The sequence below is a fragment of the Leishmania martiniquensis genome, chromosome 8 (assembly GCF_017916325.1).
Source record: "Leishmania martiniquensis isolate LSCM1 chromosome 8, whole genome shotgun sequence".
Taxonomy (NCBI): Eukaryota; Euglenozoa; class Kinetoplastea; order Trypanosomatida; family Trypanosomatidae; genus Leishmania; species Leishmania martiniquensis.
In genome coordinates, this window is record NC_090143.1 from 3,335 (window position 1) to 249,362 (window position 246,028).

General features: G+C 61.9%; 56 protein-coding genes across 56 annotated transcripts; all 56 read left to right on the forward strand.

Moving 5' to 3' along the window:
• Positions 1-5,017: 5,017 nt before the first annotated feature.
• Positions 5,018-8,614, forward strand: LSCM1_07141 (uncharacterized protein; the record flags this gene model as incomplete). Its single annotated transcript, XM_067324526.1, has 1 exon — positions 5,018-8,614. The coding sequence occupies one exon, from the start codon at positions 5,018-5,020 to the stop codon at positions 8,612-8,614; it is 3,597 nt and encodes a 1,198-aa protein (XP_067180883.1).
• A 1,069-nt stretch (positions 8,615-9,683) lies between these two features.
• Positions 9,684-10,442, forward strand: LSCM1_07142 (uncharacterized protein; the record flags this gene model as incomplete). The annotated part of the gene is made up of 1 exon (XM_067324527.1): positions 9,684-10,442. The coding sequence occupies one exon, from the start codon at positions 9,684-9,686 to the stop codon at positions 10,440-10,442; it is 759 nt and encodes a 252-aa protein (XP_067180884.1).
• A 1,027-nt stretch (positions 10,443-11,469) lies between these two features.
• On the forward strand, positions 11,470-12,117 carry LSCM1_07143 (uncharacterized protein; the record flags this gene model as incomplete). The annotated part of the gene is made up of 1 exon (XM_067324528.1): positions 11,470-12,117. One exon carries the CDS (start codon positions 11,470-11,472, stop codon positions 12,115-12,117), a length of 648 nt encoding a protein of 215 aa, XP_067180885.1.
• Positions 12,118-13,880: 1,763 nt separating this feature from the next.
• On the forward strand, positions 13,881-14,570 carry LSCM1_07144 (uncharacterized protein; the record flags this gene model as incomplete). The annotated part of the gene is made up of 1 exon (XM_067324529.1): positions 13,881-14,570. The coding sequence occupies one exon, from the start codon at positions 13,881-13,883 to the stop codon at positions 14,568-14,570; it is 690 nt and encodes a 229-aa protein (XP_067180886.1).
• Positions 14,571-15,548: 978 nt separating this feature from the next.
• LSCM1_07145 (uncharacterized protein) lies at positions 15,549-15,752 on the forward strand (the record flags this gene model as incomplete). Its single annotated transcript, XM_067324530.1, has 1 exon — positions 15,549-15,752. The coding sequence occupies one exon, from the start codon at positions 15,549-15,551 to the stop codon at positions 15,750-15,752; it is 204 nt and encodes a 67-aa protein (XP_067180887.1).
• A 1,552-nt stretch (positions 15,753-17,304) lies between these two features.
• LSCM1_07146 (uncharacterized protein) lies at positions 17,305-17,862 on the forward strand (the record flags this gene model as incomplete). The annotated part of the gene is made up of 1 exon (XM_067324531.1): positions 17,305-17,862. The coding sequence occupies one exon, from the start codon at positions 17,305-17,307 to the stop codon at positions 17,860-17,862; it is 558 nt and encodes a 185-aa protein (XP_067180888.1).
• Positions 17,863-18,342: 480 nt separating this feature from the next.
• LSCM1_07147 (uncharacterized protein) lies at positions 18,343-20,232 on the forward strand (the record flags this gene model as incomplete). The annotated part of the gene is made up of 1 exon (XM_067324532.1): positions 18,343-20,232. The coding sequence occupies one exon, from the start codon at positions 18,343-18,345 to the stop codon at positions 20,230-20,232; it is 1,890 nt and encodes a 629-aa protein (XP_067180889.1).
• An 860-nt stretch (positions 20,233-21,092) lies between these two features.
• LSCM1_07148 (uncharacterized protein) lies at positions 21,093-23,702 on the forward strand (the record flags this gene model as incomplete). Its single annotated transcript, XM_067324533.1, has 1 exon — positions 21,093-23,702. The coding sequence occupies one exon, from the start codon at positions 21,093-21,095 to the stop codon at positions 23,700-23,702; it is 2,610 nt and encodes an 869-aa protein (XP_067180890.1).
• A 1,301-nt stretch (positions 23,703-25,003) lies between these two features.
• On the forward strand, positions 25,004-28,408 carry LSCM1_07149 (uncharacterized protein; the record flags this gene model as incomplete). The annotated part of the gene is made up of 1 exon (XM_067324534.1): positions 25,004-28,408. The coding sequence occupies one exon, from the start codon at positions 25,004-25,006 to the stop codon at positions 28,406-28,408; it is 3,405 nt and encodes a 1,134-aa protein (XP_067180891.1).
• Positions 28,409-30,070: 1,662 nt separating this feature from the next.
• On the forward strand, positions 30,071-31,729 carry LSCM1_07150 (uncharacterized protein; the record flags this gene model as incomplete). Its single annotated transcript, XM_067324535.1, has 1 exon — positions 30,071-31,729. One exon carries the CDS (start codon positions 30,071-30,073, stop codon positions 31,727-31,729), a length of 1,659 nt encoding a protein of 552 aa, XP_067180892.1.
• Positions 31,730-32,681: 952 nt separating this feature from the next.
• On the forward strand, positions 32,682-34,937 carry LSCM1_07151 (uncharacterized protein; the record flags this gene model as incomplete). The annotated part of the gene is made up of 1 exon (XM_067324536.1): positions 32,682-34,937. One exon carries the CDS (start codon positions 32,682-32,684, stop codon positions 34,935-34,937), a length of 2,256 nt encoding a protein of 751 aa, XP_067180893.1.
• A 1,802-nt stretch (positions 34,938-36,739) lies between these two features.
• On the forward strand, positions 36,740-37,549 carry LSCM1_07152 (uncharacterized protein; the record flags this gene model as incomplete). The annotated part of the gene is made up of 1 exon (XM_067324537.1): positions 36,740-37,549. One exon carries the CDS (start codon positions 36,740-36,742, stop codon positions 37,547-37,549), a length of 810 nt encoding a protein of 269 aa, XP_067180894.1.
• Positions 37,550-38,921: 1,372 nt separating this feature from the next.
• Positions 38,922-42,266, forward strand: LSCM1_07153 (uncharacterized protein; the record flags this gene model as incomplete). Its single annotated transcript, XM_067324538.1, has 1 exon — positions 38,922-42,266. One exon carries the CDS (start codon positions 38,922-38,924, stop codon positions 42,264-42,266), a length of 3,345 nt encoding a protein of 1,114 aa, XP_067180895.1.
• Positions 42,267-46,311: 4,045 nt separating this feature from the next.
• Positions 46,312-50,052, forward strand: LSCM1_07154 (uncharacterized protein; the record flags this gene model as incomplete). The annotated part of the gene is made up of 1 exon (XM_067324539.1): positions 46,312-50,052. One exon carries the CDS (start codon positions 46,312-46,314, stop codon positions 50,050-50,052), a length of 3,741 nt encoding a protein of 1,246 aa, XP_067180896.1.
• A 1,060-nt stretch (positions 50,053-51,112) lies between these two features.
• Positions 51,113-52,669, forward strand: LSCM1_07155 (uncharacterized protein; the record flags this gene model as incomplete). Its single annotated transcript, XM_067324540.1, has 1 exon — positions 51,113-52,669. The coding sequence occupies one exon, from the start codon at positions 51,113-51,115 to the stop codon at positions 52,667-52,669; it is 1,557 nt and encodes a 518-aa protein (XP_067180897.1).
• Positions 52,670-53,749: 1,080 nt separating this feature from the next.
• LSCM1_07156 (uncharacterized protein) lies at positions 53,750-54,448 on the forward strand (the record flags this gene model as incomplete). The annotated part of the gene is made up of 1 exon (XM_067324541.1): positions 53,750-54,448. One exon carries the CDS (start codon positions 53,750-53,752, stop codon positions 54,446-54,448), a length of 699 nt encoding a protein of 232 aa, XP_067180898.1.
• Positions 54,449-58,171: 3,723 nt separating this feature from the next.
• LSCM1_07157 (uncharacterized protein) lies at positions 58,172-60,121 on the forward strand (the record flags this gene model as incomplete). The annotated part of the gene is made up of 1 exon (XM_067324542.1): positions 58,172-60,121. One exon carries the CDS (start codon positions 58,172-58,174, stop codon positions 60,119-60,121), a length of 1,950 nt encoding a protein of 649 aa, XP_067180899.1.
• A 6,568-nt stretch (positions 60,122-66,689) lies between these two features.
• Positions 66,690-67,574, forward strand: LSCM1_07158 (uncharacterized protein; the record flags this gene model as incomplete). The annotated part of the gene is made up of 1 exon (XM_067324543.1): positions 66,690-67,574. The coding sequence occupies one exon, from the start codon at positions 66,690-66,692 to the stop codon at positions 67,572-67,574; it is 885 nt and encodes a 294-aa protein (XP_067180900.1).
• A 1,011-nt stretch (positions 67,575-68,585) lies between these two features.
• On the forward strand, positions 68,586-71,342 carry LSCM1_07159 (uncharacterized protein; the record flags this gene model as incomplete). Its single annotated transcript, XM_067324544.1, has 1 exon — positions 68,586-71,342. The coding sequence occupies one exon, from the start codon at positions 68,586-68,588 to the stop codon at positions 71,340-71,342; it is 2,757 nt and encodes a 918-aa protein (XP_067180901.1).
• A 1,466-nt stretch (positions 71,343-72,808) lies between these two features.
• Positions 72,809-74,779, forward strand: LSCM1_07160 (uncharacterized protein; the record flags this gene model as incomplete). Its single annotated transcript, XM_067324545.1, has 1 exon — positions 72,809-74,779. One exon carries the CDS (start codon positions 72,809-72,811, stop codon positions 74,777-74,779), a length of 1,971 nt encoding a protein of 656 aa, XP_067180902.1.
• A 2,792-nt stretch (positions 74,780-77,571) lies between these two features.
• On the forward strand, positions 77,572-79,053 carry LSCM1_07161 (uncharacterized protein; the record flags this gene model as incomplete). Its single annotated transcript, XM_067324546.1, has 1 exon — positions 77,572-79,053. The coding sequence occupies one exon, from the start codon at positions 77,572-77,574 to the stop codon at positions 79,051-79,053; it is 1,482 nt and encodes a 493-aa protein (XP_067180903.1).
• Positions 79,054-79,607: 554 nt separating this feature from the next.
• On the forward strand, positions 79,608-82,847 carry LSCM1_07162 (uncharacterized protein; the record flags this gene model as incomplete). The annotated part of the gene is made up of 1 exon (XM_067324547.1): positions 79,608-82,847. The coding sequence occupies one exon, from the start codon at positions 79,608-79,610 to the stop codon at positions 82,845-82,847; it is 3,240 nt and encodes a 1,079-aa protein (XP_067180904.1).
• Positions 82,848-83,793: 946 nt separating this feature from the next.
• LSCM1_07163 (uncharacterized protein) lies at positions 83,794-85,362 on the forward strand (the record flags this gene model as incomplete). The annotated part of the gene is made up of 1 exon (XM_067324548.1): positions 83,794-85,362. One exon carries the CDS (start codon positions 83,794-83,796, stop codon positions 85,360-85,362), a length of 1,569 nt encoding a protein of 522 aa, XP_067180905.1.
• A 1,406-nt stretch (positions 85,363-86,768) lies between these two features.
• On the forward strand, positions 86,769-87,557 carry LSCM1_07164 (uncharacterized protein; the record flags this gene model as incomplete). Its single annotated transcript, XM_067324549.1, has 1 exon — positions 86,769-87,557. The coding sequence occupies one exon, from the start codon at positions 86,769-86,771 to the stop codon at positions 87,555-87,557; it is 789 nt and encodes a 262-aa protein (XP_067180906.1).
• Positions 87,558-88,651: 1,094 nt separating this feature from the next.
• On the forward strand, positions 88,652-88,993 carry LSCM1_07165 (uncharacterized protein; the record flags this gene model as incomplete). Its single annotated transcript, XM_067324550.1, has 1 exon — positions 88,652-88,993. One exon carries the CDS (start codon positions 88,652-88,654, stop codon positions 88,991-88,993), a length of 342 nt encoding a protein of 113 aa, XP_067180907.1.
• Positions 88,994-90,036: 1,043 nt separating this feature from the next.
• On the forward strand, positions 90,037-91,980 carry LSCM1_07166 (uncharacterized protein; the record flags this gene model as incomplete). Its single annotated transcript, XM_067324551.1, has 1 exon — positions 90,037-91,980. One exon carries the CDS (start codon positions 90,037-90,039, stop codon positions 91,978-91,980), a length of 1,944 nt encoding a protein of 647 aa, XP_067180908.1.
• A 1,458-nt stretch (positions 91,981-93,438) lies between these two features.
• On the forward strand, positions 93,439-96,117 carry LSCM1_07167 (uncharacterized protein; the record flags this gene model as incomplete). Its single annotated transcript, XM_067324552.1, has 1 exon — positions 93,439-96,117. The coding sequence occupies one exon, from the start codon at positions 93,439-93,441 to the stop codon at positions 96,115-96,117; it is 2,679 nt and encodes an 892-aa protein (XP_067180909.1).
• Positions 96,118-99,436: 3,319 nt separating this feature from the next.
• LSCM1_07168 (uncharacterized protein) lies at positions 99,437-100,717 on the forward strand (the record flags this gene model as incomplete). The annotated part of the gene is made up of 1 exon (XM_067324553.1): positions 99,437-100,717. The coding sequence occupies one exon, from the start codon at positions 99,437-99,439 to the stop codon at positions 100,715-100,717; it is 1,281 nt and encodes a 426-aa protein (XP_067180910.1).
• A 686-nt stretch (positions 100,718-101,403) lies between these two features.
• LSCM1_07169 (uncharacterized protein) lies at positions 101,404-102,093 on the forward strand (the record flags this gene model as incomplete). The annotated part of the gene is made up of 1 exon (XM_067324554.1): positions 101,404-102,093. The coding sequence occupies one exon, from the start codon at positions 101,404-101,406 to the stop codon at positions 102,091-102,093; it is 690 nt and encodes a 229-aa protein (XP_067180911.1).
• A 2,007-nt stretch (positions 102,094-104,100) lies between these two features.
• On the forward strand, positions 104,101-104,841 carry LSCM1_07170 (uncharacterized protein; the record flags this gene model as incomplete). The annotated part of the gene is made up of 1 exon (XM_067324555.1): positions 104,101-104,841. The coding sequence occupies one exon, from the start codon at positions 104,101-104,103 to the stop codon at positions 104,839-104,841; it is 741 nt and encodes a 246-aa protein (XP_067180912.1).
• Positions 104,842-105,791: 950 nt separating this feature from the next.
• LSCM1_07171 (uncharacterized protein) lies at positions 105,792-106,886 on the forward strand (the record flags this gene model as incomplete). The annotated part of the gene is made up of 1 exon (XM_067324556.1): positions 105,792-106,886. One exon carries the CDS (start codon positions 105,792-105,794, stop codon positions 106,884-106,886), a length of 1,095 nt encoding a protein of 364 aa, XP_067180913.1.
• Positions 106,887-107,645: 759 nt separating this feature from the next.
• LSCM1_07172 (uncharacterized protein) lies at positions 107,646-108,344 on the forward strand (the record flags this gene model as incomplete). The annotated part of the gene is made up of 1 exon (XM_067324557.1): positions 107,646-108,344. One exon carries the CDS (start codon positions 107,646-107,648, stop codon positions 108,342-108,344), a length of 699 nt encoding a protein of 232 aa, XP_067180914.1.
• A 791-nt stretch (positions 108,345-109,135) lies between these two features.
• On the forward strand, positions 109,136-109,423 carry LSCM1_07173 (uncharacterized protein; the record flags this gene model as incomplete). Its single annotated transcript, XM_067324558.1, has 1 exon — positions 109,136-109,423. The coding sequence occupies one exon, from the start codon at positions 109,136-109,138 to the stop codon at positions 109,421-109,423; it is 288 nt and encodes a 95-aa protein (XP_067180915.1).
• A 1,826-nt stretch (positions 109,424-111,249) lies between these two features.
• On the forward strand, positions 111,250-125,142 carry LSCM1_07174 (uncharacterized protein; the record flags this gene model as incomplete). Its single annotated transcript, XM_067324559.1, has 1 exon — positions 111,250-125,142. One exon carries the CDS (start codon positions 111,250-111,252, stop codon positions 125,140-125,142), a length of 13,893 nt encoding a protein of 4,630 aa, XP_067180916.1.
• A 9,338-nt stretch (positions 125,143-134,480) lies between these two features.
• LSCM1_07176 (uncharacterized protein) lies at positions 134,481-136,178 on the forward strand (the record flags this gene model as incomplete). Its single annotated transcript, XM_067324560.1, has 1 exon — positions 134,481-136,178. The coding sequence occupies one exon, from the start codon at positions 134,481-134,483 to the stop codon at positions 136,176-136,178; it is 1,698 nt and encodes a 565-aa protein (XP_067180917.1).
• A 1,680-nt stretch (positions 136,179-137,858) lies between these two features.
• On the forward strand, positions 137,859-138,518 carry LSCM1_07177 (uncharacterized protein; the record flags this gene model as incomplete). Its single annotated transcript, XM_067324561.1, has 1 exon — positions 137,859-138,518. One exon carries the CDS (start codon positions 137,859-137,861, stop codon positions 138,516-138,518), a length of 660 nt encoding a protein of 219 aa, XP_067180918.1.
• A 1,152-nt stretch (positions 138,519-139,670) lies between these two features.
• Positions 139,671-145,286, forward strand: LSCM1_07178 (uncharacterized protein; the record flags this gene model as incomplete). Its single annotated transcript, XM_067324562.1, has 1 exon — positions 139,671-145,286. The coding sequence occupies one exon, from the start codon at positions 139,671-139,673 to the stop codon at positions 145,284-145,286; it is 5,616 nt and encodes a 1,871-aa protein (XP_067180919.1).
• A 1,318-nt stretch (positions 145,287-146,604) lies between these two features.
• On the forward strand, positions 146,605-152,904 carry LSCM1_07179 (uncharacterized protein; the record flags this gene model as incomplete). The annotated part of the gene is made up of 1 exon (XM_067324563.1): positions 146,605-152,904. One exon carries the CDS (start codon positions 146,605-146,607, stop codon positions 152,902-152,904), a length of 6,300 nt encoding a protein of 2,099 aa, XP_067180920.1.
• Positions 152,905-153,689: 785 nt separating this feature from the next.
• On the forward strand, positions 153,690-157,586 carry LSCM1_07180 (uncharacterized protein; the record flags this gene model as incomplete). Its single annotated transcript, XM_067324564.1, has 1 exon — positions 153,690-157,586. One exon carries the CDS (start codon positions 153,690-153,692, stop codon positions 157,584-157,586), a length of 3,897 nt encoding a protein of 1,298 aa, XP_067180921.1.
• A 1,012-nt stretch (positions 157,587-158,598) lies between these two features.
• LSCM1_07181 (uncharacterized protein) lies at positions 158,599-162,822 on the forward strand (the record flags this gene model as incomplete). The annotated part of the gene is made up of 1 exon (XM_067324565.1): positions 158,599-162,822. One exon carries the CDS (start codon positions 158,599-158,601, stop codon positions 162,820-162,822), a length of 4,224 nt encoding a protein of 1,407 aa, XP_067180922.1.
• A 2,411-nt stretch (positions 162,823-165,233) lies between these two features.
• Positions 165,234-171,155, forward strand: LSCM1_07182 (uncharacterized protein; the record flags this gene model as incomplete). The annotated part of the gene is made up of 1 exon (XM_067324566.1): positions 165,234-171,155. The coding sequence occupies one exon, from the start codon at positions 165,234-165,236 to the stop codon at positions 171,153-171,155; it is 5,922 nt and encodes a 1,973-aa protein (XP_067180923.1).
• A 1,608-nt stretch (positions 171,156-172,763) lies between these two features.
• Positions 172,764-175,529, forward strand: LSCM1_07183 (uncharacterized protein; the record flags this gene model as incomplete). The annotated part of the gene is made up of 1 exon (XM_067324567.1): positions 172,764-175,529. One exon carries the CDS (start codon positions 172,764-172,766, stop codon positions 175,527-175,529), a length of 2,766 nt encoding a protein of 921 aa, XP_067180924.1.
• Positions 175,530-176,951: 1,422 nt separating this feature from the next.
• Positions 176,952-184,235, forward strand: LSCM1_07184 (uncharacterized protein; the record flags this gene model as incomplete). Its single annotated transcript, XM_067324568.1, has 1 exon — positions 176,952-184,235. One exon carries the CDS (start codon positions 176,952-176,954, stop codon positions 184,233-184,235), a length of 7,284 nt encoding a protein of 2,427 aa, XP_067180925.1.
• Positions 184,236-184,926: 691 nt separating this feature from the next.
• Positions 184,927-185,469, forward strand: LSCM1_07185 (uncharacterized protein; the record flags this gene model as incomplete). The annotated part of the gene is made up of 1 exon (XM_067324569.1): positions 184,927-185,469. One exon carries the CDS (start codon positions 184,927-184,929, stop codon positions 185,467-185,469), a length of 543 nt encoding a protein of 180 aa, XP_067180926.1.
• A 1,132-nt stretch (positions 185,470-186,601) lies between these two features.
• Positions 186,602-187,483, forward strand: LSCM1_07186 (uncharacterized protein; the record flags this gene model as incomplete). Its single annotated transcript, XM_067324570.1, has 1 exon — positions 186,602-187,483. One exon carries the CDS (start codon positions 186,602-186,604, stop codon positions 187,481-187,483), a length of 882 nt encoding a protein of 293 aa, XP_067180927.1.
• A 3,016-nt stretch (positions 187,484-190,499) lies between these two features.
• LSCM1_07187 (uncharacterized protein) lies at positions 190,500-190,853 on the forward strand (the record flags this gene model as incomplete). Its single annotated transcript, XM_067324571.1, has 1 exon — positions 190,500-190,853. The coding sequence occupies one exon, from the start codon at positions 190,500-190,502 to the stop codon at positions 190,851-190,853; it is 354 nt and encodes a 117-aa protein (XP_067180928.1).
• Positions 190,854-193,278: 2,425 nt separating this feature from the next.
• LSCM1_07188 (uncharacterized protein) lies at positions 193,279-194,085 on the forward strand (the record flags this gene model as incomplete). The annotated part of the gene is made up of 1 exon (XM_067324572.1): positions 193,279-194,085. The coding sequence occupies one exon, from the start codon at positions 193,279-193,281 to the stop codon at positions 194,083-194,085; it is 807 nt and encodes a 268-aa protein (XP_067180929.1).
• Positions 194,086-194,909: 824 nt separating this feature from the next.
• On the forward strand, positions 194,910-196,403 carry LSCM1_07189 (uncharacterized protein; the record flags this gene model as incomplete). Its single annotated transcript, XM_067324573.1, has 1 exon — positions 194,910-196,403. One exon carries the CDS (start codon positions 194,910-194,912, stop codon positions 196,401-196,403), a length of 1,494 nt encoding a protein of 497 aa, XP_067180930.1.
• A 624-nt stretch (positions 196,404-197,027) lies between these two features.
• Positions 197,028-198,095, forward strand: LSCM1_07190 (uncharacterized protein; the record flags this gene model as incomplete). Its single annotated transcript, XM_067324574.1, has 1 exon — positions 197,028-198,095. The coding sequence occupies one exon, from the start codon at positions 197,028-197,030 to the stop codon at positions 198,093-198,095; it is 1,068 nt and encodes a 355-aa protein (XP_067180931.1).
• A 739-nt stretch (positions 198,096-198,834) lies between these two features.
• Positions 198,835-201,306, forward strand: LSCM1_07191 (uncharacterized protein; the record flags this gene model as incomplete). The annotated part of the gene is made up of 1 exon (XM_067324575.1): positions 198,835-201,306. The coding sequence occupies one exon, from the start codon at positions 198,835-198,837 to the stop codon at positions 201,304-201,306; it is 2,472 nt and encodes an 823-aa protein (XP_067180932.1).
• A 3,009-nt stretch (positions 201,307-204,315) lies between these two features.
• Positions 204,316-210,933, forward strand: LSCM1_07192 (uncharacterized protein; the record flags this gene model as incomplete). The annotated part of the gene is made up of 1 exon (XM_067324576.1): positions 204,316-210,933. One exon carries the CDS (start codon positions 204,316-204,318, stop codon positions 210,931-210,933), a length of 6,618 nt encoding a protein of 2,205 aa, XP_067180933.1.
• Positions 210,934-211,626: 693 nt separating this feature from the next.
• Positions 211,627-218,070, forward strand: LSCM1_07193 (uncharacterized protein; the record flags this gene model as incomplete). Its single annotated transcript, XM_067324577.1, has 1 exon — positions 211,627-218,070. The coding sequence occupies one exon, from the start codon at positions 211,627-211,629 to the stop codon at positions 218,068-218,070; it is 6,444 nt and encodes a 2,147-aa protein (XP_067180934.1).
• A 765-nt stretch (positions 218,071-218,835) lies between these two features.
• Positions 218,836-219,894, forward strand: LSCM1_07194 (uncharacterized protein; the record flags this gene model as incomplete). The annotated part of the gene is made up of 1 exon (XM_067324578.1): positions 218,836-219,894. The coding sequence occupies one exon, from the start codon at positions 218,836-218,838 to the stop codon at positions 219,892-219,894; it is 1,059 nt and encodes a 352-aa protein (XP_067180935.1).
• A 1,178-nt stretch (positions 219,895-221,072) lies between these two features.
• On the forward strand, positions 221,073-222,116 carry LSCM1_07195 (uncharacterized protein; the record flags this gene model as incomplete). Its single annotated transcript, XM_067324579.1, has 1 exon — positions 221,073-222,116. One exon carries the CDS (start codon positions 221,073-221,075, stop codon positions 222,114-222,116), a length of 1,044 nt encoding a protein of 347 aa, XP_067180936.1.
• A 1,266-nt stretch (positions 222,117-223,382) lies between these two features.
• LSCM1_07196 (uncharacterized protein) lies at positions 223,383-224,213 on the forward strand (the record flags this gene model as incomplete). Its single annotated transcript, XM_067324580.1, has 1 exon — positions 223,383-224,213. The coding sequence occupies one exon, from the start codon at positions 223,383-223,385 to the stop codon at positions 224,211-224,213; it is 831 nt and encodes a 276-aa protein (XP_067180937.1).
• Positions 224,214-225,047: 834 nt separating this feature from the next.
• Positions 225,048-225,686, forward strand: LSCM1_07197 (uncharacterized protein; the record flags this gene model as incomplete). The annotated part of the gene is made up of 1 exon (XM_067324581.1): positions 225,048-225,686. The coding sequence occupies one exon, from the start codon at positions 225,048-225,050 to the stop codon at positions 225,684-225,686; it is 639 nt and encodes a 212-aa protein (XP_067180938.1).
• Between the last annotated feature and the right edge of the window lie 20,342 nt (positions 225,687-246,028).

The following is a 246,028-nucleotide window of genomic DNA, read 5'->3' on the forward strand; positions in this document are numbered from 1 at the left end:
GCCCATGCGCACCAGGGCGTTCGCCACGTCGGCGGGTTTGCCGGCATCGAATCCGTACGCTCTGGCGCGCCTGCACATCGCCTCCACGGCGAAGGACCAGTGTGCGCCGTCCGCGAAGTTCGCGAGCGCCGATGCCGTGAGCATGTAGCGCAGTTTGCGCCGCGCGGCGGCTGTGGCGGCCGCGTCGTGCGCCTCTATCAGCTCCTCGACACTCCACGCGTGGCCGCCCTCCAGCTCTGGCTCCTCCTGTCGGGGCGCCGTGGTGGATGGGGGGGCGGGTGATGGCCGCTGCTCCAGCTCCTTCCGCATGGCCGCCGTAAAGGTCTCGGCGGACATCCTCTCCTGCGTAGCGCGGGTGAGGAAGCGGCGCAGTCGGCCCGGCAGGGTGGAGGCATCGCCGATGGGGCAGGCGTAGTGGTGGGAGAAGAACGACGCCACCATGTACAGCCCACAGTCCTCACTGCCGCGAGCCTGTCTCGCGCAGTATCCGTTGTGGATAGCAAGGCGTGGCCACATCGCCTGCAGACCCCGACGCAAGTCGCGTTGTACAGGGTCCGACGGGGCGGAATCAAAGACCGTCAGCGCGTAGGTGCGCTTACCCTCGGCCCGTGTCAGCACCCCCGCAATCCAGTGGTGCCGGATAAAAAGGGGAAAGTAAAGGACCCCGTGCTTCCGCACCAAGTCCTGAATGCGCGCGATGTGCTGCTGAGTTAGGTTAGGCAACGTGTCGCACGGTAGTGCTTTCCCTGGTGGGAGGTAGCGCTGAAGAATCGCGTCCAGTTCCCTGTTGGACGTCTTCCCCGCGCGCAAGTCCCCACCCCACAGTTCCTCTGTGGAGGGCCGGCCCTTCTTCAGGACGCTGTCTTCGTCCCGGCAAGGCCTTCTCAGTTTTTTGTACTTGGGTCGGCCTTGTCCCGTACCGCGCTGGCCGGCTCGCTGGGTCCCGCCCCACCGCCATGCCACATGATCTGCGGTGGCGGCTGGCGCGCCCCTCGGCTGCGATACCCCCCGCTCTTCCGTGCGGGCTGCTGTGGCGGTTCACGTGGCTAGCTCTGCCGCTGCGAGTGCTTGGCGTACGCCTCCATCTGCTTCTGGGGCTGGTCCATCTGTTGCTCCAGCGCTGTGTAGTCGGCTGCCGCCATCCGCTGTCCGTCCGGACCGTAAATGGGTGCGTAGCCGCCTCCACCGATGCTTAACGCTCTCTCCGCTCTGAAGAACTTCGCCTCCTCGCATGCCGTGTCCCCGGTCGCGTTCGTCGCTGGCGCCTGGAGCAGCTGGTAATTGAGCGCGTCCAGTTCCCTTGTCGGGAACAGCGGGTATTGCAACTGCATGACGGCTGCGCCATAGAGGTCGGCCCTATCGCTGTACAGGCGCTTCGCCAGAGTCCAGTTGTGGCAGATCATGAGCGCCGGCCCTGGGATATGCAGCAACAGGTGGATGAATGTCATGGCGTCACTGAGAGGGTCCTCCGAAAAGATGGTGTAGGCCGCCAGCATCGTTTTGTTTGGGGTAAGTCATTGGGTTCTCGGCCTGTGAACAAAGCCGTGTCAAGACGTTTTTTGTCTCGTTTTTCTCTTCTGCAGTGGAGATTCGTGGCCGCGACCGTTTTACGTATCGCATCAGGAGTACTGAGGGGTAAAGTTCTTTCTCGCAGTCACACAAGGCGGCGTACGAGAGACGCTCTGCGGCTTGATGGATGCAAGACGTTTGTTTGTGTCTTTCGGGGAGAGAACTTTTCTTGCATTTGGATGCATCGATAAAACTGTATCTCGGGGTCGCCGTCACCATGCTAACACACCTCGTCGATATTATACAGGCCACGATGCCATGCTTTGGTTTTCGTAATATGTGGTGTGGCGGAATGAAAGAAAGCGATTGTAAGGGGCGCGAGTTAGCGTTTGTTTCCTGACTTTGCGATCGTAAGGGCGACTGGGTGGTGGTGAGCATAGAGGGCGTGTAACTTCTATGTTCACTTAGTTTTAGATAGAGTCTTTCGAGTGCATTGTGAGCTGAAGGAAGGAACTCAAAGAGGTTTTTATTTTATTTCATGAATGCTTGCGCTGTCGTGTTTCTTTGACTACGGGGCATCATGGTCTTCGTTGAGATGAAGAAAAGTAGTAGTGTGAGATCCAGAATCATTTTAGGTGCATGACAATGTATGGCTATGGCGCAGCCTTAACGGCTTTCTAAGCACTGTAGCTGTAAGAGGAAAGGAATTAAGGAACAGATATGGTTGCACTGGATGAGAACCACTTCTTTGCTGTCGCACGGTCGACCGCTTTTGTACGTTTGTGGCCTTTATTCGCCGACTGGGGGCTGGGGAAGGTAGGCTTTAATGGCGTACTGCAGAAGTGTCTGCATTTCTAATTCCGGTCATGTCGGCCTAGCCTTTCTGGTTGCTTCTAGCGGATGGAGCGGCAGACCTCAAGGGTGTGCTATTGCTTCACCCTGGCGCCTGTTACATTTTCCCCCTCCGCACAACAGCGGCTTCCACCATCTAAATGGACTACTATATCGGACAGTGTCAACATCTTTGGGGCTATACGCATCAAAATCTCAGGGCTGGGCTCAATGTTTGAAAAGAAAAGGAATGGTGGTGTTGCGCAATTTTTGTGGCTGAGAGCAGCGACAGAAGCCCGCTGCTAGCGTTGAGGCCCTTTGCAACTCGAGCGTGTGATTGGGGAGCAGAAAAATTTGCACCTAAGATTCGATGACAGGTGACGCTGGGCCGACTGCGCGAACTCAGCCCCCCCCCACATTCCCACCACTTCGTAGCGAAGGCAAAGGGAGTCCGCCGCGTGCACCGTCAGGAGAGCGCAGGTCGTGCGTAAGGGTGCAGAGATGTAAAATCGTTAGTGCTTAGTAACTGTATGATGATGTTTTCGTGTCGAAAGGATCAAAGTGTGAATATTATGATTTCGTAATCGAGATGTGGTCATGAGGGCTCACTTGCAGGATCCATAAAACAGCATTTCTTCATCGGTGAGGGAGGAGGGATGCCGGCTCAGCTCCTCAGAATCTGCGTAGCGTGACACGTGTGGGAGACATGTTACGGGTATGCTGTTACGGGCAGACGTGTATCGAAAAGTGCGTTCTGGTGGTTTCAACGGCAACGCGGGATCGGATAACTTTTGTTTTTCTTATCAGTTGGATGGCCGAAGTGTGTTCGGAAAACCTCTTTGGATTGAGATTTTCAGACCACCACCGCTACGAGGAGAGGGATAAAGGGCTAAAGCTCCGATCTTACGAGCGTAGAGAAGAATGGATTGATGCACGCCGCTTTACTAGCATGGGGACCGTATGGCAGTGCGCTTTTCTTGCGCGCGTGCTCTCTTTGTGTAGCGAGAGTAGGTCATGCTTGATGAGCTGCCATGCTGACCGGCAGATAGGCAACCATTTATGCCTCTGGTGCTCCTAATCTCTGTGGCAGGGATGCTCGCTCACATTATTATTCTTCAAAGCTGGTTTTGTGTTTTCTTTCCAGAGAAGGGTAGTTGTGTGTGCCAGAGATCGTTGTGCAGGCTTGGAGGGCACATCAGATGTTAAGCTCTAGGGCGGCAGGGGTGCTAAAACATTTCACGTTACAGTGTTGTGCTCCCCGCGTGCGGCGATGGAGGGACTCATTGCATATGAACTTTCTGCTGATTTTTAACATAGCAGGAACTCGTGAAAAGACTGCTGCCATTTGGCCTGCTGCGCATGTTATCAAGGTCAAACTCAACATAGGATTTGGTCAGTGGATATATTGCGTCTCTGCCCCCTTTAGTGGTGTACAGCAGTTGAGGGCAGTTCACTTCTCGGGTGACAACAATGTTGCTGGGACACCCTCAGAGGTCGCTGGCACTGGGCGAAGAAGTATATGTCGTGTGGATCTTTTGGAACGGAACGTGTGAGGCAAGTATAGTGGAACTTCGACAACCTTTTTTTTCCGGGTATCAATGCTTCAGTTTAGCTCTTGCGGCTGGTGTATCGGAAAAGAAATATTTCTTTTTCATGTCCATTGAAGGGTGGTACTAGGGTAGCTTGTAAGACGGAAGTAAAGTTGCACTGTCGAACGGCCAGTCACGGTGCAACTAGTGACTGAGGTGTTTGGTAAAAATTCCAAGGGAGGTAACGAGCCAGTAAAGTGTCGGTCGTAAAATTCAAATGGCATGCTGCTGCGAAACTTGTGGTCATTGGAAGCGATGAGAAGTAGAGAATATGCAGAAGAATGACAAGGGGAGCACACACGAGCCTTATGCCGTGATGGGATAGCTCGCTCTAAAGAAGTTTTCAGTGGTGTTTACAGAATGCGCAGCAGAAAGTAGAGGTGAAAACCCTCAGTACTCCCCGGTTAAGTTGGTGTCTTGCCCATAGAGGAAACTGTACCATTCACCGATCTCTCTTATTGTGGTTTCAAGTGATTGGCTCTCAGATTATGCTGAAGTCTACCGTACTTCGTGTAGTCGTGCAGCACAGTGTACGTGAGCTGTACTTTTCTGCCTTTTAGTTTTCAGAGATACTGCATTGTGAGACTGTGTTGTAGGTTTTGTTTTTTGCGCGGGAACTCCTGCAACTTTTTTTTCTCGAGGGGGGCGAAAGGAAGGGCCAGTGATTGAGGCTGCAGTTTTTTTTTTGCGTTGGTCGAGACGCGGAAAATGCTTGACGGGAGAAGAGATCTCCATAGGCGAAGCTAGTTACGTAGCATATTCCCACATAGTTTATTTATGGGTCCGCTGTTTTGTTCATTAGCTGCTGGCGCACTCATGACAAGCGGCGCCGGGCGGCAAAAAAGCATACGCCTGCAGTGATTCATAGCGGAATTATCTAGATGTCAATGGCTTGAACACTCTCTTGTTTGTGAAGCTCCCAAAAAACGTGCACTGTTTTTACTCTTTTTTTTTGAACTCCTTGGGGAGGGATAACATAGGGAATCTCTCAGGGGGATGAAAGAAACAGAATAGTAGACACACAAAAAAAAAGATACCACGAGAGGATCATTCATCAGAGAAGATAAGGAAAAGCCTCGATCCACAGTATGTTTATCAAAAACATTATCATATCTGGATTCCGCTCGTACCGCGAGCAATCATTCCCTGACGGGCTGTCCCCCAAAACAAATGTCATTGTGGGCAAGAACGGCTCTGGGAAGTCCAACTTTTTCGCGGCCATTCAGTTTGTTCTGAATGAGAAATTCGCCAACCTGCGCGCGTCGGAGCGAAAGGAGCTTTTTCACGTAGGCAGTGGAAGGCCGGCGCTGTCGATCTTTGTCGAAATTGTGTTTGATAACTCAGATGGTCGACTTGTTATTCCGGGCCGTGGCGACGAGCTTGAGGTACGGATTCGCCGCACAATCGGCCTGAAGCAGGATGAGTACCGCGTCAATGATCGCAAATTTTCGGCGTCTGATGTGCATCAACTCTTGGAGAGTGCTGGGTTTTCCTCGAGCAACCCTTACTATGTTGTGGAGCAGGGGAAAATTGTGAGTTTGGTGAAGATGAGCGAGGAGGAGCGCTTCCAGCTCATCAAGGATGTTGCGGGCACCAAGGTCTACGAGGCGCGCCGTGCGGAGAGTGAACGCATTCTAGCCGAAACGAAAGGGAAGCAGTCCCAGATTATCGAGTCCATTGGCGACCTGGAGAAGCGACTAAAGGAGCTGGAGGGTGAGACGGCGGAGCTGAAGCGATTTCAGGAGATGGATCGCGAGAAAAAGTGCATCGAGTACTGTATCTTCAACTCTGAGCTGTCCTCGGCGACAGAGGCGCTGGTGAAGCTAGAGGAGGAGTGGAAGAAGCAAACCGCATCCTTCAATAGGTCGCAAGATTCTGAGGAAGCCTCGGAGCTTAAGATCTTGCAATTTTCTCAGACGATCGCGGGCATTTCAACGGAGATAGCTCGTCTTGAGGTAGAGCGGAAGGCCGTTGAGAAGGACATGGCTGCGTTGACGAGCAAGCAGGCAGTGATCGAGCTGGACGCGAGTGAGGCTGCTGGGAGGTTTATTCGCAACAACCGGGAGCGCGAGGCACTTTTGAGGGAGGATCGAGAACTCGAAGCGACTCTCGTGAGGGTGGCAGCGGACATCGAGAAAAAGAAGGCGCTTCACCGCTCGAGCGAGGAGGCAGCCAGAAAAAAGGCGGCTGAAGTGGAAGCGGAGCGGAAGGTGCTCGAACGGTTGCAAGAGCGCCGGAACCGTACGAAGCTCTTCAAGACCAAGATGGAACGCGACAAGTGGCTGAGCGGGGAAGTGATGAAAAATGAAGATTTGATGAAAAAAGCACAGCAGGAGGTGGAGTCCGTCACTCAGGAAATGGAGCGCGTGGAGGAGGAAGTGAGTGCGCTATCAAAGCAGATGTCCGCGCCGAATATGTCCACTGTTGATGTGGATCGGAATCTTCGAAACCACGAGGTACAAATTAAGGCTGCGCTTGTCAGGCGAGATGAGCTGAACCATCAGCGGCGACAATTATGGCAGACGGTGCATGAGCAAGAGAGCGTTGTTCAGCGACTCACGGAGGCGGCGCGCAGCGCGAGGCAGCAGTGGGAGCGCTCTGTTCGGCAAGATGTGAGGCAAGGTTTGCAGTCTCTATCGGAGGTGCTTGATGACTTGAGAAATCCTGCGCTTTCTGCCGCTGTGCACGGGCCACTGGTCGACCTCATTGAGGTGGCGGAGGGATACAAGACGGCGGTGGAGATCACGGCGGGAAACGCACTGTTTAACGTAGTCGTGGACTCCTTCGATATAGGCACGACTCTACTCGCTGAGATGAACAAGCGGCGGAAGCCTGGTCGCGTCTCTTTTTTTCCGCTGGATACGTGCAAGGGGAAGGCATTGGAGATTGTGCCGACACCCAACTGCTCGCCGCTGCTATCGAAAGTGAAGTATGACAGGCGGTTCGAGTGCGTCGTGGCGGAAGTCTTTGGCCGGACGGCTGTCGTTCCCACCTTGGAAGCAGCGGCTAGCATGGTGCGCGAGCTCCAATGTGACGTTATAACCGTAGATGGCGACCAGCTGGGGCGCAAAGGCGGGATCACTGGTGGATTCATAGACAAACGGAACATGAAGCTTGCTCTCCGTGAGCGCGAAAGGGAGCTGGTCGTAAACCTTCGTGGAGCACGCTCAAAGCTGGATGGCCTCTGCCAAGAGGTGGCTACGGTGGAGCAAAGCATCACGGAGGTGCTAAATGAACTCGAGGTGTTGCGCAACCAGAACATCTCAACGGAGCAGGAGGCAGATGTACGGCTGCGTGAGTCGCGTCTGATGGAAGATCGTCGATCTCAGTTGGAGACCCTGAAGTTGAACTTGGCAGCAACGAAAAAGGCTGTGGAGAGTTCCATATCTGCGGCTGCGGAGGTAGTGCGGGAACTGAAGAGAGAACTCTCTGACGAATTCAAGAGCGCATGGACGCCGGAGGAAGAGAGGAGGCTGGAGCAGCTCACAGAAACAGTGGCTGGCGCCCGGGTCTCGTCGTCTGAGCTGCAGGCCAACGCTCTACAGCTGGCTACTGAGGTTCAGCTCCTGGAAGACACTGTGCGACACGTCGAGCGGCGAAAGGCGTTTGTCGCGGATCGCATCCGGGAGCTGGGGTGGTCGAAGCACGCCGGCAGCATTGCGGATGGAGAGCAGGCTGCGGTGAAGGCAGAGGTGGATCTGCTATCACAGCGGCTGCAGAGCATAGACCGAAACTTGGAGCAAGACATGCGTGAGCGTGAGAGGCTGCAGTCTCAACTGGATGCGCTAACGTCGAAGCGGCTAGGCGCGGCGCGGAGCTTGGAGGAGCGCAAAGAGGTGGCGGACAAGACGCAGATGCAGCGGAGCCTGCTGGTGCAGCGCCGCGAGGAGGCGCTGCAAAAGATTCGGCAGCTGGGAGTGCTGCCGCAAGGAGTTGCCAAGTTTGAGTCGGCGTCCCTAGGAAAGCTCATGTACCACCTGAAAGCAGTCAACGAGCAGCTGAAGGGCCTGTCGCACGTGAACCGTAAGGCTCTTGACCAGCACGCGACCCTTCAAGAGGCTATGAAGGACCTTAAGTCGCAGCAAGGGACACTTGCGAAAGAACTGGATAGCATTCACGAGCTAATGGAGCACTTGGACGCCAAGAAGGAGGAGGCCATCGAGCGCACGTACAAGCAGGTCCAGTACCAGTTCGAAGAAGTGTTTAAGCAGCTTGTTGGTGTCGAGAGCTGTTCGGCAGAGCTGCAGCTGGTCGCGTCTGCCGCTGCAAACAAGAAAGAGGACCCCTTCACTGGCGCGCGTATCAGAGTATCGTTCGGTCTCGGCAATCCTGTCAGCCGATTGGATCAGCTCAGCGGTGGGCAAAAGTCTCTGGTAGCTTTGGCGCTCATCTTTGCGATCCAGCGCTGCGACCCTGCTCCGTTCTACCTGTTTGACGAAATCGACGCTGCGCTGGATGCGGAGTACCGCACTTCCGTCGCGAAGATGATGGCGAGGCAGTCGGATGAGTGCCAGTTCCTCGTTGCAACCTTCAAGACAGAGCTCCTGGACGTGGCGGACAAGGTTCTCGGAATTTTCTTCCATAACAAGATGAGCCGCATCCAGACCATCTCGAAGGAAGAGGGTGTGCGGCTTCTTAAGCAGGCGGCACTAGAGGACCGCAAGCGGACTCGCGACGGCGAATAAGTGCCTGCCACCGCGGTGAGTGGTGACAGTTCTTTGCGATAGAAGAAAGTCAGATGGACGTGCGGGTCGACGACTACGAAAGGATACTGGTTTGATCGCTGCATGTGTGTTTTCACACGTGTGGTACCGTGCAGTTATGCAGGAAACCCCCTTTTTTCTACCTGCTGATGCTCTTCAAATGAGTTCTTATGACGCGCAGGTGGTCTGTTACTTCTGAAGTGTGGCAGTAGCGCGTGCACGGACCGTTTCCTGAGAGGGTAGCAAACCTTATCTTTTTTTACTATGCGTTTGCCAGTCTCTGCGCATCCGAATGTGTGTATCCATAGAGGAAAGAGGTGAATCCAGACGCCATAGATCATTTCTTTTTTTTTTCTCGTGTGCGTGTGTGTCGGTGCCTTTTTGGCTGCCAACGACTTCCCTAGTCCCTCTGTTTTTTCTGTTCCTACGACACCGCATGCGGGGCGTGCTGGAAGGGCCTCCTTTTCTGGCTGTGTGGCTAGCCGTCCCCAACGATGACGCCGGCTGTAGGACAGTTACTTTTCACCTATATCGCACGAAGCAGCTCATGGGCTTTTTTGTGCACTCTAAAGTGCCTGATGACGAGAAGACAAAGTCCCAAGGCGGTCGCAAACCACGGAAGTACCGGGGGCCTGTGCTTTCTTACGTTACTCTTTGCGTAGCAGAGCGCAGTGCCACGCGCTGCGGTCTCTTTAATGATATTAGTGATGCTGCCATCGCCAGCGAGATGGACAGCGGCTACAGTGGCCCTCCTTTCATCTTCTGCTTTGATTCTCATGTGAGCGAGTCCCAGAAATCAATCGCCTCTTGTCTTCTTTCCACGGTGCATGAGTCGTTTGCCGCAGCACTGCAATTTTTTTGTTCATTTTCGCCTGCATAGAGTGGTGACTACTGCGCCTTGATGGGTGGGGAGACACACACAGTTTCAGGATCTCTGCCTCCTGACTGGGGATCGCATCACTGCGTCTGGGATAGAAATGGTGCCTTTGAGCGTACTGAGTTTTTCTGCGATGCGGAGGATGCAGACGGCCCGTTGCACTGCCATCTCGTCATGGCGCCGCGAAAAAGGTGCCGTGAGGAGAATCAAGCAATGGAGGCACACCCCCGGCGCATGCCCCCGCACATGCGCGTTCAGGTAGCGTGGGGAAACGTCACCTCGTTTGTTTCGCTTTGCGGGCACGTGCTAGACGCGGAGGGCCGCTTCAACGCGACCGAATTTCCTGCTCTGGCGTTCTTCTACAGCCCCATGGTCGCTTGCGCCGACTCTGGAACTGTCACACTGCAATTCGACAAGAGCGGCTCAGTCACAGAGCGGATCCTGCAGGAAAGGCGACAACTGCCTTGCCCTGTTCACGGACCATTTCGCTGCCCTTGCCACCTCATGCACGAGTTAGCAGACATTGTGGCCAAGTTGCTTTGCGAGATCTGCTGTCAGCACGCATCATTTGACGTTTCGATCGATTGCGACCGACCCTATCCGCACATTCTCATTAACAGTCAAGCGGAGACATGGTCCCTATCGCTAGTGGGATTGCCCACCCCTCCGAAAGTATTTGGACCGTTTCCACTTGGCACCAGCACTTCGCCGCACTCTATCAAAAAATACTGGCTCCAGTACATCGAAAAGAGCAAGGTGGTCGACGACGCCTGCATAATGTGCGGGGTGATGTCGGAAACTCGGTGTGTCATGTGCCTCTGTCTTTTGTGCGCGCGCTGCGGGGAGCTGTGCGGTGCGTGCGGAGGCTATTCCTGCCGCGGGTGCTCAACTGCTGAACGCGGGATGACTATCTGCTATAATTGCTATCGCTAATCGTTATCATGACAAGGGGATGGCGTGAGGATCTTGAGGGAAGCGCTGCCTCCCTCTTTGCGCTTGGTGGGATAGACTGAGCACTCACTGGATGCCGTTGCCTAGACCTAGTGCGTAATACCCTGGTCGACAACGGAAGGACGCAGCCTAGAGAGCGTGTCCGTCGTTGTTACTCGCCTAACGAAGTAGGCCCAGTGCGCGTCCACCATATCGGTCATAAATGAGTCGTTTTTTATGGCGCCCGTTCACTGATTGAGGATTTCAGGGAGCGAGTAGCGAACCGCTTTGCAAGCATGCTGCCATAAAGGGTGCTAGGGCGTAGGTAGCGCTCCTAGACAAGCTCACCTCAGGCACACGTGGAGGAGATCTGGTCGGAGACCCTGACTTGATTTCTTCTATATCTACTTGGTTCATGGTGTCACTTGTTGGTGTGGAAAGTGCCTTGAATGGATGGGTTGCCGTGGCTGCGCATGCGGTCTCCTCTGTACTGCCATCGAGGCCATCTAAGCAATACATCGTACCTCCCTGTGTCTTCATCGTTGGTACGCTGTCGTCGCCGCCTCCCATGGCGAGAGGTTAGTCGAGGCAGTGTGACAGGGTGAATGCGACGGCTGGCTCCCTGCCGACTAGCAATCGGTATTATCGCACCTCTCTACATTGCCCAGTCAGGTGCTCTTTCTTGCACCCTTCAACTAGCTCCTTATCTTTGGCTGTCTTTTTTGCTATCGTCTCTCTTTTTGTTGTCGCATTTGGTAGTACTTACGTGTCCTTCCCGCTGGCTTTTTCACCCGCCACTGACGCTGTCTAGCACCACAACGCTCTCGCAGCCTCCTATACTTCTGGTTATCTGAGTACACAGCTGCCCTCTTTCTCTCTCGCTCCACGCCGCTTTTTCATCCCTTTCTCTCGTTTTTCTTCGGTTGCGTGCGAGCTTCGGTGACACAACACTACACAAGCTACTAGATCACGGCCTCCCTTCCCTACCGTTTTTGGGTGTGCCACCGGCGCACGGGTGACGCCAAGAAAGATGCCCATCATGTACAGCTGTGTGAATGATGAGACGAAGCTGCTGGCGGAGCACCCCGCCGGCGAGCAGCCGAAGCTGGCCGAGACGATGCAGAAGGTCATCGCCACTGTCCCGCTCACCGAGTACCGCCACAAAACGATCGAGGACAAGGATGGCGGCGTCAACTACAGCTATATCAGCAACGGTGAGGGGCGCATCGTGGCGTGTGTCACGACAAGCGATATGCGCATGCGCACCGTCTTCGCGTTTCTAGAGGCCGTCGAGCCACTGGTTCGTGGCAGTGTCGGTGTGCAGGGCTCTGAGCTACGCAACGGCAAGAAGCTACTCCAGCAGAAGATGGAGTTCTATAACAACCCTCAGAACGACAAGATCACCGCGCTAAACGATGACATCAACCAGGTAGTTGATGTTATGATAGATAACATGGACAAGGTACTAGCGCGTGGTGATCGTATAGACACGCTGCACGAGAAGTCTTCCACTCTGGCAGATCAGGCGCAGCAGTTCCAGCAGCGCTCCACGGAGTTAAAGCGGAACCTGTGCATGAAGAACCTGAAGCTTACCCTCATGATTGCGGGCGCTGTTATTGTGATCCTTATCATTATTCTTCTGATCGCCTGCAAGCCCAACTTCTCGCGCTGCCGGTAATCGTGGTGCATCAGCATCTCACGATGGAAAGCGACGTGCGTGTCTCCGCAGAAACGCATAGGAACTCCCGACTTCGGCTACATGAGTACAGCTTCCCGGGCGCCATTGCGAGGTAGAAGGTGGTCTTTGAGTTACGCCGAAGGAAGCCCTGGTGTGTAGTGCCTCTTGAGGCTACCTCTTTCGCGTGCCTGGTGCCTTGTGTGATGCAACGCAAGGGGGGTAGAGGTGGCGAGCATACTGAGGCGGGCGATGGTGAAATCCGTTGAGGGGGCCTAAGGAAGACGCAAAAGAAAACGGACAGTCGTCTAGGAGAGGTAAGGCACGGGGAGGCAACACACATGGAGGCGACATTTATTGTATATTCAGCGTAATACTGTTGCTGCCTTTGGTTTTGTTCTTTTCGGTGAGGGTTTGGGCAAACGAAACGCGAAACAATGGAGGGTCGATTTCAGGTGGCGCCTTATATATTAGGTAGTTCCGGCGCCTTCTCGTACCTTTGTGCTTCTCTTGCTGTTTATGTTGTGCTTTTCTTTCCTCTCCTGCGTAAGCTCTTCTTTCGTTCTTTCTGTTTCGGTCTTAATTTCAACTCGATTGTGTCGTCTGTGCTCATTCTTTTTTTCTTTGGACGTGTTGCTCTTCTTTCTCTTCCTATGGTTGCGTTGCTCTGCTTGTGTTGCCGTGTGTGACATCTCTTAACTGTTTTACGAAAGTGCTCATACCCTGTAGCCCAGGCACGCTCTGATGTGCGTGGTGCTCAGCTGAATGAAGATTGTGAGGCTCGGAAGGAAGTTCTCATGATCTTTCTCGGTTGTGTTGCTCGTTATGCGAACTCACGAGAGGAATATGCTACGGGGGGATTTCACTGTAAGAAGAAGGCCCTTGTTTTTCTTTTACAACATAGTTCGCTTCTCGGGTGCCGGCTTGTCTTACCCTTTGGGCGTTCGACGTTTGAGCAGGCGATTATGGTTTGTATCGGATGTTTCAGAGGTGGATATGAATAGTTTGTGTCTCTTGGTGTGCTGACTGTGGCCATCGAGGCTTTTCTTGGGAGTTGGTGTAGCGGAGAAGTGTACTAGTTGTGCCCGAAATGAATTATACATTTTTTCCCTTGAGTTGCAGATATAAAGACACTGCTTCATGCGGCCTGCGTGACTACGACGGCCTGCAGGCACCTCGATCTCGCTGGGAGGTTGCCTTTGGTGGGCCCCAAACACAATGCTGCGTTCAGCTGTGGCATTTTCCTCTTTTTTTTTTTTACTTTTCCTGTCGTGAAGTGCAGTAAGCGAGTACGTACATAACAAATCGATTTGAGGAGGGAGAGGGTCGGCAGAGGAACGCGATCAAAAGTGTCACGTATCTGTCCGCTTGCACAGCTTGCCACAATAAGTTACATCCTGGCTGCAACTACAAACGATGTCTTTGGGCAGAAAAATGTACCCTCTCTCTTTGGATGACTGGACTGGCCCTTTTATCGTTTGCCTTCTTCCTTTGCACGCATAAAGCGACTATTGGAGTAAGATCCATCCCGTGCCTGCATACACTCCTATATATACTGCTGCTACTACAGCGTATCCTTGCGCATCATACTGGAGAGGCAAGGACTCGTGTGCCAACGAGGACAGGTTGTGTGCGCTTCTTCATGAGTGCTGACGGAAAAGGTCGTCAGAGGATGGGGGACCGAGAAGGCCATACATTTAGCATCTCTCTCAAACTCAGCTGGCGACGCTTTCTCCTCAAATCATTCATCGCTGCCTGCGGCGAAAATGGACTTGACAGACAGGTCGATGTGGACACTAGTCGAGGAGGCTGTCATTGATGACAGGGGCGAGGATGAGGAAGAGGTTTTGGCTCAAATGGTCCGCTCGTATCTTGCGCGGAGAGGCCTGGCAGACACTCTTGCTGCCTTCGACGAGGAGCGTATGTCTTGTGGGAGCTTACTGAAGTTTCCCTGCCGTGGTGATTCCGATGCACCCAGGTCGCCAGGGAGTGCGGGGGCTCTTGACTCGAAGTTGACTGCAGTTGGCGCTAGTACTAAAGATGCCCCTCCAGGCGACAAAGCCAGCGCCGGGATGGAGAAGCGAAAGGCGGCGCAGATCCTCTGCTTGCAGAGGAAGTACGAGGCGGCCGCGGCGTTGATGGACCCGTCGTCACTTGCACGCATTCGTCTTTTGTGCATTCAGTCGCAGAGCCTAGAGGATAGGGCTACTGCCGTCTGCTACCTGTCGACCCACGTTGCACCGCTCGTCCCGTTCTGCAGCAATCCAACGATGGGCCACAAAGTGTACACCGCTTCGCTGAATGAGGTGCTGAGCCCGTACCGTGAGAAGCTGATTGTCGACACAGAGGTTCTAGCCAGGGAGGTGAACGACGAGCTGTGCGGCCGTGACGAGCGCAGTAGCCTTCATGTACTGTTTAATTGGGCGTACTGGCAGGAAACGGCGCACATCCTTTGAGAGGCTAAGGTGTGTGCATGTGAGGAAGCGGCGAAAGGCGGTGCGCTGGAAAGGGCCGGCGCCGCCTACTTTGAAGCAACTGCTTTCCGGGAGCGCTAGCCACACATGCCTCATATACCCACTTTTTGGCTGGCCGATGTAGCCGTGGGGGGGATATCTGCTGCACGGGTGGCTCGTTCTCGTCGCTAATGCGCTTCCTTCCTTTCTTTCCTTCGATACGCCATGTCCAGACGCGGCAGTAGAAGCATGCATGGGTGGTCAGGAAGGAGGTTCTACTCTACATGGCAGCTAGCAACGCTCGCAATTCTCCTCTTGTTCTATAGCTCTTTTTGCATGAAGAGCGTGACGCAGGTACCCCCCACACACACACACACCAGTGCACACAGAAAAGTCAAAGAACGTAGGAAATCCCATATCCATTCTGCAGGCAATTGTGTATCTTCGCATCTTGTAGCTTGCTGAATGGGCCGAAACTGGAGCGATATCGCGACTCGTGCATGCATGCCGCAGATGACGCAATTTTGTCATCGTGAAGCGGAGTAAACAGGGCCTGCTGAGGGGGCCATAGATGACACCATTAGGACGGATCGAAACGACTTTAATCGCCTCGATTACCGCAGGCCTCCGTTGATGCCAACGTTCGTGTTGCATCACTTGCGTATTCTGTGGCGCTCATATAGGCGCTAGCTTGCTCTTCTCAATCGTTCGATGCCGATGCCTCGTCTTTCTTCTTTTCTTCGACCCTGTTACGTTGAGCTCGTGGCGCTTGTGTCAATGTGCCGCTTTGCGCTCTTCTCGTTTTTAAGGTCATGGCTTTTCGAACTGTATCGAATCATCGATTTTCTGCAATTGGTGCTTGTCGATTAAGAATTTTTCCATCGGTGTCTGAGACCAGCTTATCACTTGGAGGTATTCACTTTGTTCGACGAAATTCTTGTTCGCTTAGGCTTTGGTGCGTAGCGGGGCTTCCGAGTCTTCATGACTTCCATAAAAGATCTTGACGACCGCCTGACGAAGCAGCCATACGTGTCTGGCTACATACCAAGCGCCGATGACGAAATTCTCTTCCGCGAGATATTTGGAGACAATGTGAAAGTGATGCAGTGGGCTGCGCGCATGGCAACATACTACCCCAGCGAGCGCGCAAAGATGCGATGTGCTTCGGATGAAGCAGAGGACTAGCTCGCAATGAAGCAGGGCAATCCATGTAGGTTTTGCGCAGCTGTTGAGCAGGACGAAGGTCTGATGGCGTCCACTAGCCGCAGCCGCGGAATCATGTGGTACGACGCAGTTGCACTCCCTGCAAGGGCGGGTGCTGTGTAAAATGAGTGGCCCCAAAGAGTACCCTTGATGGATATGTATCCAGCCAGTCGTCGGCTTCTGAGCCTGGTCGTCAAGGTGTAGTTATGGCCGCGGCAGACGCGCGCACGTATATCTGTCGGTGGAGCGCATGCGAAATTGTCGTAGTGCCCTCTGCTTTCTTATGTTGTGCTCATTTTTGTTTTTAGCTCATGATGTGCTGCTCTCACCCTGTGAGAAAGCTTTTGTGTGTGCGACTGGCTCCCTGTCTCCCACCACCTCTCGTTTGCGCTTCTCGTGCAAGTCGTGCTCGACGCTCTGTAGACAGGCTTGCTATTCTGAAGGGAATCGTCACGAGTTGGTTGTCGGCTTTCCTGATTACAGGCGGCTGTGGGTACTGAGCGGCAGACAGGGTGGCTGCTTCATTCCCTTCACGAGCCTCTGCTTTCCCTCCTCGTCCTGAAGAACGTAGTTACTGGGCTACGAGATGCTTCTCTGGCATGGTTCTGGAAGGCATTGCTGAAGGGGTGTACGCTACGGTACAATGGAAGCATTTCCTTTGCCCGAATATGCACGAAGGGACTGGTTGCAGCACTATCACCCATTGCTGCCTTCCAACACAATCCGTCCCCCTTTTCTCATATATTTCACTTCCGAACCCCTTTCATGGCTTCCTCTTAACGCTCGTGCTCTCCATTTTTTTTGCTCAATCCCTGTCACGAAGCGGCGGATCACAAAATGCTTCTCACACATCCAAAACACTGAGCATGCACACATATTACCGCCGGTGCTGCGCGTATTCTTCGGCGAGAAGCTGCGGCTTGATGGAAAATGCAGGCGTGCGCATCTGATATGCTTCTCGTTGCTGTGTCGCGCTTATGACTGATGGGCAGCTTTCGCCGAATGCATGCTCACCACTCATGGCTGCCTTCGTATAGAACTGCCCTAGATGTGTGTATGCGTGCGCAATGAAGTGTTGGTAGCTGTCTAGTGGTTTGCGCGGTCTCCAGCGCAGGCAAAGAGAATCCGCTATTTAGGCCCTGCTGCAGTGGGTTAAGGCAAAAAATGATTATGTACAGTCATCTTCTTTTCCGGTGCCCGAGAGAATGTGCTCGGCTGCCTCATCATACTGTCATCATAGAAGGGTGTGTGCGAGTGTGCTCGCCAACTTGCTTCAAGCTTTTTGTCGGGTCAGCGCAGTGGTGTTCCTAAGGTGGCAGGTGTCTTGCTGTATGTCCACGGTTCGTGCTTTTCGTCTCACACTTCACTGCTTACATGTTCCCCTTCGCTGTCTCGGGTGCGTTCCGTCTTGGCAAACTGCCAACCGTTACCTATGCGTGACTCCCTCTATCAAACATATGTGTGCACGTGTGTGTGCTTACTCTGTTTTGTCGTTTCTACACGCAGCTACGCCATAGAGGGTCGTTCGACCATTATGGCTCACATTCACATATGCCGGCACGGCCAAGATTTGGACAACGCTCATGGCATCCTAAATGGACACCGAAACGAGCCGCTTTCTGAGCTCGGCCGCAGTCAGGCTGCAGAGGTTGCCGATAAAATCAAAGCGAGCGGCACCAGCTACGCTGCCATCTATTCCTCCCCGCTGCAGCGCGCCTTCGAGACGGCGTCAGTGATCAGCGCCGCGGTGAGTGTGCCAGTGCAGGTGCGTACCGATCTAATCGAGCGCGACTTTGGCGTCTTGTCGGGGAAACCGTACGCTGACATACCGAAGTACGCCGGGGATAGGCTGCTGCAAGGCGACAAAGTCCTGTACTTTCTGGATGTTGAGGGCTGTGAAACCTTTGACAAATGCTACGAACGGGCGCAGGGCGTGCTGGCGGACGTGAACGCGAGGCACGCTGGTGAGCACGTCCTGCTCGTGTGTCACGGTGACATTGGGAAGATGTTGCAAGCTGCGCACGCCCAAGTGGAGTGGCAGGAAGGGCTTCGACTCCCCTATTTTTCCAATACGGAGGTGATTAGGCTGTAGGGCCATCGCACGTTATTTTTTTTTTGTTTGCATCCGCACATGTGCGTGTGCGTTGGAGCTGAATCGCCTCGAAAAAGGGAACACGCACACAAAACGGTGATGGTGAATGCAATGTGCTTCCGCTTGCTTTCATATGGCCTCCCCTTCTCGTGGTGCCCGCCTCTGCAGTCGTTTCGGATATGACTACCGAGTCGGTATTCAGGCTCCGATGATGATGTAGACGCATCCTAGACGTTGTGTCATAAGTGTCATCGCTTTCTTCTTCGCGCTCCGCTTCTTTGCTACCGGCTGAACATTTCGCGTAATGCTCCGATCAGTTTACTGGGAAACAGGGGCTAACACGGCCTTCGCTGTGCTTCACAGAAACCGCAAAAAGGGCGAAGCTGAGGCTCTGGGTTCTTGTCGGCCACGCCTCTTCGGTGTATTCAGCACACTTAGCTTTCGCTACTGCTTCTTGCCGCGCTCGCGACCCTACACAGGATGCCGGCGAAGCGTTGGGCAAGGCCGGTCGAGAAGGGCGCTAGTGGCGAGAACGCGTACTCGGTGGGAGAGCTGCTACAATTTATATGCGATGAGATCCGCAGTAACAACTGCCTTGGACTTTCGGAGGAGGAGCTCACAGGCATGGCGAGGGAGCTGTTGCACGTCAATACCCGCGCGGAGGTGCGGGAGTGGGCCAAGACGCTCATGCTGTCGGACGCTTTTGCTGTGGAGGTGACCAAGCGGAGAGAGCAGTCGGACCCAGCCTTCAAGAGTGAGGGGGTTTCCGACGCATCACCCAGCTCAAGTGCGCCGACCGCGAGAGGTGCGGGTGGCACGCTAGATGCAACCAGACGCGGGCCCGCAGCTTCGAAGCGGGGAAAGCGCGGCACCAAGCTTGATCAGCTCCCCAAAACAGGTCTCGCAAGCGAGACACTGAAGCCGGGTCGTTTTGAGTGCGGCTGCTTCTCAACGGTCCATAACTTGCGTGGAAGCTGTGCCAACTGCGGTCGGATCATCTGCGAGCAGGAGGCGGACGACTTGTGCTACGGCTGTGGAATGGACCCATCTCGATGCATTGCGTACGAGATCTCTGTGCAGGAGGGGAAGCTTTGCGAGGCTGCGCAGAGGCGCAATCAGGACGACTACACAGCAGCGGTGCAGCGGCGCGATCGTTTGCTGGAGTATGCGCAGAACCGCGCGAAGCGAACGGCCGTCATCGACGATCAGACGGCCACGCTGTTCTCGCCGCAGAGTGCGTGGATGTCACCGGGGGAGCGCCGAGCGGCCGAGAGGTCTGCGGCTGAAGTGGAGCGGCAGCGCAACATACAGCTCATGCACCGCCAGCGCGGCGCATACCAGGTGCACAAGGAGTTTGTGTCACAGAGCTTGATGCTGGGGGCGCGGAAGGAAAACTACGGCGAGGCGGAGGTGAGGGAGAGTACCACAGTGGCCAGCGCGGAAGACGAGGAGGCGGACGAGGCGGACGAAGTAGCGGTGCCCAGTGGCGCAGAGCCGCTGCCGTCGCTTCTACAGAAAATCTGGTACAGCCCTGACGGTTCCCGAGTCGAGTCCGTGCCCAGCGGCAAGAAAGAGAGGAACGGGGGCGATCATGGCAGCAACGCTGTAGACGTAAATACGTCCCTGCAGCAGGGGTCCTCGATGTCTCTAACATCTCGGCCAGGGCAGCGTCGCTTCGATGATGTCTCGCGGCGAGTGCAGCAGAGCTACTTTGAAGATGACGTGGAGGTGTTCGTAGAGGAAGCCGAAGCGGTGAAAAAGGAAAAGTCGAAAATTGTTGCGGCGCTTCATCCCCTGTCTGTGGAGGAGCAGGACGCGGCGATCGAGGACGGCACAGAGGCGTCCGCTGCGTCTTCCAGCCAGCCGCTCATGAAGCTATCTAGTGAGACGGTGCCCTCTCGCTTCGCGGTGACAACCTTGATGCGCAACACAGACGATGGTATTTGCTTGTCTATGCATCAGCCATGGGCTAGCCTGCTTGTGGCAGGTATAAAGCGGCACGAAGGCCGCGTATGGGGGACCACGTATCGTGGTCGTGTATGGATTCATGCTGCTGCCTCGCAGCCGGTGAATGTAGAGGAAGTGGAGGCGCATTACTCGAAGTTCGCGGCCCCGGGTCAGGCGTTCCCTCGGCACTACCCTACCAAAGTACTGCTTGGGTATGTCTACATAACAGAGTGCCTCGATCGAGAAGCGTACGAGACCGCTTTCAAGCCGGAGGAGCGCCAAGAGGACTCGCCCTATTCGTTTATCTGTGTGGAGCCAAAGGCGCTGTTTTTTCCGCTGCCCATGAATGGAAAGCACAAGCTGTTCGTTCTCGAGCACCGCGTACACGTCGCTGCACGAAAGCAGCTGAGTGAGGTGGATTAAGGGTGCGCATGGAGCGGAAGTGTTCTCTGAACGGGCGAGTTGTGCGTGACGGTGCGCACCTGCTGCCTGGACTATCAAGTCGTACCGGTTTATGCTCTTCACTCAGTGCCCTCTTTTGTGTGCGTGCGTGTTAATTTCGGACGCGCCACAATGCGTGCGAGCGGCGCTTCTCCACTCCGTACAATGGCCAACTCAGCTAAATGACCAGCCGGAACGTAGCGACCGCACTGCGCGCCGTTGTTGCCCTCTATGACTGAAAACGGTGCGTGATGACAGTGCATTCACAGGTGGGGAGGAGCTGCTCAGGACCTTTTAAATGAACTCTTCTGGCCATTCGACGAGTCACTGGAGTGCCGAAGCGAGGGGCAATGCCTATTCGCTCCTTTCACCCCTTACTCCCTGCCGGCACGTCGGGATCGCTGAGGGTGGAATTTGGTTTGGATGGGGAGCTATCTCGTCTGCTTGTCGCCATTGCAGCCGGTGCTCAGAAGAGGGAGAAGAGTGGGGTGTGCCGCAACCACCTCTCTGGTTGCTCATTTCCTTCCTCCTTTCGCATCCCCGTTCCCGTCTACCTTGATCCTCCACAACTGCCTCTGCTGCCCCTCGATGCCACGTCAACGGACTTCGCTCGTTGTTCTCTTCTCACGCCTTTGCCGCCACACATCTGCTTCTCATTGGATTAATTGGGGCTGTGCAGTGGTCGCACCTGACACTTGCCAAGGGGGCCCACAGCGCATCATAACACGGCCGATCTGCAGTGCATTGAAGGCTGCGACAGCATTTCCGCCTCTCCCTTTTTTCAGTTTGGGCTCAGCTTGGCTGAGGCGCTCTTGCCCGCTCCCACGCTCGCCTTCTTGCCGATGGCCAAGCGTGTGCGTGATGATGAGAGCGACCTTGGGCCATCTCTCTCGGCACTAGGAGAGACGGACTCGGCCATCAATAGCGTCGCTGGCGCTAGCACCTCGACGGAGAGGATTCGTGGGCCTCTCGATGATGAGTCGTCCTTTTCCAGCAGCGCTTCTTCGTCTTCTTCGTCAGAGGCTGTTGACTCAGAAGACGATGATGCATCAAAACGTCTTTTGTTGTACGCTAAAGTGACGGCACGCGCAAAGGCGCAAGCGGAGAATTCGTCCCCTGCGACCGCTGCGGCAGCGCGGAGCGACCCTGCCACGTTTTTGCGAGGCGCGATTAGCAACTCGAGCTCACCGTCCGCTACTGCTGCCACGGCGGCGCTGAAGCGCCTGAAGGCGGAGTTGCTGAAGCCGGTCGAGGTGTCGACGGCCTTGACCGTGGTGAACGCAGAGGACGAATCCGCCGATGTTCTTGCCGGGATAGTCTTGCGAAAGATGCCGCTGCCGCCTGCAGGTGACGCAAAGAAGCTGCGCCAGCTGGCCTACGTGGACCATAGCAAGATGCACTATGCCCCAATTCGGACAGACTTCTATGTGGTGCCGCCGGACATAACGAACCTAACGGCAGAAGAGATGCGGCGGCTGTTGCGTGAGCTGGATGGGGCCAAAGTTCAAGGAAAGAATGTGCCGCGACCAATGCGCTTCTGGCATGGCACCGGACTGCCGGATCGCGTGTTGGAGGTGCTGGAGGAGTACGGGTACAAGTGCCCTTTTGCGGTGCAGTCGCTCGGCGCACCGGTGCTGATGAACGGACGAGACTTACTTGTCACAGCCAAGACGGGGTCTGGCAAGACGCTCTGCTACGCGCTGCCGCTTGTCCGGCACTGCGCGGACCAGCCGCGGTGTGAGAAGGGCGAGGGCCCTATCGGCCTTGTACTTGTCCCCACACAGGAGCTTGCCGTACAGGTGTTCAAGCTTCTTGACGCGTTGGGGGAAGCCGCCGGGTTGCGCTGCGTCGCCTCGTACGGGAGCACGTCGCTCTCGGAAAACATTCGCCACGTTAAGGCCGGGTGCGAAATAATGGTGGCGACACCGGGCCGGCTGCTCGACCTCCTCACAGTGAATGGTGGCAAAGGCATGAGCCTAGCGCGTGTCTCCTTCGTGATCGTGGACGAGGCGGACCGCCTTTTTGACAGCGGATTCATGGAGCATGTGGAGGCCTTTCTGAAGAATATACGCCCAGACCGGGTAACAGGGATGATCAGCGCGACGATGCCAAAGGAGCTGCGCGGGGCGGTAGCGCAACATCTGCGGAACCCCGTTGTCATCTCTGTTGGCGGGAAGCCAACACCTGCCTCAAACGTGGAGCAGCAGTTCTTCTTCTTCGACGAGGAGGTGTACGACGCGAACAACATCAAGGCTGACATGAGCCCACGTCTCGTAAAGCTGCTGGCATTGCTGGGGGAAGAGAGTGGGGACGGCCAGAACCTAATCCTTATTTTTACTCAGCGGAAGGAAGAGGTTGACGAGCTACTAGGACGGCTCACGACCCTGGGCTACGCTAACCGCGTGGCGACTCTGTACAGCGGCATGGACCCGATCGACCGCGAGTTTGCGCTAGAGCACTTTGTTCCTGGCAAGCAATTCATTCTTGTAGCCACCGCTGTCGCAGAGCGCGGATTGGATATCCCTTACCTGGGCCTCGTTATAAACTACCGCCTGCCCAACCACTATGAAGCGTACGTGCATCGTATCGGTCGCACCGGCCGCGCCGGTCGCAGTGGGCGTGCTGTAAGTTTTTTCACTCGCGGTAGGGACGATGACATCGCCCCGGAGCTGGTGGAGGGGCTGGAGCGCGCGGAGCAGCAGGTTCCAGAGGAGCTGTACGAGGTGGCGGAGAAGGTGCGCGCGCTACGCAAGTCTGGTGATGCACGGTACAACAGTGGCTTTTTTCGTGGCTTTCGCGACGCGAAGGCGCAGCGCTTCACGGATCGCAATACGAAGGAAAAGGTGCGCGAGGCTGCTCGTGCAGCTGGGCTAGAGCAATTTCTCAGCTCCTCCTCCAATTCTGACTCGGATGCCTCGAGCGACGAAGATGGAAACATTACTGCGGTGCCGCTTCAATCGAGAGCCCGCGCGGGGTCGGCGGAGGAGGCATCGGCCAACGCGTTGGCCTTGACGCTACATCGTGGCGCGCGAAGCGGTGCATTGACGTTGTCTTCAGCTCAGGAGGATCGCATCTCAAAGGCCCTGGCGTTCGCGCAGAAAACAACCACGGCTGCTACCACGGCGGCGGACGAAACGACGGTGGTGCGTTTCCAAAGCGAGTACCCAATCAACGACCTGCCCGATGCCGTGCGTGGTAAGCTGCAGAGCGGCACTTTTATGCGCTCCGTCGCTGAGGAGACAGAGACTTCATTGATTCGCAAGGGGGTCTACTTCGATCCGCGCTACAAACACTCCCGACGAATGAAGGAGGGGGAGAAGCCACTGTACTTCCTGGTTGTCGGAAAGACCATGGAGGCAGTGCGTGCAGCTCGCAACAAGCTCGACGAGGTGAAAGCAGAGCTGCTGAGCAAACAGAAGAGGGTGGGGTCTGTGACGGGTGCCACGCTGTAGCGGACGAGAGCCGTCCGTTCCTTTTCTTTCCTGATGTCCGCGTATCTATGTGCTGTTAGATGGCGCACGTGCACACCACACACATCCTTCTCTCCTCGCTCTGTCGTGGTGCTGATGGTGCAGCGTGTGGCGATCGGATGCGATCGCGCATGCAATGTGTAGGCATCCGCCTACGCGTGCGCGTGTATGCGAGTCTCTCGGTGCCTACTCTCTATACGACGAGGACGGCTGATTTGGAAGGGCGATGTGGAGGCAAATGTTGACGAGTGGTTCGGCTCTTGCGCCTGCACAAGCAGATGATACGCTACTCTGGGCTGTCCCACTGACACGGATGCAGGCGCTTTTTTTGCTGCTGTGCAAACTAACCGGAAAAGGGGGAAGGATGGGAAGAAGCAGCAACCGCAGTCCGAAACTCCCACACGCACAAACAGTCACTCTCACTCTCTCTCTCGATCGCTCTGTGGCACACACACACACACACACAGAATGACAAAAAAAGGAGCTGCTTGGCGGCTACAGACAGGGATAGGAGAGCTGCTACAGCGCTTCTTATTATCTTTCGGTATGAGTAATCGAGTTGAGTGGGTGTAGGGTGGTCAATTTTTCGATGGTACGCACGCAGATGCAGGCTCGCTCTGTTCAAGGCAGCCTGTCATTACGTTTAGGCCACCCTCGCCCACCCCTGTCGCGTGTAGCGCGCATCGGTGGAGCACGCTTCAATGCTGCGAAGGCCCGAGATCGCTGCATTTTTACTCACCCTTTTCCGCTCTGTCCTCCATTTTTGAGCCGGCGCCAACGAATCTGTCCGCGCACAACGAAGGCGCCGCCCCCTCATCTCTCCTCACATTCGAAAATGTATGGCACCCTCTCTCTCCCTTCATGCTGCTTCCCCTCTCCCTCTTCCACTGTGGCCGTCAAACGTGCACGCTTATCTATCGCCTTCCCCCCGTCATGTGATGCGGCATCTCTGTTCAAAGGAGTAGAGGGGCCACAAACAAACGACAGCAGAGCTAAGGATCTTTGAGCACTGAGGTTGCTGGCCGCAGGCGTGTCCATTGCGGGTGCTAGTCGGCGCTGCTCGGAAACGGTATTATCAGTTTCCCTTGCTCGTGACTGTGGCATCTGGGGACTCAAGTGTTCGTGAGAGCAGCCTCGGTCCGCGCTGAAGCGGGGTGAGGGAGAAGAAATACCGTCTGCGAGCGCGATTCGTGGCGTAGCGGCGCTGTGGTGGTGCTCGCCCGCGTTTTTCCCCTTTTCTCACATCTTTTCTTCCGTGCCGCACTTGTCTCGGCCTGCCCCGCATGTCTCTCGCTGCGTTTTCACAGTATTCTCTCGCAGCAGTGGTGCGCAACCTGCGCAGCGCCCCGAGTGGAACAGAAGAGGAGGCGGTGGATAAATTCATAGCGGACACAAAGAATGAAGTGAACGTTGCAGATGCGCGCGTGAAGATGGTGGCAATTCAGAAGGCGACATATTTTCACATGCTTGGGTACAGTTCACTGTACGCAAACTTCCGCATTGTCGAGATGATGGCAAGCCCCATCTTTCTGCAGAAGCGCGTGGCCTACCTGGCCGCCTGCCTGACCTTCACAGAGGACACTGACGTCATCCCTCTCATGACGGCTTCTCTGAAGCGGGACTTGAGCAGCAGTAATCAGTTTGAGGTTGGCCTCGCCTTGTACTGTATTGCATCGATCTGTACCCCTGATATGGCGCAAGATGTCGTCGCGGATGTTGTCAACCTGCTGGGCCACCCTCGTGCGTACGTCCGCAAGAAGGCGACGCTGAGCCTCTACCGAGTTTTTTTAAGCTATCCCGAGTCTCTGCGCGTGACATACAGTCGACTGAAGGAGAAGCTCGAAGATAGCAACGAAAAGGCCGATACAGACTCTTCGGTGCGTGGCGCTGTGGTATGTGTTCTGTGTGAGTTGGCGCGGCGCAACCCAGCGAACTTCATTGGCCTGGCTGTCCCATTCTACTCCCTCCTGTCTTCCGTGCACAGCAACTGGACACTAATCAAAATTGTGAAGGTGTTCGGCTACTTTGCGCCACTGGAGCCGCGGCTTGGGAAGAAGCTTGTGGAGCCCATCACAAACCTCATCAACACAACAGGTGCCAAGTCGGTCCAGTACGAGTGCCTCCTGGCCGTAGCCAACGGCATGAGCCAAGTGTCGTCACTGAAAAAGCTGGCCATAGAGAAGATTCGTGGCTTTGTCGAGGATGCCGACCCCAACTTGAAGTTCCTCGGACTTGAGGCACTGTCTCTGTTGGTTACGACATCTGAAAACCGGAAGCTGCTCGCGGACCAGAGGGAGGTGGTGCTGAGGTGCCTGGACGATCCGGACAGCACCATCCGACTCAAGGCCCTGCATTTGTTGCGAGACCTGACGACACGCAAGACAGTGGTCTCACATATCAATCACATGCTGGACCGCTGTGTGCGCACGCCGCCGGACGAGGAGTGGTCTAATGCTGTCATCCGCACAATTATCGAAACGGCACAGACGAACGATTACGAGTGGGTTCTGGACTTCGAGTGGTACCTCAGTGTGCTACTCGACCTGTGCGTGGTGGAGCTGACAGTCTACACATACGGCGCCTTCATGGAGCAGGAGCTTGTGTGTATTTTGTCTCGCGTGAACGGCGTGCGACGCGCAGGCGTGGAGGAGATGGTGCCGCTTCTGTCACACGTGCGCTTGCTCGGCTGTAACCAGCAGCGTTCCACACAGTGGCGCATCCTCTGCGCCGCGGCCTTCATCTGCGGCGAGTATCCACATTGGCTCCCAGACATCGCCGAGGCATGCCGGGCTCTTCTCGCCGAGCCCATCACGTTGTTGCCCGCAGAGGTGCAACTGGCGTGTGTCGTGGCGGTGGGAAAGATCGCCGCATACGTGTACCAGCCGTGCACGCGTCATGTCGAGCTGTGTAACGGCGAAGAGGATTGCCGATCCGCTGATGAGGCAGAGGCACGTGCCGTCCCGTCGTTGGCGGACCTCATACAGACAGTGTTGCTGCCGGAGGCGGATGCCACGTGTGAGGCACAGGAGGGCGTTGCCGCTGGCAACGCTAGAGGTGAGGCGGCACGAGCCCATCGCGGTCTTCGACGCTTTTGTCATAGCGCGTTCCCAAGCGTGTTGGAGCGCGCGCACCTCGTCCAGTATCAAGTGCTGGAGCATCCAGAGGTGGGACCGAAGCTATACGAAGCAGACCTCCCCCCCGTCGCCGCCGGGGCTCAGGAGGCGATCGAGATGCCAGGGGAAGTAGACCTTGATGCCCCGTTCTGCCAGAACGTGGCGGCGCTCTTGTCGCTTAGCGCGAGCGATGAGGACGAGGACGGCAGCGACGACGGTGCGCCCAGCCTTTTCGGTGACCTTGGCGATGGTGATGGGGGTGATATGGGCGCGAACTTTAGTTTGGAGTACCGCATCGAGCAGCACCGCCGCTCAGAGCAGGCGCGGCGGAAGGAGATGGCCGCCTACTACCTGCGTGACTCGGCAGATGCAAGCAAGGCCGCCTCAGAGGACTTCGGCACTTCCCCGTCGCTGCTCCATGGGGCGCATCAGACTGGCTGCGATGGCAGACTTGGCGCCTATGCCAGTGCGACTCCTCGGCACTGGCGACACGCGCGTTCTCGTCGCTCACAGAAGGTCTTCAGCATCAACCGCCAGCTTTCAAAGCCGGCCGACTACGAAGATAAGAAAGGGACGCAGCTGCGCCGGTCAAACTCGCCCGAGGAAGATGAGGCAACGCGCAAGCTGCGCGGGATAGACGTCACTCGGGCACTCCGCGCCGACGAACGCCTGCCGGAGACACTGTCCTATACCCAGCTCCTTCAGCGGCAGCAGCACAAGGACATGGGCGGCGCTCATTTACGCGACGATGCGATGACGGCGCTTCAGGCCTCTGAGCCAGCCCCAGTAACTCTCTACGACCAGCGTCCACTGCAACTGTACATGACGGTGCAAGGCTGCAAGGTGCGCAAGGACGGCTTCCACCTCTGTTGTGCCGTAGAGTGCGTTAACACCACAAGCGCCAGCGTTGTTCGCCACGTGCGTCTGGTGGCCGTGCCGACGGCCGCATTGGGCGCAGGGAATGTTGCTCTGCGGCTCAAGACAGTGGACTCCGAGGTCACAGAGGACGCGAATGGTGGTACTTCCGTGACAGTGGCTGAGAAGTTGAAGGGGTCGACGACGGTGCGGGTGCCGATAGCTTTGCGACTGAGTCAGCTGCCCCCGTCTTTTGCAGGCGCGCCCTTGTCACTAAACCTTACGTGGACGGCGGAGCACAAACATCACCAGGCGGCATTGACGCTCAAGTTGGAGTACGTGTACTTCACAAAGCCCGTGCTGCCGAGCTCCGTGCTCACTTCTCACGAGTACCTTGAGGACATTGTTGGCAAAGCCCTCGCGTCAGCCCCTATCGCCGCTGCGTTTTTGCCCTGCAGCAAGATGGCAATCATGAGTGGGGTTATGGCCGCCATTCCGCAACTGCGCCTATCCCCAATCGACGTGTTCAAGGACGCGCTCTCCATGTATGGCCTCTTGCACGGCCGCAAGTCGCAGCTGGCACACACGCATGTGGCGGTTCTGCTGCAGGAGCAGGAGGTGGACGGCTCGAAAGGGCTTCTTGTGACAGTGCGGTGTCACTACCCTGTCCTGAGCGAGGCTCTCATTGGCAAGCTGGCTGAGCTGGTGTGTGTGCGCTAATAATCGCCGCTGCTGAATGTCGAAACGTCAGAGAATGGGGCTTGGGGAATGCTTGCGCATGAGATTTCTGTTGTCGCTGTATGTGCGTTGAACGGCGCTTCTGGCCTGTCTGTCGAGGGTGCGACCATTATGAAGGAGCGCGCGCGCTGTCCCTCTCTTTCTGCGTGTGTGTGTGTGTGTGTGCGTGCGTATCTGTGCAAAATTACGTGCGTCGCATTCCTTTTCTGCTCACTGGCCATTGCTTTCAAGTCCGTCACTCTTGCATACGTGTCGACTCCTTGCGGTGCTAGAGCCTTCCTCAACGGTACATGCCCCTCCTCCCCTCCACACACACACACACACGAACGGAATCAGCCCTACCCACCGGCCGCTGCTGCTGCGTCCGAAAAAAATGGATGATGTGACAATAGGGTGCTTCGAACAGTGTGCGCTTGCGCGATCTATCCGGCGCTTCTCTTAAAAGACAAGGGACCGGAGCTACCCATGGTGGTTGTGCTAGCCAAGTTGCGAGTGGTGACTCGATTCACTGCACCCTGTGTTGTGCCTTCAGTATCCCCCTGTACAGAGAAACAGACATATATACCGGCTGCAGCGGTAGGGTGTCTGCCCCCTTTTTCCTGCGCCGAGAAAAGAATGCGCGTCTATGTCTCTCTGGGCATATTTTCATAGGCTCACTCGCACCATTCAATACGTCACGTCCTCCACGCCCCCGCCTCCCTCACCTTTCCCTTCGCTTCGTTGTTTCTTCGCCATTTCGTACGGCGCTTCTTTGGCCTCCCTCGCCATTTACATCCCTCCGCGCCGTCTCTCCCATCCACCCTGCTTTGCCACTGCATATTCTGCGGGGTAGCTGTGCCTCTATGGCGAGTGCTTCATATCCTCTGCCTCTCTTTCCCTACGCCCCCCTCCCCGAGCGTGGCGACCGTCTTGCCACCGCCCACGGATGTGTCCGGCATGCTGTGCAAACATTTGCTTTCATCATCACTTCTCCCTCCCCTCCGTCTCGGTCCGCCTTACACGTCGCACGTTGCTGGCGGCAGTCGTGGAGCAGCGCATTCGAAGACAGGCGTCTCCGTGACGGCGCGCACGCCGGCACAACAAGGTGGCCACTGTGAACTGCCCTCCTCCCTCTCCTTGGCTGCTGGTAGAGTGGCAGATCTGCAGGAACCTGCGTGAGGAGACGCACCGCGTCTTTCTTTGCTTTTGCTTTTCCTTTGTGGGCTTTTCGAGCACTTCTGTCGACGGTGTCACTCACCAGTAGCCCTGCGCAGGCTGTCGCGTTGCTCAGCTTTTCCTGCGGAGATTTCGTGTGGCCGTCAGAGACGCTTCCTCGCCGACGCCCCCCTCCTCTTTTCCCTTCTCCACTGATAATCGCCTCTTGTATTTTCTGGCTCGTGTGCCTGTCTGCGAGTTCAGATCGTCCGCAGCCCCGCCGCTTTCTCTCTCTCCCTCTCTCTTTCATCTCAACATCTCTTCTGCTTCGAGTCTCTTTCCCCTCCGTCCCTCACCCCTCCTCCTCCTCCCCTTCTCCTCTCACAACGCTCTCTCCGCTGCTTTCGCACGCGTATATGTGAGCGTATAGTCTTGCGGAGCGATTTGACTGTGCGTTCTTCAAGTGGCCTTCTTTGCCTGGCTGATATTTGCAGAAGACACACGTCTTGGATGCGAAGCTCTGGTGGCGGCGGCGGTGCTGCCGGTGTGAGTGTGTGCGAGACAACCTCGCCGCGCTCAACGCCACAGCGGACACCAAACTCGTTGCATGGGAGGCTGAGCCTCGGTGAGTTGCCTGCCCACACTACCAGTGATGGCGACGGTGCTGGCGCAAATCGAAGCCTCAGCGCCTCCCTCTCACCATCGCCTGCCGTGCGCCTCTCCAGTTATGCGGATGAGGGCGCTCCTAGGCCCATGGGGCAGACAAAGAAGAAAAAGAGGCCTCAAAATGCCCTTTTTATGCTTGCGAGCGCCATGGGTGGCGGAGCGTCCACAGGGGTTGCCAGCTCGCAAGTGGTGGACCTGCGAGCATTGGACCCATCACCGTGCCCTTCGCGTGCTTCTCGCTCACCTCTGCGGTCTTGCCCTGGGCAGCAGCGATGCTCGCTGTACGAGGACGTGCCGGCGACACAGATTCTCAACTTCTTGTACCTTGGAAGCGTGAAGGATGCGCAGGATGCTGCCTTCTTGGCGAAGCATCAAATTCGATATATCATCAACGTCTCGCAAGAGGAGTACTGGTCTGTCGATAAGAAGGTGCAGATCTTTACCTTCAAGGTCGACGACTCGGCCACGGCCGACATCGCGGCTCTCTTTCAACCCACGCGCGATCTCATCAACAGCGTTCGCGCTCGGTACTACCGCTACGCACGAGGCGAAGGCTCTACCCGGCCGGCGGTGCTGGTACACTGCCAAAAAGGTCGCAGCCGCTCTGTGACGATTGTGTTGGCGTACCTTATCTACACGAACGGCTGGTCTGTTGCTGAGGCGATGAGGTATGTCGGTACGCGTCGGCCTTGCGCGGAGCCCAATATAGGCTTCATGGAGGAGCTGCGGAAGCTTCAGGAAAGTCTCTCTTCCGAAGAGCGAACGAGGCGATACAGCGAGCTGTGCTGGTTCATGCGCAACCTGAACGCGGAAACGGCGCAGTCGCATGTATTGGAGCTTTTTGAGAAGCGTATCGGTATGGTGCGACATGTCGTTACGTACGTCGTGGCTGGTGGTGGAACCGGTAGCGTAAGCAGCAGAGGCGCCACCGACCACGGCGATGATGGCCGCCGACTCACCGCACAAAATGACGCGCGACCCTACGCGTCCTTATCAGCGGCTCCGTCCACGGCCGACATCGACGCCGCAAAGACTGAGGTGCCGTCGGATCCCGGGGTAGCACTGGGAAATCGAAACGACGGTGATGACGAGCAGCGTACCGCCACACACAGCAGCACTCCCGCGTACCTGGACGTCGGCGCCGCCGCGAACCAGCTCTGTCATCCCAGCACAGAAAAGACGATGCTGTGTTTCGTCTTCTTCACCTGCCGCGAGGATGTACTTCACGGTATCAAGTCTGGGCAGTTTACGCAGCTGCTTCGTCAGCTTCACCCGGCGGCAGGCAAACAGATAAAGTACGCCACTGGGCCGAAGCTGAAGAAGATTATGATGGAGCATCAAAGTATATCGAGCAGCTTTGCGCACGACATGGCCGGGTTCAGCAACCGCGTCACTTCTTCAACGGATGTTGAGCCGGCAGCGACGAGCGTCAGCGGTGCGCTGGAAAAACAGGGGGCTGAAGCCGCTATGAGCAAGGTGGTGGAGGAGACACTGCATGTGTGAGCGTCTCCTACTCACTCATTGTAAAGGCCAACACCGTATACCTTAGGTTTTTATTTCTCGCCTCGCTTCTTCCTGTGACTAATACAAAAGGCGAACTCACCAATACGAGCGCACACAGACTCCCTCGCCCCAGGCTGCCACCCGCGACAGCGGCTCTCTCGCTCGCAAAATGCGCGCGTACGCTTTTTTTTTCCGTGGTCTCTCTCCCTGTCTCTGCGGGTGTGGGTCGGCAGGTGTGTGTGTGTGTGTGTGCGCGCACGTGTGCGTGAATAGGTGTATACCGGCATCTCTGCATGTGCGCGTCTTTCACAAAGGCGGCGAGTTCTTTGCTTGCCACTAAACAACAAGACGGGCGACAGCTGAGGAGGCGCTGGTGCAGTCACTCCGATGGCGCCTCGGATTGCGACGGCTCTCGCTCTTCTCATTTTCGTTCTAGCAGCGATGATCGCACCAGCGAAGCGCGAGGTGGACGCGAGGGGGTGAAATAGAGGCCATGGCAGAAGGATGCGATATGGAAGCGTTGGGTCACCCTTTCCTCACGCTCTGCAGCCTCGCACGCTGCCAAGCGCATGCGTCTTGCGACGGTACTCCGTCCACTGAGTTCCGGGGTCGCCGTGCTCGGGGGAGGGGGGCGCTCTGCTTGTCTGACTCTTCCCACTGTACTCGCTGCCCTTCTCCATGCGATGCCGTTTCCTCCGCTGCTGTGCTTTTCATCTCGTTTTCTTTATTCACTGCTTCCGCTACTGGAGCCTTCATGCGAGTGAGCAACTGAACCCCTCCTGCGATGTGATCAATGAATTCGTCTTCTTCATTATGCTCCGAACGAAGTGCTAGCCTTCCATCTTTCTCTTGCTCGACCCAGGCGAAGGTGCTTGTGACCTGAGCAGATGCTCGCACACGCGACTCCAGACGCAAGCACCACAACATACTCTCTGCAGCCACATCAGTGGAGATGGCATCACCGCAGTACTCCACTCCGTATTCAGCGCTGAGCTTTCCTACCTTCACTCCGCTCTCTGTAGCCCCGCTCAAACACGATGAATCGCCGATGGGTGCGGAACTCTCTTCACTCTGCGCTGTTGTGAGGGCAGACGTGGCTCATCAGCGTGCAGTCCACAGGTCCGTGCCCGAGCTGCCACACATGCCATCTGCGGCGTCCAATAAGCGGGCTGCGTGCCCCAAGGCAAGCGTAGGTACCACCGCACGAGTGCAGCCCAGTGAGTTGTTCTTTGCTGCACCCCATCTCACTCGTGCCAACGCCCCGCTCTACGCCCCACCTGGAGCAGTGAAGGTGGCGTCAGTGATCCAGCGCGATGTGGCGCTGCCTTTGCCCACCGCGCCACCGCACTACAGCGACATTGCTGGCGTCCGCGATCTCTCAGCGCCCCTGACACGCCAGTCCATCTCTCACCCGAACGACCGGGAGGTGTGGGTGGATGGAACTGCGGTAGACGTCCAGTCGGACGTGGTGTCGGTGAGGCAGGCGGCACCGAACCTGTGTGCGTTTCAGCAGGAATGCCACTCCCTCCTGGCGCTGCTGAACGCATCCTCTCTTCCGCGGCGGGCGGCACCGTCGCCAGGCAACCCCGCCGTCCCTTCGAATACACCGCTTTTACCAGCCGCAGGCGCTGAGGCAACGAGCACCGTGGAGGCTGCCGCTCGACCGGAAAGTCAGCTGATCACCATACCATCAACTCACACACCAGCGTTGACCTTATCTTTCGCTGGAGCGTCAACTTCATCGCCGTCTTTGGCCTCAGAGATGGCGGGAGTGAATGCCGATACGGTGGGCACTACACACTCAACAACTTATACACAGCTGGTTAAGGAAATGGATGACCTTTCCAACTTCTTGAAGGAAGAGGAAGAGCTTCGGGGGCGACAGCGTGCGGCGCCTCGGCAACCTAGCGAGACGGGACTCACGCCAGCGCAAGGGAGTGGCGTAGGCGCTACTGCAACAGCGACAGCGGTTTCTTCTGCGAGGGCGACGAGCTCACCTATGAATACCCCCGAGAAGCAACGCCGACCGAGGGCTGACACGCACCTACGCGGCCCCTCGCGGCAGCCTTCACGGTCCCCTCTTGCGTCGAGTACGGCTAGGGTGGCGCACGCTCCCACTGGCCCGTTCTGGGCGGCTCAGCTACTGAAGTGGATTATCTTCCTTGTAGAGCAGCGGCAGAGTGCGCTGCAGCGCATTCAGGCGTTTGAGGACACACGCGCGCCCGGCCGGCGCGGGGCCTGCCGCGGCGCTGCCACAGACGAGTCGGCCGCCAACCTACCACCCTCGGCGATCCGAGTGGCCGATGGGCTACTACGACTACTGCACGCACTTGACCCGGCGACCAGTGACGTGGACACGTGGACTCGTACTCAACAACGTCACATGTGCACGCGGGTGGCAAACCTGCTGGCCGAAATGACAGCAGCAGAGGAATCAGTGATGGCAGATCTGCTGAACGATGCAGCGGCGGGAGCTACATTGGAGCGCGAAGGCACCGTCAGAGAGCCGCCAGCCACTGCGACAGCAGCATCTCCGCCGGAGAAGGCCGTTTCAGAGGCGTGCCGGCAGGATATGATCAACACCATTGCGCTACTCGAGCACATGTCGCAAGAGAACAAAGCATTGAAGCTGCGTGTAGAGCAAACGGAGCAGCAAGCTGCCAAGCTCAGCGATGGCATGGAGCGCGAAAGGGCCGAGAAGAAGGAGCTGGGGCAGTATTTTGATAGACTCGCCGCTGAGAACAGCAGACTGACGGTAGAGCTGAGTGAGATGGAAGCGAAGTGGCAGCAAGCCGAGACACTGGCCAAACGGATGTCGCAGGAGGAAGTATTGCGAAATCAATTAGAGCGCCAAACTCTTCACTTGCGCGATGTGCGCGCCGAACTAGACGATGTGAAGGATGAGAGCGACACGCTTCGGAGCACTGTTCTCCTGCTGCGAGAGGCGCTGGTGCGGCACCGTGCCGTCATTGACCTACTCACGCGCCGCCGACGTGAACGAGAGCGCGCGGCCGCGGCGACAGCAAGGCGATCCGTTAGTTGCCGTTCTCTCAGTTCAAGACAAGGTAGCCCTCCTTTGCAGCTTATCGATGAAATCCTCTCCGGTGTCTGCGACCCGCCGCCGTCCTCCTCATCAGCGTCATTGGAGGGAAAGCACTTATGCAATGATGACGCCCGTGTGGACTCCGTTAGTCGTTCTCCTCAGTGAAGTGAGCGCTGGGCATCGTCGGGCCGCTCTTCGTCGCAGTTTTCTTGTATGTGTGCAGAATGTCTGCCGATGTGACTCTTTTTGTTTTTCGGCGATCGGTGCGTGCTGAGGCCAGATGTGCGTGAGGGGTGGTGACAAGTGGGATGCTCCAGGCATGCGTGTGGAGTCTTCTCACATGCACACAGCATATACGCCGCACGCTTGCTCCTCCTCGTACCCCCTCCCCTCCCACCATCGTCGCAGACTCGAACATATATGCCTTTCTTCGACAAGGTCATCACGCCAGCTGGCGGCCGTCGAGTGTTAGGAGGCGGCGGCGCGCGAGCAAAAGCACCCACACACACACACACCAACTGTGCGCCCGTGGACACTTCCTTCCCTTGCACTCACCATCGTATCATTCGGTGCCGCCGATCATAGACGACACTGGACAGGGCATCGCATCCCATGAGGCGTGTATACACTCTTCTCTCTGTCTCTTTGTCGCGGTACCGCACAGTTCCTATTCTTGCTCATGCTGAACCACCTCCGATGGCGACACAGGCTGAAGCAACGACGACCGGGGGAAGGCACAGCGATGCGCCAGTGCTCGTGTCGGCGGTCAGGTCGTGCATTGGTGTTGTGGCGCCGCGGCCCGCGACAGTGGACGCGCTGGCGCCATCGGCAGGATGAGCCACACTTCGGTATGATGCAGACTTATCTCCGCTAGCACTCAATCTGCACACATCGGTGGTGGGGAGCTCGGCGCGACGCCCCCGAGGTGAATGCACCACGTGGCAGCCGGCATGGTATGGGATTACTGTGTGTGAGGCGGCCTGTGGGGCGGTGCGGCGTGTGGAGTTGGAGAGAAGGGCCATACCCAGATGACCGAGTCGGCAGCAATTTTGTAAAGCATGCTTCTACTGCTGCGTCGCACCTGTCGAAGTGTGTGTGGCAGGCCGGGGTAGCGTGGGACTCGACACAGCGTTGATGGCAGAGAGGGCATGTGGAAGAACGACTTTATTTCTGACCCTCTTCACGCCAATATCTATTGCGAGCGACTCATAATGCCCCTTCCCTACCCGCACACGCACTGTCCCTCCCATCCTCATCGTTCACGTCTCATTGTATGGCGGTGCCTGTGTGCGTGTGCACTGGAGAGATTGGCTGTGGGCGGCGACCCTCTCACCCCTCTTTACATCAATCTGCTCTGCCCTTCGCAGTCATGTGGGCCTCCCGATCTGTTTTTGCATCTTCCGTGACGTGAAGGAAAATGTGTACGAAATGGTCAACGAAGAGATAGCGGAGAACGTGATGGCACCGATTTTGTAAGCTGCAGCCATGAAACCGTCCTGTCTCGCCGCAGCCTGTGCTACCGACTCAGCGCGTCGCTTCAGCTTGTCCACGAAGAGCAGAATGGATTACCTGCACTGGGAGGTGATACGTTTTGGTGTCCAGCGGCCGGGGGGAACGCTCTTCCTCTATTCAACACCTCAGCGTCTTGTGTGGCACTGGCTCGTCTCCTGCTCTTTCCGTCCCCCTCACGGCTGTCCACGGGTGCGTTAGCCTACCGCACCCATTTCCCATCTTCTTCCTGACGCCCCCGCGGTCCCTCTCCCTCTCTTTCTTCGGGGGCCTTCCCCCTCTCTGGTATCCCCTGAACCGCCACACTTCAGCGGAGCGTTCCTGTCTTCTGCTCTATCAGGTACGGCGCAGAAAGGCGTTGAAGAGCGTGCGCGTGGGCAAACCTATTGTGTGCGCTCCTGTTGGTTCATCGAGTAGGGCGGCTCTCATTGTCGTTCTCTCACACAACCTCCGCGGTGATGATGCGCGGCACCCAGCGCGCCTTGGCGCGCAGCTTCCGAGCGAATCTCAAGTACCCCTCCCTCGTGTCGTACAATAAGCTCCCATGGGAGGTGGTGAATCATGACAGCACGAAGTTGCACATGCACGTAGCCTCAAACTACGAGCAACTGCTGATGCTCGCGACGGTGACGAATGTGCCACACTTGGTGCTGGCAGCGCACCTCAATGTTCCAGAGGCGGAGCGGCTGCGCGTGATGCCCGGCGTCGTGTACCTTTTAGGCGGCTGCGCCGCTCACGAGAACCCATCGAGCTTCACTGCATATCGGATTGCCGATCCCACATCGCTGCAGTATTATGGCCGCATCCACCATTGCCTGGCGCCAATTCAGCGGGTGGACATGTGCACATCACCGGACTTGCGACTTCTCTGTCTGGCTATCCACTTCGAGGGGGTGCTCGCGAACACGTCTGCCGGCTCCACTCTCGAGCGCGTCACTACCGGGTCGCCGGACGGGCACTTTTCGCTCTTTTACTTTTTCCGCCCGAATCGGCCGGCAAATGAGCTCACGCAGCCGTTTGAGAAGTTTTATCAGCACCGCCCATCCCTTGCCAGTTTGGCCGCCCTGGACGAGGGCTCGCCTCGAAACGCGCAATCATGGACACCGGTGCTGCAGCTACCGCGGCGGACGCCAGAGAAGGCGAGACTCACACCTGCAGAACCGTATCGGCCGCCGCAGAACTATCTCATGGGACTGGCAGAGCGTCTCGGCGTCCTCCCTGGGAGCTCCTTTGGCCGTCGATCGCTGATGTGGGGCACATGGTTCTAGTCGGAGTCGGCTGGCGCCCCATCTCCTCCACGGGCAGTGCATGTAGTCCCCCTCATCGCTGTCGCTCATGCCACAGGGGAAGCTGGGCAGGGCAGCGCATCTCCGTTGACGCTTATTCCTTTGACTGTTGTTGTGGGATCTGTTGGGTTGGTGTGAGCTTCAGTGTGCAGTTCCCGTTCCGCTGCTGCGGCGGTGGGGGCGCCGGTGTAGCGCACACAGTTTGGCGAAATCGACGTTGACCGCTCTTTACGCCCCCTCGCTCTTTCGGTAACCTCCGCGAAAACAAGTTTGCCTCGGCAAGCGATGCTCTGGTGAATGTTTCCTCGCCATGGATGGCCTTCTGGCGTCGCCGAGGGAAACGCCCATCTTGATGCGGCCGCGATCACTTTGGAGTGCCGTCGCACTGACTGCTCTCTGCGATGCCAGGAGGCGCGTCGCTGGTGCACCGCGCATATGTGGAAAAAGGCGCTGATGAGTAGTCCAGGCTCCTTCAGCCATGGATCGGTGCGCCGTGCGGGCAGCTTTTCCTGTTCCCTCCCTCACCTTTGCTTCTTCGTCCTTCACTCTTCTCTGAGCGTCTTCTTTCCGCCCCTTTGTGGCCTCTCTCGACATGTCGGTGTCTCCGCTTCATCGTTCGCTCCTCCCCCCTTTCCTCTCTCGTGCGTGAGGGTGCTGACCATTACGTCCTCGCCCAACGGGGTGCCACAGTTTAGACTCATAAGGGGAGCGACTTACCGCTCGATACAACAGCAGTGTACGGAAAAGACGCTGTGCGGATCACCTCAACTCGCCTCTCCTCTTCTGCTCCCTTTTCACCCCCTTCACAACACGTCGCCTCTCTGTTTTTCCCCCTTTCGCAAGCTGAAAGGCGGTGGAGCCAAGGCGAAAGCGTCCTGAAAGCGGTCGGGCGCCCCATCAAAGACTCTGCCTCCTGCCGCTTCTCCCGCCTCGAAAGCGGTTACTGCCCGCACCACCTCTTTAGTGTTTGGTTTTCCTTTGAGCTGACTGTGCATACTGATTAGGTGGCGTTGTGGTGGTGGTGGTGTCCGTCTTAGATCATCGTCTCCCTCCGTTTTACTCTGCCAATCTCTCGTGCTGCGCGCTGTGCTCGCACAGGAACGGCGTTCGCTCTGCCCTTCTCCTGTCTCGCCCCGCGGGCTGCCTGAGCCTCTTTCACCGTTGGTGCTCTTCTCGTTCGTCGTTCGCGTGGCGTATCAGCAGCGTTTCCCCACAGGCTCTCGGCGGGTAAGTGCGCAGATACATACATCAAAGCGCACGTGTACCCGCGTATCTGAAGCGTGCGCGCTGGAGGCGCCATCTGACCTCATCTCTCGCTCCCTCAAGCAGCCGCTTGCTTCCCCCCCCCCCAGCAATGCTCTCCATGTTCAAAGGCAAGAAGGGTTTCTCGGTGCTCTTCAGTGAGGGAGAAGCAACGAGGCAGCGTGCAGCGGCGACAGAAGCCTCGCAGCATCGCCGCCCCTCAACCCAGCTCTCTGAGTCCGCAGCTCGGCTGAGTGGGCGAGGAGTCACGCAGTATCAGTGCCAGCGGTGCTCAAAGCGTTTCTCGGCGCTGGAATCTGACGACGAAAGGGAGGACTCGCACCAGTGCCACCGCTGCGGCTATCCTACATGTCCGCAGTGCCGAGAGCCGGCCACTGGTAGCCCGCCATGGGTGTGCTGCGTGTGCACTGGCTTCAAGTCGATCATGTGGCTTCTGGAGAGGACGCGAGCAGGGCCCATGCTGGTGACAAGGATTGTGGAATACTGCGATCCACGGGGGCAGCGGCTGATGCGGTCGATGTTCCGATTCACATTGCAGCAGTACCAGCCACTGACCCCACGCCCTTCTATCAAGCTCGCGGGGCGTGCCAGCGACGGTCCTCCCGGCAGTGGTGCGCCATCCTGCTCGCGACCTTCCTCTCAAACGCCGCCCACCTGTGCAATGTCTAGGGCACGCACAAGCTCTCGCCTGTCTGCCGAACGCAACGTGGCCCGCCTCAGTCAGGTGCCGGCGAGCGTGAGTAACACACGCCGACTGTCGCCGTACATACACCCCAAGCATGGGTCATTGCTGCGTTGCGCGCGCCGCTCGGGCTCCGGTGCGACATTCGCCTTCGATGCCGGCGTCGCCGCTGAGGCAGAGGGCGCTGCGAAGGAGAACTCCACCGTGGTCGAGCGCCTCGCACGCGGCTCCGAGGCGCTGCGCCGTATCGAGGCGGCCGCCGGCGTCGTGGAGTACTCGCCCGAGTCGAGGTGGCGGACGTCCGGCGGCGCGAGTGGAGGGGCGGAGGGGAGCGACAATTCGTCGCCGTCTGTCTCCGAAAAAGCTCTGCGCTTCGCTCATTCCGGGGATGGCTGTACCGCCGTCGCGGACATTTACGGCGCCAGAGCACTCAATACGCCGTTGGGTGGGGCGACTACGCGGGAAGCAGTATGGGACGCGGAAGCGCCGCCGCCTCACGAGCGTGGGATTGGCCGAGCTACATTTCAACGCGAATCGCCTCAGCGGCACCTGGGGCGCGCCAACGGCGGTGCAACATCAATAGCGAGCGACAGTGCCGTTGTGCAGGTGACCGTGCCTCTCGCACCGGAAACGTCGTCGATGCGAATCACTCCTATGAGCCAACCCTGCCGTCTCGGCCGCAGTGTGAGCCCCGCCTCGAGCGGCTCAGGCCGCAGCGTCAGTCCGGCACCACGCTTTCCCACCTTCGGGCAGTTCTTGGAGGACCACGCCGGCGCCACTGACGGGCCGACGCACTTGCCACGGGAGTCAGACGTGTTGGTAACCGTCTCACCTGAAACCGAGAACGACGACAATGACAGCATCGATGTGATCGAGCTTGGCGGTGGGCGTCGCGGCAACCGGCCCGTGGCTTCGACCGGCTACGGCAAAGATGAGCTGAATACCACACGCGGCCCGCACCCGCGCCCCCCCCCGTCGGCTGGCGGCAGCGGCTCATCGTGGCCTCGTAGCGGACGCCGCACGAGCGGACTGGGCGACTTCACTCCCACTCGAGTACTAGACTTGTCGAGCGCGCGCGGCACGCTTCACCACCGCAGCTCTAGTCGCCGCCGTGCCACGCGAGGAAGCCTCCAAGAGATCCACGCTCCGCACCTCTACGGTAACAGCACCGCAAGCAGGAAGGCGGCAGGAAACGCGCGCCGCAGCGGGCAGATGAACGACTCCCCTTACATGTGCGGCCTGCCAAGCAACTTCAGCTCTCATTTGAAGCCAACGGACGCGGCGTGTGGGCAGGTGCGGCGCCAGCATGCGCCGCTCGCCACGCGCACTGCAGGTCGTGCGCTCGGGATCGATGGCCGCCATCGACTGGTGCGGCAACACAGTCGCACCGTAACCCCGCTGCAGCGCACCGTCTCGCGCAAAGGCGAACTGCAGAGGATACTCTCATGCAACGGAGCGCTTGCTCGAACGAACTCATCCTTCACGCCGCTGACGCGCACTGCTTCCTCGCATGGCTGCGGCTCTCAGTTTGCGCGGACGAACAGCGGTGTGGCGCACACATGGGCTAGCACAGCCTCCCAACGTTCCCCTGTCACCGGTGCTGCCTCTGGTCGCAGACGGCTGCAGCGGACGGAGTCGGTGAAACTCTTGAGCGCCGGTACGGGCTATGCAGCGGCAGTAAGTGGCGCTCCGAAAGGCACTGCCGCGTTGGAGCGCACGCCCTCGTGCTACGGAGCACCTGCGGCTGGTGGTGCTGTGCCCACTTACACCTCTTCTGTCACGCGAACGCTCTCGTCTTGGTCGCCTCTGAAGCGTACCGCCTCACAGGTGTGCCTTACCGGCCGCGGCGTGGCGTCGTTTGGCCGCACGCAATCCCAATGCTGCTTCACGCGTTCCGCGACGACCAATACCGGATTGGTTGTGGGCAGCTCTATCACAAAGCCCGGAGGTGGCGTGCCGCCTCGCCGCGCTCCTGGCGGTCTCTCGCGTACTGCCACCGGTACGAACCTGTGGAGCCACACTCGCGGCCGCATTTATGACGGGGCTCGTCGCTCGCCAGTGCCGTCTTCACTGCAGTCCCCTTCGACGTTGTGCGGCAGCGCACGTGGAACCCCGAGCAGCTACTACCGTCTTCTGGACACCTCTCCTGTGCAGCGCACTCTCACTGCCACGCGCATCGAGACACCAAAGATGAGTCGACGACGCTTTCCCACGCCAACGGCCCTCTCTCACACCGGCGCGGAGGTACGAAACTTTGGCGGCCAGCGAAACAATGCTGCACGCGAGCCTCTGTGGCGATCGGGGGGAACAGCGCGGCAGACAGTCGACCCGCCGCCGACTTTAGTCGGTGTGACGCAACAGAGGAGTGTGGGGGGCACGCTACGCCGCACTCTATCTGCTACCATAGCCGTCAGCTCCGTCACTTCGACGCCGCGCACGCCCCGTCCGTACATCACGAGTGTCACGACGGCGGGAGCGGCAGCCATCGTAAGCGGCGGCGGACGGCATAACGGGTCTCGTCCGGTGCTATCATCTAGCGCAAGCAGCACAAAGACGCGCAGCAGCCGTGGTTCCCTGAAGAATGTGGACACTTCGGGCAATCTCGGCAATGCAACCAACACATCAGCGGAAGAAAAGGTGGCTCTCAACGAGTACGGGGCGGGGCAGCCGAGGACGCATCACCGTCACCTCGTTGGGGTCACCACTACGAAAGAAAAGATTCCGGCGCGCGATGTGAGGCTGAGGCAGCGGTGAGAAAACTGTGATTCCCAGTGCTTTCCCTGAGGACTGGTACACCAACTTTAGTGCGTGCCTTCACTAGGCAACACAGGCTCGTCCCTTTTGCAACCGTTGCACGCGGAGGTCAGGGCCCGTGTGTATTTTTTAATATGCCTCGGCGCTCTTTGTGACTCTATGCACCAACCCAGGCGCCTCTGCACTCTCTCAATGGCGCGTGTGGGTGTGTTGATGCGTGAACACGCGATCTTGGCGCCTGCTCGCGAGTGCCACAGCCCCGACAGGCACGTGTGCGCTTGTTTTCGATGACTTCTTTTCGTTGTTTACCCACGCACATGTATACGTACACGCATATACATATACATATGTATATATATGTTTGTGTGCGTGTGTGTTTGTGTGTTTCCACGTGCGAAAGAAGTCTGCTGAACGCGACGTAATGGTGCGTTGGCACCTTTTCGGACACGCAGGTGTCGGCGCGGAGCGTTTCTTTTTCTTATCGCTGCTGGACGCTTTGCATTCGTTTTATCTTAGATGAGCCCTCCCCCTCCCCCCGTGGGGTGCGGGGGGGCGGAAAGGGCAGACGGGCCCTCTTGAGCGGATCGGTCTTCGCATTTATTCTACCGTTTTCATCTTTTTTTTGTACATTGGCGGACTTCGCCCCGCTCTGCCCCCCCTCCCCCCACCCACTCATACTTCAGTGTGCGGTGGTTTTTTCTTCTCTTTCTGTTCATTAACACACGTCGCCGCCCAGCAGTCTCCCTCTTACCTCCACTCTTGCCAAGCACACACACACACACACTTTTTCTACAAACTCGGCGCCCTTCCTCTCACGGCGGCTACCGCACAGGTCGGCGCCACAAAAGAGGAGAGGCGATTTGTCTGTGTGTCCTCTCCTGATCGGTGCAGTCGAATGCGGGGCACCTTTACTGTGGAAGGAACTCGGTCTGCTCCTCTCTTCCCCCCTCCCCCCCCCCATACCGCAAGCTGCCAGACGGCCAGGCTGCGCATTGGAGAGAGCGCAAAGGAAGAGGACGGGTGAATGGAGATGGGGCAGTGACAGTGCGGCGACCGCTCTTCGAAGTGGCAGGCACACACGTATGCTCATTGGTGAAGTTACGTCTGCGGGATGTATGCGCGCAGTCTCTCATCAGTACGCACTGAGGGAAAGGTGAAGAAGGCGATATGGACCACCCAAGCATAGCTCTCTGTGAATTCATGCGTACCTCCTTTTTTTTTTCGTGTCACGCACTTACTTCTCACGTGCTTGCAGAGATTTTGTCGGCACGCCTTTCTGTTGAGCTTTTCTTCGTTTCGACTTGTTTCTCTGTACGATTTGTGTAGCACTTTAGATCAAGTACCCTTCATGAAGCCGCGTAGGAGGGCCGTACCTTTTCCCCACCCCCGCCCAACCCCGCCAGCTATCAAAGATGACCGATGGGCCGCAAATCCCTTCTCTTTGCTGCAGACCCCCAGTGCACAGACGTCTATGGGCGTCAGCAGACCTGTGCAGGGGTGATGCCTAAATTTCCACGGCCACAGTGAGGGCCAACGCACGGAACGCGGAACCGGGCGCTCTACTTCGCTACTCATTACAGTTTGATCTCCCCCTTCATGTTCGTGGCGCTTTTCATGCAACTGCAACGTACGTTAAGCCGCGGAAGGGGGGAGGGTGCGCTGCATGCGAACGTGTGCGTCTGTCGCTTGCACGCATCTATGCAGCATGTTGCTTGTGCGTTCCTTGATCACCTGAGGCTTACTCCTCACCTCCTGCAGCTCATTTCTCTTTATGGCTTCTTGGCTCTTACCCCTCTTTTTTCATGCCGTACCTCGTCCGAAGCAGTGCACTTTCCTCCCTCTCCTTCCCAACTCACTTGCGCCGGGGGAGAAAGAGATGCATTCACACCCATGGACTCTCGATCGATGAGGCCGGCGTGCGACAGGCGGAGCGCTAACGCGAGCGTCACGCTGGCTAGTGCTGTGAGACGTCGACGCCAGGGCTTGTGGGCGAGTTGTGAGCGGCTTCCTCCACGGCGATGAGGCTGTGGACGCAGTGGCTGTGAAGATGCTATAAGGCGACGCTGCCAGGGTCATGATGGTGGTGCACATGACGGATAAATATCCAGTTGTGTGTGCATTAGCGAACGCTAAGGGTCGTCGAGTGGCACACTCCAGCAGAACGAGGGCCCCAAAGCTAAGCGAGCGGCGCCACTCCTGCGCTCTTGCTCCTACGGGTGCCACTCAGTAAACCCCTGTGCTGGGGCGCGCGGGTTGTGCTGCTGGGGCCTTGTGCTGTGTGGGGCTGCATTGCCTGCCCCTGGGGTGCAGGCGTCAAGCGCGACGCGACCCCCCCTCCACACACGCGGGCACACACGGGTCCCAGGCGCATATTTGGGGGGAGGGGTGGCAAAGGTCAATCAGCGCTGTGTCGTGCACAACCTGCTACTGCATCCGGAGCCGCCGGATCTCCAACGGGTACGCTGTGCGCGACACATCTCCTACCTGCAGGACAGGCCTGTTGTTGGCGTCGTTGCTCTGCTGTGCCTCCACCGCATTCACCACGAGTGCCGCAGCCACCGTGCGCTGTAGACGACGAGGTGGCTGCGCGATGAGGAGGTCGCGTGGCGGTGATGGGGCGAACTCTGCTCACGAAGTCTCAGCACCACTTTCATGCCGCCATGAGCAGCTGCAGTGAGGGTATGTCGACACGCCTCGCCACCACCGGTTGGAAAGACGAAGGCGGCGCGTGCCGGTCGTGGGTGCGCTGCGCGCTGCGGCTCATTTTCGGACGCTCAGCCGGTGTTCGCCTGAAAAGAAAGACACGCCCACTGTACGTCTCCCCCCTGGCGGAAGCGCTGCCGCGTTCCTTGCAGCGGCCCCAGACGTGCCCGCTGAGCCGACGCGCAGCTGCCAGCATCGTTTCGTCTTCACGCACGGTTGCTGCCACGGAGAGGCCGCGAGAGGTGCCGGGCAATCTGAAAAAGCCACATCCTCATCCTCCCCCCTTTGCCAATTCACCGGGATCACCGCTGGCCTCTTCTGCCGCGAAGGCGTACTTGACGTGAGCATTGTAGTGGCAGCCCACGTCGATGCCGTTGGCCATGCCGGTGGTGCGGTTGTCATCAAAAGGGATTTTGATGCTCTTCACAATGACGTGCACGTGCCCGACACTGTGGATGAGGCTCACAGATAGTGCCAACGACGACGACGGGGATACCATGTGACGCGCGAGGTCGTCAGAGGGCTATGAACGGTGCGGAGCCATGGGTCTTTCTCCCACGCTGTCGCCCCTCGTTCACTCCCCCTCGCGGGCTCGTGCGGGCCATGCTGTTCTCATACAGGTGCGCGGTCGTACCACTATTTCTCCTCTCTTGTCGCTCCTGTCTGTGGGTAGCATAGCTTCTTCGCTGCGGGCTGTTCACACCTGCGCGCAGACACACATGAGTGCGTGGCGCTGTGGCCGGAAGGAAACGCGTCGTTATCCTGCCAGCCGCGTTGAGGGGGACAAAAATGGTTCTCGATGATGTCTGTAGGAGGGGAGTGGAGCGCGAGGAGGTGTCTCTGCGTGTGCGCATGCGCGCTGTAGGCAACATGGTCAACCTGTTTCGCCGTAGGGGGAGGGGGGAGGGGCTCACTGGTGGTTGGGAAGGGCAGAGGGTAGGGGGCAGGTCGGGGGCAGTGGCGTGAGGCGCGCGTCCATGCTCGAGCTGCCCTCGCGCCCTTTTCGCCAAGTTGAGGCGCACACACAATGCCCTCTCAACGTTTCGTGCAATGCAATGATACCCTAACGGCACCGGGCGGCGCATACAGAGTGGTGCCGCTGCTGCTGCTGCTGCACCTCCCCCACTTCCTCCTCCTCCCCCTCTTCCTCTCCTTATCGTATGCCGGCCTCTCCTATGCGTCTTATCCACGGGGCTCATGGCACGTGGGGGTGCGTGTTCTGCGTCCCGTCCCAATGCGTTGCCCTCCGAGCACCTGACGTGAGAAGTGCTCATCGCCGTACTCGAGCTGCGTCACACTTCTTTTTGAGGGAAGCGCAGCTGAGTGATGAGTGTGGGGGAGGATGTCGTCCCCCGCACCTACCGAAAGGTTTCGAACGTGCTCGGAGTTCATCGGCGCGGTTTGCGCGCGGGAGATGCCCAACAGCCCGTGTGTACAGATGTGCATTCTCACTATCGGCTTCGATGTCGAGGGCGTCATTGCACAGCTGCTGCACCAAAGCATGACGCTGAACAAGGGCCACCAACGCGTCTACTGCGTGATCGTCCCTGAGCGTCTTCCGCCGGGTGCAATAACACGCTTCGCCAGCGCCATTGAGCGGCATCTGTTTCGAAAGGACGCAAAGCGAGCGGTAACCGGCCAGGCCCATGCATGTGCCGCAGCGACCTCTCGTCCCACGTCTCATACGCCGGTGATTGCTATTGAAGAGGGAACAACCACGAAAGAGCGCTGCGCCGCTTTTCAGCGCGGGGCAGTCGTGGTTCTCACCAGCCACTCTCTGTGCGCTGATCTACTGCACCGGCGGCTTGCGGTTGAGTTGGTTGGAATGACTGTGCTGGCGTTGCCCCACTCGCTGCTAGGCAGAGGGCGACTGCAAGATGCGCTGGCGCCACAGACAGCCTTCTGCGCTGAGCTGCTGCTGCGTAGTGGCGGCAGTGCGGCTTGCGCGCAGAGCCCCCCGCCCATCGTCCTCGTCTCAGATGCACCGATGCTGATGCAAAGTTTGGTGCAGCGGCATCACCTGGGGGCGGAGCGCTTCGCTCAGCAGCTGCACGTTGGCGATGTCCAACTGTTCCCAAGGTTCCGCCTGGATTTTGTGCGACACTTCGAAGAGCTCAGTCGTACGCAGCGACGCCCACTTGTCGTGGACCGTGTCGTGGCGCCCGTGGCACCAAGTGTCTTGGCCCTGGATGGCCTTCTTGCGAACATTGTGTTGGAGACGCTGCAGGAGCTGCAGCGGCTGGAGGAGCACCTTCAAAGGCGGCAAAGGGGCAGCGGTGACGACCCCCCTGCCGGGCCCTCAGCGGGGCGGGACTCGCGCACGAACACCGGATCTTTTGCCACCCGGCGTACGGCTGCTGCTGAGGAGGCGGATGAGGATGCCGCCGCGCTCCGCTTCCTGCCACGCACGAGGCTCACGGCGAATTCGGTACACGGCCGTCTCGGCTGCCGCAGCAACCGGCACAGTGACACGGCTGATGACACTAGTGCTACGTCGTACATCCGCCGCGGTTGGCGTGAAACGACGGAGCGCGATAGCAAGGGCATCCTCTTTAGGGGCATCAGCCAGGCGGCAGCTCTTTCAGTGGACTTCTCCGACCTTGACAGCGATTTGCGCGCTGCCGTTCGCCGTCACGAGTCCCAGTGGCCGTACCGCCTCCTTGTGGAGAGCCTGATCGACGTTCGGAGGCTGCGTCGTGCGGCGCGCGGCACGGCGTACACATTTCTTCTCGAGTTGGAGTCCGTGCTGGAACGTCGACGGCCGTGGCGAAGCGTCTACGGGACCGGCACCACGCCACCTGCTGCGCTGTGGACACTTTCCTCTTACTTTCACGATGTTGTCACGGTCGCAACGCAACGCATCGGGACAGTAGTGTACAAGCCCAGCGCTTCTTCCACCGCTCGCAGTGCTTCTACGGACGGTGCCGAGTCGCGTCCTGCCAGCACAGCTGAGACCGTGGCTGTGGTGGTGGGCAGCAGCAGTGACAGTGAGGAGAGGGAGGGAGGGGTGGAGATTGTTGCTGCGACAGGTGCTACTGCTCCTTCGCCTGGCCAGATGACGACCTCGCCGGGCGGGGCGCGGGTACCTCAGCTCATACCCAACACGGCGGAACGTGAAACCGATATGGAGGTGGTGGTGCGACTGGTGGTGAGCTGGTGTCGCACGGTGCTGCGCCGTCTCGCGCGTGAAAGCAGCGCCTCGACGAGCGCGTCAGCCTCTCACCCCGCGCTGCTTCTTCTTACCTTTGGCGCCAACGCCGTTGTGCGCTGCACGGAGCGCCTCACCAACTCGTTGGCGGCTTACCAGCAGTTGCAGCTTCGGCGATTCATGCGAGTGTACCAGGCCAAGTACGGCGTGGCTTTGACGGAGTTCGCCGAGGCCCAGCCGGCAGGTGAGGCGACGCCACAGCTCCCCACAGCGCTCTTCACGGGGGGAGAGGACGCCGCTATTGCTTTCAGCGACGGGGAGGGTGACGTGACAACGGACGAGGATAGCGGTGCGGACGGCCGCAGAGGTCAGGGTGCCACCGCTTTCACCCCGACACAGCGTGATGCACGTGCGTTGTACGCTGACGGGGCAGGTAACACCCACTTCGCGATGGCGGACACAGGCGCTTGCGCGTTTCACCAAGCCTTGCTTTCCCAACTGCCACCACTGCACGTCTGCAGCGGCGAGGGGGCAGACATGAAGTGTGGCGGTGAGTCTCAGCATACGGCACCGGCCACTCTCGCAGCGCCGCTCTTCCTGCTTGAAAGTGTGAGGGAGGGTGTCGTGATGCTGAGCCCCGATTGCCCTGACACCGATGAGGGATGTGGGGCCAACGCATCCGCCACACTGAAGCGCCTACCACGTGTGCTGGTGTACGATGCATCTGGAATGTCAGCAACAGAGCTGACCATGCTGCTGGACGGGTCGCACACTGCGCTGCAACTTACTGCCCCGTCGGCGGCAGCGCCGCAGATACTCGCAACGACCATCGATGATGCCAAGGGGACTGAGAGTAGCAGAGTCGTCTTGCGTGTCGATCGCGTTGTGTTAGCGCGCCAGGAGCTTGGCCTGCTGCGTCAGCTTGAGATGGCGCAGGACGAGCTGCCGACGGAGCGGCTCGCGCATATTAAAGTGCAGCTTATTACGACCAGCTTAGCAGCGCTAGACTTCAAGAAGACGGTGCAGGCGGAGCGGCAGGCCTTCGAGAGCCTCGCGCACACGAAAGCCACACTGACCGGAACGCTGCTCGTAGAGCGGGCGTCGTTGCGGCAGACGGAGGAGGCGCTGGAGAGCGGAACGCAGGTGGGACGCCGGCGCCCTGGTCTGCAGGGGAGCGGGACAGTGAGGCGGCCGACTGGGAGCTTCTTGCACATGCCCGCCCATCCGCCCCCGGAGGTGCCGTGCATCGTGTTCGATGAGCGCGAATTCCGTTCCTCATTGCCGTACCAGCTTTACTGTCGCGGTATGGAGCTCGTCCCGCTGACGCTGACGACGGCCGACTACGTCCTCTCCGCGGAGTACGCGGTGGAGCGTAAAAGTGTGCCGGACTACTTCCAGTCTCTCTTGTCTGGTCGCCTTCAGCATCAGCTTGCGGCGCTCTCCCGCAAGTATGCGCACCCTCTGTGCCTCATAGAGTTCCAACGCAGCATTCCATTTCAGCTGTCGCAAGGCCGCATCTACACCAAGACAGCAGGAGTTATGGCTGCCTTTCCTCGCGTCAGCTTTGTGTGGGCGCGCAGCCCTGCGCATGCAGCGGGTATGCTGGTGCTTCTGAAGAGGTCTGTAGCGGTCGCCAACGTGGACCCGGCGGATCCATCGCTCACAGGCACCTCTTTAGACCCTGCTAGCGCTGCGGACGCGGGCGGGGTAGCGATCGCCGCTGCGGAGCGGGAGACGGCACAGTATGCGGCGCGCGTCTTGTCAAAGCTACCGGGCATCACTCAGCGCAACGCGCCCCGTGTGATGGAGCTCTGCGGCTCGCTTATCGGCCTTGCCACGATCTCGAAGGACTCGCTGGTGGCCGTCATGGGTGAGGAGGAAGCAACGCGTCTTTACAGCTTTCTCCATGCCCCTTTCCATGAGCGGGTGGACTAAAGGGCTTCCCCTCGTCCCTTCTGTGCTTGGGATGGAAGGCGGACAGAATGGATGTGCGTGGTGGGGACTTACGCATCTTTCACGCGTATACCTCTGTGCTGCTGTGCACACAAACACCCGCAGGCAAGCATGCGCTTGCGCAGCCAGTGGCCATTCGCAAGTGTGCTGCTAAAGAATAGAAAGCGATACGGGGCGAGGGCAGGAGGGGCCGCGGCGGAGGAGGCGGCAGCGGCCCGGTGGTGGAGTGTAGAGGATCCTCCTGCCGCTGCCTGCTCGACTTGTCTCTCTTGGAGAGCGTGTCGTTACTTCTGCGCCTCTGTGTGGCTTCGTGCACCGCTGACCACGCCCACGTCAGCCGACGCGTCTGCTGGACGATGCGGAGCGTATGCCGCGAACGTGCAGCGATACGATGCGAGGCGACACACACACACGCACACCGTCATAATACCTGTGATCCTCAGGAGTGCGTGCGCTATGCTCGTGACAGTGACGGCGAGGGGCAGCCTTTCAGTCGGGCATGGACAGGTGGGCCCTTCCTCAAACGCGGCAGTATACGACCGCGCCATTCCAAAGCTCTGTTCATTATGCGTGGAGCCCTGAGGCTCTCTGGCCGACGCTTCCGCCTCTGGCTGATTACACTCTGCTCTTCCTCTTCGCGCCCGTCTTCTTTGCCTTTAGCTTCTACAGGGCGGAGTCGCCTACACTTCCTCGCGGTGTTGTGAAAGTGCACGCGAGCGTGCTTTAGCTGCGGGCTTCTTTCTTTTTTTTATGTGTATGTGTGTGACACTTTCCCAGCATTGTATTAAACCAAAGCGTAGCCGCCTTTCTTTCTATACCCTTCTTGCCTCCGCCCGCGCTCTCCCCTCTTTCTCGGGAGAGGGCTCGGCTGCCCATCCTGATTGGCAAGAAAGCTGCGTTCAGTGAGACAGACGCGCGTGCTGTCGTCCATATTGACCGCCTCGCTGCTCATCTCCATTACTGCCACTGAACCACACGTACGCATGACAAATAGCAGCACCAAGCCATCTGCATTCTCGTCGCCCTCGACTACCTGAACAAGATGCAGCCACGACGCTCAAAGGTGGCCCCGGACCCGCTCCTCTACCCGGAGCAGATGCCCACGATGGCGGCCGCAAGTCGCTTGCTGCCGTCGCCGAACGCGTCCGTGTATTGTGCTTCTACAGTGAAGCCCTTCTCGTTGCCAGGGCCGCTGATGTCAAAGGAACGTCGGGAGCACCCCCGAAATGGAGCGCAGTATCCGCCGCGGTACGCCGGCGTCGTATCACCGGTGATGTCGCCGGGTACCGCCGCCCGTGGCGGTGTGGCGGAGGTCTTCTCGCCGAGCCTCAACGTATACCGTGCTGGAAGCAGCAGAATGACCTTCAGCATCGCTCCTAGGACCACCGTAGTCGTGAGCAATCACGTCACGAATACCGGCGCTGTGGTAAGGCTGGAGCAAGTGGACTACAGCAAGGCGATGCGCGCGTACCGCGTATGTCGGCAGGAGGGAGGCATTGTAGCTGAGGAGCAACCGCAAGGCTGGCGCGGTGGATCCACCCAGCCATCCACACCGCTGCCGCCGTCGCTGGCCGCCTCTTATGGAAGTGCCTCGAGCTACGTAGCGAGCCCAACTACGGCCTCGGGGAGCGCGAGCCCCAACGGCCACGTCAGTGACAGTGCCCGTAATGGCGAGGAGGCGCTCGGTCATAGCTCGGCTCCGTGGCGCCTAGTGCTCTTGCGGTTGTTCGGCGCTGCGGATATGGTGCTGCTCGCCGTCGCCGTGGCGTGCTTCCTGGTCTTAGTGTCGCGACTACGTGTCGCGGCATACGACCAGGGGGACAGTCAGAACACAGCGCCGTCGTCGTCCCTGGCGTGGCTGACGATGGCGCTGGCAGCGCTCACCTCTGGACGTGCCGTGGTGGACGAGGGCGCGGAAGCATGTGGCGTACGGCATGCTTCTGGTGAGGCGGTATTGGAAGGAGCCGCGCAGAGCCCTCGGGTGGCCTCATCGTTGTCAAAGACGGCCGCGACTTGTGTCACTGCCCCCAAGAGGGCGCTCTCAGCCTCCTATGCCCAGGCCACGGGCGCCCCGGCCTTGGATACGAGCCTCACTCTCACCCTGCTGGTGCTCTCCACCTTCCTATTGACGAAGCGGCTTGGTGGTGCACTGAGGCGGGTATACGTGGAGGAGATCCTCGTGATGCGTGGCGTTGGCCTGCAGCTCTCCGCGTACGACATTTTCAACACGCTGCGGTACCGCCGCTTCGTCGATCTTCTCATGCTTCGCTCATTAGTCATCCACGACGCGTTCTTACGTTATCAGCCGATCTTCTTCCTCTCCTCGTCCGTGGAGAACAAAGCGGAGCGGATTGTGTACTTCCCTGAGACGCTGCCGCGCCTGGCGGTACTGCGGCCCGTCTTGAACGGCATTCGCGGGGTGCTCTACGGGGAGCCAGAGGACGGGCCGAGTTTAGCAGAGATGGAGGAGAGGTGGAGGAAGTCAGTGAGCGACCTCACCGAGGGCGACTTCTTCACGGAGGACAGCTTTGCCGAGGACACGACGACCACGCCAGACGATGCGTGCTTGTCTGACGTGACAGATCGTGAAGAGGATTGAGAAGGGCATTTGTGTAAAGGGGGACGGCGAACTTGCTGGCCCCTACCCTGCATTCTTCCTGCTATCACCCTTCCCTTCCTTTGGCCGCTGCTGTCTTCGCTGTCCACCACGTTTTTTTTCACGCACAGCGCCTCTCTCTCTGGGCTCGCCGGAGCGCCCGTTGCGTGGAGAGGGGAGAGCGGAAGGGGGGAGGGCGTTGGTCTGACGCGCTTTGCGGCTTTGGTGCCTTTGAAGCGCCGCCGGTGATTTGCCCCCGACTCACTTCGCGCTCTCCTTTGCCCTGTGCGTGTGCGCGTGTCGATGTGCCGTGGGTGTGACTACTCATGCGTCTCTCCGTGAAGGTGAGTAGGGTGGCTCTGCTCCCTCTGCGCGTGGCAGGCGCGGAGGGAAATGTTTCAGGTATATGGACGTGCAGGTCGCAGCGGCGTGTGGGAGGGCCAGGGAGGCGCAGACGTACACGAACGGGTCCTCCTCTTTCCCCCTTTCCCTGAGGGAATGGTCGAGGAGGTGGTGTCGTGATGGCCCTCACCGCGCGTCTCCAGCCTCTGTCACATGAGATTGCTCTGCTCCCGAACGGCGAGCACTTCGCCTCTCACGGGGGTCTCTGGTGCTAAACGAATCTCATTGCCTTCCCCCCGCGCCCCTCCTCACCGTCTCGCCTTCCCCCCCCCCCCCCCCCCCCAAGGGCCGTCGCGTCGCGCTTTTGTTGGCTTTCGCGCTCTCCGCCTCCGCCCTTTATGCGTTGTGCCGTTCCCATTTTTTTTTGTTCTGCTTGCGTTGCCCAGAAATCGCCAGCGTAGACAAACGCACTTGCGGTTCTCAATTCTACCGCAGCGATCGGTCGATCCCACCGACCACACGAATCCAAAGGGCAGCCGGCTCTCCCGATACCCGATACAGTTTCCGGCTCCTCCGTCCAGCTTCTCGGGGCAGGCACCGCGTGCGTACCTCTCATTGCGTTTATGGAGAGGTGCTTCCTCAACCGCACCTGAACACACCGCTGCATCGGGCGCACAATAGATAAAGGAGGCCGTTTCGTGTAGCTGCACCGGCGGCGGTGTAACAGTGGAGAGGGGGCTAATGCTTCGGTATCTCCGCCTACGCTGCTTTGCTTGCTCACAACCGATACCCCTGTGGTGGAATGCGTGGGCAGCGCGTAGGGCAATATCCACTCGCCAGGCGGAGCGCCTTCGACGCTCGTCCAGCACACCAACGGCGGGAGGCGTCGCCACCTCCCGTGCACCACCTAGCGGCGAAATTCGATCCCGCCGCGTCGCGAGCGGATCAGCACAGCGGTCAGCGACGACGTCATTGTCGAATGGTGCCTCTGACACGTTCGCCAGTGCGCCGTCGGCGGCATCTGCCGGGCGCGCAAAGCATCTGCCGGGCCGGTTCAACCGTCTCACCGTGGAGCTGGGCTTTCTGGTTGCATTGTACCACTATGTGCTGGCGGAGGCTATTCACATCTACCTCACGTACCTCCTTCACTCGCACCGCTTAGGTATCGGCGACATGGGCAGCTGGCTGGGCACCGCGGGCGTGCCGGCGGATGGGTTTCTGAATGTTGGCCCAGTCGTGTACGGGCTGCAGCTGTCGCCACGGCTGTTTCTGAATCATCTCGTAGCGAATGCCTGCATGTACCCATCGATACCGCTCCAGCTGCGTTTTTGCATTGCGACGGCGCCGATTGTGCGCGCCCCATTTCAGGTGATCGGGCGGCTGCTGGGGGTGCCGAAGAGAGCCAGTGTGCCGAAGGCGCCACGCTCATCACCTGGTTAATAGAGAGGTAGTTGGCTGGAGCAAGAGGCCAACGAGAGGGAGCCCCTCAGTCAGGAGACGTGACGCATGCGTTAGGGTGTGTGTTTCGTAGCTTGCACTGAATTGCTCTCGCTCAAGTGTGCTGCCTGCGCACACGTGCGAGCTGCTGTTCTTCAGGCTCGCACACGACGCCTCGAACACTCGGCGCCAGTGCTCCCTCCGCTGTCTTCGCCGTCCACGCCCCGCTGTTGCTGATATCATCGCCACCTCTCGGATGAAGAGGGGCGGCGCGGGTATCCGCAGACATCTCCAGGTCATCACCGGATTCCTCCTCCACGTCGCTGCCTCTCTCTGAATCGTAGTTGCACTGACTCTGTACTGTGCGCCACCCTTCCGCTTCCCTCCCTCCACACATACACCCTCCCCCTTGCGGCGAGAGCCCAAAACGGGGTACCTCGTGCCATGCCGCTTTCTTCGCCCCTCCTCCCTCTCTTTGCGTCCTGCTCCATCCTCCCTCTCCCCCTTCGACCCTTATCACTGACCTCAACACACCACGCCTACGCGAAATAATCTCCCATCGATGGCACTCTCATGCACGCAAGCGCCCAGAGGTAAAACAGGCGAAAAAATCAAAGCGCCTTCCACGGCGCTCTTCTCCCTTGCCTGCAACCTTCACCTCCCTCCCTTCGCTGCCGCACCGAGAAGCGCGCGATCCGAGTCCGCACTCCGTTGCCCGACATCGTTCCCTCTTCCCGCCCCTTCCCTGTCCGTCACACGCACACAGCGGGCGGTGATCCGCGCCCGGCGGAGCGCACACCGAAAGACGCACGTGATTCCACAAACCTGTAAACATTCATTCGTTTGCGCTAATCTGCTGAGGGCATCTGACCACCAACTGCGTGACTGCTCTTGGCTCTCTGACGTGTAGCTGCGTTCCCGTTGCGGCGGCTTGGTGTGTGCTGTGTGCTGTAACCTCCCCTCCCCTCCTCCCTTCCTCTCCTTTTTTCTCGTTGTTTTCGCGACGTTCGGTTATCGCCCTCTCGAGTGTTTTTCCCTTTCCGTTTGCGCAGTCGATTTGCTGTTGTGTGTGAGATAAGTGTATCGACTCAAATGATTGTTTCACACACACACACACACACACTCACTCACTCCCTCACTCACGCTCGCGTTCCCTCGTTCAGATCTCCGACCTCTGTCTGTCTGTCTGTCTCTCTCTCTTTCGTTGTGTGTCTGCACGTCTGCGGTGTGTGACCTTTGCCATACTTCCGTTTTCGCTTCCTGCACTCTTCTTCTTTTTTTTTTGCAAGCTTCGTTTCTTCGCGCTCCCTTTCGCCCATTTCACCCTCCCCCCGTTCAACACTCTCCCTGCCCTCCCTGGACATGCCGTGGCAGCTGCGCCTCCTTACATTCCTATAGTCTCCTTTGCTTTTTTCTTCGTATTTGGACATACGCCTCCTCCTCAACCGTGCCTTGGGCACCGCAGCAAACATCCTTGTCCTCATCTGCTTGCCTTCCTCCCTCTCCCTCTTGCGACCTTATACTGCACTTCCCCTCCCTCTGACCCGCTTTCCGCACCCCCCCCCCACTCACCTCTCCCCTCATCGCTCGGAGCTTCTTGCGCGCTGGCCGGCTCTTTCATAACGGACAAGGGAGCGCTCCTCGTTCTTATCCTGAGTATTCCTGCCAAAGGCGCAAGAGCTTGGAGAGAGGGAGAGAGACGCAGTCGCACATAGACCGAGGCACAGTTACGTCTGCGTGGGTCAGAGGCATCGCTGGTGACCCGTGTCGGTCTCCCTCTTTTTGTACCGGCTTCTGTTTTCTCTACCTCCTCCCACGAGGAGGACTCTTGTGTCGAGGGGGGGTGAGGGGGACTGAGACGTACCCTCAAGTTGCGCACACGCCTATTCTTCTCTCCTCCATACGCTTCTGCGTCTGCCTGTCACACGGAGCTTTTAGAAGGGCGGCGCGCAACACTCGCAGCACACACCTGCCCACGCTCACACACAGAGGGAGACAGACGAGGGATAGACGGCGGAGGCGGCGGCGGCGGTGACTTTTGAGCCGACAAACGGGGAGGAGAGCCGTTCTGCTCATCTTTTCTGTGTGTGTGTGTGTGTGTTTGCGTGTCTGACATCGTTTCGCGTGGCTTCTATTCTACCGGAGTGCTCGTTGCCTCACCTTCTCCCCCCCCGCCTCCTCTTTTATTCGATCTCCTCCAGCATCCCGCGCGGGGGAGGAGGTGCCGCCGGGGATTCCCCCCTCTCTTTGCGTTCCTTTTTGTTTCCGTCGCTCTGCTTGCCGCTGCCGCCGCCGCCTTCTCCTTCTCGTCGTTACCCCTCCGTCTCATCCCCTCCTCCCCCTCCCCGCTTTACCTCTTCCTGTCTCTCCCTCTCTCTGCCATCTTGCGTGTAGCGGAGAGTGGTGGATTGCCAGCCCGAGCGTCCCTATCTATCTCTCCTTTGACCGCTGCGGCGCGTACCCTTTGGCCTTCGTTGCCGCCTCGCCCTCGCTGAAGGCGCGTCTGCCGGTGTCTGTCTGCGGGTGTAAATTTCCCCGTTGTATTTTCCTGCTGCCGCTTGTAACAGTGCTCCGCTTGCGCTATCACTTGTGCCTCTCTGTTTAGCCTCTTGAGCTCCCTTTGTTGGCTGTATTTTTCGGCTGCCACACTCTAACCGCTTTCATCGCTCCTCGGCTTTGTGAAAGATTCTCTTCGACTCGTGTCATCGCTCCCTCTCTCTCTGTGCGTGTGTATTCGCGTGTGAATTTTTTTTTACGTTCACGTGCATGAGTTTTCATTGCAGGCGCGCCCCTTTGTTTGTGTAGCTGCTCCCTTGCCTTGGGCTTTGTGTGCTGCGAGTCCTCGTTCGAGGAACCGTCTCCCTCCCACAACTTTGCAGGGCGGCTCATACACAGATACAGTTACCTTCGACGGGGCCCTTCTTCCCGCTTCTCACTTTCGCTCTCTGGGGTAACAGAAGCAGCAGCGGGTCGCCAGTATCCCAGGGTCCATTGTAGAACGAGGAGAGCCCCCCCTCCCTGCCCACAGCAGCATACAGTGAAAGATTTGTGCAGGGCACACGCACACACACACACACAGAGGCATACGTGGCGGTTGAAAACGCACAGACGCGCTCAACAGTGGAGCCGTTTGGGCGAGGTGTTGCGGCGCGAACGTGATTTTCTCTCTCCTCTGTGTACTGTTTCGCGCATGGGTGTGTCTCGACGCCAGCCCTGAGCGTCTCTCGGCAAAAGCGTTAGCCCTCACTCGTGCTTCTGCTCAAAATCTTTGATTTCTTCGACTTGTGGTGCTTTGCACCTCCGCTTTTTTCCTCATCTCGATCAGCTGAGCCTCTCCCCTTCTCCCCTCCCCTCCCCTCTCCGTCTCTGTCGTGCTACGGTTGTACCATAGGCGTATCTTTACTGGGGTGTGTTTGCTTGCCTACAACCCTTTCCCTACTCTCCTCCACCCCCCCTCCCCTCCCATCTTCTTCACCTCAGTGTGCCGCTGCGCTCGCACCCTTGTCTCTTCCAGTCGAACTATCGAGCGCACGTGCCCTTTAACTTTGCCTCGAGTAGTCGTGGTCTCTATTTCTGCGCGTTGTCCCTCCCCCCTCCTCTTCTCCCTTCTCCCCCCTCTCTCACATCTTCCGCCGTCTCCCCCCTCCTCTTCGTTTCTCTTCTATCACTTTTCAGCTTGAGCGTGGTGGTTCGTAGCGCCTCTGCGCTGCACGTAATTGGCCGTCCATGCAGACCTCACACACTCTTGCACTTATTTCGGGCTTCTTGCCGCAACCGCCTTGCGCGATGATTGCAGCTGGTCCAGTTGTGCGGTGCGCCACGGAGCGGCGTGATTGCCTCGCCGCGAGTGCAACTCACAGCTTCACGGTGGAGCGGATTACGGCTCGCCATGCGCGTGAGAAGGGTGTGTGTCTCGCCCTCGCAGACAAGGTACAAGAGGTGATGGTGATAACGTGTCGCCCCGCTGGTCGTAAGGATGGCGCGCAGGCTGCACTAGAGGTAGCCATGTGGTGGGTCGACCGCTGCCTCAGGGTGGCTGCGGAGGAGGCCGCTGAAGAAGCGGCACCGCTGTTTTGTTGCATGAGGATCGTGGACGTCGCGGTGGAGAGGCTGATGCTCTACTCGAGCGAGGACTCACCAGTCTCTGGAGTACCGCCCTGCTTGCGTATGCGTATGCCCCGGTGCTTCCTCGCTCTGCAGCTGTTCCGTCTCTCAAAGCTGCGCCACGTGCAGCTGTCCCCATCTGTTCGCCGTCGGATCGTTGAGCTCGATGTTTGGTCATGCCTGCGCTGGCCGCAGTCGGACGTGAACTCGCTCCTCACCAGCTTGCAGTCACCGCTTCGTGCGGTTCGTGTAGCGACGTGCTCCGTATCTCCTGTGAAGCTGCTCAACAAATTTCACGCGTCCTTGCGGGTGGTTTACCTGTTCCGTCGAACGTCCGCTCTCCGCGACCCGACCGACACGCGCGTGCCCGTCAACATCGAAGACGAGGAGTACGAGGAGGAAGAGAGCAACCAAAGCCCGTCTCTCATGCCCGGCGGGTGTGCACCTGCTGCCGCCCAGAAATCCAGTTTGCTCCCTGAGGCGGCACAGACTATCTCGCCGCTACCACCCACCGCCGCGCCATTGACGGCGCTGCACACAACGCCCACCACGACCAGTGTCTCCGGTACGCGAGGCCGGCGGACCAAGCGCGTACGCCTCTCCGCGGCCGCTGCGGTAGCCCCGGTGCTCGAGGAGCTCTACGTAGAAAGCTCGTCCCGGCGATCAATGCCACGCTGGGTGGAGACGTGCACGCGCCTGAGGCACGTGACGCTGCGCAACTGCGCCTATAGTCGAGTGGACTCACTGCGCTTCGCCCGCGCGCTCACAAGCGTCGTGCTCGAGGGGTGTGGCAACTTCGTCGGGTTCGACATCTTTCGCAGCTTTCCTCAACTGCAGTCAGTCACCGTGAAGAGCTGCGCTCTACTGCGCGACCTCTACTGGCTGCCTCGACTGACGGGTGCGCTGCGCTCCTTGTGTATTCACCATACGTCGTCCGCGTCGCTCACCGCTTTTGCGTCCGCGGCGTTTCTTGGGGCGGGGCTCAGCGGGCTGGAGCAGCTGAACCTCTCTATCCCGAGCCTGCACGCACTACGGCCCTTCATGTCGCCAGCCGCGGCTTCACTGCGTGAACTGACTCTCTTCGCCTGCTTAAATTTGAACGGCTTCGCAGACCTTCCTCCGCTGCCTGTCTTGGAGAAGGTGGTGATCACTGGCAACCGCCACATGCAGAACTTTCTCTGGCTGGCGAAGTCACCCCGCGTCGTCGAGGTGCGTGCAACGCAGTGCACACAGCTGACATCCATGGCTGGACTGGACGCGCTGCACCTGCTGCGCGTACTTGACATCAATGGATGCCAGCAAGTTCGTGGAATCGCCCCACTCGCCGAGTGCCGCTCCCTAACGTACCTCGACGTGTCGCATTGCGGACTGCTGACCAGAGTATCTGCGCTCAAAAAGCTCCCGCGCCTCCAATACGTGCTAATGCACAACTGCACGTCGCTGGCCAAGGACTTTGGGTGGATCGAGGGCTGCCCGAAGCTGGTGGAGCTGATGGTGCCTGGACCGGCCTGGATCGAGCCGGCAGCGAATGTGCTGCATCACCTCGGCCGCTGCGATGTAACCCTTCGCTGATACAAACTGAGGACCATGGAAAACGCAAGTGAGGCGGTATCAAGAGACGAAGCGCCACCGTGACAGCTCCTCACCTCCCTCCCTCCCTCCTTCCTAACTTACCTCTCCGTCTCTGCTGCTTCCTGAGGCGGCGGCGGAGGCCGCCGCCGCACCAGCCGCGAGCGAGTCAGTAAGAGGCAGCGTTTCTAGGGTATGCGGATCTCTCCCTCAGTGCCATTACTGCTTCTGTCGGCTCCTCCACCGGCGCTTCACGGCTACACCCCATCTCCCTGTCATCCACCACGATGGTGTCTGCGGCGAGATTTTTCAACTTCTCATCTCCCCCTCAGCTTCAGGCAATCGGGGGAGAAGATGTGAGCAGCAACACACTACTCCCCCCCCTCCCCTTCCGCTGGCACACCGGTTGTGTCCGCTCACGTCCCCGTTTCCACTCTGTCGCGGTTGGTGTCGCTGGCGCCGGCGCTTTCACGTGCGGTGGCTTGCTGCCACCTCCTCAAACCTTCACTGCTCTGCTTCTTTTACGCTCTCCAATTCCCTTGGGATGCAGCTCAGCATCCACCTCGATTTTGCTATCTGAGCACCGTTTTGGCGGCCTCCTTTCAGGCTCCTCCTCCGTCCCCGCATGCCCATCTGCGTGTCGCCGTTAACGCGCGTGTGCGTGCAGTTGCGTGTATGTCCCTCCATCCTCTTGGTGGCTCTCTGTCTCCGTCTCTGCAGCTATCGCTTACCCCTTCTCACCTTCGCTTGCCCCTGTCTCCGTGACAACGCTCTCCCCTGTGATGGGCGCCCGCCTCCGCTCCTGTCGCCTCTCTGCGTCGGCCTGAGGTTGCTGTACTAAGGCTCTCCCTCCTCTCCTCTCTTGTTGCGCTCCCTCTCGCACGCGCTGCACTCCTCTTCTCCCTCTCCTTCATCTCTCTGCATCAGTGCGTTGCTGGTGGTGGAGAGCCCCAAGAGGGTGCGTCACTGCTGTGTTCGGGGGCATGCCATTCCTCCTCTCTTATCCCCTTCTCCGTAGTATTACCCCCCCCCACCACCCACTCCACCCCCGCCGCTGCTGCACTGAATGTGCGGTTTGCGCCTCGCGTTTTTCCTGTGCGTGCGTGCGCCTCTCTCTCTGTTTCGCTCTCGTATTTATGGCCGCTCTCCCCCGTTTTGTGCTCGTCTGTTTAAAAGACCCGTCCCTCTGAGTCCACTAGCGAGATGGGACTGCAGCTCTCTCTCTCTGAATCTGCCTGTTAAGCTCTCTTCCACTCCTTCCCCCTCCCTCCCCCCCCACACACACACTTTCTTCCCCCTCGCGCGTCTTCTGTTCATGCCCCGGTGCTCGGCGGAGGCGTGCAAGCCGCTCCCACCCCGCACCCTCTTTCTGCCCCTGTCACCCTCATCCCACTCGCACAAGTCAATCGAGAAATTTATGCGCTCCTCCTCCCCCCTTCCCTTTCCTTGACAAAGCGTGGGTCGCGTCTTTCCCCTGTCGCTGCTGTTGCTCCTCCAGCCATGTGCAGCGCCCCTTCACTGCCCCCCTCCCCCCTTCTTCATGTAGCGAGGCGCTGTGTATGCACCTGCGTCAGGAACACATACACAACGTGGGCCGTTTCGAATGCTTTCTGTGCATCTCCCGCTATTATCTGCATGGCCCTCTCTCACATCTTTTACCTTTCCCCAGCTGGCGGCCCTCCCCTCCCTCCCTCCCTCCACGAACCCTTCGCCTGCACCTCTTTGACTGAAGAAGCTGGGGGTGCCGGTGTTCGCTTGCGGAGAAGAGCGAGATACGGCGGGTGGGGGTGGGGCGGGATAGGCGCCGATCGCCACCTCGTAAACGGCTCACTCTTGTGTGCGTGCGCAGGTTCGACCTTTAGGTAGCAGCGCGAGATGGCCGCGGCGGCTGAGTAGCCACACAGAGAGAGAGAGAAAGAAAGCAGACACCCCGGTTGAGGGCGGGTGTGGCGGCAGTGAGCGTGCGCGTGGACGCTTGTTTATGATGTAGCGTCGATATTTGTTAGTGAGCAACTGAAGGACGACAGCACACAGCAGTGGAGGGAGAAAACGTGAAGGCGATGTGACGCTCGTCGTGGCACCCCCTTTTTTCACCCACTTGTCTTTTCGTTCCTCGCCTGACGTCTTGAGGGGGCGCGGCCGCACATCGCAGCCGGCATCCGGCGACCTCTACCAACACTTCACTCTTTTTTGCCTCCTACGCACATGTGAGCGCACACGCAAAGGCACAGCTCCTTTCCCCGCTTTTTTTTTTGCGACGAGAGCTCCTCCTCTCCTCTCTCGCTCCCGAGGCGATTCGGCTGTAGTCCACTGTTGCTGTTCTCCGGCGGCTGTGGCACACGTGACGGATGGGGATGGGTGGACGCTGCAGCTCTTGCACCTGGGTGGTGTATTGCTCAGTGTTGCACTGCATCTGTTCACGAATCTCTCTCTTGCTAAGTATCGGCGTTTTTCTTTTTGCTCTGGGAGGGGCTCGCCCTCCGGTGCCGCTCACCCCCCTTCCCCTCGCCCACGCACTCCCCCCCCAAGCTTTGATATTGTCTTCCGTTGCCTCCTTTATTCCTTTCCAGTCCCCGCCCTTTTGTGTGTGTGTGTGTGTGTGTGAGGGCGTCGATGGTGGCGCGCGACCCGCGAGAGCTTTTTCTTCCATCGGCTTTTCTCTGACTCGGACTGCCGCCTCTCTCCTCCTTGTCACCCTTCCCCCCATCTGGTGCGCGTGCGGACTTCGCTCATATGTAGCTAGCCGCACTTTAATCTTTTTTTGTATTCCCGTCCTCAAACTTGCGCCTTCTTTTCGTCCCCCTTCCCCCCTCACGTTACTTGGCCCCCGCCCTGTGTGTTGCCGCAAGGGGGTGCAGCACCCTCCTCTGCATCCCCTCTCTCTCTGGAGGTCTGTCAATGGAGGCCGAGGACTCGCACACGCCCCTCTCCCTCTCTCGGGGAACCGCTGCAGACTCTTTGGTGCCGGCGTACGTGTGTAGGCTGGCGCCATGCTGAAGAGGTATGCGGTCACGATCACGCTCGCGCACGTGCTCGCTGCGAATACTGCGGACGAGGTACCCAAAATCTCCCTTCACATCCCACCCGGTGAGCAGATGGGGTACATGCGTCATGGACAGGGCGAGAACTTGTTACGTCACGCCGCATCGATTCCTTCAGGCATCACTGTAAAGAGTTCGCGAGCCGTTTAACAGAATTCCGTGAATCGATGTTGGAAAGAGGTACGGCATGCATGCAGGGCGTGGGGTGTGCGAGAGCCATAACCTAAGGCTGGCCACCCCCCTGCCTCAGCTAATGCGGCACGCACCTCCTATTACCTCCACGACTGGGGCCACCTTCACACGCGAGCAGGGCCTTCTGTGCGGCCCCTTCTGGACCAAGGCGCGAGGTGCACCAAAGTCCCGTCTGGCGCCGATTGCTCTGCATGTATCCCACGAAGGGGTGCTAAAGGACGAGAGGAACCCGCTAACTACATGGTCCCAGTCGACGGCATGTGAGGGCCTGCATCACAGGCCTGTGCTTTCACTGTAGGGTCGAAGAGACGGGAAAGATATGGCTGCGTGCGTCTGTTCACTAACTTGCTCGGATTGGACGCGCTGACTTGTCTATATTCACACCATTCATCGTCGCTCGGTGACCTGGTGGCACCGTTATACCCAGACGCATGCTCACGCCTATGCTGTGAGCGCCATGAATGGAGGACGCCATCGCCAGCGCCCCCTGCACCCTCCCCACTTCTATTCGCCGTTGATCACCTCCGGCGCCTTTGCAGCTCACTGTGCGTGTCCACCGGTGCAGTGAGGGGCGCGAATCTATCAGTTACTCTTTCCACTTGGCTCTCCTGCCGTATTGGAGAGAAAAAATTTTCTTTTTCGTATGCCGGTCTTGTAAGCTCTGTTGGCCGATCTCGGCATCGGCGTGTCTTCAAAGCACTGTGGTGTGTTGTCCCCCCTCCCCCTCCCCTCTACCCCCTCCAGAGTGTGCTTCCCTGTCTGCGTATGCGCGCGCTTTTCCCTTTCTTATGCCTCTTACTCTCACAACGAGCTGTCAAGCACACTGCCGTGTGCAAGCAAACACACGCACGCGTATGTGCGCCCTAGTATACACCCCCATCGCCTCGCGTAACTTCACCGCTTACGGGCTTCGATCTTCTGATGCTGTTGTTGTTCTGTGATGTGTCCGCATTGTGTTTTCTTTGTTCACGTACTTGCCGATGCCTTCGACGGCCCCCTTTTTGCCCTTTTTTTTGCGGCGTGTCTGCTCGTGAATATTCTTACTCGCTAAAAATCTGTGTTGACTACCCCCACACACACACACACACATCTCTCCCTCCAACGCCCCCTCCTCTTTCCTCTCCTATCACCCTCCCCTCACCACTATTCCATCTGGACTGACGCCCCCCACCATCCCCAGCGTCTCCCGCCCTTCCCGCCCTGCAGCCACATTTCCCCTCTGTCGCTTGCCCAACGCGCCAGCAGTTGAGGGGTGGCTGACAGGCAAGAGGTGCAGCATCACCGACACTCCTTCGGATACCCTTCCAGGGCGGCTGCGCGCCAACATAGCGTCAACCTTAGCCGCAGGTGGCGGTGAAAGAAAGCAGGAGCGTAGGTGTAGGCGCACGTGCGCTTCCGTCCCTACGCATACGTCCAGCAGGACCTCATATAGTAATGCGGCCGTTGTTGTTGTTGTCCCATCCCATCCCCCCCTCCCCCGATTCACGAGCGTCTACGGCCTTATTCACAGACTGGTGCTGCCCCCTCCCCCCGCCCACACACACACAGAGGGACATATGGGGCCGCCTTCACAAAGAGTCGCTTTTGTTCTCTTCTCAGTGTTGATGCGTGCGGGCACAGGTGTGGCTGTGTGTGTGTGTTCGCCCATGCATGGATACGTCTCCGCGTCTGCCGTGACGTGTGCGATGCGACCTTTCTCCGCCGCGCAACCTCCGCCTATCGCCCTGCAGCGCCGTTTTTCCCCCCTTTTTTTATGCACTCCCTTTTCCGTTTGTGTACGATTTTTGTCTCCGCTTCTCCTTCGTTGCGCGATGCTTCCGTCGGAGTGGTCTGAGAAAGGGGTGTCTGTGCAGGTCTCTCCTGTGCACACTTGCGACTCTGCTGCGTCCTCTCCCGCTCGCTCTCACCCACCCCCACCATGAGTATCACGGCAGCCCATTCACCCCTTACAAAGGCTGTCGCACGCGCGCACGCATGCCTTTGCCCCACACGCGTATGTAGCTTTCTTCCATTCACAGTACCGCGACGCGCAATACGCGCAGGCGATGCATGTGGAGGAGCCTCTTTCCTTTCGGGCTCCATCCATGCCGTTCCGTCAGGGCGTGCTGTGCGCGCCTCCCACGGCCGCTACGTCGCGTCGTTGGTGCGGCAGACAAAAGGGAATCGTTAGAGGACTGAAACAAAGATTCGTGCGACGGTCCCTCGATGGCACTTCGGCACACACCAACGCAAAAAAAAAGCACCGCAACACGCGAGGAGGCGAGAAAGGTGCGCAGTGCCACAACTGCGATCCAGTGAGCGTGCGAGTGGGTGTCGATAGTCGCCTGCCTCATGGGCGCCGGCATCTTATCCCACCTGCGGCGACTCCTGTGTATGATCCTCATCACTCTCTGACCCCCCCTCCCTCCCTCCCACCCCAATGCCACCCGAAGAACCGACGGGGGGAGAGGGACATTGCGCATGAGCTTTCCCTGGCCATCTCTCTCTCTGCTGACGTTAATGTTCGCCTCGTTTCCTCGCACTCACACGCACACGCGTCCCTCTCCTTCCGTCTAGTGAGGCAGCCTCCCTCTCCCATTGCCGCGTAACCGCTCCCACCTTCTTCGTCCCCCTATCGCCCCGCCCTCGTCTCCCGTTACACGGCAGGGGCTCTTTTTTTTTTACAATCTTCTTCCCGCTTCGGCGTCTCTCACACGTCCACCCCGATCCCCCTCCGCTCTCTTTGCCTCACCGGTGTGCCACCTCTGCTTCCCTTGTTTTGCCTCCGCTTTTCTTTAGCTGCTCTGATCCTCCGGCTCTCGCGCCGGCGTCTTCTCCGACGGTGGCCGTGCCGCGTTTAGCAAAGGAGGACGGATCGTGCAGGGCTGTGTGGGCGCTCGCGTGCATGCGGCGCATTTGTTCGGCTACCTGCGGGTGCTATACAATTTCAACGCCCCCTCCGCGAGGGGCGGGACGCATCTGTCGGCGCCAAGCATTGTGAACCACGTTAAACCAGCGAGTAGACACAACCCACACCTTCGCTTGTCATCCCTTCTTCCCTGCAGCTCGTCAGCCGCTCGTCGTGGTGTGCAAGCGCGAGGAGCAGCAGCAGAAGCAGGAGAAAAGGCTCAGGCTTATGCGCTGCGGCTCGCGTGAAGGAGTAACTGACAACGCTGACGTTTTACCCTCTGGGAGCGCCTTTTCCAACGGCCCAACACCATCTTCCCTCCCCGGCATGTGAGTGTGTGAGAGCGTCTTGGTGCGTCTCGCTTTTTCCTGCCCCCCCCCACTCCCCCACACACTCACACTCACACCATATATATACACGCATACACCCCAATAGTGCTGGTACAGCCAACATGTCCAGAAACGCAACGACTGTGCCGGGATTCTTCCCATACTTGGGATACATGCTGAAGGATGCTGGCAGCCGCTTGTCCCTCATCTCACACTACATGCGGACAAAGCGTCACCCCTACCCCATGATGCGGCACCAGAACACGCGCGCCTACCGCGGCATGCTGCCCTGGACACAAGGCGCCGGTTTCATTGCACCGAGCGCGTACGTCGTGGGCAATGTGGTACTCGGCCACAACGCAGTGATCTTTTACCATTCGGTGCTGCGCAACTACCACACGAAAAGCCCCACCATTGTCGGAGATCACACAGTTGTGATGGACCGTGCGACGCTAATGGGACAGATTCGCGTGGGGAACAACACCTACATCGGTGTCGGTGCCACGCTAGACTGCTGCGAGGTGCACGACCACGTGTACATCGGTCATGGCGCCTCCATCGCGCTAGGTGCTGTCGTCGAGAACAATGCAATTGTTGCAGCTGGCTCGGCGGTGCCGAAAGACGCTCGAGTGTACGCGGGGGAGCTGTGGGCGGGCAATCCTGCGCAGAAGATCGCAGATGTCAGCCCAGTCCAGTCAAGCGAAGTGGAGCACCTGATTCACGACCAGGTGCAGATAGGCAAGTCACACGCCAAGGCGATCCGAGACCACGTCGAACAAACGAGAGAGCTCGGCGTGGATTGGCTGAAAGAGGCGGTCGCGATGATGGAGGCGCAGCAGCAGCAGATGTCCGTCAAGCTGCCGATGGATATTCCGCTGGAGGCGCGTCGGTTCCTGCAGCCGCGTGTGCACATGCGCCGCCCGGAGATGCACATGCGCATGTCTTATCCGGTCAACCGCACCGCGCCGTGGATGCCAAAGTCAGGCGATCAGACCGCCAACGTGTGAGCGACAGCAGAGCGGCCGGTTGCTGACTGAGTGCATGTACCAATCCTATCGTCCTCTCAATGCCTAAGGGCCTCCTTAGTCAGTACTATACACTGCGTCTGTGCAGGCGCGTCTCTGCGTCGAGTGTGAGCGGTGTACTTCTCTCATCTCATCTCTGTTTCCTCGTCTCAAACGTTTTTTTATTTCAGATCTGTTTGCCGGAACACCATCCGGGTGGCGGCGGACGACGAGTGAGCGGTGCCGAGTCGGACTTCCCCTTTTCCCTCCCCCCTTGCCGCCGCGGACGGAACAGCGGAGTGCTGTGGCGACTGCGGGTTACGGCACAGAAGTGCAACAGAGTCAAAGAAAAGGGAGGCGAATAAAATGGAAGTCGTGGCACCACACGCGTCCCGCCTCGTTGCGCGCCGCCTCTCATTGGTGGCGTACGAGGCGTGGAAGGGCGGCGCAAAAGAGTGCGAGGCGGCCGAGTAGACTGCAGTTGGTGTCGGGCGTGCAGCGGATCTGTAGATATGGTGCGCAGAGTCACTGCTCCCCCTTATCGGTTGGTGCCGCATGGAGACGGCCAGCTCTACGGCGCTGGCCGTTGACAACGGACGTGCGCCTGCCTTGGACCTCATTTGTAGTGAGATCCCTTTGGAACGCGCCCCTTCCCCGCTCCCCCCCCCCGACCTCAGGAGCCGGATGACCGCCCTTCGACTCTCCCTCCCGTCTCCTGTCTTCCCTATCCACACATCTCCTTCACTTTAAGGGCACCGGGCTCGTGCTCTCATGTATTCTGCCGTTGCCTCCGCGTCTCCCTTTGTTGATGGCTTGGCCTGTCCAGTCCTTACGCGCATCTTTTTCTCTTCACTCCCCATCTCCCCTTGCCCATGTCATCACTGTCATCCGGCGTGACGAACACTTCATCCTTTCCTGCTCTCACCCCCTTTGTTCCTCGGCCTTGCGTGCGTCGTCGTCAGCGCCCATGCGCGCCTTCTCTTTGAAGCGGCAGCGCTGCTGCTTTGTTGTATCATGCTGTTCAGCCTGACGGAGGGCCCTAACACCACCACCTCCACGGTGTTCCTGGACAGCCTTCCCGCGTGGCTTCAGAGCATGCTGGGCAGGCAGCATATGTGCTGCAAGACGCTGCTTCAGGATTGGACTGCTCAAGACGCCTTGCCTGAGGAGTTGCTCTCGCTCTTCTGGATGCGTCGTGCCGTGACCCAGCCGTACAGCAGCTGGTACCTGCACAACTCGGAGACCTACAGGGGCGTGCCAATGTCGATGCGCCTGCCAAAGGTTGTCGTCGCTGAAGGGCAACTCCTGTACCCGTTCCATGTGCTTTACCTGTATGCGTGTGGGGTGTGGCTGCGTTGGGTGCGGCCCGACCTCGCCGTGAAGCTCTTCACGCCACATGAGCAGCCACGGCTGAAGCACGCCGAAGCGGTGCAGCTGAGGAGCACGCTTGCATGGCCCTGCGTGGGCTGCGTGGTGCTGGTCGGCGGACCAGCAGTCTGGTGCTTCGTCGGCACCCTTTCGCGCATGCTGCGCCACGCGGTTCGCGAGCGGGAGCGCGCATCGCGCATCTATTGGCCAGCTGACGTCTGCGCTGCTGTGGCGGCGTCTGGAGGTGGAGCGCCGGTTTCCGAGAATGCGGCAGCGGCATCGACCAAGGCGTGCAAGGAGAAGGCCTTCGGCATAGCAACAGAGCTTGCCGGCGTAACGACGCTCGAGACGAGTGACGCAGCCATCTTTCTCGGCTCCCTCAGTATCCTTTTCACGGGCATCGTGCCACTCTTCGTCATGGAGATGTGTACGATGCAGCCGTGGTGCCTGTGCGGGTCGCTGCTCGTGTGGGCAGTCTTTTGTGTTCTCAAGGATGAGCTGCAGCTCCACGCCGCTGAGGAGCACATGACAGACGCCGCCTTCGACTTGAGCACACCGGTGGTCGTTGAGCGCGGCTTAGAGTTCTTTGCGCTGAAGCGGCAGCCGAGTCTCTGCCCACTCATCGCGCTCTCTGTGATAGTCACCGTGATGTCGCTCACCATGCCGTCATGCCTCTTTGCGAGACTGCTCTTCTTCCTCTGGAGCCTCTCGGCCTGCTGGCAACGCAGCCACCGGCGCGTTCTCGTGAAGCTGCAGCTTCCAAAAAGAACGGCCGATACGTCGGCGATCAGCAACAAATCGGTGCGCATCGGCTACTCATGCTACAGCGACACGCTGTGGATGGCCAGATGCCTGTGCTGTTCCACAATTTTTGCCGCCTGCCTTGTGCTGGCCGTCACGACGCCATGGTGGCTCCATCAGCAGCCCCTGGTGGCATTCATGAACCTTTTCGCTCGCCCGCCAAAGCCGCTGCCCAATGCGTCCCTCAAAGGTGGCAGCGTTGGACGTGCCACCGAGCCGGCGAGTACGTCCTTCACGGGTGGATACGAGATGCATCCCCGCTGCCTCGCTGGCTACTACTCGTACGGCAGCTGCGCGCGGCCAACGTCGAATATGTGGCGACTGACCGTGTGGTTCGGGTTACCCTGGACTACCGTGGCCAAGACCCTTACTTCCATTTTTACCGCGGACCGCGGCTACATCGACCAGGAGAGTCCGCTGTGGCTGAACTACATCATGCTTCTCCTCGCCCTCGGGAACTCGGGCAGTATTCTCGTGCTCAGTTTCTACCGCGTCCGTAAGCCGCCGCTCTCCTTCGAGACGCCGGTATGGTACGCAACGCAGCGGGTGGCACAGCTGGCAGGGTGCCGCGGTGGTGCACAATCACCAGTGCCGCCTGCGTCCGAGTCCGTCTCGGGAGCGCCGGTCAGCGCGGGCAAAAGGCACCAGCGAGCCAAGGTGGTGACGTGCCTGTCTCGGGAAGAGTACATTGTGAAGCAAGTCGTACTGCTGTGCTGGATGCTCTCCGTCATCACCGCCTCTGGGACGATGCTGTTCCTTCACAGCGCGCCCGACAGCTGCGTCTTGATGTTTCCCTGCGGTTCGCTGCTGGCGGCGGTGTACGTGGTCATCCGTATCCTGCGCTGCGAGCGGCCGCTCGCCTTTCACCCGATGCCACCGCAACCCGTCAAAGCAGTCTGTGCCGCGCCGATGCGACCGAAGAGTGCGGCGCCCGCTTCTGCGGACGATCCGACACCGCATGACTTCGGCAGCGCCGCGATTCCGGCGGCGCCGCAGGGCACACAAAGTCACGCTTCCCCAGCGCACAACCAGCAGGACCGCGACGATGAGCGACCGCCTGCTGCCTCGCGGTGGTGCTCAACAGCTGTGGCGCCGAGCCTGGCGCACGCTGCTGATGTGTCGTGGCTCTGTCTTGTCTTGACGGCATCCGTGCTCGGCACAGGGGCGCTGACGTGGATGACGGTGCCGACGCTGCTGCGCCACGCAATTCTCTTCCTGCTGGGCGGGTGCGTGACTCTGTCGCTGGCGCAGCTACGGACATTGTCCCAGGTGGACACCACGAGCTACATCTTCATGAGACTCGGTGCGCTGGGCAGTGTGGTACTGGGGCTTCTACTGGCCGCGCAGGCTGTGCCGCCGTCGTCCGCGTCGACGTTGGCGCGCTGGCTCGTGTGGGTTACGGACAGGGTGGGCGACATCTACACGCGCACCGCCGAAAATGTCCTACGCAGCCTTATTTACCAATCTGCGGCCGCCTGTCTTCTGTTCGCTTGTTGTGTTGTACACGCAACACTGCGCCTGGCGCGGCTGGCACTGGAACCGGAGGGCGTGTCCTTGGTGCCCATCGAGGAGGAACGCCTGCCTCCTCACGAGCGACAGTGAGACGCCTCTCGCCACCAAAGGTCAACCGAAGAGGCGGCTGTAATTTGTGGTTGCGTCTCTGGTAGGCATGTTGACGGCGCGTCACAGCAGCGCCGTACCCTCTGCGCCCACTCTCCCCCCTCTCGACGCGAATATGTCGCGCTGCACTGCTGCGCACAATCGCAGTGATACTGACATGCAGTGCGTGGAGGGGTGTCGAAGGAGAGAGCAGTGCAGGAGGTGCGAAGGTGCGCCATGCAGCGGCGTCCTCTCTTCTTCCCTGTGCCTCCCGCGTATCTCCCTCAGGGGACGCGGCGTTGCATGTGCGCGCCTCCACGCGCAGCCGCGCACGCTAGCAGGCACTCACGCACCGGCTTTCTGTCTTTCCTTTTGTTTGCCAACAGTCCCGCCATCCGTCCATGTGGTGCTCCTCTACCTCACCCCCTACTCCCGTCTGACTCTGCGGGTGTGTGCCTTCGCTTTGCTGTTCTCTCATTCACTCTCTCCATGTCTTCGTATTCGCTCGTAGATGCTGGTGCAGGCAGGCGTGTTACGTGCGCTGAGGTGTCTCTATTCGTGTAGATGGGCAGCCACGCCAGTCGTCACCACACCGGCAGGCACTTGCGAAGGGGAGTCACAGTCACTGCATAGCTCATTCTGACCTTCGTTTTTCTTTGGGCGTGTACGGTGCCTCTCTCAGCGCCTGAGGCACGAGCGCGCGAGTCTGCGCACATGCCTCCCCCCCGCACACACACTGCCTTACCCTCTCCTGAGGGGGTTGCGAGTGTGGCTTCAGCACAAGACCGCTTAGGGCAGAAGGCGCGGTGGTCGTCACCGGCGCATGCGGGAGAGGCGCACACCAGCATCCACCGCATATGGTTGCCGGTCCACTCACGGAACGGCTTGCACCCCCCCCGGCCTCACGTTCGCACACTTGGAGCCCCTCGCTCTCTCTCACCTTTCCTCTGATGTCCCCTCCGAGAGCAGCGAACTTCGCCTTACGCCTTTCTGTTCTCGCTGGCCCTTTCGGTTGTTTCTCACGGCACTTTCACTCCCAAACTGCACTCGCAGTGCTTCCGTACCGTCATTTACTCTCCCGCCTGTGGAGGGCCTCCTCACCGTCTCCCTCCCTCCTTCCGCAGTGCACTTATACACCCCTGCTTCCGCACACGCGTACGCGCCCACGCCCTATCACTGCCATCGCCACTGACTAACCCTCCCATCGCTCTCGGAAAGAGTTCTGCTCTGCTGCTTCTCTGCCCTTACCTTACCTGTCCACCCCCACCCCCGTCGTCGTCTGCGCACCTGCGCTCTCTCTAGAGATCACCCTCTGAGCGTGTCTGCCTGTCTCTGACAAGCTCCCTCATCGCTGCTGCACTGAAAGAAGGGGGCGATTTTTCACCACCACCACCGCGACCGACTCATACGCAGACACACACACACACACCTCCCCCTTCCTCCTCTCACCCCCCTTTCGTCCGGCCAACATGTCTCACGTCTCAAATACAGCCGCGGGCGAGCTACCCATCCGCGTGCTTACCTTCAACCTCTGGGGCATCTTCAATTCAAAGATGCGTGTGGCCCGCATGAAGGCGTTTGCGGCAAAGGTCGAGCACTACGATGTCATTTTACTGCAAGAGCAGTTCTCCGCGGAGGACTTCGACCTCATCTTCCGGCACGCCTCGCCGCTTGTGCAGCAGTCCTATTACTTTCGTCGCTTCCCCAGCGCTTTCTACGGCTCCGGCTGTGCCGTCATCTCGCGTTACCCTATCCACCAAGCCTTCTTTCACATCTTCCCCCTCCAGGGCTATCCGGAGATGGTCCTACACGGTGACTTCTTTGCCAATAAGGGGGCCGCTATGGTGCGGGTGATGGTGCCAGTGGCGACAGAGCAGAGCGGCGCCGTCAAGACGCAGGAGGTGACCCTGTACATTACGCACCTTGTCGCCATATATCAGAAAGTCAGCCAACTACCGTCATGGAAGTGCGAGCGCTACCTCCCTTTCCGCATCTCCCAGGCGGTGTCGCTCGCGAACTTCATCATAAGCACCTCGCATCCTGCTGACCGCATCATCATCGGCGGCGACTTCAATTGCTCTCAGCGCTCGCTCGAGGTACAGACGATGCTCATGCTACTCAAGCGAAACGGGTACGACATCCTCTCCGTCTTGCCCTCACCGAAGGCGCTGCCGGATGCAGCGGCGGAGCGGGAGGGCGACGGCGGGCAGCAGCTCTTCACCTTTTCGGAGCGCAACGCCTTCAACGCGATGAGCACGTCTTACTTTAAGCTGCTCAACCTCCAGTCGGATATCCCGGCGCAGATCGATCATATCTTTTTCTCCCGCCAGACCTTTGCGCTGCGCGACTTCGCTGACTGCCCTGACGTCGCCGTTACCGACGACTGCCCGCGCAGCCTGCAAGACACGCCGAGCGGGGTCATTGTCTTCACCAAAGACGAGGTGTATGTCCCTCCGACGGCGACCTGGTGCGCATTCCTGTGGCATCTGCTCACCGGCAGGGCTGCGTCACGCGGCACCGGCCAGATCGGGCAGGCCACGCAGTCATCGGGCAAGACGGCGGAGGAAGCGGAAGGGCAGTGTGCCGGCGAAGCAGCTCATTACTACCCGCTGTCGGACCACTTTGGGGTGGCAGCGTTACTTGGCATGCGCGTGGAAGAGGAGAGCTCAGCGGCCTCGAAGGCCGAGTGCGATACGAAGATGCGCGACGCGGCAGCGCCATCGCTCACTCCAGAGGAGGCGCGCGTGTTGCAGACGGTGGTGGATTTCCTGGAGGATTACGTGTGCAGGCTCCGCTCACAAGCGAAGGTGTCGCGCTACATCGCGATATCGTCACTGCTGCTGGTGGCGACGAACATTTGGGCCCTCCGACGATTAAGCGCGGCAGAGGAGGAACGCGCGGCAACAGTGCTGGAGCAGATGTATGTTATGGCAGCTGCAACCAACCGCAGCACAGCGAAGGCGGTGCAGCAGGACAAAGGGCTCGAGTCCGTAAAGCACGTCTTTAACGTGGTGAAGAAGTGGGTGAGTAGCCAGTGGAACTCAACGCTGCAGATGGCAAGTGCAGCGACGGACGCAGCGTCAGCACCCGGCAACAGCAGCAGCGCCGACACAGCAGAAGTGCTCACAAAGTCTGCTGCACCGGTAACCGACTCGTCGGCACCGTTGCCGAAGAAAGTTCACACGCCCACCGACATCACTAACGCGAACAGCGCGCCAACCACACCCGAGGATGGTGCTGCAACTGCTAAGCGTCCAGACTTCTGTGCCATTGCGAGGGCGCTCGTGTGGCGCCCATTATGGGCCTCCGTATGGGTTTCCTCCGCGCTGAACATCTCCGCCGCCGTCGTGGGCACCTTGTCCTTCGCGATCGGCACGTTCCAGCGCGCGGGTAACGCCAACATCCTTGAGGAACAAGTCGGCCAGCTGAAGCTGTTGTAAGGGTGCTATGCACGTGTGCCCCTTTCTTGCGCGTGCGCGGGCCTCATGGCACCGTCAAGGGCCGTGCACCTGACCCTTGCGCGTCGCCTCTCTTCTTCCATGGGGCAGCAACCCAAACAAAAAAAGCACACTGGGCTGCCCCTTTCCCCCCTCAACCCCCCCCATCCACATCCTCTCTCTCTTTTTTTCGTCTTCCTCTCACAGCCGCACGTGCGCGTGTGCCGCCGTACGGATTGCTGCTGCTGCTTCCCCCCCCCCCCACCCCTTCCACCTCTGTGAAGATGAACACCACATGCCGATCGTCAAAGTCGCGGCTGCGGCGTTGGCTAGCAGACGAGGAGGGAGGGGAGGGGGGAGAGGCGATGGCCGTTGAGGCTATCATGTGCCGCAAAGTGTATCGATGCCGAGTTGTGCTTTGCCAAACGGGGCGCGGGTGCCGTCTTCGCCTTGTCCTTTTCAGTTTTTCGTATGATTCCATTTTTTTTTCTTTTCGCCGGCTCAATGCTTTGCTCTCACTCCTTCACTCGCGGTGTGTCTGTGTCCGTCCCTCTCTCCCTCCCTCTCTCTCTGTGTGTGTGGCTCTTTGCCAATGGGACGATCGGTGCTTGCTTGCAGACCTCGGCTGCCGTATACCTCTCTCTTCTCCCCCTTTCGCTTCGCCTCCGCGCGCATTTTTTTTCTGCGCCGGCCGTGCTGCTCCCCTCCGCCACCCGCCACCCCTGCCTTTCCCTGGGTTCACATGAGCCGTTAACTATCCACGCGCCATCATCAGAGGAGGCCCTATTGCGGCCTGCGCACGCCAGGGAAGCGAAGCGATACGTGTGTGTGTGTATGTTGATGCTACAGGTGGCTGGCGATCATCGAGCGGCCAGCGCCGACTCTTCGTGCGGTTCGCCTGTCAGCACCGCTTTGCTTTTTTTTTCTGCCTGCCTTCTGAGAACATTTGTTTTCACCGCTCCTCCTCCTCTCCCCCTCCCTCCCAACCACAGCCTTCTATGAGGACATGGAGGAAGCGACATCTCAGTGCGTCGTGTCTTGGGGTAGTCTACACTGCACTCTCTGTACGAGGGGAAGGCAAGCAGCCCTTCCGTTTCGCCCTTCCCTTCCTGTCACCTGCAAATTGACCCTGCAGCGATGTCAGCCTCCAGAACCCACACCATAGGGAAGCCACAGCGATGCGCCGGTGCTGGTGTCGGCGGTCAGGTCCTGCATGGTGTTGCGTCGCCGCGGCCTGCGACAGTGGGCGCGTTTGCGCGGCGCTTCAGCGTGACTCGAGCGTGTATTTCACACGGGCCTCACGCTGCCCACACCGGTGGCGGCGAGCCGGCGCGACGCCCCCGACGTGGATGCACCACGTGGCGGCCGGCATGGTATGCGGTTACTGTGTGTGAGGCGGCCTGCGGGGCGGTGCGGCGTGTGGAGTTGGAGGCAGGGGCCTGCGAGAGGGCCGTGGAGAGGGGGGAGGGTGGCGGTGTGGAGTGTAGCCCGCGCTGCTTAGGGGAGAGCGGACACACGGCAGGGGAGGGCGAAGAGAAACAGTCTTTGCGGTGAGCTCCGTTGCCTGCAGCTCACATCTCTGCCCATCAATGCCGGGAGCGAGGTGTCGTCCTCTTCCTCCCCGATCCCCTCTCTGGCGCTGCCGTGTTCAGGACAGTGACCCCATTCTCTTTCCTCCGCTGCTCGCTTGTGTGTGTGCTTGTTCCTCGTAGCGCTCACCCCGCCGGCGCCGCACTCTGCGGCTACCCGCTGTACAATGTCGCCTCGCTGGGTGCGACGGGGTACATCATCTCTCGTGGCGAGCGAACTCGGCGATGCAGCAGTTCAGCGATCGCAGTGAGGAGGCGAGAGAGAGATGATGATGAAGTGCGCGTACGACTGTCGTGGCACTTAGAAGCACTGGAGAGCGTTTGGGGGGAGGGGGTGACGCGGGATAGAGGACTGCAAGCGAGGAGCGAATGCGCGACAGTAGCAGGATGACTCGAGGCTTGCACGCGCAGACACACGCACACCACATGCCGAATATTTATCTATTCAACGGAAGGAAAGGGTCGACAAGCTCGAGTGAACGCCCGACGCGTCGCAGGGATGCACGCGAAAGGTGAAAGAAAGGGGGAGGGTGCACATGTGTCCTGTGGCAGAGTGTCGCCGACGGCGTGTCGTTAAGCACCTCACTTTCTACAAGGGGTGGGCAAATACAGGCGACGCGACGCGAAAGAGAAGCCCGCGTAAATTCAGCAGAGAGTCTCTTTCGTCTGTTGTCTTCCCCAGTGTGGGCTTGTGGCACCGCGCACCCGCGCCTCATGGCCGTGGACGCCATCGCTGTGACGACCCTACCCTTCTCTGCGCAGCATGCTTCGCCTTCCTGCCGTGCTAGACAGTCATCCGCCACCTTCGCTACTCCCTCATAAGACCCCCGTGCACATCTCGCTCGCACAATCGCGCAGAGGCCATGCAGCGCACCCCACCCCCAATCCTTTCGTAGTCGGCAAGCAGCAGTGCCTCTTTCTCAGACAGACACGGCAGATTTGTTCAGCCTCCCCCCTCTTCCTCCCTCACTTCTGTGCAGACTGGCGTTCGGCACACGCACGTCATGCGTAGGGAGGCAGCGGTGTGTCCCACTCTCGTCTGCGTTGCCCCCAAGGAGAAAGACTAGAAATTCAGTGAACACCAGACGCGCGCGTGGACACGCACACACAAACAGTCACTCGCTCGTTGCACGCACCTTCGGGGCCTGTCCTTACTCACCTGCACGGGTGCCGCTCGCCTTCAACTGTTCTCGTCCCGAGTCGCCGATGCTTCCCCAACGCCTGCAGCTGCACGCATGCAATGGACTTGCGCTCCCGCGCGGCATCGAGCAGCAGCCGCGGCCTTTGAGAAGACGCACCATCAACCGACTGCTGGAAGCGCCCCATGGGAGCTGCGCTCCAGCGAGCGGGGACTGCCCCGCGACTGCACTCGAGGCAGAGGAGCCGTTCCACGCGAATGAAAATGATTCTGGCGGCCGAAAGGGACGCGGCAGCGAGGAAGGCGACGCGGACGCGGTGGCGGAGGAGGAGGAGGTGATCGTGATGGCCCCACCGCCGACCGTACCCGATGGCGCAGGCGCTGCTGCTCGAGCTCCACGAGACGTCGGGCCGGTGCACACGTCCACGCGGTATGTGCGCCCGTACGAGGAGGAGGACTGCTTCGCTATGGTAGCAACGGCTGCTGCAGCTGTGGCTGACACTGCCGCGTCAGCCGCGCTTGCACAAGCGGAGCTGGACAGCGATGCCGGGCTTCCTCCGAGAGACAACCGAAAAAGTGCTGCGGAGTTTTACGCCAGCGTACGGCGTTGGAGCACTGAGGGCGGAGAGCCGTGGCCCCACTCCAGTGCGGGCGATGGCCAAACGTCGTCGGCAGAGAGCCAAAGAGGCGGCCACGCCTCCGAGTGCCTCCGTGGCAGTCGTACGTGCCATAATTCCCCTTTCCAGAAAGAAAGGGCGCAGGAGGTGATACGCGCATCCGCATGTCAGGCCGCCTCTCCCGCAAAGAGGCGCGTTTCTGTAGGAGGGCGAAGCAGTGCGCCAGCCTCAACGGTGAGGGAGGAGGCGTCGCCCTCGTTTCTGCCTCTGTTGCCGTTCTATTCCGCCTCCGCGAGGCAAGTTGAGGCAAGCCCGGCGACGTCGTCGAACTGTGCGCCAGATCGCTACAGCAGACGCGACAGCGACACCGATGACGGTGCTTCGTTTGTGTGCAGCACCTCGACCACTTCCACCTTCGCGCCTCATGACGACGGCTACCGAGGAGACGGCGGTGGCTGTCAGGCACAAGTAGCCTCGGCGGAGTGTCAGCCGCACTTGACGGTGCCAGCAAGTGCTCTGCAGCGGGCGATACGAAAGCGTGTTTCGGTTCAGCAAGGTGAAGGCGGTGTTCGCAATGGCGAGATACGGCGAAACCGTCCGCTCACACACGGTAAGGGCGGCCAGCTCGCCATCCACGGGAGCTTCAGCTTAGCGCCCCGCTACCGTCGGCACGCGCGGTACATGGCGCTGCGTGATTTGCGGCCAGCGGCGTCGCCGACGACGTCGATGAACTCAAGCACCTCCGCCAGCGCGTTTCTTCAGCTGTTCCCATCATCTCCACTGTCCTCCTCTGTGGGCTACGAGGTGAACGGCGAGGCCTCGTTGCGGGCGCCCGACATTGAGACGGATGCGATGTCAAAGGCCTGGACTGTCATTATGAAGTACTGCGCGGCCCATCACGGGCCACACGCTCCTCGACGCACGCTTCTCTGATCGTCCACTGCCTTTCCCTTCACTCTGTCGTGGTGAAGGAGCGGAGGACGTCCGCTAAAGTGCCGCTAGGCGGCTGTGCTGGAGGGCACACCCTTCGCCGTCGGACTTGCTGCTCATCTCTACCCTCCCTCCCTTCCTCTGTGTGTGTGTGTGTGCTCAGTGTCTGCTGCCGCTGCCCTTATCCAACACCAAACGCCTCTCTCTGAGTTCGAGAGGGGTGACGCGATTTGCCGACAGGGGCGGCAACACCGGTCAGGTTGGTGCAGGTGTGCGCGCGTGTGCGCTTCTCCCCTTTCTATTTTTTGCCACCCGCGCGCCCCTTAGAGAGAGAGACCGATGCCGCTCCTACGATGGGGTCGTACATCAGAAGCGCCTGCATGACAACGCGTGCGCGGGATGATGACGCCCCGAGGCTGCCCCCTCCTCATTCCCTCCCGCCCCGACTCCTTCACCCCCTCCTGACCTGCTTGCCGTCAGGGATCCAAGTCTCGCACGCGGGTGCAGACACACACACAAAAAAAAACATACGCACATACACACACATCCATTGCGAGATGATGAGCGGTGACGATGGCGCCCCTGCTATGGACGTGCGCATCGGGCACGTCCTTATTCCTCGTGCGAGTGAATCCGCGGTGCTCTCATCACCCGAGCCGGCAAACAAGAAAGCGCGCACGGAAGCTTTGGCGGCACCGAGCAGCTCCTCGATAGCGGCGGATGTGGTGACCGTTGCTGCGTGGTCGGAGGACTGCATCGCGCAGGCTCTTCGACAGTACGCTGCCGCTGTGCTCGCAGCGGCTTCTTTTGAGGTGGTGGAGGGCAGAGACTTGGCCCCTTCCGCAGCTGCCTCTGCGACTGTTTTGAAGGCTGTGAAAAGTGCAGCCAGCAAGTGGGTAAGGGCGTGGCCAGCGGTGCGCCTCACCCCGGCACGTGCAGACACGGCTGACAGCCTTAGCGAGGAGACGAAGTCGTCCGCGGCTGGCTGGTCGGCGGTCAGTTTCTCCTTTGTGCCCGGACTTCTCGAGTCGTTAGTCTCTACAAGTCCTGGAGGTGGCGGCGCCGGCGCCAGCGGGGCTGCCGCGCTGGACGCTGCGTCCATCGTCGACGCCACGACGCTCCGTGTGTTGGCTGCGATCCCTCTCCCTCGTAGCCTCTGCGTCCCCTTCCCAAGCACCTCGACGGAAGCCATGGCCGACAGCTGCGCCGGGTGCGTGTCTGCCGTTCTCGTCGAGTGCCTCCGGCTCTGTGCGGCCGCGGCGACACCTCCTCGTGTGTTGTCCTCTGAGCAGCACTCACAGAGGCCGGTGCCGGCGCTGTTCCCTTACAGGGATGGCGTGCTGCCGGCGGAGCTTCGGGCGAAGCCTCTCTTTCTCGTTGGCGCCGGCGGCATCGGCTGCGAGGTGCTTAAAGTTCTGGTGCTGAGTGGCTTCGCAGAGATTCACATCATCGACCTCGACACGATCGACGCGACGAATCTCAATCGACAGTTTCTCTTCCAGGCAGCGGATGTGGGGCGCTCAAAGGCGGACACGGCGCGCCGCGTCGTGCTTGAGTGGTTTTCAGCCCCCGACAATCCGGCACCTGATCGCGCCAGCGCTCTCTGCAGCCGTCGGACGCCACCGCGTATTGTGGCGTACCACGACAACGTCAAGGCGGATCACTACGACGATGCCTTCTACCGGCAGTTCGCCGTGGTGCTGAGCGCGCTGGACAACGTATCGGCACGGCAGCATGTGAACCGCATGTGCATGCGAAACGACATCCCCCTCATCGAGAGCGGCACGATGGGGTACAATGGGCAGGTGCAGCCCATCCTCAAGGACGTGTTTGAATGCTACGACTGCCGGCCAAAGCCGCCGGATACGAAGACGTTCGCCGTGTGCACCATCCACGCGCGTCCCACGACGATGGTGCACTGCGTGCACTACGCGAAGGAGCTGTACGAGACTCTTTTCGGCGGCGACGCGTTGGGTTCGGATGTGGAGGTAGCGAATACTCTCAATGTTGCTGGCGCCATTGCCAAGGCGGGCACCGCCTCTGCCGAGTCGTCGCACGAAGAGAAGCAGCCGGAGCGCGCCACAGCGGGACCGGGTGAGAGTGGCGAGCTGTCGTACCTGCGCAGTATGATCTCTGAGTGGCGCCGCCAGCACTCCACCCCGTCGCCAAGGTGCGCAGGCGCGGCTACTTGTGCCTCCGTGGAGGCGTCATCTACGCTGCGGCGCAATGAAGTTGGCGGCAGTGAAGGCAGCCGCACCTCCGCCGCCGCCGCCGCCCTCGCTGCCGCGCTGTTGCGTCTGCTCTTTGTGACTAAAGTGGAGGAACTCGTGTCGATGAGGGCGTCCTGGTCAACGAAGCCGCCGGAGCCGCTGAGCCGATATGATATCGATCGTGTTGCGGCAGCGCACGTGCCCGTGAGCATCACCGGGGTATCGCCGGCGCCACTTCCAGGGGATCGTCTGCTATCGGTTCAGGAGTGCATGGACATGTTCCTCTGCGCCGTGACGGAGTGCCTCGCCCGCCCCAGCGGGGTGCCCTTTAGGAAGGAGGACGATGTGTCGGTGCGCTTCGTCAGCGCCACGGCGAACATGCGCGCTCATGTCTTCCACATCGCGGAGCAGTCGCTCGAGGAGGTGCGGAGCATTGCCGGCTCTATCGTCCCAGCCATTGCCACAACGAACGCGACTATCGCCGGGGCCGTGGTGCACGAGTTGATGTCGCTGCTGCGCAGCAGCGCCTTCCCGCCTGGGAGCACGACTGCTGCTCAGCCGGCGCTCTTGGTGAAGGCAGAGTTGAGGGATGGGGCAGCACCCGCGTCCGGGCGGACATCGCCACGCGCGTGTGTTGTGTACGCCCGAAAGGCTCCACAGCTGCGCCGCCGTCGAGTTCTGCTGCCAGCGGGTCAGCGGCATTTTGCCCCGGCCCTCTTTATGGAGTACGCTCATGACGGCGCAGCCTCGCCGAATGAGGGTGCCTCGACGGCGGCGACGCGCTACGCGCCGATGCGGGCGGCCCTGGCGTTGGTGGGGGCGGAGCATGGCACTGCCGATCCTCCTCGCAACTACGGCACAGCAGAGGGAGGCGGCAAGGCAGGGCGCAGTGTGACCGTGGTGGACCACCTCCTTGTGCACAGCACCGTGCCGAACCCACCGAATCGCCCCCATTGCGTCGTTTGTCAGGATGTGCATCCGGAGGTGTGCGTCTCACTGAACCTGCGCACCACGACGCTTGGCCAGCTTGTCCACCTCGTCCTCGAGGACGCTTTAGGGCTAGAGTCACCGTCCGTCAGCCATGGGCCCACCTTGTTGTACGAGGGCGAGGACTATGAGGCGCTGGCCGAACACATGCTCGCGGACGTGCTACAGCTTCCGCCCACCGATGGCGCGGGGATCGCTCGCCCACGTCCGAGTTACACTCTCACCGCCGACGCACTCACCAAGGACGTGTCATGGAACGTAGTGCTGATGCATGCAAACGTGGAGGCAGCCATACCGGCCCCGCCACCGTCAAACGCGCTGTTCGATATCTCTGGGCTTGAGCAGGCACAGAAGGCGGAGCAGCGCGCCTTGGCTCGTCTCGCGGCGCAGCACGAGCGGGGTGAGGAAGAGGATGACGACGGAAGTCACAGAGCTCCGCTAGGAACGGCAGCCCTCGCTTCTTCAGCAGAAGCCACAGCTGCACAAGTAACGGTGGTCGTCATCGTCTCAGATGACGAGGAGCAGCCACGGGCCGTGGTGCCTGCCGCGAATCGCGTATCGAGCCGTGCTGCAAAGGATGACATCGTTGTGCTGGACTAGCAGCCCGCGATTGCGTGTGCATGTGTTGCGGGCGGACTGCCGTGATGATTCGCCACGTATGGCAGTCACTAAAGCACCGGGGCACACAGGAGCCGCACCCGCCCTTTCTGCCTTGATGGGTACGGAAGAGCAGATTTCCCGATACCGCGTGCGATCATCGCGGCGCCTCTTCGCCGCCATAACCCTTTCCCCTCTTGACGACACACCGACGGTGCTCAAATTGGCGGACTCGCGCCTTGCCGTGTGTATGTGTGCGCGAGGGACGTAACGGCGCGATAAGATCGTGGGCGCACTCTGCCGCTGGCTTCTTGTCTGTGCGCCGTGCACGCGATATCTGTAGTCGAGCTGTCCGTGGTACGACCAGCGCTCATTTTGCTTGGGAAGGAGTCCACGAGTGCGATGTGATAACGCTGCCCCCCCACACGCACACACTCACTCTGTTGTCTTCCCTCCTGTCGGCGTCTTCAGCGTAAGCAAAGCCCTTTCTGGACCTCCCTCCGCATCCCCGATCTGATGGGAGTTGGGGGGGAAGAGGGGAAAGGGCACCGCACTCTCATGCATGCTTTATCACAACGCGCCAAGACGCGTACCTCTGCCTTTTAGCGCAAGCGCGTGCGCGCCCTCTCTTCCTGCCGGTATGGTACCGGTGTGCAGCTCTTCCCCCCCCCCGCCTCTCTCCCTGCCAACTCGCTGGCGCCGGGGAAGGGTTAGACGTACTCACGCGTGAGTCCTCTGGGGGGAGGGAGAGTGGCTGGCGCGCTTCGTAGAGCCTCAGAAACCGTCGCGTCTACGAGTCTGTCAGGCACATGCCACACCTCTCCGTGAGGGATGTATCTCCTTGAACTTTCTCGTCCTCCTCTCCTGTGCGGCCAAGGGCCAAAGATAGACACACACCCAAGGAGGGGGCGGCTAACGGGAGTCCCTGCGGCCGCAGCGCCTCACCTCAATGCCCTTGCACTTTGCCCGCGCCGCGCGCTATGGTGCCGCGGCGGTGGGACTCGTGGGAGTCGGCACGGCCGCCATTGCCATGCCGCCGAAGGAGACGATCCCGCCGGCGCTGCTACCCTCGCGTGTTCTGCTCGAGGGCATCGGCCGTGTCGGGCGGTGCGTGTACACAGGTGGGCAGATTTACTGCGATTACGCCTTCCATGTGACCCAGCAGGACCGGCAGGAGCTGTGGGACGAGGTACACAGTCGGTGCGCGCAGCGGCTGGTTGCCCTGGCAGAGCAGAACGGCGGACTGTACGTGAAAGCGGGGCAGATCTTTGCGAACATGAGCCATATCCTCCCGCATCAGTACTGCCGCGTGATGGCAGTGCTGCAGGATGCCGTCGTGAAGCGGCCCTACGCGGAAGTGGTGGCGGTCCTGGAGAAGGAGTTGGGACAGCCTCTCAGCGAGAGCTTCTCCTATATTGATCCGACCCCACTCGCAGCTGCGTCGCTGGCGCAGGTGCACCGTGGCCGTTTGCGCGACGGGAAGACGGAGGTGGCGATCAAGGTGCAGTACATTGACATTGCGCAGCGATTCAATGGTGACATGCGCACCATCGCTCTCATGTTCGCCGCGGCGAGTCGCTTCTTTCCCGGCTACGACTTTGGGCAGATCATGACGAAGCTGAACGACACCGTCGCCGCCGAGTTGGACTTCCGGCTCGAGGGCCGCAATAGCGACCGCGCCGCGGCAGATCTGCGGGCCTGCGGTTGGGGCGAGCGCGTCGTGTGCCCGCACATCTTCTGGGAGTACACCAGAAAGCGCGTGCTCGTGTCACAGTTCATCCCGGGTGCGGTGAAGATTTCTGACCGCGCCGGGATCGAGGCGATAGGGCTGAACGTGAAAGAGGTGGCATCGACGTTCTTCGACGCCATTGCCTTCCAAATCTTTCGCACCGGCTTCTTTCACGGCGACCCGCACGCCGGCAACGTCCTCGTACACAAGCTGCCGAACGGGAAGCCACAGGTGGTGCTGCTTGACTTTGGCCTGTGCGCGGAACTCAGCACGGCACAGCGCCGCGAGATCAGCGACATTTGGACCGCTTCCATGACCCGCGACACCCCCAAGATCACCGAGATTGCGCACCGCTACCATTGTGGCGACTGCGAGCTGTTTGCCTCCTGCTTTCTCCAGCACCCGTACGAGTACTCTGCGAACAGCGCCAGTGGCCGACTGAATAGCTCGCGCATGCTGGAGAGCATGCGGGACACCGTGAAGCATCGCATGACGGAACTCAACGATATTGTAGCAGCGTTGCCGAAGGAGTACGCCCTCGTGCTGCGCAGCATTATGGCAACCAAGGCCATCAACCGCGAGCTCAGCGAGGCGGCGAACCGGCCGATGTGCATGCTGCGCTACTCCCTGAAGACCTCTCACGAGGACCTGCCCAAGATCAAGTTCATGGCGTTGATGGCCAAGGCTTGGCTGTCAGAGTGGTGCTCGTCGCTCATTTTGCGGTTCACACTATGGCGGCACCCGGAGCTATCTGAGGTGCTGGAGGGCTCGCTACAGCTCAGCGGCTAAACATATTCGAAGAGGGCGGATAGGAGGAGACATCGCAGTATCTGATCAACCCAACATCTCAGGACCATCGTGTAATGGACATCTCAGCATATGCCTTTGAGTGCGCGCTCAGGCCTCCGCGTGCTGCCTGTCAAAGCGTGAACGCTCTCTGAACGGAGCTGCTCAGGGAGGAGGGAGGAGGGGGAGGGCGCGGACGAGGAGCGCTCTCGCTGTGGTTCGCTGTGCTCCTTCGTCGTCTATCAGGCGTCGACCGGTGACCCCCATCCTGTGTGTGTGTGCGCGCTGCCTGCATTGTGTGCGTGTGCGGGTGTGCAGAGGGGAATCCGTGCTGCCGCCGCCTTCGTCGCGCCTCGCAGACATTTTTTTTCGAGTTGGTTTTCTTTCCCTTAGCATCCACCGGCAGAGGGGACTGAGTGCGGAAGAGGAGAGAGTGGGGAAGAGGTGCAGGGAGGTGTATGCGGAGCGTGACTGGACGCCTGCGCTGGCGAGTGCTGGCGATGCGATGGTCGAGGCGGCGGTGAGGGGAGCGGAACGTCTGTGTGCTGGAGAGAGGGGGGGTGAAAAGCGGGCCGACGGCACACAATGCAGTCGTTCAGCATTTTTTCTTCTTCCCCCCCTCAGCGTCACCCGCCCATTGCTCTCCCTCTCGGTGCTCGTCTAGCGTTCCGCCGCTCCTTGGCGCATGCGCGACGCCACGCGCTGACCGACAGTAGCCTGAGATGGGACTCCATTGCTCGGTCCTCCATCTCGTGGCCTTCTCCACATCTCTGTGACGACTCCAAGTACGTTCTCGCTCTCACTGGGAGATAGGCAGCGCGCCGCGCCTACGCTCTCGTAAAAAGAGATGGAAGATCGGGAGCCTTTGAAGGGACGGACATGCATCCGCACATGATGTGTGCGGTCCTCGTCGCGCTCAAACATCGGCCGCGCGCATGCGAGTATTCTTGGATATACATCTTTGTGTGCCTCTCGGCTCAGTGCTCTCTCGTGTTTCCTTCACGGCCGCGTGCCGGGCACGCAGCTGTATGCTTCCCCGTCACCCCGCACACCAGACCTGCCGGCCCTCACGTGCGCGTCACTTTCTGCTCGCCTCTTCTCCACATCATCCTCACGGTGCGACCCACCGCGCGTGTAACCCACATGCGTGCGCGATAACGTCTCTGCCCCCACAATCGCTTCACGCTCTACCGCCGTCGTGCTCAGCAAGTTACCACGGCCCGCCGGTGTGTGCCTCGGGAGCGACGCACCGGCGCCATCCCTCCGTCAAGACCGCCCTACACTGTGCAGGGGCGCACGCGCACACTCACAAAGCACCCCAGAAGCCGTTCAAAGCGCGTCCCTCCGCCTTCTTTCTCTTTCTCTCGGCACCTCTTTCATCGCTCTCTCCCGCCCACCGCCCGACCCTCATGCGGCGCACCGCCTGCGTCTGGGTCGCACCATGGGTACCACCCCCACGTCACGATGTCAAGGTTACGATGCCGCCGCCTCCTGGGGGCGAGGTGGGCGGCTCCTACGGCGTGTCCACGGGGTATAGTGACCGCCTCGCACGGACGCCGTACTGGAAGCGCATGGCATTGTCTACGTACGCACTGCGCATGAAGGAAAGGGAAACTCGCTACCCCATGAGCCCGTACCGCGAGGGCGAGTACGACCTGCGCTACACCGTCACCCCCTACCCCGACCATATGAAGCACCGCCCTCTGCTCGAGGTCGGCGAGGCCCATCAGATTCCGGCCATACAGATACCGGTCATATTTTTAGTGAATCTCTGGGACGAAGAGCGGCAAACATGGTTCGGACGCCAGTACGAGACCGTTTACGTGAGGCGCACCTTTGCGCGAGAGGAGCTGCTGCCGCAGCGGTATGCTATATACGCCACGGAGGAGGCGTACAAGCTGCTGGGGCTACCGGTAGTGAACCACAGCATCCATGAGGAGATCCCCAAGACCCCTCACGCCTACAAGAAGCTACTGGAGAAGCAGAGCTACACGGAGGAGCGGTGGAAGTACACGATCGAGTACCTCTTTCGCAAGTACGAGGCCGGTCCTCCAGAGCTGCAGGACAAGTCCGAGGATGACTGGGATGGCGTGGAGGAGTTGGCGGCGTCGGTTACGGCAGGTGGTGCCGCCGACGGCTCGGCGAAGCGTAAGGGGCCCGTCAGGCAGCGCAAGGCTCGCAAGGTCAAACTCTTCTGAGTAAGCGGTCGAGTGAGAGCACGAGATCTGCTATGCAGCGTCTGGGGGTGGGCGGTGGGCGGCGCCTGCCGGCGTCTCCGAAGTCGTCCATGCCAGCGGAGAGGACAGGGGACTGGCACGGTGCTCACTACTCTGTGTTTCTGTGCGTGTGTGTGCACGGTCGTATCTGCGCCTCTACGCAAACGCAGACGACATGGCAACGATCTCTGCGTCATCCGATGTGGCGATGCCTTCTCTGCACCTACCTGTACCCCCTCTTCCTGGTTGCGCGCTGGGCCACGCCATGCAGGCTCGTACATGTACGTATGCGGTGCCTCTCTCTCTCGGGTGTCTGCACCTCCGTGCGCAGGTCCTGTTGGTGCCCGTCAAGTCCGGTGGTGGTGTGGATGGTGATGAGGGCATCTGCGGCATTTCTCCATCGGTGTTCTTAGTGTCTTCACCCGCGAGGGCACCGCTTTCGAGTGGGAGCGCGCGCGCTCTGCCCTTCGTCCACCTAATCAGCTCCAAAACAACACACGCGTTCGCCCTCCTCGACGCCCTCCATCGCCGCATGCCAACCACATTTTTTTTCCATGTTTGCCTCGACCCAATGAAGACACCTCGATCGCTCTTGCCAGCGTACAAGGAGCTCGCCAGCCCGCGAGGACGAGCATGGTGAGAGGTAGCCCTCCATTACCGGGAGGGGCGTGGGGGAGGGAGTCACGGCCATCGCCTCTGCCTATCCCATGACGCTTGTGGATCACACGGTACGCTTCTGATGCACCGAAGCTGTGGCGAGTGCCTGCGCAAGCGGCTTTCGTTATGTGCGCGCGCGACTTCTTTCATTCCTCTTTCCTTGCGCTCTTCCCTCGGTGCCACACTGGTGCACTTTCTCCTCGAACCCTTTGCCTCCCCCTCTGCTCGCTCGCGCACATGCCTTGGCGGTGGTGAATGTGTGGGCGGGCATGCCCTATCCTCCTGGGCGCAATGCCTCCATTCCTGCAGAGTGGGTCGGCCATAAGAACGTGGCATACGCTGCTGCCCTTATCGTGGTGCGACGCAACCCCCCCCCTCCCCTCACTATTTCTCCTCCTCCATCCCCTCCTCGCGGCCCCATGAGCAGTCTTATGATGGAGACGATCGTGAAGCCGCTGAAGCGGTACCCCACCCTTGGCGCCACCGTCGGCACCGGCGTGCTGTGCGCCTTCACCTACTGGTGGTACGCCACGTCCATCCGCGGTACTCTCCTCGCCACGCAGCGCAGCTGTCAGCAGATGTCAGACAGGGCCTTTCAGGAGTGCCGCGAGATGCTGAAGGCCGGCGAGCGCAGCTGGGGCGGCGACATCCGCTCCCGTGATGCGCAGGTGCGACGACTCGAGCTGCAAAATGTTGAGCAAACGCGCAGTGTGGCGCGGCTCGAGTCAGCCATGAAAATGTGCCTCCTTCAGAACGCATAAGGCTGAGGGGGAGGACAGGGACGGCACTTCTCCGACTCCCACGTGCACGCGCGCGCCGCGTGCGCTTCCGCTTCTGCGCGTGCGTCTTTGAGCCAGTCTTTAGCGTCGCGCACGCGCGTGGCGGTGCCTGTACGGTGGCGACGGCTCCTCAACGTGTGTGCGTCTACGTGCACCCACCCCCTCCCCCTCTTCTATCAAAGCGCACGCATCGGTGCGCTGGTGTTGTTGCGGGATGTCCAATGGAACGTCCACAAGCAGTTCAGGCTGCAAACCTCATCACAAGGCCATCTGTGCATCTCTCGCGCTCGACCCGCTCGCTTGGTCGATCCGTATCCCTGCGTCTCTGCGTGCCCCCGTAAGAATTTCGCGAAGAAATCGACGATTAAACACACCGTGTGACTTTGTGAAGGTGAAAGGCAGGTGGGGATGGTCACGGAGAGGGGCTCCTAACCTCAGCATCCCTCGACAGGGGCTGTTGCTGAGCCAAAGCGAAGAAGCTGACGGCCGGCTTCATGCGAGACAGTGGTCCCACCGAGCATGCACCTCTCTGCACTGTCCACCCCATCAAGCATGCGATCGACGAGCATCCCTCGTGGCATGGCCCCTCCCCTTTCCCTCCCACACTCGCAGACACGCAGAAGCATATGCGCTTCAATGCTGTGCAAGAAGTACTCAACACTTTTACTGCCGCCCGCTCCCCGCTCCCCGCTCCCTTCCTCTGCTTCAATGACGGTGGCGATGCCTGTCGTCGCGTTAGGCTATCACGCCTAGATATGTCATGCGTGCCGCCTCTCTAGCCCGTGCTTTCTCTGCATCGCTGTATTGCTCTGCACGATTGACTCGATGAGCGGCTCTCATCTACCTCTTCGCGCACGACATCCGCTGTTTCTTCTGTGTTGCCTTCGTGTGGCTACCAAGCGGGTAAACGTGGCGGCTCTGCACCGCACTCCACCATAGCGCCACGTCGGAGAGGCCTGTACGTCTGCGTTCATTGCCGGCGTCTCTCCTCCTCTGCAACTCTACGCACACGCACACATTCCTTCATGCGGCAGCTTAGGCAGAAGAAACGCGACTTGGATGTTTGGGCGCCACCGCTGCCACTACCGGCAGCGGCCGGCGCCAGCGAGCCGGCGTCGGCATTTCAGGAGCGCTTTGCTAACCGGACAGAGGTGGTTGGCAAGGGCGGAGTCGATGCACACCTCGGTGTTGCTGCCGCGCCAGCGAGTAAGGATGCAGTTTTACTCGTAGCGAAGCCCAAACGCGGTACGCTAGCGCCACTCCCCGCCTCAAAGCAGGCGCCCTGTAACGAATTGGCGGGTGCTCCGCCACCGGTATCTGCGCTGCGAAGGCAGAAGGCTCAGCGGCCGGTGCGGATTCGCATCACGGCACCGAGTGAGAAGGCCCACCCTTCCTCGTCTCCGCTGCCGAGAGGGAGCTTACCCGTCTGCGCTGCGACTCCTGCGATGTGCCGCGGCTCTGTTCCGTCTCTTCCCTCTTCCACCTCAGCGGCGCGTGCGGAGGGGAGAGTGCCGGTGCCGTGCCTTCTTTCCCCCTCCGCCGCTGCCGCGGTTGCGGCGACCTCTGGTGCTGCGGCGGCAAGCAACAAAGCCCTCAAGTTCGACTCTCCACTGACGCCCCTACACTGCGATGCAGGCCTTCGACGGTGCCCCTCCACCGCGGCATCGTCTACGGGGACGCCAATCGCGTCGTCGCACATGCAGGGCATCATTGAGGCGGCTGCGGCCTCGTCGACGTCGGCACCGCTCTCAAGGACGCCGCACGGAGGGGACCTCCTCTCCGTGCCATGGCCGAGTCGTCTCGCGAAGTCGCCGAGGAATGCCGAGCGGCCCGCGTCAACGACGACAACGACGACGGCTGCTGTTGCGCCTTCACGTGTCTCACGTCACACCGAGCAGGTAAAAGTCACGTCGCTGACGGCAACGAGGCTCAATCAGGACCGACACGAGTGGTCCCCCTCGGCCTCCACCGCTGCCGTTGCGAAACAGAAGAAGTTGCCGTCTTTCAGGCCCTATTCGCTCAGCTCCTACAAGGCGCTCATGGCAGGTATTTCAGCACAGAAGCCCGGCGGATTGGGGCCCAGTGACACGGATGCGCAGCGGGCTGCGCGTGAGAAACGCGACAAGGCCAGGGCGTACGCGAAGCGCGCGATGGAGGTGGCGCGTGCCTCGCTGGCGGGTGCGGGCTCGCGCGCGGACGAGGCCGACCCTTGCACCACCACCGTCTCCCCTGTCTCTGCATCGGCGCGGTCTTATTCGTCAGAAGCAGCCGCAGCGACAACGACTACCACGGCCACTGCCTCTCTGACGTCGCGTTCGACCTCCGGAGAGTCTTCCGTGCATTGCGGGCGGAGACAGAGAGGCACCCATCACGCAGCCGCGACTCCGCGATCGATTCCTCCGCGGCACGCGGATTCGAGACCGTCACGAGCGGCTACACCACAGCCGCACCTGTCCGCTGCAGCAGTCGAAGGTGCTGGCACCACGCCGTCCTGCTCACGGGCGGAGAACCCAAACGCCCAGAGCTTGCAAGCAGTGCGACCTTCATCGTCGGCACCTCCACAGAGAACACCAGCAGTCGCCGCTTTCTCGGTGGCGGCTGCGCCCCGATGGCAGATCGCGCAAGCTAGGCGACGACGTGAGCGCGCGTTGAGGTACGCGCGGGAAGTCTCGCAGAAATGCCTTCGACTGACCCCCGCGGAGTGCAAGGGTGGCGATGCAGTATGCGCAGAGCGTCGAGGAGCGGCTTCGCGACCTCGGCAAGTGGCGAAGAGCGGCGCCGCTGACGATGCGGACGAGGAAGAGACGTGGTTGGACGGTTCTGTCTTCACCCCTCCCGGTGCTGCTACAACGGCCGATGCGCCCGGTTTAGGCCGAATTCAGCAGCTGCAGCGTCTGCTTGAGCTGGAGGCTCTGCACGCGAAGAGGAAAGAGGCGGTGGAGGCGATTCGGCGACAGCTGCGTGCGTGAGAGGCGGCAGACGCAGATGATGTGGCGCTTGCAGTGACATGTTCGGAGGGAGGTGTCTTTGCACTCCTCACGTGCTCCGCCTCGGTCGAGCGCGCAGCCCCTCTGCTCTGCTTCTCTCTTAGTAGCAGCAGCGAACGTTTTTCAGGCGTACGCCTTTGATTTGGCCGCACCGGTGTTGCTGGTGGAAGGGACGCCCAAGAGGCCTTCTGGGGTCAGGTGTCGTATTCAATGGTGGTGGTGGTGGTGGTCGAGGAGGGGGCCATTCGATGGATGCGCCGCGGGCGCAACGACTCGGGCGGCTGACGAAGTGCGGGAGAAGAGAAAACAGACGGCGCACCGTCTCCAACGTTCATGTACAGCGACCCAGAGGGCGCTGGTGTCTGCCTCGTTTCTTGTTGCTACAGCCCCCTTCCCCACATCAACGCTGCGGCCAGCCGTGGGGGCACGGTGCTTCAGCGATGATGGCAAAGAGGGAAAGCGCATCGGCGGAGGAGAGTGTGCGCAGAAAGCTGCACTCGCTCCTCGCCCTCTTCTCGCTCTCTTCTCGCTCCCTCAGCCCCCCCCTCTATCGTCGTCGTCCACAGCACCGACGCCTTTGAAGACCGTCGCGTCTTGGCGCCGAGCACGCGTGCACACAACGACGTACCAGCGTACACCATGGCGTATACGCCGCATATGCCTCGTGCTGCCTCTGCTCTCCTTTCTGCACCCATGCACCATTCAATGTCATCTCTGGACCGTGACCTCTTTTCCTTGTCGTCGCCTTACCTTTTCCACAACATGCGGGGGTGTGGCGTGTCGCGCCACGCCGCGTGATATCCGCCACCTTTGCGTGCACCCGTATACCCCCGTCCGGCAGCGTCACTGTAACTGCACAGAAGCGAGCGGAGGGCAAACGCCGCCACGCCTTAGAGACGTGCGCATACGAAATTGGTTGCTTAACTCTGTAGGGGGCAACAAGGAGGAGGGGGAGAGAGAGGGAGGCGATGCGAAGAGTGGAGGCGATTGGATCTGTTGAACGAGCCACTCACGCTTTCCCTCTCTGTCTTCGCTTGCCTTCGCGTGTGTGGTCGGTTGAGGGCAACCTCGACGGCACCCCTGCACGTGTGGTGGTGCGTCTGTGCGCGTTTCGGTCGTCTCTCTCTATGCGTTCGGCCGTCCGCACATCGGCAGCGCGCGCTGGTTGGCGACGACTTCTCTTTTCGAAAAAAAAAACACATTTTTCTGCCAAGGCAAAGGGGCGACGGCGGAGGGCTCCCACAGACGTCTCGCCGTCGTGCGGGTCGCTTCCTCCCCCCTTCTGCTCCTCCTCTCGGCTCTGCGCGCAGGCACACACACACAAGCACACAGTCTGCCTCGCTCTCCGCCCCGCCCCTTTGCCCGCCTCGCTGGTGAGCCTTTTTCTTTGTGGCGCCGCCCTCTTTTTTTCGGACCCTTCGTCGCCACATCGGCTTGGCCATGTGGGCGCCTTTCCCGATTCCAGGCGAGCAGCGCCGCAGCAGTAGTGCGTCACTAACTGCCGTTCGCGATGCACTCTGCCACCGAATTCGCATCCTTGGGACCTCCATCCTCGAGATCACGCAGTCGGCTGTTAAGGAGGTGGAACGCCTTGACGACGAGTACGCGGAGCAGCAGTGCCGCCTCGCCATGAGCCAGCCTCCACGCGGATCAAGCTCGTGCGCTGGTAAAGCTGGGGCGAAGGCGTTGCGACCGTCCAAGGCCGGATCTACGCCACCGACTCGCGTCGCACTGCAGCCTCAAAGGCGTGCGCGGCACACCTACAGTGCTGACCCCGGAAGCGGAGCTCCGACGCCGGGGCACACTGCATCGCCGAGGTCCTCGACGCCCGCAGCGGGGGGCAGCCCGTGGTGCCCGCAGAGCGGCGGCAGCGCTAAAAAGAGGCAGCAGCGAGGGAAGCAGTCACAGGCGCCGGCGCGGGCGGGGGAAGGCGGCGCTCCGACGGATACGGCAGCTGCCAACACCTCCAGGAATGTGTCAGAGCTCGTGGGAGGCAGCGCTGATGAGAACGGCGCCAAGCGCGCTCGCGGGCATGCGCTGCAGGCAGATGCTACCCTCATGGCACTCTGTGCCGCAGCGGAGGCGAACTTTCAGCGCGTCTTTGCTCAGCGGGTCACGCAGGACCAGCAGTCTCCACGGCCCGCTGCTACTCGCGCAACTGGGAGCGACGCGTCTGCTGCCTTCGGCGACGACAACTGCGAGAAAGGCGGCGCGCCATGCATGCCGAACGACTGGTGCCGTGGAGCCCCTCTGTACGACCTTAGCAATGCCTCCATCACCCCACAGTACGCTAGCTGCATAAGCGGGAGCGAAGTTTTCGTAGACGGGGGGGACGATGGCGTTCCACTCTGCAGCACCTCCTCTGGCCTCAGAGTGCCAGAGGACGATAGCCTTGCGTCGCGGGTGATTACGGCCGGTGGGACAGCGCCACTATGGGCACGAGCGCTCGTGGCTGCATCAGAGCTATCGCGCGAAGCTGAGCAGCAGGCGCTGCACGCACTCAAGATTCCGTTGCACATGGAGGCAAACGGGCGCGCTCCCCAGCAGCGTGAGGAGTCGTCTGTGTCCCCCCTGGGCACGGCCTGCAGCTACTACAGAGTTGTCTACATACACAAGTTGAGGTGTATGCGTGAGAAGCCTTCCAGTGAAGGCGGTGCTGGCAACGCGAACCTGGGGCCGGCATGGTTGGAGAACAGCGACCGCGCTTGTACGCTTCCGCGCCGACAACCCCCCAGCCTCTTTAGCCTCGGTAGCACGATGTACAGCACGGCCTCCGAGGAGGTGGGCGAGGCGCCGCTCACAATCACCTCTTACGTGCACGCCGTGTACGCCGTGGACAGGGACCACACGGAGCCGAGCGAGGCGCCTCCTGAGCGAGAGTCCGCAGCGGCGTCTCTTCCGGCCGCTGCTTCGGTACCGGTGGAGGGCGACACGGAGTTGGTGCAGCTCGAGCTGCACATTCCTCCGCAGTGCTGGCGCAGAAGCGAAAGCCCCACACGGAAGGCGGCGTCGCCGATGGCGACAGGCACCAAGCCGACGGATGCGACGTACTCCTCTTCCGGCACCGCTTGCCGCCCGCCCGATACCGCCACAGGCCCGGCAGCGTCCTCGTCTGTGTCCGAGACTGCGCAGAATCGAGGTGGCTCAAAGGCTCAGCTGCGCAGGGTCACCAAGGTGGCCGCTCTCGGGGTCGCGGCAGATGTGCAGGTGGCAGCGCGCATCGAATGCATCGAGGAATGGCAACAGCATCGCCATTCCGACGTCGAGGACCGCATTCGCCGCCAGCGGCGATCCTCTATAGTGTCTGCTGGATGGAAGGGCGGATACTACTGCTACACGACGGGCGCCAGAGGTGCCGCGGCGTCAGGGGATGGGGCCAGCGCGCCAACCACTTTTCCGGCACCCCTGCCGCCGCACGCGCCCTCCGAGGCGGCCGCGATGGACCCCAGCGGAAGGGGTGATTGTTCGACGACGGTCGACACCATCGATGGGCCGCGCGGCATCGTTCATCAGCCGCCGACGGTACAGCACCAGGACCCCCAGGCCCTGCAGCCATCCTCCATCTTGCCTAGCTCCTCGCTAAAGCGCAAGGCGACCACGTACGCGGTGTTACTGCCGGCGCCTGGGCAGCCACCGCCTCAGTCGTCAATGAGCGTGGCGGCGTCAAAGGCAGCTCCTTTGAAGGACTCCGAGTGCGGTCGTGCGCAGGCGCGCAAAGCAGCTGAGCTGTCGCAGAACGGTCTTGCTCGAAGCGCATTGGCGGAGCCGATGGCCTCGGTGGCGGTCGCCGGAGGCGAAAGAGGAGGGGCCGCTACTGCAGCGGCGTCAGCTGCCTTTCCCAAGTGTCGGCTGCACCCTTGTCTGGAGGTGGTTGTGGCGAGCTCCTACAGCTCGATCGAGTGGGCATTCGGCGGGGCGGCCCGGCGCGCGTCCGCCGCGGCGCCCGACTCGGCACCAAGCGAATCGCTGTTCTTCTCGGCATCGCCGTTGTGGGCAGCTCATGAAAAGCTCGAGCAGGAATGGGAGGAGAAGCGCCGCTTGAACGCCCGCACGCGGCAACCGCACGGCTTGGATATTCAAGCGCCGCTCTCAATTCGAGTCGCAGCACGGGTATGGTGAGGCTGGCATGAGGAGGTAGGGGGAAGGGGGATGAAGATGCACTTGCCGAGGCTGCACAGGGCCTCCTCTATCGCTTGCTCGTCCGCTGCTCCCCCCTCCTCGCCTCCGCCGCTGTCCCCCTCCGCTCTCCTCAGTGTCGATGGGGTCTCTTGCTTTATTCCTCTGTATAGTTCGCCTTGAATGTGTGAGGCAGACAGGCAAACTTGTGTCTGACGTCTCGTCCGCACCTGGCCTGGGCCGCTCATGGCGCTCCGCCTTCTCTTCTTTTATTTGTACTCGAGCATAGCTGCGCGTGTCCCCCTCCCCCCACCTTCACCCCTCACCTCTCACCTCCCCCTCCACGGCCACTGGTGTCTTGGCTTGTCTATGGGAAGACGGCAATCATGGAGTCGGCGGTGCCCGCACTTATCAGGCTGCGGGTGTATTCGGAGGCACATGTTCTACACATGCGCGCATGCTGTCCCAGACAGCTGCATCCTTCCCTCACTTCTCGTGCTCTTTTCCTCTTAAGCGGACCCGAGCCCTCCCCCCTTCCCCCATTTATGCGCAGGTGTATATGTCTATACATCCCGATAAGACCCGGAAGGGCGAGTGGGCGGGTGCAGCGGACTTGGGGCGGGAGAGGAGAGGAGCTCCATCACGTACTGTTCACTTCAGGGTGGAGAAAGAGCTCGTCAAAAAAAACGCAAACATATCCACGCATGCGCACGGTGCGTTCGCGTATCTTTCAGTGGGCCGGTGTGTGCGTGTGTGTCTCTTTCTTGCGTGTGTGCTTGTCTGTATGTCTGCGTGCCGGCGCGCTGCTCTGTCTCCCTCTTCGTCCTCTTCGTACCACCCCTTCCCTCCCCTCCCCTCCTTCGTTATCACTGTCGTATATGCCCTCTGCCACCATTTTCTTCCTCTTTTTTTTTATTAAGACAATCTCTCTTACCTGTGCTGCTTCCCATCATCGTCCTCTTCCCTGTCATCCCTGCGTCGCTGCTCGCACCGCATACACAAACGCACGCACACAACGCTGTCTTCTCTTTTTCCGCGGGTGCGCTTCTTTCGAGACCGTGCCCTTGTACGTGCATGTCTTTGCTGCTTATGCTGAGCATTGTATCTGTCTCTGTGTGGTGGTGGTGGTAAGGTTGTATGCGTGTGGGGGGAGGGAGGGGAAGGGGGCTTCCCAAGCTCTCCCGCACTTCCCTTGACTCTTCCTGGCTCGTGCCGATGGTGGTGTGCATCTGTTTTTTTTTCTTTTCCCTTCCGTTTCGCTTCGGCAATGATCTTCCTTTGGGGCTCACGCACACGCAGACACACTTGGCGTGTGCGTGGCTTTGTCTGTCTGTGCGCGTGTGTCCTCCCCTCCCCTCTCTCTTTATATATATATATGTCTGCTTGTCTGTGTCTGTGTGTGTGTGTGTGTGCACTCATCACGGAGGCTCTGAGCTGACGCCGCGATTTGTTCATTTATCTCTCATGACAATTCGCTGTTCCTCCAGCTCTCTTGGCATGGCGCTGCCGGCCTTTCGTATGGTGCGTGCCTTTCCTCTCTTCTCTACCCCCCCTTCTCCTCCTCCTCTCTCTACCTCTCTCCGTGTGTATGCACATAGGCGCGTGCTCGAATGACATTCGGTGTACCGACGCTGTCATGTGCGCCTTTACAGCCGATGATTGGGATGGATGCACGCACACGGCGGCGTGCCAGAAAAGTGACTGCGGGGGTGGGGGCGATGCACCGTGTCGGCGTGCTTTGCGTGCGCCCCGCCAGCTGAAACGGGTCTGCACAAGGCCGCTCACTCCCCTCTCTATCCCTGTCCCCCTGCCCTCATCACATCCACGCACACGCGCATGCGCGCCTCTCCCGTGTGACGCGCACCTTTCACCGCTCCCATCACCGCCATTGGGGGGCGCACACGCATAGATACACATGTCCATTCGAACGCTTGCTTGTCTCACTGTTTTTCCTGTCTTTCCGCCCGGCGACTGCCACGTCCACCCCATTTGGCGCCCTCCCTCTCGCTCTCTCTTCCCCCACACAGCGGTTGCGGTGGTGCGGTGCGGGGAGGGCGGGGGAGGGGGCTGTCTGAGGCGGCCAATTCGTAGCAAAAGATGGTGCGCCTGCCCGCATTGAATGTCATCGTGAGCGGAGCCTTGCCAAGCGGCCATCGCACTTTTCTTTCACTTCTGCGTTGTGCTTTTATTCACGTCTGCCCCGAATAGCGGGGCTGCTGGTGTGCACGGAGTTGACAAGAGAGCATGCGAGGAGGGGGGAGGAGGGACAGTGGTGGCCGTGCCGGCCAACCTTTCACGCTCCCATTCCCTCCTCCTCTCCTCGACTCCCCCTCTTTCTCATTGGGTGGGGTGTGACAGCGCTCCCCTGCTCTGTGCATTGCACAAGGAGCCCATGAAGATATCGCCAACAACATCGGAGCCGACTATACACCGGCATATATGTAAAAGAGAGGCATCGTACGGGTAGCCGCACACCCAAAGGGATGCTGTAGCGGCAGGCCTGCCAGGCACCGGGCCGGAGCTCATAGCCACCCGCATGCCAATGTCGTACGCTGCCAGCGCTTTTAGAGAAGAGGTGCTATGGATGTGCAAGGGACTGAGCCGCTCTTCTCCTGGTATCCCTTCCTCCGCACTTCTTGCTGCACGCGGAGCGAACGCTCTACCCGATGGTCCTGTGCGGACTCGGTCGTGCACGGTCAAGCCGATCATGGGTGGCCTTCAGCTAGGCTGTGTCGGCACAGGCACACAGGCATGCGCTCGCTCACTTGATGCCATGCTGTCCTCTCTCTCTCTGTTCTTCACACTCGCTCTCTGCACCATTGCCCTACCTCACCTGCGCACCCCACACTCCCACTCGCTGCCTCTCCCGTGCCGATCACCTTCCCCATCGCGAAACGCCCGCACCGCCCTCATCTCCCCAAAAGCCTTTACCTCGCAGTGGAGGGTGAGAGCGCGCGAGAGATAAAAGAGGGGGGCGACTCTGTGCGTACGCCTTCTGTTCCCAACGTCTCACTTTTGCTCGTTGCTGGCGGCTGTTCTTTCACGTAATGCACTGATTCGCTGGTGCTCACAGCCCCCCTTCATACACTTCTCTCTCTTGGACACACGCACGCCCACACACATACACACACACAAACGTCCCCTTTACGCGTTAGCGCGTGTTCTTTGTTTTCGCTGAAGGATCTGCGTGACCCCCCCCTCCCCTCCCTTGTCTCTCAGCCCTCACCGGACTTGTGTGGGCCTCCAAATTGCTCGCCACCTCAACGCTGCACAGGTCTGTTGGTCCGGAGGGCGTGTCAGTGGTGCTGCATCTGTCTGTTTCATGCTCCGTCGACAACTTCACTTCGCCGCCATGGGCGGCGCGTCAGCCGCGTCGGCGGTGATGCTCATGGGCGTGGGGCCGTCCTACGCCGCAGCTGCCGCTGGCGCGTCGGCGTCTTGTTCACCTCTTGTCCTGGTTGTGGCCAGCGCCAGCCCGCTTGTTATGCCCCGCCGTTGCGTGAAGCTTGTCAACCCCATTGGCAAGCAGGGCAGTCAGCACTACGGCCTTGAGCCAAAGCTGGAGGCGGGCAAGGATACCCAGCTGAAGCACACAGAAATGTACGACGGATACACAGACGACTTCGGTGTCTTCAAGGAGGGCCCTCCGGTGACGCTGCGGCTGGAATACGTGCGGTCACCCGATCACGGCTATTCGCAGCAAATTCTGCAGAAAGACATTTGGTCGCCCTTTCAGGTCGGCTCGAACATGATGTCCTACACGCCGCTCTACTACGACTGGAAGGGGTTCTCGAGTCGCGATTACTTCGGCCACCGTAGCGGCACCAACCCAGGCAGCAAAGTTCTCCTCGGCCACTATCGCCGCGACGAGGAGCGCTCATGGGGCTACCGAATCATGGTGAACCACAAGCCGCAGAAGCGCATCCCGAAGTGGCTTGCGTGCGTCGTGCACATACCGCGTAAGAAGACGTTCCTGGGCTTCTTCCTGTATGCGAACGGCGCATATGTGGCGGAGCTGCTCACGTACAAGCAGCTGCCGCGCATCATCTACAACAAGGCGTTTCAGGGCTGCCTGCCGACCCTCGGTCAGACGGTATCGCTGACCGAGGTGACCTATGGCAAGGAGATCCATTCCGTCGAGATGTACCCGGGGCACGGCGGTGTCATCTGCCGGGCGAGCGGAACAGCAGCTGTGGTGCTGCGGGGGTCAGAGCCGAACCTGGTCCCGCTTTTACTGCCGTCAAAGGAGGTGCGCCTCTTCGATAGTACGTGTCACGCCGTCTTCGGCCGTCGTGCGGGCGTCATGTACAACAGGCAGCGCAATTTCAGTCAGCGCAGTGTCGAGGAAAATATGCCACACCGGCCCAAGGTGCACTCCAAGACGAAGCGCGTGTCGAGTCACCCCGCCGGCGGCGGCAACGGCGGCTCGCCGAACCTGCTCACACCGCTGGACTGGCGCATTCACCCGCGCAACTGTGTCAAGACAAAGTATTGGCTTTCCGGGTACATCCTGCGCGGGCGACAGTACAACCGCAACCAGACGGTCGCCGATCTCAAGTCGAAGACGTACAGCTGGGCGAATCGAGACCCCGTGTACCGATAGGTTGCGTGTGTGCGTCTGTGGAAGATAAGGGGGGAGGGGCGTACTTCTCCAGCAGTGTGCTGTCCTGTGTTGTCGTTGTCTGTATCGCCGACACCCAGTCGGAACGCGCGCGGCCTGCGCGATGCAGAGAGGGAGTCGAGCCGTTGCTCGTCCTTCGTGCGGGCAGTGACAGAAGTCAGACGGGCGCGCGTCTGTGCGGGAAAGGTGAAGGCGTGCCCCTTGTCCGTTTGTGCCTTGCTTGACGATGATGAGCTGCACACACGAAAGCGTTGCACAGAGAAAAAAAAAGGTCATCGCCACGTCGGAGGGATGGCGAAGAGCGGTACACCTCCCCTCTGTTCACCTCAACAAAGCTGAACGCTTCGCCTTGACGTTGCTCTCTCAGCCTCGCTCATGGTGTGCGTACGTGGCCCGCAGGCGCGTACATGTACCGTCGCACACACATACACACACATACACGCTCGTTCGCACACCGTCTCATGAGCTCCCTTTCATCTCTCTCGCCCCCTTCGCACCACATCTGCTCCCTCTCTCGCGTACCCGCCGTGCCTGTCGAGGCTGGCCCACTCAGCACCGCTTCTTCACCGGCACACACCACTCCCCATTCGTTACTCCAATTGATTTTTTTATATTTGATTCGCTCGAGACTTCACCCCCCTCCACCACCACCACCACCCGCAGCGGTTATGTTCCGCCGTGTCTCGAGGAAGGCCGCCACCGCCGCCGGCGCCGGCGCTTCGCTCCTGCGCTACCATACTCTTCCCGGTCTGACGTACCCCGCCCAGCTGCCGACGCTCCTCTACAACCACAAGGAGGGCATCACGCCTGTCTTGAGTTCCCGTCAGATGGAGCTGCACTACGGGAAGCACCACCAGGCGTACGTTGATAAGCTGAACACACTCGGCAAGGGCTTCGAGGGGAAATGCATTGAGGACATCGTTCAGGCGGCCAGCAACGACGCAGAGAAAAAGGCTCTGTTCAACCAGGCTGCCCAGCACTTCAACCACTCGTTCTTCTGGAACTGCCTGACGCCGGGTGGAAAAGGGATGCCGAAGATGCTTGAAACTGCCATCAAGAAGAACTTCTCAAGTGTGGACGACTTCAAGACCGCCTTTCAGCAGGCAGGGATGAACAACTTCGGCTCTGGCTGGACGTGGCTCTGCGTCAACCCCGTGACGAAGGGGCTTGAGATACATAACACAAGCAACGCAGACTGCCCGCTGACTGCGGGCCTGCGCCCCATCTTCACCGCCGACGTATGGGAGCACGCCTACTACAAAGACTTCGAGAACCGCCGCGCCGATTACCTGAAGGAGCTTTGGCAAGTTGTCAACTGGGTGTACGTCACTCAGGTGTACGAGAAGGCCATGCAGTAGAGGAGGCGCCTTGCGCAGCGACTCAGGGAAATGTGGGCCTGGTAGACGCTACCGTGGCCGTTACCGGCGCAGACGGAGATGTAAAAGGCATGGCCAATGGCGGGGATGGCAACAGATGGCCCGCACGCGCAGCCGGTGGGAGAGAGGGGGGAGGCGAGGCGGAGGTTTGGAGCATCACTGGCGGTGACTGAGGCGTGCATGCTCGGAGAGCTCAGGCAAGATCCACATGACGGCTGCCACGCTCCTTAACGCCCGCGAATAAAGGCGGGCTGCTACCCGTGCAAGTCCTCTCTCTCTCCCCGTCCCATCCTCCCCCTGCTGCGCCCACGCCCGCACGCGCATCTATGCCAGCTCTTCGGCATCTCTAACGCCACACAGTCTGGAAACAGACGCTACATATCCATGCTGCCCATTCACATCGTACCGTCCATCACCAACTCCCGCCCTCTCCTAACCTTTCGGAGCTTTGCGCGTCGTCTTACCTCCCTCCCTCCCCCCTCTGACCCAGTCAGAGGCGCGTGCAGGAGCCGCCCCTCCACGGGAGCGGGTGAAACAGGGAAACGGTCTCTGTGCGTTCGTCTGCGTGAGGCAATGCCGGTCGGTTGGCCCGCGCCCCTGTTCCCAATTACGCGGCTCTCTTTGGTCCGAACGCCGGCCCGCACCCGCACCCCCGTGCGGGCGGGTGCGGGTGGGAATATATATATATATATACGTGTGTGTATATATGTGTGTATGCTGTATCGCCTTGCGTATCGCACGGTGTGCGTTGTCCCTCGCCTCGTCGCCTCGATCATCGATGCCCTGGCACCGTATATTGCCTGTTCCGTACCACCTTCCTTGCCCACGTCTCTTCGGTGCTACTGTGCTCCCTCGCTGCTGTTGCCCGTGCTCGAGACGCTTGCGTCACCGGCAAGACACATCAAGAGCCATGCCGCGCGCTCTCTCACTCGCCTTCCTCCCTTCGTCCTCTGCTCATTTCGCTGCGTTCCTTCACTACAACGACGACGACCACCACCACTCGATGCCATCGAAGGCGGTCGACGCGGCGGCGCGGCGTGTGGGGTTGGAGGCAGGGGCCTGCGAGAGGGCCGCGGAGAGGGGGAGGGTGGCGGTGTGAAATGCAGCCCGCGCTGCATAGGGGAGAGCGGACACGCACGGCAGGGGGGAGAGGTATGTGAGCCTCTGCATGCCGTGCGAGCGAGTTGTACGCGGCCGGCGTGCCATTCTGTAACGCCTGCGTTGGCTGCAGTGCGCACGGCGGGCGGGTGGCTCCTAGAAACGTTTTTTTTGTGTGTGGTAGTGATGGTGATTACCCTTCGACGAGTAAAGAGCACTGCGGCGCACTACCTTCCTTTTCACACCCTCACACACACACACACGCACGCAAGTGCAAGGGCTCGACGGCAGAGGAGGTGGAAGAGTGCACTCGTTTCTTTGCCCTCCGTGGTTTCACTGTGCGCGCTTGTCTTCCCGTCAGTGTGCAGGCCAAACAGCTGTGGCACACAGGGAGCAGAGGGGGAGGGAGGTACGATGTCGGGCAAAACGGAAACAGGATTCACCATCGCGCGGCTGCCTGCTTGCAGAGGTGGCTGGCCTGAGCAGGTGCGTTCATGCCCGCTTCAAGGCGCCAATGCACCTTTGGGCACGCTTCCTGATAAGGCAGCCGGGCAAGTCAGTGGGCAAGACGAATGGAGCGAGCAAGTCGATCTCTTCCTCGCTCTCCCCTGTCTCGCTGCCGCCGCTCCACGCCCCGCCACTGCATGTCGCCCACGGAGCAATGCAACTGCTGTCCCTCCTCTCCATCTCTCGCCCCCTCCCCCCTCCCTCGCTGTGTATCGCCCTGCTCTGCTGATCTCACAGTCCGTCCTTGAACGGCCGTGGAGCAGCTCTCCCGTACATCGTCGTGCATCTACTGGTGAGTGGCCTTAGCCCCGGCTGCTTCTGAGCGGCAGTCGGCCAACACGTACTGAAGCCCATTGCTTACTGGCTCATTGCAGCTCTGCATCGATGCCCGAGGCAGGGGGCGTCAGCGCGGTGACGACCATGAGACCAAATACAGACGTGACGGTGCCACCGCGGAGGCCGCATGCGGCGCAGCTGCCACGCAAGTTCACGGAGTGTCGCACCCTATTCATGTGCTGCGACATGCAAGAGAAGCTGGCGGACAAGATCCCTGGTTTCTACCGCACCATCGACACGACAAACAGCATCGCGCTATTTTGCGAGATGCTGGGGCCGACGTGGTGCAGCGTGATAGCCACAGTGCAGTACCCCGCAGGCGTAGGGCCACTGTACCACGAGATCCGTCTGCCGCCCAGCACCCCTGTATTCCCAAAGATGGAGCCGTCGATGCTGTTGCCCGAAGTTCTGCCGTACCTCTACGGTGACGCTGAGCGCGGCATCTTGCCAGTGCAGCAGGTGGTGCTTTGGGGGCACGAGACGCACGTGTGCATTATGCAGACTGCTGACGAGCTTCTGCGTCGTGGCTTTCGCGTGGCAGTCGTGACGGATGGCTGCGCGGCGCAACGGCGCATTGATCACGATGTCGCCATCATGGAGATGTCGAAGTGGGAGGGACTACTGCTGACAAATTCTATTGGCGTGTACAACATGATTGTGCGCGCGGACGATCGCTTCTCGAAGCTGGTCATGAAGCTCGTGCAAGATGGCGAGCAAGTGTTCGAGAGACCGTTCCAACGGTCCGAGGAGGACATGTTGCCGCCGCACGAGCGCGAGCGTCACATGTGACGTGGCGGTGATGGACTCGGCAGACGAAAAGACGTGAGGAAGCAAGGAAAGCAGAGGTGGGGACTTGGGTAGGTCCAGAGTCACCGCCACCTCACTGTTGGTCCAGGTGCCCTGAACTGGCTTCGGCGCGCAGAATCGGACGCCGGCCCTCCCCTCCCCTCTTCTCCCGTCTGTTTCCATGAGTCCGCCCGCCTCTCTCTCTCTCTCGATTGCTTTGCTCTCCCGCACAGGCGCTCACGGCACTGCGGTTTCCGCTGTTGAAGGGGTCTGCTGAGCGTGCTCTTCACCTCTTACCACCGTCCTCGTCAGTCTCCTCTCATGGCGCATGCGAGGCGGGTAGCATACGAGGGTGCTTTTCACGTGACTCATGTGCTCGACTTGCTCCCTGTTGAGAGGGAGCCGTTCTTTGGGGCCGCTGCTCATCGTATCACCACCACCACCACCCTCCCCGCCTTTCCTCGCCAGGCCGCCTCCCCAGTCCCGCCGACTCGCCCACTCACTGTCGCACCGCCCTGCCTCTCCCCTCCCCTTCCCCCTTGCCCATTTTTTTCTTTGGGATCCGAGCACCCTGGCGTTGTTGTCGCCGTTGGACCCGCGTAGAGGCAGTGCGGGTGTGGGAGACACCTGAGCCGCTCCTGCCGGCGTGCGCGTGCGCGTCCACACATGAAAGGCTGAGGGACAGGAGGCCGAGAGGAGGCGCAAAAGGCCCGCCGAATCTCAGTACATCAGCGCAGATGACGTGACGCGCGGCTCGGCGTCCAAGGGGAAGGCGCTCAACAGACGGTTGCCTGACCACCAACTCCCGTTGGCGAGCGTGTGGAAGAGGTGTCGGCGCCTCCTGAGGTTGTGAGGCCGCCGGTTGGCCGCGGCATTTCGCTGTAGAGGATAGATGTTAACGGCCGGGATGTGCTTGCATGGCGAGGGAGGTGAGTAAGCCATGCCTGTGCATCATGTCATGCCCACGACAGCCGTTGGTGCCAGTGGAAGGGGAGGGGGCGCTGATTTTTCAGCTCAAAAGAAGTGAATGCCCCCCTTGGCGCCAGCGCGGGCTTGCGACGCTGCAAGTATGTGTACGTGTGTGCACGTGTGTGTGTGTGTGTGTGCACGCGCACCTAATAGGCACATCTTCCACTCTCCCTTCGCTCTCTTTCCCCGCAGACGCGTTTACCTCTCGCAGCAGCGATTTGCTGTGTGTGCGCGCGACACGTACACTTCTGCAGCCTCACCTTCGCACAGGTCCCCCACCCTCTGCTGCTCTCCCTCTCTCTCTCATGGCAATGCTGTCGGAGCACTCGCGGCTGATTCAAAAGTTTGACACCTGCCGAACTGCCTTCATGCTGTGCTATGCACCGGGCAAAGTGGAATCCCTCACCCAGAACTTCGGTGAAATAGCGCATGTGACGAACACCATGGCGGCCGTGCATCAGCTGCTTGGCCCGGAGAGGTCAGTGTTCGTTGCGACGGAGCTGCCCCCGCAAGGCGTTGGGCGCCACTGCCAGGGCATCCAGTTGCCCGATGGCACCATAATTGCGGAGAAGGTGCAGGTGTCGATGCTCGTACCAGAGGTGCGGCTCTGTATTTTCGGCAGCGACGAGCGTGGCGTTCCACCTGTGCAGCAGGTCATTATCTGGGGTGTCGAGACGCACGGCTGCATTCTTCAGACCGTTGACGAGCTTCTTACGCATGGCATTCGTGTGGCCATCCTCGTTGACGGGTGCGCCTCGAATGCGAAGGAGCTGCATGACACGGCGGTGCTGCAGATGTCTCACTGGGATGGCTTGATGGTCACGACCGCGCCGTCTGCAGTGATGCAGCTGACGCGATCCGACGCCCGCTTTGTCAAGGCCGTCGTCCAAATCCTGAAGAAGTTTGGTGCTGACTGGGCTGCCACGCAGCAACAGCCGAAGGTAGCCGCCCAGAGCGCGGAGGGTGACCGAGATCGGGCCCCCGATGCCGATGGCACTAAAGGCGCCTCGCCTGCGCCTACCAACACCCCCACCGCCACCGCAGCAGCTGCTGATGCACCGGGTATAAAGTCTGCTTGATCGGGAAGAAGAACCACAAGGCGCCTGCGCACCTTGATGTTTAAGGTGGGGGGAGGGTGACGCTGAGGGACTGGCGCCATCTGCGTGAGCGTCAGCGCGGCACGGGTGCATCCAACCGCAGATGCCGCCAGTGCGTGCCGCGCTCGCTTTTGTTTCGCGTGACAGCAGAACCGCCTGCACCGCTAACGGGGAGGGCCGCAGCACCGACACGCTTCAGCCACACCCCGGGGCCACTCCCTCCGAGCGGGGTTCATGTGCCACCCGCCCCGCACCCTCCCTCCCTCCCCCCCTGCAACCCCCCCTCACGTTACTCCTGGCCGCTTATGGCCCTCATGAACGCAGCCTCCGTAGTCCAATCTGCTGCCACCGCCCTCCCCACTACCCTTTCCGCGGCCTCCATTGCACTCGCCCACTTTGGCAGTGCGCCGCTTCGCTTCGCGGTGGGGGTGGGGTGGGGTAGGGGCTCTCAGGGCAGGTCGTACCACACTGACATGCACGTGGTGCATCGCCATTGTCATTCATGCCATCAGCCGCTTCGGCTCGCTCGCACCCTCAGTGCCTCTTCCTCCGCATCATCATCTTCTTTTGGACAGCGCGCGCTCATGTCGCCGCATGCACACATGAGAAGTCATCCACGCCCAAGCATGCGTATATACATCGGTGTTCGTCCGTAGAGGTACCCCTGCTTCCCCCCTCCTTCTCTCGCCCCTAAACGCCCAACGTGCACAGTCAACCGGGGAGGCGTTTACATACGTTGCGATGCAGCGGTCCGCCCGTCCGCTTTCGCGGTCGAACCTGCTGCAGAAGTTCGACTGCTGCCGCACCATCTTCATGTGTTGCGACATCCAGGAGAAGCTGCGCCACCGCATCCCTAACTTTCAGGCGGCTGTGGAGGTTTCTAACGCCATGGCCTCCATTCACACCATCATGACGCCCACGCATTCCACCTTTGTGGCAACGGAGCAGTACCCGGTGGGGGTGGGGCGTCTCGTGCAGGATATCAAACTTCCGGCAGGGGCCCCGGTCATCGAGAAGGTACAGCCGTCAATGCTTGTGCCTGAGATGATGCCCTACATCAACGGCGACGCTGAGCGTGGCATATTGCCGGTGGGGCAGGCTGTGCTGTGGGGTCACGAGACGCATGTGTGCGTGCTGCAGACGGCCGATGATCTCCTGAGCCGCGGCATCCGCGTCGCCGTGCTGGTGGACGGCTGTGCCTCTCAGCAGTCGCTCGACCACGATGTGGCCGTCAGAGAGATGGCAACATGGAACCACCTCATGCTTACCACTGCGGCATCCGCCCTTATGCAGCTGTCGCGTGGCGACCCCGCCGTGATGAAGAAGGCCATGAAAATGCTCAGAGCATCCTCAGTAAACCTGTCATGCCTTGTAAACCTCCCCGCCCGCGGCGGTGAAGCCGAAGCAGAGAAAAGTGCGGGCAAGAACTTCCAGAAGTAGAGAGGGGCGAGGAACTGAGGAAGCGCGTGCTTCTCATGATGCCCGTGCATTGCGACTGTGGGTGTGAGGCAGACACTGTTGAGGGGTGATGAGGATGGTGATGGGGGAGCGTTTTGGCATCTCTTTACACGCTCGTCGTTGAAGCTTTTCTTCACCTCTCCTCTCTCCCCCACCACACACTTACATACATACATACACACACGTGCTCTTAATCGTGCGAGTCCGTCGCACCGCTTCGTGATCGAAAGCGACTTGAAAGAGCGCTTCCTCCCCCTTCTCCATGGGGGGCGTGTGCTCGCCCCTCCTTGCCCGCCCTCCTGGGCACCTCTGCTTCGGCAATGCCGCGCCTGCGTGGGTAGCACCGTCACCTCGCGCATTTCACGGCTCTTGATCGCCGCAAACATCGTCGCCGGTGCGCGCCGATGAGCTCTTCTGATGCAGATCTGTTTCGCCATGCCCCTTCTTACCTGTTTCGCGACCATCTGATCACCGCTGCGGCCCGATAGAGCTGCGTATGTACCCGCTCTCAAGAGGAAGCGGTGGGGGGCCGTGGGGCTACTTGGAACTGCTTCCCCTCTTTCTCTCTCTCCCTCCTCATCTTTCACAGACTTCTACCCGGGCGAAGGTCGTCTCACACGCGTCGGCGCAACACAGGCGGCTCACCGTGCCTCCCATCCAGTCTCCCCCTCTCTGCTGCACCGCATCGACGCGACGGGACTTTGCGCACCCGCTCTCTTGGGTTTCCGCATCGTCTCCTCAGTCGAACGCCCGCCGGGTTGGCGCCGCTCAACATGCAGGCGCAGATGATGCTGGGGCAGACCCTCGAGCACTACGCGCTGATGGACTTTGCGAACCTCGTGCTCGAGCAGTGCTGGGACATCTGCTACGACAACCAACTCACCCGCCCCGAACTCGCCAGCGGCGAGGTGCCTGATATCCAGGTGCAGAAGATGGACGCCTGCGCACGCAAGTGTGTCGCGCGCCACTTCGAAGTGCTGACACTCCTCTCGGCAACACGCGAGCTGCGGGAAAAAGAGAGGATGCAGGGCCTCCCGCCCGGTACGCTGACGAACACATAAATTTGCCGAGGTGCCGGCGGTGTTTGTGTGTGTGTAAGTGTATGCCGCCCGGCTCCGTTTCGCTGAGACAGCTGAAGATGATTGCAGTTCTAACCGAAAAAAAAACCTGTATGCCGTAGCTATCCACGTCGTTTACAGTATCTGGACAGAACGCGCATCAACAGTGGCGGCTTCAAGAGCGCCCTACTGCTAAAGAAGCAGCACCGTCGATGCGTGCCGATTGGTCTGCGAGGCTGTCTAGAGAATCCGTGTGTGTGTGAAATTGGTGGAGGTGCGGGGGGAGGCCAGTGCATCGCCGTTGCCCCCAAGCCTGTTACTTCGCTGCGCGCTCGACGTCACACGTCTTCCACCCCATCTCGACTCTCCTGCGCCGGAGCACTCGCCGGCCTGCCAGCCCCGTGGAGCCTTCAATGGCAGCGCCGGCAGACCTCTGGCACGCCTCACCGGACCCGCCAGTTCCACTTCTCTCCTCCTCTTACTTCATTCCTCTCCCCCACCTCCTTGCCACTTCACGGATGGGCATGCACACTACTCAACACGAGCTCCCCTCCCCTCCCCTCTACTCCTCTCCCTTCCGGAGTTGCTTTATCGCACCTTCTCAGTCTGTTGCGCATGCGAGTACACGTGCACGTGCATGTCCACCCTTTCGCATTCGTGCTCCGAAGACAGGAAGCGCCAACAAGCAGCCGAGGGCATTCCGTGCTCTGCACATACACACACACACGGAGAGAGAGACAGACAGACACCTCCCCCAACTCTGACAGCTGTCGCTCATTACCTCCGCTGCCTCTCTCGGGCGCATCTCTTTGCGCGCGTGCGTCTGTGAGTCCCTCCTCTGCCTTAGCCCGCGCAACGCGCGACCCCCGCTGTTTTATTTGTTCTGTTCCTCCTCTCACTCCTCTCACGACTGCGTGCGATGCCGAATGACAGGACACCTTAACCGCCAATTGAAGCAACGCGTTCAACGCGTCGGGTGGAGTCGCCGCCTCCACCTCTTTCGGCGTGCTGTCAGCGGCAACGGCAGCGCGTTACGGACTGCCGCGGTTGCGCCACTCGTGCTGAGCGAGGGGCGGCTGCTCTCGAAACGCGCCCCGAAGCCACGCGCCGACCACCGAACACGGTGGGAAACGGCGGCGCTGCCGCTGTGCCGTGAGGCGCGGCGTACCGCCTTCGTCGCCGCCGCTACTCCTCCACAATCGCCTCAGGGCTCTGCAGCTGCAGGAGTCGAGCCATCCTCTCCGGCTGATGCGTTTGCGGTCAGCCCGTCTGCGCGTGCTCGGGAGGATCGAGCAACGCGTTTCTCAGAGCGATGTGCAGCGCGCAACGGCATCGACGATGGGCGCGGGTCAGACGCGCCGCTGTTCTTTTCGCCTGCTGTGGTAGCGCGCGGAGTGCACACCGCCGGCGCGCACCCGCATGACTCGGCAGCAACTGTCATGAAGGATATGCGCATACTAGCTCATGGGCGCCAGGGCACCCTGCACCAGCCCCTCCTCAAATCAGCACGTCAGCGAGCAGCGGCGGTGAGGCGGCATCGGAGAGGAAGTATTCGCGGCGTGTGGGCCGGCATGCGCTGCGTGTCTTCGGTGCCCGCGCTCAACACTCAGGGCAGCGGCCCCCTCATGCGCCCATTGTCGCACCACGCGGCGAGGAGGCTTCGAAGGAGCAGCGCTCCCGCCGCCGCATTGCGATCTCTTTTTTCTTGTCCAGTTGCCGAGGACAGGCGGAGAGTCGCACGGGGATGGGAGGCGTCGTCGTCCGCTGCCCTCGTGTCATCCTCAAGGGCGCCTCGTGTGAGGCTTCGACTTAATGCGGCGTGGCACCGTATGTGTAAGGAAGCACTCGCGGGGCATTTGCGCGACAGTAGCGCCCGTCGCTGGTGGGGCCTCTCGGCGGAAGCGGAGCTGCGGGTGCACTTTCAGCGCGCCTTGCGCTGGAGGTCGAACGCTTGTGCGCACGCTGCCGGTGGCCGTGAGCAGTTGGCGGGGGCGGTGATGCGGCCGATGGCGGCTTTCGTTGTGGAGACGTACGCGTCTCTGTGCGGAAGGCTGGTGGGCGCTCGCAGCGGAGACGCCGCCCTCTCGGCAGGTGCGCGTCACCCATCGGTTTCATCGGAGCTGCAGTGGCAGCTGCTCGCGCTTCTCGTGCTCGCGGATGAGGTGTGTGCCGCGCTTGGTAGCAGCAATGTTGGCTCCGCACCCGCGTCGCGCCGGCTCGGTGACGATACAGATTCTTCTGTTGTCAGCGAGTGCATCGTCGCCGTGACGGCTGCGCAGTTGTGTGCGCTGAGGCATGTCGGCTCCCACGTAGGTGTGGCTGACGCCACTACCACTGGCACAGGGCGCAGCGAAGCAAACGCGCGAGAAGCGACTGCGGAAGCGCGATACCGTCTTCATGCCGCGCGCGCCACTCGTCGTCTTGTGGAAAGTCTGTTGATCTTGTGCCACATGGAGCCGCATCAAGGTGCTGCTTTACTGCCCCCAGAGCGAAGCGCCGCCTGCGCCATGTGCTCGCTGGACTGTTGGCTGGGGCAGCAACTCTGCTGCCTCGCTGGGGCTTCTTGTGGCCCATCGCACGCTGTGAGTGGGCACAGCGATGAAGGCGAGGCGTTCTCGGCACCTCTCCTGCTGCTTCTTCGTCTTCTGGTGCAGAGCACCTCGTGGCTGGACCGCGTTTCGTCTGCTGAGGCGGAGAGCGCACCATACATACGTCGGGTGTGCGCCGCCGTGCTTCTGATTGAAGGCGTCGTCGCGCGTGCCACGGAGGGTGCGCAAACGCGCTGCGCAGACACACTCCGCGGAGCCCTACAGCTGTCACGGCCTCTCGTTCGCGAAGATGGCGGCGTGGAGAGTGTGGTGCCATCTTGCACGGTGAGGTCACCGCAACGCACGCAACTTCGCTCTCAGTTGTTTCATGAAAGCACCGACGCGGAAGGTTTGGCCGCACCATTACCGGCCGTCACCGGCTGCTTTGTGTGCACCGTGCTTGACAGCTGCGCGCCGTCGACTTTACGCCTGTTGCTGTTCTCAGGGACCCCATCCCAACGCCTTCAATCGGAGACCAGCGGCCCCGAGGAGCCGGCAGATTGGGAGCTGGCTGCGGAGGTGATGATGCTGCTTGCCCCAGGGATGGCTCTCAGTATGGCGTGGCGGCATCGTCACACTCGCGCCGTGCAGTCGATGCTCTGCACATCCGCCGTGCCGATCGCGATGGCAGCCAAGTGCGCCGGTGCTGTTGAAGGCGCTGGCACCACCGCATCGGTTCCAGGTCACTTGGATGCCGCAGCACACTCTGTACTCCTGCAACGATGCGACGCGCTGAAGCAGGTGTGCCACCGATTGAGCGCCTCGGCAGGGTCGGACACATTCCCCGCCCTTGAGCCGGCCGCCTTGCTGCTCCCGTGGTCGCAACAGTGGTCAAGTCCATTCCTGTGCTTCGTTTTTTCTCAACTGCACCCGCCAGCGGTCGCGAGGATGGCTGAGGCGGTGCTGGAGAGGCTCGTACCAATGCCTTCACTCTTCTCGGCAGTCCCTCACGAAGCGCACTCGGGCGCGCGCCGAGCTGCGGCGCCGGCGACGAGGCCAAACAGAAAAGAGGAAGAGTGCAGGGGGGCTGGAGAGGTCGTGGGGACGACCCGGCATCAATTAGCGGTGCTGGCGCTTCACAGCACTCTCGCGTCCGCTTCATCTGAGGATGTTCGGGCAGAGGTGGCGCAGGTTTTACTCTCTCGCCTCTGCGCGGTACTCACAAGGAACGCATGCACGATGAAGAGGAGTGACGCTGATCTTACGAGGATGCGAGTGCACGTTGCTTGCCTCTGCCTTGCCGTCTTGCTGGCATGCACCTCGACGTCGCCACGTGACCAGGCCGCCGCTATGCATCAGCTTCTTACAGCGCTCACATCCCTGGCCGATGATGGAGAACACCCGCCGCACAGCAGGCGAGAAGGGGATGACGTGTATGCAGTGCTGCACAGTTGGTGTCGGGGGGCTTTGGGCGACATGATCCTAGCGCGGCACGCACAGCTCTCTCGGTGGTGCTCTCTGTGCGTAAGGGGCGCTCCAGCGGAGCTCCGCAGCAATGAGGCCCCGTATGGCGGCCCGCTTAGGCCTCCATCACCAGCGGACCATTTAGCGGCGTGGTGGGAGGACCAGCCACGTCTACGCAAAGACTGCAACTGGACAGGGGCACGGCTGATGCGGCTATGCAACACCGCCGCGCACCTCGCCGCCACGCCAACGGCAACCCCCATTGTACCCTCTCCGAGACAGCTGCCGGGCCTGCCGGCTTTCTCCGTGGCGGACGCAGAGGCTGCGAAGGTGGCCTGCACGGCCGCCTACGACACACTGAGTCTGGAGCAGCTTTGCCACCTCGCGCTTGCCTCTGCAGCCCCCCCGCTTCTCGAAGCGAGCCAGACAGCCCCCACTGCAGGAACGGAATCGTCTACCACGTCTGCGCGGCCTCCAACTCCTTTAGTAAATCGTTCATGTGTTTGCGCGCTTGTCACCACCGAGGGGGGCGCCCTGCTGCTTGGCAGTGATCTCAGCTCTGAGGTTGGGGTCAGGAGCATCTTCAGGCACACGGCGACTCAGGCGCAGGCGCGTGAGGATGGCGCGCTGAACGTCTTGCAGCACCACCAGGGGCGGCTCCTCACTGATCGGCAGCGACAGAGCCTCGTGAAGGCGCTGCGTGACTTTTCGCAGCGGCGCTCCGTGAAGGAGGCGGTTGCGCTCTTCTACGCGCTTGAGCGCCAACACCGGCGTCTGCAGCTGGCAGAGGCGGAGCTGTTTGCGGAGACAGCACGGCGGGCACCGCTGGTGTTCCTCGTACGCTTGTTACTCTACGTACCGCCACCGTGCAAGAGCGCGGTGCTGGCTAGGGCCATTATCGCCGGCGCGTGGAAGGCATACCAGCGTGCGCTGCAGCGGCACAGCCGGCAGGTGGCAGAAGCAGCAGTGGAGGAGACGTGGCCCGGCGGCCAGCGCGAAAAGCTGCCCATCCCGTCACGTCTTCGCCGCCTGTCACGCCGCCGCATCGAACAGGCGTGGTACGAAAGTCTGGCGGTGGCACTCCGCGCGTTGGCGCTTATCCCCAGTACCAGCGCTGCAGACGGGCCTCATGAGGAGCAGCACCGGGCTCTCTCCCTGCTCCAGCGACTTGTATACGCGCGTCCGCGCTCGATGCAGCCCCTCTCGCTGCCACGGCCGGCATCCTCGTCTTCTGCGGGTGCTGCCGTGCCTGCTGATGAATGGGACAGCGGCACGGTGCAGGGCGCCCAGTTGCTCACTGCGCTACTGCGGTCGTCGCCATGGTCAGGTGCGCCGCACACGCCTCATGAGCCGCAAAAGGCGGCGTTGAGCCACTCAGTGAAGACGCTATGCCAAATCGTTCAGCTCTGCGACGCCAACGGGGACTCGGTCACCGCCATGCGCGCATACTTGCGCGTTGCCAACTCGCATGCGCTGCCACCACCGGCGCACTCGCATCCTCCGTCATCGGCGGCGCCGGTGGTGGCAGCCCACGATTCAGCGAAGCAGATCCGCTTGACGGCCCACGCGCATCACGCACAGGTCATACCGCTGCCGCTGCTGCTGCCATTGGAAACGTGCATTTCTCTTGTCCACTTGGCCAGCATGCACGTGGCAGCCGCGTGCGATGAAGGGGCCGTTGCCCACGCCATTCGAGCGACGGCGGCGTCTGGTGAGCATCATCAGGAGTCGTCGGAGGCGTTCGCCCCGGGAGCGCCATCAGACCCCGATGCGCTACGGAGCGGTACTGCGCTGGTGGAGGACTCTTTCGATAGGAGAGTAGGCCGCGGCGATGCGGAAACGAAGGCGCGGCCGTATTTGCGCGCCGCCTTGGAGGCCGGTGCTGTCGCGCCATCGGACGCCGTCACCGAGTCCGCTGCCGAGATCGCCCGTTTGGCGAGTACGCCTGCCCGAGGTGGGACGCGGGGAGGCAACGTCGACCGCGCCAACGACAAGGCTACACCGGTCACCGTTGCCACTGTAGCGACCGCTGATGACAGTCACGTGATGGAGTACGCGGCGAATTGCATAGCGGCAGTGCAGCGACTCTCGCCGACGCTACCGGACCGACTCAGGCGCGTCCTGGACGCCGACAGCGCCCTCATTCCGTTGACGGCAGCGCTGCATGACGCACTGCAGTGGTGCCGACTGCGGCCGCGATCGATGCCGGCTCGCGAGGGTGCTACCATAATAGCGGACGGACTCGATACCGCCTCGCTGCACTTGCTGGCCGACCATGCAGACAGCGACAACCCCGCTGCTGTCGACGTGGTGACGCCGCTGTTAGCAGCGCTGTTTCAGCTGGAGGGTGCAGAGATGAGCGATGTGGTCAACGTTGCACCCCTCCACCCCGTTACGCCGTTCGCCGCGAACGCAGCGGCGATTGGGACTGTAAGCGACGCCGGCGCTGCCATGGAGGAGGTGGAGGGGCGGGAGACATCTTGCATGGTGGTGGTGGTGACGCGTCGCACCTTTTTGTGTCGCGCTGCGCGTGCGAACCTCGATGTCTGGCGCCTCGTAAGGCACGCCGACGTCTTGCTGAGCTACACTTGGGACTACGTGTGGGAGCTCTACCGAATGGAGTCGACAGTGCTGTGGGTGTCTCCGGCACAGCAGCAGCGCGCCTACCTGGCCGTTGCCGAGTGCGCTCAGGTGATTGTGGCTGCCTTGCAAGCGCTAGATGTATGGGCTGTGGAGATGCTCGCGCACGAGGCGCGTCAGCGAGGCTACGACGACAACCAAGGCGACGAGCTGCCCTCTCTCAGAACTACCGGAAACAGTGTGCCTACTGCACCCTCGAGCGAGTGGGGGCTGCAGAGATCTGTGGATGAGTGGCGTGGCCGGTTGCGAAGTGAGATGCTGGAGCGGGTCCTTGTGCGGCTGCTCAACGACAGCGACCTACCCGATGCCGCCGTGGCCTGCCGCGGCGAAAAGGCGCTGGCAACACTCCCGTGTTGTCTTCCGTCATGGGGGAGAGCAGATACAACATCCGCCGCGATCGCGCACCTGTTGGCGCTGATCCAGCACAGCAGAACCGCTCTCGAGAACTGCTCTCCTTCGAAGGCACTGATGCAGCTGGCGGGCGACTCCCTACGCGGCGGTGTGGCGACGACGCAGCAGTTCTGCGACGCACTCAGCCCACTCATGCATACCTCGCTTGCAGGCGTCGACGGTGCAAGGGCCATGTTGCCCGTGCACCTCAGTCATCTCGCACTGGACAGCCTCTCTTACGTCCTCCATTGTGTGACGGTGGCGGCCATGTCGCCGCGCCCACCGCAAACCATCGCCGCGCTGGCGGAGCTCGAAATCGGTGGTATCGCGGCGCTGCTCGCGCGGGTGGCGGCAGCGGAAGGTGTGCTGCAGCATACAGCGTCGCTCGTCGAGCACGCGCTATTGCGCATCGAGCTGACTGACTTCGCGCCGCACACCGCCGATGCGCAGCTCCTCCGCACACTTTGGTGTCTGTCGGCCACCTTGAAGTACACTGCGGTGCTACTGGACGAGTGCATGGCTTGGTGGACGCTTCTTGACCTCGAGGCAGCGACGGCCACTGCGCCGCCAAGCGAGCTCCTGCAGGCCATTGACACATCGGGCAGGAACTGTGGTGGCACCTTCACCTCTGCACGCATGCCACCGGTCAGCGACGGCGTGCTGGCGGACCTCCGGGCGCAGCTAAGGCGGCTGGCAGCCGCGTTTGCGGATCTTTACGCCCTTGGCTGGTGCGGTGGCGTTCATGCGCATCTTCCAGAGGACTTTCGCGCGCGACTGTGGAGCCGAGACGAGTCGCGTGCACAACATCTGCATGTTTGCTTGGCGCTGCATCACCTCACAGGCGCCTCTGGTGATGCCGCGGTCTCTTCGCGGCTGACAGGGGTGGCGGAAGCGCTCGAGCAGGCTCTTGCGCTTCACCCCTCCGCCTCGGCCGTCTCAGGGTCGAGGAGAGGCAGCGCGATACCGAAGCAGTCAGGCTCCATCGACATGGATGCATTCATAAGGGACAGGGACGAAGGCGTCACAGAGGCGGCGCGGCGCACGGCGCTGGTGGCCACGCGAACGATAGAGCGCATGTTGCTTGCCTATTTGGCGCTAAGGAAGGGCGGCGCCGGGGTGGCAGGACGCACACCCGGCCCAGTGACGCTGGTGTCGATCACCGCCGTCGAAGCTTCCCTCCAGCGAGCTCTAATGCATCACCTGCCGCTGTCGCAGCGGGCGCTGCTCTGGCGTCTGTTTCCGGTGCTCATCGATGATGGCTGTCACGCTCCTAGCGTTTACGAGGCAACGCCAGATGGGGCGAGCGGTGATGCGCCGCAGTCAATGTCGTGCGAGACTGCTGTTGCCGAAGAGAGGCCATGGGGTGCAATGTGTGCCGTGCCGACAGCGGTGTGGCGGCAGTTGGTGCGCTTGGGCGAGGGAAGGGAATCTATGGGAAGCGATGGAGCGCTTCGATCGGGCACTGCTTCTGAGGATGCATCTGTGATGCACAGCGAGCGCCTTGTCGTGTACGCAGCCCTCCTCTCCCGAAGACCCCTGGTGTTGGCGGGTGTCGTATGTCATCCTCTCGTGCGACACCATCAACTGGCCGAGACGCTGCGAGAGCAGCGGCAGCAGGTGCAGGTTGGCGCCAGCAGCGCAAGTGCCGCAGGCGTTTCGAAGGGCATGTCGTGCGAGTGGCTCAAGAGGCTGCTGCTGTACGGCGCAGAAGATGACACGATAGAGGAAGCGAAACTGGCGGCAAGCGGCGAGGCCGGCGAGCCCGCCCTGCCCATTGTAGGGGCAACAGTGGGCAGCCCCCTCAACGAGGACGGCGGTGGCGGGTCGCTGTGCACGTCCTTACGAGGCCCCCTCCCGTTCTTGCTCTCACATTCTATGCGAGAGCAATTCGTGTCCGTGCTCACTCTTGCAGTGCTGCGCGATGCATCGCTCATCTGCGTGGATCATGTTGGTGTCCCCTTGGCTGCCGCCGCCAACGCAGCGGGCGGGGCTGCAGCTTGCCCGCCGTCGCTGTCGCAGCCCTCGTCCTTCATGTCCCCCTTAGCGGTGGAGGCATTGGTGGCCCAGAAGCGAGAGCGTATGTTGATGGAGCTAGTGCAGCATCTTGGCTACGTCGCCCCACATGCGCTGCGCACGGCGTTTCAGTGGATTACGGGGACGCCGTATCCGCCCAAAGCGCGCGAGCCGTTGTCCTCCGTCTTGTCCGCAGAAGAGGTGCCGCAGGCTGAGTTGGAGGGCATCACGCTGAGCTGCGTGGACGCCACCTCACTGCGCCGAGTGCAGGTTGCACTGCTGTCATGTGGCCCATGGCCGACTGGCGTGGCTCGAGCGCTTCTCGAGTACGCGGCTCGTGTACACGTCGCAGCCCCGGCAGGGCCTGTGACCCAGGCGCACAGCAGCGGCGATCACACGACAAAGGCGCCGTTCTCAGAGACACGTGAGCTCTATCGTGAGCTGAAGTGGCAGCCCGACAAGGAGCAGTACGGTGTCGATGCTACATCACGCGCGCTAGCAGCAGCCGCGCAACTCCGACTCGACGCCACTGGAGGTGTGCGGATGCCGAGCGTGCGACGCTCTCTGCAGCACCACAGCGCCGACGTGGGCGGAAGCCCACTGCGCGAGCGGCACGAAAACAGCAGCGACGCCTCCGCGTCCTGTTTTCCAGCCGGCGCTGCTGCACTGCCCTCGTCGGCTGAAACTTCTGGGTCGAAACTGTCGGCGCACTATCGAGCGAACCACTTTCGCGTGGGGTCGTCACCGCGACTGCTTCCCGAAGCCGCTGAGGAGAGTTCCTGCGTCGACAGCACCAGGCAGGCGGATTACCCTTCTGCCGATGTGCCGCTCTCTGCGATTCAGTTGGCGTGCGAAAAAGGCGCGTACTTGGTGAGGGGTGTCCGCGCAGCTGATGCACCACATGCGGAGGGGGCAGCAGCGCGCATGGCGCTGCGCATGCGAGAGCTCGCCATGGCGCCATCCTACACCGCCTGCGCTCACCTCCTCGTTGACGACGCGTTTTCGGCAGACGTGACGGCGCTGCCGACGACGCATGTGACGGCTACCTTGATGTGCGCTTGGCACACGCTGCTGTTGCGCGCTGCCGAGTTGGACTGCTGTGAAGAGACTTCGGTCAGTGCTGGCGGTCACAATAGGGCCGTGACGGCCGAGGTGCAAAGCTCGACACGAAAGCTGCAGCGTTCCGAAGGCAGTTCCAGAGACCCTCGCAGCATGGCACTACTGGAGGTGTACGCGATGTTCTTCCTCTTGGCATCGCGTATGCATGGCCGACTTACCGCCACCATGTCACCCTGCCAACAGCCAGAGGTGCACCAGCTGCTGTTGAGTGAACAGCGCCGGCTGCGCTCGTTGAAGCAGGAAGTAGCAGCGTATTGGGCGGCAGTGTGGGCAGACGAGGTGATGGTGTCGGAGCCTGTGCTCCGCTGCAGCACCGCGAGCGAAGCAGAAGCGATTGGTGCTCGCATCGACAAGTACTGCCGCAGCGGTGCGGACGGAGGTGGCATGCCCTCCCTCACGTTCGGTCCCCTGAACCTGCGGGAGCACCTGCGTCGCGCGCAAGCACGTATGCAGACGACGTCGAATGAGCGTTCAGCGTCGTGCTCGTCCTTAAAGACCTCGCGTTCTTCAGAGGCGGAGGACTGCGGTGCTGCAGCGGAGCTCGTGGATGTGCACAAGGAGATCTCTGCACAGCTGCGTGACGCGTGCGCGAGAATGACACTGCGTCCGCGCGTCCTTACCGCAGAGGGGTCGGCGAGGCCGCAAGACGCTGATGCCCACATCAATCCGGAGCAGGCGTGGTCCTTGTGGCCGCCGGCCGCCTCAGAGGCATACCGGCTGCGGGCATCCATGCGCGAGAGCCTGAGGGCCGATGCCCTTGTCACTGTTACGCTCCGCCACCCGGTCTCGGTAGTTGCCTACCTGCGCGCGTGGCAGCGAGAGCACGAGCCCGTGCTTGAGAGCCGTCTCTCAAGCACAAGTGCAGCGCGGCCAGTTGGGAGCGTAAGGACCTCCGCTCTGAGCGCATACAACGTGGAGGGTGCGGCGTGCGTGGTGCTACCGGCGGTGTGCGTGCAGTCCTCTCCTGCGGTCCCGAGAAACGATGCACAGCGGATATCGCTGATGGATGTGTGGCGTGCGGTCGATGCGTTCGAGGGGCGTGGATGCCTCGTACTTGCATGCATGCCACGCGGAAGTCACGGGCACGCATCCGAATGCGGCGTTACGTGTGGCCGTGGTGAAGGCGCCATCTCAGCAGGCCCTTTTCAGGGCGGCTTGGAAAGCGCAGCAGGCGGGGGTGACCCCGCCGGCGCAGGTTTGGTGATGCAAGCATTCTTTGATGTGGTGTCGCGCGAGGACGCGCGCCTTCAGAAGGGGCAGCAGCAGCTAAGGCGGCAGCGCGCAGGGCGCCCTTCCGAAAAGGCCCCCAGCGCTGACGCGCTCGTGCTGCTGTCCGTCCTGCGTCAACTGCGTCAGCGGCTGCTTCCGCCGCCTGCGGGCAAAGCTACTGTCACGGTGCCCGGTGCATGTGGCAGGGAGATGTCTTCTGCAGCTCCGTTGGCGGGGTGCGAGGGCGACATGGCACGCTCTGTGTCCCAATGGGCCGCCTTCGTTCCTCTTTCCCATACACGCACACGAAGCACTCCGCCCACTCGCCGCAGCGGTGGATCTGGCGACGCTGACACGGACCCATGGCCTTCGGGGCCTTTGCGTGATGACACCGCCTGGAGCACCTACCTCCACATACTTCACCTATGCGGCGATGGTCTACGGAGCCGGGCTGCGCGGCGTCGCGGGCGTCGTGCCGCGCCGTCTGCGGCCACTGTGACACACGTCGCACACCAGCTGCAACGATTGATGACGCTCGCCCGTCTTGAGGAGCAGACAGCCCACCCTTCAGTGCCGTCTGCACGCCGGTCTCGCCTGCTGAGTGATGAAGATTCGGAGCGCATCATCTGCTTTCAGATACGCGGTCTGCAGCGCATCCGAGACCACGTACGCATTCTGGGATGGACCGTCGAGCAGCACATGGAGCTGCTGCTAGCGCAGGAGAGTGTGTTAGCAACGGTGACTGCGGTATGCGCGCTTCAGGGCCGCCCTCACCGTGATGGAGAGTGCTCGCTCGGAGAGGGGTCGAGCGGCACCGTTTCATCAGGGTGCGCCGGACTCTCCAGAAGACCACCAAGGCGAGTTGCTCCAGGAGCGTATGAAAGGCCTGTCAACCGAGTCGAACAGGCGACAGCAGCGTGCTTCTACCCTGCACTGGCACACCTACTGCGACAGCGCTTTGTAGCAACCCCGTCTAGCCGCACCACGAGCACATCCGCGCCTGAGGCATCCACGTCACGACTGGTGTTTCCTCTCGTGGATCGTACGCCGCGTGCTCCGCATGCGACAACAGCGGTGGTGACCGAGTTTGGGGGTGCTGCTGCTGCTTCGGCGCCTCGCCAACATGGCCCCGCCCCCTCCCTAGCACCGCAGACGACAGCAACAACAGCGACAGCAGAGAGCGACAGAGTGGCTTCGACTCTGTTGACCAGCATACATGCTGCCCTCTCTGAAGCGAGAGAGCAAGGGGGCCATCCAGCTCACCGACACCCCATCTGCGAGGCGGCGCACCCCTGTCCTACCCCGACCCCTGGCAGAACCTGCAACGACCTGCATGCGCTTCTCTCTGCTGTCGTCGCCGCTGTGCAACGGCGCTCGCGCGACGCCGATCCGCGACTGCTTTTTGCCTTCCTCAGCGGCAGGGAGCGGGACGCACTGTGGCCGCTCTGGGCCTCTGCAGAGGCGTCTTATCTGGAGCTAATGATGGAGTCTGTGGGGCTTGCCGGATCCACGTGCTCGACGACACAGCATGGGCACCGCGTCCTAGAAGCTGGTTTGACGCTGTACGCTCTTGTGCGCCCGTGGCTGCCTCTCTCCTCGGCTGCTAAGGAGGCGTGTGCCATGGAGGCGGCGCTGTGTCTCGTCACGCTCGCACTACAGCGGCACAAGCCCCTGAACGACGCGAGAGGCGCCGCAATAGACGTGGACACAGCTGCGACGTCCCTCCCGTATCTCCTCCAGGCTGTGCTCGTCGATATTTTGCATGGTCAGCAGTCGGTGCGACTGTCCGCGCGCAGTATTGTTCTCCTCGGTGCGATCTACAGTCAGCTGCAGCGCTGGGAGGATGAGGGGGCCACGACGCCGCAAGTGGAAGCAGGGGTCCTACTGTGGCGGATCCTGAGGTCCTTGGGCGCATTGTCTGAGAAGGATGCCGCTGAGGTGCGGGACGCGTGGTCAGCAGAGAGTGAAGCCAGCATCGCTGCCTGGAGGCCGGGAGCTGCCGATTATATGCCCTCACGGGTGTCTGACAACGCTGCGCCTCCATCCGTTTCGGACACGATAAGGCCTTGCACAGAGCTTGACTGCACGCGCACCGATGTGGGTAGTGGCCCTCGTATCATCCACGCAATCTACCACGGTTCGTTGCAGGTTCTTTGTGAGAGCGGGAGCAGTGATGGGACTGCCGAAGCGGAGTGTGGGCGATGGAGGTCCCCTCTGCTGCTGGCGGTGACGCGATTAAGGACCTGGTTGGCCTGCGAAGAGATCGCCTTTGCGCCCCGCCCTCTATCACGTGCGCGGAGTAGTGAGTCAGCAGCAGAGGCAGCGCTGCACGCCTCCACAGCCACCAGGCTCGCCCTGCCGCAGCTGGGTGTCTTGGAGGACGTGCTCTGTCTTATGCTAAACAATTTAGCCGGAGACGCCAGTGGTGCGCGCCGCGCCCACAGGGGTGACAGCGAACGAGAGCAGTCGGCAACGCGCCATTACAGACGCGCGTTTCTCAGCATGTATGGACTCTATGCAGAAATTAAGCGCGCGTTATCGCTGCCGCCGTGGAGAGGGCAATCGCGGCGCCGCCAACCGAAGCGCGCGCGCGACGGCGACGGTTCGCAGCACTGCGATGGTGGTGGACGGCTCCGTGACGGATGCGGCGCTGACGTCGGCGACGTTGCATCGCTTCTTCTGGAGGTTGCGGTGGTGGCGGCGCTCTCGGCAACTGAGGCTGCGCGACCCTGGAAGAGCGCGAGCGCCATCTCCGGCGCTTGGCAACTCACTCTTCTTACCGCCTTTGTGAGCTGCTGCAACGCGCTCGGCACTCCGCTGCCGAGTTCTTCATACCGGCATCGGCGACAGCGCTCGAGGCCGGAGCAGTCATTGGCAACACCTGTGGCGACGCACGTTACCCCGCCTGAAGAAGGTGTGCTGGCATGTGTGGGTGTTGATATGCACGCCGCTGTGCGCCACCTCGCAGCGCGACTTCTTCCTCGCCTGTCAGAAGGCATGCCGTTCTCAGCGTTCTCTGCCTCTGGCGCCCTTCAGGACTGGCGCGGCGTGCTGACGGCGCTGCGAGCGGTGCAGCGCGTGACGTTAGCTTTTTCGGTACCAGAGACGGGTGTGCGCGACGGAGGGGAGGGTGGCGATGCTGGGGCGGCACAGGGGGGCGTGTTGGTGCTGAGCACCTCCACAGCAGGGCTGCTGTGGGCGCCCCAGTCTCATGAAGACTTCTGTGTTCGAAAGTCGGAGATCTGCCTCGAAGCGCCAAGCCACGGCGCTGATCATGCCAGCCGCGGTACTGCTGCTCTTGAGGGTCATCAAGCGGTGCACAGCCAGGGCCGCCATCGACACATGGAGCAAGCTCTCCACAGTATGTACTACGCCACGCTGCGTCTTCTGTGTCGCACACAGCACCTTCTCGCGCTCCCTCTGCCAGTCCTGCTGAAGGAGCTGCTGCATCCATTAGCGGAGCTCGAGCGCGCCGCCGCGAAGGCGTCGACCCTTTCCCCCAACGCCGCCGACGCGACGCCGTCTGCGGTCAGGTCGACTGCGCCGGGCTGCGACGACAGTGCCGCTGGCAGAAACTGGAAGGTGGCCGATCGACTCGCCGAGCTCGTGGAGGTGGCGCAGCAGGTTTCAACTCACCCGGCTCTGCGGGAGTCAGCGTCATCCGCTGGTCCACACAGCGGATTTAGCAGCCTCGGGGCTTGCTGGACGACAGCGTGGCTCGTGTTCATGGCCCTCGCGCAGGTGGAAGAGGGCCTCTTTGCTCAGTGCGAACCGCCTCGAAGCAGCACCGGTGGCGGCGGCCTTGCGACGCGCGCGACAGCCGCTTTCGCCTCACCGTCACGCTTGTTTGCATCCCGGTACGTCGACCTCCTCGCCCAGCGAGGAACCTATGCTGCCGACTACCTTGCCTTTCTGCTCGTCGTGTCGCACCACTGTTACAAGCTGCTTCCCATGCATGACAATGGCCTTTCTGTGGCGTCACAGGCCGAAGAGGAGCGTCGAGTGCAGCTTCGACGCACGCAGCTGCGTCACGTCGTCGCGGTGGCAGCGGCGCCGTCCGCTGTCGGCGCAGTGATGAGACTGTTTCAGCTGGAGCCCTCGCCGCATCCCCTTCGTGCCGCTACAGTCAAGGCGCGCCCATTCTTGGGGGCCGCCTTTACATCGACGGCTGCACCGGATACCGACGCGAAGAAGGGACTGCCGTGTGCACATGAGGAGGAGAGGGCCTCCAGTGAAGCGAGACTCCCTCTGTCAGCGCTGACACCCGACGAGGAGGCCCTGCTGCACCGCCTCAATCACCTCTTGCAGACGGCGCGTGGCCAGTCGGCACTGCCGTGTAAGGGTCGCGGTGGTGCGTGAAGGAAAGCAGCAAGAAGGCTGTGCTGAATGTGGGCGGCGAACGCTGCCGTGCAGAAGCGATTCCTGCAGCGAAGGCCTCTGAGAAAGTGAACGAGGAAGGGTGTCATGTGTCGTCTGCGGGGTGGTGTTAGGCACTGTGTACATGTGCCTCTTCGCCTCACACATGTTGCCCCTACACTTGTCACGACTGCATCGCAAAGGCGCCTCCGTTTCGCGCTTCCCTTCCTGTCACCTGCAAATTGACCCTGCAGCGATGTCAGCCTCCAGAACCCACACCATAGGGAAGCCACAGCGATGCGCCGGTGCTGGTGTCGGCGGTCAGGTCCTGCATGGTGTTGCGTCGCCGCGGCCTGCGACAGTGGGCGCGTTTGCGCGGCGCTTCAGCGTGACTCGAGCGTGTATTTCACACGGGCCTCACGCTGCCCACACCGGTGGCGGCGAGCCGGCGCGACGCCCCCGACGTGGATGCACCACGTGGCGGCCGGCATGGTATGCGGTTACTGTGTGTGAGGCGGCCTGCGGGGCGGTGCGGCGTGTGGAGTTGGAGGCAGGGGCCTGCGAGAGGGCCGTGGAGAGGGGGGAGGGTGGCGGTGTGGAGTGTAGCCCGCGCTGCTTAGGGGAGAGCGGACACACGGCAGGGGAGGGCGAAGAGAAACAGTCTTTGCGGTGAGCTCCGTTGCACACATTTGGGTGACTGGTGGTGGTACGTTTATTTTGGGTTGCGATGCCCTTACGGCACCGCCCCTCTCCCCTCCCCACCCACACACACACACATTCTCACAGATGGACTGGCACGGGTGTAAGGGCGCACACGCCTCTCTCCCCCCATCCGACACCTTCCGAGCGCAGAAGCGGTGAAGGTTTGGTGAGTTAGTTAGTTTGTTGAGCCACGCTAAGGACGGCCAATGGAGCCAAAGGTTAAAGAGAAAGGGTAATCGAACAGCTGTGCGCGAGACCCGAACGGGTGAGATTTCTGTTGCGGCGGTTGGTGCCTCCCCTCCCGTTCCATGAGACGACTTTTTGCGTTGAAAGGTCCTTCAAGCTTTGCTGTCGTCGGAATCCTCTCGCGTGCGTTGTCGGCTCCCACGCATGCGCGTTCTCGGTCGTCGCCGTAATGGCATCCTCCTTGGCTCTTCCACTGCCCCCTTCCAACCCCTGGCCTCTGTCTTACCACGCACGCACCCACAGTGCCGCCCTGTGCAGGTAAATCTTAAACCTCTCGCCTCCCGCCCTCCCCCTTATCCCCACAGTCCTGGTCGCGAGTGCGGGGCCTCCTCCCCTCCCCCCCGACACACACATACACGCACATCACCGGCGCCTCACATTACGACCCTCCCACCAAGCCGCACCTCTCTTTGCCATTGCTATTCCCCACCTTCACAGTCGCAGTGAGAGATAGAGAGAGAGCGCGGCATAAGGACGTGTATGAGTCCTCTCCGCGGCGAAGGAGGGGGAAGACGGGCGGGCGGGGTGGGGTGAGGGGAAGGAATAGGCGCTGCAATGGTGACGCCGTCATACAAGCACGTCCATTTGTGCTCTCCCGCTTTCTCTCCCCATCGCGCGCCTTCATCGAATCCGTCGCGCGAACGGGCGCGCCGGCCAACACCACCATAGCGTACAGCTCCTCCACGAGCTCTCCTCCTCCCCTTCTTATTACTCTTCTGCTTCCTCTTTGGCCCCCTCCCCCTTCCTTTCTCGTCCCTCACTGCCCCTCTGACGGTGCCAGGCGGTAAGTGCTGCCAGGGTGGCCCCCTCGATTATTATTTTTTCAACAAATTCGTGTCTCTTCCCATCCTACGCACTCGGTGAGTTTTCCCGTCGCACACACGCGCACGCACACACACACACACACGGTGAGGCGGAGAAGAAACAAGAGGGAGAAAGGGCCCTTCTTGGTGCGCGCCGTCATGTCCAAAGAAGCGGCCTCAGCCTCGGCCTCAGGATCGAGCGCCACATCCTACCCTTCAACAGCCCCGCTATCGTGGCTGAGTCTTTCCCGCAACGAAGTCCTCGCCGATCACTGTAGAATGCGGCACCCTCACCTACATGGGCGGGCCGCCAAGGTCGGTGGAGGCGCAACATCGCGGCAGCTGCGCTCTATAAGCTTCACCAGCACCCTCTCTGGCTCTCTGACGTCGTCACGATCTCGTCCGCTGTCGACGCGCGCGACGCAGACTGTCTCGCCAAGTTGGCGCCCACGTCGACTGGTCAAGGGGGCAAAGCTCCCCGCATCTGCTTCTGGTGCAGGGTGGACGAACACATCACACATGTCTCTCTGGTCGGCCCTCTCAGTGCCTCCCGCCACGGCACTGGCGACGAGCATCACAGCCGCTGCTGAGATGGGGTCCCCGAGTACCGACCGATCCCTGTGCAGTGCCCTTGGCGGACACCGTTCTTCTCCCAAGCTCATCGAGCTCGCCGGCACTGAGTCCGCGTCGGAAGACAAGGATGCGCCGTGCTTCAGCACTTCAAAGCCGCTACCTCCAGGAGGCAGCTGTCCCACGCCCTCGCTGCCACATGCCAGGCCTCATGAGCTGGCTACTAAGACTCCGCTCAAGGGCGTCACGCACACATGCGCAGCAGGGCCGCCATCGACAGCGACGTCAGGGAACCATCGACGCCCTTCGCCGTCGGCCACGACACTGATGTCCGCCGTTGAAGCGCTCATGGTGGACCCCGACGCACCGCGGCCTGGCCGACGGCACGTATGCTACAAAAGTACGCCAACATCGTGTGAAGGTTCGCGTACTGCCTTCGCCACCGGCTTCCGAGCACCGCTCTCCGGTATTGCGTGCAGCACCACACCCGTCATCTCCCCCTGCGCCCGAAGTGGTGTACCGTCCAAGACCTCGTCGCCGGCAGTCACATACATAGCGGCAGTGCCGTCGTCCATCGTGTCGCCCGCACCCCCGGGCGGCTTCCTGTGGCACCTCTCAACTCCAAAAACGTCACTGGATCGCGTAGAGCGTGCGGAGACCCCCGCGCATCCCCGCAGCGATGGCGCCACCGTCAAAGGAAAGTCATGCTCCAGTGCTGCTGCGGCGGCCACGGGCTCCTCACCCCCAACACTGGGCGCACCTGCACCCCGGTCGCCACTCACCCCATCCAATGCCTACAGCTGCGGCGAACAGCGCATGGAGCTGCCCCTGTGCACTCAAGGCGGCACTGGGTACAGCCGCAATCCACTCGAGCTGAACGTCTCTCACAGCAGCCGGGGACGCTCTTCTTGGGAGCTGACCCCGCCAACGACGACGTCGCTCTGGGGGAAAACACGGCGGACAGAAAGTGTCGCCAGCGTGCAGTCGGCCAGCGACCGCACCGACGCCCCGTACCACTTCGAGAACTTCCTCGACGGCGCTGTGGTGTCCTCCGTAGGCGAAGACGATGACTTGCTTCGCGACACGCTATGCAGCTGTGATGTAAGCGGTGACACTTTCGAAGACGGCGTGAGGTACGAGGCAACGTACGGCCGCAACGATGAGAGAGACAGCAGTACCCGCGGTACTGCTCAGAAACGGGGGAGGAACCTGACTTCGATGGGTGCTATGCTGCCGCAGTGCCAGTATCTCACAAGCCGGCAACGGCACTGCGACATGCACGCCTGCACCGCAGCACCTTTCAACACCGACGCACCAACGATGGACGGCCCCATACTAGCACATACGTCATCATCGCGGGCCACATGGCACCTGCGCACATCGCTCATGAACGCCACTGATAGGTCCGACTCGGTGTCAAGCCATGAAAGCAGGCGTGGCGGTTCGACTGGCCGCAGAGCTTGTGACACATCCTCGATGGGGGGGCAGTCGCAGCACTACTCGCTGCGAGGCGCGCCACCGTGTCCGCTGCCGGCACAGTCGCATGATAGCGTCAGCAGCAGTGGCTACCCCCTTGCGGAGAGCCGCAGTGGCGCTGCAGATAGCTCGACCAGCTCACCGGAGCTGCCCGTCTTCATAACCACACTGTGCTCACCCTCTTTGATGGCGGCAGCTTCTTTTGGCAACGGCGCAGGCGGCAGGCGCCTCCATGCGGAGGTGGGCGAGGGCGCGACGCGCGTGCGGGGAAGGAATGGCTGCACCACTGTAGACCTTGTCAAGAGATCCGCCCCGCTGCCCCGCGGCCCCCGCAGGCACCGATGCAGCGACGGCGGTAGCAGTAGCCTTCACAGGTCCTTCAGCAACCCTCTTGACCTACCTCTCAGAGCACATGATCGTGCTTCACACCCCGATAACAGCTCGGACACTGAGGGGTGTGCGCGCAACGCCATGAGCGGCCATGGTGACAACGACAGTGGCGGGCGAAACGGGACGCGCACCGGCAGCGGGACGGCGAGCTGCAATCCAAGCTCAGCTCCGTGGGTGCGGCGCGTCTCTCGCCCGTCTCCACTTCACCTCCGTAGCCCCAACAACAGGCAGCGGAGGGTGGAGGTGGCATCGGTGGCAACTGCAGATCAAGGCCATGGCACTGGCGACGATGCTGCGGCGTGCTTGCCAGAATGCGTGCCGGCCGCACCGGCATCCTACCCCGGGGAGAACCATGCGTGCTCGCTGCACACGAGGCACGCCCCAGCGGCTGCCACTGCATTGCCATCAAGCGGAGCGACCATGCGCACGCAGGAGCAGTCGGTCGTGTCAGTCGGTTCGGCACACGGCTGCGTGGCGCTGAGCCCCTCGGGGCGATACCAATACCACCACCAAGGGCTCCAGCGGCGCTGGGGCTTCGGGCTGCCATGGGTCATGCTTCCCTCTGGCATCGTAGTGATCCTGCTGCTCCTGGCCACTTGGGCTGCCACCCCCGTCATGTCGTCGTGTATTGTGTCGCGTTCCACCTCAGAGTGCCACATGCGTAGCTGCGCTAAGGTGGTTGCTTTTATGGAGGACGTGACGCTACTGCCCGCCACGCCACGTAAGATCTTTACCGGCTCGCATGCCATGAATACAGCGCGGTCGAGCCGCCGCCGCCTGCACACGTCACCACCAAAAAGGATGCCGCGGTCGCCTTGCGCGACCATCGGGTCTACGGACCTCACCAAGGCGATGGCCACCCATACATCCGTCTCTCTCAGCTCCCTGGAGCCGTGGGACGACGCATTGCATAGTCCGCCCCGATTCAGCGACACGCCAGGCAATCTCAGCGCCGCTGCCGAGATCACGGGGCGGGTGATGTTGATGACGGACGAACACCAGGAAGGCGAGCACGTGACCCTCAGCATGAAGGCTGCTCAATCCAGGTACAACCGCCGCCGGACTGACCTTGAAGGCGGTAGGAAGGCGGCATGAGTTGCCCGAGCTCAGCCAAGCGCTGCCGACGGTCTCCTGTCGATCTTTCGCAGGGGCACGCACGGCTTTGTGGCCAAGGGCAGCGACAGGAGGAGAGCCCTGTACGTGCTGCCTACGTGGCCGCCGAGGCGCTCGTCGCGGACGCGGAGGTGCGCCCCGGGTGCACCCCTCCTGCGGCGTCGCCGACACAGGAGAGCCCTTGTTTTCGACGGAGGCGAGCGCCGAGGGCGCCAGTGAGGGGGCGGGCCGAAGCGCATACGTGTGCGTATATGTGCCATGCAACCCCCCCCCCACGTACTCCGCCCGCCCCATCCGCTCTTTCGACTCGTCAAGAAGCCTTCCGCGATGGAGGGCTGTTGGGGGGGGAAGGGCGGTGCCGCGCGCATCTCATACGCGCTGCCTATTGTTTACAAGCTGATAGATGGCTGTCGCAAGCTCGGACGGTCCGGGCCGGTTCGTCTCGCCTTGGCGGATCTCGTTGGGGGAGCCAATACATGCCGGATTCGTGGGGCTGCGCTCCCTCCGCAAACGTGGCCACGCAGAGCCATTATTCCCCTCTCCTCTTGCTGAGGCGCAGGGTAGCGCACAAATCTGTATGAGCAGCCACACGATGTGGTGCTCGTGCCGCGTCATCCTTGCAAAATCCTCTAGAACCGCGGCCAGCCCACCTCATCGGTGAAGTAGCGGTGGTGGTCCGCAAGAGCCGATGTCTGCGGACACGCTCGCTCGGAGCAGGGCGATCGACTCTCGGTGGACCGGCGCGCCGGTACGGGTACACGCCCCTCCCCTCCCCCCTAAAGGCCAGCCTCGAGAAAAGGGCGCATCCCCGGCTTCACCACTGCTGGAGGCGCTCTGAGAGGGGGGGCGAATGTGGAGGTTATCGAGAGGCCGTAGCTCTGCGCTGTTGGCGCGCCACGTCAGTGTACACGGCCTCATAAACGTCGGCGACGCCGGTGCGGCTCCGCAGCAGATGGCGAACCGTCACCCCAACTGTTGATCACCCCCTCCCCCTCTTGGAGGGTCTAGAAATGTCTGAACGTGTCGCGGCTGCGCATTGTAGCGTCGAACGGGGACGGCTGTAGACATCTTCACGTACATCAGGCGTGGCCACAGCGGCTGGGACGCCACATCGAACCGCTGCAGCGCTTTAAGGCGGCCTCGACAGTGGCCGTCATCGCCGCTGCCGTCACGTCCCACGTGTGGGCCGGCGCGCGCTTGCGGCTCATTGCTGTTTTTTTCTTTTCCGCTCTCCCATTGAGTGACAGCGGAGGAGGGGGGAGAGGGACAGGCAGAGCGGCACCAGCCATCGAGGCGAAGCTGGTAGCTTGCAGGCGAGTTTTTCCCGTCTTGCACATCGCCCAAGCCTTGGCAGTAGAGGAGCACCCACCCATCTACTCCTCCATACAAGCACAGCCGGTCTTCTCCCAGCGTTGACGAGCACGGGGTGACAGCGTACGGCACGAGTGCTGGAGCGCGCTGTCGTCAACGTCCAGAGACCGCGACGGGAAGAGGTGCCGCCTTTGCTACACGATCGACGGTACTCTCCCCCAGCCGCGCCGTGGGCGCTGAGCGCGGGAGGGGGTCCTCGCTACCGAGGCAGGGCGTGAAGTTGCTTCCCAGCAGGGACGCGGCAACCACCGCCAGGACGCGAACTGTGGACCGGAGCGCGTTCTGAGAGATCCAACCCACAGCAGCCGCAGCATGCAACCAGCAAGCTTCCCAGGCTCTCTGCAGGTAACGCTGCCCCCTCCCTCCGCAATTTTCACGCACATACGTCATTCGTGGAAACGGCACCGCTACGCTGCTGTAGTCAAGAACAGCGGCGCTCGCCATAACGAACTGGACGACAACGGCGCCCGGCATCGCTTTCTGGTCAACCTGCGGCCTCGCCAGAGCACCCACAGCCACAGGACCGCGACAAAACTGCGCGGTCGCTGCCACGACAGGCTGAGAAAGAGGGCTTCTCTGACACGCCCTTGATAGCCTGACGGAGCTCACGCAGCGCACACGCCAGCAATGCCACTGGAACCACCACCTACACCTTGTGGTCTCGGCCGTGTGGCCGCCGCCGTGCCGCACCGCTTTCGGCCACGGACATGCGGTCCAGTCCCAGTTAGATAACTCGCACCGCGGCGCACCCCAACGCAGGCTCCGAGTCCTTTTGCTGCCCCCCGCTCCCTCGAGTCTCTGCACGTGAATTGTCAGGTCGTGCACGGTCGAACGCCGCTGGGCAGCGTCATCGTCGGCAGCGTAGACAGCTGCAAACCTGTTGGGATGCGGCACATCTGTGTGATCGGGCTCGTCCAGATCGTGCCATGGGTGCTTGGCTGGCAGAAGCAGTAGGACATAGCGCCTCGCAGGCGCTGTCGGCGACGAGTGGGCTCTAGCTGCAGCTCGGCATGAATGGCGCCGACGCCTTCGCTAAGCCTCTCAGCGTGGGCGTATTGGAGCCGCTCCCATGCAGACGGCATGGCAACCCGTGCAACAAGCTGGTCTTGTTCCAGCGGCGTCATCAACGGCTGACCTTTGCCTCGACTTGTGACGTCTGCAAGCCGCCGCGCGACCACTCCGCCGCCGACGGCGCCGAGGAAGCGCTGATGGTTACTCGGGTACGCGAGAGCTGTTGGGCTCGCACGGCCCTCACCCTCCCTGCGAAGAAAAGGCTCATCGCGGCCCGCGTGAGAGGCTGACGGCGATGGAGTCCGGCACGCGCGTCTGCATTTGGACGGGGGAGGAGGTGGGAGGGGCGTCTGCAGGTGTGCCCATGCGCATATCTGTTCGCCTCACAGCTCGCAGAGCTGATGGCGAGGTGCCCATTGATTACCCCTCTTCCTCCCACCTGCGCCCCACCTCTGCCCCCCTTCCGTGTGTGTCTGCGTGGCTGCCCGCCCGCCGCCGATCAAGAGCGGAAGCCGGCGCACGTGCACGAGGTCCACGAACGGCTCCTCACCTGACTGCAGCCTCTTCTGCCTCTTAATCCTCTCCGTTCATGCACAGTTGCCATTCATGCGCTCCTGTGGTGCGCGTACGCATTTTATTTGGCTTTATCCCCCTCTTCTGTCACCGTCCCTCACTCCCCCCCACCCTCCCCACACACGCACACACATACATACACATATGCCTCCGTGGATCGCCGCTTTGCCTCTCCCTCGCTCGCCCTCTCCTCCTCACCACCCCCTCCTCCGTCTCTGCTTGCGTTGACGCCGGCACGCCATCCAAAGCACTCGTCCACGTCTTCTCATGGATGTCTGTGTACGGCTCTTGGCAGCACCTCTGCATCACACTCCCGCACTCGCTACCGTAGCGAGGCACGCAGAATGACTGCGAAGAATGAGGATGGTCAATCGAACTGTGACAGAAAAGCAACAGAGACCTGCCGCCGCAGCAGCCGGAGAGCGAAGCTGAGGCAATCGAAGAAGAGTCCGCTGACGAGGTAGTGTGCCACCTCCTCACCCTTCGCATCACCTTAGGCCAACCTCGCCTAATCGCCTAGGGCGCGCTTCTGCCTCTCCTTCGCTCCAGCCCCTCTGCCCAGACACACCTCAGTATCCCTCATAGCGCACACGATGGGGGTTCGTGCGAGCACGCCACTGTGCTAATGAGTGGCATGTGCCCGCGCATATCGGATGGACACTCACGCTACTCTGCCCCCACTGCCACGGCCCCTCCTTCGCTCCGCACCTCCTCAGGGCCCCCTCACCAGTTTTCCTGTCGGCATACTTTTCGCTCCGCCTCTGTCCTCGCATCACCACCCCTCGCTGTCTCACGGGGGATCCCTCGTGCCCTCGCCACCCTCCTCGGAGCCGTGCGTGTGCGGCTCTCTCTTTCTCTGCCTCTCTCTCTCTATCACCGATAACACACCCACACACGTCAAGAGGCGCTCGTCTAGCGAGGCGCGCTCATCGTTATCTTCGTACTCCTGCCGCATCATTTTTTCCCCTCCCCCTCCCCCCGCTGCCGCCCCTCCGCCCCCGGCTGCATCGTCGTGGGCGATACCATTCGCCTCACCTCTCCCGCCCCCGCCCCTCTGTGTCCCTCTCTCATCAGAGCACGACGATCATGGCGACGACAGCGACGACGCCCTACACCCGATCCGCGATTCTCACGTGGGCGAACGACATACTGGAAGCGTCCTACACGAACTTTCAGAGCATTCCCAGCCACGAGGTGGGCCTGCTGCTCTACGGCGTCTTCCACGACTCCCCTTGCAAGGGCAGTGCTGAAGCGAGTCGTCTCGGCGACGCCGCTGCCGCTGCGGCGGGCAATGCTGGTGTGCCACGGCTCTCCGAAGCGGAGCTGCACGTGCACCACAAGCGACACCAGGCGACGTGCATGCGCTACCTTCAGCTGCTGCAGTTCCCTTCGACGCCCTCCTCGACAGCAGCGGCGACGGAAGCCGCGGCTCCGAAGCTGGACTGCACATATGCGTCATCCTCGTCACCGTGCCTAGATGGACACAACGGAGCCACGTCGGCGGTGGCGCAGCAGTGCAACGCCGAGCACGTTCTCGCGATGATCCGTGCGCTCAGCGCAGAGGAGGCGGAGCTGTTGCGCGCCGAGGCGAATGACACCCCAGCGAGTGACGCCGGCAGTACCTCAAACATCGTGTTGCTACTGGGGCCGTCAATGACGCCGGCGGCGTGGCTGAGCGGCGGCGCCTTCGTCGAGGAGCTGAAGTTATGGCGATGGGTGCGACTCATGGCGGAGCGGCACCGCTGTTCGGTCCGCGCCATTCGCCGCACGATCCGCGCCTATCTGCAGCAGGAGGTAGGCACAACCCCTGCGTTTTCGGTGGCCGCAAAGGAGGCGCGGACGAGTGCGGTGGACTGTGCCCAGTCGCGAGGCGCTTCGCCGGCACCGCGCTCACCTGTTGTCGTACGGGAGGCGCCAGAAATGACCGAGCCCGAGCGAGGCGAGGCGCGTGTCGCTCACATCGTTGGCCAGACCGCGCGAGCGCATGCTGAAGATGAACCAAATGATAGAGCGTCGCCAGAGATGAAGCGCATGAGACCGGAACTGCTGCCGTCAGCCTCGCGAGTGCCTGTCCATGCAGCTGCAGTCGCGGGCGCCGCCGCAACCATCGAAGCACCAGCAATGTTAAGTGTGACGCCGCTCGTCGGGTCTCTGTCGCCCGGGCACGGGTTCTCCTCTGCCATCACGGAAGTAGCCGCAGCACCCGGCGCGCGCGCAGACGATAGCAGTGCGAGTGGGCGTAGCTGGGTCACTTCAAGCAGTAGTGCGCTCACCGCCTCTGAAGCAACCATGACGCCGTACGTTGCACAAGTAGGAGAGCTGCAAACGAAGCTGCGCAGTGCCCAACAAGCTCTCCAGAATGCGCTAGCACTCGAGAGAGCACAGCAGCCACAACCCCTTTCTATGCTGTCGGCGTCGACAACCGAAAGTGCGTCGGTGCGTTCCTCCGACGGCGGCACGCCCGATGGTGTCGGTGCCATGCACAAGGCGGCGCCGCTGCTCGTGCCAGCGACCAACCCGTGCGATGCCCAAGAGTGTTTGTTGCGCCAGCGGATGGTGAGCACCGTCTTCGCTAAGACACCCGGTTGCCAAGGCGATTCCTCATTGTCTTCACCCGTGCCAGACCCACGCACGTGCGATGTGTGTCCGGCCATCTTGGGACACGCGATCCAGGGCAATCTCGCCGCCATCGACAGCTTGGAAGAAGTCCGCGCTCGTGCGATCGCGGCGTGCCTCAAGAGGGATGCAGTGGCGTTGCTCGCCGCCCTTCAGAGTATTGTGTAAATACGAGTGTGCGTGGGATTGGGGGAGCGGAGGGGACATCGCAGAAGACACCACACGCACACAGAGAGAGGGGGGGCGAAGTCTGAGGTGATTGGCTGCGAAGTGCGCTCGAGACTCGGCGAAAAGCGAACGGAAAGGGTGTGCATATGCGGCCTCATCCAGAGTCCTTTCCACCTCCATCCCCCCCTCAGGAGGGGCCGTCTTGTGCGGGCTCACGCCGCAGTCTTTCCCCTCCCTTCTTCCTTCATACAGCCAAAGACGAATGCCCGCTCATTCAGTGCACACGGGCGGAACTATGTGTCGAGGGAGACGACGACACATGCTCTCTCTCTGCTCGCAAACACAGTTGGCTCTTCATTACTCGGCTCTGTTGTGTCGATAGATTTCTGTTGGCTCGCCTTCTCCGCCCCTCCGCCCAGCTATCCCTTGTTGTATGCGTCTCTTTCCCTCTCCCTCTCTCTGGCGCCTCAGTCCATCTCCTCCTCTTCTCTGCCGCCCGCGGTATCGCACGTCGCCCGCGCGCCTCTGTCTCGCTCCCTTTGGTTCTCTGTCTCCCTCTCTGGTCACGCGCGCGCTGCTCAGTGTGTGTGTGTGAGGGGGAAGGGGTCGCCGACTCTCAGAATGGCGCTCGCGCATTTTCCCTAACGGCCTCCTGAAGAGGGGAGGCGGACAGCCCGGGAGGAGCGTACGACGCATGACACAAAGGCGCACGCACATCGCTGCGATGCCCACCTGCCGCTGCTTTGGCGGCTGCGCTAATGGACGTGGGGCATTTCACGTCCATGGCTGTGCTCGAGGGCTCGTGGAGGAAAAAGGTGAGGTACGATGGCGGTGCGAACTGCCGACAGCTCTGCCACTTCCACTCCGCCCCCCCTCCCCTCTCCGCGGCACATCAGCGTGGGAGTGGTCTTCTTCGCCTAAAATATGTGCTCACTGGGCTCTCTGTCTCCGTGCCTCCGTCCTACCCTATGCTCTCCCTCTCTGCCCTCCCCCCTTCCGCTTCCCCCACACCCCCTACGGCGCAGTACGAGGCTCCGTGCACCGCCTCCACTGTGTTACTTCAGCGAGAATCTATTTGCTCAGCCCTCGTTGCATCGACTGCTGTGTGCATACCTTAGCCCGCACACCCGGGAGCTTGCTTCTTGGCCATCTACTGTACCACCACGAATCCCCTCCCTCCCCCCACCCCTCCTGCTGCACAGGGTCTACTATTTTGTGCAAGCGACGGGGGAGACACGCAACATTTCGCCTTCTCTACCAGCACCACGGTAGCTGTAGCTATCCCCACCCCCCATCCCCCCACACACACACCTTCCCTTCCTCCTTCTCCCCTCTCTCTGCTTTCTGCGCCTTCCCTTATCCTTGTCCCTCCCCCCTAGCGCCTCGCGACGCGACCTGTGTCGAAGTTCGTGGCCGAGTGCGCGTCAACGCAGTGCGCTCACGACGTTTTGTGAGCACCTTTCGATTTCTGTTCTCCCTCTCTCCCTCTCACTCGCTTTCGCTTTCGCTTTCCACCCCTCGTTCTGGCGTCCACACAGCACCACCCGCTATTCGCAAGCGGGCCGTTGTGGCAGCCCGACGACCTCGTTGGATCGTCGTGTTCGAGCTTCCGCCACTTCACGCACCCGCCGTCCGCTCCGCTCCGCCCCCTACCCTCTCACCTCTTCCGAGTGGAGCGCAATGGTGTTGCGTCGTAACTGTGGTGCCTCCGTGTCTGCGGCGGCGCCAGCGGTGGAGGTCCACTTGACGTGGAGTGCTCGCTGCATCGCAAGCGAGTTTAGGGACATCCGCGTGCGCAGCGGCGGGGCCGCCCCGCCGCCGTCGATCCCACACGAGCCCGTTCTGCCCATCGACTTCAACCCGCACATCGAGTGGTTTGAGTTTCCCAAAGAGATCTTCGACCCAAAGTTTCCGTACACACGCGAGGAGAGCATCCGCATGACGGAGGAGTCGTGGGAGAGCACAATGGACGAGATGGCGAGCCGGTATGGCATGCGGCTGAATATGTCCTCCAAGCCAACGTTCTGGATGGCGTGGAGCATCATGTTCTTCTACAGCTGGTACACCCTCTGGGGCTGCTACCGCGCCATGGGCACCGAGCCAGGCTGGTCGCACTTCAAGAATGTTGTGCTGAACCAGCCCACAGTGCCGGTGCTCGAGGAGGACGACATCTACCTCGATCAGTGGATGCGGCCCGAGATGCGCGAGAAGTTCAGCCGCTACGACCGCTTCTGGAACTGGAAGCCTCTCGTGAAGCGTGACGGCGCACAGACAACGTGGCAGATTCCTATGCAGTACAGCGACGAGTCTGAGTGGCGCCATATGACAAGCCGCTACTAGATCGCAGGCACGCGCGCGAGCGCAAGCTGGTCGGTGCGCCGAATGGCGCCTTCCAGTGAAGGGAGGGGGTGGAGGGAGAGGGCTACAGCGATGGAGCGCCGTGAGGATGCGACGCGCACAGACGCACCCTTGCCCATATAATGCATGTACGTCTGTGCACAGGTACATACGCCCCTGCGTGTGCCACTGCGAGTGAGCATGACTGTCGTCGTCCCTTACCATCTCACTCCCCGTTTCTCGCGCGCGGGCGTGTGCGTGCGTCGATCAGCTCCGCACTCGTTGCGTGGGCTCGCGTTGCCGCATCATCCACCTCTCCTATTCCCCTTCCAGCCGCCCAAGCCTTCCGTCTTGTCGCGGCCCTCTTTGCGCGTAGCAGGACAGGTGCCGAGGAGAAGGCAGAGAAGTTTGAGGGGCACCGCGTGCAATAATGGCTGCGCTCTGGCACCGCCTCCTCCACGGCCTCACCTCCCTTTTGAGAGAACGCAGTGCGCGTGTCCGTGTCTTCGAGGCATCGGGAAGCGCTCACAGGCACGCCTCGGTGCATGCATGGCAAAATGTGGACGTCTGTCGTTGTTGTGGGAAGTCCTATGCTGAGGGGACGGGCGAAAAGAGTCGCTGCGCTGCGGGCCCTGTCATCCTCTGCTTCTCTCTCTGACACACACACACACACTGCTGCGTCCCGGGTGTGCGTCGCATCCCCAAGAACCCCTCCCCCGAGTAAGAATGTCTTACCGTTTGGGGTGCTCCGTGCACATCGATGCGTTTCATGCCCCTCTCCCCCTCCCGTGCGCTGTCGCCCGCACCCCTCCACTCCCTCTGCCGTTCTCCCTTCTTCCCCACCCCCCATCCTTCTCATCACGCCGCAGCACTCCCAGTGCTTCTGTGTCGGCCACTGCTGCTGGGGGCGTCTCGTGCTCGTGTCCCTCCCTCTCTCTATCTCCGGTCCCGGGCGATACGCGCAATAGCGGCAGTGCCCGGGGTGGTTTCCCGATCAGACGCGTCCAGCGGGGAAGGGCCGTAGGTGTGCGCGTACTCTGGAGAGAGGGGGGGTGCTGGCAACCTCTCGGCGGCGCTCGCTCCGCCATCTCCTCCCTGCATCACCCGCCACGCCGCTGGCTAGCGCGCGCGCACACATACACACGTTTCGTCAGCATGGCCTTCACAGCACCCTCCACGAGTCTCGCTGCCCGACGCACTTTGTCTGCGGCCCCGGGTAGGGCTCTCGACAATGCCAGTAGTGACGCCAGCCCACAAGACGCCTTCGCGCTCGCATCCCTGTCCTCTGCATCGCCGCCGCCGTGCTCGAGGTTGACCCGGTGCGCCCCGAGATCTAGGACCTGTGTGCCGTCATCCCGGTCGCGCAACGCCAACTCACGAGGCCTCGACGGCGGCGGTGCCCGCCTACGATACGGAACTGACCCGATCCCCCTTCGGCGTTTTGTGGAACCAACCTACGCTGCCCCTGCCGAAATGGACGCGCCGTCGGTCGCCGGCGTGGCTGCGTGGCGCCACGCCGGCGGTGCCGACGGCCGCGGGCAAGACTGCGTTCCGGACGGAGACCGGGCAGATGTGTCACCGTACGGCGCCATGGCCCTTCCGTCAGAACTGCACCGTCCTTATTCGCCTGCAGGAGCAGCAGCGCCGAATCGGAAAGGGACGCCGTCCAGGCCGGTGCTGCTGCGCTACTCGAACGGCGCCAAAACACGTCTGCTGCTCGCCGACGGTCACATCGAAACAGTCGCCGTGCGGAGCGCAACGGAGTCCCCAGATGAGCGTTTACCTCTATCAAGTGTGAGTCGTCGTCGTCGACGACGCAGGTGCGTCGGCGACAGCGGCGGCTGCACCCCAACCCTGCAGCTGGGTGCGGCCACGAGAGAGGCGGCGAGTGCACGCATGCCCACTTCGGCGAACAAAGAGTGCCTGCGCCAGTCCTTCTGTGTGACCCGGACGCAGCAGCAAGCGCTGCCTCTGCTTGACTCTCTGACGCCGCAGTGGGCCGGCATCCCTTCGTCAGCAGGCTTCTCTTTGCACGCAGCGGGCAGCGGAGTGGCGTGTCCGCCGGTGGAGGCGCCACGGTGGCAGGCGCCGATCTTCTCGGCGATCTTCGAGCAGCCGGAGCCGAAGCAGTCATCGGCGATAGGTCTTAACTTCTCACTCCGCTCACAAGAGCGGCAGCCGCCGCCGCCAGCGGCAACAGCCGCCTCGTTGGGCCCTCACGATACCGACGAGAAGACGCTGGCTACCGTGGCGTCAGCAGCGGTCGTCAGGCTCCCTGACTGCGCGCGCAACGCGGATGTAACCCCCGGCAGCGAGGCGGCTGATGTCACGAGGGCCGTAGTAGCGGCTATGCAGCGCGGGGTTCGCGCCGATCTTGCGGCCGAGCAGCATGCCAGTGAGCGAATCTTTGCGGAGCGCCACGCCCGAGACGTCTCCGCCTCGCCGTCGATTTTCTCACTCCGGCTCCCCTTCCGCCCTTTATCAGAGCTGTACGCCTTTGCGGACCGCTCCGACAGCGAGGGGATGGCCGCCGCCGGGTCGTGGTGCGCGCGGAATGGAGAGCAGCGCAGTGCATCGTCGTCGTGGCACCAAGGGATGGCTGGTCGGGTAGGCGGAGTCGAGCATGCCACTGACAACCCTGCTACACGCACACCAGCGCCGCAGCAGACACCAGAGGTGCTGTTGCCACACGCGCAGCTCACGACCCCCTCCGGCTTCACTGTGCCAGAGTTGCTGCAGGAGCGTCTACTGCCTCGTGAGACAAAAGCGCTCCAGCACAAGCTGAGCGAACTGCTCGCCGTCCGAGGCCTCATCGACACGCGCGACTCCGCAGCGTGTCGGTTCACTGTATCACACATGTGGTTCATCCTGTTGCGGTGCCGCAAAGCGCACCGTGAGCAATCGCTCGTGGACGACTTCCGCCGACTGTCGCGCGCCCTCTCCTACGCCTTCCCGCACGTGACGCTAGACGATGTGCTGCCGCCGTTGGATGTGCTGGAGCAACTGCTAGTGGAGCTGTTGACCTGCTCGCGCTACTCAAAGGCCTTGCAGAGCGCGACGGATACCGGGACGAGCGCTGCCGGCTCAGCGAACGTCGCCAGTGCCGCCAGGTCGTCAGTGCAGGCAGACGAGGTGCATACGGCCACTGCTCGCTCCCTTCTCCACAGGATGGCCGTCGGTGCGGGGAGCGAGACGGGCCAGGGAGGGGGAGGTGTGAGCCAAACGCCGCAGCCTTCTACAGAGGCAGAGCAAGAGGCAGCCCGCAGCCCAGCAGAAGTGAACGCCACCGCAGCACCGCCGGGGATGTCACTGCGCCTTCGGCTGCACGAGCACAGCGCCTTCTTTCCGCTACTCTTGAGCCCGGCATGGTCGAAACTGATCAGCACGGATGCCGCAGACCCCGGAAGTAGTGGCAGCTACGAGGACGCAGCGCTGAGGTACACAGAGCAGCAGCGCCAACAGCAGCTGCTGCCGCATCACCGGTGCCGGCAAGAGGGGCAGGGGGTGCTCCCCTCTGTGGATGCCCTCGACACGCTATGCAAGGTGTATCAGGACCTCAGGCTGCACTACAGCGAGTATGTGGAGCTGTGCCTGTACGAGGAGCTTCTCTACAAGCAACTCGCCCTGCAATTCGGTACCTTCACCATGCACCTGCACCAGGGCGCCATCAGCGCTGAGGCATCGACGCCGGCGGTGGCGGTGATCGCCACCACCGCTGCCCTCTCGGACTGCGTCTCCAAAGCCTGCCAGCCTTCGGTGTCCTGGTGCTCGTCTGCTGTTGCTGACACCTCCAGCCACTCAGGTGGTGAGGGCGTGAGTGACCACCGCGCCAGCCGATGCGGCTTGCGGACCTCCGCGAGTGATCTGCTGGCGTCCACAAACACAACTACTCCGACCGTTATGGCAACGGCGGCGGCCGCCGCCGTTACGCCTGTGGTCATGGACAGCCTCCTCGACAACCTGCTGCTGCTCGTGGCGCACGCGACGTACTACAACTGCGTCTTCTGCTTTCCAAACGATGTGTACGCTGGCGTGTTCGACGAGGATTTCCGCGCGGATGTGATGCGATGGCTTTTTTTCTGCTGCCACGGGGTTGTCCTGACACACGTGCAGGCGCGGCGCTGGCCGATACCAGCCAAGGCGGACTACATCGCTGCGCAGCAGAAACGCAAGGCTGCCATGGAGCTTCAACTCTCAGCTCTGGGTCTATTGTCGACGCATGCGCAGCAGCCGATAGCCGCGCCCCACGCCGCGATCTCCGCCAGTGCGCGAGGACAGCTGCCGCGTACTGCCAGCGCAGACAGCAGGCAGTGCACCTCGTTCGCCACGATCGCCGAGGACGGCGCCTTCGATGCTGCCGACGTCGCGGCGAACAGCGAGGCCCGGTTGGCTTACCAATTCGACCGATACGGCCGCTCTGCTGCGCTGCACATAGCCGAACTCGAGCGGCGCATGGCGCGCCTTCAGCGGCGCTACTTAGCGAGCGGTCCGTACGGTAGCCACAGCATGCTACACCGCGTGTACGGCGGTAGCGGCCATGGTCGCACGCCCGGTGGCAGTCGGCGCAGCTCCATGAGTAGTCTGAGGGGAGCACCATCGCCATGCCACATGCACTCCAACCTTAGCGAGATGGCGGAGGCGGGGTTCAGCTCCCTGCAGTGGAAACGCCCCAGCGTTTCTTCGCGCGCAAAGTTGACGGTGGCAGAGAAGGGGACGTTGTCGCGGACATCGACCGGAGAAGATACCCTAGCTGAAACGGAGGCGTCGGCGCCACTTCCTGCCGTCGGTGTGCGCAGGGACGACACTCGGGGCGCGCCGAAGCAGGTTGCTTTTATGCACGGCAGCGCTCGGCGGCGGGTGCCGCAGTCACAGCGCACGCCGTCTCTTGCCGCAGCGGCCACGTTTCTCCGTGATCGAGAGGAAAGGGCCCGTGCGCAGTACCGCACCAGCATCACCACGGCGGTGGGCAAGAACCTGGTGGCCCTGGCTGCAGAGCTCAGAGGCGCTGGCCGGAAGGGCGCTGTTGGAAAAGCACCGTGGAGGACAAATTCGGCGTCAGCAGCTCCCGTCGAGAGCGGCCGCCGAGCGAGCGCCTCGCCATGCGCTGCGAAGGGCGCCAGTGTGGGTTTCAGTGACTGCGCCGCTGCCAGGGACGGCTCGATGGGTGAGGACGAGCCGCCCAACGACAACGGTGAACGTCCGGAGATCGGAAGACAGGGGCACCGGCGTGAGCCTTCTGCCGGCTCTCTAATCTCTTCCTACCCCCTCTGTGTCTGCCCAGCACCCGTGCGTGATTACTGGCTGGCCACGCTCCTGCGTACGCCGTTATGGTGGACTACGCGAACGGCGCCTGCCGCAATGCAGCAACAGAGCACGCAGCTCGTGCTGTGGCCGTCCGTGCCGATCGACACGGACGGTGAAGTGATATCGCAGAAGAATCTGTGTCGCCTACAGCTTGAGCCGTGGCGGGCGCTGTTCGCTGCCGTGGTGGTGCCGCCAATTAGCAAGGATGCACAGCAGGCGGTGCACCAGGTTCGTGCCTATGGTGTGACCCTGCCGCAGCAGCAGGCGCGCCTCTACAAGATAATGGAGCTACAAAGGTCGCACCATCATCATGATGGGCAGTGGTGCTTGCAGGAGCGCAGCCGGGACCTACCTGTTCTGGCGCTCGCCCCTCCGACATCGGCAGTCAGCGTAGGAGAGATGCCGGCGCTGCCGCTGGAGCACGCGTCGTCAGCCGGCGGCACGGCGGGGCTGGGTGAGTGTGGCGCCAGCCTGGAGCCTTTTGCAGACTTCGTGCGCGTAAGCTCTGCAATGCTGCCGCTTGGGCCGCTCAGCACTCCAGCGAACGCGGCAAGTCTGGCAGCATCGACGACGACATCCATGCTAGGAGTTGCCAGCGCGCCGACCGACTTGCGCATCCGACGCAGCGGCATGGGAGAGACCTACGAGGGCTGCACGTCACCCTTCTTTAAGCTGTGCTCCTCCTACTTTATCCCCGCACCATCGCGCCTGTCGCTCAGGCCCGCGCACAGCAGGAACAGCGGCCACGCCCGACGGCAGACCCAACAGTCACAGATGCGCGGCAGCGTTGTGGGTCGCAGCAACAGTTACCCTGACTCGGAGGCGACGGGTCCGAGCATGGCGGCCATGCCCTCCGTTTCGATCATGCGGGGAGCGGCGCCGGAGTCCGCCTTGGCTCTGCCAGCCTTGGAAAGCCTACGCCGCTGCGCACCAGCCGATCAAGACGCCGCCTCTCCTAGCACAGCCGCGGCCACCACGCAGCTGGCCAATACCACGACGCTACAAGGACAGCCGAGCGCAGCAGACGCGAGCAGCGGCATCCCCAGCGGCGAAGGTGACCCTGGCCCACACGGCAGCGGCGCTGGCCACAGCAGCGTCGGCACCACTCACATGAGGATCAAAGGGAGGAAGCGAGGCAACACCTTTGCGATCACCGTCATCCCACGCGAGGAGGCAAAGCTGCGGCCGCGTTCGCTGGGCCCGCTCAAGAGGGAAGCGCTTCGTCGGCGCGCGCAGCTTTTGGCGGACATGGATACGATCGGCAAGCGAGACCGGGTGGCTCGACAGCACTACATCGTCCAGCATCTGAAGCTGTGCAACGCAATGGCCTACACGCAGTCAGAGGCCATGATGCGGCGGTATCGCGCACACAGCCGCCAAGCGTTGGAGCGACTGAACTATGGGGACGTTGGTGACGCGGCAGCGGCCCGTGCGATGGCGGAGGGTACGAGGGACTTCAACCTCTAATTCTGCGGGGACGTCTGCTCGCCTCTGTACAAGAGCTCAGCAGCGCGCTGAGCATCGCTAGCGGCGCCTCTTCTGCATGTATGCCGGCCCTTTCAGGATGCGGAGCGGATCATGCGCACCATTCCGTTCCTTTAGCAGCTTTTTTATTTTTATTTTTTGCGGTACCTCTTCTGTACGTCTGTGTGTGGGGGGGGGGGTGTCCGCTCTCCACCCCTTCCTCGCCCCTTCACTCCCTCGTACCTCCACTCTTCTGCGTCAAGGTGGAGCAGCGATGCACAGACATGTGCGTGCGCACAGTTCGGGTCGCACCCGTTCGCGACCCCCTCCCCTCTCACTCGTCTTGCTTGGCACCGCTGCCGCTGCGGCGGCCTCGGCCTCCTTTGTATCTCTTGCAGATGTACACCAATTTTTGCTTGCCTTGTGAGCAGAGCGGGAGATGAGGGCCCCGCGGCTGCAACCGCCCGCCCTCACCTCCGCGCATAGGGCCCTCTCCTCCCCTTATCCCCCTCTTCCCCTCTCTTTCCCACGCTCCCACCAGCCCACCCTCTATCCGCAGTCGTGGGACGGTGACGGCGGAGAAATGGGGAGGACGAGTTGATGGGGGGGGGAGGGCGTGCGCACATGCCTGTCGTAAGTGTAGAGAGGGCCTCTTCATTTTGGCTCACGCATGTGAATTAATCGCCCATGGCCAGCCTCTCACCCGTCCCCCTTCCCCTCGACCTGTGCACGGTGCCCATGCATGCGGCGCCTCTCACCGCATCCAGCAGAGGCACATCCCCAGTGAGCTACCCCATCCGCCCACCCCTGTAAGCAGTAGGGGTACCGTCGCCGCACCGCGCGGGTAAACGCCCACGTGTCCTCTTTTTTGTCCTGCGGACTCGTCTGCGTCGCTGTATGGGTATACCTCCGTGTATCGCTTTCTCTATCTAAATGTATATATATATGTGTGTATGTGCGCGTGCCTCTGTATCTCCTCTGCACCCTCACCACCACCAGCACCCCCTCTGTCTCTCACGCTGCTTCCCTTTTTTTTTCTCCACGGACGGTAAAGGGGATTACCACACGCATAGGTGGAGAAGGGAGTGTATGTGTCGTCTGAGTGGGTGACCACACGCACATACACACGCAACCACACACCGATACCCTTGTCGTCATACACAGAAAGGCGGGGACGTGCACGCTTACCGTTGCACGTCGTCCTCCTTCCTCCCTCCCTCCTCCCCCTTCGTCCGCCTCAGCGCAGCATTACCCCCTTTTCCCCTCCCTCAAGCCCTCTCTGCGAAGATAGTACGCTGCATCTGTCGGCAGCGCCGCCATCATGCCCGCTCATGCCTTTTCTTCGCCTCAGGACGGTGGACGCGCCGTTTCGGCATCGCCGTCGGGCCGTAACGCTGCCGTGGTCGACGCAGCACCGCGCCCCGTGTCGTCTGCTTCACCAACGGCAACGACATCCGCAGGAACACCAACGGTGGAAACGGGCGGTGCTGACACGGTTGACTATTCTCGTTGGGAGGCGACCGACATTCTTGAAGCGCTGCTGCGCATGAGCAGCTGTGAAAAGAGCGGCCGTCGTTCGGAGGGGCAAGCCACAGAGGCTGCTGATCTGACCACCGGCCGCCGCTCCACACCCCTCGAGTCGAACGTTTCTCCGCCGAAGGCGTTGCGTCAGCCAGGGAGGGCGCCACACGCTGCAATCCTGCGTCCAAAGCACGATGAGGAACTCGCCGGCGCACGGGCACTACCAGCGAATGCGCCGGACCCGCTACCGCCAGCAGCCAGTGCAGCCCAGGGGGGGGGAAGCCCCTCCTCCATCGCTTCCTCCTCCCCTCCCCCCGCGCCCCCCTTTCGAGAAACCGCAACGATAGCTCCGCAGAATCAGACGCCGACTCAGCGCCGCGTTACCGCCGCCCACAACGACAATGCGCAGAGGCGCGACAACCATGATGTTCAAAGGCGCGCCTGCACTTTCACAGGTTCGACCGCAGGCGTGGACTCGACTGGGCTGGTCTTTTCCAATCTCAACTCGCGAAGCGCGACGACAGCTGCCTCGTGCTTATCACCGCAGGAGGACGGCTTCCTTGCGGAGACGTCACTGCGACGAACACTGTACGCCTCACTGAACGAGACGGCACCTACTGGTGCTAAGGGTGCATCAGAGGCTGCTGCCGCGCCTCAAAGCTCAACCGTGCACACGGAGGTGGATGGTGCGCTGTGGCAACAGGCGTTCGCGACGCACGCGCAGCGGCTGCTTCGGGAGACGCAGCAGCAGGTAGAGGAATTGCGCCGATGCCAGCGAAAGACCGCGCAAGAGGCACAGCGGGCCAATGCATTAGCGGCCGCTTATCGTGCACTGGAAGTTCAGCTCGCTGAGGCGGACGCGCGGCGCGCCGAGGAGCGTGCGGCACACGAGGATGCTGTTACCACGCTCTCTCAACAGGTGCTACGTCTCGAGGAGGGTGTAGGGAGGCTGCGGCGCACAAAGGTGGAGTTACAGCGGCAGCTCGAGGGCTCTCGGGCAGCGGCAGCACAGCAGCAGCAAGCACATGAGCGGGAGCTTCGAGAACTGCGAAGCGCACTGGAGAAGGAAGTGAGACGAGCGCGTTCCGAGCAACCCCAACAAACAAGTCAGTGGCGCGGAGAACATCAGTTCCTCGAGGAGAAACAGGCCGAGTGGGCGTCGCTTAGAGTAGCGGGAGCCGCGCTGCAGATGCAGCTGGAGGCGGGCGGTGCTCCGCCAGAGTGTTCCCACAAACACAGCAAGGCTGTATCGTTACATGCGGTGTCGTTGCCCTCAGGTGAGACCGGAGGGGAAGGCAGCGCAGCGGTCATTCGTGTGGATGTGGCCACCAATACGGACGATGTACACCTCCCCGCCACTGTGGCGCCACCACAAGAGGACCCTGCTTCGCCGTACACGCGAGTGCATCCAGACGTGCTGGCGCAGCAGCAGCTGCGGGAGCAGACGATACTCTCTCAGCTATCCATTGCCGACGCCCGCCTCCAGCATGAGTCGCGGCAGCGGCGACTTGCTGAGGGGCGTGTGGCAGAGCTGCTGGATCAGGTGGAGCAACTTCGGGGGGCATTGGCGAGTGCCGAAACAGCCGCTCAGAACGCGGAGCGCATGTGCGAGACAGCAAGGCAAGCGCCAGTGGTGGGGCCGGGGCTAGAAACGGCGGCGACCAACAAGGACAGCGCCAACAGGGGTACGCCTCAGCAGCGGGGCGCGATTTCTGAGACAGGAGATGAACGGCAACCGGAGCCGCAGCTGCTGCGGGAGATTCAGCACGAGTACCGCGAGCTGCGTCGAGAAAGCGCCGCCCTGTTGGCGCGGCACAACGCGCAGCAGCGTCGGGAGGCGGAGAGGTGGATTGCCGTGCGCTCCGCTGTCAGTGCTCTCCTTCACCTGGTGGGCCTACCCAACGCGCAGGGCCCGCTGGAGGCTGCGGTCGCGACGGATTCGTTGGATCTCGACGGACTTGGCGGCCCCCTCAGAGAGGCTTGTGAAGCTTCGCTGCATGCCGTTTTGACGGCGCTGGAGACTGTGGCCGCCACCCTACGCTCGCAGCAAGAGGCGGCAGCAGAAGCAACGCTGCAGGAACAGCGAAAGCTGTCCACACTGGAGAAGGCGGTGCGCGAGGCGGAGGCGCAGAAGCGGGCGCACATGGCCACCCTCAAGGCAGCCGAGGCGCAGCTGTTGGAGTCTCGACGCGAGCTTGCGGCGTGTCAGAAGCGCGAACGGAGACGAGAGGATCGTCAGGCCGCACACTCTGCGATGTGGCGATCGGCAGAGATGCAGCTGAAGCAGGTCGTGAACGTTGTGCGGCGTGCCTTGCGGGAGTACGCGCGTCCCCTGTCTGCGTCGTGGGTGAGGCCGACGGCTACTGGAAATGCTGTGGGTGACGGCCCCGAAAGCGCAGGTGGCCGCGTCTCGAGGAGGGGCACCTGCACTCCGAAGTCGCCGTCGCGTCGCTCACCCACGCCGGCCGAGTCGCGCAACGATGCCGAAGAAAACGAAGGCGACGCTTCCATGGCGCACCCGACAGCAGACGCGGCGCTTGTGTGGGCCTCCGATCGAGACGCGATCACAGCCGCGTTGGAGGTGATGCTTCATCCCCATGGCTTCGTGCCACAGCGCGTGGCCTTTGAGGCGGACGAGGAAGAGGAAGCGGAGGCCGTCGCTGCCAGTACAGACCCATCACCGTCGAGGCCGCCCTCCAGCCCGGCTGCGCATTCTGCTAGACTGCCCATGTCCGCTCCCGTCGCGACTGAGTTGACGGGTGCGGGTGGTGACTCGGCAGAGAGTGATGTGTGCCGCGATGTGGCCGTAATCGCGCGGGGTCTTCTGAAGCTGCTCGCACGATGGCGCAAGCGTCAGCACACCCTTGTGGAGTCGCTCAAGGGGCTACAGCGCCTCGTTGCAGATATGATGGCAAAGAGCATAGCGCTGGAGGACAGTCAGCGAGAGACGGAAGCGCACTATCAGCAGCAACTGCGTCTTTCTCGCACTGCGGAGCAGCGCCGCGCACACCAGCTGGAGCAGATGCAGCATGAACTAGACGACGCGAAGCGGCAGCGCGAGATTGACAGCGCGCAAGTACGCCACCAAGCGGGCGAGTGGGAGAGCGAGCGCGACGTGCTACGTCGCCGTATATGCGTAGCGGAAGAGAAGCTGAGCCGCACGGAGCAAGCGCTGGTGGAGACGGATGTGAATCGCAGCGTGCAACATGCCTCTCACGAAGCTCTGCAGCACGCACTGAGTGACGTCACCGCAGCCCGTGATCGGCTGGAGCGCCGCCAGGCAGACCTTTGCGTACACATCGAAGATTTGGAAGCGCGGCTGTTGGTCGCCAATCAGACTCAGACGGGCCTGCACGCGCTGATTACGATCGCTGTGGCGTTTATTGTGCGACTCCTGGCGGACTACCAACAGCTGCAGGGACACTACCAAATTCTGCGTGCGCTGGCCTGGACAGATGCGCAGACGATGAGCGTCGTCGCACGTGTGCTGGAGAGGAACTGCCCGAGAGGCAGTGATCCAGCGACGGCAGTGACTGGTGAGCAAGGGCCGCGGTGGCCAACGGAAGCTGCTGGTGGGGCATCTCCGTGGCTTGCGGATGCGTGGCCCCCGTCCGCTGCTCCTGCTACGCGTCTCCGAGCAGCCGTCTATGCTGTGCGGGCTGTGATGCGCATTTCGAGGCTCCTGGCCGCGCGCCAGCGCCTGCGGGGCAACGCCGGAGCACGTCACCGTGATGGAGCCCCACTCACCTCTGCCGCCGCAGCGGTGCAGCCTGCGGCATGGCAGCCGCTCCTACTGGCGCTCACCTCTGCCATTACGTGGGGTGCCGCCACTCCGGGGCTCACCAGTGTGGTGGCCTTGCCTCATCACAGCCTGCTTCAGCGCTACACGACACGCTCCGACGCGTGCATCCTCCCCGTTGTGCGTCTCCCACCACCGCTGGAACTTGCCGCCGTCGCACACGATGAGGGCGAGGTCGGGGGGCGTGGTAGAGGGCACCGGGGGTGCTTCGACTGCAGTGGTGGCGCGAACGAGAACGGCACGGCGGGCATCGGCGCTGACCACCCGCAGCGACAGCTTATGCAGCTGCTGATGATTTCACAGATCGACGTGCAGGATCCCGTGACGCGGCACCTTTGGGCAGGGGTGGTGGCGGCTGCGTCGGCGAGTGGACGTGCGACGGCGGAGCTCCTGCGATTTGCCCAAGCGCGCCACGCGTTGAGTGAGAAACTGCTCATGCTGCCAGGCCACAGTACCACGACGATTCCGCCAACGCACCCATCGCTGCTGGCGCTACATCTTCGCCCCCTCCTACCCGATCGGCTTGCCGCGCACCTTCATCTACACCTGCAGCGGAGCGCCGCGCAGACGCGTCACGCGGAGGAGTCGAGCCAACTCTTGCAGCGGCTGGCGCAGGAAAATGAGACGTTGATGGCAGCGCTGAAGCAGCGAACGCACGAGTACGACGCCGCCTCCACGGAGCTGCAGTCGCTGACGTCGCAGCTGCATCGACAGCAGGCGGAGCGAGCGGAGCGCATGGCCGTGCAAGAGAAGCTAGTCGAGACGCGCGCATCGCTGCTGCAGGAGCGCAAGCGGCGCCGCGAGGCGGAGGAGCGAGTGGCGGCGTTGCAGCAGGCGCGACTTCAGTGGCTGGGCGACCAGGAGCAGTACAAGCGTGAGGTGTACGTCTTGAACATGGAGTTGGCCAACATCTCTGTGGGAGGGGCGCCTCCCTCCGGTGGGAGAACAGGTGCGCTCTCTCTTCCACCACGCGTTGGCGCCGGGCCGGCACTCACCAAGTCGGAGTGGTCGATCCACGTGGACGACACAACCATGACGGACGTGGTATGCAGCTCTTCCTCACCGCCTACCCACTTCGATCCACCTTCGAGCAGCTCGAGAAACGGGAGTGCACTGCACAGACACCAGTGCGCGGGCGACAGTCATCCTCTTCCGGTATCCTGCACCGCTCCCTTGGCGGCAGAAGTGGAGTGGCGTCCCAGCCCCGAGCTCGCCTACCACTACGAGCAGCTCCAAAGTGGCCACCCGTGCAGCCGCCACTCTCACACGAGGCATCCTCACGATGGCAGCAGTGACATGGAGACGAAAGCGCGCAAGGCGAGTGACGGGCATGGCGAGACGTCACCGTTCCCAGCGCAGCAGTGTCGCTCTCGCACGAAGCTGCCCACGCCGGAGCAGCTCACCCAGAGTGCGTTGCCAGGCGGGGCCTGCTCTGCTGCTGGGAGCAGCGGCCGCGAAGGAGTTGCTCAGACTGTCAGCGATACCGGTGCCTCATTGTGGAACGCGCACCTGCAATGCCAGGCTGCATCAGGCACAGCAACCCCTTCGATGACAGTGGCCAGCATGGCCACACGTGTGACGGCAGCGGGTGCGGAGCCACCGCCTCTGCCGCAGCCGCTTGCGTTGTACATCCCAAGTGTGACTCGCCAGCGGGAGCTGGCCGGCAGCGACACTGCTGAGCGTCTCGCGGATCACGGGCCGGGTATTGCCGCCATCACCACTGCGAAGACTAACAGCGCAAAGAGGGTGACGTCTCTCAACAAAGACGGGCTCAACATCGTAGGCCGCAGGGCGAAGACAGCAGCGTCACCTTCGTCATTCCCCGCCGACGCGCCAGTCTCAGATATGGATGTGTGCGCCGCAACGCCTCCGCCTCTGGCCGCGCTGCCGCCTCGACTCTCGCACGCTACCCTGTCGTTGCCGCCGCCGCTCACACTCGGTGCCGTGGCGGCGGGGGAAGGGCCTCAGCAGCTGCGGCTATCTCCATCGTACTCCGCAGAGCCACCGCGCGCGCCCACCGCCACGCCCGCATCCCCTTCCTCCGCGTTCACTCGCTTACCAGCGCCGAGACCGCCACCACCGCGGCCCTCATCGCATCACGCGAGCTCCTCGGAGGCGCATGAAACACACGCTCTGGAGCCCGCTTTATCGAGAGAAGAAGCTGCCTCTCTTCTCCGACCAACCGCATCTGCTTCAAGGCCAAGCCGTGATGGCGGCTTCGAGGCCGCACGTGAGGTAGTCGTGGAAGCTTCACGCGCCACTTATCACGTCAGCGGCTCGCTCTACTACACAGCCCGGTGAGCGCCACAGCAGCGCCGGCCGCCTGTATCCCCCTTCGTTCCACGAGCGGCTGCCGTCTTCACCCGCCCCGCTCCTCCTCCTTCCTTTTCACTGCTCGCATGCCGTCTACCGGACAGAGTTGTCGTCCCACCCCTCCGCGCGCATGTGTGTGTGTGTGTGTTGAAGGGGGAGAGGCACCCCCCTCTGTGGACGGCGCCGAACTCGGAAAAAAAATGCACAGAAAAAAGAGTCCGTCCGCCGACAAGGACTCTCCCTGACTGCACTGCTGCTGCAAGTGGCGCGTCGCGCGCACCATCTGTGAATCTAGCGGGGCGTCCCTATCGATACTTCACCCCACCCCGCCCCCCTTTGCTGCCCATCCGCATGCTGAGCTTCCTGCAGCAACCGTCTTTGAAAGACCTTCTATCCTCCGCTCTCCCTCTCCTTGTGCCCCTTTCGCAGCTCCGCGTTGCAATCAGCGTTCCCCGCCTTTCATCACTGCCCACTCCCCGCGTAAAAAAAAAGGGACAGGTTCGCGCTAGCGTGCAGGCTGGCTGCGCTCCTCTATCGGCCTTTTTTCCACTTAAGCGAACGCGCCTTCATCACCCTCAGGTTTCTTTCGTGGACTGCGTGCAGCACCACTGCGCTTCCTTTGGACAGGAGGGAGGGGGGAGGGACGACACGCGCGTTGGCGTGAGCTTACCACCATACTTCACCTCGTGCTCTCCTCCAGCGGTGCACCGCTCGATGGTGTCGCTGTCATTCACCAGCGCTCGCGACTTCCTGCGCTCTCTGATTCGGTGATGATGGGGAAAGCCGCTTCCGATGGGCCAAGCAGCACCTCCCCTGGCGTCGCCCATGCTTCAGACTCACGTGTCGCCGCCCCGCCTAGTGCTGCTGTAGCTCCACGACTGTATGCAGTCAACCCCCCTCCCGCGCCCGGCACGCAGGGTGTCATGCCCAGCATGGCAAGAAGCGGCGGCGATGTGGTCTCATCTGCTAGTGCCCTTCGATTCACGTGCTGTCGCTGCCGCCGGCCGTTGGTCGTCCGCCCTGCAATGCAGCGGAGCGCTGTACCGGTTCTGCGTTCACCGCACGAGCCAGCGTCCGTGTCGGTTGGACCGGCGGTGGCTGTCGAAGGGCCGCCATTGCACCCCCTCCGTTTGCCATCACCGCTATCCGCGGTGCAGGGCGCCGTACGCGACTCGCATGCAACCCGCGGTACTGGGCGCCTCTTCCGTCCCCTTGAGCCACCAGTGACGGCTGTCGGTGAAGGGGATCACACAGTCCGATGTGAGGACACCTGTGAGGATGCTGCTGATATACCGCCAGCTGTCGTATCGACAGGCATCTTCGAGGAATGCGACAGGGCAAGCTACACCAGCAGCACGCAGCTCACCGACGAAGCGCTCCTCAATGAGCTACCACCCCACTTCTTTTCGTCAGCGGAGCTGCTGACCTCGTCGCAGCTGGCGGACCTGCTCTCGCGCGCACAAGAGAGCTGCGCTGCAGCCGCGACAACAAGCATGTGTGTAGGGATGACCTCGGCAACTGACGGCCCACTGACGGCGTCGCCTGCGCCACAGGCCGTCAGCACTGCCGCGTCACCCTTGGTGACCCCCGTCCCAACAGAAGCGACCGTGCTGAGCGTGTGGGAGCTCGCCTCCCTCGGTGTGCCGGTGCACAGTTCAACGATTAGACAGGTCGGTGATGATGATGAGAACGGTCATGCCGCCGCTCGCTCAGGGACGTCACTGGACGAATCGGTCTCCTCAACGCAGGAGGCAAGCAGCTCCAACGTAGCAGACGGGCACAGCGACCTCAGCTCGGCACCCGCTGATGAGCGTGGCAGCGCACGCACAGGCGCGAGCCCACATATATCCCCACAAGCGTCCAGCAGCTGCACCTTACCACCGCTTGTGTACGATAAAAAGAGGGCGTGCGGAGCGCTTCCTCCACTCGGCAGCGCCACCCCCCCTGCTGCGCGCATGCAACCGGCACGGACGCTTTCGGTGGACAAGACGTTTGCAGGCCTTCCGCCGTCGACCCTTTCGTTCTCTCCCGGGCCACCGGAGCCAGCGACGACGTCTCATCTTGACCTCGGCATTAGTATAGCAACACCGGCAGGTGACCCTCTCGGCACGGTGCCCTTTGATGAGCTCTGCCGCCGCTGGATGCGCCTTCTGGCCCACACCGCCGTGCCGCATGAGCAGCCGCTGTGCATGGACTGCTGGAGGGATGCATGCCTTGCCCCGCTGCAGCAGCGCACGCGCCGTTCGCTGGAAGGCACGAAAGCCCTTGCAGCGATGATGTCGAGCACGCTTGCGGAGAAGCTTCGCCTCTTCACAATGTGCCACACAGCGCCGCCAATGGCGCCGTCGCGGGAGGCCGGCATTACGTCTGCGGAGTTGCGACGCAACAGTGATGAACAGGAGGCGAGGCAGGCATTTCTCTCGAGCGCAACTGTGGAGGCGTCCAACAGGGGTCTGCCGCTCATGTCACTTGACGCGGTCGCAGCGAACCTGTTCGGCAGTGAGGAGGAAAGGCTACTACGTTCGCTAGAGGCTCTCTCTGCCCCCCACGGCGAGTCTCTCCCCATCACAAAAGGGGCTGCCACCGCACGAAACACTTTGCTGTGCGCCACAGGGGCGCCTCTCGAGCCATGTGATGCACCTCAGCCGGATAATGGCGAAGGTGCTTCAACACGGGCGTCCTTCCGTCGCGATGCAGAGAAAATGACGGCCGAGCTAGAGAGGCTGGCGGCCGAGCAAGTGAGCCTGGAGCGTCAGGTGGCGGAGCTTCGAGATGAGTTGCACGCCCTAGAGTCCGCCGCAGATCTGGGGAGCCGTGGCGACGGGCACGCAGCGGAGACGCTCACGGCGCCACCGTCGGATGTGGCGCCGCAGGGGTGGCACGGGCTGGCAGTGGCACACAATATACACGAGGTGCAGCGCGCTTTCACCATCGGTGATGAGGCGGCCGAGCGGCAGCGCGCGATCGACGACCTCGTCGAGCGCTTTGCCTATGTGTCCACCACCCCAGTCGACGACCTCTGTTTTCCCATCGACGTCTCTGGCCCCGTGGGGCTCATTGCAGGGCTGCGGCTTGGGCTTGTCCTACCGTACTCCGGGTCCCACGGCGGCCGCGCCGGTGCAGGTAGCGGAAACGTACGCAGCGACGGCGCCACCGTCGCATCCACCACCTCTACGGTGCCACCTCTCATTCCTGCGCCCCTGCCTGTGTCCGAGGAGTGCATGCACCTCCACGGCTTTGTAAGCCGCCAGGTGGGCTACACGCAGCTGCTGCTCAGCGGCCACACGAGCACGGATTGCAGCGACGGAGACAGCACAGCAGCAAAGGGATGCCGCGACAGCGGCGGTGGCGCGCACCGGGGTCTGTCGAGTGGCGAGGCGGCGGCAATATCAGCGACTCTCTCTCCTCCGGCTGATGCCGCCGCCACGGTGGCCTCCGCCACCCCGGCATCGACCGCGGTCGCAAAGGTGAAGAACACCCGTGTGTCGCCGCTCGAAGTGAATGCCGCGTGCGGCTATCTGCTGCTGCTGCTCAGCTACTTGGCGCAAGTGAATGGATTCGCGTTCCGCACGGCTGTGCTGCGGCCTGCGGGGGATCGGAGTACGCTAGCGCTGCTGAAGCGGGTGCCGGCTTCCGCCAGCGCTGCGCACAGCGGCGGCGGTGCTACGCAGTCCATCGCCGCATCGCCATTTCCTCTCAACATCTTCAGTCTTTTCACCAGAAGAGGCGTCACAGGTGCGCCGCCCAAAGGCAGCGGGAAGTTACCGCAGGCGATGGGAACAGCACCTTCTGTCGCTTATGTGGTGGACCACGAAGTAGACTTCTATCTGACGGACCGCCTCCTCGCGTGGCGGACATTTGGCGCCGCCTGTGTGGCGGTGGCTGCGTGCGTGACAGAGCTGTCCGACGCGCTGCACGAGAGCCTGCGTTGTTGGCGGATGCGAGAGAGCATGTTTTCTCAGCCTGCCTCATGCGCCTCCCCGACCCAATCCTCTCATGAGGCGGCGGCGGCGGTTTCTAGGAATGGGGAGAGCGTGAGCGCCGCCTCCTACCCCGCGGCACGGCCCGCATCGGCAGACGTTTCGGGCAGCCTCGAAAGCTCGAACGACGCCGTGGTGTGTGCGGCCTGCAGCCAGCAACCTACACCTGTACCGCTGCCTCAGCTCGTGCAGGAGTTGTGCAGCCGTGCTGGCCATCGGAACAGCTCAGGGAAGCACGACAGTTGTGCGGCGCTGCCAAAGAGCACCGGAGCTCTCGGCACGTTTGGGAGGTCGGGTGCACTGCCGGCGGAAGGCAACAGTGGTTCGCGCGAGTCTGCCAGTGCGTCGTCCCCTCAGCCGTCATTACAGGAAGGAATACCGAAGCAGTGCTGTGGCTCGTCTGCTGCAGCCGGTGGCACGTTCCCGCTTCAGCCTCCCTTTCGAGCCCATGGAGACACCGTGGACGGCTTCTCGGTGCGCCATGGCAGCGTTTCTGAAGCGACCTGGACCCTCGGCATGAAGAAGCTTCTAGCGAACGTGCGTTGGTGCATGGAGGCAACTGTGGAGCTGGAACGGCTGTACGCTGTCATTGGAGAGGCGGACGGTGATGGCGCTGGCGCTGAGTTGGATGAGGATGGCAGAGATGTCTCTGGGAAGGTGCGCACGATCGCTGGCAGGACAAGAGAGTAGCTGATGCGCTGCGCGTGTGCATCTCTGCCGAGTGCAGGTGCGTGGACAGCGTCGAGAGACGTGGCGGGGGCGACCGCGGCTTCATCTGCCCGCCGACAATGTCCCAGAGACATTTCTCAGCACATATGCGTCTTGATCTGTCCCCGGCCCCCCCTCGATCTGGTGGGTGTCGTCACCTCCTCTTCCCGCGACGTTTCGCACGCATCTCGTCATCACAAGGCGCCCTGGCCACTGTCTCTGATCGCTCACACCCCCTCTCCCTCACTCCTCCTGCGGCGACACATCACCACCCATTCCCCAAACGGTGCGCGCCATCGCACACGAACGAGTCAGCGTGAAGTGGGCAAAGGGGGGTGGGAGAGGCCGGCGTTGACGCGGCGAGCTGAAGCATTACGCCCGACAGCCGCACTCCGCGAGGAGGAGCGTCGTACGGTACTCTGCTGGCGCTCAGCGGAGGCGGGAATGGGTGATCGCGCCCCCGTCTCCGCTGCCGTGCGGCCTCACGTTTCCTTCGAGAAGTAACACACACACACACTTACACACGAAGAAGTGTTCTTTGGCCCACAGGCATCCCTCCCCCTCCCACTTCTCTCTGGCTCTCTGGCTCAGTGCATAGACCGCCGCACCCGCGCAAGAAGGTTCAGGCCTCCTTCCACCACCACCACCCCTCCTTGCCTTTACTGCCCGCCCCATCCCTAAACGCCTATCGCCCTCTCGCTCGCTTTCTCTGTAGCGCAACACCCCAAGGCCTCTCTCTCTCAGGGGCTCATCCGTGCGCGCTTCAGCGCGTCAGCACTGACCCACCAGGCAGATACATGTATATATGCATATCCTCAGTAGATAAGGTGCCGGGGAGTGTCCCCCCTCCCCCTCCCTCGCGCACACGTGTAACTCATCTCCGCTCCTCCCTCTCTCTCACACACACGCACACGCAAGGTTACGCACAGATACGCACACCACCACAATTGGCTCCCTCTTTGCCTTCAGGCGTAGGGAACTCCTCTAGGACGACATGGCGCTCTCCCCCATTGCCTACATCTCCCCCGGCTGCAGCGCACAGTGCCGGCAGTGCGTCGCTGCCAAGCCCGACTCGTTCGCCTTCGCTTCCACTCAGGCCATATCCCTCTACCGAGTGAGTACCGCCAACGTGACCGTTCCATCGAGTGCGCGCAGCGACGCAGCGCAGGTTTCACTGCCGCATCAGCAACAGCAGACGCTCGAAACGATCGCCGTCACGGAATACCCGCTGAGAACACTCTTCGGCCATGGCGCCAGCGCCTCCATATCGGCCTTCGCGTACAACGATGACTACATGGCGTGCCTGACTCCGCACAACAAGCAGGTTCTTCTGTGGAGCCTGAAGGATGCTGAGACGCTCACTGCGAAGAAAATTGGCGGCACCACGCTCTCAGATGTCTTCAAGCGCGAAGGCAACCCATCCACCATGTGCTTGGCTGGCAGACACCATATCCTCTGCGGCACCAACACAGGGCGGCTCATTTCGCTCAACACGAGCCTCGACCGCCCTGAGCCGCACAGCGTCGCCATTCCGCCATCACAGCAACGCGGGAGCGAGCAGCATCCCCGCTCTCCAGTGGCACCAAGCAATTCTCACAGCGCCGTCCCTGGAGTTGGCGCGCTCAGCCCCGTCAGCCTCAGCGGCACGGGCAACGTGTCGGCGGCCGCGGTAGAGTCGGTGGAGTGCGTTGTGGCGGCAGCAGCGCGGCCAGACGAAGTCGCTTGCGGCACCTCAGATGGTACGCTGTGCCTCTTGACGCTGAATGCGAGCACAGGTCTACGTGTAATAGCCTCCCTGTGCCCGTTCCCAGCGAAGGAGAAGAGCGGCACAGTCCTCGACGTCAGCCCGCTGCCTGTGACCTCCCTTGCCTTCGAGCCGACCTCTGCGCAATACCTCGTTGTCGGCTCGCAAGACGGAGCGCTGGCGCTCTGTGACGTGAGCAAGAGCTCCATCGTCCATTCGTTCGACGTCAGCAAGCTGCCTGAGAAACAAATCAGCTCCATTTCCTGGATCCCCGGCGAGGCGGGCGCCTTCTACACGGCGAGCACCGACAGCCCAGTGCTGCGTAAGTGGACCGTCTCGAGCAAGTCGGCTGTCGGCAGTGTCAGCATACTGGTGGTGCGCCAGCCACCACAGCCCCGGCGCGCAGATGCCTACGATGCAGCAGACGCTAGTGACACCGTTGACGCCGAGGACGGCAGCAACTGCAGTAACAGAATGGGCATTCGCAGCATCGCCTGCATTGACCAGTCGCGCGTCGTTGTGGCGCTAACAAACGGCTCTGTGAAGGTCTACGACGTGGCACAGCAGCGGCTGGAGTGCGACATCGTGACCGGCCACACGGACGTGACGCTCAGCTGCAAGCTGTCCAAGCACGACCGCGATCAGGCAGCGACGGGCGGCGCAGATGGGATGATCCGTCTTTGGAATCTACGCACAGTCAGCCTCTCGCACAGCATCCCCGTAGGGCCCGTGATGGTGCACTCGGTGGACTGGTCTCCCAATGGCAAGCACCTCATCGCCGCTCTTGGCAGTGGCGAGGTGGTCATGTACTCCACGTCGACGTACCGCGAGTCGTGGCGCACCCCAGTCTTCACGGAGCTCGTCTATCGCGCCTGCTGGGCGGCTGGCGACTCTAACCTCATCGCCGCCACCTCCCGTAGCGGCGTCGCCGTGCTGTCCTCGAAGGATGGGAAAGTCGTTCGGCGCTACCCCGCGACGCGTGGCGCCTTCTACGGGGTCGACATCGAGCCCTTCAAGAGCAAGATGTTGGCCGTCGGCGCGCACGATCACCGCATCTACGTGTATAACCTTTCCAGCAGCAGCGATCGCCCCGTGCACGTCCTGTCAGGGCACACAGATGCCGTCTGCGACGTTGCCTACAACCCCACAGCGCTAAACTATCTTCTCTCCGGTGGCTACGATGGCACAGTGCGCGTGTGGGACCTCTCATCTGACGACACGCACACCATCTCCGTGTCGTCGCGCGCGCTCAAGGGCCACACTGAGTGCGTGCGCAGCGTGGCCTGGTGCAGTCTAGCGCCCTATTTGGCCATCAGCGGCTCCGCGGATGCGACAATCCGCCTGTGGGACGTTCGAAACGGCATCGCTGTCACCACTGTGCGCGGCCACAACGCGGACGTCGTCGCCATCTCAAGTCACAACGAGCGCCCTCTCCTGTTCTTGTCCGCCGCCCGTGATAGCACGCTGGTCGCGTGGAACGTGGCCCTGCTGCGGCAGGTGTACCTCGACGCCGCCCTCGGCGCTCTCGACAGCTGCATTGTGGCCGACCCATCCTCGGTCATGGGCGTGGCCACGACCAACGTAACCGTCTCGCAGGTGGCCGGCGCAGCAGTGCAGCAACTCGCCAAAGAGCTCGCCGAGAAGGCCAGTAGACCCGCGGAGCGGCTCAAGAGGCTGGTCGGCTTCTTCGAGGGCCCGAACGGGGCCGCAGAGGTGGCGGAGATGGCGCTCTACGCGGTGGACCCGGCCGCATACAAGATGGCGGTCACAGAGGGGAAGCCGGGTGCGGCGGGGCTCGTTGTACCGGCGCCGCACCTGGCAGAGGCGGCGCGGGCTCGCGCTACGCACGCCAACGAGCGCGCCCACGGCAAGTCGGTCAACGCCGCCGGGCCATCTTATAAGAAGCAGCGCCTGCTGGAGGCGGCTGACGAGCTCTTACGTGTGGGCCAGCTGGAGGCGTACTGCGATGTGCTGATGGAGGCGGAGGAGTGGGACCGCGCCATTGCGGCAAGCCCGGCCATCTCTCGTGCCTATTGGCGTAGTGTGTGCCAGAAGGCGGCAGAGGCGATGGAGGCGGCCGGTGACGCGCGAGCCGTTACCTATTACATCATCGGTGAGCAAGCCCACAAGGCGGCGCAGCTGCTGACACGTCTCTCACAGCGTCACTACGATGCTGCAACAGTGGTGTGTCAGACGTGTCCGCAGGTCGCTAACGACCTGCAGCCGCAGCAGCAAGCAGGCGAGCCACCGCATCACACCACGGTGGACGCAAACGGTGTCACGGCTGCGACGCAGCAGCTGCAGCTCCAGCGGGCGGCGGCGCTGAAGCGCTACGCGAATCCGCAGCTCTTCGCTGCTGTCCTGCTCGCCTACGGTCACCATGACGAGGCTGTGAAGGTCCTGCAGCACAGCGGCGATGTTGTGCTTAGTCATAATCTGGTCCACGCCGTGCCGCTGCGCGAACAGGCAAGCATTGACACCGCCTTTCGACTCTCAATGCTGCAGAGCGCGCGCCAGCACAAGTGGGAAACGGCGCTCCTCTGCGCGACTCGTCAGTCGAATCCGTACGACGCCCTCGCGACAGTGCTGACGCTCTTCCAAACGGCGCAGTGCAAGCAACTGGCGGGCAAGATGGTGGCGCAGTCGCTCACCTCTGGCAACCTGTCCACGGTTCACAGCGTCAGCGAGCGACTCAGGGCCTTTTACGAGCAGGTGCGGGGCGAATGCGGGAAGCTGCAGCTTCCGCTCGACACCGCGGCGATCCAGCAACGGCACGCGCACGACGGCCTCGCCTCGCAGAACCAGCTCGCCGCCATGGTGCTGGCGGCAGATCCTTCCACGGGCCCGCTGACGGACAGCACCATTCTGCAGAGTATGAACGGTTTCATGGAGAGTCTCCTGAGTGTCGCACTTCAGGACATCGATGGCGCCAACACACCCTTCTACCTGCGCCAGGCATACAATGTCTCTGCGTACGTGTCACTGCCGCTCGAGACGCCGAGCAACGCCGCAAGTAACACCAACGGTACCCTGTCCACGCCCGCCGCCGCGTCCACCATGACGCCAGAGCACAAACGCTTCTTGGCGCTCGTCTTCCTGGTTGCAGCGCTCATGGCTGTGAAAGTGTACCGCTTCCCGAAGCTGCTGAATCACGCCTTCACCAAGGCACGCGATTTTGCAGCCGCCTCCGGCAGCGCGACCCTGAGCACGATCCTCGCGAACGCGCAGGGCGCACTCGGTACCTACTCCCCCCACTCGAAGGAGGTCGACTGCACCTCCGTGGGGTGCGTGCTGCCGGCGCTGTCGGGCGAGGGCCGACAGATTGTCTCTGCCCTCACTGGCGACCCTGTATGCGGCGCCGTGCACGTCATGGAGGACGGCTCCTCTTTCGTTTCCAAATCTGAGGCGCTCGCGTGGATGCTGTGCTCGCACTTTTCCCCACTTGCGAGCGGGGCGCGGATGATAGCGCTTTAGTCAGACACGCGCACACACGCACATATATATATATGTGTGTGTAGAGCTCTGCATTGGACGCGACTCCTGTGTGGTCTCTGCGCTTTTTTGTTGTTGGTTGCTCGTCGCTCTCCTGAAGTCACGTTAGGGTGGGGGCGGGCAGTCGCTCTTTTGGGCGCACCCGTTCCCCCCGCCCCGTCGCCGCCGTCGTCGGCTCCTCCTCCTGTATCACTCCCCTTTGACAGCCGGCTCAGCAAGGGCAATGCTGGCTGGTCATCCGGTTGCCTCACCGCCCTATCGCCCTCTAAGATAAGCTCAAGCGGTGTGCGATGTGGAAAAGGGAGCTCGGAAGAATGTATAGACGATAGAACAAGGAGGTGTACAGGCGCTGTCACTCGCGCTTGTGCGGGTGCAAGGCTACAGTGGGCAGGGCGGGAGTGTGGTCGCGGTGCTGGATGAACGACGGGTGGCGAAGTGCTCGTGGGGTAACGAAATGAGGCAGCGGATAGAGAGAGAGGTGGGGGATAGCGAAGGCATCGCGACTCGACCTCCTCTCTCTCTATCCGCTGCCTCATTTCGTTACCCCACGAGCCTCTCACATCTTTCCCTCACATATGTGCAGCTCCCCTACCCCCTCCCCCCGTTCGATCCGATGCGTCCGATGCAGCGGCTCCGTCGACGCCTTCCTCCTCCCCCCTTTCCTCCTTCCCTCTCCTCCCTGACTACCTGTGTACTCAGCGGCGGTTCTCGATGCATATACACATACGTAAAGAGATGCGGACGGAGGTATAGATGTATCTACGCCGGCATCTGTACAGACAAATATGTGTGTGTGTATGTGCGTGTCATATCTTCGTGTATCATCCCCATGCTGACTTCCCGTCTCTGTGATCGCCATGTGTATGTGTGTGTGTGTGTGTCATGTTTGGCCACCGAACCGCTTCCCCTTCCCTCAGCTCCCCCTGGTAAGGTGCTTCATGCCTCTGTGTATCAGCGTCGATCACTGCGTCGCTGTGTGTTCGACGGGGGCCGTGGATATGTTGACCTGCGTGGGCGGCGCTTCTCTTTCTTTGCGTCTGCCCCTCCTTTGTGTGTATTTTTTTTCTTCGCTTCAAGTCATGTCTCCTCGCCTTCCACGTAGAACCCCGCAATCTTCACCCTCTCCGCCTTGTCCACACCGCAGTGAGATGAGTTTCGCTCGCCCTTCTCCGGTGCGAAGAGCACACCTGAGGGCGATGCTGTCAACCCAGCTACAGCCTCAGCGGTCGAACGAAAACAAAAAAAACAACGGCCAACAGAGGAGATGTGGACAGGGCAATGAGACATTCAAGAGGTGTCACCTGAGGACGATGGGGTGCGACAGTGGAGAGGGCGCGCGCAGCAGCAGCAACAACAAACGCAGGAGGAGGACCCAGGCAAGATCTTCATGCCTCGCCGCGTATTGCTGTGGGGCTTGCCGATTCGGCGTGTTAGAATGGGTGCAAAGTCTGAGCGCGTCGGGGAAGCGGAGTACGACGCACAGAGGACTTCGCGCCCGAGAGACTCTGCTCGTTTTTCCATGAGTGTCCTGCCGTGCTCACCCACCTCTTCGCGCTGCTCTGCTGTCTCTCCCTCCCACCCACCCACCCCCCTACACACACGCACACGTACACACAGAGAAGAACTATTCTCTCGGTGCGAATGAACGCGCGCGAAGAGGAGCGGGCTTCTGTGTGGATGCGGGCGCCGCGGAGGGAGGCATACACACGTTATACAAGCAGACACGCCGAGGAGGGGCGGGTAAGGCATGATGCACGAGAGCGCGCGCATGGGCGCCCCTGGGGGGAGAGGAGGGCCTTTTCCTTACACTCGCAAGCGCCCACACTTCATCTCTCACTCCCACCCTCACCGTCTTTGCTCTGTCTCCATCTGGACTGCTTCTTTGTGAATGAAATGCACACACGTACACACATATCTGCCATGATGAACTGCCGCACACTCACCCTCGGAGGTTTGCGAATTTCTGTCGGTGCCCGCCCCTCTACCGCGCCCACGGCAATTCGCACGTGTGCCTGGATTACAGTGCAGCAGCAGCAGCAGTAGTAGTAAGGGAAGGTGTATCGGCATCGCCCGGCTCAGCAGCGCGGACACGGTGGCTCGAACCCCTCATCCCTACATACGCCGTGACCGATACACTTGTATACGACGGCAGCGGCATCGAGAAGGGTGGGGCGTGCGTTGGCTGTGCGCACAGGCCCGCGTGTGCTCGCCATTTTTCTCGCTAGCGTGGGTGTGAGCACTTTCAAATTTTTTTTGGTTGCTGCACCCTCTGCGTCCTGCGCGTGAGGATTTCTATCGACGACTGCGGGTAATCAGGCTGGCACCGATCCCCTCCCCCTCGCCTGCACGGCGGTTCTTCTCTCGCTTTGACTTCGAATCCGCTGCTGAAAGGCATGTATAACTTTCATAAGCGCGCAGACACCTCCGTAAGGGTTGGCGGCGACGCCGGCAGTGGCGGCGCGGACAGATATGGTGCGAACAGCGGCCGTCAGTACGAACGGCCCTCGGCGGGGCCGCAGGCACTGCATGAAGATGGCGACTCTGCTGCGCAGCAGCAGCAGCAGTATTGCGCAGAGCAGCAAGGGCACGCGCATGCGCACGGTGCCGAGTCCGGTGTCGGCCCTTACGCAGAAGGGCATAGTGCCCCTGTGGCGGGCAGCGCGGAAGCGCACGGCGGCGCCGGGCAAAATGATTCAAGCGCGTATTACATGGGCGCATACTCTGGCCAGGGGGGCGACGCGCAGCAACAGCAGCAGCAAGCGTACGGCCAGGGCGTCGAGGCTCACGGAGAAGAGGAAGAGGATGTGCGTATGTTCGCCGACTACCGTGGCCCCGTCGATGGGGAGAGGGCGGAACGCTACCACCGTCGGCTTCAGCAGCAGAAGCAGTACGACGACATCCCCATGCCGCCAGACGATGCGGACCCGAAAGAGGTCTTCGCCTACTACCGCAAGCTCATTGGGCTTGTGCATTTCGTGCCACCGCGGCACTGGCGCGAAATCCGGTTCGACCTGCCGGCGAACGTCGCGGAGCTGCGCCTCTATCCGCAGCGCCGCGAGCGTGTTCAGGATCGTGAGCCGATCCGCCCCTCCTCGTGCATCGCCATCTCCCTGAAAGGCATGCTGCCGGAGAACACGACGCCGTCCGAGTACGCGGCGCAGATGGTGCAGTACATGTTCGAGCTACTGGACTACCACAAGGCCTCGACCGCCATCACGGAGCTGCGCTTTGTAAAGAAGGGGACGGAGCTCGTGCAGATGGTGGTGACACTTGGGAAGGACACGCGGCTGGCTGGGCGGGTGCTGACCGAGCTGCAGGCGGCGGGACTGCGCGCGTACTACGGCAAGCCGGTCTATGAGTTTCCACCGAACGCAACCTTCCAGGTAGTCGACTACCGCCGCACCCTGCACGATGGCAAGGGCATCTTGGCCGAAGACCTTACCTTTCTGTTGGAGCCGATTCGGCAGTACAACACCGTCGACATCAACGTCATCGAGGGCTACGAACCCGGCGTCTTCTACGCCCCGGTGAAGCGGCCCGAGACGGTTTACTCCTTCCTGTGGAACTATTTCTGCTCATACAAGTTCCAGGCGGACCTGTTTCGCCGCTACGGCGTGTTGGTGACGATGGCGCAGTGCCCCCACGAGTTCCTGCAAAAGGGGATTCCGTATCACATCCAGAAGCAGCAGCTCGAGGAGAAGATCCGCGCAGAGCTGCAGCGCAAGGGCATGGCGAGGCGCGAGGGCGATGGCATCAACGGTGGCGTCGGCGCCGGCGAAGACGACGACGACTCCGACGATGGCGTGAACGGCAGCGCCGACGAAGCGACCGGCGAAGGCCCGCCGCCCGCCTGGGCCGCGAATGCTGCCGACGAGATCGACATCTTCAGCCCGACTCCCCGTGCCGGCCGTGCCCCGCACCAGCAGCAGCCCATCTCATCAACGCCGCTCGGCCCGGTCGGGTACGGCTCGGGCGGCGGCAGAGCCGCAGCGACGCCGAACACCGTGGCCACCGCCATAACCTTCGTTGACGAAGAGGGTCTCGAGGACGTCGACGCGCTCCTCCGGCAGTACAATGCGCTCACAGAGTCGGCACCGCCCGCAGCCAAGCAGCGAGATGCAGCAGCGAAGGGGCGCAAAGCAAAAGTGGAAACGGCGGCGGAATCCGCGGCTCATGTGGGTGGGGATGGCGTTGGAGAGGCAGAGAGCGGGGCACCGACAGACACCAACCCACAAGGCGAGGCATACATTCTGCCTCCACCACCACCGCCGCCACCGCTGGTGGTGGAGGGACCGGGTTGGGGCGGTGTGGAGGGCGGCTATGGCAGTGAACCGTTCGCCGCACCGCCTGGGTATGCGCCAGAGCCGGGCCCGCACGGGTACCCGTCGCCGCCGCAGTACTACCCGCCCGCGATCCCCTACGGTGGTTGCCAGCGTGGCGTCCCCACGCCACGGGCCGACCCGTACCCGAGTGTTGCGCAGCGGTCTTCTTCGTCGTACGCCGCGCCGCCATACGCACCTAGAGACTCGAACGTCTATGGTAGTGCCACAGGTGCGTTGACCACGACCGCCACAAGTCCTGGCGGTGCTTCTTCGGCGTATCCGCTCCTCGTGGACGAGGCTGATGATGAGGGTGTGACCCCTCAGACGCTGGTGCCGTCGTCACGAGAGCAGCAGGCGTCAGATTTAACTGCAGGCGATGGCGGCGGTGGCCAGGCGGACTTCGACAGACTCCAGCAGCAGCAGCAACTGCAACTGCCGCCGCACTCTCAGGAGACAGCGCCAGCCCTGCATGAAAAGGATATGCTGCTCTCATGGTCCATGGACGAGGGCCTGGCGAGCAGCGCAGGTCCTGGCTGCGCGGCAATCATGGGGTTCTCCGTTCCCCCGCCCCACGGCTATCAGCACAGTCGTGGTAACGTAGTGAGGCAGGACGACGACGCAGAGGGCAGCGCTATGCTGGGCTACGGCCTCAACTGGTGCGTCTTCGGTGACTCTCAGCAGCAGCAGCAGCAACTGAACATCTACGAGACGGGCGCTATAGCTGGTGGTGTTCTGGGGGACTGCATTCCAACTCAACCCTCGTACTACCCAGGCAGCGATCTTGGCAGCTACCCGCAGCCGTCCCTGCACCCATCGGCCCCGTGGGGGTATGCCGATAGCAGTAGCGGAGCACCGATGATGTACAGCGAGCCGATGCCTATGCCGCCACACGTGCGTGAGGCGGCAGAGATCGTGGCGGATTTAGAGGAGCGCATTCAGGCTGCCTTTCCGGCCACGTGGGCCGCGGCCTCTGACCCCTCGGCGCAGCCGTTCCTGTTGGACGATGAGCTACTGGCGGAGCAGGAACTGCCAAGCATCTCGGAGGACTCGAGCTGCGTGCTGGAGCACATCCCTCACGCTGCAGCCGCTGCTGCGGCGAATTTGGTCGCCCCAACGACAGAGATCGAGGAGCTGCTTAGCTTCCTGCATCGGAACGTCAGCCTCGTTGGTCGACTGCTTCATAAGACCACCACCACGACGGTCGAGCAAGCGGCTGAGGTCGCAGTATTCCGCGCCCGTGCCGCACGCGCGTTGCTCATCGGCACGACGATGACCGTTGGCGCGCCGGAGTCACCGGCAGCCCCAGAGGCGGTCCGCGCTGCGTGGGAAGAGCGTACCGCTGAAGACAGGGCGATTCCGGCCGCACCTGCGGCTGCGAACCACGGCGAAACGGAAGCGTCGGCGGACGCAGAGGAAGCCTCCGCCGAGACGCAGCTGCCCGCCTTGCTTCCCTATCTCCTTCGTACCGCTTCGGGTGTCGACCTCGCTCTGCTGCTCGCCTTCCACTACCCCCGTGCCTTCTCTCGCCGCTTCTTGCCCTACGCCCCAGCGTACCTCTTGGACGAAAATGTCGCGCGCGTTATCTTCGCGACAGTGCTGCGGCGAGACACGCAGGCAGCCAACGTTGTTGTCACACATTTGCTGGCGCACTGGTCTCCGCTGGCGCAGTGGCTGCTGCGCGCAGCGGAGCTCAAAGCAGCGGCAAAGCTCGAAGGCGGAGAGGCGAGCGCGGAAGGCTCAGCCACGGAAGAGAAGAAGAGCACAACGGCGGCCATGAAGCACGTAGTCTCGGCTATAGGGAGCGCGATAGACACTGTTCTCGCCGTCCTCTCCCCGGCGCAACGACAAGCTTGCCGTGCCATCAGCGATGCATGCGACTACGTGGACGCCTTCGCTGAGTCCGTGTGCACCGCTACCGCTCACGAGGATGCCGGGGACGATCCTGCGCTCCCTCGTCTCTGGGGCCCTGACGGCGCGCTTTACCGATCCCTCTTGCGGCTCTACGTAAATACTGACGTGTGCGACGGCGCAAGGGTGGCGTCACGTATACTTCTCGGTGGCCGCTCCTCGTCATCGTCGCCGACGTGGACGTCTCTCGCTGCTGCAAAGGTCTGCCTGACACGGGACCATTACTATTACGGCGTCGTGCTGCTATCCCGGTCGCAAACGGCCCCCGTGCTAAGTCGTGAGACGGCTGCCTTCTGTGGTGTATTTCTGAAGCTGCTGGAGCTGCAGCACACGCGGTGGCAACAGCAACAGCAGCAGAGCGAGGCAACCGGGAGCGGTGGCAGCACTGCAACGGCGCCCTCCGTCAGCGAGAAAGAGGCAGAGCAGCTCCTAGACACAGCCTTCAAAGTCATGCGAACAGTCGACGTTTATACGGCCTTGCGTGAAGCGTACTTGGATGTGGAGGTCCCCATCACCCGCTTCGAGGCTGTGCTTGCCCGCCTCAGTCCCGCTGAGCCATCCGCGGTACCACAGGCACAAGTGCTGACACTGGACGAGTGGTATGAGAATAGTGGAAACAGCGGCGTAAGGCGCAACAACAGCAGCGCTGGGAACCCGCTGCGCAAACGTGGCACAGATGCAGTCGCCATCCCCAGTATTTTCTATTACCGGCCTCCGTCGCGTCGCAACGCGCGGGGGAATCCACCGCCGCCGCAGCAGCAGCAGGCGTCGAAAGCGACACTGAACGCGCCCAGTGCCTCGGGCGGGCATGGCCAGGCGAGCATTGCGTCCAGCTGGCGGCAAGAGTGGACGGAGGCCATGCGCACCTACCCGCCGTCTGGGACACCCTTCAGTGCGCTGCCAGAGGGGTGGACAAGCCAGCTCAGTCGTGAGAATGGTCATTACTGCTTTAAGCCCCCGCTGCCAGGGTCGTCGACAGATGAAGCAACGGCTGCCGGGACCGCAGCCTCTGCCTCCGCACTGACCTACAAGCATCCCCTCGACGGCAAGGAGCACCTGGTGACGCCGCAAGCCTTTCTGCTGGAGAGGGGAGCCGTGGATGCCAGCAGCTCGAGCGTTACCCTCGATCAGGTGCGCACCCGCGCGAACGCCATGCACGCTGCAGAGGCCACAGCGATCGGGCTGCCACCGCCGGCGGAGCTGACTGCCGCGGATGCGGAGGCCTGGGCGTCGGATCAGCGGCGCCGCAATGTGTTCCTCGACATCGCTGTGATGGAGCTGCTGGGCATTACATACCGGGCAGCAGGGCGTGCCGGCACCGCCGCCCCTGACACTGCCGCGACGAGTGGCGTGAAGCGCGGCCGTGACACGGGTGCGACGGGACTCACACCGGAGGAGCTGCAACAGCTGCTCATCAAGGCGATTCCGAACTCGTACCCTGCGGTGGGGGCGCCCTATCCGGCAGTCGGCCGCGGCTGGTCTGTATACCTCAACTCCGCACGCGGCCAGTACGCCTTCAAAGGAGGGGCCGCAAGCCGCCCGAGCCAACCGCCGCTTTTCGTGCATCCCAAGACGGGGAAGCATTACTTTGTGTCACCGCAGGCGTTTGTGCAGCAGCGGCAGGTCAACCTCGAGGTCGTGGCACGTGTTTCCGGGGTCGACAAAAAAGGTGTGGCGTCGTGGATGAGCGATCAGCGCAACCGGCACACTGCGATCGACGCAGCAGCGGTGAAGCTCATCCCCATCACCTACAGCGACGTGGACAAGGCAATGGAGGAGAACATGGCCGCAGCGAAAGTCACCGGGGAGACCAACGCGGAGACACCACTCTCGCCCTCGCGCGATCGCGATCGCCAGCAGCAGCCTTTACCCTCATCGCGGCACCGCTCTGAGCGCGAGGGCCTCGGCAGCAACGGTGGTCGAAGACGCCGACGGCACGAGGATAGCGACAGCGATGCCTCGCACACTGAGGGCAACAATCACGGCGGCGGCGGTGGCGGCCGCGGGAGCCATCGCCGCCGCCGTGAACGATCACCACGGCGACGCAGCGGAAACGGTGGGGGTGGTGATCGTCGCCGTCGCTAGGGCCACGCTAAAGAAGACCGGATGCTCATCTGCTTGCAGCGCGACAAGACGCGTCCTGCAGCGAGTCGCTCAGGGAGACAGAGCCGTGAAACGGTGAGCGCCCGTGAGAGAGGGGCATACAAGAGGCCATGTGAAACGCAGCGTCTGGTGCTTCAGGAGGACGGATGGAGGAGGAGGGGGGGAAGGGAAGGGGAAGGAGGAGCCTTTGCGCGGATCATTGGCAAAAGGGCGAGCGAGCGCAGCGACACGCGCCCTTCTTTCTCCTGTTGTATGCCAGTCCCCTCTGCTTTCTGGCGTCGAGGGGCGCCAACGCGGGCGCGCCTTATTTGGACGTTTGGGCTGGTCATCTGTAACCGCCTGTGATGGAGGACGGCTGAGATGTTTGTGTTGATGGCCTCTTGAAAGTTGTAAAGAAGCGGGCATCAAAGGAAGCTGGGAGAGGGGAAGGGGGGGCAGCGCGGCGGCGTCCGTGTGACCAGGAGAGTGAAAGGGATCGTGTCTGCCACCTCGTCGACACCCTTCCCCTCTCCTTGGAAGGATATTGCGACATAGCGGCGGCTCAGCACCGTCATGCCGGCAACGGGCTGGCGGCATGCGTGGCCGTGAGGAGTTTACGCAAAGGGTTTTCGGATAAAGGGGAAGAGAGGGGATAGACACGGGCACACCACACCGGGAAGGAAGAGGAGGAGGAGGGGGGCGATTAAGGCGCCCACCACCACCACCACCAGTCGCGACGAGCGGGCCGCGCGCGAACCCCGCGCAGCCCTGCTGCATAGAATTTGCCGCCCGTCTCTCTCTTCCCCTCTGTGTATGTGTGTGTGTGTGTTTTGGTGCTGACAGCAATGCTTCGGAGGTGTTGCCGCGGTGGTGTGTGCACGACAGCATGGAGTAATTCGGAGGATGACCTCTGCTGTCACCTCTCCCCCTCCTCCACACACACACACACGCGCGTACATACACATCAACCGTCACGGGGACGATATAACCAGTAAGAGTGCTGCAGCCACACCAACAAACGCGCATGACTACTTGAGACATATTGAGAAGCTCACTTGAGTAGGCGCCAGCCGATCTCGTGTGGCCTCGCTCGTCCGCAAACCACGCCTCCAGCAGTTTGCTTTGATGTCCCTGCCGCTCTCGCGCGCGCGTGCGCTCTCTCTCTCCCTTTCACCGCTCCCTCCCCCCTCCCCTTCTGTCAGTGGCGTCTGCGCAAGCGCACCACCGACATTTTCAGCAGCCCTGTGTGTCTCCTCTTTGGCGCCTCTCTCCGGCCTTTGTTGACGTTTCCTTTTTGCTTCTTTTCTACGGCACACACACACACACGGGCGCGCACTTTGCGTGGTGTCGGGAGCCGTGTGGCAGTCGTGGTAGCGGCTGTTGCTCTGCCTCCGGTAGCAGAGGCAAAGGCACACACGCGCCTTCTCCCTCTCACCTCCCTCGCCCGCTCTGTCACTCTCCTCCACAACCGCCAAGCAGCAGCGGATGGCAGGTGCGCTTGTCTGATGTTCGACCCTCTTTTCCGGCATCCTTATTCTCCGACTCCCTTTGCGCCGCTGCGCAGTATTTCATTCACCATCACCACCACCAGGCAGCCGTCCCTCCGCCACCATGTCCGGCCCATCGAAGCTGAGATGGGCGCTCTATGAAGGCGTCTATCAGCCCGCGCTGCACATTCCAGCGGAGGAGATCACCGAAGCTGATCTGCCGGCTGGCTACTCAGCTGTGTACCTGCTCGGCCTCGACAGCACTGTCGTCGTTCTCGATTCGGACCTCAGTCCCTACAACCCTCAAGATACGGCGAAGGCATCGCATCCGGCGGCCGCGCTCGGTGTGGCGACGGCGCAGCAGATTCTCGACGGCTTTCAAGCCAGCGAGGATGACGGCGCCGCCGGCACTCGGCAAGCGCAGCAGTGGCAGCAAGACAACGAGGCGGAGGGGCCCTCGAGCACCTTCCTGCTCGAGGATGAAGATAATGCTGACGATCGTCCTCTCGATCGCAGGAGTAGCAGCCGTCGCCGCCATGAAGAGAAGCAGCGAAAGAAAGAGGCCAAGGCGATGATCAAGCGTGAGCGCGACGAAATCACGTTCGTTTCGACGGTGTTCGGCCATGACGACGACGATAGCGACAGCGACGACGCGGAGGGCGACCATCATAACAGCGACAGCGACGACGGTGACGATGATGTTCGCCGGGCAGCGTCCATTGAGAAGAGGCACAGGCCGGAGCGCGGCCGCGGCTCGACCACCGGGGGTAATGCCGGCTCAGTGAGCGGGAAGAAGTTGAAGAAGGTGCGCGACGGCGGCGCGTGGACGGCGCTGGAGGCGGAGCTCTTCTCCGACGAGGAGGCCGAAGACGAGGATGGCGAAGGCGATTTAGCTGGCGGCGGAGCCGCCAGCGGTACTCGGGGCCACCAGCGCGGTCTCCGCAGTGGAGGCCGAATGGGTCAGGCGCTGTCAGCACTGAATGCCAGCCGAACGGCGCCGGACATTCCAGGGCTCTCAGCATCGTGCCCGTACGCATATCCGTTCCTCATGGAGATCGATTACGAGTACCGGCAGCTGGCGCAGGAGGCAGCGAACGGGGGGCTGCTGCTCACGAAGGAAGAGGGAGACGTCGTGCGGGGCATCGACGCGGAGTTGCGCTCCAAGGCAGCAGAGCGGGTGTACCTGCGGTCGGTGCTGGAGCAGCGGCTTCAGCAGCAGGAGCAGCAGGGGGAAGGGGAGGCGGCGAAGGCGGCGAGGAGTGAGGTGGATGCGCTGGCCGAGGCGATCGAGAAGCTGGACGCGCCGCTGAGCGTGGCCAGTGCGGTGCGTAGGCTTGTGTCCAAGCAAGTGGCCCCATTGACCGCTGCATTTGACCGCTATGCCGCAGTGCGAGCGCGGCGCGCGGTGCAGCGGCGCACCCGCACCTTCCAGGATACGTCGGTTCTTCTACTGCTGGAGCAGCTGCGCGCTGCAGCGGCGACACCGCGCGAGGACGGTACGGAGGTGATGCGCGCATACGTTCAGCAGCGTCGCCGTCACGAAGAGATGAGGCTAAACATGCGCGGCCTCAGCAAGACCGGCTTCTACGCCGTGCCAAAGCCGATGGAGAAGTGGAAACGCGGGCGGGACATGATGCTACTCCTGAACGCCGGTGCCGAGGCGCAGAAGGTGCGGCCGACCTCCTATATCTCGCAGGCCTACTCGACCATGCGGGAGCGCATGCGGGACCACGCAGAGAAATGCTTTGAGCGTATTCCTGTAGCTGCTCGCGACGGCGCTTCTTTCCTCGACCCGAACAGTTTCGCAGGCACCAGCACGGCATTCCTGTCGGCGTCCTCCTCCACACCCTTTGCGCTGCCTGTGATGGAACACCAGCAGCAGACTCGCCTGAACGCCTCGAACGCAGTGCAACGGCGCGAGGCCTTCTTTCAGTTTCACTGCCTCCGCTGTGACACGGAGGCACCTGTGACGCTGGAAACGGTGCCGCTGAATGCCAGCTTTGCCGCGGGCAGCACGCTAGCGCCAGAAGTGCTGGAGTCTGTCGGCGAAGCTGCTGGCCCGGGCAGCCGCGCGGCCTCTGTCGGCCGCGGGGGCGACGAGCCTTCCCTTCTGACAGAAGACGGGGCCTCTCTCTCATACTCCGCACACAGCGTGGCACCCAGCTCCTACCCGTATCTATTCGACCACGAGCCGCGCGCGCGCCGTGCGCAACATCGTCGAGGCAGTCGCGGAAGCGTGAGTGGGCTCTCGTCGGATGTGGAGGGGATATCCGCGAACACGTCACGGGCGACGTCGTTGGCCTCCGCCTACAGCGAAGAGGGCGAGGGCAACAAAGCCAGTGAGCACCGCCGCCGCGGTCGCTTCTCTGGGAAGCGCGGCGCGACGGCGGCAGCGATGCCGAATGGCGCCGCAGCCACCACAACCGCGGACTGGCGCTCGCACGCGAAGCGCAGCATCATGGAGCAGCTGACCCTCTACCGCCGCGGTAAGCACGGTAAGCCGGCGGTGCTGAACGACGAGCAATGCCGCGAGATGGGCCGGCTGCTCCTGGATCGCGCCATGCGTGCGGAGGCGGAGCGGCAGGGGCTGTCGCTGGCGGTTCAGTCGAACAACAGTGCGGTCCGCTTCACGAAGGTAACGGAGCAACGGCTCAAGAAAAGCGTCGACCACTACTTGGAGAGGCAGATGCAGCAAGGCACTTTATTCTCTACTGCGGGACGCAAAGCAGCGAGTGTACGCGGCGCGTCCGCGGTAGGCGTCCTCGGCGACGGCGCTGTGCGGCAGCCCGGCGTCTTGGACATAGACGACAGCGGCGTGGTACAGCCACACGACACAGCCGCCGAGGCGCGCCAGCGTGCTGTGGCTGACACGCCCATCTACGAGGATTAGTATCGAACCACCTGAAGGTGCCCCTGCGACCTTCTCTAAGAGTCATAGGCCGTATGAAGTCATGCCTGGCCAGGGATGCCGTGCGCACTTGTCCTTGGGGCGAGCGAGCCCGGTCTGCGATGGTGGTCGCTGTTGTCGGTGCTGTTGTGGCTGCGGGTACGTGTGGGTGCTGACACCCATAGCGTCTTCCTCCTTCCACCTGTCTCTCCCGCTTTGTATATACACACACGTATACATACATATATATATGTATGTATACGTGTGTGTGCATGTGTCTGTGTGTGTCTGTGTGTCTCGTAACATAAGCAAAGGGGGGCAAGGCAACACTCTCCAACAGAGATGGCGTTCGTCGCTCCACCTCAGCCTCCCTTCCTTTCGCTCAGCTGCCGGCCGAGCATTCGGGGGGCACCGTGAACGGGAGGGGTTGAGCGGAACCCTCAGTGCGCGCGCGGGGGGGGCATCATGGCGGCGAAGGGCTTCGGGAAGAGCAAGTGGAGGAGGGCCACTCTTTGGCAGGCCGCCCCTTCACCACCGCACTTCTCAGAGCGTCGGGCAGAGAAAGGGGCGGAGGGGAGGCAAAGCAAGAGGACTGCCGCGTTGGCGGTGTGGCCAAAAAGGCTGCATGCGCCCCACCTGACTCGGCGCCGCGGGTCGCTGGCGCATCTTTTATGCATCATCTCTTGGGACTTGGCGCACCACATCCCTGCTCTTCCAGGCGTGCTTACTCACCTGCACGCATAGCTCCACACTGGCAGGCAATCGCGCGCGCGCACACACGCACACCGACACATCCACATGCCCACCCTTCTACTGTGCATCACTCCTCCTCGTCCTCCTTCTTTCCCTCCCTGTGTACCTGTCTCGCGCCCTCCCGCCATCGGGCGCGTGTTGAGCTGCAGCTGTGCCATACAGCCGGCGGCTTGTTTGTATCGCTGCTGCTAACTGTGTGTGTGTGTTTGCCTCTGTGTGGGTTAAGGAGTGTGTACGAGCGGCGTCGCAAGTGGTGCCGCACTTCCGCCCTTTTTGTTTGTTGTTGTTGTTTCCGTTCGCTGCTGTGGCTTAAATCGCATAATCTTTGCACACTTACACACACACGCACACACGGGCGGTTCTCCGAGAAGAACGCGCGCTTTTGAAGGGGTTCATGTTGGCGTGGGTGTGCACCTCCCTCTTTCTCTCCCCCTCAACCCCCCCCCTCTTCCCTCTGTCTGTCTGTCTCTGCGTGTCTGTGTGTGTGCGTGTGTTGTAGCCGTCGCTTCTTAAGTAAACAGGCCATCTTCCCCCCTCTCCCCACCCCCCATCACACACCCTTCATCACTGCCTCATCTTCCTTTTTCGTTCACTGAAGCCACCACCACCACCACCCTCTCTCCGCTCACGTCCTCCTTCGCTGCTCAGCCGTCGGCGTGCATACTGACCACGATGATCTCCTGTGCGGCCATTCAGCGCCTCGAGCGGTATGGGTCTCTCGGGCTGAAGCGGCACAGCACAGAGGATTTTGTGAGTACATCACTCAAGGACGCGCGACGTGCAAACATCTATGCCCTAACGCTACTCAGCTCGTGGAAGGAGGCGGTGCACGCCGTCCGCGGTGGCGGCGCCGATGCTGTCGCCGATGCATCGAAGGAGCCGGCTCGCTACACAGAATCACTCATCTACGCCGCCAGCTTCGCGGTGGCCCTGACGATGCAACACCTCTTTGAAGTCGACACCTCGGCGGCGGCGGCGGCGGAGGTCAGCGCGAGCAACAAAATGGCGGGTAGATCGTCTGACCCGGAAAAAATGGCTAAGAGGGCCGCCAGGGAGAGTGCGGGTGCCAGCGGGGGCAGTGGCAGTGTGAACGACGCGACAGCCGTCTCTTTCATCTTCCAGGACAACTACGCGCAGGCACTCGATCTCTTGACAGTTCTCAAAGAGATGACAGTAGCGATCAGCGGTGGCCGTGCTCTGCGGAGCAACGCCTCATCTGAGGGCTTCACGAAGGCCGCTGCACATCTGCTTACGAGCAGCACGGACCTCGCTCTCCTCCTACTCAGCGGCGCATCGACGGGCTCGAGCACTGCTTCGCTGGAAACGGATGCGTCGCTGCTAGAAAGCACCCGCAGTGAAAAGCAGCAACAGCAGCAGTGGGAGGCAATCCTTGCGCAGGTGCTCGTGTTGGTGGCTGCGGCAGCGCAGATGCTGCGCCGCGTGCAGGCAAGCTTTCCTATCGAAGATCTTTACCATACCCGGCCTTGTTCAGCGCTTCTGAGGAACGTCGCGAATAAGCACAGGCAACTCGAGCAGCGACTCAAGAACGTCAGCGGCAGCAGCGACGCAGCCGCCGAGCAGGGCCGGTGTGCAGCCCGCTACACACGTTTCAGGGCTGCCGATGGTGAGGCGGTGCATCAGGAGGCTACGACGCGTGCTCCAGCGCTGCTGAGTCTGCTGCGCGGGTACGTCCACCGGTGCGCACGTCGCGCCACCTCAGGAAGTCAGCAGCCGTTGGCCGCCAGCCTCTTCGCTCTCTTCTCTCTCTTTCAGCGCCTTGCCTTGTTGCACGGCGCCCTGAGCACCGTCATGACGCTCCTGAAGGGGCCTGCCGCGCAGCTCTGCAGCGCCTGCGAGGATGTGCAGCGTTGGCTGACTCAGCTTCTCTCCAGCACCGCCTGCAACCGTGCGACCCGCTACGTCGTGTACTTTCGAGAGGATGAGCTGCGGCTCATGCAGCACAATGTTCGCCAGGCCTCCGAGTACGCGCTGCTTACCTTTGCCACCACGCCGCCTGTCGACCCAGGGCTTGTGGGGCCGCTGCTGCAAGGGGAAACCGAGGCCGGCAGCAATGACGAGGTCACGCATGCCCGCGCAGCCCTCGTGCTCGCGCAGTGGTGCGTAAGTGCTCCATTTTTTTTCGAGAGCTTCTGTCGAGACGAATCATGGACCTCCTTCGCGCAGGAGCAGCGGCGGATTGTGCTGCTGCAGCAGTCCCGTGCACGTCGAGGGCTCGACAGGATGTCGCGCCGGCAGCAGCGGAAGGAGAGGGCGAAGCAGAAGGGGCTACGTTTGGATGAAGAACGCGGCAGCCGATCCTCCTCGGTATCCGGCGACTCTAGTGATGCTGCTTCTGTGCACAGCAGCGCCTCCGACACCGCGTCCTTGGCAGGCAGCCGTCAGCGACGGCAGCGCCACGAAGGCAGCGATGGGGACGAAGCGTTGTGTCTCTCCCCGCACCAAACACCAGATCACCACCGTCATCACGCTGGCGGCAGCGTTGGTGGCAGTGTGACGTCGCTTTCCAGTCGCGTGTCGCTGCTCTCGACGTTCTCCAAGCACTCAGCTGCCTCTTACCTCTCCTTTCTCTCTGTGCTGCGGCCATCGACTGTGGCCGGCCTTGCAGGGGGCGGCGCTGGCGCCGGTGGTAGTGCGGACGGCGATGGCGAGGCGACCGCTGCTGACGCGGATCGGCAGATGCACGAGTCCGAGGATGGCAACACAAACCTGCCTCTCATCCTGCTCGAGCAGCTCACGTTAGGCCTCCATCGCTTCATGGAGGCCTATCCGGCAGAGCTGCTAGACCGCTACGGACTGCGCAGTCTGTCGTGGAGCAGCATCGCACGCCTGTTCGCCTTTGTGGAAGGGTCTCTGGCGAACAGGACGAAGGCGGTAGGCGAGGCAGCAGCAGCAGCAGTAGCACGACGTCAACGTAGTTTCTCCCACAATGGCCAGGAGCCGCCGCAACAACTCCTCGACTTCGCGCAAGATCTGCGCTACAACAAAGGGATGGGCTACGAGTGTCTCGGGCTGCTATTCGCCAAAGTGGTAGCGCCGCTTCTGGACCCCGCCCCATCGCGGGCGATCGCGCCGACGTCGCAGCAGTGGCAGTCGTACCACTCCCCTCTGGAGACTAGGAAGTTCGACGGTGATGAGAGAAGCGGTGATGGGGACAGCAGCTTCGGTGCCGACATGGACGGTAACCGCGCCGATGACGGACTCTTTGCCAACGCCGCCGCGGCGGCAGCCCCCGTGGGACGGGCGGTATTGGCCATCAGCGACGACCCCGCAACCCGCGCCTCGGTGGAGGCGGCCTTGTCGACGTGCCTGACCGCGTACGAGACCGTCGCACCGCAGGTGGTCGATATGAATCTCCCGACGATCCTCCGCCTTGCCGCGCGCACCGCGGCCACCTCAGCGGGGCTGGCGACGTCACCCGGCTCCTCCACGTCACCCGCGTCCCTCTCGAGTGTGTTGATCGACTTTATGTGCCACATTACGGCTCGGTTGGGCCGCAGCAACGACCTGCCGCACCTCGTCGATGCCCTGCTGGGGCGACACGACGTGGCGGCTATCGGTGGCAGCGATACCGCGCCTGCTATTCACTCGCTGCGTGCGGTGGTGTCGCTGGCCCCGGTGCGGCAGGCACTGATGGAGGCTGCCGGGGCGTCATTGGACCCCGAGAGCCTTCTGCTGCGACTCAGTGGCGTCGCAGCGGAGCTTGGGAAGGGCATTCATCGAAGCAGCATCAGCAGTCCTCGAGATGGAGAGTGGGGTGAGCAGTCGCCCACTGCAAGGCCCTGCCGGCGGCAGGGTAGCGCTGAGGTTCAGCGCACGCTTCTCGCGCTGGAACTCATGGAAGCGATTCTCGCGGGGGTGGCACCGACGTCGGTCTCGGCGAATGCGGTGCTGGAGCAGACTACCCAACTGGAGCTGTTACTCAGTGCGTCATTCATGGCAGCTGTGGAGGAGCAGAGGAGTGTCAAGAGCGCAGCAGTAGCACTCGACGGCAATGGAACGGAGACTGAGACGGCTGGTGAGGTCGCCGTGCACGATACGCGCCTGCTACTCATTCAGCACATGTACACGATCCGCCAATGCCGTGCCATCACCGTCCTTTGCCTGCAGGACCTCGGCACCCAGCACGTCCACGACTACCTTCGTATGCTCGAGGATGCCCTGTGGCAGCTGAAAAGTCACGTGGGCACTCTTCTTGGCTCGCTGACGTTAGCGGAGTTGCAGCCGTTGTTGCAGTCGCAATCAGAGCGGGACGGCGCCAACGACGTCGTCGCTTCCACGTCGCTGGCACCGGCCCAGCTGCAGGCCCCACTCCTCCTGCTGTCGCTCGTCCTCCAGCGTCTGTCGCTAGCGCGCACCGTGAGCGCTGCCCTTGGGATTCACGCAGGGCCCGCTGAGGAGCTGCGCAACATGGTGGCGCACCTGTGGCACTGCCTCGGCAACGACGGGCTCGGCGCAGATTCGACAACACAGAAGCAGCAGCAACTGCAGTCAACCGGGGCGTCACTGTGGCTGGCGAATGGAATGTCTGCCGAGGAGTGGGCCACCCTCGTGGCGCTTGGCAAGGAGAAGGATGCGCGCGCCGCGATGGTGGCGCTGCTTCTGCGCTCCGCCGCCTTCGCTTCCACCGAGACGACCGAGACGCCGGCGTGGCTGTCGCGGTGTCTACAGTGCGTCCCAGGAACGGTGCTGCGCGCCCTCGTTGAAGCATTTTTGTCCCTTTCCGTAGAGGATTTCGGCGAGCTAGGGCAGCGGCAGTGGATGGCCCTTACGACGTCGCTCATGACAGTGTACGCGGTGATTGGCCACAACCCCTACTGGCCCTCGGTCCTCGCACACACGGTGCGCTCGGTGATGCACGTGGCACGGGCGTGGCGGAAGCATGCGAGGGAGATGCGCGGCCGCCTCGAGGTGACCGCAGCGCAGGTCCGTGGCGACGCCGCCGCGTCGACTACGTTCACGCTGCGAACGCGGCAGCTCATATCTCTGTTGCTGTGCACCGTGCGCACTGAAGCGCGCGCCGCGGAGGTGCTCCGCCGCGTTCTGTTGACCTTGGCGAAGGAGTCGGCGGCCGTATCGTTATCGGCAGCAGCCCCGGTCCTGTCACGCAGCGGCATGTCCGTGGCTTACGTAAAAGCACTGAGGGTGCCGGCGACCTCGCTCAGTGACCTGAGTGCACCACTTACGCAGACGGCGCCTACCCTCACCGCAGGGTTAAGCGGTGCAGGCGAGGAAGAGGTGGTTGCTGCTTTGAGGGACTTGACGTTCGAGGATGAACTGCGCGATGTCTGTGTCGAACTCTTCGCCTCTGCCTTTGTGAGGCGTCTCTTTACTCTGGCAGGACTCTGCGATGACCATACGGCGGCGGCCACGTCGTCACCCTTCTCTACGGCCACGGTCACCATACGTGCATGCATGAGCACGCTCGCGCTGCTATACCAGATCTGTGTGGCAGCCGCGCAGGCGTCGTGGCGGGCCAAGGCAACGAACGGCGACGTTAAGGCGCTGGTGCACACGCCAGCGGTAGTGTTCATGCACACCGTTGCCGCGGCGTTTCATGCACGCGGCGCTGCCCTGGCGTCCAGCAACAGTGCCTCCGACAGGGCCGCAGCCGATGCGGCGCTGTCGGCGTTTCTTGAGAACTTTCACAGTCATGGTGAGGCGCACGCAGAGCGGCACTTGTTCGTCCACATCGCACCCGCCGCCACAGCCGGCGAGAAGGGACAAAGAACTCGCGACACGGCAGAGAGCGATACTGGCGGTATGGCCAACGCTGCGAGCGCTTCCTCTCCGACGACGTCGATCGCTGCTTCGCCAAGTGCTCTGGACGCGGTGGAGGAGCTGTGGTGTGGGCAGCTGCGACTCGCTGCGTGCGCTGTGATGCATCTCAGCCACACAGTCGAAGACGAGAGCTCCTCCTCTGCTGACGCGCTACAGCAGGCGTGTATCGCGTTTTGTCAGCTCTTCGCGTGCATGTGGGCCAGCGCTAACTGCAAGCAGCACCAGATGTCTAAGAGTGGTTTTGGTGGTCGTCGTCGCACCGTTTGTGACGAAGCTAACCTAAATCTTGGTCACAGCCCAATGGCCAGCAAGCCGACAGCGCGCCAGAGCAGTCTCGCGGGAGGTGTCGACGCATTCCTAGCCTCAGTGCTCTGTCGAGCGCACACGACTAGGGATGGCAGCAGCGACGACGTCAGTGGTGCGACAAGTGAGGATCTGCGCTGTCAGCTGACGCGCTTTTTCGGGCCCCAGGCGACAGCGACGGAGGGAGCAGCGCGCAGTGACGAACACTCGCAGGGCGGCGAGCATGAGCGCGTGTGGACGCAGCTGTTGCGTATTGGCGATGAGGCTGGCGCAAGTGCCTTCTGGCTCTTGTGGAAGCTCCAGTGCGTTTCTGTCGCCCTTACCGACAGCGCTGCGGCTGACAACGGCTTCCAGACGGAGTCGCAGGCGCGTGTGAAGAAGTTCCTGGAGGCCTACTATGACCTGAACGCCAGCGTCGGAGGCTATGCGGAGACGGCGATGACCGCGAGCCCTGACGCCCGCCTGGTGACGGCACTACGGGCTGCGAGGACGGTTCTTCGCCTTGCACCCGCTGAGGCAGCGCCACCACTCTTCAACGCATTTGTGGGCGACCTGCTGACGCGCATTATTCCCGCAGCGTCGCCACGTTCGAGGGCGGCGGCGAGTCTGTCTGGCGGGGCGGCGCCGGCGGCGGCGGCGGAGCTGCTGCTGCATCTGTTTTCCATTCGCCCACGTTTACCAGCTGATCAGATGCTGCCACGTGCGCAGCACCTGCTCCTGTGGCTCTCGCACGCGCACTCTTCTGCCGCTTCACTGGAACCGTCGAGGGTGCACCGACGTGCCGGTCCTTCATGGCCTTCTCTGTGCATCCGCGTCTGCGCCGCTGTCGCTGCGCATCCCGCTGTAGGAAGTGCAGCAGACGCGCCTGCGCTGCTGGACGCGAGGCACGGCGGAAGGCAACGCAGCAACGGCGACTGTGCCGCACAGGAACTCATCGACAATGTGTGGCTACTGCTGCTTTCGCTGTTGGGGGACTCGAAAGCGCCACGCAGCGCAGCCGGGTCGCCAGCACCGCCACTGCTCCGAGAAGGTGAAGTGATTCAGCTGATCCTGCTGCTCACCAAGGCTTGGCTGGGGCACCCCGTGCGCCAGCAGGTGCTGTGGTCCCGCCCAGCAATGCTGCCACCGCTGATGTGCGCCCTGTTCACGTGTGTGATGCGCGGAATGGAGTTGGAGCAGTACTCGCCACGCCTCCTTAATGTGCTGGCAGGTGGGCTGGCGGCGATGGCAGCCCATGTGGACGCTGCAACGGCGAACGAGGGCGATGACGACGTTGACAGTCTCGATGGCGATGGCGATGGTGATAAGGACAGTGGTGAAGGGGAGGCCGAGGGGTCGGCAAGCGGCGTACCACGCGCAAAGGGCGACGGTCATCACGGAAACAAACGGCGCCGGCTCGAGGCCGCTACAGAAGCGCGGGCGAAGTCTCCCGCCATCCCCGCGCATGTCAAGCGAGCCGCCCTCGCCGCTGCTACAGCGGCGCTCGTCGAGGTGGCACACCATCACATGCACGTCTTCACCACCTTCAGCAGTGACACAGACTTTCTCTTCACGGATTTCCTAAAAGTGCTCAGTCAGCACTTCCTACCCACCGTGACGCGGCCGCCTATCGCCCACCGCGTCGGCGTGCGCATCGCCGGCACGGTGCGGTCGGAGATGACGTTTGCAGATCTTGTGTACACGTGCGTGGGCAACGTCGAAAGTAAGTCGCTTCTGAAGCAGGCGGCGTTGCGCATGGAGGAGGAGGAGGAAGGGGTGGCGGATGGTGGTGGCAGCGCTGCTGCCGTGGCCAAGAACGCTGAACGTGGACGAAAGCTGACAGACGGTAGCAGGAGCATCTTTCAGGTCACGTAGCACAGGCGCCCTTCTCTCCCTCCCTCTGTGTGTCTCTGTGTGTCTGTCGTATGGCTCTACTGTGCCCGTTACCCATTCAGCGACGAGCGTGTCATGGGTGCAGCTCATCTCTCTCTCTCGAAGGTTCTCGTTTTCTGTCTTGCCGATGCGCTTCGCTACATGTCGCCGAACGGAACAACGGAAAAAAGGGGGGAGGAGGAAGAGAGAGCAGCAAAAGAGGCAGGAGAGGATGTGGTGTGACGGTAATTGGCTAAACAGGCGCCACTCTCAGAGCGCCCCCCCCCACACACACACGCACACAAACGTTCGCTTGCGCGCACCATTCCTTTAACGAAGCAGAGGGAGAGAAAGAGAGGAACATCGAAGGGGGAATGCGCGCGTCGGCAGACGCTCATCCTCACATGCCGCACTGACGCATACGTTGAGCCATGTGGCGGTGCGCACGTTTCGGCGGACGAGAAGACATGCACCGCCACGTGCCTCCTTCCCCTCTGCCCCGCCCGGCCTCTCCTTCGCTCTTTGCGGTCGCACACCCCATTCTCTCTCTCTCCCTCCCTCCCTCTCCCTTGCGCTTGTGGTCTCCAATGCCCGCGGATGCGTCACACGCGTGTACACGCCTGTGTAAGGTGATCGCGTGCCTACCTGTAGGTTTCTTGGCATCTCTTCTCCCCTGTCTCGCGTCCGCCGGATCATGCGTGAATGCATCGACACTCTGCTGTCGCTACGGCCCCGCGATGTTATTCAGCAAGCTGTTTATGTCGGCCTCCTGCTGAGCATAGTCCTCGTTGGCTGGCGCGGCGTGGTGTTGGCCACAAACTGCGAGTCCAGCATCGTCGTCGTGCTGAGCGGGAGCATGGAGCCTGGTTACCAGCGGGGCGACGTACTCCTGCTGCACCATCTCCCGGCGCATCCGGTGACGGTGGGTGACGTCATTGTCTACTCACTGCCGGAGCATGAAATACCGATTGTCCACCGCGTCCTCCGCATCCATGAGCGGGCTGAGGATCACAAGAAGCTTTACCTCACCAAGGGCGACAACAACGTGAACGACGATCGCTTTCTCTTCCAGCATGGGCGAGAGTGGGTGGAGGAGGACATGATTGTTGGCAAGACGTACGCCTATTTGCCGCGCGTCGGGTACGCGACGATTATGTTCAACGAGTCGAAGCTCATCAAGTACCTCGCGTTGGCTCTCATAGGCTTCTTTCTCATGACGTCCACAGATGACATTTAGTTAGTGGTAACGCCTGCCGCTGCCTCCCTGCACCCGAGCACTCAACACAGGTGCGTCACTGTCTGCAAGTGCGGGCCGAAAAGAGTTGGCACTGGAGAGAGGAGGGGAACGGCAGCGGCACCGTCGCTCACTACCATGGATGGCGCCTATGTGTGGTCGAAGCGCGTTCGGTTCTCGATGTGCTCGAGCATAACTTTCCTTCACCGCTCTCACGGGCCGGCTCCCTTGTACTGAGCTCTGGATCCCGGGTGGGCGATGCGGCCGCGGTGCGTGAGCGCACAATGTGTCGTCGCCCTTTTTTTCTTTTTTCTTCTCAGAGGGGAGGGGGGCGGGGCGGGCTCTGTATAGTTCTCTGCCGGTACGTGCGCGTATCTTTGCTGCCAAGCGCTTTTCTGGCGAAGAGGCGTGGAGACAGAGAGCAAAGGCGTCTGCGCCTTCCACTGTGCGCCCGCGTGGTTCACCTCCCCATTCCTCCGTCCCCCCTCCCCTCAGCTCTCGTGCGTGTCATGTGCTGGTGTACGGCCACCGTAAGCAAACTGACAAGGGAAAGGAAAAAAAAGAAGCGCGTGCCTGACGGACAGGTACAAAGAGGGTGCGAATGTGTGTGGGTGTGTGTGGGTGGGTGGGGAGAAAGAGGGAAGCGGGATGGTGGTGGTGACGTTGAAGCATACCCCCCCTCTCTCCCACCACCACCACCACTGGCACCGTCGCGAGCCTCCGTCTCCACCTGCGGACCTCTTCACCATCCCCGTCTCGCCTCCGCGCTCACCCCTGAGCGCACCAAAGTGGCAGCGTGTTTTTTTTGCGAATCACCTCAATGCACGCACAGAGAGTATGTGTGGTGTACGATGGAGCGGAAGGCGCGTCTTTCCCGGACGTTTTTGATGCTCGGAGGTATGATGGCAGTAATGGACACACACACACCTCACCGCCTGTTCACCAGTCTCATGGGTGGCGCTTCTCTTCCTCCTCCTGAGCAGTACGCTACACGCGTACGCTGACGCTTACACGCACACACACACTTACAAACACACACACAGAGGGAGAGAGAAGCATCGACGCTTGAAACTTTCCTTCCACATCTTTCATCAACGGACATTAGCGCATCTTTCGAGGGGGCTGCACGAAAGCGATGCACGCGGCGAGGCGATTGCCCCTCCTTGTTGCCGCCTTTGTGGTGGCGGCCACGCTCTCCCTCACAGGTGACACCGACTTCTGGGGGGCTGGTGTGACACTAGAGCGCACGGATGGCCCCATCACGAAAGAGCAGTGCCTCATTCTCAACCCGCGGCCGACCATTACGACGTGCAGCGCGTACCTGCCGCCCATCATCGATGTGTACGGCTTGCTGCCCTACGACACGGTGCAAGCCTACAGAACATGCGTCCAGGAGCGGTGTCTTTGCACCGGCGCCGCCACGAGCATGAACATCACGACGAGCGGCATCTTCTGCAACAGCTCTGGCTGGATGGAGAGCGGCTACACGACGTGCAACGTACTCGACGACTGCTTTGCTAGCTTCTGGCGCTGCGTGAATAGCGCGCTCTTCGAGCGCTTCGTCAAACAGCGCCAGGCTCTCACAACATCAGAGGTGAACCTGATGGCCGACATCTTTGCCCACGGCAACCGCCCAGGTGAGCCGTTCGACATCACCGATGCGTACCGCTCGTGTCGTCTTATCATGTGCGCTGCCGCAAGCTCCCGCAAAAACTGCGGCCTCGTCACATGCCTGCCAAACTATACCCAGTGCGACGAGTTCATCCACCCTCCACCGCTGCCGTACACGCATCAGCTCTGCACACAGGGGTGCCGTGCCACCTTGCTCATGATGGCGATGACGATCGCCCTAGTGGCCTTCTCTGTGTGCTGCTTTGGCTGCTGTCCGGCTCAGGTACGCATCCGCGAGCCCGTCATCATGGAGGAGTCGCCAGAGAAGAAAGCAGAGCTGAACTCTGCGTGGAGGAGGTCAGATGTCCAGGGGGGTCAGCAGCGGGTTGGTGGGCAGTTCTCATAGTGGACGATGCGAGAGGGAGTGAGGGCGGGCGTGGACAAGAGCGGATGCCAAAGGCAGGAGGGTCGGAGAGGGGGCGAAACGGAGCGCGAGGGTGGTGGGGGAGGTGAGGGCGCTGACTGGGGCTCTGAAGACGCGACCGAGCTTCCGTGGCGGATATCTGCACACCCCGCACCCCCCCTTTGCAAGCGCCTTCCTCCCATTACCTCTTAGGTTCCGCCGGCGGCTGTCCTCCGTACGCTGACGCCCGGATGCAGCAGCAGCCCGGTCACGCATACGTCATCGTCATCTTCGGGTGCCCCGCCCTCCTCCCCATCCTCCCAACCACGAGTACACATCGTTAGGAAAGCTGTTTGGATTGCTGTGGCGTGCTTACTTCTCCCGTCGACCCCCTCCCCCTACCCATCTCCTTCTTCCAGCACGTATTGATCTAGGCAGCATGCTGTCCTCCTCATCCCCCACGCACACACGCGTACACGCACCTGCACCACACGACAGGCCGAGAGAGAGAAAGAGAAGCACGGCGAAGGGGAGGAGAGGCAATAGTCCCGACAGAAGCCGAAGCGGCGATCAGACACCTCTGTCAAGCGCGCACGCCGTCTGCCCGCCCGCCCTCCCCCTCCCCTCCTTTGAAACACCATCGTAGCTGTTGTTCTACCCATGTACGCTCTCGCGCGCGTCTGCGTCAGTCTATGTGTGTCTCTCCTTTCAGTTTTTTTTTCATCGTTGTCATTCGCTGCGCGTACGTGTTCAGTGGCTCCCTCCCCTCCCCTCCCCTCCCCGCCCCCCCTTCTGCCGTCTCTCATCCGTCTTCCCCCCGCCTCGCCCTTCTGCCGTCTCGCGTTGTGTGTCGTACTCGCTGAGGCCTTTCCCTTTTTTGCTGTTGTTTTCTTCACCTTCATTGACGAGGCTGGCGGTGGTCACGTGGCACCCGTCCATGCTTGTTTTCGTGCGTCAAGACGACGGCCTTACTGCGTGCTGCGGCTCGTTGTCCTTCTCTCGGGTTGTCCTTCGTGGTGTTGCATCGATGCGTTTCCAAGTGTGTATGTGGTGGAAGGGGTGGGGGGTGGTATGATGCAGGTAATGTGCTTCACCCTCTCTCTTACGGGCCGTTGCTTCTCCAGCGGCATTGCCCTGTATGGATGGCGGTGTGCATCATCTGACGGCAAGGGGCCGTGATCGTGCTGCCCCCCTCCCTCTTCACCACCACCATCCCTCCTCCACGACTGCACTCTGTTGAAATGCCTCGGCTATCTTCCCCCCCCCAAAGACACACACACACACTACCCTCTCTCTCTCTGTGCGTGTATGTGTCGAGCCCAAGCGTCCACAAACTTGCTCCGCTCTCGATCCTCCGTTGCTTTCGGGCTGCTTCGCTGTCTTGGTCTTGACAGTTTCACCCGACCCCACCGAAGGCCCTCCGCCCATCCTGCCCCACCCTGGATGCCTTCCTGTCACCGCCCGCTCCCACCCTCTTCCCTTACTCCCCTTCGAGACGTCTCCTCGCGTGCGTCTTGCCGAGGGGGAGGGGACCGACGGGGTAAAAGGGGGGGAGTCAATAATAACTGGTGGCGTGCCACAGCCCTCCGAGCGTGCAGGAGGCGAAGAAGCGAGTGGAAAAAGAGCTGTCGAAGAGGAGCGCGGTAGAGACGCAGTGGTAACGCAGCGCTGAACATAACGCGAGCCGCGGAAGAGGAGGAGGTGGCCGCTGCCACAGCACACGGCAAAGGAGCAGGGCGCCTATCCGGTCTCGCCGCCACTGTATGGGGCACCAGGGTGGTCTTGGTGGGAGGGAGGGAGGCTGCGACTAAGCAACGCGGATCGCTGGCTCACGTAGCACATGTGCCAAAGCAACGTGTGTCCGCCCCCCCGTTCCTTTTTTTGTCGTCACGGTGTGAAGCCGCGCCGGATGTGCACAGTTGCGCCCTTCAGATGCAAACCAAGTCACCGCGCGGGACGGAAGCGCCTACTCGCAGACGCGTACTTGCCCCCCTCCTCCTCGCTGCACACACACACACACGCACGGTAGATAAAGCGAGCCTCAACTCGATGGTGCGCCCTTGCTCGTCGACCAATTCCACTCTCCGATGCGTACCCGCAGCCTCTCGTAATCATTACCGCACCTCCTCAGACGACAGGCGGAGACCGCAGCGCGGAATCAGTATCGAAGGGCCTTAGAAAGCAGCGACTTGACACCGATTTCAGCGCTGCATTTGCCGTCATGTGGGCCCTGGACGGCGTTGTGTCGGGGCCCGGCCCGCGGCGCGAGGCGTGACTGCGCCATCGCCATGACCAGGAACGTGCTCGCACGACTCTTAGGCACTAGATGCAGCCCTCACGCTGGCCAATTGGTAGGGGGGTGGCGGCGGCCTGCGCCACGCCTAGGGATGGGCAACGTGGCAACCCGCTTGGTTGGAAGCGGCCGCGATGAGACCACCGCGAGGAGGTGGTGGCCACCGTTTGAGGCAGGGGGTTGTGCTGGCCAGATGAATGCGTCTGCGCATTGCTCCCATGCGCGTCAACGCGGGTGCTTCGCACCACGTGGTGTGGGCCTGCGTGCCGGGGTCGTTGGAGGAGGGTGGGGGGGGCAAAGTGGTGCGCAGCTCCCGTGGAATGGCCGACGGAGGCGGACACGTGGAGGGGAAGAAAAAAGTGGAAGTCGATGAAGAAGGCGCTCCCCCCTGCTCCCCCTCCCCCTTCTTCTACAAACGATCGCGCTATCGCCCTTGGTTATCACGGCACCTCTCGCACGCGCTCCCCCTCCCCATCCCTCCCCACTGTCCATCTCTGCGTCTCTTTTCGGCTCCCTCACAGAACGTTTTCTCTCGTACACACCAGTCCTCGCTTCCTTCAAGCGCCGCACACACACACACACAGAGACACAGACAGACACAGGCATTTACGCCCTACGAGCAAGTAGGCAAGTCGACCGTCATCATCCGTGCCCACGAACTCGTTAGGATCTCTGGAGCCCCCACCTCGCACGCAGAGAACAAGCTGGCGAGCAACAGCAACAGGAATGGAGAACCAAGACCACAGCAACCCGCACCCGGAGGGGAGCACTGCTAACGCGGCGCCGGCGCCAGTAAAGGCGGAGGCCGCCGCTTCCCTATCGGCGCAACAAATCTCGCTGAAGGTCGTCAACGCCGACGGCGCAGAAATGTTCTTCAAGATCAAGCGAGGAACACAGCTGAAGAAGCTGATTGACGCATACTGTAAGAAGCAGGGCATCTCACGTGGCAGCGTTCGCTTCCTGTTCGACGGTGCGCCGATTGATGATAGCAAGACGCCGGAGGACTTGGGAATGGAGGACGACGACGTTATCGATGCCATGGTAGAGCAGACGGGCGGCTCCGTGATGAGGCATCTGTGAACATCTACTTATCGATCCACGTGCGTGTGTGTCTCCTCCTCCTTTCGCTTCAGCAGCCTATGACCGTGCACACACACACACGGCCGACATATAAACACGTGGCGGGAAGGGTACGCTGCCAGCCAGTCATCCAGCCATCCAGAGCGGACGGGCGCTTGACTGTGGGAGAGGAGAGGAGTGCTGTGGCCGATCTGAGAGTCGTAAAGCGGTGGACGGGTATCGTTCAGTGCCTGTCTGTTTGGCGGCTGCGCGTGAGTATCGTTCCGCCCCTGCCCCCTCCCCAACACACACACACACACGTCGCTCCTCCTCACCTGACTCCCCCTTCCCCCTCTCCCTCTCTCCACATCCCTTCCCCGTCGCGTCTTTTCGAGGCTCTAAAGGGGAAAGTGGGAAGCGCAAGGCACACCCTCCGCCCTATGCCCCCGATCGCAGAGCACATTCGCTCTTCACGGACGGCGCGTATCTCTCTGCGTCTCTCTCCCCCCCTGTGCGGTGAATGGTGCGTGTGTGTGGGTGTGCGATGGTCGGCGTGCCTTGGGAAAAGTGTAAGAGGGGGAAGTGAGCGGAAGGGGGGAGGTTCCTGCCCCACGCCCTTCTGGCCGCATGCGCAGTGTCCTTCCTCCCTATTCCGTCCGCCCGCGGAGGCGCGAGAGGGGACGATGCCGTGGCCACCGTCTGCCCTTGGCACCTTCGAAGCGGTATACCTGTACGGAACGCGAAAGAGCCGGTGACGATGGGCCGTCTCCTTGCACGGCATCCTCAGGGAGGGTCTCCGTATCCGCCTTGCGGGAGCCGCCAAGAGGTCGCCGCCGACCGTTGAAAAGGTTTCGGGCTGTATGCGGCCAGCAGGGCCCAGTGTTAGCTGGCGCCTTGCCAAAGAGTCTTGCCGTCACGTTCGAGTTCGGATCAGCTCGCTACAGCGTACGCCAGTGGGCCTGACATGCGCGAACATTTCCTCTGGACTCTTCGGGCACGGCGTTGTGGCGCGCTGTGCTGCGTGAGATGTTCGGATCGATCGCTACCCGAGGGGCACCGCGTTTCATAGTGTTATCGGGCAGCGGAAGGTGCGATGGCGCGCTTCTCATTGGCGCTGCACAGGGCTTTCACAGACTTCCCTCCCCCCTCCACACACACAGACACACCTCGACCAAAGCACGTCGCTGTTAAGTGCGGCCACAGACTGCGACGTGTGGGAGCACAAAATGTGTGTGCTGTGGGCCGCTGTCGGCATGATACCTCCCATCCACGCACGCCATGCAGCGGGTCGTGCAGCCCGAAGTGGTGGGTGAAAAGGGGGGCGGAGTGTTCCACACCAGCCAGCCGTAAATTACGTGTGTGTGCGAAGTGTGTGCGGCCTCTCTCACATCCGACCGAGCGTAGGGCTCCTAAGGCACAGCTGCCGAGCACATGGCGAGTGCACCACGAATAGCTCCATCGTGTCCTCCAGACGCCCTTCTGGAAAGTCCCCACGACCGCCTCCTCGAGTGCTGCAGCGCGATACGATGGAAGAAAAGGCCTTGCATACGCGCGTACGACAGGGTCTCTCAAGGGCGCTCACGTGGAGCTGGGCAGAGACTTCCTCTCCGCACGGCATGCCTCACCGCCTCCGCCATGAAAACAGGACCGTGTGTGTGTGGACTGCTTGGATCACGGCATGCCTCTCGCCCATCCCAGCTGCTGCCCATCACGCAGCACTTGCGCGAGGAATCGCCACCTAAGCATAAGTGGACTCGCGTTTCACGCGTGTCTCGGCTCCACGTTGAACGGTCCACCCTACACTAGAGAGGTGTTGGCAGCGGGGCAGTCCAAGACAGGTGGCGGTAGTCGTGCGAGGGAGACCATTGCCGCCTCGCTCGCGGTCGAATCGGGCACCTCGGGATATATATATATATAAAGCCTGATATCCATGCCTGTCGTAAAACCTTTTTACAGCAACAGAGTCAAGGAAAAGGTCCCCTTCGTTTGTTCCCACGTGGGTACGTGCCTCATCACATCTCGTTCACTTGCGCGGATGTGAGCATGAGTGGGTCGCAGCCGAAGTGAAGGCCTGCAGAAGCGCCCTCGCTCCCTCAGCACAGCGATGCAGAGAGGGAGAGAGGGGGGAGGGAGAGAAAGAGCGCAGGAGGGGAGAGGGCCACCCTGTGCGCTTGGCGTCGCTTACCGCCAAGTCCTTGTGGGCTGAGGCGCAGGATAGCGTATGCCATCTCGTCACACTGCACTCCCCCTCCCCCTCTCTCCCTCTCTCGCGCGCCTGCGGGTGCTGCACGGTCGCTCTGTCCATCACTGCTCCCGCACTTGGCGAGCCCCCCACCGCTCTTCACTTGGGTCGGCTCACTTTACCAGCCCCTCCAAACCTCTCCAGCCTTCCCCCCCTCTCAACCCCACCCCCCACACGTACACACACTGTCTCCGTTCAGGAGTCATGGCGCAACTGACGAGGGATGAAGTCCACGCCTACGCTGAGGCTATGATTGCCGCCATACGAACGCCTGAGTTCCAAGAACGCGTGCGTGCAGCGATGAGCCGTGAGCCGACCCCGATGGATGCCGAGGCCGTCATGATACGCTACGAGGAAGTACAGGCTGACCACTTCACCAACCACTACACCTCCGACTCCGGCAGTGTCCGTGCTGGCGGCGCGAGCGTGAGCGCGGGAAGAACTCCGGAGGCATCTGAGGGACCAGCTCAGGAGGTGGGTGGCATGTGCCTTCAGACGACAAGCGATGCGCCAAAACTGGACGGAGTACACATTGTGGAGCAGCTGAAGAAGGCGGCATCCGTCTACAAGGAAGCGGAGACTCTGCGACTTATAACGCAGCTCTGCTTGCTGATCGAGGCGCAAGTGGCGGCGCTGCCAGCGACTGTGCCGGCCCTGAGGCACCTCTACAACAATTCCATGCATGGCGCCCATACGCTGTCGCAGGCGCCCGCAGCATCCGCCCAGGCCGGCGGCGCCGGTCATAGCATGCCGCCCGTCGCTGGCGCATCGCCGCAGGTGAGGCAAATCATGGAGATGGCAATGCGCACCCTGAGCCCGAAGCAGCGCGAGATCCTCGAGCGGGTGCAGCAGGAAATGATGCCTGGAAAGACGCCGTCGCCGGAGGACATGCGTGATGTGGTTCTCATTCAGCGTCAACTTGCCGCCTTTGCACAGACGATGCAGAAGTTCGGCCAGAAGCCGAGCGGCAGAAGTAGTGTCGACGACAGTGCTGGGTCAGGTGCGGAATAGGCAGCCATTTTTTTTTTCGCTTGGGCGCGGGATGGGAAGACTGGCGACGTCTGTGAACACAGCGCAGGCAGTGAGAAAAAGCAAGAGAGGAGGGGGATAGTGGTAGGGGAGGGGTAGGGGGCGGCGTCCTCCGGTTATCCGTGCTCGCAGTCACCCCACACCGCTGCAGCTTTTTCGTCGTCACGTTCCTCTCTCCCGCTGCCGCCTTCTCCCCACTTCATCATCGTACCGGCGCCCCTCCCTCTCACCCTTCTGCAAAGGGGCCTTCCGGCGGGTGCGCCGGTGAAAAAAAGGCACCCATGCGTTGCGGGGGAGCGCGTAGCGACGGCAAAGCCCCTGTGGTGCTATTCGATTGCGTTTCGGTAGCCCAACGGGCTGACCTTTCCGTGGTCGTCTGAAGCGCGCCCCGGCAACTGTGTCAGCAGCTGTGCGGTGGTGACCACTTCTCCCATCGCGCGGGTGAACCTTCCGAGGCACGAAAAGGGGCGTCGCGCTCGCAGGCCTGTGCGCCCCCTCGTCTCTCTCTTCAAGGTGGTGCCGTGAAGAAACCTGTGCCAGTGTCGTGGCACGCCCTTGTGCTCCCGCCCTCCCACGTCTCGCCCGAGCATGATGCTCTCTCCTCCCCCTTGCCCTCTCTTCCTCCCTGCTCCTCGCCCCTGCCACGCCTTCAATCGTGATGGACTCCACTCTACGCGTGGGAGGGGGGGATACACTCACACGCCGCGCAACACTTGCCTACCCTGCGCCTTTGAAAAGAAATCGTACACCAGCACACACACAGTCGGGTGCATTCAGCATCGCCTTACACGCGCGATACCACACGCATGCCTCCGCGGTCGCGGCGGTCGCCAACGCGGCGTCCGAAAAGCGGCGGTGCACATGCTGGCCGCATCAGCGGCAGTCCCATCACCGCTACCAGTAGCAGAGCGAGTGAGGCAGGCGCCGCTGCAAAGCGCCGGCGGGCAGATAGGCGCCTGAATGCCATCAGCGCCGAAAGCGGCTGCATTGACCGAAATCGAAACAAAGGCGTGCGGAAGTCCTTTGCCGACACCGCGACGCCGACGCACCTCGGGACGCCAAGCACGCCGGCGCGCGCGACTCCGATCACCAGCGCAGGCAACCGCGAAACGGACGAGGACGAGACAGATACGTCGCAGCGCTTCTCCAACGTGTCAGGGTGGCAGCACGCACGCGAGACGACTCCGCCTAACCCAACCCCAACGTCCCCGTGCACACCCGCCGACTCCAGAGCAGCAGAGCAAGCAGCTCACGCGGCGTCGGCACAACGAGGCGGTAGCGCTGCCCTGTCGATGGATCACGACCGCGTCTTCGAGCAGTCGCTGTATGGCGCTAGCAGCGCTGCGCACCCTCCTCCTGCAACGTCGTCAGCGTCGAGTCAGCCCGTCCGACCCTTCTCTGCGGAACTGCTCTCTCAGCTACTGATGGCTGAGGCGGCGCGCGCAGAAGCAGCCGCGACGGCAGGGCAGCATGACGGCAACAGCTCGGACGGTGGCGACTACGCCACTGTGGGCCCCCGTTATGCACTCCCAGAACCGCAGCTTCCAGTACCTGTGATGGCCACAACGACAACGGAGTGGTGCGGTTACCGCCGTGACTCGGGCACAGCATCGCCGAACGAGCAGGGGGGAGAGGCAACGTTGTCTGCGGCCGCGTCTCGGTTGGTGCTGCCCACGGACTGCCTCACGGTGTGCGTCGGCGTTGTGCCTCTCCCGGGCTGCGAGGCATCATCTGAAGGCACCGCCTGCCGTAAGAGAAGCCGATGGTGGCCATGGAGTCGCACCGTCTCAGTCGTGCGCTCGGATGCCGCGGACGGCGTCGTCGGTGAGGCAGCCTCCGATCCGGCGAACCACGACTCGAAGAAGTGTGGTGGCGCGACGAAAGCGACGTGGCTTGCCTCCCTTCGTAACCAGGCAGTCTCTGTGCTCCAGCTGCGCCCTCGAAACCTCTACACGAGTGGCCAGCAGCGCACTGCCGTCGCCGTCGACAGTAGGTCCGCTTCGACCATTTTGGCACCGTCCTCAGGAGCGACAACAACTGACTTCACCGAGACTGCCGTCTCCATCAGCCCCACACTCGGCATTGGTCCGACCACGGCTGTGCGTGGGTGGACAGGGGTGTTCGCAGATGTGCCAATCGTCCTGCCCGGTGCGCAGCTGGCGTGTAGCGTGGATGCGCCTGCTACCGCCATGAACGCCTGCACAGAAGCTCATGCTCGTGGTGGCGGTCTTGGCGGGCGTCTGCAGTCGGAGGCGGTCGTGTGCAGCGCTGCCGCCTCCATCTCCGTTGTCCTGGCGTGACCTTCGTGTGGAAGGGAAGGGCCGAGCGTGTTGGCGAGAGAGAAGGGGAGAGGGGGGTTGGTGAAGCGGAAGCGAGGGCCAGGTGCCCCTCTGCAGTGGCTGCCACTCCGTCTCCGCGTCATCTTCCCCTGCGTGTCTTCGATCTCACAAAGACTGAAAGCGGGTGGCGCTCAGCGTGACGGAGGCGGGCGGATACGATCGATGCGCGCGTGAAAACAAAACGGGCTTGCAGGGCAGCCTCTGCCGTCAGTGGGGAGGGGGGCGGAAGGGGAAGTGCATCCACCTCGGCGCGTCTTTCTCCCACTCCCAAGCGCGGGGGTGACGCATCATCGCCGGCAGTGGCGCATGGACCTCCTTCCCCTCCCCCCCCCGATGCTGCTGATGGACAAAGAGCCGCGTGCTGCTCACCCAGCGAATGCATCCCACGTAAGTATTCCTTCAGTGCAACGTCGCCACACGCGCGATACGGCCCACCATCCCCTTTTTTGCGGCCTTTCTCTCTCTCTCGTGTGCTTTCAACTTCTCCATCACCCCACCCCCAACCCTCTCGCCTGCGGATCCGTGCTCCAACCCGGACAACGTCTGGCGTGCAGACGCACGTACACGCTTCCTCTCCGTGGGCAGATGCCGTCCTCCCGCAAGGCGGCACACGCCGCTGCTGGGCGACCGCCCCACAAACCAGTCAAGCGGCAGCGAGGGCAGCAGGATTGCCCGTCCTCCCCTGATGAGGCTGCCAGGAAGAGTAGCTCCGCCGATGCAGCTGCCTTCGCCGAACCGCAACTGTGCAAGCCAAGGCGGTCAATGAGGTCCCTGACACTCGCCTCGACCGATTCATCGCCTACGCTACCAAAGGCGAGCGCAGTGATGTCTAGGCGAGCACAGCTGCTTCGCCTAGCCACACAGGAGGCTCACACTGCCGCGACGCTGTTGCGGCTGCTACCCTCGTCAGCACCCCCCAGCGTGCGGAATGATGCCCAGAGGAGCCGGTCGCCTGAGGGGGCCACTACTCCGCAGCTTACTTCTCCAGGGGCTGGGGCGACAGGCGGGGTAACGGCGCAAGGTTTGCCGACGGCACAGGTGTCTACGGGGGGTAAGCAGGGTGCGCTTCCACAAGCCGCCCCCACTGCCACCATAAGGGCTTCTTCTCCGCCCACAAGCACTGTCGAATGGACGTCGTACGGCGAGCTCTGGGAAGGCCTGCTGGCACGTCTTCCGTTGGTGAACAAGGACGACGCTGCCGCGACGTTCACGCAAGCCACCAGCGGCAGCAACGACCACAACTGCGACGCCGGTGGTGGCAAGCGCGACAGCGCGGAAGCGTCCCCTGCTGCACTTCCTGGCGCCGATAAGAACGGCGGCAGCGTCTCCTCGCCTGCCTCGCGCCTCTCTGCGATGTGCTGCGCTCTCAGCAGCGACTGGCGGTCGTTTTTTCTATTCCGGGCCCGGAGTACCCCCGCCGCAACAGATTCGGTCGCCACCGTGGCAGGTCGCGTGCACGTTGCCACACTCGCAGAGGGGCCTGACGCAGTCGTCTGGGAGCAGCGACGTCTGCTGGGGGCCCTCGCGTGCGCCCCCTACATGACGCACGCAGAGCAACGGGCGGCACGCCGATACGCCACCGCAGCCATGGCTGCTGTGCCGAGTGGCGTGCAGCGAGGCCTCAGCTCTGTCTGCGCGCTGGACTTCGTGTGAGTCTCCCCACCAACTCGCTCGTAATCTGCTCGTGCGTGCCCGCACCAACAAAAGATGCCGCGGCTTTACACAAGGCCCAAGGGGGTGGCGGCCTTTAGGTTTCCCTTCCTCCCCCCGTCCCCCTTCATGGAGCCGTGGCCGCAGCCTCTCAGCCCCCTAACATCCTCTCCCCCCACGCACACACACAGAGCACCCGCTTCTGCTACACATCTATACAGATGGCCCCCTCCCCATCCACCGTCTGGGCGGACAGTCACGTAAGTCTCAGCGGACCCGAAACGCCTTCTGACTTCGTTGGCCCTCCTCAACTGCCGCTCTTCATCAATGCGATACTCTGCGTGGCTACATGAGAAAGAGATAAGGGAGGAGCACGCATGTGCGTTACTGTGTGTGATCAACCGGCTCGCATGTGTACGCGCTAAAATGTCTTCCGCCTCCCTCCCCCTCCCCCTAGGCACACACACACACACGTGTCCGCACATAACGCCCTCTCTGCTCTCGCTGAGCCATGCGCCTCACCCCCTCCCCTCCCCTCGCCTCCCCTCTCTCTTTGTTGTCTGTGCCATCGGCGTGTATAGAGGATACGTACGAGTCAGCCTCGCTCCCCTCCTTTCTTCCTCACTCTATCCCGCCCCGATTCATCAGGCCCACAGCACCAAGACACACTCTTGCGGCACCCCCTCCCCTCCCCTCTCTCGACCTGAGTGGCCAAGGGCACGAACCCACTTCCACAGACGTCATGCTGAAGACGGGGAAGGACCCCTCACAGGGCCAGGCCTTTCACCGGCGGCTCCTGAGCGAGTACAACACGGAGATTACGCTCGATAATTACGTCGCGTACTTCGAGTTGAAGCCGATTGCGAAGAAGATCGAGCATATTCGGCAGACGTTAGAGTCGAGGTACCGCGCCCAGCATGCGCACCGCAGCGTCGGTGGATCTCCGACGTCAGCGGGGACAGGTGCGACGCCTCTGCCGGTCGAATCCGGTGGGCCCTGCGTCTGCGAGGCGTCGGTCGCCGTGACGCCGACGGCGCGTGGCGACGAGAAGCAGCTGCCCACCGCGCCCGCCCCCATCGCCGTAACGGGGCAGCCGCATAGCACCGCAACCAATATTTTCGTTGACCCGCTCTCGCCACTCTTCTTCGAGACAGCCGGCTTTGCAGAGCTGAAGGCGACCGACAAGGAGCTGGCGGCGCTCCTGAAAAGCCGCATTGAGCTGCAAGAAACCTTCTTCGAGAAGCTGCATCAGTCATATCTGCGTGTGAGGCGCTACCTCATCAAGCTCGAACGTGAATTTGTCGACGCCGTGGCGGAGCTACGCACGTTCAACGAAGACCATATCCGCAATGAGCTCCCGCGCCACTATATCCCGTCGCTCTACCTGCAGCTGGAGATTATTGTCAAGTACCGCGCCCTCAACTTGCTGGCGTTCCGCAAGATCCTGAAGAAATTTCTGGAGCGGTGCGCTTACGACAGCCTCGAGCTGCTGCGGCGCGTGCGGAACATCGACCGGCTCATCTACGAGAGCAACATTTCGCAGCCCTCCATCGACTTCCGTAGCGCGGCGCTCGACCTCATCGTCATGTATGGCACAGTGTTCCGACTGACGTACGAGCAGGCCGTCCGTCACATGAAGACGTACGAGAACCGCACTGGCGTCAACGCTCAGCGCATCCTGCCGAACAGCCAGACCTTCTTCGTCGCCGACGCCTTTCCCCACCACGAGCGCCCGGGCAGCTTTGCCGTCCGAGTGCTGTCCGGCACGTGCAGCCTCTTCTGCGAGAAGATGATTACGGAGGTGCTGCAGTGCCCACGGTACCCGGGCGACAGCTGCGGCCGCTTTGCAAACGGTGAGATTAGCGTGAACCTCCAGGCTCCTGTCCGCGGCGACGACGTGTTCGTCGTGCAGTCAATGGTCGCTCTCGAGTCCGAAAGCCTCAGCAATGCGGGGGCGTTGATGGAGCTGGTACTGCTGGTTCACTCGGCGCAGCTCGCGGCGGCGGCGCGTATTACGGCGGTCATCCCGTACCTCGCGTACACGCGCAACGTCGCCTCCATCTCGGCCGTCGCGGAGATGATCGAGTCCGCCGGCTGCCACCACGTCATCACGGTGGACATGCATAGCGACCAGGTCGAGGGCATGTTCCGCATTCCCATAGAGAGCGTCTCGGCAATGTACGAATTCGTCCGCTATGTGTCGAACCTCCTGGAGAGTGAGGGGAACGCGTTCGTCAACGTGACGGTCGTTGCCCCGACCGGCGAGTTCCTCGGCCGCGCCAAGGAGTTCGCAGACGCGCTGATGCGTTACAATCACCTCGACAGCGCGACGCAGTTTGTGTCCGTGTGCACGGCGGTGCGGCGCGTCGAGACGCATCAGTCGACGTCTGTCAGCCGCGGCAACCGCCGCTGCATGAGCCCCTCCACGTTTGGTGAGGTGGCGCACCGCTTCACCCCGCAGCAGGCGGCGGTGGCGCGGGGCGCCGAGTGCGGCACGCCGAACAGCAGTGGCGTCGCGAGCGTTGCGACGAGCCACCTTTTGGTGAGCACGCCAGTTGACGCGAGTGGGTGGCATTACCCGCATACCCCCGGCACGCCGAACGCGGCAGATACGGTGGCGTCCGAGTTAGTCACCGTCGTCGGCTGCGAGTCGCCGACGGTGAGCCTCAGCATAAACAGCAACTCAGCGAACCCCAATGCCCCCATGCAGGGAGGTCATCACAGCCTATTGCTGCATCACCACCATGACACAGGCATGCCTCGCAGCAGCAGCACTCTTGGTATCGAGAAGGCCCTTCGGCAGCAGGAAGAGGGCCGCCAGGCGCTCATCATGCGGAAGGAGGCAGCGCGCAACGAGCACAAAAATTACGTCCTGGTCGGCGACGTCAAGGACCGTCTGTGCATAATCATTGACACCGTGATCGACGAGGCCGTTAACATCGCGCACGTGGCGCGCTGCCTGCACGAGCACGGCGCTGAGCGCATCATCCTCATCGCGACGCATGCTGTAATGTCTGGTAGAGCGCTCGATCTCCTCATCGAATCGCCCATTGAGCTGATCGTGGTGACGGATAGCGTTAATCAGGACGAGCTAATGAAGAACCCGGCGCTGGCGCGTAAGCTGCGCGTCGTGCCGATTGCGCCTTTGCTCGCGCGCGCGATTGAGAAAATTCACACCGAAAACACACTCGCGACCCTTTTCGAGAAGGCATAACGCCCACGATGTGTTTCTCTTCTCCCCACCCCACCCGCGCGCGCGCGCCAACGCGCACGCGCACAGAGAAGGAAAGGGAGGGGAAACCCAAGGAAGCGTCGCTCTCCATGCGCGCGCCATGTTTGGGTGGGGGTGAATAGGGCGTACGGCGAGCCCTCGTGGGCACTGGGGCGGGGAGAGGAGCACCGAGTGCCAGTGGCAGTGAGCAGATACGTATGCACAAGAGCCCTGCTGGGATGTGCAGAGCGGAAGGAAGCAGCAGACGGTGTAATGGGCAGATAAGGACGTTTCTGCCGCCCTCGATGCACATACACTGAGGGAGACACAAGCACGCGCGCGCACATACAGGCGAGCGATTCTCAGTCTGTTATCCGTTGCGTTCCGTCTCGCATCGCGTTTCCTCGGGAGCTTCATGGGCGGTGGTTGCTCGAGTACGAATGGTTTCATCTTCCCCCCTCCCCCCTTCCCCTGCTCAGCTCTCCCCACCCACCCCTCCCTGTCCCGTCGCATTCAGCGGCCAGTGATGGTCGCAGATGCGACGGACGACAGCGCCAGGAGAGGCTCGTCTGCAAGTCTTGAGAAGGCGTCAGAGGGGGGGTGAGGGGAGGAGAGGTGAGAGGGGGAAGGGGAAGGGTGCATGCAGGCCCGGAAAGCGAACCGTAAGCCCGACACCGGTGCACGCGCACAAGCTAACAACAGATGTGCCATCCAGTCGAGCGCCGCGTTGCGGGCGTGCGTGTCTGCGGAAGAGGGAGAGAGAGATTAAGCGAGGGAAGGGTGAGGCGCTTTATGATGATGCGTACGTGCGTATCTGCGTGCACATGTTGCTGTGCGCGTGCTGAGCTCCTCCACCTGCCGTCCCCCACTCCTCACATTTTTTCCTTCACTTGAGCCGTGTGTTTGCTCCCCACCCCCACCCCCAAGTGTGCATGGTAAGGCCGAGTCTCCGCATGCGCAGCCGTGGGCAGCGGGCACACCCGACACGGCTGTACCGTGTGGCCCTACCGAGACAAGCTCTACCAGACACAGCGAACTTTACGCACGCACCACTGCTGTGGCATTTCTCTCTCTTCAACACCCGCCATGGCTGCCGCTTAGTGCGCCCCTCTTTTTTTTCCCTCCCCCCTCTCCTCCTCTCCTCCAGTCATGTCCGTTTCACTGTGGATCGCTCTTCTCTTCGTCTCCCTCTCTCCTTGAAGACTAACTGTGCTGTGATACGCGCAAGGTGGCTCGAGTAACCGTTGCTTTCCTTCACGGAAGCGCTAAACGCACCACCGTAAACGGTCGCAAGACCCCATCCGTCGCATTGGCAGCAACGAGCTCCTCTCCTTCCCTCCCTCGGACATCATCACCTGTATGAGAAGAGGCGTGCGCCAGCAAAGGCGTAGGGAGGCACTCGAGGACGCAGAACTCGCTGAGAGGCGAGGCGTCGAATGGAGAGGAGAAGGAGGGGCGACAGGGAGGAGGAGGAGGAGCAGAGCAGAGCAGAGCGGGGCGAGGTCGGCGGCGCGGCACGAGGCACAAGGGGAATAGGGGGGGAGCAAAGAGGGGAGACACACGTGGTAGTCTACTGCCCCCACTCCTTCCAGAACAAAAAAAAATGACCCTCTCTTTTACTTCCCCACCCCGTGCTGCCTCTCTCCTGCCTCCCTCGCTCCTCCGCACTACGTGCCGTAGCAACGCGGCATGCCATCAAGTAGACGAGGGGGAGAGGAGACGACGACACGGAGCTGAGGGCGTCCCTCACCCTCTCGCTGGCTGACCTCTATACGAAGACGTCGTGAGGGGCCACGTTGCTATTACGAGATGTCGGCTCGCCGCACCTCCCGGCTCAGCCCCACGACTGCCTCTCCCCTCACCCCTCCCTTCTGATGCGCATGCACTGCCTTCTTCTCTTACCCATACCCGTTTGTCTGGCCTGCCGACGCACCTGAATGCCGCGCGCGCTACGCAGAGAAGTGCCGCACGTGTGGGCTCGCCTGGCTGGTCACACATCCACGCTTCCCTTTGGGGGCATTAAGGGTCTCCCTCGCACGGAACCCCCGCTCCGGCAAATCTTTCCACTCGGGCGCACGCCCTGCTCCGTCGCCTACACCCTCATCCACTCGCTCACTCTACTACCCCCATTAGGCCCACATCCTTCTTTCCCCTCCCCTCCCTCCGCCACACACAGGCACAAACACACACGCACACACCGGTGCCGATAGAGATCACAACATATTCCTGTTTGCTCCTCTCGTTCGTTGACTGAGCGCTTCCTTGTCTCCCCCTTCTGGAAGGCGAGGCAGCTAACGCCGAACACGCGCCCTGCAACGGCGACGGGTGCGCCACGCACAAATTGCCGAAGTCGTCTCGCATTCATCCATTTCCTCTCCATTTTTGCTTCACATCTCACTGCGCTCAGTTGCAAAGTTGCGTGCGTCGAGGCCCGCCATCCACATTGCTGGTGCCCTGTTGGGTATCGCAGACGTTTCGGCGCCCCCCTCCCTCCTTCTGTCTGCATCCCCGTCTTTCCTCGCCACCCTCCAGCCGTGAGCATCCCCAGTGGGGTCCTTGCCGCGCCCGTACGCGATTGCCCCTCTCCCCCCTCCTCCTCCCCGGCCTAGAGCTCCCTGCCTGCCCCCCCCTCCTCCTCCCCCACCCCCCACTACCCCACTTCCTTCCTTGTCTGGCGCTCCTCCAGTTGTCCATGCGCATCTCGCAGGCGCTCCGCGTAGAAGCGACGACGAGACTGCCATGGAACGCACTCTTGCGATGCCAGCGCCGGGCCTCGAATCGCGTGCATGTGTCGAGAGGGTTGCAGAGCGACATCATCGCCGCATCTTCCGTATCCTCTTCGCATTTATCATCATCCTGCAAGCAGCAGCTTTAGCCTCCACAACGGCTTCAGCGCCGGCAACTTCCCCTCCCCTCTTGTATTCCCCTCCCCCCGTTGTCCCGGGGGCACCGTGGCGCACGCTCAACGACTCGCTCCTGCCCTACCCCGTCTTCTACCCAGCCATCGCCGTCATGAACAACTCCATCCTCCTCCTCGGTGGCTGCGTCACGACGGCCTGCGACATTCCTGTAGGTGAATCAGAAGCGGATGGCGCCGCATCGCGCACCGCCACCGCCGCCAACTCGCCATATCACGAACATATAATCGCGTTGAATGTTGAGAAGAGCATCATCACGGCGTTGCCACGCCTGACGCTGCCTGAAGGGTTAGGCTTCGCTGGCCGCTACGCCGCCGTCACGCTGACCGACAGCGTTTACGTCGCGCGTAGCTGCACGATGTCCACGCACTCAGCAGACGACATCTCGAGCATGACGGCGAAGGAACTGCAGGCAATGCAGGCAGCCTACGCGCCGGTGGTGGCGTTCTATCCTGAAGGGCCGGTGACCTCGAGCCCGCGCGCCGGCGACTCTGATCTGCCGGCGGCGGTGAACTTGACGTATTTTGTGGTACCCACTGATCGTGTGCGCGTCAACGCCAGCTGTACCGCCCTCGCAACCGAGAATAAGCTGCTGATCATTGGCGGCTTCCTTCTCTCCGAGCAGCGCGCCACGGCCAGCGTCGACTCCTTCGACGTTGTCACGCGCAAGTACGAAGCCGACCTCGCCTTCCTGAGTAGACCTGTGCTACAGCCGTCCGTGGCGGCATCGACCGGCTTTGCCGCTGTTGCGGGGGGCTGGACGTACGACAGCGTCACCACGGCCAACGCGGCCCGTGAAGCGGGGGCGCCTCAAGAGGCGATCCGCTCGAGGAGGAGGAGGAGGCTGACACGCGCGAGTGCCGCGCGGCTGGAGCCGTTGCGGCCTGTGGCACAGTACATGTTCGACCTTTTATTCTTCGACCCCGACCGCCTCACCTGTGACACATGTGCCCCGCCGCTGCGAGTGCGGCGGGCGGGGGGAGGCATCTGCCGGTCACCGGTGGACGCATCCACCCTACCGCACACCGTCGTGGAGGACATTCTCCTCTCGCCCAGCGGCTGCCACGTGGCGGTGTTCGGCGGGCAGGTGGTGCTGACCGATCATAATCTGAGTCGCGTTGCTGTCGTGGATGTCCGCGCGAAGTCCGCCTCGGGGCAAACGGCTCGTGTGTTGTCCACCACCCCGCCGCCGCCGCTGCTGCTGCCAGCGGTGGAGCTGGTGCGGACAGAAAAGCTGAGGGCGCCCGCCAGCGCCGTCAAATATGCCGTGCGTGCGGTAAGCCACCAGCTCACTACCGAGCACATGCCCGTAGAAGAGAGGCCGTGCGTTCAGGCAAGTTGCCTCGACAGCGGTCACGCCGCATCCATATTCATGAGCACCAGCACCAGCAGCAGCGCGCCGCCGAGGGAGGACTCAGCGGCATCGTCATCTTCGGCGGCAGCCACGTCGTCGTCGCTGTCGCCGACGCCAGAGTACCGCTACGCATGGATGCAGCCGACGCTCATCCCGCTGTCCTACACTCACCGCCCGGCCGCTGCTGATGCGCCAGACCTAACTGTCATGACGGACACGATCCTCATCTTCTATGCCCTCGGTGGCGAGGACGTGTGGGAAGAGGTGGGCGCCGAGGGTGGTGACGATGATGCGGACGTTCGTGCTGGCTCACTGGACAGGCACCGTGTGGTGCATCGGCTGCGCGGCGGCACCTCGACTCGCCGCGGCGACGCTGGGGACGCCGACGCGGTGGTGCGTCGCGAAGCAGCAAGGCGCTGGGCGCAGCGTAATCTGCCCGACGTCGACTATGACGGTGACCGCCCGGAGCTGCTCGCCTTGACGATGCCGACGCCAGTGTGGCCTGACTCGCTCACTCTGAAGACCAACTCCGAGGGCATTATTCACCTAACGTTTCCTGACGTCAACTACAGTCGCTACTGTACGTGGAAGAAGCGTTGGGGCGGCAAAGAGGACGATGTGGCCTGCTCCATCCGGCTCAGCAGCCGTCGCGATTGCGTCGGCAACACCGCCGGCACACTCGATAGCGCCTACGACGGCACCCCGAACGTGACCATACTCTTCAGCGCCAGCGGCAGCACTACCCCAGTGTATGTGTGTTTTAGCTACGTGGTGCAACCAACCTCGTGGCCTCGGTGCCGCATGCAGCAGTCCTTCTCCATATTAAACCCGATGATGCCGCTGCGCATACTGGACAACAGCCCCACCACCCCTGCACCGACGCCAGGACCGGGTCCCTCTCCGACGCGCGACCCGGCCGACAAGACCACCAGCTCCCCGCTCTTCATGCTTGCCGTCAGTGTCGCTGTCGTCACACTCCTAGTGGCAGTGCTCCTCGTTGCACGACTTCAGCACGTGCCAGATGACGGGCTGCTGGTGATGAGCCTCTTCGAGCGTGGCGGCAGCGCAGGCTCGCCGCAAGCCGGCGCTGTGACACGCAGCATCAGCAGCAGCGGCACTAGGCGCAGCGGCCGAGACCTAGGTAAGCGCCTCTTACCGGGCGGCCTCGACAGCGGTGACGGTAGCCGCCGCGGTCTGTACGACTGGCCGCGCGATGGACAGGGTGCGGCAGGGAGTAGAGATGAGGAGCCCCCGAAGGTGGCGGACAGCGAGGACAACGACGCTTTTGGGCTGCGCCCGATGGAGACGTATGCGGACTTCCTCCAAGTGGTCGAAGGTGCAGAGGAAGAAAGGGAGGCACGCATGCTGGCGACGGCAGCGGATGTGCTGCGGCTGCACCAACACCGGTATCGTGTGCTCTCACGGATCGGTCAAGGGGCCCACTCGCTATGCTTCCTCGCGCTTCGCAAGGTGCCGGCGCCGATCCTAGCAGCGCAGCAGCAGAAGGTAAGGGGTGCTGACGCCGGCGTTGGCCGAGGGGTGCGCTTACTGGGTGGCGGTGCGAGTTCCGCGGCGCGTGCACCCCCTTTTACGCGATCGACGCCGTTCTTCCCGCCAGTGTCCTCTACCTCCGTCCCAGGGCTCCCAACTGCCGCGACCGCACTGGTCTCCGCTGCCGCCGCCACCGTCTCGTCCCTGTGGTCGGCGCGGCACGACCAGAATACAGCTGTCGTTGTCAAGTACACGCAATGCCCCGACGACGCCACACGCGCCGTCATCACGCGCATGTGCGAACGCCTTCGCGACCTTCAGGTAGACACCATCACGGAGGCGCTGGGTGCCAAAGCCGTCCATGGGCCGCACCGCAACACTGTCCCGTCGCGTCACCATCACCGGTGGCAGCGCCCATCCGAGATGTATTCGGCGTCCGCTGCCACCGATCTTCGATCGCCACATACGACGAGTCGGCGCACACGCTATATCGCCCACGAGGGCCTCAGCGGCACTGGAAGCAGTGACAGTAGTGCGGCGGTGGCGGAGACGCCGGAAGCAGATGCTGGGGAGGCCACGGCACAACCAGCGAGCATGCGAGGCAGCACGGCAGCGACCATCACCACAGCACACCCAACAGGATGTAAGCCACTACTGCCGCCATCGTTCCTGCCGGAAGTGGCGCGTGTGCACGCCGAAGACGCGGAAGAGGAGGACGGCAGTTGCGCTTGGCTGGACGCTCACGAGGTGAATGTCGTCCTCTCACTCTTCCTGATGCTGCCGGAGGACCTCTTCGTGTCGTACGAGGTGAGCGTTCTTCAGCAGCACCGCAGCAGCGGCCGCTTGGCGCCGCGAACTGTGTCACGTGCTATGGTCGAATGGAACCGTAGGCACGTCTGGCCCGGCTGGAGTCCCGCGCAAGCAGAGGCGCTGCATCATCCGCATCTCCACGAATGCACACCCACGCTGCCCACGCAGCAGGGCTTCCTCGCGCAGTTCACCCCGCGTGTCTGTTGGGCTGCCTGCGTGAACCCCCTCCAGCCCTCCACTATCAGTCCGTGGAGCCTTTGCCTCGTGATGCCGTACGAGCGCAACGGCAATCTTGCAGACTTTATTTCGCGCTGCCGGCATGTGCAGCTGCTTCCCGCGGGGGTGACGAACGGGAACGAGTCGAAGAGCAGCAACGCGAGTAGCAGCCAAGCCGCGGCGTCTTCGCATTTAGGCCCGGTCCACTACTGCTGGACCGAGTCACTTCTCTGCTCGCTTCTTTTCCAAGTATGTACAGGGCTGCAACTGCTGCACGCTCAGTCGCCGCCTATCCTGCACGGCAACATCAAGCCAGCAAACGTGCTCCTGCGGGCGCCGGCCTCCTTCTCGGTGGCCCGGCGGCGCGTAGTCGTCGCAGGAGCGCTGGCACCGCTGGCAGAGAGGAGACTGGATGTGAGCGGCGATCCCGACTCGGCCACCTTCGCACCGCGCGAACCTGACACGCAGGAGGCGAGCGAAGGGAAAATCGGCTGGCGGAACAGTTCTGTAGAGAGCGGCACGGCATCGGCGGAACAAACGTCGGCTGCGCGTACGTCCCTCTGGCACGCAGGCGGCCTGGTAGCCGCTGCTGCTGCAGTATGGCATGCCGGATCCCCTGTCCTGCGCTCCCTGCCATCCCTAGGCTCAACGCCGCCTCTGCCTCGCGGCAGCGCCGCCGCTCCACTGTCCACGGCGGCTCGCTCACTCAGTGGGCTGCAGGAAAGGCAGCGACACCCACCGCTACGAGAGCACGGGCAGGTTCGGCCGCAGGATCTTGAGCGGCGGCTGCTCAGCACCCACACTTACCTCCCCATCAGCCTCACCGATGGCGGCATGTCGTGGTGGCTGACGGTGCAATTGCCGCTGCGGCTTCGTGGGTGCTTTGGACGCACGACCCGCTCCACTCTCCGGCAAACCCCCGCCGGACTCTGCTGGCTGCGTCGGTCGGAGGTGCCCTTGCAAGCATCACCGCCAATGAAAAGCAGCGCCGTTCCGTCCGACAACTGCATTGCTGCCTTAGCATACTTCCTGTTTACCTTTATCGAGGTGCCCACGCACATCGCACCGGAGCTGCTATGGGGGCAGCTGTGCACCATGTCGCAGCCTGGTCACGGCGAGAGGGAGGGCGGTAGTGTTGGGGCGCCCGCTGCGCGTGGCTGGTCGCCGACGCAGCCGCCTTCGTCCCTTTACCCGACTCGAAGCCGGCGTGAGCAGTATGCACGGACTCTTCGCCGCGATGACCGTCGATACCGCGATGGCGACAGCGTCGTGAGTCGGCGCTGTGGTGATGTCACGCGCGAGCCCGCCCAATCGCCGACGGCGGGCTCTGCGAAACATGTGAACGCAGCTCCCAGTGACGAGCTCAGCGTGGGCACAGCTGAAGATAAGCAGGGCTCTGCTACTCTTTCTCCGGAGTCGCGACAGGAGGGCCCATACGCGGACGAGGACATGGATGACAGAGATGTGGACCTCGACGTCGATGAGGACGGTATCTTTACCGGTGAGGAGGTGAGTGCGCTGACCTCCGCCATGTGGAAGGCAGAAGGGCTCACCCGTGCACCGCACCGGCGCCGCTACGACCGCCGCGCCCCTCCGCAACAGCGCGCCGTGGCATCAGCGGGGGCAGCCTTCTCGACAGTGGGGGCCCCAAGCGCCTCTGCTGCCACGCCAGGTGGCGGGCCGGCTCCGGAGGAAGCCACACAGCTGCTCGTGGACACCAACGGTGCGGTAGGTGACGGCCGCGGTCGGGGCGGCGGTGCTCGTGGGCTGCCGTCAAGCGTCTCTGATGTATCTCTGCCTGCGAACCCCACCACCTCCATGCGAAGGGTGTCGCCTATCCTGTCTCTGCAGCCGACGGCACCGGCTCTGCACCCTGGGCTGCTCACCGGTTCCCCGGTGCTCGCATCACCGTGCAGCACGCTGCATCATCATCACCATGATATGGGCCGCCAACCCTGTGGCAGCGGCAGCGGCGGTCGACGGATGACAGGGGGAGGCGCCTCAGTGGGCGGGGGAGGAAGCCGCGGCAGCTCGGGCGTTTATGAGCTCCTCATTCAACGGGTTCTGGCGATGGACACAGCGAGTGACGTGTGGAGCCTCGGTCTGCTACTGTATGAAATGCTCGCCGACTCCGTGGATGGGCAGCACCAGCAACAGCAGTCGGCCACCTTTACAGCGACTACCATGTCGCGCCCCCCACACTCGACTGCCGATTACGTCTCCCGTAGTCACGCGCACAGAGACGGCGCTCACGTGCTCCGTTCCGCCATGCCGACCTGCTCAGGCGCGTCGCGGCTTGCCCAGCGCGCGTTCGCTGCGCTTCTTGGCGACCTGTACGACCTTGCCGTGGCAGGAGTGCCAAGCGCCGACCACGGCAGCCACAGGTGGAGCTGCGGTGGCAACGGTGGTGCGCAGTCCGTAGGCGGTGACGAGGACGAAGAGGCAGATGCGGAGCACTTTGACAAAGCTGCCGATGAGCGCCTCCGCTGGCCCCGCTCGTGCGCGCTGGAGGATGAGGTCATGCAGGTCGTCTGCAACGCTGGCTACACACGCAGGTTTGCGTCTACCCTTGCCAGAATGCTGTCACCCGTATCGGCACGGCGTCCAAGCGCTGGCGACATCGTGAACGACCTGCGTGTTGTAGTCGCTGTCACGACTGCCACTGCCGCATTACGAAGCATGCGCACTGGTGGGAGCAGCTTTGCGGATGAGGAGGACGAATACAGAGGTGCAGAGCACACCCTGCATGAGCGCACCGACCACCGCGGCAGCGCAGGTGACGACATCGCGTCAGCCGTCGTCCTCAGCGAGCGCACTGCCCGCATGGCGTTGCGGCGGTAAATGATTAATGGAAGGCAACGAGGCTGCGCGAGTGCGTGCGCGCCGTGTTAGTGCCGGTGTCAGACGTCGCTTCGTTCTCCTCGTTGGGCCGGATGTCGCTGCTTGTCCCCCGCTTCCGCCGCCACCGTCGCTGTGGTGGTGGCGATGTCGGTGCCGCTCTGCTGGGTTTTTTTTAGGTTCACTGCTGCAATGGCTCGCATGTGCCTTCAACTGTGTTACGCTTTACTTTGTGTGCGCTTTCATGCAAATCCAACGCCTCTGTGCCCCGCTTACACCGACACTTACACACACACACACACCTCCTCTCTTCCCTCGACCACACTCCCGCAGGAATGCGCCGCTGCTTCGCCGCTACCATAGCGACGCGTCTTCCGCTAACGGTGCTGGGCTCGTCTGAAACGCGAGGGGGAGAGTGGAGGGGGGAGGGGAGGGCGTGGGGAACAAAATGATCGGCCCACGGGACGGCTGCATGTGCCTTGATCGTGGGCTTCCCCCTTCCCCTGTCTCCCCCCCGAACGCACACGCACAACGCATGCCATTTCCTCGCGCCGCTCATCTATCTCACTCTCGTCTTCCCTTTTTGGTGCAGCCGTGCCTCTTTTTCTTCTTCGTTTTCGGCGTTCCGTTTCGACTCGCCGCAGCGCACCACCGCCCCCACACTCTCCGAGGCAATCGCGTGCCGGCACCGCCACTATGGGTGTATGCTCCCATTCCCCAGCCGCCCCCCCGCTGTCGAGTGCCTATGCACATGGGGCCTCGTCGGCCCCGTCTGCGGGACCTCGAGCGCGCAATGTTGGTGTCCGCGCGGGATCGGCACGGACGACAATGCATGTCGCGGGTGCCCCTGAAAGCAGCGTGGGGGGGTACCTCTTGGTGAACGAGGGCCCTCTTGTCGTTCGCGATGAAACACGCACGCTCACCAACTCTCGCGTGGATGCCTTTCATGTGCTTCTCGTTGTCTTCTGTCTGCTGCTGGTGGTGACGGTTGTGCTCTTGGCCGCTGCTCTTCGCTTACTCAGGCGCGTCGCGGCGGCCGTCGCGGCGGCTGAGGGTAGCGTGGTTCAGAGCACTCTCAGTGCCGGGCTTGACGCTGAAGGAGACACGTTGCACATGAGTATCGGCGTCGACGACGAGGAGGACGCAGCCGTGCCTACCGGCTTCCGTGACAGCTGCACGCAGCTGGAAGAAGATGCTCGTCTGCAGCAGCCTCTACTGTATCGTATTCATGGCCGCGACAGCATAGCGAGGCGTCACCGCTGCGACAGCTGTCGCCGGCAGCAACAGCCGAGTCGACGCACGACCTCGCGCGGGTTCCATGCACGCAGAGCTCCTTTAGGTATCTCCTCCGCAGCCCCCACTTCGGACGACGCCAGCGATGGGGAAATAGCGACACCGCGAAGCGGATCGCAAAGCCATTGGGCCGGCTGCTCCGCGGTGCCCACTCCCGGCCGTCGAGCAGCGGCTCACGGGCCACCAGTGCCGGAGCGCGACATTAGGCGTCCTGCCGGCGCTGACGCATCGGTCGCAGATGTCCATGAGTGGTACACCACCCACGCAGGGCCGAAGTCTACCTGGCAAAACAGCGGATCTCCGTCCCCGAGCGGCGCGGCACGCAAGTCCCGCGCAGGTGCCGTAGCCACGGCACCTCCGTCTCCAGCACCTGCCGCGGCCAACCACGGCGGCATCCGACTCGGCGTTGACGTCCAGGTGCCGGTCTTTACGGCGACTACCGAGCAGGACGTAGTGGTGTACAACACCACGCACGACTCGCGCTACCGCATCCTGCAGCGCATTGGCACGGGTGCCTTCTCCTCGGTCTACCTCGTCCAGCAGAAGACTAGCGGCCGAATACTCGCGCTCAAGTACACCCTCTGCCAGGACGACCGCCAGCGGCAGGCGGCACTGCGGGAGTGCGAAGTAATTCACTGTCTGCAGGGCCACCCGCAGGTGATCCAAATTGTGGACATGTTTATGAGCTATCAGTTCGATTGCGCACGAGAGTCGCCCACAACCGCAGGCTATCCGGCCGTATTAGTACCTCCCCCTCGACGCAGAGAGCAGGCAGCAGTAGACCAGAGCTCGCAGCCGTTGGCCGGCGTCCAACCACGCGCACCGGCCGCAATCGCATCCGTCGTTTCTTCGAAAACGGTATCTGGTGCTGGTGCGCCGCAGATTCTGCGGGATCGTCCATCAGAGGTTGCAACGCGGACAGCCCTTTTTCCGTTGGCTCAGCCACCGGGTGCGGTGCGGTCGCACCAGCGATGCTCCGCAGCGACTGCCACTCCAAGTTTAGGCAATCGATGCACGTCTCCAGTCGCCCTCGTGAGCACCACCACCTCGTGGGCTGCGGCACAGCTGAAGGGACTGGGCAGCGCCGGGATGGAAGCGGCCGGCTCGGCTGGCTTGGAAGATTTGGTGGTGACAGCGGCGCTGCGGGCACACGCTTGCGGCCAGACAAAGGGCAGCTCCACCGAGTGCCGCACAGCAGTGCAGGATCGAGATGACGATGGCGATTTCAGCTGCATGGGTGGAGCAGCAGAAAGCGAGTGCAAGTTGAATACAATGGGGGCTGTGCGCCGTCAATATCGCAGCCCGTACATCGCCACAGTCTGTGGCTACGGCAGCGGAAACAGTGAAGAGAATGGTGGCGGCCGACGACGCGGCTACCATTGCATGCATTCACTCGCCGATGGAGTTACCTGCAGGGCCTACGCGGCCGACGCCGATTGTGTGAGCGACAGGCAGGCCGGAGATTGTACCCTAAGTCACCACCACGTAGCCGCCATCGGTGTCGAAAAGTTCAAGGTGAGCCCGGAGCCGATTCTGTGTGCCACGCACACAGAACAGGTCTTGACGAGTGCGCCCCGGTGGCAGGAGCATCGCCGCCAGCCGCACTACCCGCGCCCGCTTCAGCACGGAGTGCAGCCCGCTAGTCAAGGTAGGGGCAGCTTCCATCTTCGCTTTGGCATCACCGCCAAGACATCGACAACGCCCGTCGCCGCCTCGTGCCCTGCCGCGCTTGGCGGAGGCGTCTACGCACCGGTGCCGCTACACGTGGCCGCCAGTGCAGGATGTCAAGGGTACGGGCGCGCCACCTTGCAATCGGCTCCTCAGCCATTAGCTGCCCCACTCACCGCAGCGTCGGCGGCTCCCGTCGCCGCCACCGAGGCATCGTCCCTAACGCGTAGCACATCGCACACGGGCGCGCCCCACATGTGCTGGCACACGACCAACACGGCAATCGGTGCGGTGATTGACAACGATAGCGACGCAGCCACCACTGCCAATGTTTCGGCCGGCTGCTGCACAACGGCTGGCATGAGCACCACTGCGACGGCGATGGACTACTGCCTCCCTTCCACGGCGCGCAACACGACGCTAAGTCCAAGCAGCGGGGCCAGTCGTGAGCGTAGCACACGCGAAGGTGACGACGGCATCGACGATTTCGACAGCAGCAGCGCCAGCAGGAAAATAGAGGCGCAAGCGAAGAGGGCGGCGAGAGAGACGGCAGAGATGGCGCAGCCGCTGCGCAGGGCGCCGTCGAGGAACAGTGACCGCGGCGATGGTCAAGGTGGCCAGCCAGGGCACCCGGCTGGCAAAGAGACGTGGCGCACAGACCTGCAAGCTAATGCGGTCGCAGACGAAACGCGCAGCGACGGAAGCGACAGTGCGCGATTCAGCGCCACCACCTCCAGTGATACCCAAGAGCCCACGCAGCCCATGTACCTCATTCTCGTGCCACCGTCGGACAGGCGTCCGCCAGGGAACGGTACGGCTGTGGCGCCTGAAAGCCGCTGCATACGCAGCAACAGCATCGCAAGTAAGAGGGTCAGTGGCGGCAGTCACGGCACTCTGCCGCAGCTGCAGTACCGCACGCATGCGCCAGGTGAGGCGAGCCCCATAGCACCCCTTCCATCCTCGGCCAATCCACCCTGTTGCGCGGGAGACGCACCGGCAGCGGTGCGACCGGTGACAGTGAGCAGCAGCGCCGCGCCCTCTCCAGTCGGCGCTGTCTCCAACACTGAAGGCAGCAGGCTGCTGCCAGCAACCGCCTCCTCCCCACTGCGCGGCCACACTTTTGCGCCGGTTTCATCATCGGCATCATCCCCATCGGGCGCTGCCACCGTTCAGAGCATTGTCCACACATCTGCCACGCCGCCACAGGAGCAGCAGCTGCTGCTGCAGCCGACTAGCAGTCTCAGCGCACCTCAGCAACGGCCCATGCCATCGATGGCGGTCTCGTACTCGCCCGCACGTCCCGGTGTCTCATCCGCAGACGTCAGCGGTGACGCTACCGGGGCTCTTTCGGCGGGTGACCCCATCCGGTTCAAGGACTTTGCGCCATCGCCTACCACCACCACCGCGCGCGCCGCCGCATTCTGGACGCCGGGGACAGCGCTGCAAGCGAACGGCTATGGCACCGCTACTGACGCAGAAGATGGGCGGGCGCATCAGCAACCGCACATCTTTCGCGGAAACCCCGCCCAGTCCCTATTCGTGGCGGCGGCCGGCTCCGAAAACGCTATCATGGGCGCGAGTGGACAAGGACTAGACCGGCAGCCAAGTTCGTTTGTAGACCCCTATATGGAGCGAGCCCGCGGCGGCGAGCCGGTGCCGCCGCCACGCACGTCGTACGCACCAGGCGGCGGGGTGCGCTACAACAGTCTCATCGTGCCGTATGTTGCGGCTCCGCAGACCGGAACGAACGGGCGGCGAGCTCAGCCTGGCAGCAACTCCTCTTTCTTCACGGTGATCGCGAGCGGGACCGGCACCAGTGCCTTCGAGGCGCGCAAAGCGGTTGGCGGACATGAATGGCGGTTCCAGGCAGCGGGCGCGGAGAGGGGCTCGCCAGACACGTGTGTATCGGCATCCGGGGCCCATGCGCTGCGTCTTGCATCTCCGCCACCTCTCTTGGACGCTTCCTCAGCGACGGAAGCCGTTGTGCGGGACACATACGCGCCGCTTCGCTACAGCAACGCAATGCAGTCCGGCGGAGTCTCGCTGACCACGTCAAGCATGGCGTGCGCCTCTGCTGTGTCGTCGTTGCCGCCACAGCAATCGGGTCTGTCTCCATCGTCGCCGGCTCCTCCCCCTGTCGCGTCGCCTGCGCTCAAGAATACCCCTCTCGTCGTGCCCAAGGCCATTCGCGGAGCGTGGGCAGGGCAGCAAGGAGAGCACATGGATCGTAAGGACGGCAAGCCGCACATTAACTTGCCATTGCACTCGGCAAATATAGCGCTGACGCCGACGCAAGCACCACCGTCGCTTCCTGCAGGCAGTCTAGCGGGCCCGGCCAGCGCCGCACATCTTCCTCGGCCGGGTGCTGCTCACTGTACCGCGGCATTGTCGATGAAGCCGCTGTGGGCGAGCGACGGTGTTGCTCCCACTGCCGCCGGCTTGGCAGCGGCCCCCGTGACCGGCGTAGCAGCGCCCCCGCTTCGCGCCGGCGATGACGCGGACAGAGAGCAGCAGCACCACTATGGCAACGCCAGACCGGGTGGCGCCGCACCGTCTCCCGTACGGTACACTAACGCTGAGAACCCGCACCTGTGCAATGTGTACAACGCAAACGTTGGGCTGGTGGACGCGGCATCGGCCGCTGCCGTTTCTGCGCTGGCGAACGCGCCCCCAACGACTGATACGAGGCCACCCCCGAATGTCTGTGCCGGGGCAGGAGGCTTTAACGGCAACGCGAGCAGCACGACGACACAGATGACTGCCAGCAGCGACTTCCCGTGCAATGCGCGAGACACCGGTTACCTGTGCCTCGTGATGGAGTACCACCCTATGGGGGACCTCTGCCGGTACGTGATGCGTGCCAAGCATCAGCTGGAGATGCGGCACCATCGCCAGCAGCAGTTCCCGTCCCATACACTGGCACGCAGCGGTGCAATGAGCATGGCCACTGCGGAGTCCGTCGCCTCTCCTGCAACAACCACGACGTTGACGTCAGAGCGAAGTTCTTTTCAACAGGTGCAAGCCGCCGCTGGGAACGCGGCCGAGTGGGTCGGCGTTGGTGCGGGGGTGGATGGAGTGGTGCCAACCTCACCGCTTTCTTGTCGCCAATCTGAGGTCAAGCAAGGCGGAACAGCAGCGGTGTCGTCCCTGCTGGCTGCGGCCGCAGCTGCCACTTGGACTGCGAAGGTGGCCAGGAGTCACAGAGACCTCCACCTGGCGCTATCAGCCGGAGTCGGCGGCAGCGGCAGCTCCTCTGGACGCCATGCTGCGGGCGGCCCCGAAGCCCAAACAACCGCAGATGCAGCAGCCGATCTCACGAGTGACAACCCCCTTACCGAGGCGCAGCTGCTTTCTATCGCGTATCAGCTGGCCTCGGTCCTCGATCACATGCATCGACAAAGCCCGCCCATCATCCACCGTGACTTGAAGCCGGAGAACATTCTTATCAAAGGGGAGGTGCTCGACTATCTTGACCTATCTCTGCCCGAGGTCTCGACGAACATTCGCAGCATGCCGTCGTCGTTTGTATCGCCAGCCGATACCGCCACTGCGGGAGCACTGTCACAGCACAACGAGGGTGGAGGCAGCAGCGGACGCGGAAACGGCGACGGCAACGACGGTGTCGTGGGCAAGCCCTCCGCGCCTACGCCGTCGCCGACCTCGATGGCCCTGGAGGCCGACACCTCTGCAGCTCTCTGGTCCTTGTCGTCGCTGCCGCTGCCGCCGATCCGAATCACGCGCGCGGTGGTGCCGATCGTTCTCATTGATTTCGGTCTGTCTATCCAACTGGACACCCGCAGCCGTTCTTACGGCAGCCGTGGTGGTGGCACCCGTCCCTACATTGCCCCAGAAAGCTGGCAAGGCGGTACGTGCACGGCGAGTGACGTGTGGAGCCTCGGCTGTGTGCTCTATGCGCTAGCCACGTGCCGACTCACGGCCAAGGGCGTGCGTATCATGTCGCAAGAGGCAAAGCAAGACGGGTTCGCCTCGCGCATGCTGAACGACATCATAGCGAAGAAGTACTCACTGGCGTTCGCGAGCTTCGTTGTGTCGTTGCTCGTCGTCGACCCGGCAAAGCGGCCGACAGCGGCGCAGGCGGCGCAGTGCTTCTGCGTCGCCGACGGCGAAGTGCGCTTCGACCTCCGAAGTCCATTCTTCAGCAACGTCCTCGACCTCTAACAAGCGTGCCACATGTGTGCGTGTCTGACGGCGTCCCTTCCGCCGGACTGCCATGCGTGTCGTTTCGCTTCTCTCTCTCTGAATGTTTGGCCGGTTTTTTTTCTTTTTCGATGGAGCACATTCGCTGTGCGGCAACGCTTACCCGCTCGATCGTGTGTCTCCTCCGTCTCACTCGCTCGGACGCACCACCACCACCACCCCTTCCCTCCCCCCTCTCTGTGGGCGTGCGCACGCCTCTCTGTAGCCTGTGCGTGTAGGGGATGCGGCATCCAGCTCAGGAGGGCAGCGGATGCGTACGCCGCTGGAGGAGTGGGAGACGAACGTTTTTTTGTGCACGGGATGTTTACGCGAGCGACAAGGATAGCGTCAACGCAGTGCAACGCGTTTACCTGTGTGGGCACTCGCCCCCTCGTCCTCAGTGACGGCCATCGCTCAGACACCTTCACCAGCCCCTTTCCCTATCCCTTTCGACTTGTGTCTTCTCCCCCGTCCCCAAGGGTCTCTCTGTTGCTCATCCCCTGCCCCTCTGCCCATCTACTCGCACACAACAACACGCGCAAGCGTGGCCGCGCCGCTTCCACTCAGCACAGAAAGCGAAGTGCAGGAGAAAGAAAGAACGAAAGAGGGGGGAGAGGGGGGAGAGGAGGGAGGGGCACACGCCCCACTTTGTCTGCCTGTGTTGAGCGTCTGTGGAGCGCGGCTGGAACACCAACGCCTTAGAGCCAGCGCGCTGTGTTTCTTTTTTTTTTGGGTGGGGCCTTTGACATGCTGCGCCTCAGTGCCGCACCCTTGGCGCCGCTGCAGGCCTCCTCCACTCTCCTATTCTTCTCATGGCTCAGTCGGAGCAGCGAACTTCGCGGCACCGCCACCGCGACGCGCCGCACGAAGGCGAAGGACACCTTCATGAGCGAGGCCGCCATGGGTCTCGGTGGCAATGATATGGGTCAGCCCATGGCGAACGAGGCCTTCGAGGCGCTGGAGGGGACGGGCACGAGCACCGCCAGTTATCGGCAGGCCGGTATACACGGCATCGGCGGGCGTGGCGTTGGCGACTCGCCGACCCTTCCAGCTGGTGGCAGCGGTGCTCCAGGCTCCACTGTACCAAAGCAGCCGATAGACGACATCTTGATCGAGCGCGCCGCACACTTGAATGGACCAAACCGCCGCCCTGTGTCGTACGACCTCGAGATTCACCGCGCCGCCCGCGCGCGGGAGGAGGCGCAGAGGCACATCGCGCAGGAACATCGGCGCCACTTTGACGAGCAGAACATGCCGCTCAACCCAGACGACCCGAGGCGAGAGCGTGCGAGTTGGGAATTCGCGCCGACACCGGAGCACAAATCGCTCGTGCTGCTTCTGTACCGCCACGTGCTAAAGGGCTTGGTGCACTACAAGAGCGTCCGGCGTCGCAGCATGATCGCCTACGCCCGCATGTGCTTCCGTCGTCGCGCTATGGCCACGGAAAAGCTGCTGATCGACGAGTGCATCGAGGAGTGTCGGCGCTCCATTTACGTCCTGGGTAAGCATCACCACTTCACCAAGACGGGTACGTATGAGTTCGACTCGATGGCGCTGCCCAAGGACACGGGTCAGGACGTCAAGACGTATATGGAGGAGGTCTACGACCCGGAGCAGTCCCGCATGCAGTTCCAAAACTTCACGGATGTGCAGCCGGGGAGAGAGCACCTACATCGACAAGGGCTTGGGCCGACCTCCGGGCCGCATCACTGGAGGGATCAACGGTCATCAGAGGGCTTCAGGGTGGAGATTCGGGACGAGGACAAGGCACTGCGGCCACCACCACCTCCCGGGATGGCCAGCTGACGTATCCGTACCCCTCCTCCGCGAGCCACGAAGAAAAGGGGGAGGGACGCGGGCCTCTTGATGCTGTCATGCGCGTTTGTGTGCTGTGGTCCTTGGCCACACAGACGCGCTGAGGCTACTGTACTGCAGTACGCATGGAGATCTGCGCCAGCGGCTCGCCGGCGGCACGCGTGTGCGTGCACAAATGCTCACCGTGTGTGTGTGTGTCTGTGTGTGTGTGTACCCACACAGGGCCACAGCAGCCATGGAACACTAAGGGGCTCGAAGTCGCAACTCATGGACGCTTTGCCTCGCAAGAGGCAGCGACATCTCCTCGACGGAGTCAGATCGAGTGGCGGAGGTGCTGTGTGGCGGTGGGCAGGAGCGCGGCCGGTGGTAAAGCGCATGAGGAGAGGGGGGAGGGGGCTCGATGCCCTCCCCTTCACCTGCCACCCCCTCCCAACGACTCCTACCGACGGGCTGCCACACTGTCCCGTGGGTTTGCTCTCTCTCTGCCTGCCTGTCTGTCTGTCTCTCTTATACCTCCACTCCGCACGCATGCCCTTATTCATCGTCATCACGCCGCAGGGGGTGCCCTTTCTGCAGCCATGCCGAAAGCCCCTCGAAGGTGAGGATGATGGAGGCCACCGCCCAACGCACCCCACCCGGCGGGCACGCGCCCACGCCGCCCCGGCTGCCGCCTCGCCTCATACGACACTCGGCGAGGCGGTGTGACAAAAACAAAGGAAGGACATCACCTCGCAAGAGATACAATTAATGTTGTAGAGGGTGGGGTGGTGGGAGAGGGGACGGAGATGCAACGAGTCGTACCGTCGCATGGGAGGTGACACACGAGTGGGTGCCAGTGCGTAGGCACAGCAGCAGGCCTCTGTGCGCGTCTCTGCGCCGCCCGCCGGCACATCTTCGCTTCCCCACCCCACTCCACCCCACACACGCACTCCTTCCACCACCACCACCCTTGCCACCTCGCACACCACCGCCCTTCTCTCCCTCCCTCTCGCGCATTTCCCCTCCGCTCAATACGCCACGCTGCCATCTGTGAGCCCTCACAAAACAAAAGGAAAGACGACAGCATCAACAACAGCAACGAATTATTTTTGTGCCCGCCACACACTCACTTCACCCCCCCCTCTCCTTCGCAGCATTTCTGTTGACTCAAAGAAACAAAAGTACACGCAATGCAGCGCGAAACTGGCCGCCAGCGTCGTCGCAACGCCGACAGCGAGGAGAGCAGCGGCGAGGATGAGCCGCAGCGGACGAGCGCAGCACTGCAGGAGCCCGCGGTGGCCGCTGTCCCACCGACACGGGTGCGCGCAAAGGCGCCGGCCGCGGCGACCGTGAGCGCGCCGAGCATGACGCTCCACACCGACCCCGCGACGGTCCAGGTGATGGCGCCGGCCCCCGTCTCGACAGAGGCAGCTGACTCCGAAAGCGAATCGAACCAGGATGCCGCGGCTTTAGCGGCGGACGAGGCGCCGTCAAACGAGCTCGCGGAAGAAATGGAGGGGATCGACTACGACACGCTAACATACTCGGCGCTGCTCGAGATAATGGCGCGCGCCAGCCGCCCAGCGATCGAGGAGATGATGGCGCAGCGGGAACAGCAGGTGGAGTCGTCCATGCAGCAGCAACAAAACCAGCGAGTGGAACGCTTCCTGGACGTGGCGACGACAAGCTCGGCCGCCGCAGCGGACACGAACGGCAGTAGCGGCGAGGACGAGGCAGCAGCGGAGGGCTACCGCTACAACGCCATGCTAACGCGCCTGTTCGAGGCGTTGAACCGCAACAATGAGGGCAGCGCCATGACGGAGCGCAACCAACTGCCAGTGCCCATCCTGGAGCGCATGGGCAAGAAGAAGACAGTGATCGCCAACTTTGGCCGCATCTGCGACGCCTTTCACCGCCCCATGGAGGACGTGAAGGACTTCATCGAGAAGGAGCTGTCCATCCGCGGCAACCTCGACAGCAACAACGCCCTCATTCTAAAGTTCGAGATCCGGAAGCAGACGGACTTCGATCGCGTGCTCATCAAGTACCTCGACGAGTACGTGAAGTGTAACTCGTGTCACCGCATCGACACTACGCTGACGAAGGATGGTCGTCGGCTGGAGCTGCGGTGCAATGTGTGCACGGCGACGCGCACAGTGACGGCTGCAGGAACAGCTACATTCAGCGCGCAGATTGAGAAGCGCTCTCGCCAGCGTGCCGCCATGATTCTGTGAGGTGTGTGCACGTGTAGGGGGTAGGAAACGGAGGGAGAGGAGCGAGTGGAAGCGGGACGCATGCACCACGCGTCTCTTTTTCTCGCGCGCGCGCCAACACGGAGGTGCGCATCTCATGGGCAACGTGTGGTATCACCCTACCGGACCACGACCTTTTGCTTGCGCGCTGCGCAGCTCTAGTGACGATCGACGCAGGAAAGGGAGGAGAAGAGACGGAGAGCCAGAGGGGATCGGCCGTTGTTAATTTGGGTCCTTGCCAGTACAAGGGGAAGAGGGAGTGACGTCGGTGTGGCAGTAGGCGCTCGCTTCGGCACGAGTCCGACCTCCCCCCTACCCCCCCTCCCCTCCCCACACACACACGCACACACACATACATCTTTTTTGCGCCAGGGAAAAGAGAAAATGGTATTTTCGGATCGAAAGCAGTTGTGTGTACGGGTGTAAGTACATGTCTGTGTGTGTGTGTGAACAGCTGTTGTGGTGAAGATTGCGCAATTTGTTCTCTCTTTCTCTCGTGTGTGTGTGTATGTGTGCTTTGGGGTTGCGGCGGTGGAGGCTGCAACGGGCGACGTGTGGACTTGGGGCTCCTCTCCCCCTCCCCGCCCACCCCCGTGTATGTGTGTGGTTAAATGCCTAGTAAGATACAGCGAAAGATATAATCGCCCCACCATGCACAAGAGCGCCTGCGGGTGCAGACCCCGCGACGGCAGCCAGAGAAAACGAAGCGGCGGCTTGGGTGGCCGATGGGAGGGGAGGGGTGAGGGGCGAAAGGGGAGGTGAAGTGTCTCCCTCTCCTTCCCCATCCCCCACTGACACACACACACAGACACACCGCACAGCCTAACGTATGCAGATGCACGCGTTGCGCTTGTCGCGGTAGTGCGCAAGGGGACTGGAGCGCACGGCAAGCACGGAAGGTTGACGCTCTTCTCTCCCCGGCGAATCTTCGGCAGAAGTGTACAGCTGCGCGTACTGGGGTAGGCTTAGGAATGTGCGTGTGTGGCAGGAGGGGCGTGGGCAGTGAGGGGCCCCAGTCATCGCCTCACCGTAAAACTTGGCAAGCATCATCAGCAGGCGCACTCCGTTTCGCTCTCTCGCTCTCCCACACCTTCGCCTCGTTCTTCTCTCGCATTTTCTTTTCACTTGGAATACTCTGCGCTTGTGCAGAGTGCGCCACCGGGGGACTCTCTTCGTTGGTCGACTGATCTTTTTGGGCGCCTCGTCTCCTCCGTCCCACCCACCCCCCTGCACCCTTTTCTCTTGTCGATGCTCCGCAAGTCGGCTGTGCGGTGGGTGTGGCTCGGCGGCACCGGCTCCTCGCCGGCGCTCGGGCTCGACCTCCGCTCCCCCGCCGGGCAGTTCGTCAACGTCGTTCCGGAGGGCATGCAGCCGCGGCGTATGGCAGGTCACTTCAACGCCACGCCGCAGGCGAACAGCCTTGCCGCGACCCACTACGCGCACACACCAGAGGTGCGGCACATGGCGGATGGCGCCGCGATGTCTCTCAGCGGACAGCGCACACCGCTGTTGAAGCCGACGCTCTCAAAATGGTCTCGCCAGCTCCGGTCCGACATCTACGACGAGCTGCTGAAGCTGCCGCTGCGCTATGCGCTTCACGACTTCCGCACACTGCAGGCACACATCCACGCTGTGCCGGACACCGTTATGAGTGCTGCTGACGGCGCGGCTGCGGGAGAGCGGCTGCCACCTGGCGTGTACCACGCCTCCGGCAGCCTCTCCTCTGAGTCGTCGGAGGCCCCGGCCTACTATGCAGTGGCAGGCCGAGACTCGGCTGTCGGCTATGCGCCACCGCTCGGCCCCGCCGACCCATTAGACGTCGTTCCCTTCTTTGTACACCGCACCAGCAATGGCCACCTCCCCGGCAAAGTTCACTCCATGAATGCCAAGACGCTGATGCCGGCCTTTTACATGCGGATTCAACAGATTGAAGGCGACATTTTCCGTTTCGAGGAGGAGCTGATGAAAATATTCCCGACCAAGAAGATCTTCCTCCGCAGCCACTCCGTATACGTGTACAACGTCAACTTGGATGGCCGGGCTGTCCTGCACCACTGGCTCCTGGGGCTTGGATTCTAAATGTGCCACGTAAAAGGCCGAACGGTGTGTGGGGGGGGGGGCTCGCCATGGATGAAGAGGGAAGGCAATGCGTTCCTGTATCGCACCTGCGCCACTGCTTCCCCCCCTCCCTCTCTCTCTTTGGTTCTCCTCCCTTTCGGCGGGCCCGCACTGCATGACGACAGCCGACGCATGCGTGAGCGTTTAAGTAGACACGAGTGGGATGCGCTCCTGTTGCGGCTGTGCTGTACGTTTCAGATCCGCTTGATGAGCGTTCCTTTCACGAATCGTTGGCGGGCCATGGCGCAGGTGACGGTGCCGGTAGGCGCATGAAGCATCAGCGAGGGTGGCGGAGAGGGTGGGCGGAACGGCGAAGCGGCAAGGCGCTGAAGTGCTTTCTCAGAAGGCACAAAGATCAGCAGCTTGCCTCAGCTGCTGCCCCCCCTCCTCCTCCTCTCTCCTCCACTACCCCTTCCCTCTGCTCAGTCTCCTTTGACCGCATTCGGCTCGTTGCCTCTTGCGCGCCGGCTACTCGAGGGTCTGCTACAGATGCAAACATAGGCGTGCAACCCTCTCTCGTCAGCCTCACTGATTCACCTTCTCTCCCCACCCCAACCTCTTCCTCTCCTGATCTACATGTCCTGCTTCTTGGGCAGGGCCGTCGTCAATATCACTAGCCCCATACCTCCCTCCCCCTTGCACACACACACACACGCAGGCGTACAAATATATTAAAAAGGCGAAGGAGCCCGCGAAAGTCTGTCGAGGAGCCCTTTCGATTGTCTCTCTCTCTCTGAGTGTGTGTGAAGAGAACCTCGCATCGCCTCACCACCACTGTTTTTCCTCCCCAGTCTCATGGTGTCCTCCGCAGGGGCGCGCACACAGCAACGTTGCGGTGTCACACTCACGCTGCGTTGCGTGACTGCCGCATGGTGCTTACTGTACATGATGACGTCGAGAGCGACGATGGCTGTTGCACAAGGCTCGGCCTCCGCCAGCACAGGTACCTGCAGCTACACAATCTGGACACCCACGCATCCACCTGCAGAGGTCCCACCCACCGTCTACCCGCCCGGTGCCGTAGCATATCAGCGGCAAACCCACAAAGCCCCGCCGGAGAACTTCTTCATCTCGAATTGGTGCGTCGGCGTCATCCTCATCCTATGTGCCGTCTGTGGCTTCTACATCCTACTGGCCGCCCGTATCCTCTACCACTTGGACTTGTATGCGCAGCATCAAGCGCAGAAGGTGGTGGCAGCTTCGTATGTTACGAAGGGCAACTTCCACTTCGACGGCAAGGACGCGCATGGCAAGCAGTTGCGGGCGAGCGGGTTGAACGAGCAGCGTGTGTCAGGCTCACGTGGTGGCTCGCCTAGCTTTGTGCCATCCCTCTCGCACAGCACTGGCAGCTCATCGTACGAGGACAGTAGCGATAGCGGGAGCCCGACGGACGACGATGACAACATCATTCAGATCAACCCCTTACAGCGCTAAGCCCAAAAGCAGCTGTGATGGATGCGAGAAAGGGCAAGCCGAAGCAAAAGTGGAAGGGTATGCGGGAAGATGGGAGCAGGCGTGGTGAGCGAGCCGCGGCAGAAAAGAGGCGGTAGGGTAAAAAAGGGGGGGAGGGGTCGGCGAGCTCCCATGCAGGTTGCCCCCGATGAGGCGGTTGTGTGCTGATGTCTCCGCCATGCCTGTCGAGTCACTGTGTTTGATGCGCATGTCTGCGTGCAGATTTCGCCTCCCGCCGCCGCCGCCCATCCACCCCCCTTCCCTCTCTTTTCCTTTGATGCTATATGCCTCTTATCCTCCGCGCGCTCGTCACGGCTGGTCCTGTAGCCCACTCCATTTCGCCTCCCCCGGAAGGTCCTCCGTCTGTGTAGGTGCGCGTGCAAAGTCTCTGGGCGTGTATTCTAGTGCGCTGCCCACACATGCGCACCACCACCCCTCATCCCTTTCAGCTCCACTCGCCCTGGCGCACCTCCGACGCGCATACACGGGCGGAGGCAATCCTCGCTATTCCTGAAGGTGACGCATTCTTTCACCTACAGGTCCACCGCTGCGATGTACGAAGTGCAGCGCGCCTCTCCGCCACGTCCCATTACGGCAAAGACAGCTAAAGGTTCCACCAGCGAGAAGAAACAAACACCGCACCGCACCACACTCATGCAGCGCAAGCGACAGCCTCCACCGCTTTCCGCCCACATGCGTTTCAGTCCTTGTCGGACTCTTGCCATCCACATCGAGAGCGCCCCAACCGCACACAAGAACGCGACCGTGCACCGGAGGCCCCAGCTTGCCTGGTGCACCCCCCCTAATATGTGCACATTCTTCATTTTTTTTCTTATCTGCTGCTCTTTGGCACAGCTCCTCCGCTTGCTCACCCGTCTCCCCAACTCGCGCATGATTCACACAGGCGCACGTTGAAAAACGCACGAACACAAGAAAGAATCGGCGACAAACGCGACGCGGTGTGTCACGCAGCAGCAGCGGCACAAATCACTCTCGTCCCCCTTTCTATGCTTCTTCGCGCTGCCGCTACGGTGTGCCTCTCGCCTCCGCTGGCCTTTCCCCAGCCCCCCCCTCTGCGCTTCTGTGCGCCTGCCAGTAGACGGCTCATGCGCACCTGCCTTGGGCGTCGTGCGGTCCCACTCCCCAGTATGCCCCCTCGACCCCTATTCCACCCCCCACATCCTCTGACCCTCTCTCCTCTTTCTCCCGCTGCTGCTCACTCCTCCCTTCCCCTCACTTCGCTTCGGCGCACGGCCGTGCACGGCACCACGCGTAGACGCACACACCGCAGCCACGATAGCCGCCACCCACGGGCCCACTCTCCTCCGCGCACCCCCACCTACCCATCCTCGCATCGCAGCCCTCCCGCCATTCCTTCACCTGTCCACCACCACCACCCACCCAGTCCCCCATCTCAGCTCCCGTCTGTGGCGACAATGGCGTGCATCATTGGTCTGATCGTCTTCACTGTTGTGCAGCTAATTGCACTTCTCTTTCTGCTAGTGGCTACGCCGATTGACATGTTCCGAGATAGGACGACGGACAGGTTCGGCGACGGGCCTTGCCTGACGCTCTGGGGTGCTAAGGATAATTGTCATCACATTAAGTACACTTTATCGATATCGGAAGTGACGGAGACCTGCCGGAATCGCCGCAGACTCTTTGTGAGCTCTCAGGTGTTCATTCTGCTGTCTTTGGGCTTTTTCGCGATAAAAATTCTCTTGGGTGTACTGGCGCTCTTTTGCTGCCCGTGGATGCGCTGGGTGTGCCTCGCCCTCAACATTGTGAGCAGCGTGACCGTTCTCGTTGTATGGGTACTGACGCTGGTGACCTACTTCAATGAGAGTGAGGGCAACTGCGTGAAGCTATCGGAGACTTCGGTTCTCGGCTCCGGATTCGTTCTGCTCGTGCTGTCGTGGGTACTCACCGTCATCAATATTATTATCCTGTTGGTAACGTCCAGCAATACAAGCGCGAATGCGGCCCCGAAGCAGCCGTCGTAGAGGACGCCCGACCCTTAGACGCTACTGGCGCACGAGCCACACAGTAGCGCACGCCAACACACAGAGCCTCGGGCGCAGGCTGCCCAAGAGGCAGTCCACCACAGAAAGCAGCCGTGCAAGCGGCAGGTTCTCCACTCGGTCGTCTCTGCCTCCGATGCGCTCAAAAAAAGCCTCGCTGTCCTCTCTCCGGCAGCCATTGGCCCCTCCCCTCCTCCCGCGCGCCCCCTGCGCACTGTGCGGATATTTTCTCAGCCGCGTCGGGCGGAGTGCCGCGCGCAGTGCCCACGCCGAGTGATCGTTTTGCTCCTTTGCTGTTTTGTCTTCCCTCTGACTCACGCCTCATGGCATTTTCTCTCTCCCTCTCCCTGCGTCGCATCATTTCGGCCTGACGTGTGCCGAGGGCCACGCCCACGTGGCGCTGCCAGGCCCGCCCACGACACCCCCTGTGTCTTCCCCAGCCTTCCGACGCCATCTTCTTTATTTCCGCCTGTTCCCTTCGACTGTGCTTTGCTCCCCAGCGCCGTTCCCTCCCTTCCCCCTGCAGTGCTTCCGTTTCTCCTGTCAATAGTTTCGTTGCTCAGTGGCATCACTGTATAAGCCCCACGGCCCCTCCTCCCCCCTCCCCAGCGTGAGGCGGCACCACCCCGCCTGGTGAGCGGCTGAGAGGGCAGCGCGGCGCACGAGCCTAGTGCGAGGGGTCTCCGAGGGTCCTGACCCGAGGTCGGCCAGCCTCCTCCTCGAGCGCCTCGGGTGCGCACGACAGACGCCACCGCCTGCGCCCTCGAGCTGGTAATGAACGCGTAGAGTGCATCCGCGGAAGAGTCGCCGAGGGACAGGGATGCAGGCGTGGTGCAGCCGTCACGGGGCGTCACACGGTGGTGTGTGTGCCGGCTCTCACGCGGCGGGGTGGAGACGCGGAAATACGGATCTATTTCAGTGCCTCCGGCAGAGGGCCGCAGTAAAAAGCGGCAAACCACAATGGGAGTGCACACACACACACACAAACACCAAAACAAACGGCAGCGCCTCACATCACCGCCCTCTCCTCCCCCCTCTTCTCTGTGCGGGCCTGAGTGGGCGCCGTCTGTCTGTGTGTATGCGCCTCTTCTTATGCTTCGCTTCTGTGTGTGCTTTCTCTGATTCGAACGACGTCTCGCTGCGCGTGTGTAATACTGAGCGTTGCTCTCCGACTCGCCTGCGCCCAGGAGCGGCGCCGCCACTGCCAGGGCTCTCTCGACGCCCTCCACCGCTCCCCTTCCCAGCCGGAAGGGCCGGGGGCGCCCTTGCCGCTGCCAGTGGCGGGGCTGTGCCCTCTGGCGACACAGCCCCCACCCCACCCCCATTCATCTGACCCCTCTTCTCTGCTGTGCCTCCTGCTTTCTCGCCGCCCCCTCACCGCGCTTCGGCGCACGGCCGTGCACGGCACCACGCGTAGACGCACACACCGCAGCCACGATAGCCGCCACCCACGGGCCCACTCTCCTCCGCGCACCCCCACCTACCCATCCTCGCATCGCAGCCCTCCCGCCATTCCTTCACCTGTCCACCACCACCACCCACCCAGTCCCCCATCTCAGCTCCCGTCTGTGGCGACAATGGCGTGCGGGGTCGGAGTTGCTCTCTTCGCGGTGCTGCAGTTCATCGCCTTCTTGTTTGTGCTGATCGCTACGCCGATTGACATGTTCCGCGTAAGAGGCGAGGACAGGTTCGGCAACACACTTTGCCTGACACTGTGGGGCGAAAAGGAGCAATGCTACAGTGCCCGGTTCACCAGAAAAACGGAGGACCTGTGGAGCGCTTGCCGGAATCGCCTCAACCTCTTCCGCGCTGCTGAGGCCTTTGCACTCATCTCCATCGTCGTCTTCGGGCTGTCGTCGCTTCTCGGCTTCATTCTCCTGTGCTGCTGTGGCTGCTTGCGCTGGGTGTGCCTCGCGCTCAACGTCTTGGGTATCGGCACCCTGGCCGTTGTATGGGCGGCCATGGTGGTGTCGTACTACAAGGATGACACGACTGCGTGTCGGAGGCTAAGCCTTACCTTCCGCTTCGGCTTTGGGTTCCTCCTCTTCGTGGTGGCCTGGAGCCTCGATATCATCAACATCTTTCTGTTGCTGGTTCCCTGCTAGGTTGCGGGGCTCTGGTGAGCGTGGAGAGGCGCCAGCATAGGCCAGTCGAGCGGGGCCGGATGCGAGGCCGAGGGCAGCTGGAGTGCGGCGCCGCTCGCGTGTGGTCGAGGCGGTGCAGCGGTGCCCTCACACACCCCAGCACGCATCCGCGGTCGCCGCCCTCGTTGACGTGTCTCGCGCAGTGCGTTTCGCCCTCCCGCGCGCCCCCTGCGCACTGTGCGGATATTTTCCCAGTCGCGTCGGGCGGAGTGCCGCGCGCAGTGCCCACGCCGAGTGATCGTTTTGCTCCTTTGCTGTTTTGTCTTCCCTCTGACTGACTTCTCACGTCTTTTCCTCTGCGCGCGTGTGCTGCCTCTCTTCGGCCTGCAGTGTGCCGAGGGCGCCGCCCACGTGGCGCTGCCAGGCCCGCCCACCTCCTCTGCCCCCGCCACCCCCCTCGATGCCACCGGCCTCTTCCCCACCCCTGACGCCCGCCCGGTGTTCCCTCGGCGATGGGAAAGGACGAATGGAGCAGCGGGTCGACGGCACCGCCGCCGCGCGCCGGAACATCGGCGGGGGGAGCGCGGAGGAGGAGAGGGCGGCGAGGGGTGCGTGCAACGCACTGGCCCAACGGGCGGGCAGGGCGCAGTGCGACACCGCAGCGGCTCGCGAACACATTGTGCGCCGCCTCTGCGCCCTCGCCCCCACCCCCTTGCGTTTCTGTTTCTCCTGTCAATAGTTTCGTTGCTCAGTGGCATCACTGTATAAGCCCCACGGCCCCTCCTCCCCCCTCCCCAGCGTGAGGCGGCACCACCCCGCCTGGTGAGCGGCTGAGAGGGCAGCGCGGCGCACGAGGCTAGTGCGAGGGGTCTCCGAGGGTCCTGACCCGAGGTCGGCCAGCCTCCTCCTCGAGCGCCTCGGGTGCGCACGACAGACGCCACCGCCTGCGCCCTCGAGCTGGTAATGAACGCGTAGAGTGCATCCGCGGAAGAGTCGCCGAGGGACAGGGATGCAGGCGTGGTGCAGCCGTCACGGGGCGTCACACGGTGGTGTGTGTGCCGGCTCTCACGCGGCGGGGTGGAGACGCGGAAATACGGATCTATTTCAGTGCCTCCGGCAGAGGGCCGCAGTAAAAAGCGGCAAACCACAATGGGAGTGCACACACACACACACAAACACCAAAACAAACGGCAGCGCCTCACATCACCGCCCTCTCCTCCCCCCTCTTCTCTGTGCGGGCCTGAGTGGGCGCCGTCTGTCTGTGTGTATGCGCCTCTTCTTATGCTTCGCTTCTGTGTGTGCTTTCTCTGATTCGAACGACGTCTCGCTGCGCGTGTGTAATACTGAGCGTTGCTCTCCGACTCGCCTGCGCCCAGGAGCGGCGCCGCCACTGCCAGGGCTCTCTCGACGCCCTCCACCGCTCCCCCTTCCCAGCCGGAAGGGCCGGGGGCGCCCTTGCCGCTGCCAGTGGCGGGGCTGTGCCCTCTGGCGACACAGCCCCCCACCCCACCCCCATTCATCTGACCCCCTCTTCTCTGCTGTGCCTCCTGCTTTCTCGCCGCCCCCTCACCGCGCTTCGGCGCACGGCCGTGCACGGCACCACGCGTAGACGCACACACCGCAGCCACGATAGCCGCCACCCACGGGCCCACTCTCCTCCGCGCACCCCCACCTACCCATCCTCGCATCGCAGCCCTCCCGCCATTCCTTCACCTGTCCACCACCACCACCCACCCAGTCCCCCATCTCAGCTCCCGTCTGTGGCGACAATGGCGTGCGGGGTCGGAGTTGCTCTCTTCGCGGTGCTGCAGTTCATCGCCTTCTTGTTTGTGCTGATCGCTACGCCGATTGACATGTTCCGCGTAAGAGGCGAGGACAGGTTCGGCAACACACTTTGCCTGACACTGTGGGGCGAAAAGGAGCAATGCTACAGTGCCCGGTTCACCAGAAAAACGGAGGACCTGTGGAGCGCTTGCCGGAATCGCCTCAACCTCTTCCGCGCTGCTGAGGCCTTTGCACTCATCTCCATCGTCGTCTTCGGGCTGTCGTCGCTTCTCGGCTTCATTCTCCTGTGCTGCTGTGGCTGCTTGCGCTGGGTGTGCCTCGCGCTCAACGTCTTGGGTATCGGCACCCTGGCCGTTGTATGGGCGGCCATGGTGGTGTCGTACTACAAGGATGACACGACTGCGTGTCGGAGGCTAAGCCTTACCTTCCGCTTCGGCTTTGGGTTCCTCCTCTTCGTGGTGGCCTGGAGCCTCGATATCATCAACATCTTTCTGTTGCTGGTTCCCTGCTAGGTTGCGGGGGCTCTGGTGAGCGTGGAGAGGCGCCAGCATAGGCCAGTCGAGCGGGGCCGGATGCGAGGCCGAGGGCAGCTGGAGTGCGGCGCCGCTCGCGTGTGGTCGAGGCGGTGCAGCGGTGCCCTCACACACCCCAGCACGCATCCGCGGTCGCCGCCCTCGTTGACGTGTCTCGCGCAGTGCGTTTCGCCCTCCCGCGCGCCCCCTGCGCACTGTGCGGATATTTTCCCAGTCGCGTCGGGCGGAGTGCCGCGCGCAGTGCCCACGCCGAGTGATCGTTTTGCTCCTTTGCTGTTTTGTCTTCCCTCTGACTGACTTCTCACGTCTTTTCCTCTGCGCGCGTGTGCTGCCTCTCTTCGGCCTGCAGTGTGCCGAGGGCGCCGCCCACGTGGCGCTGCCAGGCCCGCCCACCTCCTCTGCCCCCGCCACCCCCCTCGATGCCACCGGCCTCTTCCCCACCCCTGACGCCCGCCCGGTGTTCCCTCGGCGATGGGAAAGGACGAATGGAGCAGCGGGTCGACGGCACCGCCGCCGCGCGCCGGAACATCGGCGGGGGGAGCGCGGAGGAGGAGAGGGCGGCGAGGGGTGCGTGCAACGCACTGGCCCAACGGGCGGGCAGGGCGCAGTGCGACACCGCAGCGGCTCGCGAACACATTGTGCGCCGCCTCTGCGCCCTCGCCCCCACCCCCTTGCGTTTCTGTTTCTCCTGTCAATAGTTTCGTTGCTCAGTGGCATCACTGTATAAGCCCCACGGCCCCTCCTCCCCCCTCCCCAGCGTGAGGCGGCACCACCCCGCCTGGTGAGCGGCTGAGAGGGCAGCGCGGCGCACGAGGCTAGTGCGAGGGGTCTCCGAGGGTCCTGACCCGAGGTCGGCCAGCCTCCTCCTCGAGCGCCTCGGGTGCGCACGACAGACGCCACCGCCTGCGCCCTCGAGCTGGTAATGAACGCGTAGAGTGCATCCGCGGAAGAGTCGCCGAGGGACAGGGATGCAGGCGTGGTGCAGCCGTCACGGGGCGTCACACGGTGGTGTGTGTGCCGGCTCTCACGCGGCGGGGTGGAGACGCGGAAATACGGATCTATTTCAGTGCCTCCGGCAGAGGGCCGCAGTAAAAGCGGCAAACCACAATGGGAGTGCACACACACACACACAAACACCAAAACAAACGGCAGCGCCTCACATCACCGCCCTCTCCTCCCCCCTCTTCTCTGTGCGGGCCTGAGTGGGCGCCGTCTGTCTGTGTGTATGCGCCTCTTCTTATGCTTCGCTTCTGTGTGTGCTTTCTCTGATTCGAACGACGTCTCGCTGCGCGTGTGTAATACTGAGCGTTGCTCTCCGACTCGCCTGCGCCCAGGAGCGGCGCCGCCACTGCCAGGGCTCTCTCGACGCCCTCCACCGCTCCCCCTTCCCAGCCGGAAGGGCCGGGGGCGCCCTTGCCGCTGCCAGTGGCGGGGCTGTGCCCTCTGGCGACACAGCCCCCACCCCACCCCCATTCATCTGACCCCCTCTTCTCTGCTGTGCCTCCTGCTTTCTCGCCGCCCCCTCACCGCGCTTCGGCGCACGGCCGTGCACGGCACCACGCGTAGACGCACACACCGCAGCCACGATAGCCGCCACCCACGGGCCCACTCTCCTCCGCGCACCCCCACCTACCCATCCTCGCATCGCAGCCCTCCCGCCATTCCTTCACCTGTCCACCACCACCACCCACCCAGTCCCCCATCTCAGCTCCCGTCTGTGGCGACAATGGCGTGCAGCATCGGAACAATCGGCTACGCCGTTCTTCAGTTCATTGCTTTTGTGTTGCTGATTGTGGCGGCACCCCTCGACATGTTCCGTACACGGGGCGTGGGCAGATTCAGCAATGCTCCTTGCCTCACGTTCTGGGGTGGAAAGCTAGAATGTCTCAGCGTAACTTATTTTGCCACAACGGACGAGCTGACGGAGACCTGCCCAGGCCGCCGTGACCGCTTCCGTGCCTCTCAGGCGCTGATTGTGTTTTCCCTTGTTATGTATTTCGTGGCATTCATCCTGGGCTGTGTTCTGCTGTTCTGCTGCGACATCTTGCGCTGGGTCTGCCTGGGGCTCAACCTCGTCGACACCATCACCGTGCTCGTCATCTGGGTGTCCATGGTGGTGACCTTCTACAAGGATGAGGGCGAGGATTGCCCAAACCTGAATCAGGGCGCGGTGTATGGCTCCGGATTCGTTCTGCTGGTGTTTGCGTGGGTCGTGAACCTCATCAACATTCTGTTCTTGCTAATCCCGTTCCCGGTACTGAGCGCTGATGCAGCTGTGAAGGAGTCGGCATAGATGGCGCAGGACGAGCAGGGTGTGTGTGGTGAGCTACCTTGGCAGCTCCCCGGCCCCCGGCAAGCAGACGCTCTGGTGCATGAGCGGGTGTGCAAGCCGCGCGCTGCCGTCCCTGCCGTCTGTACGACTCTCCATCGACTCCTTTGTGGTGGCGGGGGGACACCCCCAGCACCATGCGCAGGTAAATACACTCTATTTTTTGTTCATGTTTTTTTTCTACATCGCCTCACGTTCATCTATGGCTGACTTGTCATGCCTCTCATTCGTACGTGTGTGTATTTGTCGTGTATCCTCGGCCTGCGGTGTGCCGAGGGCGCCGCATACGTGGCGCCGCCCGGCCCGTCCACCTCCTCTGCCCTCCCCCCTCGATGCCACCGGCCTCTTCCCCACCCCTGACGCCCGCCCGGTGTTCCCTCGGCGATGGGAAAGGACGAATGGAGCAGCGGGTCGACGGCACCGCCGCCGCGCGCCGGAACATCGGCGGGGGGAGCGCGGAGGAGGAGAGGGCGGCGAGGGGTGCGTGCAACGCACTGGCCCAACGGGCGGGCAGGGCGCAGTGCGACACCGCAGCGGCTCGCGAACACATTGTGCGCCGCCTCTGCGCCCTTTCTTAGTGACTCTTCTTTTCACTTTACGTTTCACTTGTCATTGTTGAAGTGCTCAACGGCCCAACTGTAGCATCCACACAGCCACCCTCCCCCCATGTGCCTCGGCACCACCCCGCCTGGTGAGCGGCTGAGAGGGCAGCGCGGCGCACGAGGCTAGTGCGAGGGGTCTCCGAGGGTCCTGACCCGAGGTCGGCCAGCCTCCTCCTCGAGCGCCTCGGGTGCGCACGACAGACGCCACCGCCTGCGCCCTCGAGCTGGTAATGAACGCGTAGAGTGCATCCGCGGAAGAGTCGCCGAGGGACAGGGATGCAGGCGTGGTGCAGCCGTCACGGGGCGTCACACGGTGGTGTGCATGTGTGCCTGCCTACCTGTTGGATCTTTCGTGGAAGAAGCATATTTTTCATACACGTTCATAATCGCTTTCCCGCGGCACGGTCGGTACGGCAACGCTGACAAGTATTGTATACACACGCGACAGCATTCGCAGCGCCGCACATCACCCGCCACCTCCTCCCACTCCGCCCTCCTGGCCGCCTCCCCCATTCTCTGTGCGGGCCTGAGTGGGCGCCGTCTGTCTGTGTGTATGCGCCTCTTCTTATGCTTCGCTTCTGTGTGTGCTTTCTCTGATTCGAACGACGTCTCGCTGCGCGTGTGTAATACTGAGCGTTGCTCTCCGACTCGCCTGCGCCCAGGAGCGGCGCCGCCACTGCCAGGGCTCTCTCGACGCCCTCCACCGCTCCCCCTTCCCAGCCGGAAGGGCCGGGGGCGCCCTTGCCGCTGCCAGTGGCGGGGCTGTGCCCTCTGGCGACACAGCCCCCACCCCACCCCATTCATCTGACCCCCTCTTCTCTGCTGTGCCTCCTGCTTTCTCGCCGCCCCCTCACCGCGCTTCGGCGCACGGCCGTGCACGGCACCACGCGTAGACGCACACACCGCAGCCACGATAGCCGCCACCCACGGGCCCACTCTCCTCCGCGCACCCCCACCTACCCATCCTCGCATCGCAGCCCTCCCGCCATTCCTTCACCTGTCCACCACCACCACCCACCCAGTCCCCCATCTCAGCTCCCGTCTGTGGCGACAATGGCGTGCGGGGTCGGAGTTGCTCTCTTCGCGGTGCTGCAGTTCATCGCCTTCTTGTTTGTGCTGATCGCTACGCCGATTGACATGTTCCGCGTAAGAGGCGAGGACAGGTTCGGCAACACACTTTGCCTGACACTGTGGGGCGAAAAGGAGCAATGCTACAGTGCCCGGTTCACCAGAAAAACGGAGGACCTGTGGAGCGCTTGCCGGAATCGCCTCAACCTCTTCCGCGCTGCTGAGGCCTTTGCACTCATCTCCATCGTCGTCTTCGGGCTGTCGTCGCTTCTCGGCTTCATTCTCCTGTGCTGCTGTGGCTGCTTGCGCTGGGTGTGCCTCGCGCTCAACGTCTTGGGTATCGGCACCCTGGCCGTTGTATGGGCGGCCATGGTGGTGTCGTACTACAAGGATGACACGACTGCGTGTCGGAGGCTAAGCCTTACCTTCCGCTTCGGCTTTGGGTTCCTCCTCTTCGTGGTGGCCTGGAGCCTCGATATCATCAACATCTTTCTGTTGCTGGTTCCCTGCTAGGTTGCGGGGGCTCTGGTGAGCGTGGAGAGGCGCCAGCATAGGCCAGTCGAGCGGGGCCGGATGCGAGGCCGAGGGCAGCTGGAGTGCGGCGCCGCTCGCGTGTGGTCGAGGCGGTGCAGCGGTGCCCTCACACACCCCAGCACGCATCCGCGGTCGCCGCCCTCGTTGACGTGTCTCGCGCAGTGCGTTTCGCCCTCCCGCGCGCCCCCTGCGCACTGTGCGGATATTTTCCCAGTCGCGTCGGGCGGAGTGCCGCGCGCAGTGCCCACGCCGAGTGATCGTTTTGCTCCTTTGCTGTTTTGTCTTCCCTCTGACTGACTTCTCACGTCTTTTCCTCTGCGCGCGTGTGCTGCCTCTCTTCGGCCTGCAGTGTGCCGAGGGCGCCGCCCACGTGGCGCTGCCAGGCCCGCCCACCTCCTCTGCCCCCGCCACCCCCCTCGATGCCACCGGCCTCTTCCCCACCCCTGACGCCCGCCCGGTGTTCCCTCGGCGATGGGAAAGGACGAATGGAGCAGCGGGTCGACGGCACCGCCGCCGCGCGCCGGAACATCGGCGGGGGGAGCGCGGAGGAGGAGAGGGCGGCGAGGGGTGCGTGCAACGCACTGGCCCAACGGGCGGGCAGGGCGCAGTGCGACACCGCAGCGGCTCGCGAACACATTGTGCGCCGCCTCTGCGCCCTCGCCCCCACCCCCTTGCGTTTCTGTTTCTCCTGTCAATAGTTTCGTTGCTCAGTGGCATCACTGTATAAGCCCCACGGCCCCTCCTCCCCCCTCCCCAGCGTGAGGCGGCACCACCCCGCCTGGTGAGCGGCTGAGAGGGCAGCGCGGCGCACGAGGCTAGTGCGAGGGGTCTCCGAGGGTCCTGACCCGAGGTCGGCCAGCCTCCTCCTCGAGCGCCTCGGGTGCGCACGACAGACGCCACCGCCTGCGCCCTCGAGCTGGTAATGAACGCGTAGAGTGCATCCGCGGAAGAGTCGCCGAGGGACAGGGATGCAGGCGTGGTGCAGCCGTCACGGGGCGTCACACGGTGGTGTGTGTGCCGGCTCTCACGCGGCGGGGTGGAGACGCGGAAATACGGATCTATTTCAGTGCCTCCGGCAGAGGGCCGCAGTAAAAAGCGGCAAACCACAATGGGAGTGCACACACACACACACAAACACCAAAACAAACGGCAGCGCCTCACATCACCGCCCTCTCCTCCCCCCTCTTCTCTGTGCGGGCCTGAGTGGGCGCCGTCTGTCTGTGTGTATGCGCCTCTTCTTATGCTTCGCTTCTGTGTGTGCTTTCTCTGATTCGAACGACGTCTCGCTGCGCGTGTGTAATACTGAGCGTTGCTCTCCGACTCGCCTGCGCCCAGGAGCGGCGCCGCCACTGCCAGGGCTCTCTCGACGCCCTCCACCGCTCCCCCTTCCCAGCCGGAAGGGCCGGGGGCGCCCTTGCCGCTGCCAGTGGCGGGGCTGTGCCCTCTGGCGACACAGCCCCCACCCCACCCCATTCATCTGACCCCCTCTTCTCTGCTGTGCCTCCTGCTTTCTCGCCGCCCCCTCACCGCGCTTCGGCGCACGGCCGTGCACGGCACCACGCGTAGACGCACACACCGCAGCCACGATAGCCGCCACCCACGGGCCCACTCTCCTCCGCGCACCCCCACCTACCCATCCTCGCATCGCAGCCCTCCCGCCATTCCTTCACCTGTCCACCACCACCACCCACCCAGTCCCCCATCTCAGCTCCCGTCTGTGGCGACAATGGCGTGCGGGGTCGGAGTTGCTCTCTTCGCGGTGCTGCAGTTCATCGCCTTCTTGTTTGTGCTGATCGCTACGCCGATTGACATGTTCCGCGTAAGAGGCGAGGACAGGTTCGGCAACACACTTTGCCTGACACTGTGGGGCGAAAAGGAGCAATGCTACAGTGCCCGGTTCACCAGAAAAACGGAGGACCTGTGGAGCGCTTGCCGGAATCGCCTCAACCTCTTCCGCGCTGCTGAGGCCTTTGCACTCATCTCCATCGTCGTCTTCGGGCTGTCGTCGCTTCTCGGCTTCATTCTCCTGTGCTGCTGTGGCTGCTTGCGCTGGGTGTGCCTCGCGCTCAACGTCTTGGGTATCGGCACCCTGGCCGTTGTATGGGCGGCCATGGTGGTGTCGTACTACAAGGATGACACGACTGCGTGTCGGAGGCTAAGCCTTACCTTCCGCTTCGGCTTTGGGTTCCTCCTCTTCGTGGTGGCCTGGAGCCTCGATATCATCAACATCTTTCTGTTGCTGGTTCCCTGCTAGGTTGCGGGGCTCTGGTGAGCGTGGAGAGGCGCCAGCATAGGCCAGTCGAGCGGGGCCGGATGCGAGGCCGAGGGCAGCTGGAGTGCGGCGCCGCTCGCGTGTGGTCGAGGCGGTGCAGCGGTGCCCTCACACACCCCAGCACGCATCCGCGGTCGCCGCCCTCGTTGACGTGTCTCGCGCAGTGCGTTTCGCCCTCCCGCGCGCCCCCTGCGCACTGTGCGGATATTTTCCCAGTCGCGTCGGGCGGAGTGCCGCGCGCAGTGCCCACGCCGAGTGATCGTTTTGCTCCTTTGCTGTTTTGTCTTCCCTCTGACTGACTTCTCACGTCTTTTCCTCTGCGCGCGTGTGCTGCCTCTCTTCGGCCTGCAGTGTGCCGAGGGCGCCGCCCACGTGGCGCTGCCAGGCCCGCCCACCTCCTCTGCCCCCGCCACCCCCCTCGATGCCACCGGCCTCTTCCCCACCCCTGACGCCCGCCCGGTGTTCCCTCGGCGATGGGAAAGGACGAATGGAGCAGCGGGTCGACGGCACCGCCGCCGCGCGCCGGAACATCGGCGGGGGGAGCGCGGAGGAGGAGAGGGCGGCGAGGGGTGCGTGCAACGCACTGGCCCAACGGGCGGGCAGGGCGCAGTGCGACACCGCAGCGGCTCGCGAACACATTGTGCGCCGCCTCTGCGCCCTCGCCCCCACCCCTTGCGTTTCTGTTTCTCCTGTCAATAGTTTCGTTGCTCAGTGGCATCACTGTATAAGCCCCACGGCCCCTCCTCCCCCCTCCCCAGCGTGAGGCGGCACCACCCCGCCTGGTGAGCGGCTGAGAGGGCAGCGCGGCGCACGAGGCTAGTGCGAGGGGTCTCCGAGGGTCCTGACCCGAGGTCGGCCAGCCTCCTCCTCGAGCGCCTCGGGTGCGCACGACAGACGCCACCGCCTGCGCCCTCGAGCTGGTAATGAACGCGTAGAGTGCATCCGCGGAAGAGTCGCCGAGGGACAGGGATGCAGGCGTGGTGCAGCCGTCACGGGGCGTCACACGGTGGTGTGTGTGCCGGCTCTCACGCGGCGGGGTGGAGACGCGGAAATACGGATCTATTTCAGTGCCTCCGGCAGAGGGCCGCAGTAAAAAGCGGCAAACCACAATGGGAGTGCACACACACACACACAAACACCAAAACAAACGGCAGCGCCTCACATCACCGCCCTCTCCTCCCCCCTCTTCTCTGTGCGGGCCTGAGTGGGCGCCGTCTGTCTGTGTGTATGCGCCTCTTCTTATGCTTCGCTTCTGTGTGTGCTTTCTCTGATTCGAACGACGTCTCGCTGCGCGTGTGTAATACTGAGCGTTGCTCTCCGACTCGCCTGCGCCCAGGAGCGGCGCCGCCACTGCCAGGGCTCTCTCGACGCCCTCCACCGCTCCCCCTTCCCAGCCGGAAGGGCCGGGGGCGCCCTTGCCGCTGCCAGTGGCGGGGCTGTGCCCTCTGGCGACACAGCCCCCACCCCACCCCCATTCATCTGACCCCTCTTCTCTGCTGTGCCTCCTGCTTTCTCGCCGCCCCCTCACCGCGCTTCGGCGCACGGCCGTGCACGGCACCACGCGTAGACGCACACACCGCAGCCACGATAGCCGCCACCCACGGGCCCACTCTCCTCCGCGCACCCCCACCTACCCATCCTCGCATCGCAGCCCTCCCGCCATTCCTTCACCTGTCCACCACCACCACCCACCCAGTCCCCCATCTCAGCTCCCGTCTGTGGCGACAATGGCGTGCAGCATCGGAACAATCGGCTACGCCGTTCTTCAGTTCATTGCTTTTGTGTTGCTGATTGTGGCGGCACCCCTCGACATGTTCCGTACACGGGGCGTGGGCAGATTCAGCAATGCTCCTTGCCTCACGTTCTGGGGTGGAAAGCTAGAATGTCTCAGCGTAACTTATTTTGCCACAACGGACGAGCTGACGGAGACCTGCCCAGGCCGCCGTGACCGCTTCCGTGCCTCTCAGGCGCTGATTGTGTTTTCCCTTGTTATGTATTTCGTGGCATTCATCCTGGGCTGTGTTCTGCTGTTCTGCTGCGACATCTTGCGCTGGGTCTGCCTGGGGCTCAACCTCGTCGACACCATCACCGTGCTCGTCATCTGGGTGTCCATGGTGGTGACCTTCTACAAGGATGAGGGCGAGGATTGCCCAAACCTGAATCAGGGCGCGGTGTATGGCTCCGGATTCGTTCTGCTGGTGTTTGCGTGGGTCGTGAACCTCATCAACATTCTGTTCTTGCTAATCCCGTTCCCGGTACTGAGCGCTGATGCAGCTGTGAAGGAGTCGGCATAGATGGCGCAGGACGAGCAGGGTGTGTGTGGTGAGCTACCTTGGCAGCTCCCCGGCCCCCGGCAAGCAGACGCTCTGGTGCATGAGCGGGTGTGCAAGCCGCGCGCTGCCGTCCCTGCCGTCTGTACGACTCTCCATCGACTCCTTTGTGGTGGCGGGGGGACACCCCCAGCACCATGCGCAGGTAAATACACTCTATTTTTTGTTCATGTTTTTTTTCTACATCGCCTCAAGTTCATCTATGGCTGACTTGTCATGCCTCTCATTCGTACGTGTGTGTATTTGTCGTGTATCCTCGGCCTGCGGTGTGCCGAGGGCGCCGCATACGTGGCGCCGCCCGGCCCGTCCACCTCCTCTGCCCTCCCCCCTCGATGCCACCGGCCTCTTCCCCACCCCTGACGCCCGCCCGGTGTTCCCTCGGCGATGGGAAAGGACGAATGGAGCAGCGGGTCGACGGCACCGCCGCCGCGCGCCGGAACATCGGCGGGGGGAGCGCGGAGGAGGAGAGGGCGGCGAGGGGTGCGTGCAACGCACTGGCCCAACGGGCGGGCAGGGCGCAGTGCGACACCGCAGCGGCTCGCGAACACATTGTGCGCCGCCTCTGCGCCCTTTCTTAGTGACTCTTCTTTTCACTTTACGTTTCACTTGTCATTGTTGAAGTGCTCAACGGCCCAACTGTAGCATCCACACAGCCACCCTCCCCCCATGTGCCTCGGCACCACCCCGCCTGGTGAGCGGCTGAGAGGGCAGCGCGGCGCACGAGCCTAGTGCGAGGGGTCTCCGAGGGTCCTGACCCGAGGTCGGCCAGCCTCCTCCTCGAGCGCCTCGGGTGCGCACGACAGACGCCACCGCCTGCGCCCTCGAGCTGGTAATGAACGCGTAGAGTGCATCCGCGGAAGAGTCGCCGAGGGACAGGGATGCAGGCGTGGTGCAGCCGTCACGGGGCGTCACACGGTGGTGTGCATGTGTGCCTGCCTACCTGTTGGATCTTTCGTGGAAGAAGCATATTTTTCATACACGTTCATAATCGCTTTCCCGCGGCACGGTCGGTACGGCAACGCTGACAAGTATTGTATACACACGCGACAGCATTCGCAGCGCCGCACATCACCCGCCACCTCCTCCCACTCCGCCCTCCTGGCCGCCTCCCCCATTCTCTGTGCGGGCCTGAGTGGGCGCCGTCTGTCTGTGTGTATGCGCCTCTTCTTATGCTTCGCTTCTGTGTGTGCTTTCTCTGATTCGAACGACGTCTCGCTGCGCGTGTGTAATACTGAGCGTTGCTCTCCGACTCGCCTGCGCCCAGGAGCGGCGCCGCCACTGCCAGGGCTCTCTCGACGCCCTCCACCGCTCCCCCTTCCCAGCCGGAAGGGCCGGGGGCGCCCTTGCCGCTGCCAGTGGCGGGGCTGTGCCCTCTGGCGACACAGCCCCCCACCCCACCCCCATTCATCTGACCCCTCTTCTCTGCTGTGCCTCCTGCTTTCTCGCCGCCCCCTCACCGCGCTTCGGCGCACGGCCGTGCACGGCACCACGCGTAGACGCACACACCGCAGCCACGATAGCCGCCACCCACGGGCCCACTCTCCTCCGCGCACCCCCACCTACCCATCCTCGCATCGCAGCCCTCCCGCCATTCCTTCACCTGTCCACCACCACCACCCACCCAGTCCCCCATCTCAGCTCCCGTCTGTGGCGACAATGGCGTGCGGGGTCGGAGTTGCTCTCTTCGCGGTGCTGCAGTTCATCGCCTTCTTGTTTGTGCTGATCGCTACGCCGATTGACATGTTCCGCGTAAGAGGCGAGGACAGGTTCGGCAACACACTTTGCCTGACACTGTGGGGCGAAAAGGAGCAATGCTACAGTGCCCGGTTCACCAGAAAAACGGAGGACCTGTGGAGCGCTTGCCGGAATCGCCTCAACCTCTTCCGCGCTGCTGAGGCCTTTGCACTCATCTCCATCGTCGTCTTCGGGCTGTCGTCGCTTCTCGGCTTCATTCTCCTGTGCTGCTGTGGCTGCTTGCGCTGGGTGTGCCTCGCGCTCAACGTCTTGGGTATCGGCACCCTGGCCGTTGTATGGGCGGCCATGGTGGTGTCGTACTACAAGGATGACACGACTGCGTGTCGGAGGCTAAGCCTTACCTTCCGCTTCGGCTTTGGGTTCCTCCTCTTCGTGGTGGCCTGGAGCCTCGATATCATCAACATCTTTCTGTTGCTGGTTCCCTGCTAGGTTGCGGGGCTCTGGTGAGCGTGGAGAGGCGCCAGCATAGGCCAGTCGAGCGGGGCCGGATGCGAGGCCGAGGGCAGCTGGAGTGCGGCGCCGCTCGCGTGTGGTCGAGGCGGTGCAGCGGTGCCCTCACACACCCCAGCACGCATCCGCGGTCGCCGCCCTCGTTGACGTGTCTCGCGCAGTGCGTTTCGCCCTCCCGCGCGCCCCCTGCGCACTGTGCGGATATTTTCCCAGTCGCGTCGGGCGGAGTGCCGCGCGCAGTGCCCACGCCGAGTGATCGTTTTGCTCCTTTGCTGTTTTGTCTTCCCTCTGACTGACTTCTCACGTCTTTTCCTCTGCGCGCGTGTGCTGCCTCTCTTCGGCCTGCAGTGTGCCGAGGGCGCCGCCCACGTGGCGCTGCCAGGCCCGCCCACCTCCTCTGCCCCCGCCACCCCCCTCGATGCCACCGGCCTCTTCCCCACCCCTGACGCCCGCCCGGTGTTCCCTCGGCGATGGGAAAGGACGAATGGAGCAGCGGGTCGACGGCACCGCCGCCGCGCGCCGGAACATCGGCGGGGGGAGCGCGGAGGAGGAGAGGGCGGCGAGGGGTGCGTGCAACGCACTGGCCCAACGGGCGGGCAGGGCGCAGTGCGACACCGCAGCGGCTCGCGAACACATTGTGCGCCGCCTCTGCGCCCTTTCTTAGTGACTCTTCTTTTCACTTTACGTTTCACTTGTCATTGTTGAAGTGCTCAACGGCCCAACTGTAGCATCCACACAGCCACCCTCCCCCCATGTGCCTCGGCACCACCCCGCCTGGTGAGCGGCTGAGAGGGCAGCGCGGCGCACGAGCCTAGTGCGAGGGGTCTCCGAGGGTCCTGACCCGAGGTCGGCCAGCCTCCTCCTCGAGCGCCTCGGGTGCGCACGACAGACGCCACCGCCTGCGCCCTCGAGCTGGTAATGAACGCGTAGAGTGCATCCGCGGAAGAGTCGCCGAGGGACAGGGATGCAGGCGTGGTGCAGCCGTCACGGGGCGTCACACGGTGGTGTGCATGTGTGCCTGCCTACCTGTTGGATCTTTCGTGGAAGAAGCATATTTTTCATACACGTTCATAATCGCTTTCCCGCGGCACGGTCGGTACGGCAACGCTGACAAGTATTGTATACACACGCGACAGCATTCGCAGCGCCGCACATCACCCGCCACCTCCTCCCACTCCGCCCTCCTGGCCGCCTCCCCCATTCTCTGTGCGGGCCTGAGTGGGCGCCGTCTGTCTGTGTGTATGCGCCTCTTCTTATGCTTCGCTTCTGTGTGTGCTTTCTCTGATTCGAACGACGTCTCGCTGCGCGTGTGTAATACTGAGCGTTGCTCTCCGACTCGCCTGCGCCCAGGAGCGGCGCCGCCACTGCCAGGGCTCTCTCGACGCCCTCCACCGCTCCCCCTTCCCAGCCGGAAGGGCCGGGGGCGCCCTTGCCGCTGCCAGTGGCGGGGCTGTGCCCTCTGGCGACACAGCCCCCCCCCCCACCCCCATTCATCTGACCCCCTCTTCTCTGCTGTGCCTCCTGCTTTCTCGCCGCCCCCTCACCGCGCTTCGGCGCACGGCCGTGCACGGCACCACGCGTAGACGCACACACCGCAGCCACGATAGCCGCCACCCACGGGCCCACTCTCCTCCGCGCTTCTCTGCGTCAGTATTTTTCTTCTTCTCATTCGATCCGGTCGTTGAGCAGTGGCGGTGCTGTATCGCGAACATCTTCTCAAGGCACCTTTCTGATTTTCGACTGGGCGCAAGATGGGTTGTTGCAATGCGAAACGATTGTTTGAGAAGTGCTCGGCGAAGGTCGACTTCGACATTGGCATTTTCCTGTACGCGGTGCTGCAGTTCATCGCGTTCTTTTTTGTGCTGATCGCGACCCCGATCGACATGTTTCGTGGCAAGGGCCCCGGAATGACGGGCAATGCACCCTGCGTTACCCTTTGGGGGATGAAGGAGAAATGCCACAGCCTTAATTACACACAAAAGGCATCGACCTACTGGGCAGAGTGCCTCGTGCGCAATGACCTCATCGCTGCCGCCCAGCCACTCGCCGTCATCTCACTCGTGCTATACGCCGCTGCGTTCGTCTTGGGGGTTCTTGTTCTGTTTCGCTGCGCCGTGCTCCGTCGGATCTGCTTGGGAGTCAGCTCCGTTGGCAGTGTCACCTTGCTCATCGTGTGGGTGCTGTTGGTGGTGACCTTGTACGTGCAAGAAGGTCCGGACTGCCCCAGCCTGGAGGATTCCACGTTTGGTTTCGGATTTGCTCTTCTCGTGCTCGCGTGGTGTGTGGGTGTCGTCAACATATTATTTCTGCTGCCCCCCTCCGATTTTTGGTCCTCTGTGGACGGGAAAAAAGCTGTTGAATAGAGGAATCACAGTACGGCGCCGGCACGTAACGAAAAAAAAAGGCGGTAGTCGCGCTTTCGCCGCAGCACGCATTCACAGCAGAAGCAGCAGCAGCGGCCTCCCTCGACGTCGACTGTGTGTGGGTGTGTGTGTGTGTGTGTCCCTCCACTGATCCCTTTGTGGTGGCGGGGGGAGGGGGGGCACCCCTAGCAAAAGTAG